The sequence below is a fragment of the Nyctibius grandis genome, chromosome 6, assembly GCF_013368605.1.
Source record: "Nyctibius grandis isolate bNycGra1 chromosome 6, bNycGra1.pri, whole genome shotgun sequence".
Classification (NCBI taxonomy): domain Eukaryota; kingdom Metazoa; phylum Chordata; class Aves; order Nyctibiiformes; family Nyctibiidae; genus Nyctibius; species Nyctibius grandis.
Genome location: NC_090663.1, coordinates 28462407 through 28712072, shown reverse-complemented (window position 1 = coordinate 28712072; position 249666 = coordinate 28462407). Strand labels below are relative to the sequence as shown.

Sequence of the window (249666 nt, the reverse complement as noted above, 5' to 3'; positions counted from 1 at the left end):
TTGATGCTGTATATTCTTTAAGATAAACCATTTTACTTCTATTGCAGGCAATGGGAAAGCTTGTATTGTCTGTAGTGCAAAGGATTTGATGCTACATAAGTGATTTAAAAAGTTAATGTAGCATTGAATAAATGCAGAATTAAGCAGTACCCTTTTTAAAAACACTCCAAATACTGTTAGCATCTTGTTCTCTGTTAGCGGGAAATTAACTCATCATTTAGTTTCATGGCAATTCCACTATTGATTGGGAAATATTTTTATGTCTGATTATGAGACATGAGAAACTGTATGCACAGTTTTCTCTGCAGAAAAAACAGTGAAGCACAGTGGAGAGTGCCCCTTGACAGAGGTGTTTACACACATAAGATTTCATCTTGATATTCCAGCTGTGGACCTCCTCTGAGTAAACGTGACTTTGGGGGTAAGTGCGAACTCCCAGCAGGAAACAGATAACAGACTCCGTACTGGTTGCATTCATGACATAAGACATTTGAGAGTTCAAAGACCTGAAATGCACATATTTGTACCATCTGCTGGGTGCATGTTCTCAGCAAATGCAGAAAGGATGGAACTTGACTAAGCTATCTCTGTCCCTCCTGTAGAATAAAATCTGTGGTAAATGCTGACGCTAACTCCACTTACTCACTTTGATGATGCACCCTGCCAGCTGCTATATTTGTGTTTATAATTTTCTAGCTTCTCTAGACAAAATTATTTTAATTTAAAGGGTTATTTCCTTTAATGAGCATTATCCATTAAAAACTGAAGTGTGGGGGGTTTGCAGTAATGAGATATTTCTTACCTGTAATTATGACTCTTCCTGAAATATTTGGCTATTGTTAGGGGTTTTTTTCTGCTTGGTTTGGTCCTAATGTTCTGACAATAATTAATTCGAGGTCGGGAGGTCCAGCAAGCATAAAATTGAAGCACACAGAGAAAAAAGTTGTCACTGTGGAGATTTCTCCTGAATAGAGAAGCATTCTGTAAAAAAAACACCTGGAAAGAAGATATTACATCCATTGCCTCTTCTTTGACTCTGTCTCATCTCACGAGGAACTGGACCAACCCATTACATTGATGTTGCTACTAAATAATGTGGTTTCCAGTTAATTCCTCACATTTTATCACATTCAAATTTATCACTAAGTTGAAAGGAACAAAGATGATCATGCTTCTGCTAGTTGTTGACTTCTGATGATGCTTCTTGACTCAGAGTCAAGATAACAGTACTGGATGAAGCCCAGGGGACAGATGCTGTACAATGCAGCCTGAAAGACAAACATCTGCTCTGAGATGACAGACATCTGATCATCTTCCACACTCCATGCAGGAAGGTGCCTGCAGAGGGAAATTCATCACTTCTTCCATGACAGAGAAAGTACAGAAAGTCTAACTAATAAGCTTAGTCCAAATACTTACCTTTTAAATGACTGAAATGAGGTCAGGTGTGCCAAACTCTTTAATACATTTAAGATGAAAGATTTGAACTAAGATGAAGGAGCAATCACATTATGCCAGTGAGACCCTTATAAGTCTATCAGGAAGGAAAAAAAGAGCAGAAGAGCATAGAACGAAACTCCAGTCTCATTTGTAACACTGACACAATTTCTTTAATATGAAGGTGACAACTAGCTGTCAGAGTTCATCACACATATATACCTATATATATTTCAATTTCAGCAGCTTCTACAAGTAAAGAATCTGTCCTAGGCACTCCGTTTCTGTAAGTTTAGAACACAACCAGCTTCATCTCAGGAATGGACCACAAATAAATAACATTGAGTTGTAGCAAAATGCTTGGAAGAGTATCTAGAAACGTGTATTAAGCAGCAGAGATTTTTTGCATTTTCCTGAAGAAATGTAGAGTGTACTGTTTGGAACTACTGTAAAAATGGACCTCATGACATTCCCATTGGTCAGAGAATAAAAGGCCAAGGTATAAAGAACTGTTAGAATTGGTAGCATTAAAATAGCAGTGAAATGAAACCCAAATCATGAAAATTAGACTTTTGGAAGAAACTGATGTCCAAAAAAGAAATAACCTAGGTTGAAATCAACAAATGACTTCTTCATTTCTGAACACGTGATAATTTTAATAGAGCAGTTTACCCTACGACAAAGCTTTATACTCTCTGTTTGATGTACAGCGTAAGTGGGGACATTTTGCCTTATGTATTTGCAGGTTACTAAGTATATAGAGCAAATCTGTAGGCTGACGATACCATTCACACTGGTGTCATTCATCATTAGACAAATGGCATGAATTCACAGTGACATGTCTTGTTATACTAATTTTTCTTCACTTTACAAAGTCTGTTTGCAATCGCCTCTAACTTTATTACACTGGTGGTAATCCGAAGCATATTCTGTAATCTCTAATTAATTGTGTTAATGTACAATTAGCGGAGCATTTATCAGGACCCAGATATTCAAGAGCCCTAGATTTGCTATCTGTTGTTGGGAAGCAGGTATTGTGGTTTGTAAAAACACATGTGGAAAGTTAAGTTTGTTTATTCTGTCAAAGTAAGTAAAGTTTGTGCACAACATGCTCTATGCTTTAGAGATTACAAAACCAGATGATTTGAACAGTGAATGCTAAACGTGCTTCTAGCTGACACAGATTTAGTGCAATTCCCACTTGCTCAGAGAAGGAATATTCCCATTTGTTAAGCTGGCAAAACATCTGTCTACTTTCCTGCAGGTCCAGAATAACATTTTAACTGTATTAAAGTTCAGGAGGACACACAGAGCACGTTCAGGTACCCATCACGGAACTCTTGCATCTGGCAGTTGTTTGTCAGGCATAGCAGCTGCTAAATAAACAGCAATACTACAGATGAGAACAGACCGAGCATATTGTTGCTATTATAATGTCTAATTATTCATATGACAAGTACTTTACACTGCCATTTCATTTCATTTGTAGATCTCATTTAACTTCTGTTAAACAATTGTTAGGCAGAATGGCAGGGTTTCTGTGTCTGTATTTCTGTTTATATTAATGAGTTGGGTATGTTGTTTCTTCAATTTATATAATGAATGAGTTGAATGAGGAAATCAACACATGCCATGCACACAAGTGCACAAGGAGGTAAGAGGACATACGGGATCTTTCTGCTACCCTTTTGCCAGGAGCAGCAGAAAGTCTCCATTACTAAACTCTTTAGGGAGAAATGCTCTGCATTGTATCTGGAAAGGTAGTCAACAACTATCTTTAACTTGAAATTCACAGCCATTTTCTTAAAAATGGGTAATATCAGCTAAATAAAATTTAAAACAAATTCTATCAAACGTCTGTCATCTTTTGACTCATAAATACATATATTCATATGTATACCAGACATAATATCCTTATAGCCCTTCTTACAAGGGAGGTATGTGAGGCCTACATGTTGCTTTCAATATTTTGGACAAATTCCAACTAGATCATTGAATGCTGCTTTGTTAAATTTTGGATGTGGTGGTCTTCCCCTCGTGTTTCATTCGTGAGTGACCTTATTTAAACACATCTTTTAAATGTTTCTTGGAGACAATAAAGATTTAATTACATAGTTTAACTGGAATTACTCTGAGAATCTTATAAAGAAATGAAAAGTATTTATAAATACCGTGAGGAGGCTTATGTTTTTGAAATTTCATTCTTAGATTATGAAAATGTTTTTCAGGTTGGTCACAACAACCCCACGCACCGCTACAAGCTTGGAGAAGATTGGCTGGAAAGCTGACCTGGCAGAAAAGGACCTGGGGGTGTTGGTCAATGGCCAGCTGAATATGAGCCAGCAGTGTGCCCAGGTGGCCAAGAAGGCCAACAGCATCCTGGCTTGTATCAGAAATAGTGTGACCAGCAGCACTAGGGAAGTGATCGTCCATCTGCACTTGGCACTGGTGAGGCCACACCTTGAATACTGTGTTCAGTTTTGGGCCCCTCGCTACAAGAAAGACATTGAGGTGCTGGAGTGTGTCCCAAGAAGGGCAATGAAGCTGGTGAAGGGTCTAGAAAACTAGTCCTATGAGGAGCGGCTGAGGGAACTGGGGTTCTTTAGTGTGGAGAAAAGGAGGCTGAGGGGAGACCTTATTGCTGCCTACAAGTACCTGAAAGGAGGTTGTAGCGAGGCAGGTGTCAGTCTCTTTCCCCAAGCAACAAATGATAGGACAAGAGAAAATGGCCTCAGGTTGCGTCAGGGGAGGTTTAGATCGGATATCAGGAAAAACTTCTTCACCAAAAGGGTTATCAAGCATTGGAATAGGCTGACCAGGGAAGTGGTTGAGTCACCACCCCTGGAGGTATTTAAAAGATGAGTAGATGTGGTGCTTAGGTACATGGTTTAGTGGTGGGCTTGGCAGTGCTAGGTTAATGGTTGGACTCGATGATCTTAAAGGTCCTTTCCAACCAAAATGATTCTATCATATGCAACCTGGGTTTTTTGGATGGGTAATACTTATTTTGGGAATTTAACTCTGAGGGAATCAATGCTAACAACATGGCAGTGGTCCTTTTTTGATCAGATTTATTCTTCTACGGGAGTATGTACAAGTTACTGCTTGCAGACTCTATGGAAATCCTACCGCTGAGCACCCAAATGTCTACCAAAACACTATATCTGACTTGAAGCACAGATCTTGCATGCCTCTCTCAAACTTACCACTATGTAGTAGTTTTGACATATGTTTTTGAGCCAAAAATATGACTACTAGTGATTTAGAATGTTTTTTTGCATCTCTGGCTTTCACAAGATAAAATCATATTCAGTGTTTTCTTCCTATCATTTTTTTTCTCCTTAGAAAACCACATCGCTATTGTGATTGTAGACAGTAGATACTATAGAGATAAAAACATATAATAATGCAGTTTAGCTCTCACTTCACACATAGGAATAAGAGTGATGAAAATAAGATAAAGGACTTTCATTTAGTTCCATTATTACTAGCTAATGTTACCACTAGTATTCTTTCTGTGAGTTTCTTTTATTCAAAACTTGATAAATACTTACATGTTATTTGTTCTCCATGTCTTCAGTTCATTGCTAAGAAAGACTTCAAAATCTTGTGAAGCTGGGTTTTTTCCAACTGCTGTTCATGTATGTAACAGCAGTCTGACTCCTGTATAAGGAAGATGATCTGCATACACTGTGATTTCCCATACAGCCACTAGGTGACAACAGAAGTCATCCAGTGCCTGGATTGGTGTGCTATTTTTAATCTAAGATAGAGTGGATACCAGTTTTGGTGAAGGAAACACGTATTTATATACAAATGTATTAAATCCTAGATGGGAAGGAAAGGATAGCATTTCATACAGCCTTCAGGTTAACAGAAACCTGACAATATCAGCTTTGCCTTGTGTGACCCTGAGGAGATTTTAATAGCCATGACTTCCCAAAGGTTATTCTTTATGAGACCTGGAGGCAGAAGAGCCATCCATAGACCCAAAAGAGATGCGACTGTTGTGATTTTCCCACATGACAGTAACCCATAACCAAGTCTAGAGGTGAACAGAGAAAGACCAGGTGGAGCGCAAGGGATTAGGGTATTGGTCTGCTTAATGGCCGAGCTAATCGCTAGAGTGATGAATCATTAAGTCATTTAGACTCCATGGAGCTCAGCCAACAAACTGGGAATCACCTCACCCAGTTTGATTCAGGCTAACCCTTAGTACAAGCAGGGAAATAATGTCAGCAAATGCTTATCTGGACTGACTGATGAAACCGCGCTCACACTGGATGAAATCGCTGGCCTTGTACTGACAGAAATTCAGAGCTTAGTGCAAATGGAGGAGCCTGGGCTGGTGGTTCACCTGTGGGCACAGAGATGTCAGGTACTGCCGGAGCTGGTCTCTGGGTAAGGCTGGCACACAGGAGCCCCAGGCACTTGCAGAGGGGGCCAGAGAGGCACCACCAACAGAGGAGAGAGGCCTTCCTTTTCTGTTTGCTAAAAGAAAAACAAATACTTTTTGATCTATAGAGGAAGGAAAAGCTTGGGAGGACAGATTATGCTTTCTTCTTTTAGCACTGATTGCTTCAAAATCGTTGGGAACAAATGACGCAGTGCTGTCCAGCTTTTTCCCCACACTTCAGTGCACTGTTGTTATCATAAATTCAGTTATTCATGACTCTAATTTGCAGTCACTTCCTTGGGCCGCTCATATGCTGTTTAAAAAAAAGAGATGCCAAACATTTTCCAAAAGGATATGCACATACCATAGCACTGGGGAAAAAAATAGGATGCCACCTTCTTTAGCTGCCCTTCATCTCTTTAGACCAGGAAACACTGACTTGCCAGCTGAGTACCCAGCACTCTGATATTTGAACACTGTTCAGTAGATTGGCTTGTACATTATAATGAATCATATGACTTCAGTCGTATATTCTTTTGTTATTATTATTATTTCAGTCTTATTGCATTCCTCAGGAAGCGAAAGGCACCAAAACAAGTATAGCCTCCATACACTATTCTAATCTTTTCTTTCCATTTCAGCTTGGATTTTGTGTACTTAGACTGAGCTAATTCAATTTACAGGCTCATTAGCCAGAATGCAAATGAAAGGGGAAGACAGCATGTCTCCACAGAAATCCTCAATGTCAGAACCGTCCCTGCGTTTTAAAACCTCAGGAGCTCCCAGTGCAGCATCAGTCTGCTTTCTCATATCTGCCATCCAAAATAGGATCCAACAGGTAAAGAAAGTGGCAAAGAAACTGAAAGGAAAATTGTAATGCTTTTTTCTCCAGTAAATAGTAAATTGCATGTGAATTTCTGTATAGGCTTCCTGGTCAAATCTTTACAAATAAAGTCGGACCTGCCAACAGGCTTTTATGCTAAAATCACATTTTTTTTCTGATTGATCTTGAAGCTGTTTCAAAACAAAAGAAATATTTATTTCTTTATATATATACCTGTCTCTTTCTAGCTCTACCTCTGTCTGTCACAGCTGAGGGACAGTGACAGTATTCAACATCTGAGAGATGTGTCCTGAGGCTGCCTCTCAGAGCTCCTCAGTGCACCCAGCCCCATAACGTTATTTCTGACCACAGGTTAGTTCTACCTTTTAGTTGCAAGATTCTTCCCATGAATGCAAGATTTCTTAATTTATAAAATGGTTTTCTGGTCAGAATACATCTTGGAGGGGCTTTTTGTTTTGTAGGGATTTGTTTTGGTTTGATTAGTTTTACTGTAACTGTTCACTTACTATTTCTTATTTCTTTGCTCTGCGGAGCTGAGGAGACTGCTAAATTACATCAGTTCCCAAAGGATGCAGCCTTCAGCTGAACATTCCTGTATAAATGACTATTTCCTCTGTGGTACGTATTCATCAGAGGCAAATTCAGATGCACACTCTCATTTTATTAGATTCTTACATTTGAAATATGTATTCACAAAGGCAAGATTTCAAACCAAGTCTTTGGCGAGGTTCAGTGGCAGTCCTAACTCTAAGCAAGCTCAGCAGGAACTCAGACCTCCCCATCACTCCCCCATCAATGATGTTTAGCCCAAGATATTGACTGAGCTGCAGCATATTTAATTTAAAGGTTTACCCTTAGTCTCCAGTTAATAACACACGCATGCACTCTCTTCTTTCAAACAAACCCCTTTCACAAGCAGTGGCCTTTATGCCCGGCAGCTAAATGCCTGGTGATTAAACGTCACCTCTTTGAATGCAAAAGCTATTTCATTGTCCAGAATTGTTCCTGGAACGCTGAGCAGCATAACGATTCCTGATAAAACAGGCACCTGGGATGTCTGATACTGCAGTGAATTTTCATAGACATGCACTGTCTCTAGAATCCCATTTTATTGTGGTCTCCAAAGACTTGCATATATCAGACTCAAAAATCTCCCTTCTGCTGACACTTCAGTTCCAGCATCTTACATTTTGTGGGGCAGATTCTCATTTTTCTGCAGCAGGCTTCATTTATTTTCAGCAACAAAAACCCAGATGAAAGCTAAATAAGATGAGCAGGTGAAGATTCCCTTTAAATAAGTGAAGCATTTTGGTGGTTTAGCTCTAGCACAGGCATCAGATTATTCAGGGATGTCCCAGCAAGTGACCCAAATGAATCTTAGTCACCAATGATATTTTCAAAACGTTCAAAAATCGTGAGATCCCCTAAAATCTTCAGACTGGGTTAATATTGTACGATTTTAAAATGTGTATATTTCTTTTCTCTTTGATCTTGATTCTGTTAATGCACCCCTTTGATATTTTCAAACCTTTCCCTGCAACAACATGGAAAACAATCTCATTTTTCATGGAAGTTGAGATTTGCACGCAATCTTTTTATTTCAGTAGTTGTGCATTTGCCCAGGACTGTGTCCAGTCAGGTTTTGAATATATCCACATTTTTCACTCTTTTGCTAAAGATCGCCAGTTATTTTGACACTCACAGCAAAACTGCAAGAATTGCTCAATCTAGTCTCTCAGAGTGAGGTGCAACAAGGTGCACACAGCACCTTGCATTTCTCTGGAAGATCTTCAGTACAGTCTATTGTGTGAGCTATAGGCTAGTAGAAGATTTAGTCATTAAGTCACACATCAAAAGTTATTCTCTTCAGTGAGAAGAGACCCCAAAACCTGACGTCTGCTAACCCATCAACCACCTGCTTACATGGATTTCTACTGGCAGTTCTGCCAGGTCCCTACTACCACAGTGTTTATTGCACCTAATCTTTTTGTAGAATTTCTTCACAATGAGATGCAAAAGTGTTCATCAGTCACCCGCATTGCTTAACCTGGGAACAGCTGGGAAGCAAGTCATCACCCTTTGCTGTGGGAGGACTTGTAATTTGGAGTGACCTCAGGGGTGAACTTCTCTACAGATGATGGATACAGCACCATCTGTAGTTCACATGGCCTTAAGTGTCCTACCTGGCATTTTAGCGATAGTATTTTGGTATTTCATTACAGACCAGGTCAATATAGACCTTTCTCAGAGGGATGCCCATGTCCACCTGCTATAAGAGCAGATGAGACTTGTGAAGGTTGGTGTAAAGACAATATGGATGCCAGCAGCCAATGGCAGAAGCACTCTGATTTTCAAATTAACCATATATGTTATGCTATTACCCAGATCCTCAATAACATTTAGGCACTTCACTCCTACTGGACAGACCTAAGTCTCATAATAGGAGCTGGAGTTTCTGAGCAACTCAAAGACAGACTACACAGCAAGAGTGGTAACATATGGCATTGACCTGAACTTGCCCACTGTTAGCACTCAAATGGCTGTTCCAGTCTTTCTTGATGAAAAAATTGAACTGTAGACCACCTGTCAAATTTTATTTTTGTTGTTTCAGCCCTTCTTTCCTTTAAAAATATCAGAAGCATCCAGTAAGCCACAAGGTTAAAACCACACTGAGACAAGAGAGGGTCAGGGTCAAGTGGTGGCTTTTTCTGCTGTCTCCCTCAGGCAGCTTGACAGTGGAGGGCAACACAGAGTGCAGCAGAGAACTGAGTTATCATTTGCATGAGTTCATGTCAGGAACACTGAGGACAGGGTTTTTTGGCTTTAGAAACTCAGCTACAGCTTTAACACTGTATTTGCTTAGAGATAACATTAAAATATTGCTTTTTAAAAAACATTAATTTGTCTAAGTTGGAGCAAAAATGAAGACATTCTTACAGAATGCCTTTCCATGGTTTTTTTACAAGCTCTGTATTACCATTATTTGTCCATGTAATACAGATTGGTTATTTTTCTGAGGCCCAAGGATGTCAACATTCATGTAAATGATGTCCACAATTATACAGAGAATACTTTACACAAACACTGTTGCTGAAAAAATTAGAAATTTGTACACTTTTGATTACATATATTTGTTACTTAAGACATTACTTATCATGTAATATGGTTCATAGGTCAGGAAAAATGTTCATTGTGGTATACAAGTAAGCAGATAGTGTGATGATGTAGCTTACAATCATGATATTCTTGTATTACTGAAAATACATATGTACTGCAAAATTACTGCTTTATACTGATAAATACTTCATTGGAACAAACATGAAGCTTAAGTCCAGGTTTTGGTTGTCCATGACTACAGCTGGAGTAGATGTACACACATGTACACTCACTGGAATGAAATGCCTAAACATGTCTTGTTATTTTCCTTTTTGGAAGAAAAGGAAAAGTGTTTCCTCCATGTTGGTGCATAGTTGTAATCCCTATTTCATAAGACTGCACTAGCCAGCATACATGAGATGACCAATTTCCAGAGCTGGTATGTTTCCCTGGTGCACAGTAATTGAACTTGGCATCATCAGCTGGAGTCAGAACAGTCTTACTTTACCTCAGAGTAAATTAAAAATGCTGGTCATTTTTTTTAAATAAGATGTATTGATGTGTTTCATGTGTGTATCAACGTCTTCAGCATATGTTGTTCAATTTGACAAACTATTTGTATTTATGTTAGCGCTCCCATTTCAGTGTCATATTTGCTGTCCTTGCACCTCCCTTTCTCTGTCCAAGCCTCTCCCAACTTGAAACATTTTCCTCTAAATTTCAGGCATTATTCACTAGAAAATAAAGCAGAGTGAGAAAGATATTAATTTGTTTAATAAAGAAAGATACTAATTTGTATAATAATTTCCTTTAGCTTCATATGTAATGATTTCATTAGGAGCAAATATTTTGTTATGACCAATTTTCTGGAAGCCTTTTAATCAAATTCAAAATTCATGGCAAATAGAGTAGTCAGAGCAGAAACGTTTGTACATCAAGCAAAGCTTCTGCAGTCATGGTTTTGATTTTCTCCATTGCTGTGATCCTCTGCTCGATCTGCTTCCCCCACCCCTCAGCCTCACTGCTTCACCTGCCTTCTATGTCTGACCTCCTTCTTGGATCCTTCCTTGGAGGAATTGAATCTCTACAGTACTTTTTAAACTAAAAAAAAATTATTTAGAATGTCTAGCTTGTAAACTTTCAGCAATATAAGTATTTGTGTTCAGTAAAGTCCTGGTTTGTTAGCTATATACAAGAAATACATAGTTCCTCTGGCTGGAACGAGATAGATTACAGACAAGTCATTTCCCAACAAATTATCAAACTACGCAATCTGCTGTTTCATGATCAATAGATGGTGCAATGCAAGAAGTGATTTCATACCGCTCTGGCTCCTGTAATGAAATAATTTTATTATCCCAGAATTATATGTATTATTCTCAAACTAACTGTACAGCTAAATGTGTTTTCTCAGGAAACACACATACTTGTAAAGTGAACTGGCTGATGCTCAACAGTGCTTCCTTTTCCAACTTGTTGACCTGAGAAAGCAATCTGTCTTCAGTGTTTGAGAAGCTGGTACTTTAAAGGGAAGAAGTGTAGTATTTCATTTGATCTGGGCATTTCAATTCTTATTTCCTCTGCTGGAATGAAGAAAGAACCAAAATTTATGCAGGAATAAGAAATTAAAAGATCTTTTCAAATGGAGCTTGAACTGAGGCAATGACTGCAATTCCCATTGCCTAAACTAATTTCTTGTTGTCTTCATTTAGCCCGCACCCAGGGCTAAACAATAGCAGTTTTTCTCTCACCAAACATCCCTTCCCCAAATGAGGAAGGGAATTGGGAAAAAGAGGGAGACTCATGGGATTAATTTAACCAGATTTAAATGAAATTAAGAAAATCAATATAAATGACAACACAAAACAGACAAAAAATATACTCATCCACAAATCACTGGCAAGTTGCTCCACAAATCACAGCAAGGGAGAAGATGCAAGGAGAGCAGGAAAAACCCCACCTCTTCCCAACAAGCCCTCTCTTTTATAGTGAGCTTGATGTCAATAATACAGAATACACCCGTGGGCCAGCCAGGGTCAGCTGCCCCAGATTTAGCTGCTGATGGCCCTGATCACCATGGCTGGCCACAAACTGAAACAAAATCCCAGTGAAACCAGGACACTTGTTTAAATATCTAAACAATCTGACAAGGCAGACAGCCATTATTGTACCTAAGGTCCAGTGCTGCAAAATAAGAGTTGATATTTACATCTTTGCTGGTTTATATATGTTCTCCTTTGGACTTTGTTGCTTCATGGGTTTAACTGACACTGTAACCTGCAGGCTTGAAATATTACTGATGTAAGAGACTACAATGATTAAGCATGTACTGATTAAGCAATACGCTATTTAGAAAGTAATTGCCTAATAATATAATTAAATAACAAGCATATCACTACTACTGATTTAGTTATATCATTTTGCATAATTATTGCATACAATTATAAAGCTATTATCACTCAAGCATTATGAAACACACAGTACTATTGAATTACAGCTCTATCACCCTTTCCTCCCACCACGACTTAGTACTTGGCTGCAAGTCCATCTGTCTTTACCATACCCCACACCAAGTCTTTCAGACACAGACCTGGTGGTAAGTTCAGTGCATTGTCTGAGAGTGCTCTCTCCAGCACTGCAGAAGATGGGCCAGCATCCCAGTCCACAGGTCAGCTTCATTAGTGTTTGTAGACATCTATACTCCTAGTGTCAGAAGATTCACCCTCTTCTGTGTTCCTTACCTGATTTTATACCTTATTTACAATTTACTCTATTTCCCGAGCCACCATTTTGCCATTCTCACACCTCCTTTCCTCTGATCAAATTCTTCCTTATGGACTAAAGGTGGACCAGACCCTTTGCTTGAAGGCACGTCTGGCTCCTCTTTACCTTTGAGTGTAGTGGACCTGTTTTGTACTTGTAAGCCCTTAGATGGGGCAGGATCCTTCCTCTTGGTGCTAGAAGTCACCAGCTTCCATCCTTCCCCTTCTCTAGAGGTTGTACTTACCTTAAGACTAGGTGTGGACACTGCCTGCTTCTCTACTGCAGTTAGAGTCGAGGGCTATTCGAGCGGCTGCATCTCAGAGAATATCCCATCTTCTCCTATGCTGCACAGCCTGCTCTCTTCCTTCTCTAAAGCCTCCACTTGATGGCACAACTCCTGCAGGACAGAAAGCCATCTCTCCTGGCATCACAGAGAAGACCCAGGCATTCCTGCAGCCTGGGAGTTGTAGGACTGCATCTGCCATCTGAAGCCCAGTCTGTGCCAAAGCCTCTGCCCCAGGAGGGACAGCTACCCAAACACCACCACAACTAAGCACCTAGCTCTTATATAGGCCTGTCCCGAGTACGAGCTAAAAGGGTGCTTGATCCTCCCTAACTGGTGGCAGCTGCAACAAAGTCTTCAGTCATTCTGGGTCAAGGGTAACTGATCACGCTTGTTCGAAACTGCTAGAGCTTCCTTGGGATTGCACCCTTTTATCTCCCCTTACCTCGTCCTTACCTGGCAGTAGCAGGCACCCTTAAGTTTCTCAGAGGTTTCCCAGGTATTCACCAGTGATCCTGGACTTTGTCCTCAGAAGGTCCAGAAGCTCCCAAAGCAGAATCCAGATACTGACACACAAACTGCTGCATCTGTGGATGCCTCTGTTAGCTGTGCTCATGAGAGTCCCCTGAAACCCCACAAAGAAGCTAAAAAAACCTGGAGCCCCACCACCTTGGACTAGCTCAGAGACAAGCAAGCCCCATGAAGTTGTGTAGAAGTGAGGTATCAGTTAGATAACCCCAAATACCTGGAAAAGCCTAAGCAAGCTCTCTATAGGCAGGGTCTGAATTTCAAGGGGAAACATTTGCTAATCTGTTTTTTTATGGCCCTTTTCCTAGACCAACAACACTGTAAATCTGAGTTCAAACTCTGAATGGGGGATATACTAAATTAAAAGGCTGTTTCTTAGGGCAGTGTTTTGGCAGTCCTATGGTACTAGTAGCAGAAGTAGGACACAAAAGCCCTTGCCCAAAGCCTGACCTCCTTGTTGTATTGACCTGATGCTGCAGGTTATCCGCTTGTGGACTGACGCTGAGGCCAGCCAGAATTTTTGGCCTACGTCATGTGTCTCTGTGACACAGTATTCCAAAGACTTTTCTTTGTGGCCTCATATTTTGTTGTATCCCCTGGCGGTAAAGTTACAGTTTGGTACTTACTACATGTTCAGACCTGGAGTTCATCTATTTATTTTCCTCTCAGGCTGTATAATGGAAGATTTTGCAGACACCCAACTAACCTATTGACCAGTAAAAGAGAAGAAAGAGAAAGCAGCCCTGTGATCAGGCACAGATCTACAGGAAAGCCTTGTCTCTAAGACTGAGTGGCCTCAAACTTCACTGTCTTAAAGCTTTGCAATTTTTTTAAATCCCAATGATTGCATATACACTGCTATGTGGAACATCCTATAGGTCAGGCTTAAAGTCCAAATAGATGTTCATCTACATTGCTGCACTGTAGGATGTCCCCATGATCCGAAAAGTGGTGAGTTTTTAGGCTAAAGGGAAATCTTGGGTGCAGACGGTGCTTCAAGAATCTCTCTTATTGTTACAACCTGGTCGCAACTAGTTCATAAATCCCTTGGAGTAAATTAAGGTGAAACAACACCAAATAACTGGTATGGAATTAAGAACAATTTATTAATACTGGGAAAGCAGCACAGTCATAAGTGTCTTGGGTTTCTAAAGGCACTGAGGAAAGAGATAAAAGGAAAAGGGAAAGAGAAAGAAGATAGAGAATATGAGAGGGGAAAAGAGATATCACCACCCTCGGATCCAGCGATGTAAGTTGTTTGTAGAGTTGATCCTCTGGTAAATTGCTTGCAGAGTTGCTCCTCCGGTAAATCGCTTGCAGGATTGGTCCTCAGGTGGCGGGCAGGGAGTGGGCCAGCATCCCAAGCGAGAAGTCCTAAATACTTTACGTCATTTGCATGAGAGATAGGAGAGGGTGGTAACATCCCCCTTGTCTCCCCCTTCTGCTCACTTCTCATGCTAATTGGGATGCCTGCGCATTTGTAGTCTTAGATTGTTCTCGAAATGAGTCGGTGGTCCCCCAAGGGGTGTCTGGTGGTCGTGATCCCCCCTAGTTGTGGTGTCTGCTGTATGATCCCACCTCTGTGCAAGCGTGGTTGATGCCTTCATGTAGCAAATATGTTGCACATGTAAGTTGGCCTCAAGGAAAAGATACCATTCTGCCTCTGCAGGACTTATCTCTTCCTTCAGCCAGAGTTGTAAATTACATCAATTAAGGCACAGCAAAGGTATTGTTCTGGCCCCAAGGCCCTCATCTCTTCCTCCAGCCAGAGTTGCAAGCCTCCGCAGCGCCCATCCCCTCCTCCAGCCAGAGTTGTGAAATAAGTTGTTTAAGGCATGCAAACTCTGTCTGTCACGCTTATAGCTTACTTGCCCTGTGGACAGGAGCAGGCATCCAACATATCCTCGTGACAGCCATGACAGACCATACTAAAATTGCCAGTAAGGTGCAAATGAAGCATTCGCAGTCAAGATGTCCAGCAGCAGATTTTTCTTACATGCTTGTTTGCAATTCATTCATTAGGATCTTTGCACAGATGGGAGAAAAATAAACAATAAGGTCTGAGGAATGAAAATATGCTCAGGGAAAACACAAACCTGTGGAGACCTATAAATGGAAATCACTACATTCTCAGCCTCCATTTTATCAATGTTTGTTTACTATACAAAAGTAGGAGAGGCAGAGGTGATGGGGCATTTGATCTGGAATTATTCAGCACCATCTGGTATCTTGAGGTAATTAGTCTGCACTGTACCTCTTTTGGAAACCATAGCAACTCTACAATAACTTAATTGTGTTCTCTGATGATGGCATAATAAATAATAAGTGCCACTGCTGTAATACACTAATTAATGCATTCTCAACTGCCCAGCTGCTGCATACAAATGCAGTGTCTATTATGGGTTTCTTCGTAAGAAGTGTTTGCAAAACAGAAAAAGAAAAGGACTCAAAAAGAGCATAATTTTGCATGACATCAGTCCTGGATAAAATCAAGGAGAAGCTGGTAATTGATTAAGAATTGCAGGAATCTAACTAATGTCAGTCAACAATTTTTTATGGGAAATAGATTAGTTTTGTCAAACAAAAGTGCAAAAGTTTTGTTGATTTAAAATAACTAAGTAGGTGTAATCCACACAGCTCTGTAAGGTATTATTTGATGTACTGCAACATGATAAAATATGACTACGAATCAGTATTACACAGTATCAATAAAGGGCACATTAAAAAGATTAAGAAATGGCTAACAAATCGGGGGGTGGGGTGGGAAAGCCAAACCTCAAAATCACAGTTCAACTCAGCAAAATGTAGGTTTTTACATCTAGAAACAATGAATATAAACTGTACAGCCAAAACAAATGAATCAGAAAAGCAGTGACTCTGGAAAATATCTCTGAGTAATACTAGATTCAGAAATTCATCTATATTGTTGGAAAATGAATATAAGCTAGTGGATCTGGTATTGTTAAACCCGGTGTTAGAGTATGATAATAAAGTTGGGGTGCATGCTTGCATGCAGTGCAGGCATGGAGAAAATACTCTAAAGCAGAAAAATGGGGACATGCTGCAGCTAGCCAGTGTTTGTCAAGCGAGCAGTGGAAAGTTGTACTGCTGCAGCAGCACAGTGCAAACAAGCCCAGCTGAAAGGCAAGGCTTATTTGCTCCCTGTGTCACCTCCTCCTCAATTGCTTCCAGAATTTGTGGTAGTACTGCAGCATAAGGATGCCCTACATCATGAACATGTGCCAGCTTGCTCAAAACTAGCCAGGGATCTCTAACCAGGCACAGCATCACGTTATTTAGACATGACAACACTCCACTGAGTTTGTGCCCAACTCCATTCAGATACCATGGAATATGAGAAACTGAGGCCAAATGAACATTAATGTCCTAAAATCAAGTTGGATACTTTCAGGAACACCCAAGGGACTGGGCTCAGTCCAGGAGTAGATGGAAGAAATATAATGGCCTGTGATATATAGGGGATGTTACAAGAAATGATCACATGGCCCCAATCACTGAAGATGGACCTATGATTTCATAAAAATATACAGCCACCCCATTCCCAGTCTGTGATTACCACCATTACACTGTCACACTGTGGGAAAACAGCAGTATGATCATCCAGTCCTGGAACAGTACAAAATTTGTAAATATTGTGTTTTCATTAAGTCTAAATGTAATTAATCAGACATATTTTAAAATTAGATATTTATCAGTAAAATAGATCCAGTAAAACACAGATTCCTTAATAATGGCAAACTGAATTTTGAAATTTGTATGGGAAAAAAAGTTAAATTTATTCAACAGAGCATTATTTAGTGAGAGTTAAATGAGTGCCATTGCCATGCATTAACAATGCCAAGACAAATCGCTCCTTAGTGACAACCATACTAATTTTATATAACATTGTCACAAAACATCATGTTTACACTTCTCTTGTCCTCTCCCCAGGCCTGTTGGTCATGTTAGTTTTGACCCACCTTTTATTCCTAATGCAGATATGACTGCGTTGTTTTCCCAGCTCCCTAAGAAGGAATGCACATTATGAAATGCAGTGCGAGTAAATACACTTGTGTTCAAAGTGGTGACTGAAATATTTCATAACCTTATTATTATAATGCCCAGTCCCATGCTAGCTTAGGCCTAAACTGTGCCTCGATCCCTCACAATAGACCTAGCATGCTTTTATGGCAGTATAAGTGGTGAGTTACGAACAGCTGTAGAACAAAGAGATTGAAGATACTACCATATACAGTAAAGAAACACATTTGTTGTTCAAAAATGTAATAACAAGTTAAAATACATTGATACACCACAAAATTTTTAGCCAAACATTTACACAGGGCTTTCAGAAAGAGCAAATAACCACAAGACAATCAGGAATTACACTTCTATCCACCATGATTCATGTTTGACTCATATGGTAAGTGAAATTAATTTGAGTCACAGGCATAAGCATGAGTACTTTTTTCTGTGGGAAGCTAAGAGTTGTTTTGACTCATTACTAGTACCGTCTCAGATGACCATTCCCAAATATCTGGGGAAAAACAAAGACCCACAGGGCCTAGTTCTGCTGGACTCATCCCCATTCAGGCTCATGGAAATAAACAGGAAAGTGTTCGAGTAGTTTCTTCCTTTTCTCTGGCAGCTGACCCTTCTTTTAGATATGTTTCATAACACCCACTTATGCTCAATTCTGCCACAGTGGTGGCAAAAGTCTTTCGAAGCTTTCCAAGCCTCCTCTTTCCCGTGTCGATGCACTACATGCAGTCAGCCACACGAGGGTAGGCATCCTAGTAATTAAACACACCGCAGTGGCGACTCCATCAGAGTCCCCATGGACACCTTCCCCCGCCCATAACGAACTGGATGGCCCCACGAGCTCGAGGTATTTTCTGAGGGCAGCAATACCTCACTCCTGCCAGCTCTGTGTCAGCAGGACACAGCAAGAACTCTCGGGTAAAAACAACTTTTCATCATTTACAAGACGATCATAACTATTTGACAGGCTCAAAAAAAAATCTATAGCTTTACACCTACTTCTGTGAAAAGCAGATGATAGTGCAATAATTTCATACAAGCAAGTCAATAGAAATTTGTTAAATTGATTTCTGTATTTTCAAATACTGAAAAAGCTATAGGGCTACTATTACCTTCAATTAAACCAGTTTCAGCCCAGACCTGAGGAACAGGCTTCCCCATACATGCTATAGACCTGTGTAACTGAAGCAGGATTCAATAATGTAAGTATTTTTTCCTGATTCCATTATATGAGCATACTTCATTGTTCATTTTCAGATATACTGGGAGTTAAGCATAAAAATAACAGTAACTCTGTCTATGTAATATGTGCAGTGGGAGGAAAAGGGAGACTTTGAAACAATTTCGAATTAATAATGGTGTGCTATTCTAAGCACTGCTATTTTCTACTAACTTCAAAGCAAGTTCAGAATTGCCTAAATGTTTTTTGTCAGATGGGCAATACTAACTGCACAAAGTATCTCATGTTCTTTGCAGAAGGAGGGAAAGGGATTGCTCTGTTTCCTTTCCTTTCCCCTTCTTTCCCAACCCTCTCCTTTCCTTCCTCCTTCCCACATTTCTGCAATTGGTGGTAGTTTCATATGAGAGGTAACACTTACCTTCACAGCCTCAATAGCACTAAGCTAATGGCCAGCGATCTAGCAATTACCAGAGCTGTCAGCTGGGGCTTTGTCCTTACTAGACATTTCTGGGTATGTGCTGAACACTAAAATTTTGTTCCAGATGAAACCCAGCCTGAACAATCCAATGGATCTCACCCCTACTCATAAGCCTAAGTGAGATACTTCAGCAGCTTGACAGCCATCATCAATCACAGCACAGAAAGCAGTTCAGATCATTTACTGCTTAGACAGCTTGAGATCCTCTTCCACATCTTTAGTTAATCCACAGCATCAGTTAGGTAAACTTAACCTAATTTCCAAGAATAGATAGATAGATGCTGGTTGCCCTGGCTCAGATATCTTTCCAGGAAGCTTAAAAATAGATCTAGAATATCTAAACTTTCAGATCCAATTTTGCTGGGAAACCTCCCACCAAAGACACTGCTGCCCAAAGACCATCAAGATAAAATAAGGAGTTAGACGTTATGTTTCATGGCAGAAATTCACTTTTGTAAGGTGCCACATTTCCAGCCTGCTTTCATTCTCTCTCTCTTTCTGGTCTAGATAAAACACCAACCAACAAACTAATCCTCTTTTTGCTTCTTTCTGCTCTGACACATCAGATATCATAGCCAGTGCCACTGGGAAATGCTATTTGAAAAATGCGAAAGAGGAATATTGAAAGCTTTTTTGTTGGTCATAAAGTAAATATAAGGAACTATAGCTTTCTCCATGAGCAAGAAAGCAATAACATATCAACAGTTTCATTTCTAGCTGTAAATATCTCTTTTTCTCTCCCGCTGGGGTTTAAGAACACTGCCAAAGTGAAAGCCACCAAGTCTCATTTACACAGCCTTTGCTAATTCAATGTCCTCCGAGTAATCAGAGAGTAAAGGCTTGAATATGTAATGTGAACAATATCTTTTTAATAAATTACCTAATTAAAACTAATGGCCCTGGAATTCCTATGATATATGCTGCCATGTAGCTGTTACAACTTAGTTTTCTCTGTGCCATGTATTTTGGTCGTTAACCACTGACCTCTCTTCAGGGGCTGCTGTTAAAGTTAACTGGAAACTCTAACAAACACCCCAATAAGAGAAAATGTTCAGGAATTATTAAGGCAGAGGTGTTTTAACAAAGACAAAATCTCATTTGGATCTCCAAGGAAAGTGTGCAGTACTCAGAATTTTCATGGCTTTCACCCTGAGGACTCTCATGCTCCATGAGACAGCCTTGGCTCTCCATCAGGGAGCGTGCTACCCTTGCTTTCCTCCTCCTGCCTCCCACAAGTTAATATCTGCCACCATTAGTTAACGCCAGGTAGCAATAGTTGACATTCTCTAGAGAAGCACTAGCTTCTTGAAAGGTTTCGGCCCAGCACTTCAGCAGTCTGCAGAGGTCTGCCTGCAGACAGAACTGCCACTCACCTGCTCCTATCCTCCCTAGATTTCAGTCCTGCATCATGCTTGCTGAGGTCTTGCCACTGCTTCCCTAGGAACATACCACATCTCTCACAGTCTACTTGGACAACAGCATGTCCTCTCCACGTGTTCCTGTGGAGGGATTGATCTGGGCCAGGCACTGGGCTGTGCAATCTGCTGGATTGCCTTGATGTAGAGAAATGATAAAAATCCATCAGACCACATTTCAGGGCTTCTTTCTAATCTTTGTTTTTGCTAGACTAAAGTCACAAGCAATTTCCATAACCCCATTAGGCAAGGTATTTCAGAAAACACTGACAACCTACATTATATGATTATTGTAATAATGAGGTCTTTCATCAGGGAAGTCTATGAATAATTAATTCTAATTAAGTAGCTGATAGACACAGTAAATCGTTCACCAGCGCTTGAGTCCTGCACATTACAGACTGTAATAATTTTTCTGTTAGTGTAAATGCTGAGCAAGAGAGCGTAATCAATGAAAACATTATTAAAAATTTGTGTCACTGCTAGGAAACAAATTGGAAAATTTCTTCTCTGCCTTTGTTTTCCTTATTCGCTCTTGCAATATTAGGCAGTAGTTGTCCTTGGCCAGTGACTCATTCTTACTGCAGCATTATTTGAAAGATAGGAGTGAAGCAGAAAGTACAACAGTAGGAAGAATAAAGAAAAGAAGAAAAGAGATGGGCTATAGACAGAATGTCGTTGGCTTTCTCTATTAAGTGATGAGGAAAATTTTTCTAGAAGGTGCTGAGCCAAAGATAATAGACACAGAAAGCTTATTTTGGAGACCATCACATTCTGCGGACTGTCATCACACCTACTGCATATAATTCAAACTTTTGGATTTATAAGGTGGCACATTATGCCTAATTCTGGGATCAGATACCTCTGAGTTGTTCAGGTTCTGTTGGTAAATTCTGTAAAAAAATATGCATATTTGAAAACTAATGGCCAAATCAGTGTAATAAATATGGTTGTAATTACATATAGAACCATAATACAAGCAACTATAAATATTAACATAGAATTCCTGTTAACTCAAAGCCTCAATGTATATATATCCCCACTATCTATGTCAAATGGACAAAGGTCTCCTTAGACCCAAGTGCTCACACCTTGCACAACAGAGGGAACCAGAGCACACCAAGAATTCTGTCAACGTTACAGGCAAGGAGATAACATGTAGACAAGCAGTGGCAGCGCCACTATCTCTTTGATAAATGCTGAGCCTTTAGACAGGTTGGCTTAAAATTTATGAGTTAAAATGTTGGTGAAGTTTTTGTCTTTGACTTGTGAATTCTGGTGTTTTCATAGTCCCAATTTTACTTATTTTTTTTCCCAGAAAGAGCATCATAATCTAACTTGAGAAGGAAAGCTTTACTGAGATCCTTCAAGTATTCTGAGACTCCGTATAAAGCCATGAGAGACAGCAACTTTTGCAGTAGCTTAGACGTTTAGAATTCAGTTAAGGATCCAGGTCTTAATGTGCTTGGGATATGAGATAATAAAAGCATGCTTTCACTGTTAAATCCAATGTGAATAAAACGGGGGAAGCATAAGTCAGACTATATAACCTACTTCTTAGAGAAAAATCATAATTGCAAAAGGCAATAGCAGCAAATGTAAGAAGTAATTTTAAAAAATGCATCAAGAACATTAAGGATGATTCAAAAGAATTTAAACTGCCAAGTCTGTGAAGAAAAAAATGTGTAAAATCAATGCCCACAAAGAAAAAAAACTGTAAGAAGGTAGCAATGCAACTATGGGAGAAGCATTTCCGCAACAATTTTCCTATTTTTTATGAGTTTTCAATTTTTGATGATAGCAATAATTAAAAATACAGAAATTTTAATAGATGCCTACCAAAAAAACAGAACTTAAAAAACAGGAACCCAAGTAAAATGAAAATATGCAAACCTGTAAACAAAATTCTCAGATTTTCTGGCCATGTTCCTCCAAAAAAAGATGTTTGCCTATTTCGTACTTTCACAGCACGGCAGTAGCCACAGCCACAGGAGACACTGAACATCCCATAGTTATGTTTTTTTCACTACTGTGAATGGTATGTATTATCAGAAACATATCTTATCTGTAGCAGAAAATAAAAACCTTAATAGCATGCAAGTGCCTAGTTGCTCAGACCTATAAGTACAAGTATATCTTGGTCATTATGGGGAGTCCCACTGACTGCAAGAAAGCATATGGCATTTGCATTTGTCTTTGTAGAATCAAGGCTGAAAGTTGCCATTGATGGGGAAGAAGAAAGATTTATACGGTAGCTGGAAGAAATGATGACTCGTACAGCACACTTCTCTGGCTTGAAATTGCAATAAACATTACACCTTTCTTTCCTTCCCTTGCAGTGAGTGTATACTTTGCCATCTCTAGTTATACACCGACACAAACTTGGAGATAGCTTTTTTTGATTTTCAAATGTGCTCACACAGGATTAAGGAGACTAACAGCTATCTGCAATACCTGGGCATAGCTCAAGGTGGAACTCTTATTTTCCTGCATCTTGACAAAAACCAAATAGCAACAGTGACATGTTTTTAGTAATATGAATAAAAATCTCAAAGTCCCTGTACGCCTCAATAACATCTTCTTAAACTGAAAAACAATCTAATTCCCAAGAGGCAGAAAGCAAATCCAGGCAAAACAGATAAAGTAGTGTTTTAATCCTTTTCTCTGATTTACTTGATAAAAACAGTTTTGCCTGTTTTGAGGCCAAGTGGAATGATCCAGCAAAAAGAGATGACAGGTCTCTGAGCCAAATCCATGGCAGTCAATTGAAAGCATCCCACTGATTGAATGAATCATAGAATCATAGAATGGTTTGGGTTGGAAGGGACCTTAAAGATCATCTAGTTCCAACCCCCCTGCCACAGGCAGGTACACCTGCCACTAGACCAGGTTGCTCAAAGCCTCATCCAACCTGGCCTTAAACGCTGCCAGGGAGGGGGCATCCACAACTTCTCTGGGCAACCTGTTCCTGTGTCTCACCACACTCACAGGAAAGAATTTCTTCCTGATATCTAATCTAAATCTACCCTCTTTCAGTTTAAAACTATTCTCCCTCGTCCTGTCACTACTTGTCCTTGTAAAAGCCCCTCTCCTGCTTTCCTGTAGGCCCCCTTCAGATACTGGAAGGCTGCTATAAGGTCTCCCCAGAGCCTTCTCTTCTCCAGGCTGAACAGCCCCAACTCTCTCAGCCTCTCTTCATAGGAGAGGTGCTCCAGCCCTCCGATCATCTTTGTGGCCCTCCTCTGGACTCGCTCCAACAGCTCCATATCCTTCTTATGTTGGGGGCCCCAGAGCTGAATACAGTACTCCAGGTGGGGTCTCACGAGAGCGGAGTAAAGGGGCAGAATCACTTCCCTCAACCTGCTGGCCACTCTTCTTTTGATGCAGCCCAGGATGCGGTTGGCCTTCTGAGCTGCAAGCGCACACTGCCGGCTCATGTTGAGCTTCTCATCAACCATCACCCCCAATTCCTTCTCCTCAGGGCTGCTCTCAATCCATTCTCCGCCCAGCCTGTATTTGTGCTTGGGATTGCCCCAACCCACATGCAGGACCTTGCACTTGGCCTTGTTGAACTTCATGCGGTTTACACAGGCCCAGCTCTCAAGCCTGTCAAGGTCCCTCTGGATGGCATCCCTTCCCTCCAGCGTGTCGACCACACCTCACAGCTTGGTGTCGTCAGCAAGCTTGCTGAGGGCACACTCAATCCCACTGTCCATGTTGCCGACAAAGATGTTAAACAGGACCTGTCCCAATACCGACCCCTGAGGAACGCCACTTGTCACTGACGTCCACTTGGACATTGAGCCGTTGACCATAACTCTTTGAGTGCGACCATCCAGCTAATTCTTTATCTACCGAGTGGTCCATCTGTCAAGTCCATGTCTCTCCAATTTAGAGACAAGGATGTCATGTGGGACAGTGTCAAATGCTTTGCGCAAGTCCAGGTAGATGACATCAGTTGCTCTTCCCCTATCCACCAGTGCTGTAACCCCATCATAGAAGGCCACCAGATTTGTCAGACATGATTTGCCCTTGGTGAAGCCATGTTGGCTGTCACCAATCACCTCCTTGATTTCCGTGTGCCTCAGTATAGTTTCCAAGAGGATCTGCTCCATGATCTTGCCAGGCACAGTGTATTGAATATTACAATGTATTGAATATTATATTCAATATTCAATGAATATTGAATTCTACCATCTCAATATGAGCCAGATTAATCCTAGTTTGGTTCTCTTGACATCAGTTTACTGGTTAAATGTATCATTTTTCCCTTGAGAGATTCTACTGTAGTTTTTTTTTTAAATACCTCCATTAAGAGAAGGCAGAATAATGTCAATATGACAGAGCTGAAGAGGCTGCACATGCCCTGTGGTGTTTCAGTCAGATCATACTCTTGTCACCTGGCCATGAAGAATCCCCTACTGATGAAAGACGATTGAGCTGCAGTGTACCTGGCAGTCTGTAAAGGGCCTTTCTCTCATCAGCAGGCATTTTATAAATGGTGTAAAAGGAACATAAAAATCCCATGCATATTCCAAAGTACACTACGGCTTCCTGAGGATATGTTGGGTAGACCCACACAAGAGTTCAACTCTTATCACTGAAGGAGGCACTGAGGAAGGTCTAGCAGACAAATGAATTAAAACTTCCTCATATCTGCAGTTAGAAAAATAAGGTGTTTAACAAATGAGCTAATGAAGATGGAATCTGCCATAATGCTGAGCAGCGAGCCTGCCACAGCACAAGGTCTCCCTCTTGTTTTAACAATAAGATGAACCCTGCTTCTTGCAAGTAAACCCCATTACCATGGGGTTTGTGAGCCATGTAATCATTTCTAATGCAAAACTTCCTGTTTGGGCATGTTAGTATGATAGTCGATGTTCCACTGGCAGGGCTGGCAGACTGAAGAATGGGAACTGGTGTACAGAGGCCACCTCTGGTTTTATGAGCAATACCTTTATAAACTATAGGGTTATAATGTTTACCAGAATTTTTTACTATGTGTCCTTCAATATTTGTTCAGCTCTGCGAGTCCACAGATGACTGAGCATCTCTTCTGGGTTTAATTCATATTCTAAATATTGAAACAGCCAATCTAAATGTCACTTTCAAGTTAAAAATCTAAGTTACAAACACTAAACCCTATCCTCAGGCAAACAACAATTTGTAATTCCTGTTTACCACTTTCACTTTTTAAGCCAGTCACATTTAATTAAAACTGCAGAAGTAGTCAATTTGTTGTAAATCCCAGTACGGCCAATACATCAACAACACTGTAAAAAATAAATAAATCAATGCTACTTTTATTTAACCAAGTTTTCAAGCACATGACGCATGATTGCTTTACTTTAATCTTTTAACTTCTTCAGAGATAAGAAGGATGTTTCAGGAGTGTTGCAATCAGGAGAAGGAAAGTCAGTAGTCACACACATGAGAAAATGGTTCATTTCTTTTGCAATCAAATTTACAAGGTAATAATACAGTAGCTCTTGAACACATGAGTTTGAAAATGAAGGTATTTCAGATGCACTGAGAATACAGGCTCCATTATCTTTATTGTATGAGAGCAAAAGACACTCTATAAAATGAATCCAGGTATTTTACAAGAGAAGTTTATGACTCACTCTTCTTTACACTGGAACACTATTATACCTCCCAAGTATTTCTATATTGAAAGAGTGGCTACTTCCTTGCAAAGTGAAATTGATTTAGTATTTTATAAAGGAGAAAAAATCCATTTTTGGAAACTGCTTTTTTAATAACTTATAACGGGCTGCATCATGTCACAGGATACCAAAAGTCCTTCTAACCTGATATTCAGGCTCAAGCAATAACCAGTAATGGAGGCATAGGAATGTTCTTCTTTACTTCTGCAATTCCCAGAGAATCTAAAAAGAAAGAGAAAAAAATTATTTAGGGATTAAGAATTTATTTCACTATATTTCCTTACACAGAGTCAAATGTACAATCTTAAACTATAGTTATACAAAAGTTTGTGCAAATTGTCCATTCCTCTACTGAGATTTTGTGCAAGTCAGTATAACTGCAAGTAAAAGTGTCTAACTAAACAGGCAGATAACCAATCACCTGTCCTGGTTTGGTCTAAACCAGGCCGATTTTCCTTTCAGTGATTTTTGCTTTCAGCTAAGTCTCTTCTAAGTAACTGCACTTTCTGAAACTAACTGCATGTTTGCAGACAGTGTCTGCCTCCAAGACTGATAACGCTCGAAGTTTGTAGTTATCGCTGAGGCACCGGTAGGGATGTTGTGCAGTAAGGCTCTTGCTGTACTTGTTCTTAGAGAAACCAAGGTCACTGCTGAATTCCTCACTGCTTACAAGTGAAGAGCCGAAGGGGGGTTGCAGCTGCAGTGGGGAGCAGACAGGGCAGGTGACCCAAAATTGACCAACGAGGGTATTCCATCCCACACACGTCATTCTCGGTATAAAGTGGGGGGATCACGAGGGTCTCGCCCCTTTCTGCTATAGCCGGTGTCCAGGGAGGACTCCGTCTGTTTTCCTGCTGCCCCCGATCCCGATCCGTGCATCCCTGAATACAGCTCTCGACCGTTGCTAGGCCCAGCCTGGGCCTTCCCGGAGCCTGCCCTGCAGTGCCAGTGGTGACGTGGCTGACTTCAGGGGAGCTCAGTCTTGGTTTTGTATATATATTTGTATATATTTGATTATTTCTATTATTATTATTATACTCTTTTTCATTATTATAGTTTATTAAAACTGTTTTAACTTTCCAACCCGGAAGTCTCTCTCCCTTTTCCCTTTCCCTTTCCCTTTGGGGGGAGGGGGGGGATAACAGAGGGCATCTGCCACAGGTTTAATAACTGGCCCAGCTTTAAACCGTGACACACCTGAGCATGAAATTACACCCAAGTATGAAATTGCATATGAAATATGAAACTCTGGTACAAATATGGTCAGATCTTTGCATATCTTTGATGCAGATTTCAGATCTTCTTTCTGAAGAGGTAAAACATTATAAAATACAGAAGTTTTAAATGAAGAAATTATGCTAAATACTGCCTACTAATCATGTTATCTAAAAACATAAAATGTTTTGGAACACAATTAGTGTAAAGCAATCTGAGTTATTCTCTTACTAAATTATGTTTTTTCTCATTTATGAAAAAAATCATAAAAGACCAAATATATGGGGTGTATATGGAATACTTCTGACAGTACAAGTGTACTCTGTGATATTTAATCTCCATAAAAACAGTTCACAGAAATTGCAGATGGCTAATTATGACACTTGACACAATGCAAATGCATGCTTCTCATATACATAACAGGATTTCTGTATATATCTAACTTAAATTTCTTGCACAATTCTGGCTAAAATTTCATTATAAAACTGATACTTGACAATAAGGTAACACCCTAAATTGCCTAATAGGACAGGAGATAATCTTAGTCTGTTCTCAGAAAAGTGACAAAAGCAAAAAAAAAATTTTTTTTTTAAATCAAAGTAGAGTTCTAAGTAAAATCCTCTGAGTTCTTCAAAACTGATAAATTTGGCTTCTACTGAGAACAAGACAAGGACATAAGAAACAATAGGAGCCTGGAGCACCTGGCAATGATTGCATTAAGACATTCTGTACATCTCAGTGTTTTTCTTAAGGTTGTTGAATAAGCCATTATAAAAATGAAAGCACAATAAACTGAAGTGTGGTACAAGGTCACTTGGTCATGGCCACATGGAACCAGTGATTGCTATACCATTTCTTAGTATATAATTCTAGGTCTGCAAAGTATGTAAAGAGAAATGTAGTTACAAAAAATACTTGCACTGCTACCTTGAACTCTGATTTTATTTCAAATTTGTGATCTCTGGAGTGTCTCATCTGCTTTCATTGTTGTAGGGAGACTTGGGAAACAGAAATCACTGCATATGTCTCCCCTACTTAGGGGAAAACAGCTTGATAAATAAGGTGAAGAGGTAAGTGATGTGTGCCTGTTCAACTACAAGAAATTTGAGAGCAGCTGTCCACAGAGAAAGTGAATATTCCACATAGAAGCTCAAAGTGAAAGACAGTCCTCCATCTGGACTACTTATATGATCAAGAACAAAATTATTTGATCTTGTTCTACTGTTACTGTTTGGAGGATGTTCTGGAGATTAATACTGAGTTCAAAAATAATTGTGACAATGATCTTTCTTTCAAGCACTTGATGTGAAGCTGGATATACAAAGCTTCTGCCTGCCACAAAATTAATGACAATCTTTTATGATAATAATCAAAGAAGGCAAGGATGATCCAAAGTCCCAAATTTAGATAAAAGATGACCACTCAACAATAACATCAGTTCTCTAACCACTGCTTCCCACAGTGAGCACTATGAAGAGGAGTCTACAAGATTTTCCTCCAAGAAAACAATCTCCTAGTCATCCGACTTACTGACTTTGCTGCTGTTCTTCCTCTAGGCATTAACCTACAAGAACTTGTTTTCTAAAGGTTAATATAAGTTCTTAAGTCTAGAGTGGGACATATTACAACACTGCAATGACAATATTCTCTTGCAACTAATATATAAATTTCTTCTTTTTTTTATAACATGTAGTCCGTGAAAGATTAATAGCATTTTTAGGCTGGCTTTGTTTTCTTTGCCAACAGCTTTATCACTTATTTTTCCCTTGAGCACTGTGTTCAGCCTCCTGTTAGAATCACACAGAATCACACAGAATCAACCAGGTTGGAAGAGACCTCTGGGATCATCGAGTCCAACCGTTGCCCTGACACCACCATGTCAACTAGACCATGGCACTAAGTGTCTTTTCTTAAACACATCCAGAGATGGTGACTCCACCACCTCCTTGGGCAGCCCATTCCAATGTCTAATGACCCTTTCTGAAAAGAAATTCTTCCTAATGTCCAACCTGAACCTCCCCTGGCGAAGCTTGAGGCTGTGTCCTCTTGTCCTATCGCTAGTTGCCCGGGACAAGAGGCCAACTCCCACTTCACTACAACCTCCCTTCAGGTAGTTGTAGACTGCAATAAGGTCACCTCTGAGCCTCCTCTTCTCCAGGCTAAACAACCCCAGCTCCCTCAGCCGTTCATTGTAGGTCAGACCCTCCAGACCCTTCGCCAGCTTGGTCGCCCTCCTCTGGACTCGCTCCAACACCTCAACAACTTTCTTGAAGTGCAGGGCCCAGAACTGGACACAGTACTCAAGATGAGGCCTCACCAGTGCCGAGTAGAGAGGGACGATCACTTCCCTAGACCGGCTGGCTACACTATTCCTAATAGAGGCCAGGATACCATTGGCCTTCTTGGCCACCTGGGCACACTGCTGGCTCATGTTTAGCCAGCTGTCGATCAGCATCCCCAGGTCTCTTTCCACTGGGCCGCTTTCTAACCACTCCTCCCCCAGCCTGTAGAGCTGCATGGGGTTGTTGTGGCCAAAGTGTAAGACCCGGCACTTGTTCTTGTTGAACCTCATGCCGTTGGTCTTGGCCCATCTATCTAACCTGTCCAAATCCCTCTGTAGGGACTTCCTACCCTCCAGCAGATCAACACTCCCACCCAACTTGGTGTCATCTGCAAATTTGCTGAGGGTGCACTCAATCCCTACATCTAGATCATCTATAAAGATATTGAACAGCACCGGCCCCAGAACTGAGCCCTGGGGAACACCGCTAGTGACTGGCCACCAGTTGGACTTTGCCCCATTCACCACCACTCTCTGGGCTCGGCCATCCAGCCAGTTTTTAACCCATCCAAGAGTCCACCCATCCAAGACCCGGGCAGCCAGTTTGTCTAGGAGGATGCTGTGGGAGACAGTGTTGAATGCCTTACTGAAGTCTAGATAGACTACATCCGCAGCCCTGCCCTCATCTACTAAGCAGGTCACTTTGTCATAGAAGGAGACCAGGTTGGTCGAGCAGGACCTGCCTTTCATGAATCCATGTTGGCTGGCCCCGATGCCCTGATTGTCCTGCATGTGCCGTGTAATGGCACTCAGGGTGATCTGTTCCATCACCTTGCCTGGCACCCAGGTCAGGCTGACAGGCCTATAGTTCTGGATCGTCCTTCCGACCCTTCTTGTAGATGGGCGTTACATTTGCTAATTTGCAGTCAGCTGGAACTTCTCCAGTTAACCAGGACTGCTGGTAGGTAATCGAGAGTGGTTTGGCAAGTTCATTTGCCAGTTCCTTCATTACTCTGGGGTGAATCCCATCTGGGCCCATAGCCTTGTGGGTGTCCAACTGGCACAGCAGGTCACTAACCGTCTCCTCCTGGATTACGGGAGGTTCACACAGCGCCCCGTCCCTAACTTCAGGCTCTGGGGGCCAAGTCTTCTGAGGACAACCGGTCTTGACATTAAAGACCGAGGCAAAGAAGGCATTGAGCACCTCTGCCTTTTCCTCATCCCCTGACACTACACTACCCTCCTCATTCAGCAAGTGCTGGACGCTCTCCTTGACCCTCCTTTTGCTGTTAATGTATTTGTAGAAGCTTTTTTTGTTATCTTTGACCGTAGCAGCCAAATCAAGCTCTAATTGAGCTTTGGCCCTTCTAATGTTCTCCCTACATGACCTGGCCACGTCCCTATAGACCTCCCAAGTTACCCGACCCTTCTTCCAGAGCAAGTAGGCTCTCTTTTTTTCCTTAAGTTCTAGCCTAAGTTCTCTGTTTAACCAGGCTGGTCTTTTTCCCCGACGGCTTGTCTTCCTACAGACTGGGACAGCCTGCTCCTGAATATTTAGCAATTCCCTTTTGAAGCACGTCCAGCCTTCCTGGACTCCTTTGCCCTTCAGGACCGACTCCCAAGGGACTCGGTCCACCAGCCTCTTAAACAGGCTAAAGTCAGCCCGCCGGAAATCTAAGGCAGAAGTTCTACTCTTGCCCCTCCTTACTTCCCCCACTATCGAAAACTCTAACATTTCGTGGTCGCTACTCCCAAGACGGCCACTGACCCTCACATCTCCCACTAGTCCTTCTCTGTTCACAAACAACAGGTCAAGCAGGGCCCCTCCTCTGGTGGGCTCATTTACCACTCGCATGAGGAAGTTGTCCTCCACACATTCGAGGAATCTCCTAGATTGCTTCCTCTCTGCCATGTTGTATTTCCAGCAGACATCCGGCAAGTTGAAGTCACCCAAGAGTATAAGGGCCGGCGACCAGGCGGCTTCTGACAGCCGCTTGTAAAACGCCTCGTCCGCCTGCTCATCCTGGTTGGGTGGTCTATAACAGACTCCCACCGTAATGTCCACCCTGCCGACCTTCCCCCTGATCTTCACCCATAAACATTCAACCTTGTCATCCTCACCATCTTCCTCAATTTCAACACAGTCTAAGCACTCCCTAACATATAGCGCTACCCCACCGCCTCTCCTGCTTCGCCTGTCCCTCTTAAAGAGCTTATAGCCATCAATAGTTGCACTCCAGTCATGAGAGTCATCCCACCACGTTTCTGTGATGGCAACCACATCATAACCTTCCTGCTGTACAGTGGCCTCTAGCTCTTCCTGTTTGTTGCCCATACTGTGTGCATTGGTGTAAATGCACTTCAGCTGGGCTAGCGGCCTTGCCCCCGACACAGGCCTGTCACCCCTAGGTTCATTTGTGGCTGCCCTGGTCTTATCCCCCTCCCCCATCAAACCTAGTTTAAAGACCTCTTGATCAGCCCTGCCAACTTCTGGGCCATAACCCTTTTCCCCTTCTGACTCAGCTGTTCCCCATCCGGCATAAGCAGGCCTGGTGTCATGAAAGCTGCCCCGTGGTCAACAAACCCAAAATCCCACCTCCGGCACCAGTCTCTTAGCCACATATTAATCTGTTGTACTTTCATAGTCTTTTCCCTATTTTTACCAAACACCGAAGGAATTGAAGAGAATATCACCTGCGCACCTACCCCCTTTACCAAACGCCCCAGGGCCCTGAAGTCCCTTTTGACAGCCCTGGGACTTCTCTCTTCAATCTCATCCCTACCCACCTGGAATACTAACAGTGGGTAGTAGTCAGAGGGCCTCACCAGTTGAGGAATCCTCCTGGCAACATCCCTTACCTGAGCCCCAGGGAGGGAGCAGACTTCCCTGTGAGTCAGGTCTGGCCTGCATATGGGGCCCTCTGTTCCCCTTAGCAGGGAGTCGCCTATAACAATTACTTTTCTTTTCTCCTTTTTGGAGCTGGTTGCAACCCTCTTACTTGGTTGCTTCTGTTTACATAGCCCCGTAGAGGGTCTTTCACTTATATTTGTATCTTCCTGACACTCAGGAAGACGCTCAGGCTCCAGCACCTCATACCTATTCTGCAGGGGGACGTGGGGAGGGGAGGAAGGTCGGGATGGGATTCGCCTGCCACCCTGAGCAGGGACCTGCCTCCATTCCCCCCCATCCCCTAGGTCTCCTCCTGCTCCTTGTGGAGGAGGAAGAGGATCCTCCACTACCCGGGGAGCATTAGGCCCGTCTGTTTTCCCCAGGACAGGCAGGGAACAGCACTGCCCGCCATCCTCTTCCTGGGATGCTCTTGTACTCCTTAACCTTTCCACCTCCTCCTTGAGTTGGGCCACCAAGGAGATCAGGTCATCGACCTGTTCGCACCTCACACAGGTGAGGTCTCCGTTACCCTCGAGTGCCAGGGCCAGGCTCTGGCACTCCCTGCAGCCTGCCACCGGCACCTCCGCATGCTTCCGCGGCAGGTCCGTTTGGGTTGCCATGTCTTTTCTGGCACCCGCAAGGGACTTAGGGCCCCGCCGAGTGGAAACCATACCTGCCTGCCCGCCTACTCTGCTCGCCCTGCCTGGGCAAACTGCTGCGCAAACTGCCACGCCCCTGTTTGCACGCTCCGGGTCGCTCGCGCTCCCCAGGGGGCCCTTCAAATCTCCCACAGTGCCTCCAGCTACGCCCCCTCCTCTCCTGGGACGGGACTCGGGGGCTGCTGCTCGGGTGGCCCTGAGTACAGAACCCTCCCGGTACAGCCCGATCTCACCCTCGCCCACACTCACCTCAGTCGCTATCGCTGCCGCCGCTGCTGCCGACTGACAGCAGAAGATTCACAGCTCCTTGGCGCCTTCCTCGCCTTGTGCACTGGAAGAGAGTCAGCGCCCTCCCCAACGAGCTGCAAACGGCTGTGGCCTCCCCCGCCCTGGGATACACCCAGTCACTGCTGACTCCCCCTCTCCCCTCTGGGCATGGACTAGTCCCTGTCCTCCCAGACACTTTTTATCACCTGATCGCAGGGGGTGGTGCTACGCTCCCTCCTCTCCTGATTCGTTGCCGGGAACTTCCGGGTCTCGGGGCTGCTGCTCGGGGGGGCCCAGAGCACAGAAATCGCCTGATCTCACCCTCGCCCCGCACTTACCTCAGTCGCTGCCGCCGCTGCCGCTGCTGTCGCTGCTGCCGCTGCTGCCGACTGACAGCAGCTCAAGGGATAGTGTCATATCAAAGATCAACTCATCCAGAGACAATGACCTATTAAGGTACCGGAGCTGGCCATCGGCTGTATATGGATTGCCCTTTGATAAGATCACACAACTTCCTGCCAGTTTCCCAGGCTCAGTGATGCTCTTCCACCCACCCCAGTTGCATCTTCACTGGAGAGGCCTCAGTTGTGTCCATACCACACTTTGGCAAGGAGGCACACCAGGTCTGCATACACTTCTTCACCTTGCTCCTCAGGCCTTTCTGGCACACACAATGCTCCATAGCTACCAGCCCCACACTCAGCTTGCTCACTGCATGACACTGAGGACCACAGCATGCTCTGCATCAGAGCCTGCCACTGCCTCACTTTTTAGTGCACACTATGACCTTGTTTTGCAGCCACTCTGCCTGCTGATCATGGCTAATCAGACATGGTATGTGACTACGTGGCACATGTGACCATGGGGCGTGTGCCCCAGCAATATGCTGTTTCTGCTTTACCAGGGAGATAGGAACAGCATGACTCACACCATTCTGACCATCCCACAGCAGAGGAATGAACTCGCTACCTCTGTCCATCACCGTCTATTTCCCATGTCCATCCTGATGTTCCTGTAGAGTGCTTCAACTCTGTCACTGCACATATCATTTTCTGTCACCAGCAGTGTTTGAACTAGCACAAACATTTCATTTGTACAATGCAGACATTACTGCAGACATCTTGCCATTGCCTCTACCATACTGCACACCTTCCACACAGCAAAAGGTTGACAGTCCAGCCAGGCCGTTGTGTCAGACAGCACCTATCCTGTACAGAGCCCAGTTGCAATGACTCCTCCAGAACTGCTCCTCCCTCTCCCAGGCATGATTATCCACATCAGCCCATTACCAGAGCGATGCCAGAGAGTTCAGTGGGTTCAGGCAGCCCAGCCCTGGCTCTCTGAGAGTGCAGCGGTGACAGGGTGAGCAACACAGAGGTGGATGGGGACACACCTTAGGACAAGGCAGGATTTGTAAGGTCACATCATCCAACACTTGCAATGATAGTAAAGGCATTTTAATACCTACCATATGGAACCTGAAAATGGCACCAATTTGGTGCCATTCTTCTGAACACAATGTAATGACTAAAGGTCCACCAGCCCTAACCAAGTAAGCTCATTCCTCCTTCAAGCTTAAAAGCCGCAGTAGCTCATTTCGTGTACCAGGGTAGGGGATCTGAAAATGACTGCTTCTTTCTTATTTTGGGCAGTGATTTGGACCTTTATGTTTTCTGAGGAATAAGAAAATAACTTACTAAACATACCACAGGACAGACACCTGTTAAATACTGCCTCAAACTCAGATCTGCTGTTGCCCTCAATAACCTTTCACCACTTCATCATTTCTTCTGTTCTCTGTTAAACAAACGTTAAGCTGATGTTTTAACTAAATGACCCACTACACTAGATCTCTTTCCAGTTCCAGTTTTCACCTTACATTCGTTCCACAGAGCATCTCCCAGCATTCGAGTCAGCTACTTTTCCTTCATTGAATTACCTATAGCACTGAAAGTTATTGCTCTCCTTCTCCTTTTATTAAAAAAAAAATAAAATGTCAACACCATAAAATATCAGCCTTGCTTCAGGCCAAATAACCATTACGCATGTCTCTAGCTGCACTTGCAGTATTTCCCCCTTTTTGGAGCACTCTGCTAACTACCTTGCTTCAGTGGCTTCCCGACTGTCTCCTTGCAGCTTAGCATGGGGTCATCTAATGTCACCTTCTATTGGATCTCAAGGCTAGTTTTGATATTATCACTTGCTCTTCTTCTTTGTCTACAAAAGTGGTGGGAGAAAGCTGTACAAATGTATATTTCATGGGAGATATGAGCCAAAAAAGAGCAGCAGGAAAGGAAATTACAATTTAAAAAAACAAAAAACAAACAGTTGGATATTCTACAGGAACGAGTTTTGTGTCTTGAAGTGAAAAACACAGCGGGTTTCTCTCATATGTTTTTAAGTTGCTCATCTTGATATCTTTACCTAGTAGGAGATTGTCTTAGTGATAATTATAGCCATTTTCCAGATGATTTCATCTCCTATTATAACATTGTTTTGCTTGTTTCAGAAGCAATGAGTCTTCTCTGTCTTGCCATATATTCAGATCCTTATCTCCTCTTTCCTCACCACTGTGGCTTTTTCCAACCAGCTTTAACTATGCCACTTTTTGATAACCATTCTTTATTTTCCTAGATTCCCAAGTTGGCAGATAGCATCTCAGGCCAATGAGAGAGGAACTGCCCAATGGAAAAGACTGGTCAAGGGTGAAATGGGTCCAGGAAAGAGAACAGGATCAGTATGTGAAGACTGAACTAAGACTACAAAAATTAGTAGTCTTTTTTCAGGCAAAATTAAGGCAAATTGAGGAGAAAAAGTCCCAGATGAAAGAAAGGAAAAAAAAAGTAAAGAGAAAAAAAACAACCAACCGAAAAAAAAACCAACACTGAAGTTAAAACAGATTATGCATCAACTTAAATCCCCCGAAGCTCACACACGTATGTTAACATGACCCTTCTGAGAAAAGCACAGAAGTTGTGTGAGAAAAATATCTTACAGTATAAAGATCTTAAGATGGCAGCAGGTCAGTGGCGAAACCATGATGATAATTTGCACCCAGGGTGAGTCCCTGAAAATCAAGTGAGATAATCCCTGTTTATTTAGAGAAACAAAGCTTGTGATTCACTACATGAAATGTAGAAGTGATGGGCCAGGGCTCGACATTAAATCTTATATCTAGAGGCACTATGCCAACAAATGCAAAAGCAGACCTGAGGAAAGAAGATAGAGAATGAATTATACATAAGCATTTCTTCAACGTTACAAGCATTTAAAAAAAAAAGGAAGTATAGGAATAAATACGCAAGTAACTTCCTTCGGTGTTGCAAGGTCTACTTAATAGCCTGGTGTAACTGAAACCCTACCTATTGCAGCTCAATCTTGCCAGGGCACATGCGGGGCCTGGAGACTGTCTAGCTCTTAGGAGAAGATATGCTGCACCATGTAAGAGAGGATGCAAGTATGAGACTGCTGGGAAGGATCCCTACAATGGTCCCCAATCTGTCTTCCCCGTAGACAGTATCCTAGCAGCATATTCCTGAAATCTTCACAAGGCAGGGTTCTGGAAGATAAAGAGAGAGAGATATACATTCACATGTATACTCCAGGAATATATATATATTTACATATATTGTAAACTATTGCCATTACTGAACAAGACTGTGGAGCACGTAGCTAGCCAGGTAGAATAGATCTTGATGAATTTGAAGTCAGTGGAAGGTCTGTACAAAGAGCTCCTCACAGTACAGAGATGGAAGATTTGTAGGAACTATGTGTGTCCAGACAAGTATGTCATTTCAGGCATGTAGGTTTAGAGTTAGAGTTTGCAACTTTTAACATTTTCCCAATTAGAAAAAAAAGCCTTTTTTGTTTGCATTCTTTGCTCAGTACACATAGCCTGGCCATTTCTGAAAGATGCATTAAAGTAAAAAATGTTAGGTACAAGTTAGGCAGGGGCACAGCAGGAAAGTGTTTCCCTTCTAGAAGTGAGAACAGAAAACATAGGAGCTGCACTCACAGATATTTTTTAAAGAATACATGCTCTGCACGTACATGGGCATTCAACAAGAAACACAGTATTTTTACTGGCATCTCTCCCCTTTCATGTGAACATAGCCTACTGACAGTACCAGCCACGTTGTATTACATATAGCTACAATATAAAGGACAGACAAGATCAATATCTCCTGTGAAAATGATGAATATTTTTGGTTAGACTTTAATCTGTGCCATTTAAATTCATGACTCACTTCTTAAGTGTTGCTGAGATTTAAGGAGCTACATTTAAATCAAAGACAGTGAAATTACAATATTTTGACAAAGTAAAATGGCTAGTGTTCAAAATTTTCTACTTTAATAGCACCACAGATTTTTAATATATTAAAATTAGCTACCAAGTATTATTAGAAATTATTCAGTGGTTTTAATGGCCTGGTCTTGTCCCCATTAAACAGAAAGAGTGAAATTTAAACAGAAATTTACATCAAATAGGCAACTCTTTAAAACCCTTCCTGTATGTTTAATTTCCATTAAACTTCTCCTCTAAAATTTCAGCCTGATGGTGGTGAATACTGGCCTGGATTGAGCCCTCCTCTGTAGATCTCCTGGCCATGCTTTCACCTCCATAGCACTATACCCCTCTCTTTCCCACCCTACCTCAGAACTGGCCAGCATTTGGTAATTCCACCCCAAATATGAACAATCTTAGGTGTTTACTCCTATGATTGTCTGCATAGAGGCAAATCTACCCTATCGTTTCTCTCTTCTAATGCTGTTTCCAAGCCAGAATTGTGGTCCCAGCACCCATATTACCCCAGATGACAGACACACATAGTCATGGCTTCTTCCCAGTATCTAAAAACCCACAGACAGTCCACTCCCAAACAGGATTGCAGGTAGCTAGTTTCCAAGATGGTTTACTCCCATGATAGACAGAAGTGGGGGTGATAGAGACAGGTCAGCAAAGCATGTCTTCTGTGAGCAGGCTGAGCCTTGCGGAAGACAAGATTTTGGAGACCTCAAGTTTTCCATGGCAGAAAAAGGAATGCAACCTCCTTGCTGCATGCTCCTGCATGGATGCCAAGAGGCCACAGTGTCTGTGAAAAAAGACTTCAGTGATAGCTGATATGATCAGTAAACACCACTCCAGCAAGTATATTCACTGTTTAAGAAAAAAAACCCCAGCCGTTAGCTTGCACCTGCATCAGTTCACAGTAGATGGGTGGGTTGTGTGGCAGTTTCTGTAGGAAGTCCAGGAAGAAGCGGTGTGCTGTTTTGGTTTTTTTTCTCATCCATACAGCTTTGCGAAAGACCTACCGATATGCAATATAAAGGTATTGTCTCTAGTTTTGACCCCAGTCTCTACTCTGCGCTCAAAGATGCTGGAAAATTGATAAACTGATAATGCAGGAGTTGTGAAGGCAGGAGGTACAGATGCTGGTCCAGCAGAGAAGGATGCTGACTCAGCAGGACTGGCAATAGTAGCAGAGAGATCAGCTAAATCTAGAGCCAGAAGTGGGAAATAGATTTTTCTCAGCAGCCAGCCTGCAACAGTAGTTCCTAGTTTATGCGCCCCAAGAGAGAGCTGGATCAACAGCAGCTGCAAGAGCTATTTGTCAGAACCATTCGGTCTCATTCTGAACCTTTCCTTACTCCTTGCCATTTACAGCAAAAGCTAAATGACAAAAGTCCTGAGAGAACCTAGCTGACTCAGGGGCAGGTGGGGCTGGAGTGACCCTTCCTTCTGGTCCCTCAGCAATCAGGCTCCCAGGAAGTCCTGAGCATGAGGTTGGAAACTCCTCCTGGGCAGGTGAGTGAGCAGGATTCAGCTGAGTATCCAGCCAGTAGTCAGGCGTGGGCACCCAAGAAAGGTTCTCAAGCCATATTCCCCCTCTTCTTGGAGAGGCTGGGGTTAATAGAGGTTGCTGCATGTGTCTCTTCTCCTGATTGCCGTACAGGAAAAAAGGAGGTCCCATCATTTGGTTTGTTTTTTTCCACCCTGAGATAAAATAAGCCATTTCTTAAATACGTTTTCATCAAGGCACCACCAGCTTGGATGGTGGGCTCAGCTGTGTCCTGTAGTGGGGCCGTCGGCTGGAACTGGCTGTGTCCAGCACGGGGCAGCCCCTAGTCTCTCCTCAGAGGCCACTCTGCAGACCACCCACTACCAACACGTTTCCACCAACACCCAATACACCTGGGCTTGACCAGCTTATGGGATGGCACTAGACACAGTCAGAGCTGCCTCACGTGGCAAGTATTTGTCAAAATTATGTTCTCTGTAGGACTTCAACAAACTCAATGCTTATAGCATAGAAAAGGCATGGATTAATTAATTTTCAGCTTTTCTGAAATATCTGACCGTTCAGGGAATATGTGACAGGACATAATGTCTACTTAATACTCTAAGAAAAAAAAGATGTTTTGCTTACACAGCTGGTCTAGGTATGGATATTGAGAAAAGGAGAGGCAGACAGTCTTAGGAAACAAATTAAGGGATCCTCCCAGCACCATGTAAAAGAAGTCTATATGGTAGATCACAGAAGTGAGATTAACAGCATGTAATGGGGTCTCCAGAGGGATGTCTGCATCTAAGGACCTACTTGTAGCACTGTCTTCACTGAATATAGTGAGATGTCTTTGAGATCTCTTTCTTGTACCTTCAGTGTCTGCCAGGAGATATCACTTGTAGCTGTCTTTATGGTGCCTTCAAATAACCCACCCAAGTTTCTCTCAGGCAGGCAGAGAAGCCCTTGTCATTGTGACCACAGAGGCTGGTATGTAAAATATCTCAAGTTAAAATTGTACTGTAAAGCATTACTTCATAGTCTAGACTTACCACTTCTGTAACAATTCAAGGAAGGTTACATAGCTCTTCATTATAAGAAGATAAGTCTTACCCGAGTTTCATAATAAAGCATAATAGCATGTACTGATGTGTGAAACAAAACCATTTTGTTTCCATAGCAATAGGAAAAATGTGAATAGTTTTCAAGGTCCTTGCTTTCTTTCTTTTATTGTTACTGCTGGTTGTAAAATATCTGCTAAGGTGCCTCTGCTCTAGAAAGAGATACAGGAATCCATCACTCAAATTACATCATCCATCAAGGGTTAGTTTCCAGGAGTCTGGGTTGGTGTGGCTTGAAAAATTACTTTAAGCAGTTCATAGGTGGGAAGGGACACATATAGCAAGAACAGCAATGAGATGAGTCTGTGGAGAAGGTGTTAGAAAACAAGTTCGGATATATTTCTTGTTGGTGGTGTTGTTACTGTTTTTAATTCCTTGTGGATTTTGTGATGGAACTGGCTGCCATCCCTCTCCACTGCTGTCAAACAAGGAAGGGTAAAAAGTCCTTACCCTTGCAGCAATGCACTACTTCATCATCTACTATTACTACTAGTAGCAGTACACTTAGTCTAACATGGCAAGGACTCAAATGGCTGGTGGGGGGCCAAGATGGCAGTTCTGCTTCAGTCTCAAGTCACAAAACAAGTATCATTTTCTTAACTGTGAGTACTTTGGGGAAGCTGTGATAAAGCTCCTCTCTAACAAGGGAGGCAGGCTGAGCTGGTAGGATGGAGTAGATTACAAATTGTATTTGTTTGACTGGAGGGGGAGGCTATTTGCCACTTGGTCTTTAAAGAAGGCCACTTAAGGCTTGGCCATGAGAAGGAGCTATTTATATGATTAACCTCTGAAAGACTTGTATGACATTCAGAAGAATTTTTATTTCAGTAAAAACATTAGAGTTTTCTTCTTGGTTTGAGCTAAAAGGATAATTATTTTTTCCTATCAGGTATTGATGCAGCTGTAATTTTAAGTGCATTATGCTACATCAGTATCTTCTAAGTATAAGCTAGTGCAGATCATGAGTATGAGCGTTTTCTTGTCTTCCTGAGAATTGACTGTCTTTCTCTACCTTCTCCCTTTTTCATTTAGGCATTTTACAGTGCTCCTTTGGCTGTCTTTAAAATGGCACATAATTACTTATGCTCTGAGACGCAGTGGAATACTTAATCACTTACTAACGTATGAGTGTTACACATTTATTAGAGGGTAATATAAAATCAAAAAATGTCACCTGGCTAATTGTTTAATAATACTCATGCATTCATTATGCTACACACTGCCATAGATGCTGATAAAATGGAATACATCTGAACAGCTGTAGGCAACTTAAGGAGAAAGACTCAAATCCCCTTTTTGAGTCTTCGTTTCCTCTGAGCATGCCCCAGGGAGCACAGTGTGCACAGGAAGGCTGGAGAGACAGGGCAGTGGACAGAGCTGGTAATATCACCTATTGTCAGTCTCCCGACAGTTTTCATTGAAAGATCCTATTTTGGTTATTTATATCTCTGCCTAACTATTTGGACTAAAATTTTCTATGCCAGGTTCTCTGCCTCAGGCTGAGTTTTATTGGAGGCATTGCAGGGAGAAAAATACTCTGCTGTGTCAGAGAGCAGAGCTGATGGGGGAGGGGAATGCACTGTTTTTTCCACATTACTGAAACAGTTCAATTAATGGGAATCTGCTTGCCACTGTTTTTCCGAGTTATTGCGACGTGCTGCAGCGATGAAATGGCTGGATCTGTGTGACAATGGAAAAAAACACCTGGATGCTGAAAGTTGCAGCAGATAGAGGTTCTTAATTAAAGCAAGGTTCAGATCTCCATTTTGGTTTCAGGGGGACTATTGCCAGGTAGAAAAAGAGGCTGGTTCTAACCATTTTGAGATAAATTAGTGTCTCAAAGCAGAGAAGGAGGAGAGAGTATTGGGATGAGACAGAAAGCATCTGCATTTGAGGGAGGGAGAGCGCAAAGGGGAAGAGCAGAGCACAGCCTTGGGCTTGCACCAGACAGCACTCTCTGTTTCAGGCCCTGATGGAGCCAGCGATCACCAGATTCCCCATCCTTCTGTTGCTAGCAGAAGCTCATCTTGTTCTCATCATATGGCTACTCTGCGAACAGAGTGACAAGCTGTTATCTCACCCAGTGACAGAGTCAAGAGATTTGTGTATTGGATCTAAAATGTCCAATACTGTTGATTGACCCTTCCATGTTATTATAGTCAATATGATTTTTCTATGGCAGCATTGGTTTCCTCAGTTCTTGGAGTGGTTAAATCTAGGAAATATGCAGGAAAAAACACAAAGGTAAGTTGCAAAGTCAGTGACATCAAAGTTACAGAAAACCAGATTAAAAAAGCAGACTCTGTATTTCCCACCACATCTCATGTCAGACTGCTCCATTTAATTTGCAACAGCATTTAATTGCCATATTCTGTTTATATGCTTGGAGCAGAGAGAAACACTGATCGACGGTCTAGAACAGGCAGAAGAGCTGAGGGGAAGAGCCTGGGCAATTCTCAGTCCCTCTGGCTCTTGCTCTCTCTGAAAAGAAAGCAGGGAATTGGTTTTGCATCTATGATTTAAAACCAAACAGTGGGTAACCTTACTGTTAAAGTATGTGTATGTATAATTTACCATTCCTCTTCATTTTAAACCTCCATTTTAAGCTCTTTCAACAGAGAACAGATTTCTTTGGACAGATTTTTTTTATTTCCTACATTCATACTTGATCAGTGCAGCAGGCAGCAGAGTGTCCTCTCTTCCTCCCCATCTCTCATGGAGGATGTATTTACAAACCATGTTTTACAGGATGCTTCCAGACTCTAAACACCCGTAAGCAATGTAATGAATCACAAGCACAGACATAATGCTGTGTACCTAGGAAGTAACTGAAATCACTGAAGAAAGTAGATGAAAAAAAAACAAGTTCTGTGGTGGGGTTGGAAGTGACGGAGAGGCAGGAAACGCCCATTTTTCAACCTGTTCGTTCTGAGGTATTTGAGGCATTGCGAGGAAAACAGCTAGCAATGCTACCTGCCACATGTGACGTCTTTCATCGAATGAAGGACACCAGGCAGAGACTAACCACTTCATCAGGCGTCAGCCTCAATGTGGTCTTCCCCAGCTCTCAAGGAAATGTGCTTTGCAGTCACATGCGCTAGGGGAAAAAAAAATAGGCTTATTTTTAGTGGTATCCATTTGAGTCATAGTCAAATTTCCGGCAATTCACAGGCCAGCGTCCAACCCTCAGGCCTTGAGCAGGTGGGGACTCGGTGTGTCTCCAAGGTGGCACAGTAGCTGGGCAAGTCTCCGAGGTGGCACAGTAGCTGGGCAAGAGGCCAGAGCCAGCTGGCCCCCCTGCAGTGCAGTGCTAGGAGAGCAGCCGCAGGAGAAGGATCTGCCACTGCTTCAGCTACCAAGGAGGAGGACTGGGCAAAGGGGAGAAGCACTCTCTGAGCATGGGCTAGCCAGCTAGCTCACGTCCAAATGCCTGCTGTTCCCTTTCATTAGATAAGATAATCAGACTCAAAGTCAAAAGCAGCTGTCTTGGGTATTTTTCTTCCCTAACCCACCCCAAATAGAAGATTTCATGATAGCCTGAACAGACAAATTCTAACAAATCAAACAGGAAAGTCCATTTAGGGAGCGTTAGTTTCAGCTATGTATGTACCTTTGCATCAGACCCACCTTTTTGGGACCTGCTCTGTGCACTCCTTCAGCTCCTCGCGTGCAGCCAGATTTACACTATTAAAGTGCACTGTCATTTTCTCAATGCAGTCCGTGGGGTGACTTGGATCTAGTGTGCTTATCAAAGATTGAATAACAATATGAATACGTTAATAGGACACAGATTTCAGGCATATCAACAATTACCTGGAGCACTGTACAAGTCTTGACAGAAATGATGTTCATACACATGAAAGAGACTGAGAGCTAAAAATCAGTTAATGGTAAAGTGGAAAAATACAAAAGAATGCCGCAAATAAAACCCATCTCTGCTGTGGGCGTATTTCTTTTTAGTGAAGAGAAGAGAAGATGATTTCCAGAAGCTGCAGGAAGAAACAATTGTGAGAGTCTGCCAGACAATCTGCAACACAAAAGCCTGGAGTGGAATGATAACCAGAGAAAAGCACTTTACTCTCTTTATGTGATGTATTTGTTTTCCCATCAGAAACCACAGAGCCATGATAAGCTGCTGTTAGGATTCTGCAGATCTTTCCTTACAATGGTTAGTTAATTAATGGAATATAGCTATTTTAAAAACTTCTGCCTTGCTTTATGATTTGAGGGTGAAGTTTATCTGTCCTTGTCCCTGACAAAGGATGGGCTCTTTTTAACTACACAGATAGCATCTCTTGGGTGCAAGATGACACACGGCATACACAGGTCTTGCCATAAACTAGTGTAGAAAGGTGGGCAACTCTGGTAACAAAGAAAGGGCTTCGCGGAGCTCATTGCTATTCTGGGACTGCAGAATAGCAATGTTTTGTACTTTTATAGGAAGATTCCTTCCTCCACTGCAATTTCCAGCAGATTCCCTGCAAACGGCTCATTTGCTTGAGACATGGGTGAGAGAGAGAGATTTCACTTTTAAATAGCAATATCTGACCTAAAAATACCTTGGAAAGGAATGGGGAAGTGAATTGGGGAAGGTAGCTTTTGTAGAAAGCAGTGTAATGTTTCTTTCCATGATGTGCATGAGGGTTTTCCAGATGCTAAAAACCCACGGGGAAAGACAGTCTTCTGAAGCGATACACAGCAGGAGCAAGGTGCTGCTCTGAAGTGTGTTACTGCATACTTAGCAGAAGCAGAAAAGTGGTTTATCGTGTAATGCGACACATAAAGCTCTCATTTGAATTAGCCATGTAAATGACAAATATGGTTAGCGGCCCAAATGAACCCACTGAAATCGATATGAGCAGAATGTAATTAATGACTTAAATCGACAACGAAACTACCTATGTTAATCTTTCAAAAACAGTCATTAAATTTTTCCTAAGCACAGTCAGTACACTGATCAACAGACAAAGTCAAAAGATTGTCTTCTTTGTGTGAAGTTCCTTACAACAGAGATTTCCAAGCTGCAGAGAGCTGGTTAGTGAGGTATTCATTCCTTTTTCTTTTAGCTGTGAAGCCTAAGGGGATATGGCAGAGGAAAAGAGAGAAGGAAATTAAAAATAAGTGTGTGTGTGTGGAAGTACATAGAGTATTTTTTTTTAGATGTTTTAAAAAAAACACATGTATTCTGTTTTAATGTTATTACACCTAATTATATCTTGTGGTTATCAAGGGGATGTTCTCAATTGCAAATAGGAGGAAAACCATTCACTTGAGACTGGAAATAGAAGAGGTTGTGCAGTTTCTTTGAATGCAGTCCACGCTCTGAAAATGTAGGCAAAGCCATGAGATAAGGCAAAACCACTACTCAAAGTTCAGGTGGATCCTGAATTTCTAGACTGAGGCTTTCATTTTTCACTTACCTTTATCTCTTAATTTTTTTTTTTTCTCATTTGGTATGGTGTGTAACTATATTTCAAGAAAGAAGAAACTGATGACAAGAAAAATATTTTTTCAGAGCAAAAAAACGTTCAAAAGTTCAAAAGTTTTTTCAGAGCAAAAAAAAATAAAATTACTCCAGGAAATGAGAAAAAAAAATGATACAACAGTATATAAACTTTAAATGTGTCCTACAAAAAGGAAGCAGAATCAATAGCCCAAGCAAAACAACTGACTCATTTGACCAGCTTTTCTCCTGTATTCTAGGACATTCAGATGTCAAGGGGTGAAAAAAAATGTTTTCTATATAAAAGCAGATAGGAATTCTCATGTTGGAACACGTGGCCTGGAGTGACAAAGGAAGAAACCAACATAACTTTTACTATTAAGTGAGAGGTAAATGTCTTTACTACCTTCTAATTTACAAAAGAAAGCTTATATGGATGAATTATTACCCCTGCTAGCAGAAATATTTGAGAAATATTCCATAAGGTGACTTAATTAACCTTAACCACCAAACAACAGCAGATAAAAAGACAAGCACAGATAAATAAAAATTTGGCAAGGTTAGAAAATGTGTGATTAACACCTTGTTAAAAATGTTTAATACAGGGGATCCATCCAATATCACTCAGGGATGGGAAGGAAACACAAAGAAAGGTAATTAAAGTGATGTGTTTCTGTAAAAAGCATGTATTCAGCACAATGCTAGTGCTTTTGGCGGGGAAAAGACAATCAACTCAAAAAAAACTCAGAATATTTCACTCCTGCTATGGAAAATAAGAGTTTGACACAAATTTCCTAAACTATAAGGTTAGTGAAGCCTAATCCTACGTAGTCTTGCACTCTGGCATTCTTAAAATAGTCTGGTTAATGTGTCGCATAACTGGTAACTCAGACTTTTTCCAGACAGGTTCAACACTGATCACCAGCATGTTTCACAGTGGAGAGTCGCTAGGCTAAACAAAATAAAACATCAGGCAAATATTAGGACTTCTATGGTTACTTTTTCTTTTCTTTTCTTTCTAGTCTCTGTCTCACTTTGTGAAAATAACAAACACAGACAAGAAAAGTTATTAGGATGAAAATAACTCCATTGCCAAACAAACTTAATGCTGTCACAAAATCAAAGTACACAAGGAAGATTCATGTCAGGTGGAATTATAATGATGTAAAACCCAGGAGGAGAATTCAACGCCTACTCGTAAACACGAGGGGAAAAACTATTGCTGTATTAAAGCATCCATCAATTCCTTCCTCTTCACCACAGAAATAAGAATTTCCAGAGAATAACATATAATTATAGCATCACAGCTGTATATACAGCTCAGAGAATGGTTACTTTGCAATTCTTACAAAGTCTATCTCTGATAAACAGTACTTTATTTGAAGCTGCATTTCTTTTTGTCTTTTGCCTCTAATGATTAACGTACCTGGGACCTGGGCACCCAAAATCACCTGAAATTATTTCCTTCTTTGTTTTCATAACGAAATACAGGCATATATCTAGTGTGTGTGTCCACATATGCATATGCACATATGCATACACACAAAAAGACATTTTATACCCTATTTTGAGGATTCAGACTTTGCCCTTTTTCTCATACCAAGACAGAAAAAGCTTTCAGGAAGATGTGAGTCTGGAAATAGGGATGGGGAGGCCTGGCAGAGCAGGGACAGGTCTGGTGTATGCGAAACCCGCAGTGGGGATGGCAGCTAAACTGCCAGTGCAGGTGCCCCAAGCACAAGGACTGTGGAGAAAATGTGTCAATCTTCTGTTAATTCAATAGTCATCTCTGATCACTAAAACCGATTCTTGCACATATCCTATTTTTTCACTTATTTTAATTTATTTTCAGGTGGATTGTCAGTTAGATACTGAATACTCTTATATGGTTAAATCTGTGGCAGAATTATCAAGCACTGTCCTGATATACATGCTCTTCCACATATTTTCAGAATAATCAAGTGCATTCACATTGTGATGCCATCAGATAAATATTTTTGACAGGGACTCTTTCATCCTTGCTGTCCCAGAGACAGGGTTTGTGTCAGGTCGAACAATCCTCAGATGTCTTCCAAGAGGACGATGACAGATTAAGCACACACTGAGAATGAGAGATGTTTCCAGTAGGGAGAAAAGGCCAGCTTTTTTCCTGGAAAGCAAGTGCTTAGGAAAACTGCTGGTCTTTTTGTCAGTGTGCTAGCTCTTGATCCTAGCATGCAGCTGACAAATGCGTTTCCTCAGCCCACTGCAATGGCACACGGGCAACGTGATTGCAAACGCTATGGTGAAATGGAGGAGCTCCCAACATGGTAAAGTTGCTCTTTGGCCATTCAACTGCTGCAAGGACAGAGTAAAGGACTGCAAAAGGAAAAATTGCATCAGGTAAAGGGCATGTCCCATTTCATTGTGTAACACAAGCTCTTCACTGCACCCCTTTTGCTCCCAGTGTAATCAAGGCACAATTCTAGCAAGAAAGGCACTCGCCAGAGCAGTGACATCTTCACTTTAACTATATAAATGGCTTTGAACCAATAGACTACATATTTCATGGTGAAATAAGAACCAAAATGCGTCGTCTATAAAATACATGGACTGTTTTAAAAAGAGGGCCAAACGCATTGAGCTTTGAGGACTGCAGCCCTGAGACAAAGCACAAGGTAGCAGTGACCTGTGCCATGAGGCACTGCATGGTACTCCAAGCAAGCACTTCAACATCAGCCAAGCTGTCTTCACCCGAATGGATAATGAGGATTTGTTCAGTATTTGCCAGGCTGTTCATCAAATGTATTGATTTTTATCAGTTCATAAACACATACCAGTTTGAACTTTACATCACTGTCAACACAAGACCTAGATTAAAAACAAAGTTTAAAACCTAATGAAACTGTTCCAAGGCATGAAAAGAGTCCAGATAAACTGTGTTTATTTGGTGGCTGACAGATACTGTTAATATCTGAGACAGCATGTGTACAATAGATTTTTAAAACATCAAACTTTTTTTAATTGATTCATTTCAGAAAACTTGTCAAGTAGAAACACAGACGGGGGTGGTTCTTGTAAACTCAATGATAAGAAGCAAAATATAGGAACTAAAACAATAATATTTGGCGTTCTGGAAAAGCAAATCTGAAGACTGTCAACCACCAAACTAAATTAATAAATACCATAGCATGTGCTCCTACAGCATGCAACATTTATCTCCCCAGAGAGGATTAATAGAATAAGTGCTTCAGAATAGGGAATGAATGAGTTTCCTATACTAATTCTTGTAAAAGTGATTACCAGCATCTCATGGTGTTCCCAGTACTCCCCTTTATACTATGAATGCATGTCCTACTTCAGTTTCATAAATGACCATTCACAATTGCTTTTTTCCTTCTGTGCCATCAGGATGTATGGAACATACATAATAAGATGACTGTTGACAGCTAAAATTTTTTTTTTCTTTTTCTCTTGCAGTTTATATCATTTTCAAAAATGGTGCAGCGTTACAATCGGCCATTTGTCTTCCACAGAAACAGTGGATTTTCATGCACAGGACTAAAATCAAACTCTCATTTTACAGAAAAAAAGCATGCTAAAGTTGTTGTTTGGGTCAGAGATTGTAAGGATAAGCTCACGACCACTTCTTTTACTCTCAGCTATGTGTGCAAAGGCAGGGACTTCAACTGATAATATGAATTTTATTACTTGTCAAATGCAGTTTATAACAGGTGCTTTTTCAATGACAGCATCCCCATCCCCAGAATGATTTAATCACAAAGCCGAGTAAAGATAACAATTCTGTGCAACCAGTGAGAATCCAATTAGTGTATGTGTCTTCTTGGTTTTATCTTGACTCTTCATGCATCAAAAAAATAGAGATCCAGCTTTCGCAGCCTCTGTCTCAGCCTTGTGCAAGCAAATATTTCGTGAAGCAGTGGAGCTTTGCACTGACCAACACAGCTGATACACTGGTACCATGCAGCGCATTTGCATGACCCTTCAGCTTCCCCTTTAGACTGCACTTGCATCTATCTTTGCTTTCCACAGGTGGCCTGCGATCATACAGCCAAAATATTTTTGACACCCTAACATTGCAATTGTAGCAGAGGCTACAGTTTTCTTCCAGGTGGCAACAGGCCACTCCTATTAGGAAGAGGAAGACAGTAAGAGCAAAAGTGTTGGAAGCGAAGCCACTGGCCACCCTCACAGAGAGAACTGAGAGCAGGGGAGGGAGCCCGCAGGAACCTGAGCAGGTTTCTGTTCCTCTCTGCTCCTTCTCTATGGGAGAAAGGAATCAGTTTCTTTTCATCGTCACATTTTCTTTGGGAAAGGAAAGTGAGACAAAGATCAATTGCTGAATGCTGAATCATTGCTTTGATTTACAAGACCATTGCAGTCCGTGTTTGATCATGGCACATTGAGTAATGATTCAACATTGCCAATAATTAGAGTAAACTCATCTCCACAACTAAAATGGTTCTCCTTAAATATACAGGAAATGCTTAGTATCACTGTAAAATTATACATAATTTTATAGATTGTTATTTTTAAAACTTGTTTTAGTTATTTTTCTATATTTTTCCCTTTACTAGAGAAGAATGAAAAGTGAGCAACACTATTCATTTGTTCTAAACTAAGAATTTTATAAATGTTACCAAAAGCTATTATCAGCTACATTTTACTGGTAAAGAGACAATTGTGGAAATGAATGCAGGAAATGAGAGGCATTATCTGGAGCTAAATTCATGTCTGCTTTCTAGCTTAGTGAAGAAAACAAGTAAATAAAAAGGGAACGCTGTCAGTGGGACACATACTGGTCTTCCATAACGGGGGGTGCAGCACTTTTTACTTTTCCCCCTCCCCTTTCCCAGAAAAGCATCCAGTTTAGCAAAAAATCATTTTAATTCCTGCTTTTCTCACGTTTATATTTGGCAAACTATACTTTCCCCTCAAATCAGCCCTTCATAGAGTTCCATTTGGTCCAAGACCACTCAGTTCTCTGGGTCCTAAGCACACTGCAGCTGTGCCTGGTATTGCTGAAATATAAATAGATTACCATCTCAGTGGGTTTTAAAGCCACAACTAAGCTTATTAAAATTGAGACATTGTACAAACTGCATTCTATTAATTCTGATTTTTACATTCAGTAACACTGAATTCAACTTATTCCAGAGCACTGCAGGGAAAAGTGTCAGCCAAAGTGATCTCTCGACTTAAGTTTACAGCACGTACTTCTCTGAGTAAGAATAGCCTCCTTTTCAGCAGGCTAATGTTTGAGAATTAAAGGAATGTATAAAGCAATATTTTTTGGCTTAGAGGAAGATAATCTTTATATCCTAGCATGCATCAAATCAGCTTGGTAAGAGATACAGAATGAAAGCTGGCGTTGCTGAAGCTGATGGAGCTTTTGCTGCTGACATTAGATGAACTAGTTAAACTTCACCCATGGTGAATATTGTTCTGTATTTCAAAATCTGGATAATCTGCTTTAATTTCCAAACATCTGATGTAATAGTGATTTCTCTTGGTAATCTATATTTTACGATCCTTTTCTCTCAGTTAAGCATTAGATTAGTCCCCTGGTGTCTAAATAGATGTTGGTACCTCTAGAGAACTAAAAGAGAAATGGAAATGGAACGTTTACTTAGAGAAAATGCTTTTTTCATTTCTCCTTCAATTTTCCTTTTCTGGCATAATAGTTAGAGCTTTTTGACTTCTCTGAAATCTTACCAAACTTCCACTATATTTGCATTCTGTTACAGATTTATCTATATTTAGCATTTTTCTTTGGCTGGTAGAATAGGCTATGATGGTGGATTAGTGCTTTATTCATAGTAGGATTTCAGATGAGTCACAGATATATCTCTGCAGCAGCTGTTGCAGACCTTGTAATGTCATTAGGCTCTAACTCAGAGATGTTGCACAGGCATACTGTGGCTATAGTCTTAGTGATCTCTGCAAGACAGAAGCAACCTAATGTAGATGATGGGAAAGTATCAATGAAATTTTGATGCAGAGCATATCCTGAAGGCATAATGCACACAATACACACTTCACAAGTTTGGTGACCTTTTCAGAAGTTACGTGGAAAAACACTGCAGAAGATGAGTAAATGGTACTTGCAGAAGTTTGCAACTGCTTCCTGGCAAAAAAAGATTCACTTCCTACCTCATGGTAAAAAAAACATTTCCTAGCTCATGCTAAAAAGAACAAACACTTCCTTGCTAATAGTAAAAAACAAAACAAAACAAAACAAAACAAAACAAAAACACAAAAAAAACCAAAAAGAAACACTTCCTTGATGATGATTAAAAAAAAAAAAACACTTCCTTGCTCATGGTAAAAAGTCTCTGCAGACCCACTTAGAACCATTACTGTCCGTGAAAACTTTTAGAGGTCCTGCTGAAAAACTACGCATTCATACTTCAGAAGAAAAAAGGTCCCGTGTGATACCAGAAATTTGGTCAGGAGTTTAGCTGGATGTCTGCAGAGGATCGGAAAGCATCTTACATATTCCCAACACTATTATAAAAGCTACAGTTTCTGAGTTCTGGGGAAGAGTTATGATAGACACAGATAATTCTTGGCATTTTCAGCTTTAATGCCAAGAACTCTGCTGAGCCTCCACTCTTGAGTGATGCCATCTGTACAGAAACATTAAGCCCATCTTTACCTCTAAGGTCTCATACGTTAAACTGTCACAGACAGCTAAATTCAGATTTAGAGCTGATAACCTGCTACACCTGGGAACAGGTACATAAAGTACAGCTGCTTGTCCTAAGTGCTCAGTAAGCAAGAGCTGCAATCGTCTTATTTCTGCCAATTCATCCAGTCAGATATCAGGCATTATTTTGGACTAATGGAAGATAAATACCTGCTTCCTTGAACACCTTTCTAACACTCCACTTGCCAGACAATGCTCATTTCATTTGATTTCATTCCACTGCCTTTATCTGAGTATATCTGGAATGAATCTGGCCTATTAAGATATGAACAAAGTAAGAGAGGACACGCATACAGAGATTTAACAGACTGATCGTGTAACAAGTTATGTTTCTGCAAAACAAAAATAGAACAGCACATAATTGTTATAGTGTGAAGATACACAAATAAAAAGGGAGCAGAGGAGAATGAGCTACATCATTTGTTACACAGTTGATTACCCAGACTGACAGAGATTTTTTGGCATGTCAAACATCTCAAAAATAAAACATGAATTCTCACCTCCCTAACACAGAAGAATGGGCATCTGTCATGTTACATTCACTCTATCTACATTAGAACCTCTCAAAGCTTTTCAGAGATTCCTACCATGCTGCATGTTTTCATTTTGTAATGAACCCAGCACAAGGACATTATTTTGTCTAAAGGTCATGCAAAGCATTAGCTGTGTACACTCTTTAAGAAAACTATTTCACAAATGCACGTGGTTAGAATATTTCATAAGGGCCCAGTGTTGCAAGGTTTTGAGTACATGAGCAATGATCACATTCCTCAGATTTGTCTGTATTTATTACCAATGTAAAAGAGAAAATGCGTTGTAAATGCTTACAATTACATCAACACAATGGATCAGTCTGTCAAAGAGAGAAAATAATGCTGTTCTATAATGGTAAATACTACCTCTGGGCAGCTAGGTATGTGCTAGATCCAGTGTGTGCAAAAAAACGGGTACTGTTAAAGTGAAAGTGGGATGTTTTAGTCCCTCACACTGGTTGTTCAAAAGCTCCTGGAACAAAATATGTCAAAATCTTCTTTTTTGAATGTGTTATGGCTGCCTTTCTATCTAGGTAGTCTTATAGCTCTGTTCACTGTGATACTGCAGAGCTAAATGAATGCCGAAGACAGAATTTACTGTATTAGAAAGTAAAATACCATGTCACACACATTCAACACAGGTTATATATAATTACACTCTTCATTTAGTAATAACATTCTTTTAAAGATTAAATGAGAATGCTCTTCTGCCCTTCATCTTTCTTTAATTGCCCCATACTACCTTACTATAGAGAGGACAAAAAGAAAATGGATAATGCAATAGGTCAGATTATTGCAGAACAATACTGATTTATAGCATAACATTATTTAGCACTGTGGTTTTTAGTCAGAAGAGGTTTGTGGTTTGCTGTTACTGACTAGATAGTAACATAAGGGCTTTAGAACTACTGAAAAAATTCTGGGCAGTATTCTTGCATTCCTAAGGTCAATACCAAAAAGGACTACCATGTTCAGCATATCTAGGATTTCTTTCTGAGCTTTTCTTTTTACTGAAGGATGTGGAAGATATCAAAAAAAATTTTCACAAAGGCAGTATGAAAAGGAAACTTGTTTGGGAACTCGGGAAAAGTGGTTTGCGATCAAAGTCTAAACTGGGTAGCGTTTCACACGTGCATTAAAGCCTGTAAGTGTAAGGTTCAACAGGCAGCCAGAATGCTGTGACTTCTAACTTGTGACGAACTGGCTCTGTAACCTTACAGTGAAACTTCCTATATTTTTTAAGTCAATCTAGAACCAAAGATTAAAAAATCCATCATGCAGGTTATTTTCACTTTTCATTAAAACTATTGGATTTAAATCTAAACCATCTGATGTCTATTGCAAAGTTATCCCTTCACAGATGGACTAACATCCTCCTGGAATCACTTGCTGAAGCGTGCAGTAAACTCCATGAGCATCCTGATAGTCATGAGTTTCTAACCTCACTTGTTGCCAGCGTTGTTAGACATTTGGTTATTACTCAAACAGTCCAAGAGCTGAGCCTCTTAACCAAGGACTAAAAGAAAAGCACCCACCCCAGTGTCAAACACCAGACATTTGTCCATGAGTCTGTAGAAAGCATGAGCTTCTTGATGTCCTAGAAGAGGTGTACTTGGATTGTGAACTGGCTGAAGGAAAGAAGCCAGAGAGTGGTGGTCAACGGGACAGAGTCCAGTTGGAGGCCTGTGTCTAGCGGAGTCCCTCAAGGGTCGGTACTGGGACCAGTACTATTCAATATATTCATTAATGACTTGGATGAGGGAATAGAGTGCACTGTCAGCAAGTTCGCTGATGACACCAAACTGGGAGGAGTGGCTGACACACCGGAAGGCTGCGCAGACATTCAGAGAGACCTGGACAGGCTGGAGAGTTGGGCGGGGAGAAATTTAATGAAATATAACAAGGGCAAGTGTAGAGTCCTGCACCTGGGCAAGAACAACCCCATGTATGAGCATAAGTTGGGGACAGACCTGTTGGAGACCAGCGTAGGGGAAAGGGACCTGGGGGTCCTAGTGGACAGCAGGATGACCATGAGCCAGAAATGTGCCCTTGTGGCCAAGAAGGCCAATGGCATCCTGGGCTGTATTAGAAGGGGTGTGGTTAGCAGGTCAAGAGAGGTTCTCCTCCCCCTCTACTCTGCCCTGGTGAGGCAGCATCTGGAATATTGTGTCCAGTTCTGGGCCCCTCAGTTCAAGAAGGACAGGGAACTGCTAGAGAGAGTCCAGCACAGAGCCACGAAGATGATTAAGGGAGTGGAACATCTCCCTTATGAGGAGAGGCTGAGGGAGCTGGATCTCTTTAGCTTAGAGAAGAGGAGACTGAGGGGTGACCTCATTAATGTTTATAAATATGTAAAGGGCAAGTGTCATGAGGATGGAGCCAGGCTCTTCTCAGTGACATCCCTTGACAGGACAAGGGGCAATGGGTGCAAGCTGGAACACAGGAGGTTCCACATAAATATGAGGAAAAACTTCTTTACAGTGAGGGTAACCGAACACTGGAACAGGCTGCCCAGAGACGTTGTGGAGTCTCCTTCTCTGGAGACATTCAAAACCAGCCTGGATGCGTTCCTGTGTGAGATGGTCTAGGTGGTCCTGCTCTGGCAGGGGGATTGGACTAGATGATCTTTCGAGGTCCCTTCCAATCCCTAACATTCTGTGATTCTGTGATTCTACTTTGGTAGCTAAAGATGCTTTATCCATTGTTTTAACCCCCAGGCCAGACCTCTCTCCCTTGGATTTGTACAATATTCCCTCACTCCTATCTTCCCACCCACACCTACCTCCTGACTCCAGTCCTCAATGCTGCAGTCACACACTTCACCCTCCTTGGCACACAGTTGTCTCCAGAAGTGACATTGAAAAGCACAGGAAGTTTATTTTTTTTCTTGGTTGAATGTTAACCTAGTAATGGCTCTCCTGATACTGGGGAAGATACTGGGAAAAGATTACAGAAGGGAATCCTCCTCTCTCCCTGTAGTCCTGGGACAGAATCTATGTAGCAAACTGTGTAACCTTCAGAGATTTGGCTGTCAAACACTGACTGTGCTGAGAATCTGCAAACTCAGATTTTCAGACTCATGACTCACCCAGTTTCAGTTGACTTTCTTTTCAATTTCTTCTGAGAAATGTCATAAAGCATTCCTCTGACAATCAGGTAGATCACCTCCATCTCTGCAAAGGCTCTGCAGTTTCTCAACTAAACAATGAGTTAATATTTAACATAGGATTCACCCACCACACACTATTTTCTCTCTCTTATAAGGCTTTCTGATATTTGGGTGCAGTGAAATCAGGGAATGACAAGAAGCCACGGAGGTCTGTTTCCAAGCTCCATTCTGCTACACTGCAGGAAAATAGATAGTGCACGTCGTATTGCCCTGCTACTATGGAGTGACACCTGCTTGCTCTCTTCAAAACATGGAGCTGACTCATGCACTATATTGCTTTGTTTAACAGAATCTATTCTGCTTCAGGCAGATTTCAGATTGATGATGCATTTTTGGTTTATGATTTCTTTATCTTTACTAACATTTGAGTATTCCTGCTACTGTAGCCCCTGGTGGTAGCTGTATCGATAGACATGTAAATCTCTTATAAATGCTTTTTGTTACTGATTGCCTGAAAAACTGAAAGCATTTATTTTGACAGAGGTTCTCTTTATTTTCCCTCCTTGTCCTCCCAGAAACATGTATCTAATTGGGTATAAATATTTTAACAGTGTTATTGGAAAAGTCTCTGCAGCTGTTTTAAACTTCAGGGGCGTCGTTCACCATCCAGTTATTCCACTTTTGCGGTGTCATAACATCTTGAAAATTGAAAGTGTTAAAGCCAGCATAAAATGGAGGAACACAGCAGCAAGCTATACTATTGCTATCAATGTAAAGCCATACAACTTAAACTTGCGCCAATTTCTTAAAGTGAAAGTGATCACTGAACAGCAGGATTAAACGGTCATGCGGTATAATTAAGACCTGTGTATGCCATTACCCTTTTAGCATTTTCTTACATAGTTTGCCCTCACAGAAGAAACCAATCTAATATAAATGTCTGCATTTTGTTTCTCTTCTGTGGTTTTCATCTGGTATTTGCATAAGCATGTGACTAGCCACAAAGAGGCCATCTGGTTGGCCACGCTCTTCCTGATCAATTTTCTCTATGTGCCAGCACTGCTTGCTCCTGTGCCATTTTCCTTATGTGACAAATCTGCTCGCCACAATACTATACTGAAACTAGAGCACGACTGTTTCAGTTTCTGTCTGCTGAGCAATGGGTGCTTGTGTGTCTGTCGCGGCTTCGCAAACATCAAGGGATGCCTGCAGAACGCTATGATAGCCTTGAATCCAATTTGAACGCCAAGTCATCTGGCAAGAGATCAAACCTTTTCCCTGTTTTCTGGAAGAGTTTTTATTTCAGGCATGATGTTCTTTCTCCTCATATTTTCTACAGCTGTGGGAGACTGCCAAGAGAGTCACACACAGACCTGGACTTTCACATTCTCCTTTAGCTGTCTGCTTTTGTACAACTTTGCTCTTCCTGTTTATCCTGTTGCAGCATACAAGGTCCTATGGGTACAGCGGCCAGGTCCTGGCAATCCTGTAAGAAACTGTCTCTACTGTGGACCTATATCCACTACTTAAGACCATGGAAGCCCAAGATGACGGTCACTTCAGCCCAGTCTTGCATGGTATTGAACACCTCCTGTAAAAAGCTAAGCACTGTTGTTAGCAATATTACTAAGGCCAGGACCCACTGGGGCTGCACTACTCAAATAAATATCCAGAGAGAAACTTTCCTGCAAACAGCTCAAATCACAACTAAATGCATCTCTTACTATGTCATAAAGTTACCCTAAAATCCATTCAAAAGAAAGTTTCCAAAGTTGAGAATTTGGAAGTCACGTGTCAGTCTAGTCACTCCTGTTGACGTATATGGCACAATCAAGACAGCAGAGGTCCCCAGGGATCTCTTCTCACATAGCCTCTCTCTCTGTCTATATCCTATCCATCCCATCATTCTCATGTGCAAATTGAATTATGGGAAAGCCTATTTTGAGAAAAGATAAAAAATAACTTCCCTTCCCTCCACATGTGAAAAAAAAAAAGACATGATGCCCATGATGCCCACCCTCTTCTCAGAAAAGGATAATGAGGTGGATTTGAAGAAATACTGATACATTCACTTTTGTTGAACAGAAGGAATATTCCTGATGGCACATTTAATAGTATCTGTACTGTTTTTCGAAGGCCAAGCTACAAAACAGACCAAGAACTGACCATAACTGCATTGCACCATTGTGGACATCTGTAGGTTGGCTGCTTCCAACTACCACAGTTCCTTTTAGCATGTGAGATCATGTCTTTTCAGGATCTAGCATGCCTGATGTAGGCCATTTGATGCTGCCACAAGGTGTTACAGGATGCACACCAGAGAACTTGTCCTTGCAGATTTTCATTGTAAGCAACTGTGAGTTTGGCATATGCTATGGAATTGTATATCCCTAAGTCTTTTTCCTCCGGTGCCCTGAAAGTGAATCTAACAGTGAATAAAGGAAATTTGAGTAAAGGACATTTAGGCTCAGGTGTAGAGCTAGGTCTACAAAGAAGAAGATATATAGATGTAGCCTCTATTTGTTACACACTGGATCTGCGTTGTTTCTGTTTGTCTGGGGTTTTTTGCTTTCCTATGCTTTGTTTATGCACTCAGGCACTGCTACAGCAGCTGAGTGAGAAACTAACAGGAATGCTTCACAGTTTTCTATAAATCAGCCTAGAGGCTGAATTATCTGATGTGTTTTGTGGTATGTCCTATATGTCTAAATATCTACTTCAGGTGTTTGAGGTTTCTTTTATTAAAATGTCTTGCCTCAGGGACACAGAAGTTTTGTCTTTCATAATCATAAAGGATACACACAATATAAATTTACACCTGCTTGTACAGATCAAACACATTCTATAATGAAAACTTCACAGCCTGTTTCCACAGTTGTTCTATTTTTAAGCCAGAGGGATGAGGTACAGAACAGCTAAGGGCAAAGCATAACTACATAAGCAAGAGCAAGTAGAAGAAAATTCTTCATATTTCGCAGTGAGATACTGATACGTACATGTGAATATATTTCAAAATACACACTGAAATCAGAGGAAGCTCAATCTAGAGTGTCATCTAATCTTTAAAGCCTAATATAGGCCTCCTGTTTAATTTACACCTTTGCTGGAAAGCTGACTGGCTTGTTTCCATTTTGCAGCCCTGTTGTGCACATTCCAAACAAGTGATGATCCAGAAATAAATACTTAAGTATAGAGCATACTCTCAAGTGTGTAAACTGAGAATACTCTCACCTTAAAAAGCTGCAGAAGCCTTTTCTGACCTGTTTCTATCAAAACAAGAACGGTGGTGTGTGAAGACGGAAACTACTTGAGTGACACATGCTATATTTACCATAGAAGAGGTAAAGGGATGAAGCTCATATACTTGTTTTCCAAAGAAATACAAGGGCCAGCTTGTTGTGCCAACAGATCTTGTGGGGGGAAGGCAAAAAGGATAGAGGCTACTGGGCTTCTCCTGGGATAATATTGCAAGGGGATGGAGGCTGTTACAAAATACAGCGGTTCGGTTTCCTACATTTGGACGACATCTGGATGAACTGTGTTGTGTAATTAAATGGTTAAACGTGTTTAGCTTAGCATTGAGGCTTCACTGAATAAAAACTGGAAAACTGGGGAATGTCTTAACTGATGGTAATATGTAATAGGGCGTTATTCCTTATTTTTTCCAAATTATACTCATACTATAAATTCAAAAAAGGCTTTTTCTTCAAAAAATTGGGATATTAAGTATTCACAATAACTCAGAGTACGCAAAAGTATACCAAGAATAAAGCTACTAATTTTCTTGCTCTGCTATTTCATGATGTGGATAGTGGCCTTGTTGTAAAATAACTATTCACAAATGTGAATGAGCACTTGGCAGCATTGTTTTAGTATCTTCTGTACTCAAGCGGGTACATTTCCAGTTGCCCAAAGGTATCAGTAATAAGCGCCACTTGCCAGGGTTCTTACAGCCAAAACAAAGTTTAGACATAAAATGGGATTTAAAAGTGGATAGAAGTGACAATCCTATTTGTTACCAGCATTGCAGCTTTGAGGGGATAATGCATGTTGACTGGCATGTATATAAATTTACAGTGAGTTTCACAGTCTGGTTGCAGCCTTTTAACAATAGTGTAGCTGCTATGAATTGCAGAAAAAAAAAGCCCTACACAAGATCCTTTTTCACGAAAGAGCCCTGTTTATGCCGGGAGGGTTATATATATGTTGAGTCTCCTAAATGGCTGCTTCAGTCAGGCTTCAATGGAATCTCAACAGAAAACTAAAAGCATTATTTTATGGAAAGTAACTTGTATCAGCCAAGCCTCTGCCCATGGCTGACTATGACCCACACTGAGTTTTTCTTAAAACTGGATGAGCAGTGCATGTTCTCTCCAGGCATGTTGTTTTTCCAGTAAAAAAAAAGTATGAATAGAGATCTTTCTACGACCCTTGTTTCTGGTTTGGAAAAAAAAACAAAAACAAAACCAAAACCACAAACAACCCACACAGATTGCTGCATAGGATGATGCAGAAGAGCATTCTCTTCTGAAGGGGAGTCTCCAGCAGGTTTTCCGGCCCATGGCTTGACAAAAAAAAAAGCTGCATTAATTTCCCAATGCAGTCTTCTGTGAAGCAAAGTGTTCCTCTTTCCTGGTATCTGAGCTCGGCATTTAAGAAAAACGAATTCTTGGTTTACTTTTCTCCATGAATGAAGTGCTGCGTTATCAATTTACAGAGATTAAATTTATGTAATTTCATCAAACAAAAGACTGACTCTGTTGCTGTTAAGAAAGACTACATGTATCTTATTTTCTCATAGCATGTATGTATGCTCGGTAAAGAAATCAGCAGCAATCCCACGTCTGTAATCTGACTGTATTCTGTACTTTCTGGAGGGCACAATGTTGGCCTTTAGTGGACATGTCAGCCTCAAATCCTCTCAAGATTCATGGGACAATAGTAGCTTTATTCTACTTCATAACCTCCATTGTCCTCTAAGCAGTCAGTATGCTTTATGCCTGACTGAAATGGATGCAAAACATAGCTATGCCAAGACCTACAGCTCCAAATCCTACCACCTTTCCTATTTTCTTCTCCACCCTGTTTTTACTGCGGCTGTTTTTACTGATACGTAGGGACGACATGCCAGAGACACACTTCTCAGCCTGTTGCAGTCGCCCAAGTGTCACGTTAACTGTCTAGAAGTAAAACTGCTGTTGCTGCTTCAGCCGGAGGCTTCTGCAGCTGGGACCTACTTTCCACCAGCCCACACAGGAGGAGAGCTTGGATCCACACTGACTCAGGGCTGTCAAACTGCGGTACTCTGATTTGAGAGACTAAAATTAAAAAGCCGGGGGAGAGTTTGAAAGCTGCCTCTCAAGCAGAGAGCGGCGCCGAGGCTCCCTCCGCCTGAACGGGGGCTTTGGAGCAACGTCTCAAACTCCCTCTCCGGATGAACGCCTCCCGCCCCCCACCGCGCCCTTCGCTTCATTTACACCTCGGGAAGCTGCCTAGGAGACCGCGGGACGGAAGGAGCGCCCCCCGGTACAGACAAACAAGGCTGAGCAGCTCTGCAGGCTCCCCCGCCCGGCCTCCTCTGCCCAGGCCGCGGGGCTCCGACAAGCCTGCGCCGCCCGAGGGTCGCCGCCCTCAACAGCCCACCTCGCCCCACCCGGCCCCCCCACCGCTTCCCGCCCCGCCGAGGCTGAGCTCCACCGTCCTGGACACGGGCCCCCGCCCGCCCCGGCTGCCAGGAAGGGGGCACCGGCCGGTCCTTCCCCGGGGCTCCCCCCGCCCGCCCCTACTGCTGGGCAGCGGCCCAGGGCTCGGCGCGTTCCATTCCCCTCGCGTCATGGGGGGGGGGCCGCGTGGTGTGTGTACATCAGAAACCCTTCGCTCGCTCCAGAAGCGGGACCGAAACCTCCCGTAGTGCCGGTGCCCGATTAGACGCAGCGGCCCGGCAAGAATGAGCCCGCTGATGCGGGAGACGGTGACGGGACGCCGCGGGAAGAGGAGGCGGGGGGGGAGGCGGAGTTGGTAGGTTCCGGAGGGGGCCGGCGGGCGCGGAGCGCTGGCGCCCCGGCTGTCAGTTCGGCGCGGCGGCGCGAGCGGAGGGAGGCGTAGCTGGGGCGCGAGCCTGTGCCTCGCGCTGCCGGCAGAGTCGCCGCCGCCGGGACCCGCCGCCGCCTTCGCCCGGGCGTCGCTGCGGCGCGGGGCGCGCTCCGGCGTGCGGCAGGTGCAGGGCGCGCGGGCGGAGGCGGCCGCGCCACCGCCCCCAGCCCAGCGGCGATGCCGGCGGTGCAGAAAACGGTGTCCGAGATCCGCTCCCGCGCAGAGGGTAAGTGCCGCCCGGCGCCCGCCTCTCCCCGGCCGCAGGGAGGGACGGGGAACCCAGCCGGCGCTCCGCGACCCTCCGGCGCAGAGCCGCGGCGGGGTCTGCGCCGCCGGGCCGGGAGGGGGCGGCGGGAAGACGAGGCGGCGGGAGTCAGTGTCGCGCCGGCTGCTGCAACGCCGCCCGCCGCGCCGCCCCTCACCGCGGCCTCGGGCCGCGCCACGCCCGCCGCCCGGCCCCGGAGGGGTAGGGGGGAGGTCTCTGCGTCGCCCCTTCTCCCCCCGCCGCGCACCTGAGCGCGGGTCGGGGCCGCCCCCCATAGCCCAGGCTGCTGCGGCGGCGGGCGCTGGCCGCGGCCGGGCATCGGCCGCAGCGCAGGGGCGTTAGCGGTGGGGGGGGCTGTTCTCCGGGCGGTCCCGTACTGATGGCTCTCCGTTGTCTGCCGGGCGCGGTGAGCCCCCGGGCAGCGGTTCGCGCCTCAGCGCTGGCAGCGTTTCGGGGCGAGCGGTTGTTTTCCTTTCCCCGGTGTGTGTGGCTGCACGGCCCGCCGGCCCCGAGCGGCGGCGGGGAGAGGCAGCGGTGGCTCATGGCGCAGGATATTGGGCCTGGGGTATTCGTCCTGGGAGGGAGTCGGCGTACCTGTGGTCTGTAGTGTGTGAGTGTACACCGATCGTCGGGGATAAACGTTTCTGATACAGGGAACGCGCCTGAAAGCTTCAGACAGTGCTGATGCTTCATGCCTAACTAAGGGTTAGGATTGCTTGCCTTCAGGTAACAACGTGTCAAGAACTGCCTTGTACAAAGAATCACTGCGGTGAAATTATCTTAATATAATATTTATTGCATGCAAAATTAAGATTTGAAATCACTAATACCAAAGCAGCAGTGTATTGGGACAGCTCATGATTTTCAGTTGCTGTAGGTAATGGTGGCAACATCACTTTAATGATGCAGGTATGCAGGTTTTAGCCCTTTGTCCGAACGTTTCTGCACTTAAACAATTACATCAAGTTGATTATTTTTTGGTTTTGTTTGGCTATATAAGGAGGTAGAAGCTTTCTCCCTATATCTTTCTTCCTTCTTCCAAACAAAGGGTTGTTGTTTTTTGTTTGTTTTTTGTGTTTTGGGGTTTTTTTTTGGTGCTGGGAAGAGCATGAAGAAAGACAGATTGGAAGTAGGCTGTTATCTTGGTGTTCTTTTCTGTTTTTCCCATGTTACATGCTGCCTTCTCCCAAAAGTAGGTTTGCAGGAGGTCTGGCTCTGCCTCTACCTAGGAAATATTAGCTAGCCAAGAAATAGAAGAATGCATCTTTCTAAGAAAGGAAAAAGGTACATCCTTCCGCTTGAAATGTATTTACAAACAGAGCAGCCCCACAGTGATTAGTAGATGCATATAGTGGTGCTAGTTAAATGTCCAAATTTTCAGTGCTTAATTTCAGTTCTTGTCTAGACATTCTTTTCCAGACAGGTGGTTTTTCACTGCAAGCTTAGCACAAATAAATTGGGAAAATTGATGCTGACTTTAAAATGATGTAATTACAGGAATCTTAACAGTTATTAAATGAACAAATGGGGTGTTCCCTAAAGGAAAATGTCTATCTAAGATGTGCAGATGCAGTAAGAGGGGAAAAAAAAAGTCCAACTTATTTGAATAGTGTTCAAGATTGGATGACTGTAAAACAGTTGAATACAGGGTTTAAGAGGCCTGAAGAGGACTCAAATATGAAACTTCTTCTAAGAAACTTAATTTTTGGAAAATTATGTGATAGTTTTCCATCATAGCAGTGGAGTTATTGACTCATACTATACTATATGTAGAATTACTCAAGAATAATTTAAAAACTGTTACTGTTTCCTTACTTAGATTAATGTGACACTTAGTAGTTCATTTATTTACATTCAGATCAATTTATTTATAGTCAGTTCATTCACAGTGAAACCAAATGGTTTCTAAAGAGTAAGTAAATGTTACTATTTTCTAAAAAAGAGAATTCCAAAGTTCTGCAGTGTGGATCTCATCGCTGGCATTTGACAGGGGCATAAAAGAACTGTAAAGCTCTAGCTCTGGCCATCACAGGGGGCTCTGAGGTAAGCACTGTGCAAAGTTATAAGGCTGCCTTCAGAGACCTCTACCAAAGTCTTACCTACAGTGCAGAGTAGGAAATTCTTGTTATTGGCAGGTGTGTTCTTTGGAAGTCTCTGGTAATACTGTAATCACAAACAGCAGCTTCCGTAAGTTCAGTTATGGAATGGAGCATTCCTTAGAGTAGCCTAAGACTTGCGGGGATCTGATACACAAGCTTAATATTACTTCCCTCATACTAGAAATCTTGTACTGTATCTATGGGGTTAAAACCTCATTTTTCTCTCCTGTCACTGCAGCAACTAATTTCTGCTTCAGAGACCTTCAGAGATCATGAGCTACCTTATCAGGCTGGACTGTCTTGACATAGTCTTGGAACTAAACCTGCTCTGACATGAAGAGATAGGAATACTTTCATTAGAGAAAAACAACTGTGTGCTCAGATGAAATAAACTAAGTCAGAACTATCAGAACAATGCACACATGTCTCATTCCCAAGAACTGGTCAACAGTTGCACAGAAGAATTGATGCTACAGTCTATAAATTATTATAAAATAAAAATTGTGAGTGTTTTAATGTCTGTATGACGATGTTACCTGCATAGAGAAAAGAATTTGGTTATAAAGGAACTACTATTTTTGTAGCACACTCTTCCAAACCTCTGCAGGTTCTTATGCTCTTCATGGCTGATGGAAGATAACCAGGCACACTTATAACCTTTTTTTTTTAAATAGATTTTTATGCCTGTCATCCCTGTTGCAAAGAAGAACACCTGCAGTTCAGCGTAAGCCTAGGAAACGCTGCAGTTCTAAAGTGGTGTGTGTATCAATAAAGTCTCACTCAAGGCATGGATGATCTGGCCTTCCTAAATGAACTTAGGAAATTGCTGCATGTGCCTTCACCACCAGTAACCTTAATTGGGAATTGTACCTGGGCTTCAGACATTTGGTGCTGTGGAAATAGCATCAGTGTCATGTATTCTGCAGTTGCAAAACACGTGGGGAATCTTTGAGTAGTGTAGGCTACATCTAGCTTTATTACATACAGTAATTAACTATGGTTATTTTAGCTATATGTAGCCGCACAGTTAATATATGCATCTATTAAATAATATGAAATGGAATCATTCAGAGCATTTTATTTCTTTTGAGAGACTCTGGGAGAGTGGAATTATGGTTGGCAGTTTTTACTAGGGTTCTCTGAAGATTGAAGCATTAATGCTTTTCCTCTGTGTAGTGGTGGAGTTCAGTGAACTGTATTAGGTTGTCAAGAAGGGTAGAAATTTGAGGTGCCATGGTGCTGCCTACCAACAACAGCAGGTAATAACTAGTTCTTCATATTAGTGGAAGTAAATGCCTGTATGAAAACTAGCTGAAGCTGAACTTGTGCAAGATGAGATGACTTTCATATGAAGAGGGAAAGTGGTTTGAAATTCCGTAGGAGTCATCAGATTGTCTTCAGCAGACAGTCTGTTTTTGTAACACCTTAGATGTTTCTACTCATAGACTATAGGACTATATAGCATTTTACCAAATGTAGTGCTCATTATAGTCACTTGTGTCTGGGTTTTTTTTCTGCCAAGTCTGTTTTGCAGACTCTGTTGAGATCCCAGTGCTTCACAATGGGAAGAAACTTGGCCTAGCTCTAGTGCAGGCTTAGCCATCTCAGCAGTACCAGCAGGTTCGAGCAGGTCACTGCAATTCCCTTCTGTGCTCTGACTCCTCAAAAGGACAGACGGATGGGTCAGGCTCCTAGTGCCTGTTCTGTCACCAAAAGTCTATCATAACATTATGACAAATAACTGAAGGCACATTCTTTTTCATAATGATACCCTTTTCGAACTGTGCTGCGTTCTTCGGGAATATGAGCTAGCAGAGTTACTCCTGTAAGAGGTTCTTGGCTACAGCTCCAGCTTTCAAAGCTTTTGAATGCTGTACTTTGAGAGTAAAAAAGAAATTTTTAATGATAAATGGAAGTGAATTAAAATCCTTCTGGTGATTTGAGTGAGGGTTTTCTTTCCCTCTCTTTCTTTTCATGTTACAATCTGTATTTACCTTTGTCCATTTCTTGTAATGAAAATGAGATTGGTTTAAGGAATGAAAGCTGAAACTGTTAAACTACTCTACCTAAAGAAAAATGTGGATATATGGAAAATATTTCGACAATGTTTACTCTTTAGAATTTGTTGTCGTTTTACTAATTTAGAAACTTTGTTACCAAAACTGGTTTAGGAAGAGTTCCTGCAAATATTGTGTGTTGAAACTGAGTTGCTTCTTCCAAATTTATTCTTGGAAGCAAAATATGGTCTTCAATGGGTTCTCTTGTTGGAGAAAGCTCAAGTTGGTTGTTTGCGGGCTTTTTTTGTTTGTTACATTGGTTAGTTATTTATTTGGGCTTTGTTGTTGTTGAAGATGTTACTTTTGCTGGCAAAACTGAAAATGTATATTCTATGCACAATACACATTTTGCTGTGAATTTTTTTTTTCAGGTACAGCTTGTACCCTGGGAAGTAACTACCCAGTCTCTAGATTTTCAGAATTCATAGCAATTCTATTTCCAATTTCTTCTTGCCTTTTCCCACTCTTGCATATAATTTACTTCCGTTCATTAATTTTGAACAGATGGAAGGAAATCCTGAACCAAAACCTCAGTTATTTATTGAGTGACTTTGAATGAAATTTGAGCTGTAGAGCAACAGATTATGCACATTCTAGTTCATGCAACAGCTTTGCAAATGAACTTTTTGATCAGGGTAATAGTGGCATTCCTCAGACGCTGAGGGACATTTTTTATTGCTTTTGGCCCTGTAGTGACGTAAGATAATCAAAAAATCAAAATATATTATCAGAAAGAGTGATTCTGAATATTAAGAGGAACTTAGTTTTGAAACTTGCTATTTCTGCATAGTAAATTGTCAGAGTAGTATGACGTGTTGGCATTTCCTATTATTCTTTTTAAAGTGCTGAATTACAACTTTTTTCAAGTCAGATGCTTTTCTGTCAGTAGGGGCATATAAAAGTGTATGTCATAGAATCTTTTTGATAATTCAGCTGTGGTTAAATATCACCTCAACTCTGGTTACATACCAGCAGTTGTGCAAGCCATAGCAGAAGAAGAAAAGTCTTGAAATACATTCGTTCTTTCTGAATGGCAGGTCTTACTAGTACAGCATCACAGTTTCTGTCTGAAATGTGATAATTGCTGGTTTTTACTCTTGCTAATTATAAGACTTCAAAATTATTATTAAGAGGTACTTCAGAATTTGCTGTGACCTTAAATTATTGTGGCCTTTAGGCCAAAAAGAGTGATGCTACTTTTAACTTTAAGCGCTGGAACAGTGTTTTTCTGATAGCTTAGTGCAATGAACAAACAAAAAGTGAGTTAGGTGAATATCAGTTTAATACCTGTAACATAGCAACAACTACACTTTTTTAAAAAAAAAGATATTAGAACAATTGCTTCGTCTTAAGTTCTTACTTTTATTCTTCACACTGATTTTTCGTAATCAGCATTTTTTAACGGCTGATGCCTTGCTATTGTCTAATATGTTGGGGTTTTTTTAATTCTTCTGTCTGGATTCTGTACTTCAGGATTTTGTATTTTTTTTCTATGCCAATGTTCTGAATGTTTGGGTCAATGTTCTCCTGTTGGCTTGGAACCTTTCAGTGGGTTACAGAAGGGCAACCAACTCTTTCTTATTCTTGCTGTGTGTTAAACACATCCTTTTCAAACAAACCTTTATCAAAAGTGTAGCTACTTTCACCAAGAGATGGTCTAGTGAAATTTCCCTTCTATTCTTAAGTACGGATGTGCTTTGTTTGTTCTTGCAGTTACTTGTAGACAATATTTTTATGACACGCCGGCCTCTGCTTATTCGATGAATAGGCTGAGTTCGTACAAATTGGTTTGATGCCAATGGATCCTCGCTTCTGGAGGAAGAAATATAGCACTTAGGTTTTTGCAAAGTTGTGAGCTTTTACATAGACCTGCTGCACTGAAGTGTGAGGTGAGTCAGAAGTTAAGCTCTAGCTTATAGTTTGAGTTTTTAAAATTTCACAGAAAGGCAGCTCTTAAAAATTGGGGGGTGATGTAATGCAGTTAGGCTCAGGTTTGTGAGTGTAGTTTGATAGATGTCCTGCTTCATATTTGAAAGTGAATAGTTGAAATTATATGTGTCTTAGACGTGATTTCCTGTAAGATGCCAGATTGCATCAGGGATTGTCATAAGGGGACAAATCTTCAGCCTTTATTTCTGTGCTCTTGACTGTAGATTGGTAGGCATTTCAAATGAACATATGAACTACCATAACTTTAACATCCTTCCTTGTTGAAAAGCATATCTCTCTTTAATTTTAGTTCCTGACATTATTTGGGCCATTTGAGTACCAAACAGTTGTTGTCAAATTCTTTACTCACCTTTCATAAATAAAATGTAGTGAACATTTCCTTGCAGGTGGTATTTGAAAAAATGACTATAATTAAATAAAGCTTTTGATGATTTAGTCTGTTTATGCTAGATGAGTGTGGGCGAGATGTGGCAGAAATTGGAAATGCTTTATGATCGCTTTCTGAAGATGCAGCACACAAACCAACCCTGGGAATGCGGTAGATGATTTTTAGTTGTGATTCTAGTGAATGCATCATGTGGGAAAACCCCCAATCACGATCCAGGTGGTAGCTATGAACACACAGTCCTGTATCTGACATCAGTGGAAAATTTCACTTACAAAATGTAATATATTGACTTTAAAAACAAAATAAAACTGTGGTAGGGTAGGCCTGTCCCACACTCAGACCGGGGTGGTGTAGTGTCCCTGAAGACATCTGGCATGCTGAGAGCCCAGAAACGGTGCCTGAGCTCTGACTTGCCTTGGAGCTGTGCAGCAGAGAGTTCTCTGACCTCGGGCAGTACTGAAAATCATCAGCTGCCTGGCAAGAAGTGTGCCCCGTTTCTCACCAGGCATTAGGCATCTATAACCAGGATAGATGCATAGCTGCAGAGGAGCTGAAACTGAGGTGTGCTGACTCTTGACTGAAGTTCTTGGGTGGGAAATGCAAGCAAGATGTAATGGTGTGTTGCAAAGGGTGGTATATGGACATTTAAAGAAATGACATCGTGGGACGGTAGGATGTAGAAGCTCTGTATCAGATGCTGAATTAGAATTTCATGTCTTTCTTTTTTACACTCTTTCTGATAATCTTATGTGAAAGGAGAGCATTTCAAAGAGCATTTTGTGTGTCTTGTTGCTTGGAGAACATTTTAGTCATTTAAATTAAGCATATTTACCACTTCAGATGATATAACTTCTTCAGTAATGCATAAGCTTTCAGATATGTTTGTGTAGGTGTATATGCATATAGAAAAACACACAAATAGGGAAGAAAAATTGTATCTTCTTGATACTGAGCTTTGTGTATCAGTCTAGTGTGTGTATTCTAGTGAATGTATTCTGAAGTTTAGGCAGGGAGGTGATGGGACACGTGTAACCTTTAAAGCTTTCGGGGTAGTATAATGCACCTAGGGCAGGAGAGCTGGTTTTACTGAAAATGCGGAGTATAGAGGGCTATGTGAAGGGGTCAGAACTCCTAGGATTGCTGTTTAAGTGAAAACTGAAAAAAAGTGAATTCAAGGTAGTAGGAAGTGGGGCGGTGAATGTTTATGAAGCTACTCAGCACCTTTTTGCTGTCATTTTGATTAAAGGAGAACAAATAAATGCTATAATACTGATATATGAAAATAAATGTCTTTAGTTTGGCAGTCTTTTTGACAAACAGGTAATACATAGTGTTTAGTGCCTGCTGACATTTGCTATATCACTGTCAGTATTCAAGGCTTACACTGGCATAAACGAATGCTTTAAAATTAAAGTAGTACGTTCCAAAAATAAGCAAATTCTTTCCTTGTTTCCTGAACTTAGTCAGGCTGGGTTGGTACTTTTGGCACAATGGTTTCCAACTTTTCCAACCAAGTGCTCTCACAGGAGCTGTATTTCGTGTTTGCTTCTTCGTCGAGCAACTGGACAGTAAATGTCCTATACCTGGAATGAAGGTGCGCTTGCCATGTGGTGGATTTGGTCTCAGTCTGGTATAAGCATGTGATTGGATGTGCACCTGCGGCTTGACTGAAAACCTAGTCGTCTTAAAGATGTACCTGTATCCAGTTGTGTTACAGGGCTATATGTTTATGGAGTTGTGTGCTGGAGGTTGTGCATAGCCAGTTGCATGATAGTTGTCTCTCCAAGGAGAGGTAGTGACAAGAATAGGAAATGGCATGCGTAGTCTGCCACGTGCGCCCATGTGGTTCCTTGAGCTGAGGAGTATAGCATGGATGCTTGTTCAGGTGGGCCCAGTCTATTAGGCTGGCCACCCTTCCTCTGAAGGGTCTTCTTGAGATACGTACTGAAGTTTGAATAGAAGTGTGTTAAATGTGTGCCTTTCATTGGGGGAGCTGGAAGGAAAGAGAGAGAGAAATTGCAGTGGATGAATGTAGTAGTGGGGATTTCCTGCATAGTAATGGAATCTGTGAATTCTGAATGGGAAATGGCATGAAACTACAAGTTTCTGCTGAGTCTTTGCACAATGTGTGGAGACTTGACCTTGGAAGGTAGTGTCTGAAATACATGTTCTGGATATAATAAGTAAGAGGCTATGTAATAGGCCAGTAGACTGGAGGATGACTTGGATTTTGCATAACCTGTTTGTAAGGATTTATAGAACACACTAGAAATAAGCTTTCCGTTTTCATGTACAGCCTTAATTATCCTTGATGTGCACATACATTCTGATGTTTTCAGTTGCATTCTAACATTTTTTTCTATGTATCTTTCTTATTTGACATACAGAATGAACAGTGCTTATTTAACAAGCAGCTATACACACACAGATTATTATTATTATTTTAAAACTTTTTGGTGATTGATTTATGCCATACCTATGTTTACTTTACAAGCTCCAGCCTGAATAGACTGCTTAGGCCTGTTGGTCATCAGTGTAACGGCTGAGTGGTTGACAAAACATTAGTGAAAAGTCTTGAGAGAGAAGAATTCATTGGTATCCTCTTTTACAGATGAAAGTCATGATGCAGGTTGGTACAAGATTCCTTGTAGTTTATAGAAGAATATACACAACGCTCAGCTTTCACTGACTAGTAGGTGCAGGTACAGGGAATGTCAGTAAGTCTAATAATACCATTTCAAGTTATGCATGCACAAAATGAAGAATATACTGATGTCACTTCTCTGGGAATAATCTGGCTAGTGTCATGCAGAAAGTTTGTAGCAGGTGAAGGAATGGTGTCCCATTAACCAACAAACACTTAGTAGCCTTGGCTTCCAAGGATCGTGTCCTTTCAGCTCAAGATTGGTCCATCACAATGAGCAAGAAATCAAGTGAGGGTGGCAGTAGGACTGCATGAATTAGCAAGGAGCCCGTGACAAAACTCAAGGGTAAAAAGGAAACATATATAAGGTGAAAGCAACGACAGGTGGCTGGAGAGGCATATAGAGGGATGGGGTTAGCTAGCAAAGCTAAAGCCCACCTGGGGTTTAATCTGGTGAGGGGATGTAGAAGTCCTTCTTGTTCTCCTTCAGATGTAACAGCAGGAAAAAGATGACTATGGGAAATGTGGGCCTGTCTGCCGAATGGGACGGGGAACCTGGAGACAAAGGACACAGAAGAGGGTGCAGTACATAGTGCCTCCTCCACTTTGGTCTTTACTGATAAGATCAGAACCACAGGTTCCTGATACCAGTTGGAAAGTCTGAAGCAAGAAAGACTTACCTCAGTGGAGGAAGGCCAGGTTAGGGAACACTTAAACAAACTGGGAATATGCGAGTCCATGGGATCTGATCAGATGCATTCATGAGCGCAGAGGGAGCTGGCAGGTCTCGCTGTTGGGCCACTCTCAGTTATCTGTGCAAGGTCATGATGGTCTGGGGGGTCGAGGGGGTGTTCCTGAAGACGGAAAGAATATAATCCATCTCACTGTAGGGTAGCTTACATAAATTTTCTATGTTTGCTTAGTTCTATTGTGACAATTTTCTATGAGTGTTTCTCAGAACAGGTGATTTGTGCAAATAAATAGAATTAGTAATTTTGATTTAAGAGAGCTATACTAGACACATGCTTTTTGTATTTAATTTAATTGTTCGGACATCCTCTTGGTGAACTATTTTTCTACTGTTGAGACTAATGGTTAAATTTTCACAAAGTTTTTATAAGAAATTTACATGTTTATGTTTTCTTTTGCAAATTCTAAATTGTTACACTACTACAGGGGGGTGTGTGTGTGTGTAACACTAGTTTAAAAGAAACACAAAGGGGAAAGTGTGTGTTGTGTATATTGGGCAGATGTGGGGTAGGAAAATAGATTTAGTAGTATGGAATGAATTGTGTAAAGGTTATAGTAAATGTCCCTTTAAATATTTGACTTTTCTTTAAATTCGGCAATGACCAGTGTTAAATTTTATATGCAAAACTCAAAACTGTTGAATGATCTGTAAACAATATAGAGATATTTGAGTTTTTAATGCTCATTTATCAGATAACTATTTTTCATTACATGTTGCCTAGAATTACTGGTATTGATGATATATTCTTGAACTTCTTGCCTTTTTCTTATGTTAGTGTTAATATATTTCTCTTAGTGTCTTCCTTTTTAAATATGTATTTACCTCACTGCTGGTAGTAATTTCTGCAGTTTTGCAGATTTTTAACTCAAGATCACTCAGCTGGGAGAGATGGAGATTGACCTTTTTCGCATTTGGGGTTTTTTTTCTTTTTTTGTATGCCCACTTCTGGATTCAAATACACCAACAGACAATTGTTCATTTCATACCGCCATGAAGCAGCACAAGTTATTTAATTGTACTCATGAATTCAGTAGATTTCGCAGTTATTCATTATCATAGCTTTACAAAGCATCTTGACTACGTACTTTTCTGTTTTCTAAATGATCATTACTTGTGAGAAATGCAAATGCGTTGAGTTCACATTCACAGTAGATGTCTTTTTTTGTCATAAAGTGCCTTGAATCTTGTGTATGTGTGTTTATAAATCTATTTATATGGAAAACCATGCTGTGTTTTTTACAGGCTATGAGAAGACAGATGATGTTTCAGAGAAAACTTCTCTAGCTGATCAAGAGGAACTGAGAACTATATTCATCAATCAGCCCCAGCTAACCAAATTCTGCAATAATCATGTCAGGTATTAACTAGTGGGGTTTTTTTAATACATATTTAATTTCCGAACATTGCATGTTGCATAGCAAAAATGAAGAAATTATTCTGTTTATTCCACTTCTGCCATTTCCTCTGACCACTAGTTACAGTCTCAGACTCTGGAGGGGGGAATGAAGTGAATTGAGGAAAGCAGCAGATTACAAACGTGACCTTCTGAATTTTTAAGAACAGGGTGGGGAAGGTACAGATGCTTTACAGCTGCACCATCAGCATATCCCTAGAGTCTGGATTGGTTCTTCAGCTTTCAGTTCAGTTAAGTTCAGTTAATCTTTGAACATATTTCTGGTAGCTGGATGCCAATGCAGATGTACTTCACTTGAGCATGGCATTGTTTGTGCTTTGGAAACTCGTGTCTTTTTCACTCAGCCAGCTACAAAGATGCTGTGGTTGATTATGAAACTGATTTTGAATTTCAAGTTCAGACTTTAGGACTCTGCTGATGGTTTATGTTGTGGTTTTTTTGTTTGTTTTTGTTGAATTCTAAGTAATATGCTGAATACTCATAAGTAATGTATGTTTAGATTTGATAACAGCCTCAGTTCTGTTGTTAAAGTTCCAAGTAAATGAGTGGCAAAGATATCCCTGTCCCAAGTAGGTGTGTTTTCTGAAGGTACCTTCGATAATATGCAGAAATTTTATAGACATTGAGAATAGTGTGGTGAGGTTTTTCCATGGACTTGAGAAACTTTATAATGCTTTTTGCATGTGTGTGCAACTTGTCTTTTTTGTCTTTTGCTTTCTTGCTTGACAGTGTTGAGCTTTTTTGCAGGATACATTCATTCCCCCTTTAAATTGACTTTTATGCAAAGTCAAAGTAAATATTACTAACTTAAAAACGGGTTGAAATATTTCTACAAGTCTTTTGCTTGTAAGTTTGTGGCATGATTATTTTCACTGTTACTGTTTTAGGACCTTAGATGGTAGCAGTCTGTTCTTAAACAAATGTAAGGCTGACAAAGAGCTGAGAGCTCAAACACTTTGTGATGATGGCTTAGCAGAGGTTATCACGCTGGGATAAGATGTATTCTGTTCTTGCAGCCTAGCTAAACTACACTTAATATCCAGTATTTATCAGTTTAAAATAAAAAAGTCAACTCTTCAGTCAGGGAAGTGTATAGGGTTTTATCTTTTAATAGATTTTTATGATTCTAATTATTTCTTAAATGCACCATTTGAATTCAGTTGATCCTGTTGTTAGGTTTTTTGCGTTGAATTGTGCAAACTCATACTCAATGCAGAAGCTCCACAGCTCCTCAGTCCTGATTTAGCACCCTCCTTGTTATGATCATTATACCCCTTTCCCCAAGTGCGGAGTTACCTGCCCAGTGTATGCCATGGCTTGTGGGGTAGGGCACTCCTCTGGGACCAAGAGCTGCGGGCCTGGGGCTTGCCTTACCTGCTCCCTCAACAGTGGTGCAACTGCCTGACTGCTACCTTCTTTTTATGTTTTTCCTCTCCTCATTGCCCATTACTGGGTGGCAGGAGGGCTTAACCGCTTCCCACAGAGCGGGCAGAGGTGACAAGGGAACTTTTTGCCTCAACGTGGAAGGTCACAACAGCTGCTGTGGGTGGCAGGCGCTTCCCTGGGTTAGCCAGTTCATGGATGCCTGCAGGACCGTCTCTGTGAAAGTCTTTCAGTTTCTCTTTTAGCCAAAACAAATCTGTTTCCTACCGCAGAAGTCACAAAAGGTTCTGTTTTATTTGAAAGCTTGTGTAACTGAGAGGGAAGGGAGGCATTTGAAGAAGTTTTTGTGCTGTAATAATAGTGCATGTTTTTGTCTCTTTCTCTCAGCACTGCAAAGTACAACATAATCACATTCCTGCCAAGGTTCCTTTATTCCCAGTTCAGAAGAGCTGCTAATGCATTCTTTCTTTTTATTGCATTACTTCAGGTAAGATTAACAATAACGTACTAATGTTTGAAACATTGAGAGAGAGGGTTTTTTTCCGAGATACTGAGGTTGGTGTACCGTTCTTTCTGAGCTCATTAACCTCACAGAATAGCTGTATTGTGTAGACCTTTAATAAATATTTGCCTTTAATAAATGTTTGGTTTTGTGTTTTTTTTACTCCTTAGAGATAACACAATACACACAAAGGTTTTTCTGTAAAACAAGTTAAGTACAGGTGAAATACTGTCAATAAAAAAGACACTTGTGAAAGGAAAATCCTGTTTAAAAATATCTGGCGTACACAGAAAAATGTTACCTGCAGTTGGCAATTCCCGTAATGAAGGGTTCTGCGTAAAAAACTGACCTTCACGAACTTTAATCCTGTAGTCTGTTTTGAGGGGCAGGAATTGCAGCTGAAGGTAAGTGATTATTTATTCTGAGAGTGAAGCTGATAAGGATTGAAGTTGACCCTACATGAAGAAAAACAGCAGTGGAGTCCAGTCCTATAGTAGCTGTTTCCCATATCCCAGCAGGTTAACTGTGTTGGTTAGGAAGAAAGCACACAGCCTTTTCTATATCACCACTGTAGCTTCATTCAGTGTGTTTGTAAAGGGCTATCTCTGACCCAGCTTACTGAGACTTTTTTGAAGTACATAGTGTTTTGCAGATAAATCAGAATATTTTAATTTTGTAGCAGTTCGAGTTGATAAAGCAGACTGTGGTGTTTTGTGTACTATTCTATGAATGCAGTAGCTGATGATGAATGAAAATTGAACTGTGGGCAGGTGCAGTGATAATTACCATTGGCTGGTTCTGTATTCTAATCATATTTGATAAAAACACATTTTCTCCATAGTTTCTAGTGCATTTTTTAGAATGTATTGATTTGTCTATTGTGGAGGTCATTGTGTTAAGAACTGGCATACCAAATAAAAATTACTAAAATAATGGCACATATACTGCCATGTGTACTTTTTCCTCCCTCACTTCAGATGTTTTAGCAAGTAAAAGTTGATTCCTCTGTACTTACTCAGGTTTCTTTGTTTCTACTATAAGTGCTTGGAGCAGTTTCTTGGGATACATCTGTGCAGGTAGCTTACACTGTTTTCTAGGGGAAAGAAAAAATCTGAAGTTCAGGGTTTCATTAGGTTGTCTGCCTGCAAACCTGTGGCTTCTAAAAAAACATCCTTTTGACCCCATCTAGCATCTCATACATGCAGAGAGGAATGAAAAGGTAGGAATCACTGGAGAAATGATAGACCCCTGTCCCTTGTAGCCAACACATAGGCACTTGTCCAGCCGTAACTTTCTGCCTGGTTTCCGTTTAATTGCTTGAAAAATGTGGTCTAGAGTAACCTGGAAAATAGATCTATATTGGTCTTACTCCAAGAAACATAGCATACGTACATATAACATCCTGTTTTCTTTCAGAAATACAATGTGGTGGTAGCAAAAAGAAACGTATATATTCATAAATAACATTGGCTGTTTTTCTAAATGTTTTATTATAAACTGAGGATGTCTTTTAACAGCATTGAGGCACCACTTATTAGTGTACTCTTTCCTTGCAAAGATCTCGTTGTAGTGATATGGGCTGCATTGCCTATTATAAGTCTGTTAAGGCAGCAATTCTCTCACCTATTGATGTTGCCATTAAGAACTCTAGTCAGTGTAAAGATAATTATGTATAACCATCCATGTATATCACATAAGTAGCTGCATTTTCTCAGCATTTACTTTACATACACATTCACTTGCATCATCTGTGCTCATACCTGCTTAGCAAAAATGGTTTCTTACAATAGTCTGGCAGAAAGCAGCTATTTGAAATTTGTCAATTAATAACTAGTATGATTCAAAATATCTCTTAGAGATTAAAGCTGTAAGGAAGTAAGAATACCTTGGACTTCTGTCCACTCTAACAAAAATCTAAACTGAAAAAATTAATTGTATTTTATAAATATGTATTTTAATTTTATTTGAAACACAGAAAAGGAAGGTGAATATTCTGCAGACACTAAAACCTCTGAAAGTAACTCCACTGAATACTATGCTATTTAAAATGCAAATGTTTTATTGTATCAGCTGCTTTTGAATTGAAGACAGTAACCCTCTCTAAAAAGGGAATCCAGTTGCCTTGTCTGTATCTGAACAGAAAGTACTACTGCTTTTATTAAAAATATATTTTCAACCAGCAATGCAAACAAATTGATCTCTTTTTTTTTTTTTTAATAGCAAATACCGGATGTATCACCAACAGGCCGTTATACAACATTGGTCCCTCTCTTATTTATTTTAGCTGTAGCTGCAGTGAAGGAGATAATAGAGGATATTGTAAGTATTTAATAGCAATATTTTGTAAATACCTTTCAATTTTTTCATAGATTATATTACAAAAGTTTTGTTGAATAATTCCGTGTTGAACCATTCTTCTGAATGTTTTTGAAAGCTAAAGCTACTTATTTCAGAAGATGAGATCTTTAGAATATGGTGTTACAATTTGAAAGGGTGTTTACTATATATACAAGTGACAATACTATGGCAAAACAGTGACTGTTGTGTTTATTATATAGATTTTTTTTTTCTAGTCAAACAGTTCTCAGTAATGAAGTACAAGCATATTTTTAAAGTGTGAACTGGAACCAAAGACTCCACAGAACCCAGTCAAGTCCGGAATATTGCCAATTTTGTCAAACAAGGGCTCTGCTGAAAGAAGATTGATAGCTACTGAGTTCATCTCAGGTGGAATCGATTTTAAAACCAAATAACCTTTAAATATTTATTTGGTTAGAATTTTTGTTTCTTCCTGCATGAGCAGAGTCCTTTACTCCCATTAATCATACTTGTGAGCTGGATTTAAGCTCAATCTGTGAATGAGATACTAGACAAACATTTTATAGAAAAATAGTGAGAACTTCTGCCTTTAGTCACAATGAAGAAGGCAGGATTAAAAAAAAAATCTTCCCAGGATCCTTTTTATTTTTACATCTTTATTTGAGGTGCCTTTAAAAAATAGATAAGCCCTCAGTAACTCAGCTGAGGGTCTAGGAGGCTGCAGAGTCTCAAGCATCTTCACTTGTCCTCCATACCTGAAACCGGATGGATTTTTGTTTCATGACCAAGTAATTCCTGGACCTTTCTAAAAAGTGTCTTTTAACTTGCTACTGGAATTATAATGTGGCACTTATGTTTAGAATAGTAATCTATTTGGTTTAATACATTTTAGATGAATGAGTACGGGTCACTAATGTGCCATTTTTAAAGTTTAAAAAATGGGTTTTCCCCGGTTGTCAAATCCAGGTCCATGCATCTGATGTATCTCTTTATTTCTCAAGTCACATGCATAAAATCCTTGGTTTCAGTGTTGTGACTTTGCACGGTTTTGTAGAGAGCAAGGGGAATAGGCCTTTTTCAGTTCTCCCTCTTGCTCCAGCCAAGTGCAATTTACTGTTAGTCTTTCATGTCTTGGTGCTAAGTGTGATCTGCTGATGCCTGATGGCCAGGAACAGACATGGAATGCTTGTCCTTGTTAGGCGAGTGCCTCCACCTATGCCAAGCTTTCCTTGGCTCTCTCCAGTCAGTGTTTGTGGTAGTGGTGGTTTTGCTTTCTTCTTGCATTGAATGAAAAATGGTTAGAAAGTGGCCTGGCGGAAAGAGACCTGGGGGTGCTGATCAACAGCCGGCTAAACATGAGCCAGCAGTGTGCCCAGGTGGCCAAGAAGGCCAATGGCATCCTGGCCTCTATTAGGAATAGTGTAGCCAGCCGGTCTAGGGAAGTGATCGTCCCTCTGTACTCGGCACTGGTGAGGCCGCACCTTGAGTACTGTGTCCAGTTCTGGGCCCTGCACTTCAAGAAAGATGTTGAGGTATTGGAGCGAGTCCAGAGGAGGGTGACCAAGCTGGTGAAGGGTCTGGAGGGTCTGACCTATGAGGAACGGCTGAGGGAGCTGGGGTTGTTTAGCCTGGAGAAGAGGAGGCTCAAAGGTGACCTTATTGCAGTCTACAGCTACCTGAAGGGAGGTTGTAGTGAAGTGGGAGTCGGCCTCTTCGTCGGGCGACTAGCGATAGGACAAGAGGACACAGCCTCAAGCTTTGCCACGGGAGGTTCAGGTTGGACATGAGGAAGAATTTGTTCTCAGAAAGGGTCATTAGACGTTGGAATGGGCTGCCCAGGGAGGTGGTGGAGTCACCATCTCTGGATGTGTTTAAGAAAAGACTGGACATGGCACTTAGTGCCATGGTCTAGTTGACAGGGTGGTGTCAGGGCAACGGTTGGACTCTGATCCCAGAGGTCTCTTCCAACCTGGTTGATTCTGTGATTCTGTGAAAACGTTAAAAGAGACGGAATATTGTCATGACTTGGAAGTGTCCATTCTGACTTCTTTTATTTTGTGGGTAGGGAAAGGAATTTCAGGCTCTGTTTCACTTCATACAAAAGATGTTGGGGTTCTCTGAGTACCTTCCTGCCTGCTCTTCACTGAAAGTGTATGGTAGAACCTGTCTCTCTAATTTGCATAACATAGTTGAGTCTTTTAGTTTATGTCTTTTGTATCTAAGGAATTAGTCTTGATGATTTACTATATTAATCTAGATGCTAAGAATTTCTTCACCTGCTCTTGTTCTGGTTCTGCAGATGTGCTATGTGAAGGACAAGAAGTTAGATACATCGTAATATGGCAGAGTGCCTTGTCCACTAGAGTAGCGTTCCCATTTTTTTGTATTGTGGGTTGTTCTCTTGATTTTTGGAGAGAGTTGAAGGTAGTATAGCCTTTCCCTGCACACAAATAGTAGGCTTCCTGGGAGCATCAGATTTCTTGTGTTTGAGCAGAATTACAATGCATGTGCAAAAACATGATCAAGAGGAAGTGGGGTGAGCTGCAAAGAAGCCCTGAAATGGAGGGTGGCTGGTCACATGCTGCCTTTCCTGCTGGTACAGTCAGCTCAATCTTATCCTCTGTTACCTCTGTGAATAGATGACAGGCAAGATATATTGTCCCCCTGGGTTGTATGAAGCTCCTGGGTCACAGAGTTGTGTGGTCCTGCAAGAGACGATGATGTTTCCATTAAATGTTTTTGTTCTATTTTGCATTTCTAGTATTTGCTGCCCAATAGTCAGCTTCTCCTTAAATGTCTTTGTCTTTACATAAAGAAAATCCCTTTTAAAAAAGCCATAAAATTAATTCATGTTCTTTCAGGTATTTTTAACCGTTCTGCTGTTAATGCTTACAGACTTACACCATCTGTCAGTGTCTAGTCAAATATAAAACTGAGCCTGCTGCTACTGTACAAAGTGTCCTTTTTAAAATTTTCTCATCCACTGGCTTTTTTATGTCATTTGTTTCTACCATTTGCTCTTTGCAACTTGAAGTGTACAGTTTGGCTTGCGGGGGGAAGACAGGGAACAGGTTTAGTGTTTTTTTGCGTGTATCAGCTAAAACAATAAGGTTCTCATTACCAAATACTACAGAGATACCTAAAGGCAATTCAAATATGCTTTTTCTTTCTGTTAAGTTTACATTGTCTCAGCATGTAGTTAATTCCTGCTATCCTTAGTTGAAATTGAATGAGATGAAGGAGCTGATTGTGACAATTTAGGTGCCAATTTAAAGGCTGTATGTGTGTGTGTGTATATAGAGAGAGCTAATGGTAACTTCATGAATTTCTCACTTGCACAACTGACTTTCACAGACTATAGTCCAAATAAAACAATTTGCTTTGGTTTTGTGGTCAAACAGGTATGAAATTTAATGTTGCCTGCTCATTATAGCATGAAGGAATACTTGGCTGACACTGACAACTGTACTTTTTTTTCTGGGAAAGCTGACCACTTGCTGCATAGTAAAATATTCAGTGTGTTTTCCCTTAACCTTTAACTTTCATTATGTCGTAGTTTCTTTACACAGTGAGATATCTAAGATCTCCAGGAATGGTTATCTTCATCGAATAATTAAGCAAGATTAACTGGCTTTTGGATGGGAACCTTATATATTGATATCAATAAATATACTTACCAAAATAATACTTTTAGCTCAAGAACCAAATGCTTCCTTTTCTGGAGTGAAATCCCAAGCAGCAGATGTTAGCAGAAGACATTATTCATGAACAGCATGTGTTTTCCATATATGCTTCAGAAGTGCTAGCAAAATTTGCGACACGCAGTGCTAGATCATCAGCTGTTTCCAATGATCTTCACACATCATAGCTCAGAAAGCAACTGACATTAAACTGCTACTTTTGAAGTTGGAGGAGAGTCTCCCTGTGGTTAAATAAACACCTGCTTTGGTCGAGTTACTATGCCTTCCCATTGATCAATGGTTATTTGTCTGTAAAATCAGCCATCTTTTTGAAAGGAGAATCTGCTGATAATCTGTGAAAATCTAGTAAAAAATAATACCTTAACATAGTCTTTGCAAAGTGATAAGGTGGCCTTTTAAGAGCTGCTAGCATTTTTGTTAGAAATAAATCTCTTAAATAGCTTGACTTATTTTTCTTTCAATTTACAAGATTGCTTCTGGTTTTCTTTGTATTTCAAAGGCTTGAATTCTGTAGCTCTATTAAAAAAGCTTACCTAAAACAGTTAATTCTATTTAAATTGATTTTCCAAAGCTTTTTGTAGCTAAGATGAGTTTGATTATACCTTGAAAATGCTCGTGGTTAGTAGCTGCATTGAAAGATTTCTGTCAAAAGGTTTCTCATGACTGTATTAAAACTGAGGGACCTCATGGCCTGTTTAGGGTGGAGGGTAGGAAGTTTTGTTGATTTTTGTTTGTTTGTTACTGCTGCTGAAGTCTGCAGGCACGTATGTGGAAGTGAAGTCAAGTGTTTACACAGTCATTGCTTGACTCCAGATCTGTATGAGACACTTGTATGGAGAATGGTTCCATGATCTTTGCTCTGGTAGAATCATCTCCCAGGTCCAGGAAAGGGCAAAGTTACGGTGCACAAATACACTGCTTCCTTATATAAGGAACTTGTTTAGATAGTGATTGCCCACATGAGAGGACATTTTAGTACAACGTGGTTAGCCTGGAACTGGGTGTGACTTTCTTGATGATCATAACTGTGCAAGTAATCCATAGTCCTGTTTAAAATGTTTCTAAAATTGGTTTATTGGATTGATGAGTGGGAGGGGGTAATACATGTGGTTTTCACCTTAAGTGTGAAAACTTTATCATGTCAACAGAAGTCTTTAACCACTGTGTATTTTTAATTTAGAAAAGGCATAAAGCTGATAATGCTGTGAACAAGAAACAAACTCAAGGTAGGAAATTTTTTAAAGCCTTTTAATTGTGTGTTGGGAGACACTGTTTTTTGAATTTTTTGCAAATGGTAGTAATGTAATCTGAACTGCTGACAGGTGATTGAGTGGGAAATTGCTTATACAGATTACTTCAAAATTTGGAATCTAAATAGCTGAAATAACAATTTGCAGTCACATTAGCCCCACAAAATGGAATATGTTCTAGATTAAGTTTATGAGGTTCCTAAGGAACTTTAACGTTTACTCATTTAACACAGATGATGCGGTAGCTGTTAAAAGATCATAATCACCACTATATTTAGTGGGTCTAGATTATGATGAAAAGTCTGTGCGTTTCTAAGTACACAAATCATCATTTTTTTCAAACAGCAAATCTTGAATAACTATTTTGGAAAACTGTGCAATTGAAGGAAAATTCCTAAAATGGAACTATCTTTCTATGCTGCTTCAAAACTGTGGATAAAGATGAATGGAGTTTTTTGGGTTTGTTTTTTTAATATGAAATCAATGTAATGGTTTAGTTAGAGATAACGAGATAGGTAGCCAGTGTACCTAAACCAAAACTTAGGAATGTGATTTTTTGGGGTTTTTTTGGGTTTTTTTTAACACTTTTTAATAAAAGAAGTACTATTAAATCAGAGGTTTATTTTAGCTCAGAAAGTGAGGGAGATGTTAGCTATTATGTCCTAAACATGCTTGTCAGGTAGAAAGTCCAAGTTTTAAGTTCGTGCTTTGCTGCTTTCTAACTTTTCATGTTACCTGCTCAGAGGTAGGCCTCTTGATAGAGCTGGTTTTGATTTTATAAACAGGAGGAGGAATGAGTGTCATGTGAATTTGATTGTAGAAAGTATGAAAAATACCACGAAGAGGAGAATCTTGCATGGAATCTTTTTAAGATAAATAACAAACATAACCTTAAGTTTTAGGGAGGGATGTAGTCATTGACTAACTGCTGGAAATGTCTCTAATTTAAAAACATAAATTTTAAAGCCTACCTAAATTGTACATAATTTTTACAGTAAACTTTAAGATTTATGGGGGATGGAGGGGGAAGGTAACTTATGAAACTACTGAGCATGTAGCTCAATAGGAGGTAAGGAGAGATTAGGACAAGGAGACAAATGTATTGACTGAAAGCACCAGGAATAGACATCTCCAGGGAACAGGCCTGGAGAAACAGATAACCTCTTATCTATACATAAAAAACAAAGGAAAGTTTAATGTAGACATGCAAAATTATTTCATCAAGCGTTCATAGCTTTTGCGATTGCAACCAACAGTTTTAGGTGGCAGTGAATCTTCAAGTGCCTTTTCAAATTTTCTTTTGTCCAGAGTGTACAAAGTTTTAAATTAATAAAAGACTTGTTTTCTTGTCTTTCCTGCCTGTTCTCTTTGGTTACCTCTCGTTAGGCTCTTTGGTGACTGTTCCTAAAATTCCTGAATGTTCCATGCATGCAAAAGAGCATCTTGGAAATTGAAAGTGTAATGAGGATGCATAAAATATTGCTAGCACTGTGAAACAAGTTTATTAAACTAATGCAGGATTCACATAAATACAAGATCAATCCTAGTGTAAAGTCAAAGCAATATTTAAATGTATTGTCAAATACAGTCTATTGTCAAAGCAATAATTAAAAAGTTAATCAGTATGATACTCTCTTACTTTGTTCTCAGGTATTCAGCAGTTCTGTAACTCTGAAAAGTAGCGACGTGCATAGTACATTATATATCCAGCGCCACCTTTGATTGTCTTTTAAACATACAAAAGTGTTCATGAAAAGACATGTGCATTTATAGATTCTGTATATGAGTTTCCCTTCATCTGTCTGTTCCTTAAAGACATCTGTATCTCAGTTAACCTTAAGTAATTAACTTTCTAAATTCCCATTACTATAAAAAAACCTTTTGCACAGGATTTTGGTTTATTAGGCTGCATTAGGGATGATTTTTGTTACCTCAGGCTGCATTACATATACAACAGGACACCATCAGACACTCTGACATGAGGAAATGTGCATTTCTGCAGTGTGGTGATGTAGTCTTCTGTAGGGCAGATGGAGCATGCTTTTGAAAGTTAGTTGTTAGATACAGATGAAAAATGGGAGATACAAACGTGAAAGCCAGGCTGCAGAAGTTCTCTAACCATTATATAAAAGGAGTATAGCAACACCACTTATTTTTTTGTTCCCATAAGAAAATTGATTTAATTGAATGTCGGTGTATGTTAATTGTGCTTAAAAGCTTATTTGATCAGGGTAGGGTTAGAGTACTCTTGAGATTTTCAGGTGTCTCAGCATGTTTTCATGAGTCTGACTCATCCATTTGTGAGCTGATTTTAACCAGCTCAACCAGCAGGAAACAAATCCAGAAAGAAAAGCTGACAGTTTCCTTCCATTTAGTGGGTTAAGCTGGCTCATCAAAGGGTCCAACAAACACCAGAGGCAGCACGCATTAAGCAGTGAGGGCACGCACCTTTGCGTGGGGTGAGGGCAGAACAGGACCTTCCCTTTGCAGTGGCAAAGCTTTGTTAGGTCAGCTTGGCTGCGTGTGAAACAGCCTTAGGATGTATTTCAGCAGGGCGAGTGCTTCTGCAGACAGCACTTCTTAAGAAGCCACTGGCCACCTCTGGCAGCTTATTTACGTTTCAGACCTGCAGAACTCCACTGGCAGTTATTGTACTATATTTGTGAAACTTGGCCATCTGGGTTGCTGCAAGGTATATTTTTAATCCTCATCAATTCTTTCATCTGGTTGATGCCATGGCCCCACAAACAGTATCGCTGATGCAAGGGGATGGAAGTAGGTAGTTGCTGGCACAATTATCTGTTGTCTTGAGTTCCTTAGGACAGTATTACAGCCAGTCCTCACTCTGGATCTGTAGTTTTCCCAGTGAAGGGAAATGGTTTGTCAAAATAGATTTTGTGTAATGATCAACTGATTGGTGAGACAGTCATTAAAATATCTTACTGTCTGAAAGGGAGACTGCTCCATTTATTGTTGCCCTGAGCATATCAGCACTAATAAATTTGGGGGGAAGGAAGGGTAAGAGAATTTGTCTCTTCCTAAAGAATTATTAAGCAGGTTAGATAACAACTTGAGGAAATCATTGAGATATACAAGAAGAGGGGTCAGTCTGGACAGAACCTCAAGGAAGTCTTTAGATGTAAAGCTCATATGTATTCCCAGATTTTGATCCACTTTTTTTGAAATTAACACACGCTTGCTTAAGAATTGGATCCTGATCAGGTACTTAGGTAAACATCCTGACAGTTTGAAAGCTGGGAGACACAGTGGAAGAGAACAATCTCTTGGAGCTATCCGAGTATTGATACATGGCAACACGTTTTCATTTAATTTTCTTTTTGCACATCAATCTTCAATTCCTTTGTAACTGGTGCTAATTTTAAAAAAAAAAAAGTCACCTTTATTATTCTCTGAAAACACAATCTTGGCAATCAACTGGCAAACAAGGCATGTTTTTTTGTATCGTAGTAGCAATATTAAAAGTAGAGTAGTGGAGCATGCTTGCAATATTCATTGCTACTGCCAGGGAAAATCTATACTAAATCTTAGGCTAAATGACATGGGTTGATTTGGGGGATTTCCAGTATGTTTATGGAGGAGATGACTGCAGTGATCCTAAAGTTCTCTGACATGCCAATAACAGTAAGAACAGCTGAATCCTAGGAAGCCTGCTGGTGTCTTTTTATGAATCTTTTTTGTATGAACCTCAACTGAAAAAAAATTCTTGAATTGATCCTCCCCCGCCATAAATTCATGACTTTTGACTTGCAACTTTTAATTCCAATTGCTAATTTATTTTAGGAAACGCCACATTATCATAGAATCTGTATCAGATTTAATTGATTCTCAAACCCTGTAAAATGTTCTGACCGACTTTGTCGTAAGATTCTATGGTACAAAAACTGTTATACAGAATATGTGCTGTATAATTGAAATGCTTGACCTGAATTTATAGAAACAAGGCATGCTATAAAATACTGTGTAAATGAGCTGTGTCTGTATGGCTTTCATAAGGAATCTAACACATACCTGTATAGTGCAGTTGGATTGTACAACTGGAAAATTATCTTTCTTTATTTCTTTTTTTCAGTACTACGAAATGGTGCATGGGAGATTGTCCACTGGGAAAAGGTGTGTGTTTATGTTGGTGACTTTTCGAGCATAGTGCAGATTTAATATTTGCTTTATTTCTCCTAATAATTGTCGTTGATAAGAATTAACTGGTATGATGGGAAATGTATAATATTTTGTATTTTATTTTTTGATTGTTAATACTTGTCTCTTAAAATGTGCTTTTAAGTCAAGTCAGTTTTGGTCACATGAGTCAGGCAAAACTGCAGTTAAATGGTAGGCTTTAAGTTCAGTAAAAAAATAACTTGCACAATATGATTGACATGGAAGTATTCGCATATGGCAAAATTATACAGTTCCTTAGTATTATTTGGTGTGCCAAAGCAGAAACTTTTTTCTGGAAACTAGTTACTTTGTGTATTTGCTGAACTTTTTTGGCTTAAACCATGAAAACTTTAAAGACTGTTACACAGTAGTTAGGAAGAGACTGTTAAAGGTAACTTTCAAGGACTAAATGTTATACTGTCTATCTAGTCCCTTAGTTTTATTGGTTTCCATACCTGAAAGCTTGAACCCGCAATGTTCAGCTTGAACTGAAAATTTGACCCACAGTAATTTGGAGGCAAGGTTCAGATGAAATTGGTTTATGCCTTTGGAGGAGCAAGGATAAGGTATACGGCGTGATGCAACAGAACTGTGGTCTTAGAGGAGATTAATTTCTCCTTTAACTTCAGTCTTCCAATAAAATATTTTACAATAACTAGCAAAAGTAAATAATTGCATAGAGAAGGTTAGGATTAGGCCTGTTAAAGAATAGATTTCCAAAGAATTTCAGTGACCTTTGAGTACTTAATACCTACAGGCTTCTCCAAGTGTGTGAGTTTCTAACAGTCTTTCTAGCAAATTCAGCAGGTAAATATTTACTGTGCTTAAAACAAAGGGATAACATATTTTGTTTGAGACCATTAACCAATTCCCAGTTTTCTTTCAGGTAGATGTTGGAGATATAGTTATAATAAAACGCAAAGAGTATATACCTGCTGACACTGTACTGCTCTCATCAAGGTAGAGATGCCCACTGATGCTTATAGTGTAGAGGCTGGTTTCTCTACCCTGCATTTATTTATTTATTTGTGATTGATCCAAGGAAATAAGGAATAAACAAAAATGCAGCTGTTCTGAAGTGTAGTCTTTTGTTCATTCAGGCAGTTATTTCAGGCAGTGTTTCTTTAAACTGTGACAATTACAGTTTTAAAATTACACTGGCATTCAAATTACCCCTAAGAAAAACTTAGTATGTCATTTTGTTGTTGGGTATAATACAGAAAAGAATGATTCTCTGTCTAGAAATTGGACCTCAAGTGCCATATTTAACTAGGTTGGCTTTTTTATATGTACCTAACAAATTGCATCCTATAAATAAATTAAAATGGATATATTACAGGGAACAGAAATGTTTTTTAATGGATATAGTCACCAGTTTGATAGTTGAATCAGGAAAAAAAATGAACATGAGATGTGAACCATCAAATTAGCACTGTCTTTATGAGCTGAACATTCACTTTATTCTCTAATATATATATTATGAATAATTCCAACACTGAAAGCAAGACTTAATTTATAGCATGTAATGCTGTGACTCTGTACATGGACAATCAGAGGTTGTTTATCATCATTTCCTTGGACAGTTTTATTTAAGAAATCCACATCTTATGTGGAAGATGCACATTTTTCAACATCTGTTTGATCAGGTCAATAAACAACATATTCAAGAATTTTGTTAAATGAAGATCATTTAAAAATGATCAATTATATTTTGATTTATTACTGTATGTTTACAATGCAATGTCCGTATTTTTTTTTCTGGCACAAACAGAAGCGTTATTGTAATGCGTGTGATTATGTATTAGTTATGAACCCTCTATGACCCCACTGAAGTTCATTAATCCACTCATGCATACAATTCATATGGCTAGGATCTTACACGTTTCTGTGACAGACTGTGATGTAGACTATTACATTGTTTATTCCATCTTCCATTATATCTCAAAATCAAGTGTAGCTGTTTCTAAAGCACTTCTATTAAATTATTATCAAGTGTAAAGTAGTTACCAGATAATACTGTAAATTTCCCCCACAGTCTGTCTCCAGTACTAATGTTTGTCATAACTTCAGATGTTTTTGTATTGAGTATCCTCTTTAAATTTTTACTTCTGCCCTTCAAGAAGCATTATAAATTTTATTGGTGATTCTCCACCAAGATCTTCATAGGCAATACACCATACATCAAAAACAGTTGTTCTGTTGGCCTGATAATAGCTTCTGTCATGCCAACCCTAGCGTTTTGCAAATGAAACAGATTACATCCTCTCAGAGCAGCTTCTTTATAGTCTTCCTGAGTAAGCTCCTAAATTTGAGTCGTTGCCTTCACTGTTTTGCCCTTGCGTCACAGTGTTCTCCAGTTGTAGTTTACACACAGAAAAATACCAGCTGCCTGCAAAGCCTTCTTTCTGAACCTTGTCCCCCCTGAAGGAATCCTACATCATGTGTTGTTAAATTGAAATAATATTCAGCTGCTACTGGACTTGTCAGGACTGTTACCTCTTTGTTTAAACTCACTTTACTGCCCTTGTCAGAACACACTGTCCTAACTATGACCATTACTCACCTTGAATTTTCCTGTCAGGCTTCCTTCTAGGATCCAGTTTGCAAAGGGGACTCCTTGAATCATGATAGCTTTTCTGGGCCCAGTTCAGGCATTTCTTCCAGCTAAAACTTCCTTCTCAGTTATATTACTAGGGTCCTGTTGCAGCCCTCCTTCCAGGAGAGAACCCTCTGCTACTATATTACCTCTAAGTCTGCCTGCATGCCAGCATGTGCTCTCCTTCTCCACCTCTTATCTCCATGTGGCCATGCATTCTCGAGGAAGACAGTCTCATCAGTTTCGCTTACCAGGTGTTTATTGATGCCCAGTTACATTTTAGGTGTCAATAGCAATCTGAGCCTGGCTTTAATTCAACCTAATAATATTTGATTCTTTCTACCGGCAATAGCAGTTTCTGGAGAATAAGAGGATCTTAATTCTTTTGGGAAACTATAATCTCTTACAGTGGAAGGACACAAACCTCTGAGATTTAATTCTGTTTGGTTCTTGCTGGATCAGTGTAAACTGAAATTTACAAAGCTGAAACAAAACCAAAATCGTTTTCAGCATGTCACATAGAAAGGTTCTTGTCACTTGACTTTTCAGAAAACTTGGTGGAAAATCTTTTGTTGTGGCCTTTATTTTTTTTAATTAATGTGTGGAGCAGCTAGCAACTTATCAGTTGAGAAATAAACATAAAAGCTTTTTATTTTTACTGTACAATATCAGTGTGTTCTGCAGCTTAAAATTGGTGCCTTACAGTAAAACAATCCACTCAAGTAAAAATGAAAATGTTCTAGCTCTTTCCTTCCTGACCTGATTAAAATAGATTTTGAAAAAATTGTCATCAGACATTTTAATTAACATGTATTGTTTGTATAATAATTTCAAACTCTGTCTTTTTGTCTTTGTCCATTTGTTTGGTTTGTTTTGTTTTTTTTTTTTTTTCCCCTGTACTTATTTTTCTGTTCTAATCATTTTCAAACTGGGATGTGTAGGTGGCAGTAGGGGAAGTAGTGAAAGTGACCAATGGGGAACATCTCCCAGCTGATCTCATCAGTCTGTCATCAAGGTTAGAATAAACTAGTTGCACAGGATTACGTGTACGTGGGTCCTCATATACCAAATAGGAAGAACACTGCTGTGTTGATAATCTTTGCTGTTCACCTTTCTTTGACAAAACTCACACATTTATAAAATTAGAAGGGGTTCAGTTGATAAAATTACAGATCATTAAAGTGTAAATACACAGTAACACTCCAAGAAATTAAAATTTTTTCCAATCCTCTTTGTTTTTACATTATCCCCATGAAATTGTGTCACACAAGTTGTCACTGAATAAACACACAGTAAAACACCAAGATAAATCTATGTTTAATTCCTTAGAGCAAATTAAGAAGAATATACATGTTTATACCAGCCTACTGTTTTCAACAAAGAATATAGTTTAATGTTGGTAGGGCTGGTAGAGGACCCTCTGCACAAACTTGGATGTTGCACAATTTCTGCTGCATGCGATGGCAAAAGCAGTGCTGTTCTTGTGTATTGTGACAAAATGCATGTTTCTTAGACACCTCAGCTTTATGCTATTGTCTGCACTGTTACCGCACTTTGTTTTTCCCTAACAAATCAATGGGCCTGCCTTGATCTAACTGTAACTTACTGTGAAGGTCACTGCTATCTGCTGCAGTAATTACAATGAAGCATGTGTCTCACTTGAAATGTCTTTGCTGCCTTATTCTGTTTTAAAAGTGCTTCACAAAAATATTGTTTGGTTTTTATTGTTAATTAATAAAAATGCTAGAATTGTAATAATGCTTTATACAGGTGATTCCATCCAAACAATCTAAGTAGAAGTTATTTACATTTTTAGAAGAGCTTGCCAAGAAGAAAATGCTAGCCTGAAAGCAATTTATGGTAATGATTTATCACATTTTAATGCTTTTGCTCTACAAAAATGTGTTAGAATAACCTACTTAACTTTATCCTGCAAACATTCTAAAACTAAGTCGCTTATTAGTAGCCACAGTTGCATTAAGAAAGAAAATTTTAAAAAAAACACTTGATGCTTGAATTTCATGCTAGAAAGAAGGAAAATATTAGAAGCTTTAAAGTGCTGTAGAGAGTAAACCTTTATTCTTTTAAATTGTAAGGGGGTTTTATGACTCATTTGGTCCTTTACAGGACCAAAACTTATTTCTGTCGTAGATGTAAGTAGTAGGTGCTCTGTCCTCATGTCCAGAAAATGGGAGCTGACTGGAGTAATTCAGAAATCCTGACCTGCTAGACCTGTTCTTGTTTACTGTCTACTTGCAGAAAAGTCATTATGTTATCCATAATTTAGACTTTTTATAAGAGAATCCTTTACAAGAAAACTTTCATGTCTAACCTACTTCTGCCTACAGTAGTAGGCACTACGAATGCATTACACTTGTGCCTGTATCTTAATCTCATGTAAAAGCATAGAAAACTTTTGCAGTGTTTAATCTAAGAAGATAAGTTTTGGCAAACTTTTCTGAAAATGTAAAGTACTGTTACAGATTTGGCTGTAAATTATTCTAGTTCTGAAGATTTTGTAAGAAAAAGAAAAACCTGATTGCATAAACTGGTATTGAAAGATGACAAAAAGTTTATGGATGTTGACATTATAATTTAAAATTAAGGATTTTTTTTTCTTAATAGTGAACCGCAGGCTATGTGCTACATCGAAACATCTAACTTAGATGGTGAAACAAACTTAAAAATTCGACAGGTAGGAATTTCATTTTTGAGAATATTGCTGGTATTATTTTCATCTATTATGGCTTATAAAAACATTTTATCACATTAATGTCCATTTTAGAAGAGTGTGAAATTTTAGTGGTTTGAATAAAAAGCTGTGGGTTATTTGCATCATAACAGTTTTTGTTCAATTAATCCAGCGGAAGGGATGAATGGTTACTCTTGAGCCATGCCTTGTGCTTTGTTTTAGGGTTTTTCTTTGGGAAAATAGGTAGGAATGTTAGTAGTTTGGGTATTGGGGTTTTTTTTTTTTTTAGAGGATAGATGTGGGAGAAGCCCTGCGGAAAGAAGCTGATTGTGCCAGTATTGTCCTTGAGGGGCAGGTAGGGAATAGTATTTTTTGACTGAGTGTGCTGTCTGTATGCAGGGACGTTCTGCTGAGCTATATGATTGGTTACCACCCTGCCTGCATCATGATGCTTTAAGATACCAAGGTGACTTTTTCCCTGTCTGTAGCATTCAGCAGTGTGACAGCAAAGTGTAGCAGTCCCATTTTGCTCCCATAGGGATACTGGTTTTCTGGTCCTGCACTATCAGATTTATAATACATAGATTTATGTATTGGAAAGTAATTTTTTTAATGTCATGACAAACAAATGTTGTTTACAGGGTTTGCCACTAACATCAGACATAAAGGACATAGAAAGCTTGATGAGACTTTCAGGCAGAATTGAATGCGAGAGCCCAAACCGACATCTCTATGATTTTGTTGGAAACATCAGACTGGAAGGGCATGGGTATGTAAATCCAAGGAAGAAGATATCAGAGGTTCAATCTATCAGTAGATAGTTATATGTTGTTAAACTACTCAAGTTAAAATATTAATAGTAAAGTCTTTATTCTGTTAAGACTAGAGAGGTAAACGTCTTTTCTGATGTATTCTTTATTAGACCTTACTTCTAATGTCTACAACTTGAGGTTTTTATACTAGTTGAACTTTAGAAAGCAATAGCTATAAATTATTAATTATAATACTACACGTTATAATAATATATAATGATAATTATTAATTTATTATTATTAATAGAAGAGAGTCCTACTCAAATTCTAATAGTTCTGGAGTATGTACGTAGTAACTCACTTCTTAAGCATCTCATTCCTTCTTGGTTAAGTTACTATTATAGAAGCTTAATAGAAGTAGTTTCTTGTCTGGTTTTTTTCATTGTTGTTTTCTTCTGTTTGTCTAAGTCGGGAGTGGAACTGAGTCCGTTGCTATATACCTCAATTTCTTCTAATTTGATAGCTGAAAGACATTTAATACCGTAGCTTACCAAAAGTATGTTTCTTTAAAAACAGATCGCCTCAGTGCAGTTATAACATACATGCTTGTAAAACTGCTTCAAAAATTCTTAAAATACTTAAGTGCTTACCAAATATTGATATTGAGAGTCTTCTATGGGTTCGAACCGAATGTGATGTGTTAAGAGTATAAAATTCAATACTAGATCCATAATTATTGAGTCCTTCATTCCCAAAGATTTCCAGGATTTCTTTTTTATTTGGTAGGCATTTATTTCTCCATATACAATATTATTCATGTTTGTGGTTTTAGACTGATATATATAGTACTAACTAATTATTAAATACTTTTTTTTTTTATATTCCATTTTTTATTTACTGATTTCTTACAGATTCATTCCTGGAGTTTTCAGTCGCAAGAGTGTGGATCTATTATAATTCCACTGTACTTGTCGTTAAGAAGAGAAAAACATTTACCTGTAATTCTTCTCTGAAGGTAATAGTTATAATAGATCCACACATTCATCCTTCCTCCCTGGCTAGAGGGAAAAACATATTTTTCTTTTTAATCCAATTATTTAATTTTAAAATTTGATTTAAAAAAGAAACATTGAATGTGCTGATGGCTATTATGCCTCAAGAATGTGTAGGAGCTCGCCATCTGCTGGTGGAGAAACTCAGTTTTGGAATATTTTGAATACAGTTCCTGTGCGGTAGGATAGTTCCAAAAGTGTGGCTCTAATATAATATTTACCTTCAGTGAAAAAGAATTGCAGGTAAGTAACTCTTTTTGGATCCTGACCTTATTTCCAGCCTAAAAAATCAGGGATGAGTTCTCTTTCTGCCCATATTAGAGGTAGCACAGCTTCATCTAACCGGTATTTATTTATCCAAATCTTTAAGACCTTCCTATCAGATTATGTAGATTCAGCAGTTGTGATTTTCAGTTTATCCACTACCATCTTAGCGTTTTTGCAAAAGCAATAGAGGATATTGAAAATGTATCTCCCTCTTCTTTCTTCTTTCCCTTTAGATAACTCATTGGAGTGCCATAAATACTTTTCAGGTCGACCTTTTCAGTCTTTTCTTTTTTCCCTTCATAGGAGAGCAACTCAACAAAAACAAAGGTTCTCTTTTTTCTTTTGAATACTCAGTGTTCAAGGAGGTAGAACTCCAATACAGTTATTTTGCCTTTTGGCTAAATCTGTGAACTAAAAGAGGCCAAAAAAGTTTTCTTGGTATCCTCAGCTGTTGAGTGAGTTAACTCTTATCTCCAAAGTGTGTAGCTCTTTGTTATGCTCGTGAATATACAGGAGCATATCACTCGGTTTTAGTCAATGAAGACAATTAGCTAGATAAAGGAGAAAAGTTCTTTAGCCTGCATAAATTTGAAATTATGATTAGACAATGGCTCACAGAAAAAGGGTGAGCAAGTTAAAAACAAGGGCAGATATTGGTTATCCAGATCTAAAGTAAATGTTTTCCTGAAGGCATTCTTAAGAAAATTTTGGATAAGAGTGAAGTATGCTTGTTAAGAAAAACATTCTGGTATGTAAGCTTTCAAATGTGTCTTAGAAATCACTGGCTCTTAATATACCCTTGATAGCCCTGGCAGGAAAGTATGCTGAAAAAGGGTATTACCCCATTGAGAACATCCCTTACTGAATACAACCCAAATGTGTTGCTGAGGAGTCATTAGTTATGTAGCATACAAGAAGAATCAGATGAGTTGGAGCAGTTTTGAGAAGGCTGAGTCTGGGAAATAGAGACTTGAGAGCTCTGTCAAGTCATCGCACCATCATCTCATTAGAGAGCAGAGTAAGATGACAATGTTGAGGATCAGTAGCATGACACCTGGCAGATCTGGGCTTTCTATGCCCCTGGTTGTTTTGCTGTCTTTTTTCATTTCCTTGATCTTTGCATCAGTTTTGCTGGAGACAACTCCCACTGGCTGCAATCCCAATTCTCTTCTGATTGTCTTCCCAGTAACAGACCCTTGAGGATAAATTCCTGTCCCAGGTTGGAGAAGGGTATCCATTTGAGAGCCAGTGTCCTGATGATAAAAAAGAATCAATGCATGCTGCAATAGAAAGGACTTTACTGCATGTTCTTCACAGTTTTTAAGAAGGGAAAACAAAGAGGAAGATCAGGAAGAGGCAGGAAGAGTCTTAGAACTCACCTGACTCTTCAAGGAGTGCAAGAATGAAGAGTGGAAGGTTTTGACTTCTTCCTTCCTAGACTTTCTTGTATTAGTAGAAGGGACAGAAAGTCTTTTGGCATTCTAGAGAAGGTCCATAGTTGAAAAGATTTCCAATTTATCTGTGGGGGACTTGCATACAACCAGAGAAAGTTATTTTTCTTTCATCTTCTGTGACATTCATTTTAGCGTTAATAGACTAAAAATATCTAATTATTCTTGGAATGACATGTAATCCATTCCTTAACTGAAATGTCTTCATATTGTGCTGATGGATGGTCCAAGAGTCTTAGAATTATTCTGATCAAGGAATGCAAATAAATAAATAACAGGTGCAGAAGCAATCTTTGATGGCAACAGGGGTCTCTCTTAATGGGTCTTGTGTAATGCAAACCCCAGCAGTTCCTTTCATACTTGAAAGGACATTTATTCTCTTAATTTTGCCATGATATGAACCCATCTCAAATACAAGAGCAGCACAGTTCAGATTTAAAAAGCAAGTAAATCTCAGTATATCTTATATTTCAGTTTTCTTTTCCGATTCCTTGTTTTGTTGAAGAACCTGCACTATTTTCCATGGCAATATCATTCAGCATTTCAGTTGCTGAAACCTACTTAGTTGGTGGGGAGAATGATTCCTTAAACAGTCAGTATGCTCTGTGCTAGAAAGTAAGTGGACTAAGTTGTGGTGGGGTGGTGTTTGTTAGTTGTTTGGGTTTTATGGAAAAGCACTCAGATATTTTTCTAGATCTTTTTTTTTCTAGTTTCTGGAAGAACTGATTCCAGAAACCTGTATTGCCACTGTTAATTTTAGGGGAGGAAGAATGTGTTGTTTCCTCTTCACTTGCAGTCTTTGAATCTTAAAAGCTTGTGTAAGAGAGGAGGGAAGGGGGGACATGACTATCCAGAAGAAATTATTACCTGAAACTTACTCACCGAGACTGACTTTATGTTCTTTGTGCTACGAAAAATGTTACCAAATATCATGGCTTCCTCACACTCTTTATTGCTTATATATCAGAGATACAGTTGCTATCATTAAGCAATTTATTTGTGATCTTAATATGTTGGTTTCATACAACTATAGAGATAATAGTTTTAGGTAACAATGCCAAACACTAGAGCACTATTGGCAAGTCTGAACTGCTAGCTGGTATTTATAGAAAGAAAAGTGCCAAAATAGGGTATTGTTTGTCCCAGGAAAAGAGTAATAATTGTCTACAATTTTTATATTTTAAGAAAAACCTGAGCTACAGTACATGTATAAAGTCAGCTGTATAAATTTAAGACAGTTAAGTGTTTCCAACGTCTTTTGAGGTTTTGTTGCTCATTTACTCAGTGCAGTTCTAAAAGAATAACACAAGTAAACTTATCTGGTTTTGCTATTTAAAGAAGGTTTTGCTATTTAAAGAAGGTGCAGGAAATATTGTTGTGAATTTTAAGTAGTTAATCGCATTCATAAAGGGTATTTATTTGACTGGAAGAGTGGAGTAAGCTGAGAGTTTAGAAAATTATTTCATTTGAAAATTGCTTTGGAAAATCAATTTTTGTTGAGTTTCCACATACACTTAGGAAAAAGCCTCGTGATCATAAATCACAAGAAAATTAGCCTTTGTTAGTTTCAGTATGCTTGCTTAGTAGTACCGTATCAAAATTAGTAATCCATGGTCAAAATTCAGTGGTAAGTAGTATTTTTGCAAACTTAAATTTTTGGACTTTCTTTTAACCATAAAGTTTTCTCTCTGTCTAATTTCAACCTATAAAAATTAGGTTCCTAGCATATTTACAATAATAGTCTAAATTTTGAGAAATCAGTTTTAACAACTGCTGGTTACGTTTATTCATTGACATTGATTGCTTTAATGCTAAAGTATAAAACTCCTTCCTTCTAGTACTGTTCCATTGGGATCTGATCAGATTCTTCTACGAGGAGCTCAGCTTAGAAATACTCAGTGGGTTCATGGGATAGTTGTCTATACAGGCCATGACACAAAACTTATGCAGGTTTGTCACTTGGATTTTCTCTAAATTATCTGTTTTGTTACCTTATTATGTTGTTACACAGCACAGAGAATCCTTTCAGAAAACAGGGCTAGATTCAATATAGTAGTTAAATGTCAGAGTGGAGCATCTTATGAAGTAAAACCAATAAAAATAAAGCAATTTCTTGTTATTATTAGTCACTTAGTCACAGAGTAGTTTTTCCACTACTAAGTGTGTTCATTGATTCTATTTTGTAACTCGTGTTTTGAAAACTATTTTATTAGCAAGCTGGATCATTCTAGTTTGCCTGTTCATCTTTTTTTATTTTTGACTGCTCCTAAAACTGTCCTCTTGTGGAGCTTTCTTTCAAGTGCAAAGGTAAGCATTCTTGTCAGAAAACCAAGTGAAACCTGATTTGCAAAATGAGAAGAGAACCATTCTCAGACTGTGAAATTACTTCTGCTAGTGGTGTTTGAAATATCAAAATTGAGATGCATTTGTTGAGAAAAAAGAATGCTTTCAGATTGGTCATGCATGTCTCTTATTTATTGCTTTCCTGATTTGTAAAACAGTTATTTGAAAAAGTTTGATTGTTTGTATTAGCAATTGTCTTCTATAGCACTGATAAGGTGTATGCACATTCATTTTTAATATTTACTGTTCGCTGTCACTGTTACAAGTGTTCTGTGTGATTGTTTAAACTACTTGTGACACAAATCTGAAGCTCTAATTCATGGATTTATAAGCTGCTTTTTTTTTTTCTTTTGAGTGAAACAGTTATACCATTTATGATGATGATGTATTTGGGAGAATATTTAGAAAAGGATGCAGTAACATGTAATTTGAAAAGTGAGAACTGTGTGTACCTTTTCTGATATTTAATAGCCACTGTTGTTTTTTGTCTTTTGCAGAATTCGACAAGTCCGCCTCTTAAAATGTCTAATGTGGAACGAATTACGAATATTCAGATTTTGATTCTGTTCTGCATCCTTATTGCCATGTCTTTGATCTGCTCTATTGGTTCAGCTATATGGAATCGAAGGCATACTGGAAGAGACTGGTATCTTGACCTAAATTGTAAGATGTAAAATAATATACTAATATTTTAGTGTTCAGTTGTGTTTCATATTTGGAAAGGAGGATGATTACCATCCTTTACACAGTGTGTTTTCTATCAGTCTTTCTTTATTCGTTGTTGACTAAAGTCATTAGGCTAGGTGTATCACAGCAAGTATAAAATTTACCTTACTGTGCCGTCTGAGCTCTTGCTAAATTCAGGAAGGGGAGCTTTGTTGTTTGCCTCTATCTTTCAGCCTCTACATCTCTGCAGCTCAGCAAGGTCTGTATCAGCATTCCACTGGCATAAACAGTCAGCTTCCTAGACATCAGACTAAAGCCATTTTCAGCTGTTACCGATGGATTACATTTAAAGCTGCAGTGAGTTTTCTGAATTTTTAAACTCCCTCATCCCAGGAAATGATGCTGTAGCTTTATAATTTTTACTATACAGGGATCTAACTAATTAGCAGCTGCCAACATCAGATCTTAGCAGAGTGCTCCTAAATAAGATAAAACAGGCACAAAAGATCTTATCTAACATATTATACCAGGCAACTGTACTCACAGTGGATGAAAGGCAATGTGATGTTGTGGACCTTCACAGCAGCATGCAACATATTGACATAGTTTGACCCTCAGTAAGGAAACTGAATTTAAGGGAAGTTTTCATAAATAGACTTTGTGGTCAATTATTTATGTTTTCAGAACTTCTTATGGTGGGCCTAGAGCCATCTTTACTTAGGCAGTAGACCCAGAACTAGGCTTTCTGCTCCTGAAACAACAGAGTCTTGAATACAAAGCTGCTGAATGTAGTCATCAAAGTAGGGATTATGGGGTGGTTTGTTTGGGTTTTTTTTGTAAAAAAGAAAAATCTTAGAATTCTGATTTGAAAGCACTCTCCTAAAGTTTCTGTTGAATAAAACAGTTGTCTGCATTTATGATGAACTTCTGTTTATTGAGAACCTTGCTTCGCTTCTTTTTGATGCTGAGGAAGAAACTTTTTTTTTGGAAAAAAAAAAAAAAAAAAGAAAGAAACTTACCTTTCATATTTCTGTCATGAGGTGGAAAAAAGTGAAATTGTTGATGGAACATTGACAATTCCAGTAATATAAAAGGATGGCATTAGATGTGCTTCACCATTTGCTATTATTCTTCTTTTCAGTGCATTTTTTTTCTCTGGTAAATGTAAAAGTTTTCACATTATGGTTGTTAGCACCATAGTGAAGCAGTTCAGAAGCTTTTGGTTTTATTCCTGAAAAAAGAAAACATGAAATAGTGCCCATTGATATTTTGTGTGTTCTTCAAGTGATTATCCTTGTCGGTTTACTTTCTGATATATGCCCCATGATTAAATGAAATTATGTTGGTTTTGTAAGGTACGCCCCTTAAGGCTACATTCGACCCATAGTTGTTCTTGTGGCAGGTACTTTTAGTATGTGAGAAGCAATTTATTCCCCTTTCTTTTTAGTTCTTTAATTTTTATGTGGTAGTGAATCAGGTTCCCAGCAGTGCCCCATCTTTCTGAACGCTGTTAGTATTTAGTTAGAACAATCTGTTGCCAGTGGATGATAAAAAAGCAGTAATGTTAACAATAAATATCTGGATATTATTTTATTTACAGGTAGCAAGAGGTATCAAACTTCATTTAATCTCGGTAGTCATTACTGAGAATATCAGTGTTGTGGTGAATGTTAGGCCTCTGGTCTTTTAGTCTTGTACTTCATTTGATGCTGCAATTGATACTAATAAAAGTATCCAAAACCTGCTCTCTTGGATCTTAGAGTAACAAGCAGAACCACGTTCCTTAGGCAGTGGAAATCTGTCTGAGGCTGTTTTTCTTTGAGATCTTTAAATACAGACAGGCAGGCTACATCTTTTACCCTTTTGCTGTACTGGAGAGCAGACTATTTCCCATTTGCATCCTGTCTGAGGTGCTACTACTAGAGTTATCTAAAACTTTAAAAGGAGAAAGTAGTACAAAACTGCTTATTACATATGTTAATATTCACATTTCCAGTTCTTTCACAACTTTCATTAAAAACTCACTTAATTTCATCTCTTTTCATGGGGTGTGAATTTACCTGTTTTATAGTATTTTGCTGGATTGAGGGGGAGAATAGGAAGATGTGAGGGTGGATAGAGAAAAAAAAATACATTCCACTACACATTTCCCCCTTTAAAAAGATAAAACTCTAAAATTTAGAGTTTAAAATTTGGTTGCTATATATAGATATTCCCAGACTATGATCTTAAAATGTAGCAAAAGAGGGAATGGCTGGTAAGTTTGCTTTTCAGAAATTGGAGAAAATGGCAAAGATCTCTAAATTTGAACTCCACTTTATAACAGAGAATTTATAATAATTCTTATGAAGGTCTTATTTATAGGCAAGTGATATTGTCATTAATTCTCAAGTTTCTTCTTAGACACAGAACAATTAGCCATTAATGCAATACTCTGAATACACTGTATATACATACTTTTAAGTATGATCTTAAATGTTTTTTGATTTGTTTGTTTTTTTGGCAGATGGTGGAGCAAGCAACTTTGGATTGAATTTCTTGACTTTTATCATTCTCTTCAATAATCTTATTCCAATCAGTTTGTTGGTTACGCTTGAGGTTGTTAAATTTATCCAGGCATATTTCATCAATTGGGTAAATATTATTTTTACAGTATACATTGACTTCTAAAATCAAGTGGTTTGCAAATAAGTTAAGTGATCGAATGCTTGACTATGTATACATTTTTTCAGACTTTTTCTTAATGTAAATAAGTATGCTGTTTATTTATTATTACTGGAATCTGAGAAGTTAATAATAAATGGTTTTATTTAGTGCTTTTATATCTGCACCAAATTGCTTTTTGGAACATGTTTTTATGTGCTTTGTACTTTCTCATTATTAATATTCAGGTATCAGTTTCATCCAGAATGATCAGAAGAAAGTGTTTTGCAGTCCAGTGGAGTTTTGTCCCGTTTCATTTCTTCTTTCTAAGCATAGCCCATCTTTTTTTTTTTTTTTTTTCATTATTTTGCTGATTTTTCCAACCACCTCCATAGTTTAATGTTTTTTGGGCTTTTTTTGTACAAAGCCGATGTCTGGTAGTAGTATCTCTTACAAAATATATAAAGATCATTTTGTCATCCTTTATTTTTTTTTTTCTTAATGTATTAATGGAGAAAAAAAAGGGTTTACTCTGTTTGGGGTGGGGGTGAGGTATTCTCCTTAAAGCCATATAAGTGCTTTTAATAGCATGCTTTCAGTCTTTCCATTTTTTCCAAATGTAAATTAATCATACCATTCTGAACTCTTTAATCTGATTCCTTGATCAGATGTGTGAAATAGATTTGTGTGTGTGAGATACAATGTCATGCAGGTATAGATGAAGTGTATGTGGAGTAGCAGGTGAAGTGTATGCTTTATTTTAAAAGTTAAATCTTTTTGTGGGTTTGATTTCTTAATTTCTTTTGTGCTAGAGAAGAAATTGTTGACAAATAAGAGAATGCAATTAAATTTTTCCGTTATGTTCTGTATTCTAAAATAAATATTCAACAAAGGCTCATCGTTTTGAATGTGTAGATTTGGCAGCTCTTTATACAACAAATCTGAAATACAGTTTTAACTTCTGTTCCCCCCTATCCCATTTCACGTCATGAGGGATTAGTTGTCTTTAATTTATCTTAATCTGGGACTCTGGACATTTGTTTTAAGCATTATCTTTGTGTGTGTGCATATCACATTGGTTTTTTATCTCAAGGTATATTTATCTTGCTATTTAGAAATGACTGATTGTGTGTACAATATAAATAGATAAGACTGACTTCTCTTTAAGTGTTAGTGTAGTATTTCTGCTTGTTGCTAAATCTATTTAAATGCATGAGTACAACAGTTTTTCAATAATACAGATCACTGTAAATAATCAGAGTAAAATCTCAAAGAATCACAGAGATTTTTGTTTTGAAGAGGAAATCTAATTTCTTCTGGGGACTCTTGGAAGCGATCTGATTGTGTCTGTGGCTTCCCATGTTGAAATAATCATAAGTAAATAACTTGTATTCATGTTTGGTCTGCTCTTCAACACTTACCTTTTCTATTTATGTACTAGATTTTTTGTAATAAGTTATGGAAGACTAATTTTTAAATATATATACTTTTTTTTTAATCTGTAGGACATAGACATGCACTATGAACCTACGGACACTGCTGCGATGGCTCGTACTTCCAATCTCAATGAAGAACTTGGACAGGTACAAAAGAATTACTGGTTCTAACTCTGTATATTGAAATTATTCATGTGGTTTTACAATCTAAATTATTAAAATAATGTAAGGATTTATTTCAAAAAACTTACATTCTTGCCTTAGTCTTTGCTTATTTCTGTTCTCTTCATTTTCTCAGATATTTTTAAAAATACTTTGCAATATGTGGGACTTAAATTTTTTAAAACAGTATTAAATGAACAAGCTGCTTTATGTATCACTGTGCATGTGGTAGTCACAGAAGGTTGAAGTGTATCATTAAAGTTACAAAATCAGAGGAATTCGGAACTTTAAGGCTGTCTGTGGCACAAAAATTTAGTCTCTGTATATACACTATGATAGTCTGTATCTTCAGTATGTCATTTTTTTTTCACATGCTCTGCCTTGCTCAGAAGAGATAGTGGGTATGCTCTAGGATTGAGTCATGGTTATATACATTCCCTCTTTTTTTCCCATTGAAGAATGGAAGCAGTGAATGGAATGGGGGCTCACGACTAAATTAAGCCTTGGAAATTTTGGCTTAATTCTGCATTTTGCGTTAGAGTTCTCTTTTAATACTGTAAAATCAGTTAGCATTTTCACAAGACGTCACTCATTTTATGTTGTTTGTTTTATGGAGGTATGACTTTGTAGAAGTGTGTCTGGGGCACAGGGCATGCTTCCAGAAGCACTACACATCATATTTGCTGTTTCAGCCAACTGTATTTGCATTCTTGCTTTAAAAACATGCTGAACTTTATGCTTTCTGTTACACTGATTGGTGATGGTAAACTGATTCTGTGGAAGAAAATTATGTGTTCATTTAATTGAACCATATTATATGCACAAGTATACATATTCTTGCACTTCCTAACCTAGAAGTTTTCATAACTAATTCTTTAGTTTATTGCATGGGAATGTCAAAGTTGTTTTTAGCTTTCCAAGAACAATAAATAATAATGTAATTTTAGCCATGTAGCAAACAAGTCTTAGGGACTAATACTTAAGGGATCTGCCTTTTGGGAAAACAGTAGTTGCAGGTTAACATGTTCTAACATTGGTCTACATAGAGGAGGACAGGGCTTTTGCTTACTGAGTTTAAGAAGTATGTGCAGATAACAGAAAATTCCATTCTCTTCCTGGCCTTAAAGAGGAGTACAAGCTCCTCTTGTGGGTAAGAGATTCTCTTGAATCTTAGCTTTCCTTCTGTCTCATTTTGCACAATCTGTCTGTTTTTTCTCTCTCTGCAGTTAGCTTGTTATTCACATTCCCAGACACATTCCCTCTTTTTGACTTCAACAGTTCTTGTCTTCATTTCTCAAGTTTCTCATCAAAGTCTCCTTCACCACCAAGATCTAGTCAGACTTCTTGGTATCCCCACTTTAACTTTTTTGACAGATTGGTAATTTGAACAGATTTTTGTAGGGAGACCGAAGGACTCCCTGCTAACAAAAGAGCAAATCTATTCTTTGAATTACATGAGGGCTGCACATAATGAAGAGGTTTCCCCCAAGAGATCTTCAGGTTTTAAGAAAGGCAAAACTTTGGCGTTGGAAAAAAAAAGATTGAGTGTTCTTAGCTGCAATTCCTTCTTTCCTGTTCTTCCACCACAAAGAAAATACCGTTTGAGGCATAAACCTGACATGGAAGATTTCTTCTAACTGCTGATTTTGCTAAGTCATAATCAGAAACAATCTCTCAGAAACAGAATCTTTAAATAGGAGATGTGAGTAAATTTACTAATACATAGCCTTATTAGCTCCACGTATAATGCAGTTAATTCCTAATTAAGAATACTGTGATTTTTTTTTTAAATGAGAAATAAATTTTAATAAATTTTAATGAATTGAAGTTTACCTTTGACTAATATAACCTTTGTTTCATCACAGACCACTTCATTTCTTCATATATTAGCCTTTTCTTAAGATTAGGTTTGAACTAAATTTAAATATATCACAGATACATGAAAGGAGGTTGTAGTGAGGCAGGTGTTGGTCTCTCCTCCCAGGTGACAAGTGATAGAACGAGAGGAAACAGCCTCAAGTTGTGCCAGGGGAGGTTTAGATTTGATAGCAGGAAAAATTTCTTCACTGAAAGGGTTATCAAGCTTTGAAACAGGCTGCCCAGGGAAGTGGTGGAGTCACCATCCCGGGAGGTATTTAAAAGACGAGTAGATGTGGTGCTTAGGGACATGGTTTAGTGGTGGACTTGGCAGTGCTAGGTTAATGGTTGGACTCGATCTTAAAGGTCCTTTCTAACCAAAACGATTCTATGATTCTATTATTTCAGCTTCAATTTTTAAAATACTTTAACGAGTACATTCCAGAGAGGAAAGATTTATGATGTTAGGGAAATAGGAGACCTGGAGTAGGTAGAAAGGAATGTATTTCTTCTGTTCCTGTAACTTGGCGTTTCTGAATTGTTAGTTTTTTACTAATGTTTTGGCTTTAAGAAGGTATTTCTATGTCAAAAAGAGGCGTTTAGAAATGCATATAGATACTTTTCTTTTACTGTATTGCTTTCTGTCAGAAATTGAATATTTTACTATCAAAGCCATTGGTCTTCAGTAGTTTCTTGCATTTCAACAATGCATAGAGTAAGGGATAGTTAAGTATACCACTGTGCGCAGAAGCAAGCTTAAGCTTCTTGACATCTCAGTTGTTTGAAATGTTTGGAAATGGTATCAAGACTGTGCATCTGCCACATTTATGTGCTCTGTTTTTTTTATAAATAGTGTGTTGATAGTAATGAAATGTACTAGATATGTAAATAACTGCTGAATGTTAATGTATAATGAATTTTATCATTCATTTAGGTCAAATATATATTTTCTGACAAAACGGGTACCCTGACATGCAATGTCATGCAATTTAAGAAGTGTACTGTAGCAGGAGTTGCTTATGGGTAGGTATTTTTATATACTTTTCTTTATTTGTGTGCCTTTCTTTTCCTCTGCCTGTGCATATGTGCCCATGCATTAATACTACAGTTAAAATAAACTTACACCTGGCAGTATCTACAACTACAAGTCAGTCTGTTTGTGACTATGAAATCTTACTTATAAGAGGTATCATCACTGCAGTCGTCATGGCATCTCCTTTTGCAAAGAGGAACAAAAATAAAGTTTAGATACTAAAAGCTTACTACTGTAACACAACTTCAGTGTGCATGCTTTTGCTATCGTTCAATCTGTTTAATGTTGTTACTAAAAAAAAGTCTTTCCTCATACTTGCAAAAACTTGTATCGTTGCCCATGCTTCGTATTTTATGTAGGCACATGCTCTTGCACTAAATAATATGCGGGATGAACAAAAACCTTTTATTACAGTACTGTAGCATGAATTACAGTACTGTAGCCACCATCCAAGTGGCTTTTATGAATACTGTTATAGTGGTGTAACTTCAAATATCAATTTCAGTTAAGAAATCTCTCCAAATAAATGCAAACAAAGCATTTTACTATTTCATTGTCAGCAGTTGCAGCCAACTCCTTCAACAGAGTTCATAAAAGCCTCAAACTTCTAAGACTGTTTACTTGAAAAAGAAATAATTAGAGCAATAAATAGAGCAGAAGCACCTACATTGTAAATGCCAGTGTGGTTTACCCGTATGTTTGATGCTGGACCTGGGCCTGTCTCAGAGCATTCAGTAACAGATAATTAGACACCTCTAGAACTGGGAGAGAGCAAGCAGAGGTTGTGAAATTAAGTGTTGGGCTTGTGCTACAGGTGATGATTTAACTTCTGTGGCTTTATCACTTGGATCCCTTTGAAAATTGAAAATGGTAATTTTCAGGAGTCTGATGTAGGCTTTCTGTTTTGAAAAAAACTTGGATCCTTAATGCATTAACCATACTGATGATTTTTTTTAATTAACAGTTGTAATAAAATACAGTTCTAACCCTGATATTTCAAATGTGTATATAAATGTGTGTGTATATATGTATTGGGCTCAATTTCAACCACCTGAGCTAATTTTATGACTTCAGAGAAACTGCTCTGAGCTAACTGTTTTCAAGTTCTTTGAATGGCAGTTTTTTAAGATTTAAAAAAATGCGTTAATGGTAGTGGCACTTAAAATCAGTATTTGATATTCAGTTCATTATGTATCTTCATCTGAAGTTGGTACAGCACAAATTCGAAATTTTCTCCTTTATGAAACCCAGGTGTGAATGTATTTTTTAGAAAAAATTATCTGATATTTTTTTGCTATACTTTCCAGCTCACATCCACCCCATTTTGAGAAGACATAGACTGGTTTTCTGATTAGCATCATTGTTTAGAAAGCAGAGTTTCTCTTTGCAGTGAATAGCTGTTACAGCATCTCTCATAACTACTTGGAGAACAGAGTCACTCTCTCTTACTGTATTGATGCAAATAAGAATTTAGGAACACAGAAAAGGGTAAAAGCAACTGTTCCATCTCCCGTGCCTCTCCTTTCCAAGTGTGTTATAAATTGTGATATATTTAAACCTGTGTCATTATAGGGCAAAGTCCTTTGTGTGCTATGGCTAGCTTTGTTCGTCAGCATTTTGTGAACTCAGCCAGACAAGCTGCATTAGTATGGCTTCATATAATTTAAAAACTACCTTTTGTTTAATGAGAAACTGTAACAATATGTGTATACTGAAATATAGAGCAAGATTTATGAAGAGGACAAATGCCTTTATGCCTGCTGGTATAAGTTAGTAAGTAGAGAAGCTTTCAACTGAAAAAAAAATAATCATTTATAGTTTATGAAGCCTCAAGAAAAACATATTTTTGCAGTATTTTATTATCTAGGCACTAGCAAAATACTCTGTTGAAATACCTTTAAAACTTTTTTTAGTAATTTAATTTCATTAACTAACTTCTTTTTTATACATGATCAAATTTTTTAGCCTTTGTGATTCTTTTTCCTCTCCTGTTTCTATTCTTCCCTTCTTGTGCAGCCATTGCCCTGAGCCAGAGGATTATAGTGTTCCTTCAGATGATTGGTAAGCTCTAAAAATCATTTAGTATGTGGTGTTTGAAGATTCAAGATTAAAACCAGTGAGTGAGACTTTTAGGAACAGACCTAAATGTGAGATATTTTACTCAAAAGTTATTTTAGCTTCAAATTGATGTGGACCGACAGTCTTACTTACACAAATTTATGCCATCACAATTCTATGGCATTAGGTTGTGTACTCTGGAATAGAATTGCTAACAGGATCACTGAGGTATACTACAGTTCTTCTACTGACAGTCCTGTACAATTCAGAATTGCTTATCGGAGAGAAAGTTTTGTCATTTGTTACGGTAATTGGTATTATGGTAACTTTGGTCACACTTTTCTTCTGTTACTTAGTAAGAGGTTAGTAATAATCTCTAACATGTTTGGAAAAAAAAATCCATATTTGAGAGCAAAAAATATGTGATAAGTTATTGTTAATATTTTACTTCCTACAGATAGTTTTAGAATATTAGCACTACCTAGTGCTTCACTGAAACTGAGATTAAAGCACTCAAATACACTTGGGACCAACATTGATCTCTTAAGGAGGACCTCAGGAAAGACTAAGTCCTGGCTTCCTTTCTGCTGCCATCTGCATGATGCCTTGTCCTTCTTCATCATACTTACTTAAACTAAATATTTGCAATACTGTTCAAAATAAGCTCAGATCTGGGAAAAAAATGTCATTTACAACAGTGATAATTTAAAGATTGTATTTGTTGAAAGTCACAGCAAGATTTGTCACACTGTAATGTGACTGTAATGTATTGACATCTTATGTTTAAAAAGTTTGAAGGAAAAAACTTGCTTTGCTAAATTAGTATTAATAGGTCTTTCATTAGATTAAAAAAAAAAAAACTGAAAAATTGCCCCACATACACATAAAAAGCAGCACACATGCACACCTCAAAATATTACCTGACCTGAATAGCCTCGTTTGATGTAGCGGCAAGATGTTTCTTACAAAGATGTACAAGTGTGCTTAACTACGCAGAAGTGAGTTGTTTCATTAAAATAATGCAATGCTTACATGAAATTAAGCATTCTTGCTTATATTTATGAAATTAGACTGGTTTTGACTAATACACCTCAAAATCTTTGTAAGCCCATGTGAAATGGATAAACTGTTGCCTGAACAGCAGTTAAAAAAAGTACTTCCTTTTTATAAGCGATGAATGTCTTGAAAATCTGTTGTAATTAATAGAATCTGTTTATGACAGTAACACTTCTAGTCCTAAAATTACTAATATACTGAATTCCAAATCTTCTAAGTCTTTTTTTTTTATTAGAAAGAATTGTTTTCCAGTTTGACACAACATATACTGCAAATATTTTTCCTTTTTTTAGCACTGAGAACCTGGAAAATATCTTGGAAGCCTTTCTGTCAGAAAGCTTCAAGCAAAGCTTAAACCGTTGACTCTAAACAACTTTAATGTATCTGAAGTTGTTAACATTTGGCACTTAAACATTTATTTGCTTTGTGTTTAAAAAAAAAAAGTCTTGGTGAATGAGGATGCTTCATATTTCTCACTTTAATAATAGGTTTTTAGAAAATGTAGTCCTTGAGTGGCTATATGGAGGAGGTACTGCCATTTTATATTCCTCCATGGTAGTGTAGGACTAAAATAGCTCACTTCTCGTATTCATAGAGAATCTTTAGACTACCTTTGACATATGTGGCTTATCCTTCAACTTAAATCACTGAATGTGTTCACTCTCTTGTGAGATTGTGATCCAGGGCAAGATCCAAAGTAAATGAAAAAAGAATACTTTCCTCCAACTGGGTTCACTTTTCAGCACTGTTTTCTTTCACTGGGATTCAAATGCAACTAGATTGTCTTAATACTCAACAGTCAGCTGCAGTAACAAGTCTTCCTAGAAGTATCTATATTTTTGAGCTCTCAGCTTCAGCCAGAAGATTTGTGCAATTTGAGAGATGTTAGTGTATGACTTCATTTCTCCAGAACCATCTCCACCTTGCATCTCTTCAGTCCCTACTTCGCCATTGTTGCTGTGTATTCTTTACTAGGTTCCTTTTTGGTCGTGAATAATAGAAAGCAAACCCTCTCCATGCAGACTTTCCTGATGTCTGAACTCAGTTTGCTTACTTGTTTCAGATACCAGCCTTCCTTTTCTACAAACATTTGCGAACCTATTCCAAAACTGCTAATTTCTCAATTAAATGTGATCTCTTCGATCGTATCTTTTTCTGAGTCCCTTCTATAATCTCATTCTAGAGGACAGAAGACAAGAAGCCACAGTCTTATATTGTAGACTTATTTTTAATGCATCCTGAGTTACCTAAAGTCAGCAGAGAAACTTCATTGGATTTAAGTGTATTTATATAAATCAAGGTTGCTTAAAATTAGATAAACTTTGGAGATGTGAAACAAGTACCTTTTCACTTCTTTCTCACAGTATGTGATTGCAGCCGTTATTGTAACAGCTACAAACCAAAATTTGTGTTTGACCTTAGCACAGTAGTGTGGATGATTTGTGTATGAATTGTTAAGACTATGCTAATGATGATACCTTTTCTACTTAATTTTTTCTAGGCAGGGCTCACAAAATGGAGAAGAAAAAACATTTAGTGACTCATCATTACTGGAGAATCTTCAAAGCAATCATGTAAGTTATATAGAAACAATTATAGTTGTATTGTGAAATCAAACTGTTGCTTTCAGTAAGTCAAAAGATGATGTCCTTTGGAAACATAAATAGACTGGAAAATAAACAGACTGTGTATTTGCACAAAATCAGCATGCCTTCATGAATACTTCTATAATCGTTGGTTGTTGATACATATAATTAGATCCAGGCCTTTTTTTTTTTCCTTTTTTTTTTTAATGATATGATTCAGATGTTATGAGTCTGAAATATGTGTCCTACATTCTTCATTCCATGGGTGTTTTAACGTTGTCATGGTGTTCATATGATGTCATGACATCCATCAAAGCTTTCAGGATAAGTCAAGCTAACTTACTATCCTGACATGACTTAGTATTTCTGTGCCCAGGCATAGACAAGAGTTAGGAGTTAACCATATACATTGGTTTTGTGTACATGCTTCCATGAGGTTAGATCATCAGTTCAGATAATGAAATGAAGCAGGCATTATAGAGGTTGGCATTTGCTTTAAAGAGACGAGTGCTAGTAGCATAGACTGCTTGGAAGAGGCGTCATCCTGTTACTGCTGTTGTCTAGACAATCCTTGGTGTGCAGGTGGTTGAATCTTGAAATTTTCTGGTAGATATCACAGATATGTAGTACTAAGTATATGTAATATGAGCATACAAGCTATAAAAATGCATTTGTATACATCTTAAAAATTTAGGCACACATTCAAAGAGAGGTTTCACCACTGTATGCTAAGTGTATTCTGAAGTGCTTTGGAAAAGAACCTGTAATTCAGCCTTCTGAATACATCTTAGAGGATCTGAGGGCCCTCAGTGGAAGAGGACAGGAACCTGCTCCCATTAGTGTTTTTGCACTGTGGAATTAAGTTAGGTTTTCAGGGATTATTGTATTTTATAGAGTAATTGTAATGTTGTCTTCATTGTTGACATTCTTAGTCTTCTAGTAATCTGAAATACTATAAATATGCTACAAAAAAACTCAGTGGATGTGGCAGCTGCTTTGAGCTTATTTAGGGGGAATGCTGGGGTTTCTTTTGAACAACCATTCAGGACGCAGTTCATGTATTTTGCAAATTTCAGCTGTTTTAGTAAGATTTTTCGCTGTATTCGTCAAAACCAATCAACTATTTTGCTTATGTACACTCTTTTCCCCTCTTTTGGCTAAATCATTTAAAATTGTTTCAGCTTTGTGTACTCTGAAGTGCCTGACACATTCATCTAAATGTCTCCTTTAAAAGCTGTCTGACAGACCTTGCAGCATTTTCCGTGTGATTTTCGGGTTTGGTTGCTATGTCTTTCTAAAGGTTCTTAAAAAGTGTTGTCAAATACAGTATTAGACAAAAGTTATGTAGAAGGGAATATTTTTAGTAAAAAAGACAACATCCAAAGAAACTTCAGTGAATAAAGTAAAATTCTTTCAATACAGCATTCAGACTTGCATTCCCTGTAAAATGCTTATTTGAATTATTCTGTGTTTCTGGTTATCTGCTTTTGATTGTTATGGTAGCCGGTATCGAAGTACAGCAGCAAGAAGTTATTCTCCATGCTGAAATTAGTGTACAGATAATATCTGTTTTGTTGAGTTGTTGATAGTTTTTAAAGAAGAGAGGAAAAATCTTTCATTAAATGTTTCTTGACTATTATTTGTCCATATCTGTTATTACATTTCAGTTAGTTATTGCTTAAATGGTTAATCACACTGACATCTTTTTTCTTTTTTTAGCCAACTGCGCCTATAATATGTGAGTTTTTGACAATGATGGCAGTGTGTCATACAGCAGTTCCAGAAAGAGAAGGTGATAAAATTATATATCAAGCAGCATCTCCAGGTGAGACTCAAATAACTGAGTGAACACACAGTAATGTATTCTATCAACTCAACAAGCAAATTTTATTCAAAGTTTATTGTTTCTTGAAGTACTCTCCAAAATTAAAAAGAAAACATATCCCTCAAAAAAAGAATTGGTGTCAGCTAAAATCAGTTTTGTCAAAAAAGGATTTAGACTTTTCTAATTTGCTTTAGAAAATATATATGGATGTCCTGTGGATTATGTAAGGGTGAAGAGTGATTAGCCATACAGCACTCCTAAGGTGTTGTCAGATTGCTGTGGAAGTCTGAAGGAACTGCTCAAATGCAAATAGAAATCAAACCAAGAGACAAATTTATGTCCTTGCTTATGAACCTGTTCTGTACTTGGTAACCATGGCATTGATTTAGAACAGAGACTGTGTTTGTAATCTAAAATGAAAAAGACATATTTTATAGGATAAAAGTTGTGATAAGTTCTACTAGACAGTGAGAGAAGATTAGAGTGCAGAAGGTCTAGTTCAAGCCTGTGGTGGTTCATAGACAATTTTTGAATTCAGGAAATGATGAAGCAAGGCAAAATGATTAAAATATGCTCAGCTTTGCTGAGCTAATGTATTATAACAACTTATGATGGGAGAAATTACATGAAGCACAGAGAGTCTCCAGCCTTCCTCTTCCCTGTCTGCCCCAGCTCCTAGGTTGCTATCTCTCTGTCGTTCAACAATTGGGAGACAAGGGCAGAGGTAGGGCCATAAATAAAGCCAGTTGGGCCATGGCAATGTTTTATTGGGCATTGCAAGCAAATTCTGTTCTGACATCCTGAGCCATTTGGAGAGAACTGATGCCTATGGGAGATTGGGTTGCTGCTTGAAACATTTCCTGAATGAAGGCAGTTATCTATTATTTACAAGAATGACTTATCACTCTTCCCTTCTAAAACAGAACTTAGATGAAAAGAAAGGTACTTTGTCCAGTGCCCTACTGAGGAAGGTGCTTGCCTAGGTGCGTTGAAGAAGATGTTCTAGTTACTGAGCTGAGAGGCGTGTTCCTTTGAGGGCTTATTTTCTCTGAACTGTAAACTCATTTCATCAGTTTTAACAGGAGAAACAAAGAGTTCTTTCCAGCACCGCATCTAATCTTAAAATCTATAAAGGAAAAAGGAAGTCAAAAGTAGAAAAGCTTGGGCTGTGTCCATTAAATCATCGGATAAACTAACAGTTTTCTAGTACATCTGTAAAATAACTACTTGACTTGTTGCAGATGAAGGAGCATTGGTCAGAGCAGCCAGGCATCTTCATTTTGTATTCACCGGAAGGACACCTGACTCAGTAATCATAGAGTCTGTAAGTACTTGGGAGTAACATTGTAATTTGCTGTATTTACTCCTGCTATATTCAGAAATTAAATAATTTCTGAATAATTGCATCATGCTACATATCTATTGAGATGTTGTTTAGTTGGTTTCCATTCTTTTGCTTGAGGTTTTTTACATTAGTTCTCACCTTTTTTTTTTTTTTTTTAATTCTTCAGTTGGGACAGGAAGAGAGATATGAACTGCTAAACGTCCTGGAATTTACAAGGTAAAGAGCATGTTGTGCACTTAGTGTCTTTTTGTGAAAATACTTCATAAATTTCTCTTATGGATAAGAATGTTTGCATTTTTTATATTTGTACAAGCAAAGTATGCAGATTGTATAGCTTTTGTCTCTGTAATATGTGATCATACTATAGCAAAGCAGTGTACGTGATTGAGATCACACTTCTAGTTTTATTGTAAAGCATTTTCAGAGGCATATATTTTTTCCTGTTGTCTCCTTTTTGGCTAATATTTTTCAGTTTTGCTTTTGTGCAAAGATGGAAAAAAACCTTGATCTCAAAACTTTAAAAAAATTATGTGAAAAGACAGTATGGGAAAGTACTTGAACTTTTAAATGTATTTCTGAAAGCCCTGGCACCATGTGATTTATTAAAAATTTGATATTTAGGGCAGGGGGAAGATTCAAATAAGTGTTATACATAACTTGTGTTTGCCTTGACTGATAGAATTAAATTTTGCATTTGACCTTAAATATACTTGCATAATTATGACTTGTTTAAATACTCTAGACTGAAACGCATTCTCTTTTGAGCAGCATCACTAGAGCGTTGGCTACTTAGTTTTCTTGGAAACTGAGTTTATCACATACTTTGCTTTCAGTAAAAATTTTCTGTCAAAGCTGTTGGAACTATAAAGGTACCCATAAGAAATCTGGATGCAGTTTCACTTGTTATGTAAATCTATTTAAATGGTGTCCATGTATGCCGTCTGTGTTCTAAGTGCTCATGAAAGCCTATTGCTTACTTTGGCACAGGATGGGGAAGGGATTTGTATGTGGAGGAAGCTCTTTTTTTTCTTAGAATGATTACTTTTAATTGTGCCTGTGGAAAGTGATCATTGTTTTCCTTCCTGTCCTATTATGTTTCCCTTGAGCTTGGCTAAAGGAGCAAAAAGATCAAAAAATAAAAAAACCAAGGCAATAGTGGAGAGACAGGATGAAGATGTATTGGTTGGGGGAAATGAGAGTAGTAGTTGCCTATAGTTATAATAATAGAAATAATAATGTGAAACATAAAGGACACCACAGTGAAAAAAAATAATGCGACAAAGTAATTTTTATAGTTTTGAATGTCTTTTAATGACTACTTGCAGTTAATGTTGGTTTTGTATATTGTAGAGGACATACTTGAAATTTTTCAGATTTATGCCATGATTTCATTTCTCTGTGGGCACTACTTTCACTTTCTGTTCTGGAAAGTTAGCAAGTACGCAGCACAAAGTGCGTTGTTGTTAGTTTGACATCTGTGAACTAATGGAGTAGCGTTCATGGAGTAGCAGTGAACGATTTCTATTTTGTTTCTGGTTTTGATCTTTGTCTTGATTTCATAGATCTTTTTAAACTTCTGTGTCAGTCTAAGGTTTTAATTTAAACAGTGATACTTTTGGAGAAAAGAGAACTGCTTTTAAATCTTAACCTTTGGAGGATTAAGTTTTTCAGTGGATACCAATCACCCAGCCTCATTAAGCATTCAGTTTTTATAGCTGTTTTTGTTCTTGTTCTGTAATATTTAGGTTTGCTTGGAACTGTCTTGTTGGAAGCACTAGAGGTCACCCTTGTTCCACAGCAAGAGGCATTTTGACTCCAAAACATAACACCATCTGTATGGGTAGGAGCATGTACCTTCAGAAAAGTAATCTGTAGCGATTAAACTACTGAGTTAAGAGCTTCCAGGTGTTCTAAGCTTTTCACAGAAAAAATGCAGACTAATTCCTTGCCACCTTCTAGTACAAGCCAGATAAGACTCTTCTGCAAGTAGAGTGCAACAGTGTCAACATTTGATAGGATAGTCTTTCAGAGAAGTATGTTACAGAAGTAAAACTTGTAGGAATGCTTGGTAGAGTTGTCTTTTATGGTATTCTCTTTTTACAATGATCATAGCTGTGCCTGTGAAAACAGAAGTAGTAGACTTACACAATATGCTAATTCTACTTTGTTCATAGCAAGGAATTAGCTGTCGTAACTGGCAGGTGAGCATACTGAAAGCAACTGATAATCCTTAACCAGCTGACAGTCATTCCTAAAACGTAGTGCTGATCTCTGTGAAGCAAATAGTGTCTTGATAACTTGTGCTGAGTTTAAGTTGCCTCCAGTAGATACTCTGCTCAGATGCCACAACTGCTGTGGTACCTTAAGCTCAAGGAAGTGAAGAGTTGTCCAGACCCTCTGCTGTTCAGGGCTCCCCATGCTATGAGGGAAGGAACTGTGTAGTGGTGTGCCCATTCTTGTGGTCTGTCACCTGGAACCGTAACAAATAGAAAAACTGCAGCTGTCTCTTGGGTGCCAAAACCAACTCCTATGTTATGTATCTACGGGGCAGGAGGAACGAAGGCACTATGTCAGTTAAGGATCCAGAAGCAAAGAATGTCTTATGCTTACTGTAATCCCTGTGCTGACTACATGCACTGTCTTTTCACCTGGGCCAGCTGCAAAGATGAGCATGATTTTGAGCATGTGATTCCGTGTTTCAGTAAGCATAAGCAATGTCCCCTATCAGTGCATAAATTGCACATCAGTCCTTGCATCAATGTGTCATTACTAGCAGTGCTACTGAATGAGATTTTGACTTGTATCTGCTTGTTTTGTTAGAGAAATGAATTGAATTTTTAGCACCAGAATTAATTTCACTGGCAAGTATTGAGTATAGATGTAGTAGTAATATCTCAGTATCTGGAGTACGTACCATCTATTGATTTAATGACTGATTTTCATCTGCATCCCTGGGGCGTATCTTCACAGTCTAGCAGAAACCGTCTGTGATAGTTACACAGTAAAGCTTCTTATCTAAAAATCAAATATTTTTTCTTTAGAATGCCAATGTATTTACCTGAAATACAGCAACAGCTTGACTAGTCCCCTGTCTGATTAGTTTCATGAATAATCCATGGTGTCTTGGTGTTGTGCTGGGCAAACAAAGGCCTCCTTCTAGAGCGTTTGAGACCTTACCTCCTCGCCATCATTCAAGGAGGTCCAGAATATACCGATCCTGTTTTGTGACTGAAGACTGATACTTCTAAATGTAGAAAAAGAATGAGTGGCTGACAGAGGAGGTACCAAAACCTTTGTAGCAATGTTTGTTTTCTGTGGTTGTGTGCTTACACTCTAAAGAAACTTTGATCTTGAACCTGAGACAGATTTTAAAGTAACAGCGGGCCCATCAAGAGCTACTTCTGCATTCTCAGATTCTGGAAGTGGCAAATCTTGTGACTGAGGCAAGTATTTATGTCCCCTTAAGATGCTTCTGTCCATCTGTAATCCCATGGCAACTCCATAGGAATTACCAGCTATTCTGCCTCCTTGTCACAACCCAAAGGATTACCCTGCCTGTGGGTGTGTAGAGATCACCATAGTGGGTTTGCAGGATTCCATAGCACACAAAGACACTGAGGCTTTATTTTATAAATTTATTACAGATTACTACAAATTAGTAAAGCAAGTATACTCATGAGTAATAAAGTAAGTACCTTTATATTTTAATGGTAGCAGCAATCAATAGTAGCAGCAAGTATATATTTCTGTATATTACAACTTGCTACTAAATTATCACTAGTGAAGAAATACACGTACAGTCAGTTACCTATATGTGCATGCCCACACACATATATATAATTCAAAATAGTACAGGTACAGTGGTCACCAAACTGTTCCCAGGAGTGAGGCCTCAAAGTCAATGATAGACAAAGTCTCACTTTGAAGAGTGAGAGTCGAGTCACCCAGGTGTTCCTGGTGATAGTCCAATAAATTGTCTAGGAGATATCAGAGAAAAATTAAAGCGGGGGGAGTTGTTGGAGACAGAGGCTCCATTTGGGTTAAAAGCGAGTCACTTTTATATGGCAGAGACATGAGGGGGCGTACAACACTATCACCTGGAGCAGTCAATAGTTGCTGCTAATTTCTGTTTTTCAGCTGGGACAGCCAATAGATGATGGTGTTTTCTCTCAGACCAATTTTTATTTTTCCAGACTGTTTTACTGTTCTTTCAGCTATGTCACAGTTTAAAGCTGGGCCGGCTATTAACCCGGTGGCAGACGCTCTCTGTTAACCCTCTCCCCCCCTCACCCTAAGGGAAAGGGAAAAAGGAGAGAGACTTATGGGTTGGAAAGTTAAAACAGTTTTAATAAACTATAGTAATGAAAAAGAGTATAATAAGAATAATAGAAATAATCAAATATATACAAATATATACAAAACCAAGATCGAGAGCTTGGAAATCCTCCTCAGGCAGAGTTGCTCCCCCCAGCACAGGCAGAGGGGAAAATGCAGTAGCTCCCCCTGCCATCACACCTGCAGGCTTTTAACTGGAGAATTGGCAAAGCTGGTACCAATCAGTGGGAGACAGGAGGGCCCCTCCCTCCTGGGCCCCACCTCCAGGAGGCAGTGGGTTAGTGATAAATAGGAAAGTGAGAATGATGTGTATGGGATGGAATACCTCGTTGGTCAATTCTGGGCCACCTGCCCTGCCTGCTCCTCCCTCCAGGTGCGACCCCCCTTTGGCTCTTCACTTGTAAGCAGTGAGGAATTTAGCAGTGACCCTGGTTTCTCTAAGACTAATTGGCCTGGTTTGGGCCAAACCAGGACAAGCTAGAACAATCAATAGCAGTTGCCAGTTCTTACTTTCTCAGGATGTTTGCTCTGTTTTCTAGACTTTTTCACCCTTCCAGACAGTAAGTTGCAGTTACAGTTCTACAGTACCTAGCTGTACTTCAGAGACGCCAGCTGCGCTTCGCAAGGGTGTTTCTGGTTCCCAGGCTGGCAGGCGTTTTCTCTGTCAGTATTTCAGCAGACATCTTCTGTTCAGTATTTTTCCCCTAATAACCAGGTCACCTTTATGGCTGCTTGCATCACTCCTATGGTGAAGGAAACAAAACAAAAAAATGGTCTCACACTGACAGTTATTTGTAGTAGTGCAATTTTGTGGTTTTCTGTATTTCACCAAGAAAAGGAAATAAAACTGTCACTGCAATGAAGAGGCTCATAAAAAGTTAGAAGTCCTTGACAGTAAGGCCTGTTCATTAGCTGTATTGCAGTTTTACCAAGAAAATGTATGTCAGTCAAGATTCAATATCTGTCTTCATAGCTAAGGTTTCAGAATGCTACAGGAAAACATTGATTGTTCTCCAATTCATCTTCAGTCGCTTGATAGGCAGCTGTATGCAGAACTTCAGGATTGCAGTCTTCTGGTATTGCAGCGCAAGTACAAAACTGTTGAGTTTTTACCTGTCAAGGGCGTATATATCAGATTGTTTGTACAAACCCTAAATTCCTGTAATTCCTTCACAGTTCCTTAACTGAACATTCAAGCAAGTGTAATGAATTTAAGTAGTAGTAGGCTAGACAATCTTGCCAGGAATCAAAGTGGATCTGAGACTTGCTTTTATTATAAGCAACTTAACTGCAGTTTAGATGATCTGAATTTCTCCACAGTTATATAAGCAGATCCCCAACTGGACACTGTCTAAGGGGTTTTGGAATTCTGCTTCTTTGAGGTTTTTTGGATTAGAGATGACATAGAGAAAGAGTTGCAGCAGTTAATGCATTTTTATTCTCTCTTGTGCAATATTCATGGTAGAAATGTAATTTAATATTGCTGTTCAGATACCTGTACTTGAAGCAAAGTGCACGCACAGGTGGAATAGGAAAATGTTTTCTTGAAGATACTATTCAGTCTGTTACTTCACCAGTAATTATAAAATTCTTTCCTCCACCTATCCCCGTATGTTCCACTTGTAGGATGTTTTCCATGGCAGCCTGAACTTCGGGAACCATTCATACAATAATGCTATTTGATGATCTGATTTGATGATATAATGGGATCCAGTTCCAACAGGAACCAAAATTGTAAAAGGACTATTTACTTCCATCTTTTTTGTGTATTCTCCTGTGAACTGTTGTATGATAAACATGTTTTGTTCCCTGAATAGTTTCTGTGGATTTATTTAAAATGTTGAAGTTTGAAAGAATTATGGTATAAATACACATTTTGACTGGACATGATCTTGAATCTAAAGTATGCTTGTTAGAGGATGTCAAAGGGAAGACAGAAAGCAGAGTGTGACAGTCTTCTCCATGCTTTCCTGCAATTCCTACCTCAGTCATGACGACAAAAAGAAAAAATACTTAGATCTCATTAACAACTGAGAGCCAGAGAGCAGTTAAAATGAGGCAAGCCCCCTTCCAAGTCTTAGCATACTTAAACCTTGCACGATGATGAAACTCAGGGATGACAGTAATAGGATTGCAGTGCGATACAGTGTACAAGAGACTCTGGCTGGGAAGGAAGAAGTCGATGAAATGGTCCGTGATGCACTACCTGTTTATGAAATTGGTCACAAGTGCTTTGTGCTTCAAGATGCTTTTTTGTGATCAGTAGACAGTATTCAGATGAAGATTCACAAATTTGTTTTTACAGAGAAAAGGCCTACAGAAGTATGCACCAAAAAAGAGTTCACTGTAATTATTAGACAGTAAAACTGTTTCTCCATCCCAGTGACCTGAGAACATAATTCATAATAGATAGCCCTTCTTTTCCTTTGTCCTATATAAGATATATATTGATATTCTTAGGTAAAATGTTGGTAAATATTTATATTTATGAACCACCTTATATAGGCCATTTATTTCTCTTTCAGCACTAGGAAGAGAATGTCAGTGATAGTTCGGACACCATCAGGAAAGTTAAGACTCTACTGCAAAGGAGCTGTAAGTTTTATTCTGTTTTCGCTGTGTCGAAGAACATGCGTAACCAATACAAATACAAAAGCAAAAGGTTGTTATAACTGCAGTCAAAACGCTGAAGATGTGGGAGAAGGAATGTTGATGCCTTTCTCAATTTACATCGTTTTACTATGTAGCTGTTTAATGTGATGAACTAGTTAATACCTTTTTTTTTTACTGTCTGCCTGTGAAGATATGACAGACCTGTTCATCCTGTTCTTTGTACTGGACTAATACCTTTTTACTTCCTATTAAGTGCTTTCTTCTGTAATCCAAGAAAACTGATGAATGTATGGTTTAATCTATTAGTTACTTGCTGGAGTAGCTCAGCGTGAATCACTATGTAGAAATAGTAATCTAGCTTAAGTGACTAGATGGGAATTTTAACCTACCATTGATATTATGCCAGAAGTAAATTCTCCTGAAAACAGGATCTATGGGAAGATATCTTAATTGTAACTTATCTGGAAACAGCAGAGTTCCTCATTAGTTCTTGTTCTAGTGCCATGGTCTAGTTGACAGGGTGGTGTCAGGGCAACGGTTGGACTCGGTGATCCCTGAGGTCTCTTCCAACCTGGTTGATTCTGTGATTCTGTGTCTAAAGCCAAATTTGGGAACAGGGATGCAAATCTAGTTCCTGAATGGTTTAAAAAAATGAAGTAGATTGAATATATCCATTCTTTATCTTCTCAAGTGGAGAGAAGAAGCTGTTGTTAATATTCTGTATATCAAGCTGGCTATAAAAACCTGAGAATGGCAGTTATGAAACACTAATTTTACCTCGTGGGTTTAATATTAAAGAGAAACACAGCATTTTAGGACATCAAAAGAATTCATGTGGCAAGCCAAAGGAGGATGCAGTGCTTTTCAGAATGAAGGGAAATAAGAGCAAAAAATTTAGGAGAGAAAAACTGCATCATAGCATAATTTGTACATTTAGAGAATAAGAGGATTTGAAATGTCCCTTTTTCCTTCCTCTGAAATAAAATTACTTCTATTCATTTTTGATGCTGAAATAAATTAATACAGTGCTCATATTTTCTTGCCATTTTCCTACATGATTTGTATTGTCTACACAAGAAGCCTCATTTTTCTATTAAACTGTTCTCAGTTAATTTTGTTGGTTTTGTAGGACACTGTAATTTATGACCGTCTTGCTGAAAGTTCAAAATACAAAGAAATCACCTTAAAACATCTAGAGCAGTTTGCTACAGAAGGTGGGTGATATTATTCAATATAAAACTATATAGGAAATTCGGTTACTGTTCAACTTCTCAGTTTTGCGATTTTATGTTGCAGTAATGTTTTATTCATGTTAAGTTTGAAAACTGTGTTTTAATAATGTCTCCCACAAAAGATCTTCCTCTTCCTGAGAAGTTTCAGTAATAAGTTCACACTTAATAAAAAAAACACCCACACAGTACACAGTGGAATCTTTTAAACAAAATATATTTTTCCAGAGAGCAAATACAATGCACATTGTTTGTTTTTCTGTGAAGATCTCATTTCCCATGATCACTTTCATATCCCACACACAATGAATGCTGCAGGGATGGCACACAGGAAGAAGTAGCCACAGTGAAGGTGCTTGGAAATGACTAATATAGTGCTTTTAAGGTAGCTTTCTGCTATGTTATTTCTGTCACTAGTCACAATAAGGGGAATTGTCAGCGCTAGCTTTCCATATGGTGTGTTTTGGTATCTCTGCTGGTCTAACACTCACTCTTACAAAGCAGTAGCTGAAGGTAGGGAACCCCTCCATGAGGGTTCATGAAGTAGGAATAGTAAGTAAAATTTAAAAGACTGTGAAATTAAGATGATTGATACAAACAGACAGTCATTTAATAACAGTATAGACATGACCAGGAAAGCAGACTGTAGAAAGGTTTCTGCTTTCACGTAAGGTCTTCTAGCACACTTCATAGGTCTTCCATGCCATGTCCCCCTTCTGGTATCTTAGTAAAGGATTGTAGAGTTGTACCATGAAGTATCATAGTGTTTTAATTTATCAGTGAGTTGGGAGAGAGTAGTTGGAAGCAGAATTATAATCGTTATGGGAATCTGAACTGCAATTTTTTTACCTCTTCATTTTTTTAATACACTGTTACTAGAACATTAAAATTACCTTTAACATGGCTTAAGAAATAAGCTTACACTGGAAAGCAAACTTGATTAAAATATTTTCCTTCTAAAATACAATCCTTGCCTTTTGATAACTGATGTCTGGCCAAATCCTCTTGTATCAGGAAAGATCCTTTTTCTGTCTGTTAGACATATGACTTCTCTAATCTTTCTCATTTGGTTTATAATAGAATTTAGCGTTTTGATTGGTGTCATAGTCAGCACCTTCAGTCTCTTGATTCTGTCAGTGACAGCAAAAGCAAGCCACAGATCTGTTTCTTTGTTAGTTTTCCATATCAAGATCTCTGCAGGAAACATTTGGTTAGCCTTAAATAATCTTAGAGTATCAAAGTTATAATAAATTATACAGTAAAGTTGAAAGCAGAACTAAAACCAAACTAATTTGACTGATGGTACAGTACGAAGCCTCAAATTCACCCTTTGAGGTCATGAATCTAGTTGTATGAGCTGACTGGCCAGTTTCAGGGTTTTATAAAGGCCGAATCAGGATCAGTCAAGGAAAAGTTACTTAGATGTGAAGTTAGTTTGGGTCATAAGACTAGATATATATTTGGTTATAGAAAAGGTAAAAATAGGTCAATATCTGCTATCCTGTGTAACCTGATATGAACATTTCAATCCAATTCTTAATTACTGTTCTTATTAAATCAGTAGTACAGCTGATATTATTTTTTCCTTAGCAGTCAGGTTGGACCGAGTGAATCAAAATAAAAAGTAAAAAATTCCACCTGTCTTTAAAACCACTGTACATATGTATTAGTGTTAAGAAGTTTGTTCAAGTACTTTTTGTACCCTTCTTTTCAACAGATGAAAAGATTTACTGTTTAGAAGAGTGAATTGCTAACCTTTCAAAAGCATAAAATTCAATCTTTAAAAAAAAAAACTTAAGTACATCTTTCTCTGGAATCGATTAAAGAAATTGGTATTTATTTTTGCATCAGATTTAAATCGCAGCTGATGATGTTGCAAAGTTTCTCATGTGTATCCTTTCATGTGGCAGTACAGTATGTCCTTGGCATTTGTTTCATGCTCTCGGTGTGTTGTTCAAAAATGAAGTGGTTAGCATGGCTGGCACTTACATTTAAGCATTTATTAAGCTTGAGTATTAATGCCTGCTTGGATAAACAGAAAAAATGTATAATTTTCCTGTGTTGTTATTCCAGTCTGTTAAGAATCAGACTTAATGATACTTTGTTTTCCACTTTTCATTTGGAAGATTCTTTTAAATCAGAATAAAAAGAATGTTTTTAAAATTAAAAATAGAAAAAATAATTAATCTGATTTAAAAAGAAAAAGCAAATGCCTTGGAAAATTTGTTTGCTGATATTCCACACACAATGATTTCTTTTCTTCATTTTATCATCTGCATAAAATATTTCGAAAGAATGTTGGAAATAGTATCGCTATTAGTCAGTCATAAATTCCTTTCCTCCTCTTCACCTCATTTTCATTGCTTTGGACCTTGCTAGCATATCCTTATTATGCAGAGGAAAAAAAAACACAGTTGATTTTTTCAGTCTTAAATTTATTCTTTAGGTCTGGATGGTGAGACAGTGTTCCTAATACTGTTCAGTTGTCAAGATATTAGAATTACAAATGGCTTTCATCCTGAAGCTATTGAATTACTGTTTTACATCTAAAACACATATGTATTATTTCATGCCCAGCCTCTGATCGTTTCAAAATTGCTGCTGGTGCTCAGCTGTAGACAATAGAAACTTGTGAACGGATAAAGATTGCATTTAACCATCCCTGGTTATGGTGCTGTTCGTCTCCTAGAGCAGAGTGAGCAAATGATAAAAGGCACTAACTACATTACTCCTGTCTATCCTCCTTCTAAATCTATCTGCTGGCAAATTGTGGCTTTGTAAGACATCATTTGGCTAGAGCAATGCTCTTCTCAGTATATAAAGAGTTAAGCCAATTTCATGCTCTAGAAATCTAAGAATCTCATAATGTGTGAAAATGGACTGTTAGGATATTCACACCTGGCTACTTAAATTGAATGTAAATGTGTGTTGTCAAAAAATAGATGTTTCTTGTAATCTTGCAGTCTCACATTCTCACTGTAGTGCTCAATTCAGGTTTCTGCTGAAGGAAAAAGTCTGTTAAGTATAACCAGCTCAAAGATTGTTAAGTAAAATCTCCAAATGTTGCCTGTACACAAAGATTTTATTTTAACAATTTGGAAAGCTGAAAGAATCTGTGAGATGGGAAAACTAAATCCGAGCTGATTCAAAGTTGGCTTCTAGATGGTAAATTTCAAACTTCAGCTGAGAATTTCCTAAGGATATTGAGGAGGGGTGAAGAAGAGGGTAGTTGTAACATTATGCTGATATATTTTAACTTCCTTGCTTTCCAGCATAACAACATTTAAGTTTATAAATTTTTTGTTCAGAAATATGTCAATCATGTAGTTTTAATGTTCCTAAAAATCTAACGTTCAGTGAGCGTAATTCGGGATTGCTTCTTGTTTACAGTTTAAGATAAGTTGAATCTTGTGTAAAATTTCATTATTTTTTTCCCCTAAAGTACATCACCTGTATTATGTTCTGTTAAATAAATTTCTATTTATATAATGTTTTTTACTTGAAGAATTTTTGAAAATATATATAAAGACATGCAGCAGTAAGTTGAAAATCAGGCTTCAGCATACATAAAATACAGAATAAATTCAGCTGTTACTCGTTACTCATTGCAGGTGTATCAAGGAAGGGAGTAACAAATACTGAATCATACTTACTATCTCTTTTCTCTTTAGGCTTAAGAACTCTATGTTTTGCTGTGGCTGAGATTTCAGAAAGTGATTATCAGGAGTGGTTAGGTGTCTATCACCGTGCTTCTACAGCTATACAGAACAGAGCACTCAAACTTGAGGAGAGCTATGAACTAATTGAAAAAGTACGTGTAGCTTTGGGGTTTTTTTTGGCGGCGTGGGGAGGGGGAGGCGAGGAGGGTGGTTTTTTTTTATTAATATCCTTGCTTTCTGTACCATGAAATCTGAATCATTATTGAGGAATAATGCTTAGACAGAAAAAATCTAGCAATATACTGACAGCTGTGTCATACAGTCCTTGCAGTTTAGACGATCAAAATAGGAAAGATTAATTTGACAAAGTTTTTGCAGCAAGTAGCTACCTTGCCAGAAAGCACTGATTTTGAGTTGAGCTACTGGAAAGCTTTTTTTTCAGGGTTGCTCTATTGTGTAATAAATGGTAAAAATGGGCAAACAACATCTGCTTCGTTGTGTAATGATCTTAGAACCATAGAGTAGTTAAGGTTGGAATGGACTTCTGGAGGTCATCTAGACACAAACCCCTACTCAAAGCAGGGCTAATTTTGCTTGCCCAGCACTTTGATGAAGTTTTGAGTATCTGCAAGGAGGGAGTTTTCCCAGCTGCAATAGGCAATTTTTTTTTTTTCAGTGCTCAACTTTTCTTTTTCCCCTTTTCCTGAATTAAAATTTCTGTTGCTGCAGAATGTGACTATTGCCTCTTACCCTTTCAGTGTTCACCTCTTAGAGGAAGATGGCTTCTCTGCAAGCCCTCTTCAGTTAGCAGAAGGCAGCTGTGGAATCCCTCCCTTAGCCTTATTTTTTTTCCCATGTTAAACTCGTCCTGCTTCCTCAGGCACTCTTAATACAGTGTGCTCCAAGCCCCAAGCTATTTTTGTGTCCTTCCACTGGACTTGCTCCACTTTGTCAACCTCTCTTGTACTGAAGACCCACAAAGGGAAGTAATACTCAGATGCAGCCTCACAAAGAGCAGAGCTGTCATCACTTCTCTGGAGTTTATGGCAATGCTGCTGCTGGAGTAGCCAAGCATGTGGTTAGACTTCACTGGCTCAACAAAAAAAGCTTCTGTGGCTCTTAAATGTATAAGCAGGAGTTCATGAGACCAATATTGCTTGAAGCTTTGATTCTTGACTTTTGGGGGATTTTTGGTTTTGCTTTTTTGGCTTGGAAAGGATAAGAGAGATTACGTTGATGAAACAGCTTAAAATTCAGAGCCTCAAAGACCTGCAGTGTTTAATTCATGAAAAAGAAGAGTGAGGGTATACAGCTTCAGTCACTTGTGGGACTTCAGTTTACGTAGGTGAGCAGTTTATCCAGACATGCACAAGACAGTCTTAAAACTATGTAACTTTGTTAACTCCATGGTAACCCTGCCACCATTGCAAGTTTTTGTATTAGCTGCACAAGTACTTTCTCAGAATGTAGTATGCAGGCCATGCTGCAACCGGGATTGCAAGCTATTAGGTTTATAATGGTGTCATTAACAGGGTTTTAGCTAGTTTTAAAGGTACTAAAATATGAGGCATAAAAATGGCTGTATTCACAAAAAACGTGTAAGTTTGCTGCATGGGAAGTTAAAACTGAACATAAGGTTCTCCAGGAGAACCTTCTCCTCCTGGAGAAGAGGAGGCTTCCTGGAAAAGAGGAGGCTCAAAGGTGACCTTATTGCAGTCTACAACTACCTGAAGGGAGGTTGTAGTGAAGTGGGTGTTGGCCTGTTCTCCTGGGCAACTAGTGATAGGACAAGAGGACATAGCCTCAAGCTTTGCCAGGGGAGGTTCAGGTTGGACATTAGGAAGAATTTCTTTTCAGAAAGGGTTATTAGACATTGGAATGGGCTGCCCAGGGAGGTGGTGGAGTCACTATCTCTGGGTGTGTTTAAGAAAAGACTGGACATGGCACTTAGTGCCATGGTCTAGTTGACATGGTGGTGTCAGGGCAACTGTTGGACTCGATGATCCCAGAGGTCTCTTCCAACCTGGTTGATTCTGTGACTCTGTGATAATCAAGATTATAATTTTAAGACTAAGATGAATTGACAGGTGTTTTTTTTTTACAAGGGGAAGAGAAATCATTACAAGTGAGAGAAGACATAATAATGGCACTCCTTAAGTCTTCAAATCAGAGAGGTGCCCCTCAGGAAAAGGTAGCTGTTGCTGAACAAGCTCCTGAGCTTGTGAATAATTGGGTGAAGTTCTAATGGTCACGCTGTGCAGTTTGTCACACCACATAGATACTTAACTTAAAGCTTATAGGAATAAACTGGAAGATCTTTATTTGTTGATAGCAAATCTTATTAATTAATTTAGAGAACATTAATCTTGTCATAAACATGGAAAGTTAAACAAAAGAAACAGAACAATTAAAAGTGAATTTAAACTGAAAAAACTGCGTATACTGAATATTTTACGTTCACAGAATCTTCAGCTGCTTGGAGCCACAGCAATTGAAGATAAACTACAAGACAAAGTGCCTGAAACCATAGAGACACTCATGAAAGCAGACATAAAAATTTGGATACTTACTGGGGATAAACAAGAGACTGCCATTAACATCGGTATTCTATTTGCATTTTTGATGGCTTTGTTCCAGATTTAGAAATGATAGAAGTTGCTAGAGTAAAATTGCTTTCAGAATGGAAAGGTATCTTGTAAAAAATAATAATTTTATATGGCATTCCAGAATTTAAATGTTAACTTATTTTCAGTCACTGGAGGGTGGGGAATGGTGGATTCTTCCTCCATTAAAACAGTAACAGCAAGAAAAATTCATGTTATAACAGGAGGGGGAAAAAAAATAGGCATTTGTGCTTTTTTGTAGCATCTAAAATGAATTAAAAAGAATACATTGTTTGAGTTTTGACAGTGAGAGGGAATAATATTAAGAAAATGTAAGCATTCTTAGTTTCCCTTCTGTATTTTTCCTTCTTTCCAATAAAGCTGGTAGGGACCATAATCTTAACTAAAGCAAAACAATATAGATTGTGCATTAAAGTACTATGAACTTTACCATCAATCAGAGGTTTCATTTTATTCTTCCCTTTTATTATAAAGGAGGAAAAAAAATCATGTATTAACTAATTTCAACAGTGATAAGTCTCCATTTTTAAATAGAAATACATGAAAGCTGCATTTAAGATTTAATACTCTTTGCATGTGAGCCTGTCAGCACTTCTGCAGTAGCCTAGATACGTGCCCGAAACAGTGCTTTATTTTGGTCATATGGATCCTTTTTATTACTATTATTATTTTTAATCTTAAAGAACTTTTTGTATGCACATGATACAGTAGATCTAAGGTTATTTTCATTAGTACCTTCAGGTTTGAGGCAATACACATAAGACCAGTTTTTTCACTTTATTAAGAATGGTGATATATATTTGTGTAGGCAGCCTGCATCATTAGCACACAGAACACCTTCTATTGAAAGTATCAAAGAATAAAAGAAAAGAATGGGAGCATGTATATATGCAAATTTTGTATGAAATGCAAGTTGCATTCAAAAAATTTGCAAGGCTAAGGGTCATCTGTTCGCTGTTTTCTGTAACTCCTTGAAAAGATGTTTCTTGTCCTTCTGCTGAGCACCTCTGTGAATAAGGCACAACAGTCACACGTTGCAGCAAGGAAAATTCTGACTGTTCTGACTTAGTACCTGTATGACTGATTTTTATAGAATGCAATATAATTTTTTTACCATTGGTTTCAGCTAGGGGAGTTTTAATTTTAATTCTGTCTGTAGTACTCTTACAGAAAAAAAAATGCTTTGTTTATTATATTATAATGGATTTTGTGGAACAAATTTTTGAAAACAAAAATGTTTTTAACAGGTCACTCCTGTAAACTTTTGAGGAAGAACATGGGACTAATTGTTATAAATGAAGGCTCTCTTGATGTAAGTAAAACTTGCAAAGTTTTCAGTTAATGAAATGTTACTTTGCTGCTTAAAATATCTAGACATCATCACAGAATCACAGAATGTTAGGGATTGGAAGGGACCTCGAAAGATCATCTAGTCCAATCCCCCTGCCGGAGCAGGATTGCCTAGACCATATCACACAGGAACGCGTCCAGGCGGGTTTTGAATGTCTCCAGAGAAGGAGACTCCACAACCTCTCTGGGCAGCCTGTTCCAGTGTTCGGTCACCCTCACCGTAAAGAAGTTTTTCCTCATATTTATGTGGAACCTCCTGTGTTCCAGCTTGCACCCATTGCCCCTTGTCCTGTCAAGGGATGCCACTGAGAAGAGCCTGGCTCCATCCTCATGACACTTGCCCTTTACATATTTATAAACATTAATGAGGTCACCCCTCAGTCTCCTCTTCTCTAAGCTAAAGAGACCCAGCTCCCTCAGCGTCTCCTCATAAGGGAGATGTTCCACCCCCTTAATCATCTTCGTGGCTCTGCGCTGGACTCTCTCTAGCAGTTCCCTGTCCTTCTTGAACTGAGGGGCCCAGAACTGGACACAATATTCCAGATGCGGCCTCACCAGGGCAGAGTAGAGGGGGAGGAGAACCTCTCTCGACCTGCTGACCACACCCCTTCTAATACAGCCCAGGATGCCATTGGCCTTCTTGGCCACAAGGGCACACATGGTGGAGGTGGCCTGAAAAAGAACTTGGAGCACCTATTTATCTGGACAAACACAGAAAATTCTGCTAAAACCACTGTTTGGTGGGGCTTTTGTTTCTGTTTGTTTGTTTGGAGGGGTTGTTTTTCTGGTTTTTTAATAATTTCTCAGTTAATTTTAATATTACATACTTGGAAGAACGTATGGTCTTTGTGACAAAATGTAACTGAATAACTAGAAACTTAGTCTATGGCTTCCAAAACCACAGTGTAGCTACTACACAAATTACTTTAGAATGATGAGCAAACAAAGGCCATGTAGTGAAATGACACCATCCGTGTAGGCACAAAGCCATGAGCTTCACATGCTTCTAGTAGCACCTAGCAATGCCCAAACAAACTAATCCTAAATTCCTTTCTAATGCTGTTTCTTACAGAATACTTAGTATCTGCAAAAATTAATTGTTATTGTGTGGTTAAACAGCTGAAATTTTAATCAGATGTTGAAGTACAAGTAAGGGTTAAAACTACCAACTTGCAAGTATACGGTGCTTTGTAGAGAAGAGATTTTTTAGATAAGGTAGGAATGCAATATCAAGTGAAAAATCCCATGAGGGGAAAAAATATAAATGCTGTTACCACACTCTAAGGGAACCTTAAATGAAGTGGAAGAATTTCCTCAGTGGGAAAACTCACTGTCCAGAAGGCTTCAGGAGAAAACCCTGAAATAAAGTTTACCTTACTCTATATTGTGGTCAGGTTGCTCAAGATAGGACTAAGGGAGAGAAAAGTGAAAAGGGAAGTATGAGAATCAGCAAGAGGGGGGAGCGCCTTAACTGAAGGATTCAATGGTGGCATGTAAGGGTAGGCTATAACATGAATTAAAATACTACTTTTTTTTAAATAAGTACTTTTTAATATGTTTTGACCCATTTAGAAAAACACATTTTCCACATTGGTATGAATTTAGTCATGATGACTATATTTCAAATATAAATTGTTTTAAGCAACATATTTTTGCTGATAAAATTTCAAATAAAATCCCAAACACAGAACAGGCAGAAGCTGTTGATTAATGTCTGGAACCAGACTCTGTTGATATAGTAAGCAACTTTTGAGACAAGTAGCCTGTGATATTAATGAAGAGAGGCAATTTTCTTTTCTTAGTTTACTTCATTGGATCGCTTTAGAAAGATTGCAATCGTTGTTTGTTGGATAAACAGGGAAAGTTTTTGGTTCAAGCCCTTAACTTTGGTTTTGAGTTTTTCACTCCTCAACCAATCTCTGAGTAAAAATTAACGAATGCAAGTGAGAACTTCTGTCCTATATTTAGGTTATTCACACAGACTGCTGGATTTCAGAACTACTGCAATACTTAATAGATTTGAAGAGCAAAATATTGACTAGTTTGTATATTTCTTCATATATAATGAAATAAAAGGGTAGTCTTATTCAACTACTAAAAGGAGTCCAATAAAAACTCATTAAACAAGCATTGCACATTAACTGCTTCTAGTGTGATGATTAAAAAGTTGAATAAATATATATTAAGCAATTTATTTTAAAAATAAAAGTATGTAAATATAGTTTAAGAATAAAAGATAGTATCTGATATGATAGCTGTACAGCAGTCCCTATTTCAAAGTGAATTGTCTAGATTGTGTAGAGATTGAGATACCCTTTCCTTACATGCACAAAGTATGTTCAGAGTACATGGGGACGCAGATGTCGTATGATAGCTGAAATTGCATATACGAACTGGTCACTTGCAAATCTGTCTGTGATGATAACATAAATCATGTGGTTTTGGGAGCAGATAAATGTGGTAATTGGATAGTTTGAGGGCAAGAGGCAGTTCAAAAAATAATAATGAAGTAGCTCTGTGCCAATATTTTAACAAGAGACTCCATTAAAAGTTTTCTGCCTTGTTTGAAGATGCACATTTTACTGTTTGATTAATGTACACCTTGTGTCCTACCTTTTGCTTGCTGGTGTGGTTGGAATCAGATGCCAGTCTCCATTTCTAGTGCGACTGGTTGGGTCAAAAGTGGCCTTGAAAATTGTGATGGAGGAGTGGAGCAGGTCTCAGGAGATGGAGAGAGGGGTGGACTGCTGTGGTGGCAGAACCTTGAGTCAGTGCAGCTGCAAGGGTGGATGCAATTCCTCTTTCCTTTCTGCATACCAACAACAGCCAGCAAGAGGCCGTAACGCTTAGGTGGAATATTGTCTGTTAAGGAATATGGCTGAAACTTTGGCAGCATAGTCCACCTCTCATACTGGACTCTGCCCCTTACCTTGCAGGGGAACTGTGCTCCTGTGAGGGCAGCTGGACAGCCCAGTTCCCTCAGCACAGGAGGAACTGAGCCACCATGAAAACTTGAAGTAAAAAATCCCAATGTAGTGGGACCTGCATATTTAGGATCTTTGAGAAGAGTTGCTCTGTGGCAGTCCTGTCATCCTTGGCTCTGCAAGGTGCGGGTATAGTCTCTTAGCTATGTAAAGATGTTGGTAGGTTCATAGGAGTTAGGAAGGTTGGCTTCTCTTGGTCTGCGTACTCTTCGCGGTACAGAAAAAAGAGTGTCGATTAGTGGATGTTTCTTGCCCTTGCTGTTAAAGTAATAGTACAATATCTGTGGCATACCAGCGGCTCCTTCTATAAAGGAGCTAGCTCAACTATAATCCTTTCAGGGACAGGCAGAGTCCCCTGTCCCTAAGACATGTAAAACAGATTTGACAAAACAAATACCTCCTCAATTTGGTCATAAAACTATTCTCAGATTTTATGATTTTGTGATTATTATGACCTTATCATGCAAGACAGAGGAATTTAGAGTAAAAAAAGCTCTGTGACCTGAGTTTACAAAGAATATGCTGAAATAAGAGATCCTCTTTTGTATGAACCAGTACCCTTATTTATGGAATTAAAAGAAAAATACCCCAAACCCCATTCCCCAATTAGTGTTGCCTGGCACAGAACTGGAAAGACTTCCAGGAAGCAGTTAAATATCTCTGTTTTTTGCAGCATTATTTGTTTTAAGGCTCCACTCCCATGAACATTTGCTTAGCTTCACAAACAAAATGTGTTTTTGTTAGTAAGTTCTTACAGTTGTATAAAAGAACACTGGATTTTGTTTTGCTTTCATATTAACTTAATGGACTGCTAAATTTCAGTATAGTACTGGTAATCATAGACAGAAATCATAACATAGCTTTATTCTTTTAATTGTGAATAATAATTGTTTGATAATACTTAAACTGAAACTAGAAAATAATTTGATTACCATTCAATTTCACTGAGAAATATTTAATGGAAGTGGTGTAGAAGTGAATAAGGGACATTTTGATAACGCTTTTAATTTGAGGCATTGGATTTCAGCATAGAACTACATGTAAGCCCACAAAGGAATTTTAAATATGACAGTTTTACAGTTGGGGTAAGTGTTTTGTATCGTCTTGAGGTTTTTTTGTTTGTTTTAATATGTAGCATGCCTGGAGCTACCTGATGGCATGTCTGTTTGTGATAGAAAATTACGGTCAATTTAAACAGAAGAGTTGATACTGCATGTATGAGAAAAAACAATAGATGAGAGGAATACGAAGTTTTGGGCTTTTGTATTGCTTAAATTTAGTCAGAAGCTAAATAGTCCATGGAGATGAGAAAAATTGATACTTTCTTTACGTTGCAATATTTCTTAATCAGAGAAGACGCTTTGGAAAATCGTTGCAGAAGGTACTGTCATTTTAAAGACTTTCTAACATGTAATTTTAAACAGTGGCACCTCATTTCCTTTGCAGTTTCTATGGGGGGAGAGCCAGGAAACCTGAAGTGCAGGATTCCCCAACAGCCTGATCTCCTTTTAGATAAACCAGTGAATCCTTAGAAGGCCAGTGGAAGCAAAGTAGGCAAAAACTATGGACAACAGTGTGTGGAACTTGGAGGAGTATGTTAGGTGGGGAAGGCAAAGCAACATCTTTAATTTCATTTCAGAGGGTTTGAGATTTATACCTACTTCTTGGTGTTTTATTTTTAGGTGGTTACACCACATTTTATTTATGTATGCTCGACATCACTGAAGTAGCATAATTATTTGGTTGTTAAACTTGTAGAAGAATATAGGAACATTGTTGTCATAAGATGCTACTGGTTTCCAAATTCAATATTTTATAAGCAGAAGTTTTGTTTTCATCTTCCTTTCTCCTCTAAAACCCTTCTTCTGGGCTGTGAAGCAGGAAGCAGTATCAGAGGAGAATGTTGTAGCTTTACGAAGGCCATTCAAAAAGAAAGAAATGCAACAAGGAGTTTTTCTTCTTCGTGACACTCCATGGTAGAGCTGTACTGTAACTAAACAGATATTAGTGACCTCGCCAAAGCAGGCTATGAGGTCCTGCTGCATAAATACAGATGAATGTATTGTCTTCTGACTATAATCTGAAGTTCTCTGTACTGGATCACAGAATAGTGACTTGTGTAGGTGTGATTCAAACAGTCCTTAGCAACTGAAAAATACAAAATATTATCCTTTATATAACACGGAGTTGATGCAGGTTTATCTTAAAATAAAAATTCAATATGATGGTTAGAATCATCAGTTATAATGCATGTACTTGTATTATGAATTATCTTTGACGTTTCTTTTACTTTTTTCCTAAACATTTGAACCATTTTATATGATAGTGAACAGAAATTGTTTCTTCTGGTATCTATATATATGTGAATTTTCTTTTGCATAGGTATATAGAAAAGTTATTTAATACCTTTTAGCAAACATTTATGCAACTATTGTTGCCATTCAAAGTTCTACCGCAACTTACACACTTATTCTTTTTGGTAGAGTGTGAAAGCAATCCTACACACTGGTTTCTAATAGTACAGCTGTTGGAAATACTTTTTTCATTTCGTACTGTCTATTTGATAGCATAATCAAAACGTAATTTCCTCAAAAAAGGGAATTCCAGTGTTTCTGATAACACTGAAAAAATTTGGACTTAATAGTAGGAATTAAAAATAATGGGCACAATTTTTTTGTACAACAGGGAACAAGAGAGACGCTTAGCCATCATTGCAGTACTCTTGGTGATGCTTTAAGGAAGGAAAATGATTTTGCTCTCATCATTGATGGTAAATCTCTGAAGTATGCTTTGACATTTGGAGTGAGACAGTATTTCCTGGATTTGGCTTTGTCATGTAAAGCTGTTATTTGTTGCAGGTAAGGTTTACATTATTCTTGCTCTACAGTATTTTTATTGACATATAAAAATTAAGGAACTTTTCTTTCAGAGAAAATATGCACATCCATGTCCTCCAACTATGAAATATTTAAAAAAAACAAACTTTAGTGGCCGAACTTAGGAAATACAGTCATTCAAGCAAAATATTTCTGTAGAGCAATCTGCTACAGAGTGTACCTGTCAAAGTCATTCAGGTTGCATATACCTAGAAAAATAATTTGTTATCCATCAAGGATAGTCTCAGCAAGACTGAGACACTGATCTTAACCTTAAATTGACATTACAGTTAACTGCAGGTTTTAGCACATCTGTGTTCTTTTGTAGAGCTTCTTCCACAGGAAAGATTTTACATCTCTGCTTTTTCTGTAAGCCATGGATTACATTGCATAAGAAGTGCACAAAAATGTTAAAGGTACTACTCTGGGTGCTTTTTATTTCCTGAAGCTGATGAAAATACCTTTTTTTTTATTACTATTACTCCTGATTGTTTTGGGGTTCTTTTATACAATCAGATATTTAATCCTTCTAATTAAGGATTAATTATCAGCTATTAGAGCAGTCATCTTACCATAACAAGAGAACTTTTTCCAGATGGAAGAAAATTAAATATCTGCATTCTTTAAATATACACAATATGAAAGCAGTTTGGCTTGCCTTTTAATATTTCCAGATTTATATTAAGGAAGGATTATATAGGACTGTATAAGTGATAGCTTATGTGTTTTGGGGCCTTCTTGCATTTTTATGGATTTGAACACAAAAACTGCAAGCATCTCCCGAGCAGTACATCACCTTTTCTACATTTGAATGATCAAACAAAAAGGGAAGTTGGGTGCTTGGTAGCTGGATAAACAAGAACTGCTGCTGTTGATGTTTGAAGAACTTGGCTTAGGCCAAGTGATTAATCTGTCAAAAAGCAGAAGCAAGGACTTTTCTTTACGAGATCAGTGGCAACACAAGTAGGATATCTGTATTAGAAATGCAATCAAACATTCCAGAACTGTGGAAATCGCTGTTATTTTCATCAGTGTCCGAGCTAACTGGCTATCTTTGTAATAGTTAATGTTCTCAGAGTATTTGTCACTATTTTGACCTTTGTAGTAGCATAGAAAAAGCTGTTTCCTATGTTAAATGAGGAAAAGTTAACTCAAACAAGGTATTCAAGCTCTTCTAGAGTCCCTCTAGCTTGCTGTTTCTCAATATACGACAGTGTCACAAATTCAAATTCTCACAATTAACGTAGCACTGAAATTTTTAGGGTTGTCTGTGTATTCAAGTCACATCTAATTCCTTATTTAAATAGGGTGCTCGGTCTGATTATAATTGCTTTAGAAAAAAATCTATGAAAAAGGAGGTCATCCTGGACTTTGTTCAAGAACGAAATAATTATTGGAATTAAGCGTCACTTCTTACCAAATTGAGATCTTCTTTCAATAAATTATATAAGCTTACTTCCTACTACCTCATTATTGCCTATTATTGCCTATTCTATTATCTACCTGAAGGTAAAGACATGGTATGTACAAACGTGAAAACTATTGTAAATACACCTTAACAGACTGTCTGCTTTTGAGTAATAAGATAAATACATGTAAGGTTCTCATGTTAAGGTAGAGAGTTTAATAATGTTCCATTAAGATTAAGACAAATCTGCTTTAAGTCACTGTTCAAAGGGAACTATCTTTCTGCCTTGCAAAAGGACAGGGAAAAGCAAATGAGGTTATGGTGTCCAAATAAACACCTGGTTTGTAGCCTTCCCAGCGTTTCCCAGCGTTTCTATCAAACAGCATGTTATTCCACCAAGTCATTTTGTTTGGTTGGTTGATTTGGGATATTTTTTTGTTTTGTTTTAATGGTTTAGGTTTGTAGCCATGCTCCAGCATGAAATGCTGAATTTCAAACTAAGGTCTTAATGTCTTTTAAACCAAGATCTTACACTGATACACAGTTTATACTGTGTATAAAAATTTTTCTAATGGCAGTAGTCTTTCTGGTAGACAAGTTGGAGATTTATACTTGTTCTACCAGTTCCAGTTTTCCTCAGTATAGTAAGGAAGAAGCAGGAGATACACGTAGAACAGGTCTTTCAAAACTGTTTCTTTTTCTTCTCTTTCCTTGATTTGAAACTACACTTTATGCTATTTGAAGAGACAGTATTGCCAATTCTGTTGGAACTATGGAACCATTGAAGGATATTCTGTACATATAGCTGTTTTTCAGTGGTAGCTGTCTTCGTTTAGCCCGCATCTGGGGCTAAACAATAACAGCTTTTTCTCTTGCCCAATATCCCTTTCCCAACTGAGGAAGGAAATTGGGAAAAAGAGGGAGACTCATGGGTTAAAATGAAACAGATTTAATAAAATAAAGAAACCAATATAAACGCTAACACAAAACACACAAAAGTATACTTAGCTACAGGTTGCATCAGGTTGTTCAGGAATAGCAATTGTCAGCAATGAGGAAAAAAGATAGGCCAGAAGAGAGGAGAGCAAAAACAGCCTCCCCTCTCTGTAGCAAGCCCTCCCTTTTATAGTGAACTTGATTGTTAATGATATAGAATACACCTGTGGGCCAGCCTGGGTCAGCTGCCCTGCATTTAACTGCTGATGGCCCTGATCACCATGGCTGGCCACACGCTGAAACAAAATCCCAGTGAAACCATGACAGTAGCATTTTTGTGACAAAACAACAAAAAGTGCAAAATGAAAGTTTCTGTTCTGGTAGTGTATTCTCTGCCATTTCTACATTTCCATAATATACTTAGGTCATCTGGTTTCAATACATGTCTAGGTACATGCTCTGATATATTTTGTGGTTGTTTAAAAATTGGCTACAGGTTTAAAATTAAAACATTTGCTTATAGAACTCACTGGTTTAGTATCACATGCTTCTCAAAAGTCAGAATTCAAAAAAAATTTTCTATTACTGTTCCATCATTAGTAACAAAAATTTCATATTCTTGTGTGAGCTTGAAAATAAAAAAATTAAAAATGGTAATCTTTAACTAATGTAAATCACTTAAATATACCATCCTGACCAAATGAAAATGTAGACCTCTTTTCCATCCATATAAAGGCAGTAAACATTTTAAGCACTCCTTGGTTTTAAAAGTACAAATTACATCACCTTCTTTGAAGTTTTCAGACTGTATTCACTTGTTAAGAAGCATTTATTACCAATGGATTCTTCCTAAGACTAGCCACAACACAGATGAAGCTGACTAATATCCAGTAGACATTTTACTTCAAAAATCTGTGTATGTTATTTAATTCCAAGCAGATGTTTGGCTTAAAGACTTCGACAAACTGAATTCCAGCTCTGTATTGGCTTCAGAGTAACGCGTGCAAGAGGAATGTTGAAATAGATTATTTTGTAATAAAAATCTACAACAAAGAGTGAACAAATTGAACAAAACTGGGTTTTTTTGTTGGTTTCGCCATGAATTTGATGCACCAGGCAATGAGAGTAAGTGCCATCTTCCAACTGCCCCTATAACATTGTCTGAAAGGGAAATGAGACAGTGTTCCTGGAAAGTTAAAAAGATAGAAAAAGTTCTTAGGTCAGGAATCTTCTATAGAAGCTGGCTGTAGCGAGTCTTGATACAATACTCATCAGCAAAGTTCAAATAAAACGTGTAACAAAAGATCATAGAAATCCTTTTAATATACTTGTGCTTTTCCAGATTTTTTTTTCCAGTTTTTTAAGAATACAAAACTTGTATTCTTAATTTCTTCTATAATCTACTGGTTTTATTTTATTTTTTGACCTGAAAGAATTAAGTCAGGGTATGAACATCCCCATAATCTTTAACCCTGAAAATTTGGCAACGCCAGGGGAATCTTTCACAGCCCCAACTGGAAAGTTCAGAAGCTTATGGTACAGACGGATTATTGGCATGAATGTGCGTATAGGAGACATTTTTCCCCAATTTTTGGTGTCAGTGTGTATCCAGTGGCAAGTTCTGCTTCTTATCTGTGTTTAATTTTTGCATGGAGGCATCTAGAATGAGTTTGTCTGGAAAGCTGGAAAGATAGATGAGGAAAGGATGGTTCCACCTTTTCTTCGCCAGCTGCACATCCCCAGCTCCACAGTGACTGCAGCTGGAAGCAGCAGGAGTCATGCTTTGGTACCAGAATGGCTTTCGCTGTAGGAAGCAGTGAACAGCAGAGAGGGAGAGACACTCACTTTTTTTTCTTTTTTTTTCTATTTCTCCTTGTTTCTCTTTATGCCATGAAAGGGGTGGGCAAAGGTCTGATCCTTGACTCCAGTACCAGGAAGCACAAGAGTGGATTGTGCTGCTTAGGGTTTGCTCCTTCCCTTCCCCACCCTGTGAAACGCAGGACCTAGCACATAATTTCTATGTATTATTTTCAGTTATCATACCTCAAATACTACAAGGGCTGAATTTCATCATAGAGTAGAACTTCAACAACATGAAATGGAAGGTACACGTGACACACATGGGGGTAGATAGAGCTAAAACTGATAGAGTTTCATCAATAGACCTTTTGAGTAAGCCCTGGAATAATTTGTCCCTTCAACTGTGGGCAGGCATTTTCTTAATGACAGATAATTGGAACAGCCCTGAAAAGAACAAGGGAGAAGTTACCAGCAGTTAAACAAAGTGAAGGATCAAGAGTCAATGTTCAAAGTTGCTTCCTCTGATTTAGCAGTGTAGGGTATGTTAAGCTAGTGGTGGTCCACTTTGTTCCTTTGTTAGCTTTGACATCTGTGTCTTAAATATCTTGTAGTTTGTTTATAAAATACATATTTAAACAGAGAGGAAAATAGAAAGCATAAACAACAAAATATGCCAAAATCTGCAATTGTTGTAAGTTAATACTGGCAGTGGCAGTGTTTGAGGTTTCCTCCATTACTCTGTTTTAGGGACCCATTGCTGTTTGATCTATGTGTCTCCAGTCCTATTAACATCTTGCTTCAACAAATCCAAGGTTTCTATGAATTTTGCTGGGAACGTGCTTTTAACATATACCTGAAGGGCAATAACAAGACCATGTCGCTGACCAGGATGTTAATTGGCCTGTTTTTATTACCTTCTCACAGAATATAAAGTATGTTTTGAAAGTACATTCATTAATACATTACCGTATTAAACCTTCTTCTTTCTGTTACCCCTTAGGGTATCACCACTTCAAAAATCTGAAGTTGTAGAAATGGTTAAGAAACAAGTTCAGGTAGTAACTCTAGCGATTGGTGATGGAGCAAATGATGTTAGTATGATACAGACAGCACATGTTGGTGTTGGTATTAGTGGGAATGAAGGTCTACAGGCTGCTAATTCTTCAGACTACTCAATTGCTCAGGTAAGTCCTTACACTGTAAAATATTACAATAAAGTAGTTTAATATCAGATTAATATTGGTGTATGCATGTTCTGATTGTATGTTCATTTTTCATTTTTTGCAGTTCAAGTATTTGAAGAACTTGTTGTTGGTTCATGGAGCCTGGAATTATAACAGAGTAGCGAAATGCATCTTGTATTGTTTCTACAAGAATATAGTCCTTTATATTATCGAGGTAATTCTACAGTACAGTAAATATTACCTCTTGAAAGTAAAAACTTTATTATTTTGAGCTTTTGATTATTATCTATGATTTTAAAGAAGCATTTAAACTGTCAATGAACACTTACTAGTACTGAATCTTGCTTTTTAATAAACTGATTAATATTAGAGTGATTTTTTTTTTTTTTTACTTTAAAACACAATTGTCTTAAAAATACGTACTAAATATTAGTACTGAATGTGTTGCATAATACTGCTGGCTTGTTAAAATTCTGTATCGATAACATCATTACAGTATTTAAGGAATACAGTTACAAGTAGCCTCAAATTTACCAAGAGATGTATGTGTTTAAGCTCTTTGAGCTGGTGTCAGTTAACTGTCCGATTTGCAATCTGAAGCCACTTTTCAGGTCACTGTTGAACTGCAGGGCTCTTGCTGTTCAGAAGAGTACTTAAGGTTTTTACATATCTGTTTAGTTACACTATTGGGGTAAGCATGTCTCGTTAGGCTTTAGTTCATGAACAGAGATACTTGCCTGAAAGTAGCTGACTTAGTTTTCTCGTCTGGGATTTTAAGGAGACTGGAGTCCTGTGAAAAATGCAGTAGTATGAGAGGACCGTGTTGTAATAAATGTACATTTATTAGTAGGTATGGTTAAGACAGCATGTATAGCTATAGTTTTCATGACCTTCATGACCACATGGCAAAATTTTGAACATATTTTTAAATGTTTTTCTCCCCCGGTTCATTCACTGTTCCTCTTTTTCTTTCAAGAGCTGCTTACTTCCTTATAACCAAATATGTATCTAGTAATTAAGTTTATAATTGAGTCAAACTTTATATTCAGAATGATACTTTGGGTTAAAAATGTGGAAAAATATATTTAATTTGTTGCAAAGCTTGATCACAAAATGTTTTAAGAGTTCAGTCTTCTGTATTTTTACATTAATGTCGTTAACAGTTATTCTTACAATTTTCTTAGTTTTTTAGTAGATTTTTCAAATTAATATCTTAAACTTGCACAGTATGTATGTGGGTTTTACTGAAAGAAAATGCCTTAATTCTGTTAGACCTGAGGTAAACATTAGGTTAATATTTCCAATTTTTATATTTATGTATGTGATCTTACACTGTTGAAATATTTGAAAATACTTTAAACATCTTTTTATATACAAGTGTTGTAGCCAAAAAGTGTGCATTTTTCTTAGCATATTTTTACATTTTCTAAATTTTCCTTTTTTTCCTCTTTATTGTTATTAACGTAAATAGATTTCAAGCTAAATAGTAGCAAGTTTGTAGCCTGTTTAGAAAAACATAAAGTAGGAAGCTATACAAAGAGCAAATCCATTAAAGATCCTGTTTTGCTTTAGAAGTGATGGCAGACTTTAGATCCTGCATTTCAAAAGCTGAATATCTGATTGAATGATCAGACTTCCAGAGTACTGATAAGCAGTAGCTCTTGAAGTACTTGAAAAAAACAGTATTAATGTATACTTTGTGTTTATAGAAAACATACGAAATTGGGCTTTAGAACATACTACCTTATTTTTCTTAATTTTGTCATTGTCACCTGCAAACACATTGTAAATTTATAACTTAAATCAGATATACATATCTCACTGTTTGTATTCTTTGTGAAAGTAAGTTAAATGCAAGGTACAGAGATCATAGTCTAAAAATACAAAAGACTAGAAGAGGTAGTCTCTGCCTCCTGAGCAGATGGAAGGGCAAAGAGATCATTTTTGTATGGGTTATGACCCTTTCTATGTAATGCATACAAGCATTTTACCATATACACCTTCTCTGGAAGACAAGATGACTTCTGCTTGAATTCCTGTATACCCAGCATTTGTTAGCTCAGAAAACTTTCACAGATGTTAATAGCTCATGTCAATACCATGAGTGAATGGGCAGAAATTCATCATTGAATGTCTCTAGAAAGGACAACTGCCAGTCCTGAATCTCTTTTCAGTTTTTTGTACGGATCAGGCGTGGGAGCAGAGAGCTCAATGAGTATTTGTAAGCTGCTGCTTAATATGCAGAAATGCTGCATCAGGAAAACGTCTGTGAAGCTTTTGTGGCCACGCCTCCTCTGTCTTAGAGTTCAGAAAATAATGCTATGAAAGGCATGTCTGGAAGTTGCTTTAAACAAGTTTCCTTTTATTAGCTGACAATAACTAAAAATACCTGCCTTTACTTAATAGATGCATATTATATTTTTAAATGTCTGCTCAGTACTAATCAAACAAGTAACGTAATAGATTCCATTTAACCTAAAATACAGCCTTTCTCCTAGGCATTCATGGGGTGATATAAAGTAAGTGCCATTGGTTTCTTGGTTCAGAAAATGGTAAAGGTCTATAGTAATACTCCTGCAGAGTGAAGAGTGTTTATCAACATTTAAAGTCCTATTCATAAGAAACTAGAAGTGGTCTGTAATAACTTTTTCTATTCTGTGTCTCGACACAATAGATATTTAGACATGGGCCTCATCTTTTGTATGGAACTAGTCCCAGTAACTTTAGAGGTTATATTCTGAAGTATCACTCTAAATTGCAAGTGAAAACTTTGAATTTCTAATAGACTGCTAATGTGCATTATTAAGCCTGAACAGAGCCTCACACTCACATAGGATATGCCTATGCAGAGTCTCATGCTTATTTTGAGGGCACTGTCATTACCTTATAATGATGGTTGGGATTGAGATCGATCTAGTGATTGAGAACTCCTTTGTGGATTTGGTTTGTTTTTATAAGTACCATTACTGCATATATACTCTTTTTGTTAAACTACTCATTTTGTGAAGTTGTGCAAGTCTCCCTTCAATATCGGAGGTACAAAATTTTCCTATTCCTTCTTTTTGTTCTGCTCACTAGTAATAACTACTGATAACATAAAATTACTGGTTTATGTTAAATAAAAAGATTTACAGTTTAAAACAAACTAATAATTTTTGAGGATCTGCATAGTTCATTCACGTTTCATGTAGGGGAAAATACAAACAAAAAGAGTAAAAGACCAGGACACAAACAGAAGAAACAGTTGCCTGGAGTTCGCATTTAAAGTTCAGTCACAAATCCTTAAATGTGGCCATTCATACAATTTAAGTGATACTATGTAAAAAATTCAATTATACTAAGTAATTAGAGCTGTAACAGCCTCTTTTTCATTCCGTAAACTTTGGATGATGGTTATCTTTTTTTTCTATTTCCGCCCCCCCCCCCCCCCAAGCCCCTTTCATCCCACTGCTGAGTTACACACTTTCTGCTGCTCATGTCCATAACTGAAGTTTACTATTTTGTTCCCGATTTCCTTTGCCTGACACATCAGATGAATGCCTGTGGTCATACTGAGACCCATATCATGCATCACCCCAAACATGAGCAGGCTTTCTGTGTACACTCACACTGCTGCTGAGCTGTAGAGTTTAGGTGCTGTTGTTCAGTGTGCCATAACATACTTAATGTAGGCAAACTGCACCGAGTTCAGTTTAAAAGATTGACAGCAGAAAGTACTTGTGCTCATGCTCACTTTTTTGCATTGTATGGTTTGAAAACTTAGAAATACAGGGAGCTGCATTGAGGCTCATCTCATTTGAGAAGTGCTGTGAACCTAAACCTTTCATTTTCAATGGAAATTACGTAGCAACTGAACTATAAAATGGCCTGAATTTTCACTTCTCCCTCATTTACATAGTTTAAATTACTTTTCAAGGACACCTATCTCCTGTCCTTCTGTATAGGGATGCTGGATTAGTAATTTTAGCTGTTAGAGTAGGACCTACCCCTTAGGAGAGAAGTGGCTGAATCTGCCTCTAAATTAGTATCATGTACGATATGTCCTAAAAACTTATTTTGCAGGTACAGCTGCCATCGTTGTCCACCATAATCAGAATGAAACATACTTGTCCATGAATAAATTTCCCACTGTGAAGCGAGAAACTGTGTGTTTCTTGTCACTGTCACTATTAATACTGTAGTAAGCTCCATAGAGGTTTTTTCAAGTATGGTTAAGAGTGTAATTTTCTAGGGTCCAGGGTTCAGAAGTTAGGGTGCGTGTGTGACTTTCTTCCCCTCTTACAGTTTGAGCTGAGGGCTGTATTTATCCTTGCTGCTTCCCCATACCACCACCTCCCTGCCCTAGATTGGCTAATTATAGGTGTTTTTAATGTGAACATTCAAATACTGTCTTGTAAACAATAGAAAATCCATGTTTCTGCTTAGATATTAAAGATACTTTGTCTCTTAAAGTAGTGTATCTGGTATTCCACTAAGTAGTAGTGTTTGTACTACAGAGGACATTGTTTTAGCCACATTAAAAGGTTTCTCTTCCCAGCCTTTTTTTTTTTTTTAATAGATTCAACAAGAACTTTAGAACACGGGGATGCTACCAAATTTCAGTTCTTCTTGGCTTGCATCTAGAGTTCTGGCCGAGATTTGCTCCAGTTCCTTATTACACTAAAACTTAACTGAAATGCCTGTAACTTGCATGCTTTCTTTGGAAGAAAGTAAATACTAAGATTTCAAGAAGTTACTGTTATAACTTAAAGGATTTCTTCACAGTTCTACAGTAAAACTGTAGTTTTCAGAGTTTAAATAGCATGATAATTTTAACTTAAATTCTGTACAAAATAAAACTGAAAGCGTCAGGGTTTTTAAGGAATAAAATGATGCATAGGATTTCTGAGAGGATTGGTAGTGACTTCATATATGACATTCATTGTAAATTGAAATTTTATCATAAATTCTTGCATTTCTTTAAAACAGTCAGTCCAAAACATTTTCAGGTGTTCCTTAGCATCACTTACCTTTAATAGAAGTGAGTATGTGTAATAGCTTCAGTACATGTATTTAGACCTTTCTTTTTAAATTAAAGTTTTATAACATGTTGACTGTTAGATCACAACAGAAAGTTAATGTTCTTTGCGTGTACTTCTTGGTTATGAGGGGTCAAGTGTATGTCTACTTGCGGTCTGTTTTATTTTCTTCCTACAGAGTCATATTTTTGTTAAATCTGTCTGAAATTAGCAGCAGTGAGATGTACACATGTATAAATATGTGTGCATATTTATATGTATACATACGTGTACGTGTAAATGTGCCCAGCTACTGAGTCATGTATTTTCTATTAAGACTTTCCTTTTCCACCACCTTAAACCCTTTCAGATTAAGAATTCTCACGCTTACTCCAGTATTTGATACAAAAAAATTAAAAAAATATTAAGGGTCAATGATATAATAATATCTGTCCTTCACTCCTGTCTCAAGAACTGTCTTCCTAGCTGTCTTTCTGGATTGGGAGTAAAAGAATGTGGGAACTATGTATAGTGAGAAGGTTGAAAAGAAAGAAGGCTGTTGAGGAGCACAGCTTGTGTCCAACGGAGGTTCTGGATTAGGTTCACACATTTAGCTTAGTTGTAAAGCATCCAAAAATTGTGCTGATGTTGAGTGCATAATTAATTGTTCAGTAATGAACAACTGATTATACACTCATCTTGCTCCCTCATAATCAACTACTGAGAAACTGCTGCTAATAAATGTCTTCTAAATTCATCACAGTTTAATCATAATTCCTATTTCAAAAGTCAAAAATCAAAATATGCAAGAGCTTATAAAAATCTCAGTTAACTGGCATAAAGTAATTCCATTGTCTTTTCTGTGGATGGACTGAAAGGTTAGAAAATAGTGTGTTTGTTACCATTAAGTCAATCAAAATAAAGAAATTTAGCATTATAAGTTTTCAGAAAATTCAGTGTATTTTATATCTCGACGTTGCAGCCTCTGACATTTATGATTTTGTATGCAATCTTGTTCCAATAATTGACCACCAAAAAAATCTGCTTACTTTTCATTTATTGGTTGAACAAACAGCAATTTTAGCTGGATTTTAACTCCCATTTCTAGTGCTAATAGTTGCTAATTTCAGGGGTGTTTTCCATCTCAAAGTATTCACAAACATGTTGAAACATTCCACAACATGGTAAGAGCCTATGAGCTTGTTCATAGAATCTGGTCATCTAGAGACCAGCCTGGGTGCATATTGATAAACACACATATTGATTGTAGCAATTCATGCTTCCATAATAAAGTCAAATGAAATGTGAACTGTAGTAAAGTCTCTGCAAAGCAGCATCTAAACATTCGCTTAAAACATGAGTCTTAAGTTGAGTAGAATATTGTTTAGATGATTCTAGCTTCTGTCACCTTACAGCTTATGTTTGTCGTAGGCAATACAGTTTCGGTGTAGCTTGTTAATAAAGATTCATCAGACGTGCTTCTTCTCCACCTTGTCATTGTGGAAGTGAAGTAAGAAATAGAAGAAGGCAGTCATGCTGCATGCTGTACTGAAAAACATAAGAAAATGTGTTATGATGCCTTTCAAATTAAATTTGATTTTAACTTTTTTGCTAAAAGTGATAAAACTTATGCAATGAAAGAGGTTTCCAGCTGTGCCTCTCAAATACTCTGTAGTTGAGTTAGTGCTTGTTAACTAAGTAATTGTAGTTGATTTAGTGCTCTGGGAAAGCCTCATCCTCTCATGAGTTTCATGTGTGAGGAAGGAATATTGGTACAGTTTTCAGTTCCAAACTACAGCTTACTGAATGAATTCTGTTAGGAGGTTTGCTAATGATTAGAAGATGACTGCTTCTAGTCTGTAGGTGTTCCCTGTGATACTTTTTTTTTCCCTGATATTTCTCAGAATTTTTATTTCATTAAGAATTAAGTACAATACAAATGCAGTGAGCTAAACCACTCTTAAATACTTAACAAAAATGAAATTCTTGCTGAAAATAGCTACTTTCTTGAAATGTTTTCATATTTAGGTGGATTGCTCACATATTTGACTAGATTGCCCATTATCTGTTCTGAACACAGGTTTTTTGTTATTATTATATTTTTTTATATATGTTTAAGCCATAACATCCTCAGCTGTTTTGTAAATGTGTTCTAGGGATACCCCTTTTTGTGAAGCTGAGAAAAAAAAATTTATTAATCACACCTCACAGGACATTTGAGTAATACACGGTTCTCTTCTTTTTCAGATCTGGTTTGCTTTTGTCAATGGCTTTTCTGGACAAATTCTTTTTGAAAGATGGTGTATAGGTCTCTACAATGTGGTAAGATGATTTGTGTGTTTTCAGTTATTTTCAATCATAATCATGAAAGTTTCTTGAGTAAGCAATCTTTAAGCAAGTCCTCACCTGTGAAGTTTTGCAATATGTTTTTTCAATTTTTTTTTTTAATTCCATTTACTAGATGTTTACAGCAATGCCTCCACTAACTCTTGGAATATTTGAGAGATCCTGTCGAAAAGAAAACATGCTGAAATATCCAGAGTTATACAAGACTTCCCAAAAGGCACTGGACTTCAATACTAAGGTAGATTAAACAAAAATCAAATATAATTAAAGCGGGAATTCAGTATAGTTATCCTTTTTGCTGTGTGCTGCTTATAATTAAAAATGGAAGGGGTCTTTATTACTACTATTTCCAGTTGTCCACTTGTCTGGTGCAAATCATATTTATCCATTTTTAGCAAGTACAGAAGTCAACAGCAAGCATTTTATTTTTTTCAGCCCTAATCTTTTTTTTCTCCCCTGGTAATAAAGCTGTTTTCTTTAGGCAGAAGTGATTAGACCGCTCTGACGCTAGGCTGTATGTATTTGAACTGTTATATGGAAATGGATTACTGAAGCCTGTGGAGAAGTGTTGCAGAGGACAATAAGAACTGTCATTAGATTTGTAAACGGAGGAACTTGGTACTATTCTCTGTCAATTTGGAGTTGTGATTTTATGGTTTAATTTTGAATTTAGGGAAAAAATACTTGGAGACACTTAAGAACGTGTCAGGATGGATCAAAAGGAATCTGAGGCTACTTTTGGTGGGAAATGAGTGACATTCATCTTGGAGAGACTAGCACAAGAAATAGTAAAAGAATGCAGGACTCTCTAACATAGAAAATATACACAATTTCTACAGATTTGTCCATAAATAATCTCTTTCAAAACCTAGATGAAGCTTTGGCCTGAATCTGCAATTTCATGAATGCATGATGTTTCTAAGAGTTCCTTCTGATTTTATTTGATTCTTCTAAATATCATTGGGACATTTCAAGAAACGTCATTAGGTGTTGAACTTGGGGACATTTTCAATTTGTCATTGAATTAACAATGCCTGCATGGGCTGGTCTGTAGTAGATGTGTGGAGCTGATGCAGCGTTACTTGGCTCTCAAGTCTGTGCTACTTGTACTGTAAAACTGGAGTACCTCTATCTATATAGAATTGTTTGTCTAAACTATCTTTGTTCACTGAAGCGTATGAGATTTTTCTCCTTTTTCCTCACTTCATCCCTTCACCCACAAAAAAACAAACCTGAAAGTTGTAAGGAAACTAGGGAAAATAGCTTCTTGTGTCACTGTGAATGCTTTACAAATATCAGACTTTTCATAGTCCATTAATACAGACACTTTTGTTGTAGTTTTAATAAATAAGTCATGAGTTACAATTGTTGGATTTTTCTGTTTTTAAACAAGCCTATAATATTTTTATTATTGCACAGATGTATTGTTGACTTCATTGGAAATTCTGTGACTATTCCCGTACAACACTTGCTATGAATAAACATCCACAAACTTCCCAGCTACAAAATTCCGACCTATATAAGTTGAATAGTTGGTGTTAAAGATTTGGAAACATTGCTGCCTTGAATGTTGATGCAGATGTTTGTTATGGTAAAAGGGATCAAAGGTTATGAGGTCATGACAGAGGTTAAAGGATTAGCGTGTGACAATAAGAATTGGTCAGGAAAATGGAAAAGTAGAACTAATTTTTCTTGCACCCACCTGTGCTTTCTGTCAAATAAAAACTTCTGGTAATGCCATAGCAAGAAGGAGAGACAAAGGTTAATGAGTAGCACAAGTTCAAATGTGCAAAGTATTGGAGTGTAAATTGGATCATACAACCTAGTGTAGTTGTATAATCTAACAAAAGACTTTGAGACATTGTGGAAAATGTTGTGAGGCAGGCAACTTAATTTCAATTGTTTGAACACGTTAACACTCATAATACACATCAGTTAGTTACAATAAAGGCTATGATAGTTAAAAGCGTTGTTAATGAAAAAAACATGATTGCTATACTGAAGGAAATGGGTTACATATTTTTGATTAAGTCTTTTTATGTCATTATACAATACATTATGGAAAACATCAATAGGTTGTTTATCCTTAATACAGTTCTTTGCAGAAGCATATTTTACAAATGAAAATAAGTTTGAAAGTAAAATTTCAATTATTTACCAAATAACACTAAAGGAGGTTTAATATGATGAAGCTATGCTCAAGAATGGAGCATGTAAGGAGACATCTAAGGAAGATACTTCTATTTGTCCTTTTTTAATTTCTTTGTATGTGGAAATATGTATGTAGGCATATGTAAAAGTCAGGTTTTGATTGTTCTACCATCCAAATTTCTTACTACACAAAATGTAAATTATAAAACCTAGAGTCCTTTTTGATTCCCTACTTAGAATGTAGCAATTGTTCCACTTGTCTGGTTTAGTTTAATTTTTCTGTTGATATTCCCAAATGTATACATTTTAATTTCCCTACTGATTTGAAATTAAGAGGAGGAGATAATACACACTTTTTTCAAAACATAAAAATAAACAAATGACCCATGAAGAGCTAAGAGGCAGAAAGTGCCTGTCAGTTATATTACTTCACAGTGGTGGCCTGACAGAAACACATTTTGTGAATCTAACACACAGATAAAAAGAAAGGTCAGGGTTCACAGAGCTAGTTCATTGCAAATGGTTCTCATGGATTTTCTGTTTTCCCTTAGGTTTTCTGGGTTCATTGTTTAAATGGCCTCTTCCACTCAATCATTCTGTTTTGGTTTCCACTAAAAGCCCTCCAGCATGGTAAGTAGTATGAAAAATAAAAATATAAATGTTCAAAGGTACAAAATATCTAAATACCTTCTTTTTTCTTAGGAAAGCTTTATAAATACTAACAGTTTTGTGTGATTAAATTTCAAGATACCATTTCTAGAACTAGAGCAGATGCAATATATTTAAGATATTTTATTTAAAATCTGTTTAAAAGTAGGAGTAATGTTATGTACGTATACATAAAACTATATAAATAGGTTTTAAGTAAACTGAAACGATGGAGAAAAAGAGTTTGCTATTTAATTATGCTATTTTTTTTATATAGTACGCTACCATGGTAAATACCTACAAGATCCTAAATCAGTACTGTCCCTTGCATTGTCTCTTACGTTTTGTAGGCTTTTGTTGCTGATGTGTGTACCTTCTCTCCTGTTACTTAAAGGGCATACCAACCTGTTAGTTTACATCTAGCTTGAGTAGGCTTGTGCCAGAGGAAACTGGGACATCTTGGACAGCTCAATCCTGTCACTCTTCTAGTTCAACTGCTCCGTATGCACCCGAGTTGCAGAAGGACGCAGCACGGTTGGGAGGAAAGCTATATTAATTAGAGGAACCTTGAAAGCACTGCTTCCAGTTTGTGGGAGTGTTTGTGTGTGTCCAGGAGCTCTTACAGAGGTGGAGTTTTGTTTGGCTTCCACTTTGTGGGGAGAGGAAAAAAAAAAAAAAGTGTGTACCCTGCAGGTTTTCTGTAAAGTGAGTAGTCTGCTTGGTTTCCCTGAGATAGCCAGGCAGTTTGCCCTGGCATAGGGGACAGAAATATCCTTATGGACATTTTGGAACCGTTGGGACTAGATAGTGAGACGGTCACAAGTGCTTGTGCCCAAAAACTTCTTGCAGAGTATATTTTACCCTCAGTGACTTCTGATGGGTAAAGGGCAGTCAGTAGCAGACTGTTTTCTCTGAAAGGACACCCACATCACACTGGATGTGAGTTCAGTGGCAGCAGTTTGCATTGGAGAGGTGTAGACAGCCCGGGAGGAAAGAGGTCCCAAAATGTCAATGCATACTTTAAAACCACAACCTCAAACCCAAACCAAAATCCCCATTCAAAGCTGTAGCCAATCCGTGTGAGAGATTTATGTGTTACATGATGGAGAAGTGTTTAAGGAGTGTATGTGGTGACGCAGAATAGAGTTCACGTGTGAATGGCAAAGCTGAGACTTGCACGAGCACTTGTGAGAACACTGTAGCGAAGCTCTCTTGAGCTCACAGTGCCTGGGCTAGAACTGACCTGCTGGCAAGTGGGTGGCTTCTACAAGTCTGAACAAATTGCCTTCTGTCGTCCTCTTTCATTCCTAGAGAAAGGCCAGGTGAGTAAGGGGAGCAGAATTGGGACCTGGGGCTTGTGTACGTGGTGGGCAATATAATCAGTACCTGACGTGGGTCCAGCTGGTGCACGGAGTTCTGCATGAAGGGAAAATGAGCGCAGGATGGGAGCTGCTGTTAATTAAATCTCTTATGGCTGTGTGTGTAAAGAGGAAAGGGAGATAATGCTATTAGTTTCCTAGGGAGGAGCTGATAAGTGTCAGAGAGAGCCACCAGAGAGGAAATTCTGAGCACAAGTCTCAGCCTCCACCTTCCCTTAGCAAAGAAGAGATGCAGGAGGGTCCTGAAACGTGAAAGGAGGAATGGGAAGAATGGGGGATAGCTCAGCTTTGTGCCTAAGAGTGTGTAAGACTGCTGAGTCCCAGCACTCTGACTGATGGGAACAGACTTAGCTGCCTGCCTGTTCCTCTGTTTTATCCTCATTATGCTCTTTACTGCTAGGTATGTATTGTAAAGCAGCGGAGTGCATGTTTGAGCAGATATTTATTAGAACATTGAAAACCAAATCTTGAAGATCATGAAAATCTCTCAGAACTCACAGTCTAACATTTTCTTAGAGCATTTCCTCCTGTTTACTCTTTAGTCTCACTTGTCCGCCTCTTTCTTGTCTGTAAGTGTGAAATGTCAAACTGCTTGCAGCATAGTAGAGTCTACCAAGAAATAAGTGATCGGAGAATAGGTATGGATTTGTAAGAATTTTTTGTAAGAATTTTGTTTGTCCATGGAACCTAACCATTGGACAGTACACAAAACTAGTGTCTTTGCACTCCATGTACTGTCCTGTGGATATGAAAAGTGACAAGGACATAAATCTTCACAGAAGCTTCTTCTGATGCAACTCTGTCAACGTAACAGTAAATGGCAGAAGCCAAACTTACATGTACAAGTGAATGAGCCATGGTCTCAGCTTTGTTTTCAGGCTTCCAGAGCTCTTGTTGTCCTTTGTGGTGTGCTAGTCTGTCCAGGGAGATAGTTAAATGGGGAAAGTGCCAGGAATGCAACCAGTATCACTTGAGCTAAGGAGGCAGCCGTTGTGAGCTCCTCATCTTGGAATGGGAAAGGGATAGGTTAAGGAGGACTGTTTGCAAGCATTTTTATTCTGATTTTTTGTGTGAACTTTCACCTGCTGTCTCTTCCAGAATATGAATAAATAGATCTTTTTTTTTCTGTGATAAACTGGCCTCACAGATCCTGAAAAGCTTTTAGAAAGGAGCACTCTTCATCCGTGACTAAAAAGAATTTCATTTCAAGCGTGTGTAAAGGTGATATGAAGGCTGGAAAAAAACACTCAACACAAATATGAAAACATATTTAATGAGCAACGTCTAATATACCGTATGCTAGCTGAGGATAGTGGTAAAATAAGTGTTCTCAACTACAGACCATTTTTATTAGCTTGTCACCTTCTTCTGGCCAGCCCAATCAGAGGAGTTTTAAACCCATCCCCACCCTCCCCCCCCCCAAAAAAAAAACAAAAAAAAACCAAAAAACAAACACCTTTATTCTTCTCTTTCCCCCAACACAGCTTTTTAAAAACATCCTTCCTTATGTTCTCTCAGCATTCGTGAATTTTTTTGTCTTGTACTTTTATCCTTCCTTACTACAAACATCCATCATTATGCTTTCTGAGCATTAGTGAGTTTTATTCTTTCTTTTTTTGTCTTACACTTTTATCCTTCTTTACTACATGCACAATATTTTGATATCGCTTTGTATGGTGGCAGTAAAAAGCAGCACCCCAGTGATTAGAACCTCTACAGCAGAGTTAAGTGTTCTGGTTTAGTTGCAGTATATGAACAATCTCAAGTGCTAAAAGCATTTCTAAACTGAACACGTAAGAATTTAGCAGGCTCAATAATTCTAATTGAGAATGAGGAATTCCCTCTAGAGTGCTCAGTTGTGTGTTGTCCCATGTCTGCCAAGAACTTTCACAGAACCGGGATCAGAAAAGTCTGCGCTCTGGCAATAATCATAAATAAGTTCTGTTAAATAAGCATAAATTCACTGCTTCATAATTCTGAACGTAAGAACCACAGTAGATGTGATTTTTATGCAAACACATCTCTTCAGGGCACTGACTCGTTGTGTAAATGCCGTGTGTGTATCCATATGTGCAAAATGGATATGTATTTATATAAATCCACAGATTTGAGTTGGGTAAATTTGAAAATGTTATGAATAACAAGCATCTCAAGAATTAAAATTGAGTATATTTTGTCTTTTTACTAAAACTGAATCTCAGAAGTATGGGTAAGAGCAAAGATAAGTAAGTTTCTATGCCAAAAATATCCAGAATCAGTGAAAATCTGACTCTAAGCTTTCTGTTTACTTATATGTTACAGTCAATGTACACTATAGCTATTCTATTCCATAGTTTTCTGAGGGTACGATACTGTATCTCTGAACTTAAAAGTCACTCTAATTGAATTATTACTGAATACAATATTACTCATATTGATATGTGATGTTACAAAAAGCTCCTGTTTCTAGCCTAATTCCTGAAGTCACTGAAAGTTTTAAAGGACTAAAAAGTATAAAAGTTGCAGATCTCTACTGTTCAGTTCAGTTCAAGGTGAAATCTGCTGTAAGTACCCTGTAGGAAGTGCTGCCATCTCTTTTGTACCAAAAATAAGATTTTATATATGTGTGTATATATATATATATATATATCACTATTGTGGATATTTAAATGTTTAAATGTTTTTATTTTTATCACTGTTTTCTTCTCCAGGTACTGTATTCAACAATGGCAAAACTTCAGATTACCTGCTCCTGGGGAACACTGTATACACAGTAAGTCTTCCTACAGCTATCTGGTGCTCTGTCAGCTATCTATATTGGCTCTATCTTTAACTCTTTAAGAGATGTGATTTTGTTACTATTTATTGTTCTCTACGTAGAAGACTTGATTCATTGTAGTGCCTTAAGATAAGAAATGGCACCTGAATCACTCTTTGAGAAGCTTTGAATTGCATTTTGCATTCTAATTCCAGTTTTTAAAACAAAGCAGTTTATTAAAGATGCAGAAGATACATCTGTCCTTTACTGGAAAATGTATTTTTTATGTAATGGGAATTGTCATTCCCTAATTAGCATGCTCCTTAATTTAAGGTAAGTTTCTGCATTGGGTAAATCCCAGGTTACTGGATATGAAACTGGTTTGTGGACTTGTGAAGATACAATTCTGTTCTCCCTCTCATAATTTATTATGGAGCCTTGAAAGAGGGGTGGAGCCCCATGGAACCAAGATTTGTGGGATGCCTCTTTGGGGGCAACCAAACTGCCAGAATTACACCTGACCCACCCTTCTGTTACTGTCATAGATATTATTAATTATTGGGTTTTTTTCTTTTAATCTTTTGTCTCCTAGAATAAATCAATGAACCTAAATACCTGTTTTTCATTTGCTAGGTATCAATGTTACCCAATAGATGTGGGTTTTCCAAGATCTCTTAGAAGCAAAATTAGACTTGTGCTTACTTTCCTCTGTTTTTCAATGTTAAGAGTTTAATTAATTTTTCAACTTCCTGTTGTTGGCAGATACAAAAACGAAATTAATTCTTCCATCAGCATAAGGAGACTGTAATAGAAATACAAATTCACATCAAATTCAATTTCCTTAGGGAACAGGGAAACATCATAACTGATATAATACAGAAGTATTCTAGAACACCTTGTAGTCCTTTGAGAATGTAGCTACTGTCAACCTCTGCTATGCATGAGAGAACATTTTGAATAGTGTTTTCTGGTCAGCTAACCAGAATGGTTAAAGAGCATGAAGGGCCAAGTAATCACAGCCCATTCTGTGTATGTCCTACTGCTGTGGCAGTCAAAATAAAACGTTTCTTCTGCCAGTACATATGTGGACTTTAAACTGGTTCTTTCAGGCACATTGAAAAACTGTTTGTTCACACATTCTCTTAAAAGTTTTTTCTCTGCACTTCCCTCTCCCTGTTCCAAAAGCCAAGCACAGCATGTTTTGTCAGCAGTAGTCGCATATGATCATGCAATCTATCATATGGTGAACTGATCTCTGTTAGGGATGGATGGAATAACCTGGGTAAGTGTTTTCTGTGCAAGTCTTAATAAAAATAAGATGTAAGTTCACAGTAATTGTCATAGCTCAGTCCTGACAGAAGTAGTTCAACTGACACAGGTCTATTTGTATTATGATCTCATAACACCAAGCAGTGTTTAGAAGTCAGTCATTTATCTGAATGTCACTGCTTTCCCCCCCTATTGATAAATACTTCCTAAGAGTATCTGCCAGAACAGGTTCTTCTTGGGGAGAGGTTCTCTGCACCAGGTTTTCACCGCATCTACAAATGTTTAATTGTTTGCTATACTTACAAATTGCAGCCTTGCTCAGTTCAGCAGTTTATTTTATGAATTGTATGTGTATGTACCTGAGTTGCATAACTTCAATATCTTAGCACCTAAGCCAAGTTTTCTGATAGCATCTCCTTTTACTTGATTGTTCTAAAAGTATCCTTCATATTGGCCACCATTTTGTAGAGTGTATTAGCACTGTACACTTGTTAAGCCCAATTATTCAACATACTGCTGCAATCACAGCTGAAGTTCTTTCCTGAAGCAATCTCAGAACTTCATCCTACCCAGTTGTTCTGCTCTGCGCTTCCTTCCAAAAGCCAAGCTTGGCACCAGGAGAAAACAAGGTACATATGCTGTAGTAGGAGTTTCTGGATTACACTAGGTCCTGTGGAAGTGAGTGTGCAAAAAGTACTGTTGTTTAGATGGTCACTCATCAGTTGATGGATAAGTCCTGAAATCTTGCAGGACTGATTATTGGCTGATGTAGTTGCCAAGCCGCTCTTGATGATACTTGAAAAATCATGGCAGTCAGGTGAAGTCCCTGGTGACTGGAAAAAGGGAAACATTGCACCCATTTTTTGGGAAGGGTCGGAAGGAGGACCCTGGGAACTACCAGCTTGTCAGCCTCACCTCTGTGCCTGGGAAGATCATGGAACAGGTCATCCTAGAAGCTATGCTAAGGCACATGGAGGACAGAGAGGTGATTCAAGACAGCCAGCGTGGCTTCACCAAGGGCAAGTCCTGCCTGACCGACCTAGTGGCCTTCTATGATGGAGTGAATGCATCAGTAGACAAGGGAAGAGCCACAGATGTCATCTATCTGGGCCTTTGACACAGTTCCCCACAACATCCTTCTCTCTAAATTGCAGAGATATGGATTTGATGGGTGGACTGTTTGGTGGATGAGTAATTGGTTGGATGATCACATCCAGAGGGTAGTGGTCAATGGCTCAGTGTCCAGGTGGAGATCGGCGACAAGTGCTGTCCCTCAGGGGTCCGTACTGGGACCAGTACTGTTTAATATCTTCATCAATGACATAGACAGTGGGATCGAGTGCGCCCTCATCGAGTTTGCAGATGACACGAAGGTGAGTGGTGCAGTTGACACACCCGAGGGATGGGATGCCATCTGGATGGACCTGGACAAGCCTGAGAAGTGAGCCCATATGAACCTCATGAGGTTGAACAAGGCCAAGTGCAAGGTCCTGCATGTGGGTCGGGGCAATCCCCAGTTATTAATACAGGCTGGAGGACGAAGGGATTGAGAGCAGCCCTGAGGAGAAGGACCTGGTGGCACTGGTGGATGAAAAGCTGGACATGAGCTGGCAATGTCTGCTCGCAGCCCAGAAAGCCAACTGTATCCTGGGCTGCACCAAAAGAAGTGTGGCCAGCAGGTCAAAGAAGGTGATTCTGCCCCTCTGCTCTGCTCTCGTGAGACCCCAACTGGAGTACTCTGTTCAGCGCTGGAGCCCTCAGCACAGGAAAGGCATGGACCTGTTGGTGTGGGTCCAGAGGAGGGCCATGAAGATGATCAGAGTGCTGGAGCATCTCTCCTATGAAGACAGGCTGAGCGAGTTGGAGCTGTTCAGCCTGGAGAAGAGAAGGCTCTGGGGAGACCTTATAGCAGCCTTTCAGTGCTTAAAGGGGGACTATAAGAAAGATGGGGACAAACTTTTTAGTAGGGACTGTAGCAATAGGACAAGGGGTAATGGTTTTAAACTAAAAAGGTAGATTTAGACTAGATATAAGGAAGAAATTTTTTACAATGAGGGTGGTGAAACACTGCAACAGGTTGTCCAGAGAGGTGGTAGATGCCCCATCCCTGAAAATATTCAAGGTCAGGTTGGACGGGGCTCTGAGCAACCTGATCTAGTTGAAGATGTCCCTGCTTATTTCAAGGGGGTTGAACTAGATGATGTTTAAAGGTCCCTTCCAACCCAAACTATTCTATGATTCGGTACTGCAGAACATCTGAGTATCATCTGTGATGTCAGCTGACTCACAAACATTGGAGCCTGCATTTTCAGATTTGCAGCAACATTTTCCACCACCTTCAGAAATCAGTTAATTTCTGATACTTCCAATATAGTAACCTGGAGCTACTCATTACTGTATGTCAAGCTGTATCCATAAATGCTAAAACTGAGGTCACAGTGCAATTGTTGTCACCTTCTGCAACCAGTTTTCAACTAGGAGAGCTGAAACCTCACCATCTTGAGAGGCTAATTGCTTGCTACTGACCTGCAGAGTGGCCAGGAATTTCCCAAGAAAACATTATTTCACCATTGTAAGTCTAGCCAACCTGCTTTTTCATTTGTTTTCCAGATTCTCCACTTTCCTTCCCTTCAGATTGAAAATCTGGGGAGGGATGGGGGCTGCAATTGATGTATTCCTGCTCTTGCACAGGAATCCAAGGAGGTCTGGAGCACACACAAAGATTTGAGAGACTTTCAGAATTGGGGGGAGAGTGCAGATTTTTTTGAAGATTTTTTTTAAGATCTGTGCATGTGAAGTTGTATGTGCAGTGACAGTTGTCAGTCATTGACTTGAAATATCAAATCATAAGGCTAAGGTACTCTCATTCTTCCCTCTGCTTTTAATCTGTTTTTAGGAATTCTGCAGTCATCACTTGTGCAAAAATCAGTAGCAAAGGGATTCAGAAGTTAATATCATTTCTTTGGATCCACAAATAAAGTCAAGAACATGCACTAATTCATATCATGTCCTGGAATTGTTTCTTCAAACATAAATTTCAAATAGTAGAGCACCATGAAAATATTTGTACGACCATTCTTGAGAGGTCTCTTTAAAAAACGCTCAGTGCTGTATACAGAATACCAGTTTGATTTCTTGTTTCCTGGGTAGGTTTCAGTGAGATATTATTAGTTTGGTTCAAGGAGAGAAGGAAGCAATAAAACCCAAATTCTTGAGAAAGCTGCAGTGCGTAGCTGGTAACTTTGTTAGGGGAATCAGTTAAGATGCAAGGAGGGTATATATTCACACAGAGTATATCTCCTTTTATAGACACCTGCAGTGGTTGTTTTGTGTATGCATTGTGTCTATGCAATGAGAATTCTTGATCTGATTCTAAAGAAGGTTGAAGTCATTCTTTTCTTGTGACTGACTCAAAAGTAGCAAGTGTACCAGATAAGTATTTTTTCTGCCATAATTCATTATTTTTTCACTTATCCAAATACAGCACCAGAAACGGATAGACTAAGTAAATTATAGCACTCATAATGGTCCTTAATCTTCTTCTAATTAGATTTCGCACATGTTTTAGATAATGGAATTGTGGTGCTGTGATTTCTTTGTCCTCAACAATGCAGTAGTTGAAATAGGAGATTCTAGAATTAAAAGCATAAACTTATAGCTAGGGTGAAAGCTTTCTGGCAGGATTTGTATCCTTCTGTGCACCAGACATAGTGGAAGGCTTGTCAAATATATTTAACCAGTTATTTTCAGCTTCTGATTGAAGTAAATTTCCTCAAAGTTTCTCAGGCTCCTTGAAGTTCAACCACAGACAAAGTCACGTAAATCATTGCTGCCAACCTGCCCAACAAACTAGAGTTTAAACTATAGCTGTTATAGTTGGGGCTTGGTCTTTGTGACTCAGTTTTTCAGCCTCGTGTTCTTCAGATTGCACATAAAGCAAAACTTGTGATACCTGTTCATGTGTGTGTTACAAAAGCTACTGCTGACAAAACAGAAAACTTGTTTGTGTGAATTTCAAACAAAGGAGATAAACAGTTGTTGGGAAACAACTAGTCCTTGCTGCGGGATTATAAACTTTCTACTACTGCTCATGTCTAAACAAAAATGGATCATGTCCTACAGGACAATAACATGAGGTTTTCAGAGACTGCTCCATAAAAAGAGTAAAGGTAAGAAAAGAGTGAAGATGAGAGGGAAGAATTAAAGTAACATAACAGACTCATTCAACATGCTATTTTGTATGCACAGCATAGGTCTTAGGCTGCCAGCATGTAACTCCAGTTTTTCAGGGTTTGGCAAAGGTGACTGATTTACTAACAAAGTACCAATTAAGTGAATGAAACTTTTTGGGTTTTTTTAAATTTAGATTAATGTAAGTTTGAACATTTGCAAGTTTTCAGCCCAGCATCTAGATCTAAGTCTGTCTTTTGTGTAGAAAGTAGTAGTCATCCTCTCCATAACTAGGGGGTTTGCCATCTCTGCTGAAGTGGACTACACTTGAACCTTTCTGTGTAACCAAAATACCATCGATAAAGGAGCTAACGACTCAGTAAGAGCCACGCTTGCAGGGTTCTAGGAGGCAAGGGGAATGTTTGAGATTTCTAATACAAAAGAAGAGTTTTCCAAATCAAATGAGTGGAGATTATTAATGGAAGCTAGTAATTCCTCGTGTTCTGTTACTACCTCATTTAAATCTTTAAATCTTTTAGTGGCTTTTTGCTGTGGTCATTTCACATGAGTACTTAAACTTCAGATCTAAGTGCACACACTTACAAAAGAGGAAAAACACAGCTAGCTGTGGTCTAAAAGGATTTCACTTTGGGGCTGCTGAGAGTCCTACATTTTTTTGGGAGCAGATTCTGTTAAAGCGGAAGGGCTATTCCATAGCTTCTGCAGGTCCATAGAAATGATTGCCTTTTGCTTTACGAACTTTGGTTTGGATCCTATTACACAGTTAGGTGCATTGACACACACAGTACTTTGTTGAATATTATTAAGGAAATCACATTTAAATGGAAGAGATTGATTATCCTTTCCCTTATTTCATTTGTGCGAGTAAACATGAAGTATGAAAATCATTAAACTTTCTTCTGTTCTCCTGAAAGTTTAACCAAGCTAATCAATTCTGTATGTTAAGTAAGATTCCCATATTAAATATGAATCCTCTCTCTCTCTCTCTCTCTCTCTCTCTCTCTCTCTCTCTCTCTCTCTCCTCTCTCTTTTTAGTTTGTGGTTCTAACTGTGTGTTTGAAGGCTGGATTAGAGACCTCATATTGGACTTCGGTAAGCAAATGTCTTTATCATATTCTCACATGCTCTGTAAAATATGATGGATGAATAATTGTATTGTTTTATTTTCTTCTTATTATATTACACCCTTACAGTTTGTCAGCCCTCCCCACAGTACCAAACTAAGCTGTGGCTACTGCGTGGAAAGACAGAATATCCACATACAAAAAATAATGCTTAATATTGAAAAAGAGGACATTAGGATAAGGCTTAAAGTAATCCTTAAACTAGAAAAATCAAATTACTCTGAACTGATTGTAACTGAACTTAAATTGGCTTAAAATGCAGTAATATTGCTGCTGAAAGTATCATCTTGTTTTAAGAAATAGCTAACTGAAGTAAATTAATTTAACTAAAGTTAAATTGATATAAGGCACAGAAATTTCATCCAATATATCAGAATTGCATTGTAAATAGTAAGTAGCAAAGATCTTTTTTTTCATGTCATAATACATAATACATGTGATGATGGGTCTGTTTTCTTTTTTTGTTTGTTTTAACAGTTCAGCCATATAGCTATCTGGGGCAGCATAGCACTTTGGGTAGTGTTTTTTGGAATCTACTCTTCTTTGTGGCCAGTCATTCCTATGGCACCTGATATGTCAGGAGAGGTAAAGTATATTTTAACTAATACCCAGATGTGTGCAAAGAATATTGTTTCAGTCTTTAGTACAGGCCTAATCTTTATTGGATCCTTCTGCTAAGCAGAGGTGCATATTTATACCTTCAGTGTGGTAGCCATGTTTATTTAAAATAAAGTTCATTTTTACTCTTGTGAAAATGGAGCTCAGTTAACAGGCTGTGATTATATGGTCTAGTGAGGAAGAATAGACAGGTAAGCTGCTTTGCAGTTCTTTAGTAAGTTTTAATTTTCGCTGAAGTCAACCAAATTCAGAACTCAGAATTACAGTGCTTATTTGGCAGGAGATTTTTTTATAATGAGGTAGCCCAAGTAGTGCATTGGTTAAGGCTGTTTTTTCATCTTCAATTTTACAAATTTTCTAAGTATTTGAAACTGTAAAATGCCTCAAAAAAATTGAGGTGCTGTAACATTGCATGAGCAGCTGCCTGTCATGCACACATTTCGTCTTCTATTAATGTGCTGCTTGGAATGCATTATTGTACTCTATCTTTAACCTTTTGACAGTAATTTCTGGTTTCTCTTTCATTTATTATCCCATTTGTGTAAACTTGCTCTGAATATTGCAAATAGGACTGAATCCATAAAAGATGCTTAATTGCTGCCTATGCTGATCTAATTGGGGCTTCAGTCCCAAATTCTCAAAACCATTCAGTTCCAGAAACATCTGAAGTTTAGTGTTAATTTCCCAGATGCTAATGTCTGCTTCTGGGCATGGCCAGTACCTCCTGAGCCTCAGTGGGAATCAGAAACAGAATACCTGCTTGTTTCAGAAAGATACTGTTCTAATGGTTCCAAAATCATATCAACTAAATCAAGCCTTACACTAGTAAAAGAGTGAGTGCCTTTAACTCCACTTCAGTGATATAATTCAGCAATTTAAAAATTCATGTAGGATGTGAGAAATTTAGGTGCATACTTTTCCCTTACCTTTGGAGGTAATTCAGACCCACAAATCTCACCTCCTACATAATCAGTTATGGGGAAAATAGTATATAGGCTTTTATGTAACTGCTACATTTTAATGGAAAGCACCAGGAATTAACCTAAGTCCTTGGACACCTAAGAAAAAAAAAGAATTTGAAATTATACAATTTCTTGCTGGTTTTCCTCCTCTTACCCATGTATGTAGGTAGATTTTATACATTACTATGTTGCCTCCACTACTCAAAATTGATTACATACATTATTCTAAATTGAAGTAATTGAAGCTATCATACTTTAGCATTTTCCTTCATATAGACTGTATTTTACAGAAGAAATAGAATATTTTGGGAATTTGTTGTTTTTAGAGATTTTGTAAAAACTTTATACATTGTTGTTTAAGACAGAAGAACTTTTATAGTAATAAGCACAGTGGGAGCCAGCAGGGTGTGTTATACTTGGTATGACGTAAAGGTAGCTATTTCACTGTTGAAATAACTGAATATTTTACGTAATACGGTCTCTGAAGTTATTGTGAGCAAAAGATGTTTTTGAAGGGAATATCATTCCTACAAACTTGGACAAACAGTTGTTCGTAGAGATGTAGCTGTCAACAAAAGTAAATACTCCTGGGGTTTGAATTCAACATGACACCAAAGTAGTCTGACTTACGAACCCAGATTCATTTATTTGTTGTGGTAAAACTGTAGCTGTACTTGAAATGGGTAGTCTTATTTTGTTAGCATGTTTGCTTATGCATGTATGTGTATATAGTAGCTTTAGATGTGTGTACGTGACATGCAGTTGTTTGGGGGGGTGTTGCTGGGTGAAGTTGGTTTTGTTTTTCTTTTCTTTCTAAGAACATAGTTAGAAGTCTATAACATCAGAATAAAGTCTCCTAAACATCTTATAGACCATAAGAACTTATTTTAAAAGCATGGACATCTTAAAAGTACGGACATCTCTGCTCACCTGTGCAAATACTGCTTGTCTAATTTCTTCAAATGTGCGAGTCAGACTTGAAGACTTCATCCAAGTACATTTGGCAGAAATTAAATTAACAAGACAAAAGCTGACCTCTACTTCTGTAGCTTTTTGTCTGTTTTGCCTTGGCCTGATCTGATAAATTATGCTGAAGGGGATTTGGGAGTTTTTGGTTTTTTTGGGGTTTTGGTGGGATTTTTTCCAAATATGTTCATTAAAAATGCCCGTTTTAATAAATTGTAGATTTATAAGGAGATTTTGCCAACTATAATCCTTATGAATTTTAAACGTATTCTCTTTCAGCTCCTTAAAACTGATAACAAGAATTCTACCTTAGTCAGTTCATAGTCTTACTAGTCAGTATTATTCTTGATACAGTGTTCATCTAACAATTCAGTCCCAATTAGATGATGATACCTGTCTTCTACAAACATATTTTTTGTGGCTTCTTTTAGACAGAAAAGAACCTACTGAAACACTCTAATAAGGATTCAATCTAACTTCATATTAATGTCATAAAAATAATAAGATTCTTGCTGCATATTGCTGTTTCTATTCCAAGAAAATAAAATACTAATGCTCTTGAAGGGGAGACAAAAAGCATATGGAGCTGTTGGAAAACTCATTCATTGGATGCAGAGGAAAGGTTTCATCTAAATATTTTGAAACTCGGATTTTTCATCTATACCTATAAAATACCTATACAGCTCTGATACATGTGTTTAAATAGAGACCACTAGAGTTGTAATAGAAGAAAAGAGTCTGTTTATGCTTTAACAAACACTCTTATGTTGGAGCACTGAAGCTAGCAGCCGAAAGTTAAATCATAAGAATTGTTGTTTTGTGTTCATCTTTTAGTATCAAAGCATCACCCAATAACTTACTGAACAAAGAAACAAATATGTCACATCTTTTTGGAAGTTTTCCCTACTTCTTACACTAATTTTGTTTCCATCATTTTATGTATCATTCCAATTGTAGAGAAGTTAATTAAAGTTGGCTTTTACATGTGTTTCTATATGTTAGTAATACAGAGGGAAAGACTGTAGAATGCTGTGCTCTGAAAGAAAATACATAGTGAAATGAAAAATGGTGACTTTCTGACAAAGTGCCAGCAGTTTTGTTCATTGTCTAGGCCCACTACTCCCCCCTCTCTGACATGTCCCTAATACTATAATGAAGTGTATTTCTCTTTTCTCTCTTTTGTTCTGAGTTCTTCTAGAAAAGCCAAACAAAGATCCCATTTATCCAAAATGCCCTGTTGATCCAGAATGCTGAGGCAGTTCTGGCATTAAGACTTTTCTTTTCTGGTCTTTTGAGATTGCTACTCCCACATCAGACTAACTCATCCCAACTGGACACTACTGTTCCTCACAGTGTGGGTACTAGATGGCTCTCTATGTTATAATATTCCTAAATCCTATAAATAGTGGTAACTGGGTTGCCAAATAGATTGTGTTTCATCTACGTCACCCAGAGCTCAGAGTAGTTAGAATTGATAAAAGAAGAAAAAGAGCATGATGGTCTCTGGTTTTTAGGTGTCAGGAGAAGATCATTAAGACATGTTGTTCTTCCCAGGGATCCAGTACCTTACGGGGACTTAAACCTCGTGATGTGAAAGCCAGCCTGAAGATCAAAGCTTATATACAAGATGAGATCTTTTCTGGAAGTGTGACTGACTCACTCACTCAAATAAGAAAAGACACTTTTGTCTGAGAAATATCAGAGAGAAATACAGTAAGAAACAAATGCTCTGCTTCCCTAGAGAGATACAAACTTTTGTTTAAACTAAGTGAGTGTCCCCATTCTCTTTTCCCAGTCATAGTAGTTCTATGTGCTCAATGCATATCTCGGATGCATTTTCAGTTATTCATCTGAGCTTCATCATTGTTTCATTACAGCATGTCTGTGCTCTGCTTCCCATATGAAAGTGTTGTGTTTCCCCAGGTCTCCAGGTGTTTGCTGCTTCCCTCTGTTGCAACACAAAAAGGGATATGGTGAGAGTCAAACCATCCCAAGACAGCAAACTCTTTTCCCTTAGACTTCCCAATGGAGGTGGGAAGAAGACCTGTGTAAAAGGACATGTCCCATACAGATCTGGAACATTAGCTCAGACAGTCCTTAAAGAGAAAAGGGCGAGCCTGTGTCTACTACCACATGTCCTGTTTTCTTGCAAATGAGCATGCAATTTGAATAGTACAGATCAAAAATCGGATTCGCCAATTTCAGGACAAGCAAAGTGAATAAATGGATCTCTCTGAAATAATTAAGCATATCACACAGAATCACAGAATCACAGAATGTTAGGGATTGGAAGGGACCTCGAAAGATCATCTAGTCCAATCCCCCTGCCGGAGCAGGATTCCCTAGATCATATCACACAGGAACGCGTCCAGGCGGGTTTTGAATGTCTCCAGGGAAGGAGACTCCACAACCTCTCTGGGCAGCCTGTTCCAGTGTTCAGTCACCCTCACCGTAAAGAAGTTTTTCCTCATATTTATGTGGAACCTTCTGTGTTCCAGCTTGCACCCATTGCCCCTTGTCCTGTCAAGGGATGCCACTGAGAAGAGCCTGGCTCCATCCTCATGACACTTGCCCTTTACATATTTATAAACATTAATGAGGTCACCCCTCAGTCTCCTCTTCTCTAAGCTAAAGAGACCCAGCTCCCTCAGCCTCTCCTCATAAGGGAGATGTTCCACTCCCTTAATCATCTTCGTGGCTCTGCGCTGGACTCTCTCTAGCAGTTCCCTGTCCTTCTTGAACTGAGGGGCCCAGAACTGGACACAATATTCCAGATGCGGCCTCACCAGGGCAGAGTAGAGGGGGAGGAGAACCTCTCTTGACCTGCTAACCACACCCCTTCTAATACACCCCAGGATGCCATTGGCCTTCTTGGCCACAAGGGCACACTGCTGGCTCATGGTCATCCTGCTGTCCACTAGGACCCCCAGGTCCCTTTCCCCTACGCTGCTCTCCAACAGGTCTGCCCCCAACTTGTACTGGTACATGGGGTTGTTCTTGCCCAGATGCAGGACTCTACACTTGCCCTTGTTATATTTCATTAAATTTCTCCGCGCCCAACTCTCCAGCCTGTCCAGGTCTCTCTGAAGGGCTGCGCAGCCTTCCGGTGCATCAGCCACTCCTCCCAGTTTTGTGTCATCAGCGAACTTGCTGACAGCGCACTCTAATCCCTCATCCAAGTCATTAATGAATATATTGAATAGTACTGGTCCCAGTACCGACCCTTGAGGGACTCCGCTAGACACAGGCCTCCAACTGGACTCTGTCCCATTGACCACCACTCTCTGGCTTCTTTCCTTCAGCCAGTTCACAATCCACCTCACTACCCGATCATCCAGACCACACTTCCTCAGTTTAGCTGCAAGGATGCTGTGGGAGACCGTGTCAAACGCTTTACTGAAATCGAGATAGACCACATCCACAGCTTTACCACCATCTATCCACCGGGTTACGTCCTCATAAAAGGCTATCAAGTTGGTTGAGCATGACTTCCCGTTGGTGAAGCCATGCTGAGTGCCCCTAATGATCCCCCTATCCTTGATGTGCCTAGAGACAGCACCAAGGACAAGTTGTTCCATCACCTTTCCGGGGATGGAGGTGAGGCTGACCGGTCTATAGTTACCCGGGTCCTCCTTCTTGCCCTTTTTGAAGACTGGAGTGACATTCGCTTTCCTCCAGTCCTCAGGCACCTCTCCCGTTGCCCACGACTTAGCAAAGATGATGGAGAGTGGCCTAGCAATGACTTCCGCCAGCTCCCTCAGCACCCGCGGGTGCATCCCATCAGGGCCCATGGATTTATGGACGTCCAGGTTGCTTAATTGGTCCCTGACCCAGCCCTCATCTACCAAGACAGATTCCTCCTCTGTCCTGACTTCTTCTGGGGCCTCAGGGGTCCGGGGCTCCTCAGGACAGCCTCCAGCAGTATAGACAGAGGCAAAGAAGGCATTCAGTAACTCCGCCTTCTTTTTATGCTCTGTCTCCAGGGCCCCCACCTCATTCATCAGTGGGCCTATATTGCCTCTAGTGTTGGCTTTACCTGCAATGTATTTGAAGAAGCCCTTTCTGTTGTCCTTGACCTCTCTTGCAAGGTTTAATTCCAAGGAGGCCTTAGCTTTCCTAGTTGCCTCCCTACATCCTCTGACAACAGACTTCTATTCCTCCCAAGTGGCCAGCCTCTCCTTCCATGATCTGTACACCCTCTTCTTCCACTTGAGCTTGCCCAGCAGTTCCCTGTTTAACCATGCAGGTCTCCTGGTACCCTTGCTTGACTTCCTACCTGTTGGGATGCTCTGATCTTGAGCTCGGAAGAAGCAGTCCTTGAATGCTAACCAACTATCTTGGGCCCCCTTTTATATTTTAATGATTTATCTATATTTTAATGATTTATCTGAAGCCATTTGGGAATTCTGTGTAACAGCGTGGTAGCTGATAAAATGAGCTATGTGATTGTCCATCTACTTCTGTGCATATAATTAGGCAATTCTTAATTAATTAGCTTAATTCTACATTTTCCCAAACTGTGTATATAAGTCACTTTAAGGTAGCGCACCAGAAGAGTCGGAAGGTGGCTTCTGGCTCACATGAGCAGAGGTGTCCTGGCACAAGTGTTCTGATAGGAATTACTGGTAGTTACATAGCTGACATCTGTTAGAGATTGATCACAGACATTTCGGTGACAGTAGATGAAAGATGTTTCTTCAGTAAAATGCTGGCAAAACCTTAGACTCAACGTTCAAACAAGAAACCAGTTAATTTTGTCAATGTTAAAACAGTTTCTATTCCAGTTTAAAAAAAAAAAAAAAGTCCCTAGTAAAGAAAACTTCATTCATTTTCCCTGACTGATGATGTTCAGATGGAAACTGTCAGTTCACCATTGTCTTTCTACAGACACGGCCTAGAGGGAAAAGTGGATCAAAAATGTGAGAGAAGCAATGGGGTTTATGAAGGAGAAGAAAATCAAAAAATAGGCTGTAAAACTAGAGAAGAAGATATGTGATTAAAAGGTGGGGATAACTTAAGTAGTTAATTATGTAGCATCCATGGCTAGTTCAGGTACTGTAGCAGATCAACTTTAAGTTATCACTCTTTTAATAGTCTGAAATGAGACTTCTGTATTTTATCACTAATTAAGCTGAAATTATTAATTTACCTTCATATTATTTTTGTTGGTGCTTTAGACTCATTAATTTTAAAACTTCTCTTCTTGAGCTTAGTCTAAGAATAAGGGACTATATTTTTCTAGTCTTAGACACACATCCTGAAATACTAGGAATTAAAGTTTTAGCTGCTTATAGCGAAGTGTTGAACTACCTTTTGCCGCCAGGAAGATTTTGGTAGTAATAGAAAAACGTGTTGGAGGAAACTTGATGCACAGTGTATGACAGAAAAATATGGGAAACATTTCCAAAGTTTTCAGTGATTCAAAAGCCTACTTTTCTTTTTAATACCACTTTTTTAAAAAAAAGCAGATTGATTTTAAAATTATAAAATTGATAAATTCCTAAGCTGGTATGGTTCTCTCTTTCTTGAACAAATATAGTTGTGATTTGAGTTGAAAACCTTTAGTTGGGGAGAGGGAAAAAATAAACCAGTGTTGTACTAGTGTGAAATACATAATTCCTGACTCTTTTGGGTTTATTACAGTTGTGTGCTTTGAGTTGTTAGGCCTTTTTTTATACACCTATCTGATTAATAAGTTAGCTTAAAATTATAACACTTACTGGAATAAGTAGTATGACATTGAGATTAAAAGCTAAAGTTCAGTATCTGCAGAACTTTTTAATTTATTGTGGTCCTGTAGGTAATGCACTGTAAAGTTCTCCAGAGCACCATCTGTTTCTGATCTGTCTGACCCAGGGGATCTATAAAACTACTGACGGAAATTGAAGTTAAGGAACAAGCACGTATTTTACAGCATTTTAGATCATTTGATTGGGGTTTGCAGAATCTTTGTGAAAAAAAATAATATTCCTTGTTGGATGATTTAGCTGCACCATGTAGGAAAGATGTATTAGAATATACTATATTAACAGTATTCATTTCTTAAATATTGCTTCTCTTTGTATTGTTCCACATAACCTGCTTATATGGAATTGTGCTTGTTAAAATACTAGATATACATCCTTTAATCCCCTTACTGATTATTTTTTTTATGTACACATGCACACAAAAAAAACCCCGTAACTTTTCAACAATGTAACTGTCCAGGTACTTCGACCTCTAATGAACAGTTCTTCGCTGGGGAGATGTTTGTCTGAAGTCTGATCTGAAAGGGGGAATTTATTTTAGTCTAATGGAGAGTAAAGCCAATATTCAGGCTAGTATACAATCACAGAATGGTTGAGGTTGGAACAGACCTCTGGAAGTCATCTGGTCCGACTCCCCTGACACCTACAGCAAGTTGCCCAGGACCATGTCCAGATGGCTTTTGAATATCACTAAGGATGGAGACACCACAACCTCTCTGGACAACCTATGTTGGTGTTCAGTCACCCTCACAGTAAAGAAGTATTTCCTGTTGTTCCAATGGAGCCTCCTGTCTTTCAGTTTGTGCTCACTGCCGTTTGTCCTGTCACTGGGTACCACTGGAAATAGCCTGGCTCAGTCTTCTTTACACCCTCCCTTCAGGCATCCATCTCCATTGATGAGATCCCCCTGAGCCTTCTCTTCTCTAGGCTAGATAGTCCCAACTCTCTCAGCCTTTCCTCTCGTATGAGATATGCTCCAGGCCCTTCATCATCTTCATGGCCTTCGTTGGACTCTCCAGTATGTCCATGTCTGGGAGCCCAGAACTGGACACTTCTCCAGGTGTGACCTCATCAGTGCTGAGTAGAGGGGACCTGTCTCGGCCTCTGCTGGCAATACTTTGCCTAATGAAGCCAAAGATACCATTCACCTTCTTTGCCACAAGGTCACATTGCTGACTCATGTTCAACTTGCTGTCCAGCAGGACCACCAAGTCCTTTTCTGCAAAGCTGCTTTCCAGCTGGATGTCCCCCAGCATATACTGATGCATGGGGTTGTTCTTCCCCAGGTGAAGGACTTTGTACTTCTCCTTGTTCAACTGCATGAGATTCCTGTCTGCCCATTTCTCCAGCCTGTTGAGGTTTCTCTGGATGGCAGCACAACCCTCTGGTGCATCTGCCACTCCTCCAAGTTTTGTGTCATTAGCAAACTTCCTGCAGGTACACTCTGCCCCATCATCCAGATCTTTAATGAAGATGTTAAACAGGACTGGACCGCAGTATTGACCTAGGGGTACGCTGTTAGTTACTGTCCTTCAGCTAGACTTTGTGCCACTCATCACCACTCTCTGGACCCAGCCATTCAGCCAGTTTTCAGTCTACCTCACTGTGTTCATCCAGCCCGTACATCAATGAGGGTCTTATGGCTTATGTCCTGCTGTGTTGTCCCTCTAGCTATTAATGGATACTTGTCTCTTGCATTTTTAAAAACAGATGAGTGTTATTATAATAACTTTTGCAGAATACAGCATAATAAATAAATTTAAATGGTTTTATATTTAAGAAAATTGCTATGGTACTTTTCCTCAATATTAGCAGAGGGAGTTGTTTAGTCTGGAGAAAAGGAGGCTGAGGGGAGACCTTATCGCTCTCTACAACTACCTGAAAGGAGGTTGTAGTGAGGCAGGTGTTAGTCTCTTCTCCCAAGTAACAAATGATAGGACGAGAGAAGATGGCCTCAAGTTGCACCAGGGGAGGTTTAGATTGGATATCAGAAAAAAATTCTTCACCAAAAGGGTTATCAGACGTTGCAATAGGCTGCCCAGGGAGGTGGTGGAGTCACCATCCCTGGAGGTATTTAAAAGACATATGGATGTGGTGCTTAGGGATATGTTTTAGAGGTGGACTTGGCAGTGCCAGCTTAACGGTTGGATGTGGTGATCTTAAAGGGCCTTTCCAACCAAAACAATTTTATGATTCTAACTTCCTCTCTGATGTGCAGTAGTAAGGAACGACTTTAGTTCCTTACAAATTCTAGTGGAACTCAATGCTTCCTGTACTCCTTCCTGTTATACCTATTACAGTTCAGATGGCCCCTATCCTGGTAACAAACTCTGTAGAACCACCAGAACTCATCTGCTCATTGTGGCTTTACGTCTCATTTGCCAGATACGATTTCTTAGGTCATCTTTGAATAAACTCAAGATAGGTTCCCGTGGGAATCTTTTACTCCAAGGCAAAAGAGGACAGTGTAGCCTTTTCTTGCAGAATAACTAATGTTCTCTGATTACAAGCATGATTAAAAGTAGTAGGATAAATCTCACCTTGGCAACGTTTTCTAGCTTGTCTAATTTCGCATCCAGGTGGCTAATGCTCTTCAGTTTTCTAAAGGTTATTTTTCAGATAGTTAGTTCAAGCTGTAGTGCGGCCTTGTTAGCCAAACTTTTGCTAACAGCACCTGCTTCACTTCCTAATTCTTGGGGAAGCTTTTTTTGTGTGTCATTCTCCTCTCCAGCTTTTTGAGGAAATTTCCAGGTATTAATATTTATTGTGAAGCCTTTTTTCTTTATTCTTTTTTTGGTTTTTATCTTTGAAAACACTTCCATCACTGTTTCTGTCTAAAGTCAACAGAGATAGCAACTGATAATTTCTGTTTATATGTTCCTGGCACCATGATTTATTGCTGGTTTGTTTGGGGTTGTCCCAGTTTAAAGCTGGGCCGGCTATTAAACCTGTGGCAGATGCTCTCTGTTAACCCTCCCCGCCACACCCGAAGGGAAAGGGAAAAGGGAGAGAGACTTACAGGTTGGAAAGTTAAAACGGTTTCAATAAATTATAATAATGAAAAAGAGTATAATAATAATAATACAAATAATCAAATATATGCAAATATATACAAATATATATACAAAACCAAAATCGAGCTCCCCTGATGTCGGCCACGTCACCACCGGCACTGCAGGGCAGGCTGCAGGGCAGGCTCCAGGAAGGCCCAGGCTGGGCCCAGCGACGGTCGAGAGCTGGATTCAGGGATGCATGGATCGGGATCGGGGGCAGCAGGAAAACAGACGGAGTCCTCTTCGGACACCAGCCATAGCAGAAAGAGAGCAAGACCCTCACGATCCCCCCGCTTTATACTGAGAATGACGTGTATCGGATGGAATACCTTCGCTGGTCAATTTTGGGTCACCTGCCTTGTCCGCTCCTCCCTGCAGGTGCGACCCCCCTTCGGCTCTTCACTCGTAAGCAGTGAGGAATTTAGCAGTGACCTTGGTTTCTCTAAGACTAAGTACAGCAAGAGCCTTACTGCATAACATCCCTACCGGTGCCTCAGTGATAACTACAAACTTCGAGCGTTATCAGTCCTGGAAGCAGACACTGTCTGCAAAACATGCAGTTAGTCTCAGAAAGTGCAGTTACTTAGAAGAGACTTAGCTGAAAGTAAAAATCACTGAAAGGAAAATTAGCCTGGTTTAGGCCAAACCAGGACAGGGTTTTTTTTCCAAATGTGAAATATCTATTGAAGTAACCTAGGCTTTCATAAAATGCAAGGAAGGAATTAAATGCCTATGAACTTAATTCACAAAGTGAAAATGAGCAACCACTCTAAGCTAGTCACAAGAACGTGTAATAATGTGCAGTCTTGCATTTCATCCCTTTTTGGGCTCAAATGCCTTACTGTGGTTAGAGATAAGTGCTAAGCTGATGATTCACAAACCTGAACTACCCCCCACAGTTAGACCCTATCACCTATATTTTTTAAAATACTCATTTATCCAACAGTTAAATACTGGAACATTCACCCCAAATGAATGTTACCCAAAAGCTAGATTTAAGTTTCTCTGTACTTTGCAACTTTCAGGGTAATGCTTTCTGCTGAAAGGGTGATTAAAGAGAACTGTGTCTTCTGCTGTTCTATTTTGTATGGAATAATCAAATATTTACTGGATCAGAAGAGACAATGTGCTGGCTTTGTTTTTTCTAGGAAAAGGCAAGATGTGTGGTCCAATATATACTTAGTATATTAAAATAATCATCGAAACAAGGGGCTGAACTAAGAACACATCTGTAGGAAGAGACCTAAGTCTCAGTTAATTCTCCGTATTGTTCTATCTGGCTTCATTAATGTTTATATACTCTCTCTCACCACAAAGATACTTCGTGAAGCTTTAGGATTTATATGTACATGTCCGTGTTTGTGAGCTTTCGTATATATGTTTTTATTATTTATAATATTTATTATTTGCCTTTATATAATTAAGACCAGAATCTTAATCATGCCTCTGTAGGATACATTCCACCCTTCATACCCACCTGCAGCGAGAAAACCAGTGATCTTGCAATGGACTAGTAGTATCCATAGCAAGAAAATGAGAGGAGCTAGGGAAAAGTGAGGGCATATTCCTTAGTCTATCTTTGCTCATTTTTCTTGTCTCATAGGAGATTTGTTCAAGTAGAACTTATGGATTCTGCCTGCACGTATCCACAGTTATCTGCTTCCTGCCTGCCTGGTACTCCCTCTGTTTCAGTACCTCTTACTGTGTGTTGTGTATCAGTAAGGCTTTATGTTCTTTTGAATGTATTTGCAGAAAATGGAGGGACTCCCTTTTTAATATACCTAATATGCTGAGTTCCAACTTAGTTCTTACTAAACGGGACCTATGAGATGTTTTTTAAACTCTAAATAGCAAAGAAAGACTAGAGGCATTACAAGAACTCATGTGTTGGAACTTCAGTGCACTGGGAGTTAAATGCAAATATGTTTTAATATTACGACAGTAAGTACTTTGGCATGTATGAAGGCAAACACATGCAGATAACTAAAACCAATGAAGTTGTCTCTGTAGGTTGTTGAGAGGAGAAACTGTAGCTGGTTTGATGGTGTTGAGGAGGTATTATTTTAGTAGTTCTGTAGTTTATAAGGAGAGGACACATACCTAGATGATAACTGAAATAGATAAACTGAAAATGGTTTTCATAAATTTTTCTGCAGCAAGAATTTTACTGTTCTTTTCATCTTTCTCTCTTTGCTTTCAGAGGCTTTTTAAAATCTGAGCTAGGTCTTTCGATAGAACATTTCATAGTGAAGAAAAAGGAAATATTCTCTGTTCGTTTTGACGTGTAATTTACTAACAGTACATCTTCATCCATGCATTAAAAATGTTTTGCAGCCAGGATTTCTAATCTGCCACTAAGCCATGAAAGGGAGTAATTCTTAGCATTTTTTTCTTTTTTTAAAAAATAAGAACTTGAATAAAAATTTGTACAATGCACTTAATAAGCAATGTTAATTCACTTTAGAAAGTCCTAATATTGAGCATGAGCTCTACAGACGACAAATTATTTATCCTCCCTGCAGGATTTGTAAGTCCTACAATAAACTAGGCTTCCCAGCTCTCATTTTGGATTACTTCTGAATTCCCCTGGGAGCCACTTTTGTGGCAGATTCCATTTGGTTTCACAAGGCCTAAAGGGGGAAAACTTGGCATAGACCACAAATCTCTCACATTAGGAACAATTTGTAAACCACGAACAGAGGCAGCCAGAGTCGGTCCCCAGAACAGGCTGCTCCTGTTAGTGCCATTGTCTGAAAGGGATTGGTTTGCCGTTTCCCAGATGACCTGCCTATGTGTAGAGAGATGTGAAAAGTTAGAGACAAAAATGTTTTCTACGGAGTGAGGGGGGAGCTTTCTTGTACAGAAAGGAAGGAAATACCTCTGTGGGATTTTATTTTTTCCCCTCTTCGTCCAAAAAATACAAAGAGGCCCTCTGTCTTTAATGCGAATGTCGGCTTTAAATCTTTTAGGTTTGGATTAACTCTGTAAAAGAAAAAATCTGACAGGCTTTCAAATATGACGCAGAAAAACTTTTTTTTTCCTCCTCAATTCATGTTGTTCATTTGTAAAGCCAAAGGCTGGATGAACTGAATAGTAGGCGCCAGTTGTTCCTTCATTCATAGTTAGCATTACAATGGTCAGAATTAACATCCTAAGACCTACATTATCACTTTTGCTGTTTCACCAGCAAACATTTAATACAGGGTGGCTAAGGCAAGGACAGCTCTTTGCTGTTTTCCTATAAATTAAAAAATGTTGTTAATTGTAGGAAGTAAGAGTCGTAATTACTTCAAGTTGTATTTTTTGTGCTTTTTTTTGTTTTTTAGGAAACTTCGTCTCTCTAATTGCTACTTAGTTATAAAAAGTCTTGCAAAATGTAGTTGTGATAGACATTTCCTATTAGCTGCTGGTTTAGGAAATGAGTATTTCATCAAGTATGTCAAAAGTTATGTTTTGCTTATAAAGTGACTGTTCTGATACATTTTCTCCACTTCCTGATACAAAATTTTCTTTTTTTTTTTTCCTTCATTGAAAATGTGAATTGTTTTATTTTGAACCTGTCACTGCTCAGTGTTTACACCTTTGCTGACAGCTGTTGGCAGAAATAATTACTAGAATCTTAGGGCAATATCTATGTCCTTTTAACATAGCTCTGGAAAGTTTACCAAATTTTCAGTTCAAATACAGTCTAATGCTTTGCAAAGAATCAGTGTCAGTAGGAATTTGGATACAAAAACAAGGTAAATAGAACTTTTTACCTATATATGAGGGGTTTTTTTTCTGAAAATAATTCACTTCTGTTTTTACACATGAACATATCAGGTTTAATTCTAAAATGTTCATGTGTACACATTCAGAAATTAGACTTTAGCTACTGCAAGCTACCTGCATTTGTCTGCTAATTAATATTAGTAAAATTTCAGCTTGTTTATTTTAGTTACGTACTGAGGTTTAACCTCTGGAAGGAATTAGTCTCCAAGTAATGAAGCAAGGATTTGAAAGGGTATCGTTGTGTAGCAATGTTACTTTCAATCTCTGTGCAATCTAATTACATTACAAAGGTATTTTTAATACTAACTGCAAAACAATCTTTCAGTAATACGCTTCATTAAGTATTTATCGTACTACTTGCATCCATAATATTATTGATGTAGATACTTGAGCATGAATTACAGGGGTAGATTAAAGGTTTTTTTCCTTTAATGTTGATACATTCTGATGTTTGTTTTGGCATTTTAGTGTGTTTTAGTTTTTAGCATGTTTACAGACCAAGTTAAGTTATGAACAGAAGAAATTCCTATGTATTAATATAAAGCAGTGTATGAAAAAGCAAACACATAGCTAAAAGCTATGATCTGGTTTGCAAATGTTTCACCATGCGTTAATGTGTTAGATCTCCATCTAACAATATGTTGCATACTTCCATAATTATGTAATTGGTTGTTTTCTTAGTTCTCATTTTTAAGCCGTTTGTTGAACAGTGGTCTGTGACAGTGTGGGAACTGTGGTACAGTGAGTTCTGTTACAGATAACTTTGACCCAGGTTATATTGCAAAATAATTGTAACAGTGTCCAATATCCGTATCAAGGGTCAGGAACTATTATATCCTGTTAGGGTTGATTGCAAATAAGAAATTGTGCTCATAATGTACTCACAAAGGTTGTGCAGGGGGTATGGATTCTCAATAAATCTGATTTTAATGGAGATGTCTACAATCAGCACAGTGGTGTAGAGCAGGGTTGTGGAGGGGTAGATTCTACACAGCTAAGCAGTGTGATCTTTCTATCAACATCCTAACATGAATTAGTGCTTACTATCTACTGGATTTCAATAGCAGCTCAGGGGATTTTAGAAAGGAGTTAAAAGTTTTATTTCATATTAGTCTAGAATGGTTCATTTAAATTTGCTTTAGATACCCTCAACCAAGTAATTGATATTTCTAAGTTTTTTTTCCTAGTTCTTGTCGTGACATCATCACATTTTGTGCTTTTTTCCCTCCAGGCAGCTATGATGTTCAGCTCTGGAGTGTTTTGGATGGGACTTCTATGTATTCCTATGACAGCTTTACTTTTTGATGTGGTATACAAAGTGTGAGTACAGAAATGCCAAGGTTTACAGGAGAAAGTACTGACTTTTAAATGTGTGTTCTAATTACTAATATAAGAAAAGCAAATGAAGATCAGCTCTGGTGATTATATAAAATTATTTTTCACCTTGTTTGTGTTTGACAAATTTCATTACAAGTGTTACTAGTATTTTATATGTTTCAATAATTGTAATATCTTTTTTACAAATATTTGTTGTTTATAATTTGCAAGAGCAGCCAATAAAATATATTATTTAGACTTGCTTTATAATATTTCTTCTTGTAAAGCTTAATTTTAAGTCATCTGGAAAAACGGATTTGTAAATTAAATGTTTATATAATTGAATGTTTATATATACACTGCTTTTAAAACAACCTGTTCTTTTACTTTCAAGAAGAGTAAATGTGGCAGTATTTTGTATTACTTACAGAGTAAAGAGAGCTACTTCTAAGACACTGGTAGATGAAGTTCAGGAGTTGGAAGCAAAGTCTGAGGATCCTGGGGCAGTTGTGCATGGCAAGAGGTACTGTAAAAATCTGTAGATCATTGTCTTTAAAAAAAAAAAAAAAAGCTAAATATTTTCAGCCTTATACATGTATCAAGGACAAAAGGTTATTTTTCAAAATCCATACAAACAAAAGGCATCTGTAAAGGGGTTTCAGGTCTACTGAGCCTATGTGGGTTTTTTTATGCTTAGATGTAGGTTACCAAAGGCTTTAATTGATGTGTTTCTCTGTACCTGACTGTTATGTCTCTAGTTATTACGTATAGAACAAACTTGAGGTACGATTTTGATTCTGTCACTTTTGACTGTGTTAATTAATACAAAGTGAGTTTAAACCTGCATCATTCACTAGTGTAGTTATGAATTGGGCCTAAGCACAATAAAAAAAATTAAAATAAATTTTTAAAACCTGCTTGGTAGCATAGGGTAAAACAGCAAAATCTGTCTAGGATTTGCTGAAATTGAATAGAACAAGCTGGCTTTGTATCTAATGCCAGCCCAGAGCAAACAAATTTGACTAACCTATATGAGGTAAAAAATAATTTTCACTTAAGACTCCACAAGAGTTCCCTTGTTACATCCTTCTTCATGGGTCAGGCAGGTAATTTGAAAAGGCAGAAGGTAAAACTGAACAATTGGACAATTTTTATGTGTAACCTCAGCATAAAGGTGTGCACTCACTAAAATACTTCAGACTTTGTAACCCTAGCTGAACTCGTGGCAAGCGCTTGCTGAACGAGGGTATGAGATGACAAAGCCCCCCTCTCTCCTCCTTCCAATTCAGTAGTGCCATTTGGCTGAGCTAGAGCTTTCTTTCCTTGTCTTCATTTTCATGAGTTCTGTGAAGTCTAAAAAAAAATCCGAAACTGTTGATACTTGATCTGTTCTTTCTTTCCTTTGGGCTGCTGTTTTTTTAGTATCTTCATGGCAAAGGGCTTAGAGAAGAAGGCTTTTTTCCTACCAAGGTATGCATGGAAAGAGACTAGAAAAAAACACAAACAGCCACTTCTTTTATTGTAGGTTCAATTTTCAAGAAGCACCTTTTGTTCATAAAGATACTTAAGTTCCCTTTCTCCTTCAATCTTACTGTATCCCTCCTCCAGTTCTGTGGGAATCAGCTTACTAATTTACCAGTTGAGACCAAACTACATTGCATACCAAGGTGATGACCACCATTTCTAATGGGTGGAATATCCAGCTTATGTGAGTGTTTGCTCCCACTTTTCCTTCCTTTTCCTAGAAGTTATTTTCTCAAGAATGTTTTGTCTTTAGCAGAGTTCACCTGATACCATAGACAAATACCAGGGGAGGTACCGTGAGGCCTGGAAGCTCATCCCACCACCTGTGGAACACCTAGTCTAGTGTGGTGGGCTACATAGGAGCACATACCTACATAGTGTCTCCATCAGGCTCTGTATGCTGTCTTTGTGGCAGCAGCTTCATACTGGAAGTACTGCAAAATCCCCTAGTTGATGACAGTTCCTGCATTGAGCATACTTTTCCTTCATCACTGCAAGATCCAATTAGCGCTTGCAGGAGTACATTCTCTTACCTGTAAAAGGGATCAAAATTGATTGTTATGGATGCCTCTGTCCAGTGGCAGCGCTCATTCAGGCAGCTTCAGGGCAAGATCTTCCTCCAAATTAACCAATGTGCTGAGCTTTGAGCCAGAAGCAATCTATGCTGTGTGCTCTTTTGCAAAGAGCAAAAGTTGTAAAAGAATGAATTATAGAAAAGCAAGCAGATATTAGTACTAGACAGTGCTAAAAGAGGAAAATCTTTTGGATGTAGAAGGAAGTAAGGTAATGTACCTTTTTAGTATTACATACTTGCATTCCCAAGACTTCTCTTCTATTCCCAAATCCAGCTACTTTTGCCTCAGTTGTCTAGGCAGTATGCTCTTCCTTCATCCTACAGAATGTCTTCGACATCCCTTCTCATTTAGGTAAAAGGAACTTGATGTTTTCACCACTAGTTTTATAATTATCTTTTTATCCCACAATTAAGTAGTTAGGAGGGCTTCATGAAGGTGGTTTAGTTACCCGCCAGAATGTCTGTCTTAGATCCATTCCTTCTCCACAAAGTTATTTTTGGACGTGTATTCTTTGAAGTATACAAGCATCCACCTAACATGCAGATCAGTGGATGTTAGACATCTTAATATCTCTTAAGGATTTATTCCCTCTGTGTTTTTTTAAAATATCTTAATTCAGGTAATAGAGCCAAAACTTCACCCTTTATGGAGAAAGTATTCTTTGTTAAAAGAAATGACCTCATGAACTGACTTACTTGCATCTTCAGAAATTTGATTGAACTATGAGTCTCTTAAGTTGAGTCTCTTAAGTTGCAGAAGCCATGATTAACTAGTTACTAGTGCAGACGAAGTAGTAAATCGGTAAGGAATGTCCTCTACATCAGTTTTAAATACGTACATGAGACTTCTTTATTCTTGAGTTGTAGTGCTTTTCATGCAAGAAAATATAGTTATTTTTGACAAACTTACTGTGTATTCTTCAGCACCAAATAATATTTTTCTAGCGTGCATACCTCTGGAAGTACCTTTTTATGTTGTATCAGAAGAAAGGATTTGTTCTCATGAAATGCCAAAATAACCTAAGAAGATATAAATTGCTGTTTGATTAAGAAGTAACTGGGAAATACCGAGAAAGATAACTCAGGAGCTTTTCCACTCTGTCTCTTCCCATCTTAAAAATACTACAACACAAAATAACAGGCCCAACTTCCATAGATAACAGGTTAGGATTCTACTATTGGCTAAATGCTGTAATCAGACAGTATCTGAATGTTTACTTAAAAGTGTATTAGTGTTCATTTTTATTGCTGTTTTTTCAGCTAGAATATATTTGTTGCAGAATTTTAGAACTGTGTTGACCTGACACTGTATGCATTTAAATATAAATAAGATTGTAAGGCTTTAACTTTTGATGTTTTCCTATCAAAAAATCTTAGGATGGGAATTTTCTATTTAAATTCTGAATTTGCGCTGTTTTCTTAAAATTAGGAAAAAATTGGCATTTACATGGAAATAATTTAAAATATTGTTCTTCAAAGATCTTTATTGTATTTTAGCATATGCTTTAAAAGTAGGACATGCTAATATAGTCTTAAAATCTGTCATCCCTTGTATTTTTCCAGTGCTGATTTGAAAAAGTTTTTAAATTGTTACCATTGGAGGCTCAGGAAGAGCATTCCTATTGTATCTTGTTGTTTCAGTGTGTGTAAGGATGTGTAATCAGAATTTTTCCAAAAATACTTCATTCTGTTCTTCTGCAGGTGACACGTTGAAATTGATTTTGTCAAATACTTGATTTTGTCACATGTATTTGTCAGTTAAGTAAGAATGTATCTTGAGCAAGAAGGTGCAAATTTTGCACGGTCACTTTTCCAACAGAAAGTAAACTTTCATGTTGGGATACTATTGACTTGAGGGTGCCTTGATACCATAAATAATAGAGCAGCTTCAGTGTACTAACAAATTTGTGCTACCAAAGGTATGATTTCTATCATTAGAGCTGTTGTAATTCAAATGCTACAAAGCTATTTGTACTTAAAATTTAAATGACTAAGGTAAAAGGATACTTTTTGTTTATAAACCATTGTTCAAAAACAGTTTTTCTGGTACCTCGTATATGATCCTTAAGCAGAAACAACAGTATTAATACTTACTACAAAAATATTTTTACTGGGTTGATTGCTATGTAGACTAACAATAACATGAATAACACCCCAGACCTGTAGAAACATCTTTACAGACTGCAAATGCTGTTTCGTATAATCACTGTTTTTCATTCAGTCCACTTGGAAAGTATTTAGACCAGCTAAGTGTTTGGTCGGGAATGTATAAGGTAGTAATTTTTTTTCTATAGATTAGATTAATTGCCTGTGAATGTATACATTTTGTGTTCAAAAATAGTTAATATTCTGCTTGTCCATGTAGGTACACATAATGAGCACAGGCATTTAGTTACTGAGATTTATCATTGGTTAATTATGAAACCACGCTTTCTTGACTTCACATGTAGATTTTTAAATATACTTTTGAACGGCAACAGGGTGATTCATAATAAAGAGCCTGCAGTATTTCTTCAAATATAGAAATAGAGCAGAATTTAATACCTGAATAGCTGGAAGCACTTTTTTCCCAATACATTTTCCCAAATGTATTTGCATTTTCTGTACCAGCAATCAGATCTGTGCAGTGAAAACTTCATTATCCATAAACTAAGAAATGTGCATACTTCATGTTGTTGTAAAACTTAAGGCAGTATTTTCAGTGCTGAACATTTAAGCAATCTGAACATTTCATTCCAGAACACAAGCAAAGAATACTGATGGCACCAAAAATGCTAGAATAGACCTGCTAAGTTTTAATAAAATAGTTTTTATTAGCAAACAATACCTGTCAAAACCAAAAATTTCATAGAAATTTGCTGATTTCAACTCACATTAAGAGCTTCTCCAATGTATTGCAAAGGAGATACAGCTGATAACTGTATCTAAGTATTTGCGTGATCTTCCACCTCTTTTACCTTGCATTTTACATGAAGATATTTCTTTATTCACTCTGTGTATCCTTGTGGTTTAAACCTCAGTCCCTAATTTTTTATTAATCTTGTCACTTTAACAGTTAATTGCTCTGAAGTAAAAAACAAGGCTCTTACACAGCCTAGAGGAGCAATTAGGATTAAAAAAATATTAAAAAAAAAACCCCAACATAATTAAAAAAAAAAAAACAAAACAAAACAAAAAAAAAATACCCAAAGAGCTAGCTTATGAAAACACTGAGAGTAAGGTGTGTCTCAGTACTCCAACCTCTCCATTCTTGTTCAGTCAGCAGATGCCAGCTGCTTTCCTGGAATTGATACCTAATTCCTTTTTTACAAGGAAGTCTCATTCCATCTTTTCATTCAAAACATGGCCACAGAAAGAGTTTCCCCTGCCTATCCCCTTTCCCTGTAGATTTTACAGTTAGCATTCCTCTGTGGGTGTGGGAATAATAAGTTTATTTCTCTCTTCCAACTTAGAAGAGCCAAGCTCTCATCTCTTGATATATGCTTTAACCTGCAGACTGGAGGGGAACAGAAAGGGGAGTCTCTCCAGTTTAAGACAATGATTCAGCTTCATATATAAGAAGTATATACTCACTTTAGAAAGAATGAGCATTTCTAATTTAGTGGTTTGAATGCTAATCTAGTAAAGGAAGCAATCTAGTTACATTCCTTGCACCACTTAGTCTGGTAGGTAGCCTGGGAAGGTAAGTCAGTCTGTTGAGCTAATTGACAGTAATATCAAAAAGTAATTTGACTGATCAAAATTCAGTAACGTAGGTATGTGAAATCTTTTATACTTACTGCATCCTTACACAAGAGACACCTTTGATAATCTAGCACTATACCAAAATCAAATAACTATATACTCAGAATAAACATGATACTTTTTTTTTTTTTTTAGTGAACTAATTTTTAGACCAGTTCACATGGGGAGGGGCTGGATTTTTCAGCATTGGAAGTGTTTAAATGACAAGTTGGTATTTCTCTGAAACACAAGCTCTAATTCACAGTGAATATCAAATTTAGAGGAAGAAATTTAAGGTTTTGTGTCAGTTTTTTTAATATAGTCCCTTTCATATCTTTAATATGTTAGCAAAATTGTCAGATTTTGAAAGCTTTCTGAGCTATGGCACATCCGTCTGTTACTTATTTAGAAATATAGGATCCTATCTGATAGAACTTTAAATGTAAGAAAGATGCACAATAAGGAAACCTGATACCTTCACTACTCCATTCACTACAGTTCGCAGCATTCAGGTGATGCTTGAGTCTCAATTTAAAAACTGTTTAATACCCCTTCTGTTTTCTAATTGGGTTGAAATGGAGAGTCGCTTGGAACACATTAAAGCACAATAAACACATAACACAACAGACTCAGTGCTGCTGAGAAGGAAGGAGATGGGATGAAGTGACCAACCTCTAGTAGTAACAGTAGTCTATTATTTGCGTATGGTCTCCAGAAAAACACCTCCTAGAGTTTCACGGGGAATACACCTTGATAGAACACTTTTCTCGGAAGCAGTATGTTTCTGTACGCACAGCTGATGGCCACGAGCACTTTCTTATGTAAAAAAAGACAGACTGTGATTCGGCCTGGCACTAATCAGGCCGTGCTATGTCAAGGAAGCCAGTGCCTTCCCTTTACACCGCAGGTTTCTAAAAGAGTCACACTCAAATGTTCACGTTATTATTCATTTATTTGTATTGTCAGTGCACAACAGTGCTTTCAAACAGATGTTTTGCCTGTACTGTGACAAGTGAAAACATTACCAGGGATCTGGACTTCATAATCTGCCCTCATAAACGCTTTTAATCATCTTCTTAATGATTAGTTCAGGCACAATTAAAAAATAAAAAGGAGAATGGAGACTTTTCATGTAACAATTAATTCTCATTTAACAGACTGAAAGATAAAGGGATACTGTAATCAGTAAGTAAATATTTTTCACACGTGTCCACTTTCTTTATAGCTTAACTGAAAGAGCCCAACTACTGAAGAATGTTTTTAAGAAGAACCATGTGAACTTGTATCGCTCTGACTCTCTGCAGCAAAACTTGCTTCGTAAGTGTTCACTGACAAATAAAAATTAATATCCATTAATAATATAGAAGCAAAATTCTACCTTTCACTGCAATTGTTCATAGTAAAGATGCAGTATCCTAAGCCAAGTAAACCATGTTCTTTGCCTGTTGGTAGGTTTCTCTTCATTCCTAAGATACTGCACAGAGTTCTTACTGCTATTTTGTAATTGCAAAATTATGTAAGAAACAGCACAGGTTTTCTACCTACTAATCACTGAAAAGAGGTGTATTCCCCTCTATTGACCTTTCTTAAGTTGTTTTCATTAAAGCTTTAACAAAAAAATCTGATCAAAACTTAATTGGTTTCTGTTTTGTTTTATATCTGCAGATGGCTATGCCTTCTCTCAAGATGAAAATGGAATAGTTTCGCAGTCTGAAGTAATAAGAGCTTACGATACCACAAAACAAAGGCCTGAGGAATGGTGAAGGAACACAGCTCAATATTTAGGCCTTAGGAGTTACATTTGTGAGACAGACTACTAGATCTTTGCTGGGAGCTGTGACCATGGCCCAGTTATCAGAGATTTAAAGATCTATGATGGCTTTGTTCCATAAAGTTTGGATTTGTGTATTCAGTAGACATAAGCACTGTGCAACTATACTGTAACACACCATCTCTAAATTTTTTAACAAGTATTTGCTTAGCCTTTGTAAACAGATTGGAATTTACCTTGTATCTTGCCAGCTTGCTTATTTTACAAAGAAGTTAAATGAATACTGGGTCATATACTCGGAAGGCAATGGTCAGATCGCTAAAACATACTTTACATTGACAGACCATCAGCATCTGTGAAGGTTTTTAAGTGTTAATATATTTAAATACAGTTGATAACAAGCCTTTGATTTCAACAAGTGCTGAAAAAATTAGTATCCTAATGGTGTTAATTCACCTTCTTTGAGAAAGATTTTGAGTCAAGATGTTTATAGATGTTTGTGTCAAACTAACCTAAAAACGTTTGCCAAAGAGTTCCATAAATGTTTTCTGTTGTTAGAAATAATTTGAAAGGAAATTAACTCCAGTCCTGATCTCAGAACCGCATGCTTGAGTCTCCACACTTGAGGAGAAAGATTTACAGTACAGTGAGTCTAATTTGAGTGGCCTTCATGGCATTTGCTTTCAAAACTGCAAGTGTTTGCACCTTTGGCCTTATACAAGCTTTTCCCGTATTTGAATTTGTATTGCGTATGTTGAAAATGGCTGCCACCTTGTAAAACTGAGTACACATGTCATTTTGATCAGTTTTCAAGAATTCCTCTGCCTTACTTCCCTTTAGCAAACTTTAATTTGTGATGCTTCCTTGTATCTGCTTATACTGTAGGTTGAAAAGAAAGTTTGTTTTAATTTATTTTTAAAAATTAATTACATTTTCAACATTTTTATACTAAAATTATTTGAAACGCGTACATTGAAATAGAGAGCAAAGCATGCCCTTCGCTAGTCTGTGGTATGTACTGTTTTGTTTGCACTAAAGCCACTTCCTATAAAGGTGTGAAATATATTGCAGCAGCCTCTTTACAACTTACTGGTCATGCAGAATACCTATATACTCTCACCTTTAAGTAAAAATGGAGAGGAAATGGCTGCAGAAAAAGATACACACCTGGTTTAAGGAAAAAAAAAAAGGGAGGTGTTAAATGAGAACATTGTGATAACTTTTTTAAGTAGTTATACTTGGTATTTCTCAGATTACCACCCAACAACCATCAGGTTTCAAATTCAGAAAAGCTGCTTTAACTTCAGAATTTAGTTAAATCTTCTAGCTTTTTAGTCCATGTTTAATTGTGAGTTTAAAAGCCACCATAATTACATTTAAAATACATTTTTCTATAGTAGCAGTTGGTTTTATTTTTAATTAAAGTTCTGTGCATTACGTAGAAATGATCTTTTTTCTTTGAATGGAGATGCAACCAGATGGAAAAGCAGAACAATTACATCCCCAATGATCAGTTAAATTAAGAATTTCCTCTTTGCTCTCCAAATCATCCACTTTCAACTTAAAAGTAACAAGTCATCCACTCCCATCTTTTCTCTGCCCTCCTTCATTAGTCATATACTTACTAAAGGTTGACTTTACCTCCTTGCCTTTCATCTAACTAAACACTTAACATATAACTTTATTGCACTATCCGAGTTTCTTATGCTCCATTTGAAGAGAAACTTACAAATACACATGGAAAGCCCAACAAAAGGCACTATAGGAAAGTACATATTTAGGAAGGCTTATCAATGGGAAGGCAGTCTGCATTTCATATACATGTTATGCAATGTCTTCCTCTCGCTTTCCCGGAGTGATCTTTAAACAGAAGACACAGGGACAAAGGCAACATATCCCACTAGAAACAGTTCTGCCAGTCAGTCATGCAGACAAGAACTGCCTTCAGAAACGCCATTTCAGGCATAGATAAATAGATGGATCAATATGAGAGGGCCAAATCACTTGACCTAAGGCAAGAAAAAATTTGGGGGCATGCCCCTTTCCTACATCGGGGATCCCTATTTTCTGTCATCCAAGGGACAATGACCAACTTCAAAACATTTCTGAAATTAACCATGACACTGTTGCTCCTTTATAATCTTTCAGTGTACTTAATTCATATAAAATGACTCTATCCATACTTTATGGGTAAATTTTTTTTTATTATTGGGTTTTTTTCTGTTCTAAATGGTTTAATAGCTGATTTTGCAGAAAAGGACATGAGGACTAGAATACTTTGCAAAGTATTTACAATGCAAAAGTACATGATCTCTTATTCTTCCTATGAAATAAAATTACGTCTCACCATTGTAATACAGTTTGTGGAAAATAACACTCAGTATGTCCCCAGTGTAACTATCTTAAAAAGGAAGAAAGCAACTGAAACAGCTTTAAGATCCTAAATTTATACTGTAATCTAAGGTTTTTAAGTTAGTCTTATCACAGCATTTCATCCTTACATCTTTACAGAATTTGAAGTAGTATTTCATGAAGTGCATTTTTCATTTTTATTACTTCTGATGGGTTTTTCTCCTGGCTCTATGCTTTATTGGCACACTATATGTTATTTATTGTCTGGTAATTAGTGGTTGGAAGATACTGCTTCTTGGAAATAGTAAAAAAGACAATGTGGCAATTCTAACTGTGTTCTTTGATTGCTCATACAACTCCATTTTAAAATACAAGATCATCTTAGCTATGTGTGCCCATTTTTAAATCAGGTCAAGTATACAATATGCACTTTATTTTCATGTTGAGTACACAGTAATATAACCTATTACCATCCTGTTAGTACATCATATCTTTGTTAAAATAAGGGGATTATGCAGATGTTTATTGAAAGAAAAAACAGTTTAGGCAAAAATGCTCATAACAATGCCTCTGTTCTTATTGTTTGAAAATTCAAATTTCTATTAAATATAAAATTCACATGGACTTTTCCATCTGTTTCATGTGCACTGTATAACAATTACAAGTTCGTATTAAAAATTTCCATCAAAAAGTCAAACCAGTGCCACTTAGAAATCAGATATCTTATATAAATACTGTTGTTTGATTATTTTTAAATATAGACATATATATATAAATTATTCAAAAGAGTAAGTAACAGGAAACAAATTTTAACAAACCTATTGATGATTTGTATTTGGAATTTTTTCTTGCCATTTCCTAATTTTACACTTATTTTTGCAAAGCAGTTTCAGCAGATTTATACTTAGTCATCATTCTATTTGTATAAAATGATAAATAAAATATTTTGAAACACTAGGAGATAGCTGAAGATTTCTATATGTCCACATGCATCCATAAAATTCAGTGTTACGAAGATGTGCGTTATGTGTCTTAAGACTTCTTTTGTTACATTTAAACCCATCTTGAATGTTGAGTAATTTGGAATACGTATTAAATTTAAGGAGAGAAGTTATTTCCCTTTTTTCTTACGTATCATGTAAAAGCACTTGTAGTTCTGATGAACTGATCGTTCTGTCTGCATGAGGTGATATTTTTCAGTGTTCTGAGGCAATGCATGGTGGTTGCTGTTCCCTGTTTTTTAATGCCTTCGTTAAAAGTTTGCTCATAATATATCGAGAAGCTCACGCTATGTAAGCAAATGAGTTTGTCAGTTCAACTTTCTTGGTACTGGATGTTTTCACTGGTAACAAAACCCAACAAATGAGTTTCTCCGTCCCCTCCTCTGTCCTCGCTCTCCCAGTTTCCTTGCTGTTAACCAATAGATCTTTATTAAACAAAGGAATATTTTAGCATTCCAAACCTGGTTCCTGCTTATGCAAACAGTTACTCACATAGGCTTCGACTGGACTGTTTGTGAGTATAATGACTGCTCATCTGAGTAATGATGTGCAAAGTTGCGCACTTTGGAGGGTTGGTACTTCAACTTCAATGAAAGCGTTTCCATGTAGAGAGTGATTTGTAATTGCAAAGCTGTGACCAGAACAAGTTTTTTTTTTTAAATCATGTTTTATGATGTTTCTTTCCTGTAGAATAGAAGCCATAAATGCATTAATATTGTTTTTCTACTTCAACGTAATTTTTCATTAAGATTTTCAGTGTTTGATATGTATGAACCACTGCAGAATGCAGTCAGCCTGTAATACCAAAATTTGCATTCAAGGTGAAGTGAGGTACAGCTCCACTAAGCCATTACTGCTGAAACTGTCGTGAAAATTATGAAGCTGCATGAATGAAGACTTTTTGACTCTGTTTATGGTAGTTTCTCAGGTTTAGTTTTAACTGGATGTTAAATGCACTGTGTTTTATAAATAGTTCTTCTCTTTTAGTAACGCATTCAGTTCTATGCAGTGTTACATGTCATTTGGCATTTGGTGAATGTGCATGTTTTGAACTGCAAATTTTAAATGTTTTTGTCTTTTAATTGTTAAAAATGAATAAACTTTGCCATTAAATGAAGCAGCTTTGTTGAATTGATTTTATTGGTTGCAAATGCTAGGGATTACTTTCAAAGGAAAACATATATCCCATCACTCTTGTTTTTGAATTCTTTAAAATGGGACATATCAGAAATAGCATTTCACAAATACCAAAGAATTCTTATGTTATTGAGGTAAACTGAAAAAAGTAGAAAATGGTTTTAAGGGTTTTTTTAAACACGTATTTTGAGATGTCTTTTTCAGTTCTCATGTGAAGGCTAGAAAAAGTTTTTTAAAAAAAAAAAAACACAAACGAAAAAAGAGGAGCACAGGAGTCTGCAATTCAGTGATTTGCAGCAGAGCCCTAACATACTCTGGTGGTAATACCATATTTTGAAGGAGAAGTACGCAGTACAAGAATGACAGTGGGAATAAGGAAACGTCAACTCCTTTTTCAGACGAGAGTGATAAATACTGTATCCTTTGGCTATGACAGTAGCGGGTATTTCTTTCCCCTAACAGTGCCCACCCACTGAATAAAAATCAATATATCCAAACCTAAACGGCATTTTGGTTGCAGATAGGTGACTGATTCTTTATGTACACGCTAGACAATGCATTTATTTTGTAGATTTCGTAGTTTGTCAAGGCAGATTTGATAATAGATGCATTTTTCATGCTGTTGGTTTCGTGATACCCAGTCTTTAATAGTAGAGCTGGTTTAAGGAGATTCCACCTCATGGTATGTTACTGTCTCTATTACGCTGGCAGTCATGAGGCCATTTGAATTATTCAGATTATAATCCAGTTTATAACGATCCAGGCTCCCTTTCAAATCCTTTCCCTCCTTTTTTATGGCAAATGTTTTTAAACTAATCATTTCATTAACCTGATTTACACCACAGCCCCCTGAATTTGCACAAGTCGTAGATGGAGAGAATAAAAAGAACAGAAAGGCATTTCCTCTTCTGCCTTTGCTAATGAAGACAGCATAGCATGGAATTACAGCCTCAGTGTAATTGCGAATGAAAAACTGTTTACATGAGTATCGTGGCACAGCAGCCCCCTCAAAAGCAGCAGCTCTGTTCAGGGTATCAACTCCACAGAGCACATCGCAATACGCAGAAGAGCAGCGCAGAAGATCGACTCCATATCCTTAATGTTACTGTCAAGCTGTAACTGAACAGTAGTGACAAACTAATTTGAAATTGTCACTTCTTTTTTTAATTCCAGTGGGATTAGTATTGCAAATAATCCATGAGTGTACACAGCCATATACCGTAGAGCTTACCTAGTTTCAAATAAAATCCTTCAGGCATTCTTGCAAGTACATGTAATGTTTTTCTTCGCCCTCAAGAGTTGTGGTGCATTTTGGAGGTACATGCTTAAACCCAAAGTGCAGAAAAAACAAAACAAATGGCTGATCTACTTCACATCACTACTATTCTTTGCCCACAGAAGGCTTGGGTTTTATACATGCCATTACCAGTGAATGGCAATCAAAGCGTTTTGTGCATAATGTGTGTGAATGACAATAATCAATTTACTGTGATTTTTGTTTCATTTTTATTTATTTTAGATTGGTGTCACTGCAGTAAAATGAGTATGAACTAACTCCAGTATTACCAAAAAAATAGTTAAACCTGCTATGTTAAAAAATAAGCATGGCAGTAAAGCAAGTACTGTGTAAATGTTACTTCTGCTAGCAAGCAATTTCTTTTAGTTCAAGCATACACCTAGCCCTTCAAACTGTTTCATTTGTCATTAAAACTGTATCAGAATGCCATTTGTGTTCTGTCTGCAAGTTTTAGGAAAATTCCTATTTCCTTTAAAATCACAGGAGCATCTCGTGCCAATAGGTCCTTTTCATTAGAAGGAAATTCAGCATTCTCACCTGTGCCCTGAATCCATCTGGGCTGGGAACTGCTGGCACAGGCAACAAGCATTTCAGTCCCTGGGCTTGTATTCTGTCCACCTCCCTTCCTCTCCCTTCAGCTATATAGGTCACTACCACTGTGACTACATGAACAATAATTTATAGCTTCTTCTTCACTTATAGATTCTTCTTTGGCTCTATTTGCAGATAATCCCCACCTCACCTGCTTTACAGGTAACCTGGTACAGTTATTTTAACTACACCTGATTTTTCTCAGCCTTAGACCCCCATCTGCAGGATTTATTGTACTCTGGCCACTGATCTGTGAAGTGCTTAGCACTCTATAAACTTATAGACTTGTGTAAGTCTGATTCAATGAAATTATTCCTGTGTGTCAAGTTCTTCAAGCATTTTATGAGGTCAAACCCATTATGCAGCATCAGAGGAGGAAAGGAAGTAGCTCAGAGCGGTCTTCCCTGCTAGGCTGAGTTTCACACTACACGGCAAACTGCACAGCCTCTGCTTAGGCAGAATAATCATTAAAATCTGTAAGCCTGTATGCAAGTGTAGCAAAAATCTATTCCTGCATTAAAACATTAATAAATCTGACTGTAAAGCCCACTGAGACCATTACACCATTGCCCTGCTCAGTGTACACTGCCGAATGTTAATGGGCAGTAACTGAGTCCAGCTCGTGACTTTTCGGTGCACAGCCTGTCTTGGAGGAAAACACTGAATTTCAGCTGCCCACCACCTGTGTCAGTGGCTCTGATGACCAACCACTCTTTAAAGGAACATAAAATTGCATCTTCTTAACTAGAACTGATCGAGTTTCTGCTTCCGGAAAGATCTGTATTGCCTTGGTTTACTAAATAAAAGATTTCTACTAAATGAAGACTTACTATATATTTGTAAAAAATACGGTTTAATTGTTTTACTATCTGTTTCTGCTGTATACAGGAATTATCAGCAGATCTCGCAGGATGCTTCCAAACACCAGAGCTGATATCTGTTGCGATATTAAATGACTCTTCTAAAAAGATACTTGATGAACAGTCCTGTATTTCTTATCCATTCAAAATGTGCAGTGAAAGAATCCTATAACATATCAACAAAGGTGGGCAAAAATTTACCCACCCACTTCCTTGACGATTGTTTCTTAAAGATTGCAAGCCAAAACACTTACCTTTCAAGTAATTTCTCAAGCACTCGAAATCTACTTTTTAGATTTTTATAAAACATATACACTAGTGTGTCACTATTTTAGTTTGTAATTAACAATGACAACATTCAAGCTAAAGCCTATTACTTAAAACATCACTGTATACAACTTAAGTGGTCTTTCTGCTTAGAAACCTCATGTCCAGCAGTAATGTCTATTAGATTGTAATGTTAATTATGCAATAAAAAACATATTAAAAGAGTTATTTTAAAATTTTTTTCCACAAATGCTAAGATACTGATTGTTAGATATTTGCTAAGAAAAAAAAAAGTATTCAATTCTTGCGGAAGAGCCAATGAAGCTTTTCTAAAATACAGAGAAGTACACTGTAATTCCAAATAGAAGTACTGTCATTTTAATAGGCACCAATATGCTAATACTTGTAAAACAGGTCAGCTAAAATGTGCTTCTACAGGTCCTATACACAGGGACTTTGGAGTGAGAAAATAGGAAAGTTCAGCCTCTGATATTGTAGATTCTGACACACAGAATGACTTTGTTCACAAGTATACAGAGAAGCCCTTTAATGATGGCATTTTTTTTCGTGTATTTTCCATTTGCTTGCTGCATGTGTTTGGTTTAGACGCATTTTTTTCTTCTGCCATTTGGTTTGGTGGTTTACTTGGGTGAAGAAATGTAGAAGGGCAAAAAAAATTTATTCCTAGGGCAGGATGTTTTAAATTAAAATACCCAACTAATAGCGTAGTTTTTACCGCATTTTTACCACAGTTACATATAAAAGACATTAATTAATCTATTAGTTCACTATATAGTCAGAATTTTATATTATATTAAATCTGCACAACAGGTGCACAGTTAAACATGTAAATCATTTACAAAAGCAAAATTAACTATTTTTAACAGGAAAAAATACAGTATAGTTACACCAACAAAATGAAAACTTGCTCACCAAACACTATCTGTACAGAGACATACAGATGACACATTTCAACCACACAGTTTATTGATAATTTTTTTGTGTGTGACTACTAAATAATTAGTGTCGTCAATGCTGTAAATACATTTTAAATTACAAGCTTGTCTTTACATTTTATACATGGCTAATTTTACAAATAGAACTTTATGATGAGTTTGTCCAACTTACACGTTACTGAGCAAAAAGCCAACAATAAATACTTCTTTCTGAAAAATGCTTTAATATAATGCCATTTTTAGAATTTTAAGAGGAGGAGTTATTAGTGACATTACTGAATACATTCTGCTTTTCTCATAGATAATTATTTGGCTGCTTGGGATTGGCACGTTTTCAACTAGCTTAATTAGTACTAGTTTTATCTATCAGTTAAAGGTTTACTAATACAAGTATGCAGTGTAAGTTCAGGTATATTATGTGTATTTTTAAAAACCCACTCATTTTGATATCTATAGTAAATTCTTCCTCTTTATTTTCATTGCTCTTGGAAGTGGGAAGCAGTCAGCTGGTTTCAGGATCTGCAAACTCTTTTCTTTAGTTAATATTACCCCTCTCTCATTTCTCAGGCTTCTTGCTGCTTTATAGAACTAGTCTGATTATTATCAGTGGAACACTGCCACTGTTTGTTAACTAAGTTAGTAGCATTTAGGGTTAAAATGTCATTTATAACACCGTGAAATGAGTACCTTTATCCCAAAATGGTTTTTCTAGTCTTTGAACACGTTCCGCACAACTTAGACTGAACAATCAGAGTGGTCAGTTTTTAGAGCAACTAAGTTTGGAATATTTCACAATTCATTTGTAAGTGTGATCCAGGTTTGGGAAACGAGATCCCAAATGAGACCTTGCACTTTTCAAGGGCAACTCACCCACAGGAACGGTTCTGACTTTGCAAGCCCAGCGCATGTCAGTGTGACACCCAGCAGCACCAGTCCCTGCGCTTCCGAAGGCTGCGTTATTTCTTGACAACTCCTTTCAGCTCTGACTAAAATCGGAGCAGCTCTTCCCAACCAGGGCAGGCTCTGGCTGGACAGGATACCCAAAGTACGGCGGCGACACCAGAAATCCCGACGGCTGGGTCAGGTGGACTGCATGGGCTGTCTGGAAGCAGCCTGATGTGTACGGTGGAGGTGGCGATGCCACAAGGCACCCTGGCTCTGCCCGGGGAAAGGAGAACCTGCGAACTGAACTGCCAGTCGAACTGGAACTTGTCGCGGTACTGGACTGCCTTGATGGTGTCCTGAAGCTTGCCGAGGCCAGGATCATGGGAAGAGTCTCGGTCTGGTAGCTCCGCAGAGAAAATCGTATTGGCTGCGACGGTTGTTTTGGTCTTAAACATGTGCAACAATAAACCGCTACCAGAGAGCCCACGATAATGAAGGCAATAAATATTGATCCAACAATGAGGAATGGAACGTAGATCGGTTCTGGGAGAAGAAAGAACAAGAGAAGCCGCGCACATTAGCCCACTGAAGTGACAGGTCTGCTGCATAGAAATAAACTCCATAGAGTTTATGAAGCCCCACATCATTCCAGCCCCACTAACACACTGAGCTACTCAGAAGACAGAGCTTCCAAATGTTATCATTAGAAAAAAATTGAAGTTTAAACCCTGTACGTACCAGTCAAAATTTCTTTCTGTTGACCGTTTTAATAGTTACCAATGGTGAAAGCTGTCTACATCATGTCCCGTTTGCTGGTGCTAGTTAGGTTTCCCTCAAGAATCACACTCCTCTCCCCCTCCCTCACCCCCCGAAACTGCTGGGGCTGTCCAGAGTAACAGCTTGGATCTGCAGGCGAAGCTCAAATGCTGCAGATGCTGTTAAGTCGCTTTCACTCATAAGGTGGAAAATAAGCGCAGAATGTGACTCAGGAAACTAGTCTCCGTGTGCGCTGCCGGATTTCTTTTGTTTGAAAACCTGACGGCCCTTTGCACGGTGGGGTTGTGTCTGCAACGCACCGGAGACCTGTCTCACCTCCGGGAAAAACAAAGGAAGTTAAACACACACAGTTAAGTTCGCCGACGCAAACTCAAAATACAAATTCGCCTTCCAGCGAGGATGGATCCAGCTGCTGGAGCCCCTTTTAACCCTGATGCTACGACACAGAGCGCACCCCCGGGCGCCCGCTCTGCCCCCCGGGGCGGGGGCCGCTCCCGCAGCCGTAACCCGCGGCCCCGCACACCCGGCGCCTCCTCCCTGTGCGCACCTGGAACCGCGCCCGCCTCCTGCCCCGCGCCGAGCCCAGCCGGGCTGGGCCGGGCCGGGCCGGGCCGGGTAAGGGAGCCCCGCAGCCGCCGCGGGGGGCGGCCGCCGGGCTGCGGGCGGGGGATGCTCCGCGGGGACCGACTCCCGCCCGCCCCGGGACCCGTGGGCCGGGCACTCACGGGCGGTGACTCCCGGGTCCGGGGGCTCCCGGTCGTTGGTGCAGCCGCCTTGCTCCAGGCGGGCCTCGGCGGCGGCGCAGCAGTACCGCAGCGCGCAAGAGCCGCAGCAGATGGTGGCGGCCGCCGTGTCAAAGCCCTCGGGGCACTGGAAGCCCTCGTGGTAGCCGCCCTGCCCGTCCACCCAGCCGTGGCAGTACTCGCCGCCGCCGGGCTGGCCCCCGCCGCCGTCGCCCAGCAGCCCCAGCAGGAGGCAGCGCAGCAGCAGCGCCCGCCGCCGCCCCGCCATCGCCCCGCCGCCGCCGCCACCGCCCCCGCCCCGCTGCCCGCCCGCCCCGCCGGGGCAGGCAGGGGGCGGCCCCGGGTGCGGTGCGGAGCCTCCTGCGCCGCGTCCAGGGAGTGGGGGGCAGCTCCCACCCTCCCCCCGGCCCCCGCGGGGCCGCCCCCGCCGCGCCCCGCTCACCTGCCGTCCCTGGCCCTGCCGCTGCCCGCGGGCCTTCGTCCCCCTCCGTCCCGCACGTCGCTGCCGCCCCTCTCCCCGTTCCGTGTGGCTGGGCCGGTCCCGCTCCGTCCAGGCTCGGCCCTGTGCGACTAACAGGGACGGAGCGGGGTCTGCGGCCAGATCAGCGTTTGCTTGTCGGGGGCTCCTTCCCCTGGGCAGCCGCGGGGCTCAGTCCCTGGGCCAAACCGGCAGAGCTGGATGCGGGCGTCTTCATTCCGGCTCGCCCAAGTACGGCCCTTTCCTCCCTGCTAGCCTGGCACCCCAAAGCAGAAGGGGCTCTTGCCTTGGCAGTTTATTATAGCAGCCCTGTGCTTCTAAGAGTTAAAAAGCACAAGCACAGCGTATGATTTATTACAAGGACTCTTTGCTTTTTAAGCCTGTTTCCTTTCCTCAATACTTGTTATGTGCAAAGACATAGCAGTATATCCCCAGAAGATTTACAGCCTCTTTTAGTCAAACACCAGGCCCGTCACCTTTATTTTCCAAAGGGAGAGGGCGAGTGGGGGGCTGAGGAGGAGGGACACATCTGTTCGTATGAGCGTCTGATCCTTTTTCTGCTGGAAGAATAACAGCAAGTGACCAAGCATCAGGAAAACCACAAAAGGAACTGCCTATTCATTTATTCTAGAGGAAAAAAAAAATATTTTAAGTGAACTGAGCAGATTTGGACTTCTGGTTTAAGCAAAGAAACATTTCTTCCTTTAAATGATGTGTCCCCTGTGTGCTGTCTGAGAGGCGCTCCTGCTTTAACAGTAAAAGAGCTTACGAAACTAGTGTTGTATTAAAGCTGGGCTAAACCAAAGAATTCATTTTTACTGCATCTGAAACTTCCTGCCATCATTTACCGCTGGGGTATGAATATGTATATCAGAGCCTGACCACTTGTCAAACATTTTGAATGCCTGTGTCACTAATTTCCAAAGTTGGCAGGTTTAGTGAAACAAAAGGAACAAAGTGTGCTATGTACCAGCAATAAAACTGTGCGCTGAGAACCATCTATCAAGACCATAGACTTCTGGCCAACCCCAAATACAGTCCCCAAGCACAATATTTGTGTTTGTTTTGCTTTTAACTAATTATTCTCTCTTTTTTTTTCTCCTTTGACCCTTTTTTTTCTGTTTGATTCCTTTAAATATAACCAGTACTACTGGATATGAAAAGCAAATAAAAAAATTGTATAAATGCAAAATATTTTTCATGGCTATTCAACAGGTGTAGGGATAGAAATAACAAAACTGGATCTTGAAGAAAAGAAAATAGATTTTGAACGTGAAGATGTGATACTCTGTCCTCTTCTGCATTTTCAGTTTGAAACGATGATGTCAATTAAACTTGTCCCAGCTGTCCTGACTCTGAGTTCCTAGTTTTTACAGGCCAATGTTAAATAGTAATATAGTTTTGCCTTTACTTCAGTGTGGTTTTAGAGCAAACATAGCCTACGTGGAATGTTTTAAGATGTATGGCTTTTAAAGGCCTAAGCCAGCTTCCAGGAAGGTCAAAAGGAATCTCTTTGTTGACCAGGATGAGGCTTGGAGCAGGAGCTCGGTAAGGTCGGCATGGTACGGTTAGCTGTCCTCAGGTGCAGAGGACAGAGAGACAGCAGATTGGTCCTGTTGGATTTGCAGGAAAGCCACAGTTGGTAGGAACTGCTGAGTAAATGTGTCACAGCTTCTATGTTGATTTTGCTAATTAATTCACCAGCTTCCAAAAAAAAAAAAAAAAGAGGTCTGAAAAAAATCTTTCTGAGATATATATATATATATTTTAGATATCAAACTACTGCAGGAACTGCAGATGTATTCTTTGGGGAGGGAAACTGGGGTCCTCCCAATCCACAGGCATCAGCAAGATTTTGACCTGGGTTGTTTTTCTCCTGTGTTGCACCTCTAGTGCTTGGATTGATAATAAAAAGTTTGTCTTTGTGTCCCCCTCTAGGCAGAGGCTACTCTCTGCTCCCCTCTTATGTGAGCTGGTGGCACCTGTACAGGGCCTCCACCAAACAGGCACAATTACGCTTCTCTTTATTGGAATCCCACATTGCCCCATCCTGCAAGAAAAATCCTGTGAGGGCTGAAGTATTTGTTTGAAAGTACATGTGTGGCTGGTTTATTTTTTTTTTGGATAAATGGCATTTCAATCACTTGAGTGGATTTATTTCACTTGTGCCAAATGAAAATGAGAGGCAGATTTCAGTACTGCTCTTACAAACAGAGCCAACCTTGGAAGTTTGAAGATACATGAGCAATTTTCCTATGAACTGCTGATGTCTTAACTGACTTCTCTGGGCTTATTTTTTGCTTTCTCTGAAATACTGATGCAGTTACAGAATGTGGTGTGACTGTAATGGAGATGAACGGGGTTGTTCTGACTCAGAGAGACAGAAACCTTTGCTCTTTTCCCCTTTTGTAAATGTTGCATCTGTGTAACCACATCCTTAAAAAATCTGATACTAGCAGATTCATTTGCATCTATTCATGTTAGTTTAAACTAAACCCTCAAATAATTAATACAGGAAAAAATGTCATGCAGGCTGTTGGCAAGCATCCTTCATCTGCAGTTTGAGGACATCAGATGGCTGGGACTACCTCACGCTTAGACTGTATTTTCTTGGGTAACATTCCTGCAAAGTACCCATGCTGACTTTGCTTATTATTTATCTTAGCTGAAGCCTTCCAGCTTCCAAGTGATATGCCATCATGAATTTTGAATGAAAAACACTGTTTTTAAAAGCCTGTGTAGCTATTGCTCTGATTACTGTTGTTTATAAACTTAGTATTAAAACTAACGAAGCGAGATTAGTCATATAACAGGAAGAGAAGATCATTTCATTGGTAGTTTAAGGTATTATTATATACCAGACCTCTTACTGTCCCCACAGCAAACCCATGGGGAGAGCACATTACCGCACTCATCTGCTTCACCACAAGATCAAACAATTCTTCTTAAATGACCTCTGAAATCATTCCATCCATGTCCGCAGTAATTACCTCACTTCTGCCAAATTGATTGATTGTAAAAACAGATATTAAAATCTCCTTAAACAGATTCATAGTTCCTACTAATAATTTTCCTACACTTGGTTTTCTGGGTTTGTGCTTTTTTTTTTCTGTTTTCACTATGATACTTTGGGGGTTCCTTTAGAGTATAAAACATTCAGTAACCCATGAAGCTCCAGTGTGAGAGCTAATCGTATTCCTATTTCAGGTGGGCACTGCCGATACTAGTAAAGCCCTGGGACTTTGGCTCGGCTACTGGAGTCCGAGCAGAGACTGGCTGTCCCAAACACTCCTAAATAATTGCACACTTCTATCTTGACTAGGGTAATGATAGACTCAGCTCACATCTTGCTTGATGTAACCATCAGGACTGGTCATTTCACTCTGGCTCTTTATTAAATACTGTCTTGAATTTCAAAGAATAGAAAGGCTAAATTGAGTTACCAGCTTCTAAAACCAACCTGATGCAAGCAGATTTCCCTTTAAAAATAAAAATAAAACCATTTATCATCTAAATTGCAAACCCTTTAGCTACACGAGTTGCTTCATTAAGCACATAAGGACTTGTGCCTATTCTTGGCTGGTTGTTGAGAAAGCCCTTCCTGCAACCGCCTTGCTGGGAGAGCCACACACATCCCTGTCACCTGCCAGGCCCCACACATCCCTGTCACCTGCCAGGCCACACACGTTTCAGAGCCCAGGACAGCTGGTGGTAGCCCTGGGATGTGCCTCATCCTGAGCCCTGCACCCCAGGGAGGCTCCTGCTGCATCTCAGCTCCTCCTCAGGCTGCAGACCCTCGTCCTGCTGCCAGCATCAGCAAGTTAAGACAGACCAGTGAAAACCACAAAGTTTTTTTTGGTTGATTGAACCAAGGGGAAATGTGGTGCTTTTCTCCTTTCTTTTGCCTTGCTTCTTTTTCAGCATTATTTCATACCTGGGAGGGAGGGATCGTTCTGGACTGTTTTAGATTGGGAGCTGCAGCTCTGACAGTCAACATTTTATGATTTATTTCTGAATGAATATTTCTGATATGATTCATTATTTCTAATATGATTTATGATTTATTTCTGAATAAATATTTCTGGGATTTGACCAGCACTGCGTTGTTTTTCACCCCAATCAGGAATATCACCATGTTTTCTGAAGTGTCTCAGGAATACTTGAGGAGTAAGGTTACATGGGCCAGCTATTAAAAGCAGCACCTCTTGTGTTTGCCCACAACTCAGCGTTGAGAAAGCCGGTTACAGCTTTTGGAGAAAAATGTAGAAGTCAGGCTATCTCAGCCTAAGGACTGTCAAAGTAAGTGAGATTAGTCACACTGTAAATGCCTCAGGGCTTGCTCAAGAAGTAGGATGTTGGGTTACTGGCATCTTGGTACGTATATAAGCATATCACAGTAACGTTTCCTTATCTGAAATCCGTAGCACTGCTAGGTGGAGGACTTAGGTTCAGCCTTCAGAAATCATTATTCTTCTAAGACATCAAGAGCAGAAGTTATTTTCAAGCCAGCAATGCAGCCATCCCTGTTCAAGGGACATATAATCCCAGCCACACCCCATCTATCCTTTAGGAGATCACTCTTGTTTTACACTTGAGCTCTATAGAGACCATGTAATGAAAGGTGAAGATATTTGCTTACATACAGTAACTTATGTACACTGAATGTATCTCTTCTACACAAACACAGCGGTGCTCTCTGCTCTCTGTCTCAGCATCCAGGCACGCATAGAGCTGTTAGGAGTAGAAGAGCAAGGACAGACGTGTAGAAGAGATAGGAAATGGTGATCTTATGAGATGTGCAATTACCCTTCCTTCACTCCAGCTGCGGCTAAAAATAGCTTGTCTTATGGCTATCAAGCAAGATTTTCTGAAGAGGTGTTTAATTTGCTTTTAAACCAGAAGTTCCCATGCTGTTGAATTCAGAAAGAAATTCTCCAAGCAACATTTCTCAATTCTGAAAAAGCCCAGTAAGTAATTACACCACCAACTCTCTCCAACAGCAACAGCCAATAAAATCCTAAATAAAAAGTCAAAAAGAAAGTGTAAAAATGGCTGTTTTGTTGTATTTTTAACAGCTATTTTCAAAGCACTGACCATGGGGAAATGTTTTGACAACCAAAAAAAAAAAGAATTAAAAATGATCACATTTTTCCGCTGTTTCACCTGAAAGTTAATCAGCTATAATTTGGCACATAGCTCCTTCTTTGTAGCTTGAAGAGAAAGAATAAGCTATTTCTAGTAAATAACTACATTTTCTGACAATCTTTTGCCATGCAATTCCCTAATCCCCCAAACAGCAGAAGACTTAGTGGTGTACTCATATTAATGAATAGTGCTACAGAAAGGTCAGGGGAGAGAGATAGCATCAGTCAGACCTGCTTTGCTCTGCAGCAGAGTGTGCATTTCTTTTTCCTTGCAATAGAATTAATGAAACAAAAAGTGAAAGGATGTGAGAAAACCATGACATTTGAGCATAGAAAAAAAATGTACTTACCAGGGAATGAAGACAACTGTTTTTTTTTCACTTGAACTGAGATAAAGAACATTTGAACATTCAAAAATAAAGTGAATACTGCTTCAGGGGAGATGAAAAGCCCTACAACATCATGCTCAACTTCCCCGTGCAGTGAGCAAGCTGTGTTAGGCTCATGCTGTATGGCTGAACAGGGTGCACGCAGAGGAAGTATTTGGGGTTTCTGGACTGAAGTGCACAGTCCTGAAATTTGCCCAAACAAGATTTATGTGCAGAAAAGAGGTGTTATCTAGTGAGCCCAATATATAACAGTTTTAAACTTTGGATCAGTAATAACTGGGGACTGGCTTTAACCCAAGTCCTAGAGCAGGCACACACACTCTTTCCAAAATATTTTGCTGGTAATTTTTTTGACAGCAACTGAACATTGAGCAGATGTCTTCATTGAGCTGTCCTTTTTCTGAAATAATAGCGAACTGAAAATCCTGTAAAGTGTCTAAACTGAAGTCTGAATGTGCCTCTCTGAACTGTATTACCCTGTATTTGCAGGCACTGCATTTCATTTGCCTTTGTGTTGCCCACTTACCTGGTTTGTTAAGGTCTCATCACAGTTCTTCCAAATGTGGCTGCCCTGTTTGACTGTCTCATGAGATCTGTCATCCTCAAACAACTTGGTAAGTTACAACTGGCTCTCACCACCACCACAAACCCAATTCAATAGGGTTAAATTAAAAATCCTTGATTTCCATGTGCCTTAGTATAGTTTCCAGGAGGATCTGCTCTATGATCTTGCCAGGCACAGAGGTGAGACTGACTGGCCTATAGTCTCATTTGAAATATGAGCCAAATATCAGTTTGTGAAGCTGAAGTCCAGGACCAGGGAAGACCAGTCCTGGGCTAGGAAGCCAGGAAAAAAACGTGGTCCAGGGCCTAGGTGGAACATGTAATCTGGGGGATGCTCACAGTGCCGCAGTGTCTGGGGTGAAGGGCGAGATGAGTGGGGAGGATGGTCCTGGTGGCTGGAGTGGAGACCAGTGTTATGGAGTGGGGACCAGTCGTGGAGCACCATGAGGCAGAAACAGGAACGACAGAGCAAAGTGCAGAGACCTGGCTGCAGCCAAGCGGTGTGTGAGCAGCCAGGCGGCAGAGGGGGAGGTCTCACCGGGGTGGTGACACAACTCAAGGGTGATGCTTACAGGGGATTAAATGCTGTCTATGAAGCTTTTGTTAACTGTAGAAACATACGTCCTTGTATTGCACGCTTGGTGGCAGTGAGTGCTAATTTCATATGTTTTGTTTCAATGTATTTTATTCTCTAGGTCAAAAGGACAAATTTGAGCTTTTGAGCTTGCGAGGACATTTTAACCTTCAAATGTTTTCTGTCTTTTTATATTTCTTTTGCCTGATGATGTGAAAGCCAGCTTGGTCATATGTGTGGTGCTCTGTTTCATCTGAAGACCAAATTCATAACAGTTTCTACAGCTGACTTAGGGCCTGCTAACAATGAGATGCTGTAGGGCTGCTTCATGTTCTTTCTGACATCCTAAGTCCTCCTACAATTTCTCTTTGAGGGTTCTGAGAAAGTAAGAGGAACAGGAATATCTGGCCTGGGGCTTCCCAGAGAAGATGATTGCCATCTGTACTGAGGAGAGTTGCCAGTGCTGTGTCCAGATACAGTCCTAGAGTTCTTTCCCCTGACATGTCACTTCAGAGAGGGGTCCCACCCATGCTGGTGGTGGAGAATGAATGCAGAAGTGATGTGATGTATTCTTCTGGTTTTGTTAGGAATGAGATGGAGGTCTCTAAGAGCATTTCAAAAAGATACTGAATAGTTGCAATATCTTTCATTCAGTAAAGCCCTTGGTTACACCAGCAATGTAACCTGAAAGCCTTACTTCCCACTAGTAACTCTGCTACCCACATACTGTAGATTCAGACTTGTTATATTTTTATTGTCCGTATTAGATGTTACCTTAAGGTTGTAGGAAAGGCAGTTAAAAGCAGATACATTATGAATGAAAATGCAAATGGGGAACTGCTTATTTCTAAACTTCTTTCATTTCTCAAATTGTATGAACAAGACATTAGCATTAAAAACCTTACACAGAAAAGTCACAGATTATGATATTGATTTAATAGAGAGGTAACAGAGGTCGAGGGATTAATGGTTTCAGAAGTCTCTCTACACAAGCAGTTGCAGATGTCCTTTTTAAACACATTTCTATTATTTATATGGAAACTCGATTCCCAGGGAGCGCACAAAATGCATTCACATCTAGTGAGGGATTCTCCTTGCTTCCCAGGGAAGGTGAAGGACCTCTGCTTCCTCTAGCAGTAGCTTATCCCTTGTTTCCTTTAGCACGTGTTCATCCCTTCGATCTCTGCTCTGATACCCTATGCCCTTCGAAATCCTCGGTGGCACATGCAGCGGCAGAGCAGAAGCCACCCTCTTTCACAGGGTACTAGCCATAGCCTAAAATGACTTTGCACAACTCCCTCCCTGTAAATATCAATTCATAGTTTGTGTCTCAATAAATAGATCTAATTGAAATTTAGATACCACCTACTATAAAATATTTAACAAAAAAAGTTTTTAGCTTTTGTGTACCCTGTGAAGGGACACAAATTTTGTGCATCTCAAAATAAATTTTAAGTCTCAGTACAAGGAAAAATACTAAATTGCATTACACACTCTTTTTTAGGGAAAAAAAAACACAAACCCCGATGTATTTGAGTTCCAGTGACGTTTCACATTAGCAAGAAGCAATAGGTAATATAAAGATATTTTAATTACGTAAATGTATGTCATCTTGTATATAGTTCAATTTTTCCTGTATTTAATTGTATTCATGTCTGTCTGTCCCACCTATGCTGGACCCTGCTGGCAGGCAAACAGTCCTTTTAATAGGTTGTCACAGTTTAAGGCTGGGCCGGCCATTAAACCTGTGGGAGACGCTCTCTATTAACCCTCCTTCCCCCTAGAAGGGGAAGGGAAATGGAAAAGGGAGAGAGACATATGGGTTGGAAAGTTAAAACAGTTTTAATGAACTATAATAATGAAAGAGAGTATAATAATAATAATGGAAATAATCAAATATATACAAATATATACAAAACCAAGATCGAGCTCCCCTGAAGTCAGCCACGTCACCACCGGCACTGCAGGGCAGGCTCCGGGAAGGCCCAGCCTGGGCCTAGCGATGGTCGAGAGCTGGATTCAGGAATGCACGGATCGGGATTGGGGGCAGCAGGAAAACAGACAGAGTCCTCTTCGGACACTGGCCATAGCAGAAAGGGGGGAGAAGGGCAGAAGAAGGGCGAGACCCTCGTGATCCCCCCACTTTATACTGAGAATGACGTGTATGGGATGGAATATACCTCGATGGTCAATTTTGGGCCACCTGCCCTGTCCGCTTCTCCCTGCAGATGCGACCCCCCTGCACCTCTTCACTCGTAATCAGTGAGGAATTTAGCAGTGACCTTGGTTTCTCTAGGAATAAGTACAGCAAGAGCCTTTCTGCATAACATCCCTACCGGTGCCTCAGTGATAACTATAAACCTTGAGCGTTATCAGTCCTGGAAGCAGACACTGTCTGCAAAACATGCAGTTAGCTTCAGAAAGTGCAGTTACTTAAAGCAGCTTAGCTGAAAGTAAAAATCACGAAAGGGAAAATTGGTGTGTTTTAGGCCAAACCAGGACACAAGTGGAAATAAAACTATCGATTTGATGCATCAGAAGTGCTCGCTCTTTCAACCACACTGTGTTAATGGATTTGGGGGGCGGGGGGTGCGATTGGAAATCCCCAAACCTTTTAGTTCTTTTGGCTTGTGTGTGTTGTGTGGGGAAAAGGGGAAAGGTGCTGCTGGGGCCAGAAGTGATTAGGGGACAGTGGGGTGCAGTCCTGCTCGAGGCTGGGGGAACAGGGGATGCAGAGGTGGGCTCATGATGGGGGGAGCCTGGGAGGCAGTGACAGAGAGGGCTCCCGTTAAGGGACAACAGGCTGTTGGGGCATCTCCCTGCTGCTAAGTTGTTGACGAAGCTCACGTTGCCTGTTGCATGGAGATGTCATGTGTGAAACACTGTGCTGGAGAGAGGGCGAGGAGGAATGCTGAGGGGAGGAGCAGGCACGTAGCAGTTTGAAAGTCACTAGAACGCTTATTTTATTTCTTCTCCAACCAAACTAACTAAATGGATGCTGTAGGTTTCCTGTCTTGCAGTATTTAAAAATGAGTGTGCAAAGAGAACTCGCATTACCTGGACACAGAATGTGATGGCAATGGTTGCCTAGGCAAGTCCTGCGCTGAGGATGCAGGAGACTGAAAGTCAGTTCCTGGCTTTCTCTGATCGGGAGCAAACTCTGAGCCTTGGTCTGCTATGTCCCAGGTGAGAACAGAAGGCAACTTGCTCACATCTGCTAGAAAAACTCCTGAGATACTGTACGTGTAAGTGGAGGTGATTTTGTTACAAGCTTTTCCTGTCATGTGTAGCAGGAATCTTAAAATGATCAAAGCCGATCAGGTTCATATTTGGGAGGGGATTATGCATAACAGTTCTGAAAATTTCATCTGCTGTGACCAGAATCTGCCTGTGGGCTCACTGATAGCTGAGTCTGGCACAGAACAAGTAGCCTAAGTTAATTTAAAAAAAAGAAAAAAAAAGCATGTTGACTTGCATTTGGACCATCTAGTCCAACTGCCCGAATGCTTCAGGGCTGACCAAATTAATTAATGATCACTTGTTATCAGCTTAGTTCAAATGTTTGGTTTCTAACTTTTGGTTGTGTAGTCTAAACGTTTCCAAAGTCCAGATAGATGGCTTTAACTTAAAATGTTATGATTTTGATATTGACTTGATGCCTTCCTGTCTGAGTGTGAAGCTTTTATTCTTCCATCACTTTGATTAATAAATCTGCTACAAATCCTACTCTTTAGAGTACCAAGGAGTGAAACAGATAAACACCATGTAGATGAACCTAGTTAAGAGTTAATCTTATGTTCCTGTGAGAAGTTTTTTATTTGCTCAGAAGCTGCTTCACTCTTTAGTACAATTTTCAAATTATGAATTATTGTACTTCTCTACAGTCACCTATTTGTCTTTTTCTTAGCCTAAACTTTTGTCCTGCAGCTCATGTTGTATGGTTAATCATTATCACTCTGTTACACAAGCATTTAAGAGTTCAGTTTAAGTATGAGGAAAGTATTCTGCAAAACTCTGCTAGCAAAATGCAAGGTCTTTACCCCATAGAGTTCAGACAGGATCACATCTTTTCCTGAAAACTGGTAGTTCTCCCATCACTACCCAGTGGTCAGGCATTCTCAGCTGCAGATGCTAGACCATTCACAGATTTCATAACAGCTTGTTCCCACAGCCTCTGTCAGATATCCTTTAGGTATTACAAACGTGCTTTGGGAAATCACAGTCTTTAGCAAAGTAAAAATAGAAATGCTCAGCTTCATTTTTACTAATACAGTTCATTTTGTCGTATCAGCTTATAATCAAAGATGTATTTGTGTTTTACACACTCACTCTAATACCCTCTTACTAACTAACCAAGCAGATTTTATCAATTGTTTCCTAAAACAGGATTTGGGTAACTTCTGGTTAACAGAAGCCATGTTTGAAGTTGAAGACACTTTTCATATTCTCAAGTTCATTGTACCAGAGAGGGCTTTTTATTTATTTGGAGAAGTTGCATTGAGACTGAGACAATAAAACAATCATCAGTCTTGCAAATCATAAAAAAACACTTCATATTTTTTGTTTCAGTCATAGAGATTCTTTAAACACTCATGAAATTTATCAGTGTATGTTCAGAGATGGATAAATGTGTATGCTCTATCTTGCATTTACCAGCAGTCAAAATGGAATTAACATACTTAGTGCATGCTTCAGGTTTGTGTAAAGAATGCTGTAGAGTATTCCCATCATTTGGGGATGAAAGATTAGATACGTTCAGGTTTTTTGTGAAGATTTCTTCATATCTCTCTCTAAAGAAATAGCATAACAGGTAACACAGTTATCAGCTGGTCCAAAAAATCACTGCACTTAAAACCACTGGAAGTGCGAGGAGCGAACATGTCTGCTCAGCTCCTTGCGCAGCCGTGTGTAGATTCAGCACAGACACAAAAAGGGTTTGTAGACATCCTGAGACTTATTTGCACCCTAATTCAGATAAATAAAATAGCAGCTTCCATGGGATCTAACTTGCACATCCCACTGGTGAATTAATGGCACATGAGCACCAGAGAACTGGTGACACAGGAATCTCTATGGAAAATGTGTAGGTGCCCAGAGTAGCAGCTTCTTCACCATGCTGGAGCCAAGACTTCTTTATTCTGATGGCCTCTTGTGACCACTCTCATTCATGAAGCAACTTAATTGTACAGATAATGTATTTGTTTTGTTCCACTCTCATCTCTAATAAGTTTGTACAAACCTTTGACTTCTGCCCACTGTACATGTCAGAGACATCATATACTGTCTCTTTATGTGTGCAAAAGTCATGACTATTATCTGCTTATTAAGGGGGAAGCCTGCCTTACCATCAGTTGTCCTGATTAATTCCATGATGAGAAGTGGGATGAACTGTTAAATCCTGCCTTTAATGGAGTGCTTAGACCTCTGTGCACAGACAAATCATAAATGGAGGATTATTTTGTGCCTTGGCTGCAAGCATGATTGCTCTGGCAATCACAGTTGTTGTATGAGCAAATGTGCTCAAAAGTGGATGTGTGAATGAAGTTCTGGGCATAAAGTTATAAATTCTGTCACCCATCAAAAAGTGCAAACTTACACCGAGGAAAATTTAGAGATTGCTTTCCTTCTGTATTTATTTATATGTTTATCAGTTAGTTGAAGAGGTAAATTGTCCACTGATAGACTTATAATAAAATATCTCAGAAGTTATGATACTTAACCTGCGTTCTTTTTTACTCATTCAGATGTTGGTTTCAATATCATAAGAGCTCAGGAGGTCTCCTCTGAGATAACTTCAGAGTCATACTCATCTTGGTCAGATAATCTGTCCTGAAATGGCAGATAAATTTTAATGGGTATCAGATTATTTTTCTCCTGGCTAGCTGTGCACAATACTGTAATATTACCATTGGAGGTAGTTAGCAAATAGACTTTGGGATCAATGTCTGAATATTTTCTAAATCTCATTGACTAGCTCAGCAGTATAATGAAATGTTATATCATGTCTGTGCAGTTTTTCCTACAAAAGGCTTTTTCTGTCCTACTGGGATGTCTGTAGAATATAACAAGTTCTCTAAGTGATTTACAAACTTCCCTTTTTTTGCTGCAGTTCTTCATGAGAATTCAATGTCCATTTCTTAAACGGCATCATTCTCTGTCTGATAAAATCTGACGTTTACTACTGTGAATTCAGTTTAACACCAATAACATAATGAAAATAATCATCATTTGCAAAAGACAGGCAGCTCCAACTACATGTGCGCCTCCAGCCCTGTGCTGCTGACACTCCTGCCTCTCCTCCTGAGCCCTGGGGAGCCTGGCCAAATGTCCACAGTGCGTTCAGGACATTGCTACAAGACAACTCATGCTTGCTAAGGTGCAACCCAATCGTGACCAGTCATGGGGGATGTGAACCTCCTTTGCCCAGTCATACACTTTATGTAAAGGTCATTCATGCTCTAGGAATGACAGAGCTGCTCTCTTAAGGTACCTCTATGTATTCAGCCACCCCATCTGTCCCTCACTCCACAATACAGCTTCCTCAGAATGGACCTTTTCTTTTCAAAGTAGCTGAAGTCTTCTTCACGTGGAAGAACACAGAGGCAATTCAGTGGAGACAGGCTGGATGATCAAGCTTTGCTGCTTTCAGGATGAGATTCTTGATGGTGCACGTTCTTCTAAGGTGGTACTGAGTTTGGGGAAGAATCCTACACTACAGACTCCACCATTAACATTGTTCTTGGGACTAACTATCTCATATCTATCTGGAAGACTCTGAGAAACTGAGGGAGACTTCTGAGTAATTTGCCTCAGATTCAATGCAGACAGAACTGATGTGACTACAGGGGAAGTATCCTACCACTCTCAAGAGTGTATGTTCCCCGTGAACTTTAGTTAAATTTATAGCTTCTGTTAGACAAATAGCTGTGAACAAGATAGCTGCTTTCTGGCTAGATACAGACGGAAAAAAAATTGTGCTCAAAAAAATAATTGGTACTATCCATCATCTGTTTGTCATCTCAAGAGTGGACTGCTGCAACTGTTCTCCTTGGAGTAGCCATGGGAAATACCATTTGAATCTTCCAGGACCTGATAGCAGAAAAAAGTATCATGACACAACTTAGTGCTGGATACCAAAATTTTTGGCCAAGGGATCTACTTGAGTTTCTGGGTAGAAGAGGGAAGCATATTTTTTTTCCTGCATCTCTCTCTCCTCTCATTGAGCCCCAGCTCCTGAGACACTTTCATCGAGCCCCAGCTCCTGAGACACTCTCATCCCATTCTTCATCTGGGAGCTCTCCCAGAGGAAATGAGTGGAGTCTCCAAGACAAGGGGCACTCCTTTCCCTGTCCCCCACTCTCAACAAGCTCCCAAGGACCTACAGATCATTCCTACTTAAGCCCATGTTCATGGCAACTCTGCTCCATTTCAACACTTTGCTGGGGGGAAGAAGAAAGATCCTGGCCAGGGGAAGGGGAGGCAGTGTGGAAATACAACATGGCTCTAGGCATTACCCCTCCACTCCTGGAGCATCATCCGTGCACGAGCAGGGCAGAAATGCAGCATAGCTGAGCATAGTGGTGCAAGGCAAGTTACTGGTCTAGGATGGTGAGTGCCACCACCCCATGGGATTTTGGTATCAAGTGGTTTCATGTGCACTTGAAATCACAGTGCTCCCAGAGCATCTGTGCCCTGATCATCATTAACTGCTTTGTAAAGGTGCTCAGAGGTGCAGTTAGTGATGACATGTGGGTTGGTCAGGTAGGAGGGACATGGCTGTGGTGCAGTCTGGCTGCCTCTCCCCAGCCCCTATCCAGGGGTCTCCCACAGCACCACGGCTTGGTGGAATCAACGGGAAGCTTCCCGCAAACTTGAGTAGGCTTCGCATCAAGCACCCTGAATAGAGGTGGCTTGGGAAGGTGCTGTCCTTTGACTGACCACAGAATGACTGTCCTCTGCACAGGCCTCTGGGGACAGCCAGGAAGATTTGAGGAGTGGGGAAGACTAATTTATTTTGTTATATTGTTGGCATTTGTATGTGTTTATGTGGGCAGCGTAACAACTGATATCTTTTGCTATTCTCTTGCCTGCTTTTACTAACTAGGATTACTTTTTTTTATGCAATGGTAAGTACATTAACCTTAGTTTAAAATCTAGCTTGCTTTTGAAATGAAAATCTTATATAAATTACCAAATTAAATCCAAAATATTCCTCAGGCAGTTCAATATTTACTTATTCTATTTTTTTCTAATTACATTAGCTAGAGGCATACTTTTAGATTTGTAGGTGTTTGGATAACTTAATTTAAAATAGCAAAACAGACTAGACTAGATAAGAGAAACTTGGGTCAAATTATTCTGGTTGTGACATATGTGATACATAATGCTGTGTAATTAGATATTAAAGTGGTTGCTGTGCAGCAGGATGTTTTATGAAAATGGGACAAACGTTTCTTAAATGTACCACTGGAAACCAGACAGATGGCAACCTGTATCCCCAAGGAGGATAGCTGAATTCCACCAAGTTTTTGATATGAATTTGAACTGTAGTGAACAGGAAAGGAGGGAATTTGTGATTATAGCTTAGCTCGCCATTAGTCAGTGTTTGGCTGAATGTGCAAAGGATGCTTATATGGTGCTTAGTCTGGACAGTAATGTTTTCTGGGGATTTGTTCTTTCTTGAGCAACAGCAGAGCAGATGGTGACAAAGCAGATCTAGCAATAAATCATGGAGACAGGATACTTGAAGCAAGCAAGGTGATCTAGAGGAACAAAATAGAAATGGGGGGATAATTGTTACACAAATGCAGAGTGTATTCCCACTGATCTTATTAATGCTGGGGACAGTACTTAAAGGCTGGGCATTTTCACGTAGCTTGACTGTTAAAACCCCTGTTAAAATTTTTAATCAACGTCCTTTGGGAGCAAAGCTTTTCAGGGCACATACAGAAAAAAATCACAGTTATGTACTGAAATTTCTGCTGACTGCACAATTAAAAAATGCCTGACAATCTTAAACAGCAACATGCCTTTCAAGACTTACCAGTTGTGCAGCTCCCTCTGTAGGACTCAGCTCTGAATCCATGACAAACTTCAGCACTACCTGGTGCACATAAAAGTAATGGGAAAGACACCTACAAATATTCTATGGAGCATAAATGAAAAGCAAGCAATCCCAGGAAACAATATCTCGCTGGACCTGTATTTGCACGCTAGCAGCTGGATGGTGGTGTTGCCTCTGCTCCCTACCTAGGAGGTAGCGCAAATCCCCATCCCTGCCAGAGGCTGCTGCTTCTTTGCCAGCCAGGTTGCAGCCTGACCCTGGGAATGGCGCTTCCTCCCCATTCCCTGCTGTTTGCTCTCCTCCAGGCACACTAGCGCCTGCTTCGGCATGGGAAACCCTCTCACATCTGTAGTCCCACTTAAGATTTCAGCTGGAGTGTTTATAGTTACATACCCCACGTTGGAGGCTGCTGATACAGAGGAAGGCAATGGTGAGTGGTCCATGGCCTTGGGTGGCATAGGGACCCTTAGTCCCCCGTTCTCACACTAAAGCTAGGCAGAACCTGGCTTCCAAGAAACACCATATGATGAGGAGATGGCAATTCCCAGCTCCCGAGGCTGAAGCAAAGAATTAACATTGCATTTTGTACACAACACTACAGCATGAATAAGCCAAGAATCAGAAACTACCCATCAATTCAACAAATATTTTTTCACAGATGTCCATATCGGATCATTCTTGGCATCTTTCAAGATGCGCCACGGCACAAGCACCATCACACAGCCTTGACATGCAATCAAACCACAATGATCTTATCATGTGGCAATTATCAAGTGGTTGGTAATCGTACATCCCCTTGGATCATTTGTTGTTCACTTAAAGTTAGCATTTCCTCTAATCTGCCTCATCTCACTGACACCGTGAGACAGCAAATGATTGCTACACCGAGGTGTATTTGTGTGCTGCACAAAGGAGCATTACACAAAGGAGACTCTTTTCAGCAGATGAAGGACTAGGCAAACTAAAGGCAGGATTATTGAGCAGTAAGTATTGGCATTTTTGGTGCAAAATGTATCATGAAAACATATTTCAACAGCCCTCAGAGAGAGTAATTTTCAATCAATAATTATAAAAATAGAGCTATTAAGTTCAGATGAGCAATTCCTCGATGTCATAATGCCTCCATTTTCTTTTTCTGATCATATATTGGAATGAGTTGTTGTAATGTGAAAACAGGTAGAAAAGTGAGACAAGCCATTAATGGGAACAGCTAAAAGCATAATATTTTGTTCAGTTTTTCAGTAGCTTGTACCCAATTTTGAATGAAGAGAGCAACAAAGCCTTATGTCTCCTGTCTGCACTTATTGTTGTGTAGTGGCTGGAATTAAACTTTACATTGTAGACTTTCAAGAAGAAACAGCCTGATTTCCCATGTACCCATATGTATTAAGCTCTGCATAATCAGGTCTTGCACGCTGAGATCTATTTGGGATGCTATTGCTGATTTCTCCATTTCTGATTATCGTCAGGACATTTGGGTATTAGTTAGATAGTGCAGAAGTAGCATCCTTTGAATACTAGAATATGTATAAGGAGACAGAATTTCTATTAAATGATACAAGCAAATTAGTTTGATTGTAAACTATTAGTACAGAGATGTAAATAGCTAGAAAACGTTACATGCCAGAAGTGGTGATGAGAGGCTCAGAAAGACAACAGGACAACTGGTAAAGATGTGATACAGGCATATAACCTTGCAACTATGATGGAGTCAGAGTAGCTGCCAGGAGCACTGACTACACCTGCTTTTCCCCAGGTTGCACATTGGAGCCGGTACTAGTTGTGCTTTGTCCCTACTGTCTCTCCTTCCCAGTGTTACTTATTTGTCCAGCAAGAGAAAAATAAGATATCCCAGTGGTAGCACACAAAATGGCTTCTTAATGCTCGGGGTTTTTTTTTTCCTCTCCCTTCTCTCCTCTCTTTTCTCCTCCTTCTTATTGAAGAAGAGATGCAAAGAAAATGTTAAACAGAGGAATCTACTTACTTCTTTTGATTTGTAGAACACATTTATAAGGAATGGCATTAGAACAAAAAGTTTAATGAGTCACGTCTCAAATGCTTTACTTAATGTTTCCTTCCTTATAACATTAAGAGATCATCAGAGTAAGGAGGCTGAAGTTCCCACATTTGAAACCTTGTACGTCATTTTACTATTTAATGCTGTACAAAGTCAGGGTCATGTTAACACCTTTGATTCTCTAGGGTCATTAGTTCCATCAAAAACAATGCAGCCAGACCTATTAAAACTTGACAATAACAGAAAAATTACCAAATCAGGAGGTAAAGGTATTGTAACATGGTGGCACAACCTTTTCTTTTGTGAAGATAACTAAAGTTTGGGGACAGAGATGTCTTTACTCTTCCTAAATTTTAATTCTTCAGCAAAGTCAGTGTAAGGAGGGATCCACATCCAGTATTACCTGTTAGAGATAGCTCTTTTGACAAGGATACTTCCACATTAAAGCAAAGGAGGAAACTTCTGGGACTCCAGGACTGGGAGTCCACCAGCAGTAGTCATCAGTGGGGTTTTGGTAATGCCTGCTCTAGGAACATCTTCACATCATTCATGAATGAGGCCACTGTCTTGTTCCTTATAATTATTTTACAGTGCTGTGAAGTGCAGCATTAAAATTTTAAAGAGAGAGGCCATATAATTAATAAAATAAGCAATGAATCTTTTAATTTTAAAAAACTGTTCTGTTAGTGTGACACATAATGATGACAGAAGCTACCAAGAAGTCACTTGTCCATAAAAAAATTTACTGAATAATTAAACTTATTTCATCTTACTGTTAGAAGCTGGAAGCGCAATTGCTTCTTTTGCTTGGATTTAATATTAAGGTTTTATTTGAAAAGTGTTACTTCAGTGAATGTGTAGTACAATTACAAAATAAACTCAAATATCCCAGGAGATCCTTAAGGTCTGATTTAACAAGATATTAGTTGCTGGTAGAAAATTTCCAAGCTTATATCTTGTGCATAGGTGCTATTTTTAAGAATAAAAAAACCTTCTGGTGCTAAAGCTATGGGAATGAGGCCCTTTTCATGTCAAGGGTGACATATGAACTGATAGCTCATGAAAGGTGAAGCTTTGACTAACTTATCAGATGTCTACCTTTAGAGTTACGGCTGGGTGAAGCCATTTGAGCAACTACCTTTACTGACATCCTGAGCAGTCTGTGAGCTTGTTTTTGTTACTAGTGACAATATGGTCCAATCTGATGCCCTCAGACCAACATAACTAAACAAATTAGCTTTCCATTCTAGAGAAAATGTAACCCAAAACAAGCTATGATTTATGTGAAACAAATGCTGGCTACAGCCCATGGGGTCTGCAGCTCTTACCTCTGGCCAGATTACTTTTAAAACCACACAGGAAAACTCTGAAGTTCAATGAATGAGTAGTACTTACTAGCAAAAAATAAATCACTAGGGCCTATGTGGATACTGGCAAACATACCAAACCTTCCAGAAGCGCAGCTTTTTATGAAATGTTCAAATGGCTGGAGAGGTTCGTGTGTTGGGCAACCAGCTCTGCTCAGTAAGAGCAGCCGAGGGAGCAGCAGCACAAAATTTGCTGCTCCAGGCTGATATTTCAGTGACACCATATATCGTGCAACTAAAAACTCAAAACACAGGTACCTAACTGAAAATGTGTCTATTTTGTTGGCACCTGATACAGAAGCAGAAATCACTTTGCACTTTGTATTTCAGTCCAAATCTCTTCACTTTTGCTCTTTTCCCATTTAAGGGAAGTTCAGGGTTCGCTCTGCAGGACCTTTCTGGCACTGGAGAAGCAGACCGCAAAGTGAGAGTGCTATGAATGATGTTAGATTCAGAGCCAAAAGTCCCAGCTGAGAGAAGAATGTGCAGTGTAAGAACTAAGCACTCAGCAGTGGTCCACACACCACCTCACTGTCCACGCTCAGTTCTGGCTCTCTTCATCCTTAGACTTGTGACTTCCAGCCCTTGGAATCATATCATTTTGAGAGTAATCTTTTTTCTTTTATTTTCAAGGTAGTTGTCTAGCCTTGGAGTTGTGGAACTAGGCTACTCTTACAATAGTTCGTTTAGGAGAGAAGAGGAAAGTCAGACTAATGATTTTAGAAGAGGCAAGATTGGTAAGATATCACAGTGCCTCTTTTCCCCACTTTTCTTCGACTCCTGAGCACCTCCCTAGAATTAATACATTTCCTCACTAGTAGTGACTGGCACTTTTTTTAAGCTATGTGTTGAAGAAGAGAGGGATGTGCACACATCTCTCGTTAGGATCTTTAGTTTTGGATGAATGTAAAAATGTTTATTTTACTAAGTATCACTTCGCTACTTCTTGTTCTTAGAAAGAAACTCATGATGCAAGTTGTTTATCCCATTTATCCCCATTATCCTGGGCTTGACAGCATGCTGTCAAAGTTATCTAGGTCTATTTGACAGTTGTAGAACTCATAACAATATCTGAGTAGAATTAGATGTCAGGCTGGACTTTCTTACAATGAAAATATCCAGTTGTATATTCTAGGTCTTTTGTGGCTGTCATCCTTACTTTGGGCCAACTAGTCAGTCACATGGACTCACTCAAACACAGGATGCAGAGTGGAGTATGCAGCAGGGACAATTCATAAACTATTCCACTGAAAAGAGTTTGAACTGGGACCTCGGATGTCCTCCAGAAATTTTGCTTTTATGGGGGCACCATGATCTTCAGCTGCGTGCGGCAGCCATACTGAATAAAGAACAGGTTTCTCACATATGCCTGTGTTCTTCAGGAATGTGGTGTGGCATTCACCAAACACACACCCCTATGCACAAAGTGTAAGTTTATAGTTCCCATTTCTAAGTGTAAACATGCTTGGGATTTTCCTTTTGACAGGTATCAATGGATTTGCACTTCTAGAAATTGGAACTGGATTCCTGCAGGGCGCAGGGCTGCCTTTATTGCATATAGGAATACAAGTATATTTCCAAAAATCACATAGGCAAAGCTGTAACTCTGAGAGACTTGCAGGGCTGTATTTCCACTCTTTGAGTTGAAATTATATTTTTGAAAAATCTCTTGTTGATTTCTCTTATCAAAAATAACTCTTCTAAATACTGAGACCTGGTTCAGTTCAGACTCCAAATGGGATTTGCGATCCCAGCTTATTTCTTTCTGTTCACACATTCGTGGGGCTTTTCTTCCAACAGTTGCAGGGGGGAGTTGCTGGTACTTTGACTTTATCCATGTTTAGAGGGAGTGAGAGTTGCCCAGTCAGTTCTCAGGGATCAGGAGGGCAGCTTACGTACCTGGCTAAAATTGCCTTGCAATTTCCAGCTGTGACAGGAAAACTGATTTGCCCTTACATTCCATGTTCTAAAGAGTGAGGGAACCAATTTTTATATATATAAAAATTTGGGCGTTTTATCTACACACAACTTTCTGGGGTTTACATATTTCCTTCTCCATTATAAATGATTACGTTTTTCATTTTGTTGAAACTCCTAGCTCTCAGTGAATATTTCTAGTTTAAAATAGTTAGTGATCCATCTATGAGAGGTTTTTTTCTTCTCCACTGACCTTTTTTGATTCTTTTAAGTGTTCTCATCTCTCCTATTGCAAGAGTTGTGTTCTCTCATACAGCTGAGTGTCTTGTCTCTGCTACACGAATCTGTGTTCTGTTTACTTCTATAAGCAGTTACTGAGAGAGTGTAAGACAGCCCACTTATACATGAGGTACAAAGAACTAAGCCATGTACATTAGTAGTATCAGTCCCAAACAAGAGATTTATCATCATTATAGTTATATTAGATTCTTAAAAAATACTTTAGTGCTTTGCTACTTACTTAAGGAGGGAGAAAAATGTAGTATTTACAGAAGTAAACATTTTCATAGAACATGTATAATTTGAACTGGAAAAACTGATACAAAAAAAAATCTGGTTTTAAGTCAAATCTGAGTCCCAATACTACTGTTTGTTAAGCCAGTTGAAATGTTTGCAGCCAAGTACACCACCTGCCTGCCTTTGAGCCAGATTCTACATAAGGATGGTGGCTTATTTCCATGATTCTATGATCCCAGCCGTAAAGGTCTTGTAGGTTAAATCAGGCCTCTAAAATGACTCCTCTGTAATTCTGTGTCTTACAATTCAGCCTTTCCCAGTCATCCTTGTAACTCAACTGCCCTCCAAGGATTCACAGAGGAGTGACTGACTGGCATTGAGACTAGATAAATTATTCTGTTGATGGTGCCTAGGAGGTAATAAAATCCAGTCTAGTCTCTCAGATCGGGAAAGCCAACGAAGTCAGAAGAAGGAAATAGCAGTAAAAGCTGCATTTTGTCAAAAAGTCAGTGAGTATGTGACTGTGAATACCTACAAGGGGCAGTCTCTTGAAGAAGAGGATGCCATTTCTGCAGTCACCTTTAAACACAGACAAAAACTAGAAATAATGGATGATATCTCCGTGACATAGGACTGTACCTCATTAATTTTCTTTGTGACCAGAAGAATATCTATGTAGCAGCTTCCATCCAGGGAGCTCAAAAAGCTTTAAAAACTCCAATTAGTCGCACCTCCAAGTTTGGGCAATGCTATCTCTATTGTACAGATGGAACAACGGTGACATGGGGAAGTTGTTTATCAAATGAGCACAAGCAGCCTGTAGAGACAGTAAAGCATAAGCCCTCAAATGCCTGCCCCCTCTTCCTGCACTTTGACCATCCTTCTGTCAAAGAGTCTTAATGAGCTTTATATATGTATAGAAATATCAATGCATAATAATCTGCCTTAGCATTCTGAGGGAGGGCTAATAAATGTAAGAATAAGACATAAATCATTGATTAAAAAGTCAGAAGTGATGAGAATAAAAGATTGCTCCTGCCTTTGCTGAATTACCTATGCAAATTTGCATACACTACAGAATGAACATATTTAAATGAATGAATTAGAATCTCATGTAGAAATGACTGAGCCATATTTGCACACAACATTTATCGGGAGGAGATGCACTTATTTTTGGAATAAACAGGGAGAACAAATCCTTGGAATCTGCTGAAGCAGCCTGTGCCTGCAGCTGTCAGAGCACACTGTCTCCCCTGCCAGTCTCTGCAAACAAATACGAATTGTGCCCTGAAACACAGTAACTGGCAGATTCATGAAAACATTGATGCATCCCAAACATTTACAGGAGTTTACTGCATTGTTTGTAGGCTGAATAAATTAAAGCCACTGACTTTTCCTTTATATTCTTTTATTTTCAGACAGCCAGACGAGTACTTTGGCAGACTTTGAATTCACCATTACGACAGGAGCATCCATATTTATTTGAGGCAAACTCTGTATGCACTATTAGCTGAAAGACAGGACAACTTTTCAGTGAGATCCATCCCAAAGGTATTGATGCAATTAAAAAGTACTGGAATTGGGAAATATAGCATGCCCTACCTGTATCTCCATTGCCCAAAATTATCCAGTATACAGAACTATGAAAAAAAAATCCTGTCTGAAATCTAAGTTATCTCATTTGACATATTAATTCAGCAAACTATACTTTTCATAAGATTTCGTGAAGTACCGGGCCTTCTTTGAGGCTTTATTTCACTCACAGCTCCTTTGATTTGAAGCGAAGGTGGGAGCACTCAGGATCTGCATTTTCAGCAATGCTCAAAACCGTTCAAAGCACGGGGAAGTCTTTTTAACTAGTTGTAGTTAAAGCACAGGGGAGAGAGAGGAGAGTAGGAGGAAGCAGGTCAAATCCATCCTGAGTCCCACCGCAGGTGTCCCACGTGAGACCCTGACCACCTTTTCTTCTTCCTTTGGTGCTGATTACGTCTTGAAATTAAGATCTTACAGGCAGACACGTCAGTGACATTTCCCTGTGTGTGCTCATTGCAGTAGTGATCCTCCAACTGTTTCAAGAGCTTTGTATATTAATCAAAACGATGGTCCTTAATGAAAAAAAAAATCCTTTTCTATACCCGTTACTGCTTTTTTCTGGGAAGTCTGCTGCTCGTGTGAGTAGCTTTCGTTAGCAGCACGGCCGGCGTTCATGCGAGGCAGGTTGACATGAGCGCCCTAAAGCGGGCGCCCCGGTGCTCCGGGTGCCGGCGGGGGGCGCTGCGGCGCTGCCCGGGCCCGGCGCGCGGCGGGGCGGGCGGCTTCAAAAGGCGGCTGAGGGCGCCCTCTAGGGGCGCTGCCGAGGCGTCACCCGTTCCCGTGCCGGCGGCCTTCCCCGGCGCGGGCAGCTGCGGCGCGGAGGCGGCGTGGGGGGAACCTCGTGTTCTCGACCTAATGTATCACGGTCGCCAGCATGAGCCGGCAGTGTGCGCTCGCAGCCCAGAAGGCCAACCGCGCCCTGGGCTGCATCAAAAGCAGCGTGGCCAGCGGGTCGAGGGAGGTGATTCTGCCCCTCTGCTCTGCTCTTGTGAGACCCCACCTGCAGTGCTGCATCCAGCTCTGGGGCCCCCAACATAAGGAGGACATGGAGCTGTTGGAGCGGGTCCAGAGGAGGGCCACAAAGATGATGAGAGGGCTGGAGCACCTCTCCTATGAAGACAGGCTGAGAGAGTTGGGGCTGTTCAGCCTGGAGAAGAGAAGGCTCCGGGGAGACCTTACAGCAGCCTTCCAGTACCTGAAGGGGCCTACAGGAAAGCGGGAGAGGGGCTTTTTACAAGGGCAGGTAGCGATAGGACGAGGGGGGGAACGGTTTTAAACTGAAAGAGGGTGGATTTATATTGGATATCAGGAAGAAATTCTTTCCTGTGAGGGTGGTGGGACACAGGAACAAGTTGCCCAGAGAAGCTGTGGATGCCTCCTCCCTGGCAGTGTTCAAGGCCAGGCTGGATGGGGCTTGAACCACTTGAACCAGGGCTTTGAGCAACCTGGTCTAGTGCAAGGTGTCCCTGGCTGTAGCAGGGCGGTTGGAACTAGATGATCTTTAAGGTCCCTTCCAACCCAAACTATTCTATGATTCTATGATCACACTTTGGGTGTGTTTCACCACATCCCCTGGATGAGCATTCCCTGGCAGATCTTCTAGACTGCCAGAGCAGTCTGTTCAGTACTTTAGGCTAACACACCCTGTAATGGGATTGCTCATCATGCTGGTAAGACCTGACAACACCCACCGGCTGGGCACAGAGGGGTGGAGAATGACCTAGAGCTGCTCCAAGGGTCATAAAGCCACCCAAGGAAGGCCCTAAAGCCTTTAGGAATAGTGTGAACTATTTTCAGGTAGCAATGCATGACCTCCAGGTAATGTTGTGAGGAGAAGAAAGTTAATGTTTGTAACTCTTCTTGCTGTAATAAATGTCCACATTTGAATCATGACCACAAGAAAGGCAGTGACAGTAATCTGCCTAGTATGGATCTGATAAGCAAAGATTTAGTGTTAAAGCATCATCCCCAAAGATGAGCACTAATATAATCCAGACACAACCCAGCACAATTTTATTTAGAAGTAAGATTTAAAAGAAAACTGTATTTTCTTGCCAAAGACACTTTCCTGTGACATTCTCAGTTCTCAGAGACATAATGCATATTGTGTTGGTACAAATGAATTTTGGACAGCTGGTTACATTATCAGTAGTGCTACCTACCACCTACCTCTTTAGAAAAACTGTGCATGAAAAGGAAAACTATGGTACTGTGGCCATTCGTGACCTTCCCATTTCTTTGTCACTCTGAAGTGTAGGACACATGACAGCATCCTGCATAAATCAGGGTCACAAAACACCACCACACCTCAGCAGAGCAACCATCTGGCTTCACATCCCAGCTTCAGTTCACTCAGAGTTTGCTTTTGCAAGACTTGAAGATATATCTTCTCACATGTAGCAACCTTTCCTATCTTAACAATTCTTACATTTGGCAAGCTTCAGTATGTCAGTCCCTTCAATTCCATAGCTGTTATTTGGAGAAACTAGTTTTTAAAAAGGAGAGCAAAGCACAGGTTTGAGTAAGGGACAGGGCAATGATTTTCATTGCTGTATCACTTCAGTGGCTTGGTCATAACCTGAACCCGTCCTGTACAAACCACTGGGCAAGCACAGAGCAACAGAGTGGCTCCTGCTCGGTCTCATTGGCCTTCCAGGGAGTTAATTTCATAAGTATTAAAGTTCAGAAACTTTGGGAAGTTAACTTATAAGCAAGTATATTTGATTCTAAGTGACAGGATTTGTTCTAGGTTTGATCTTAGCAGCGTCACCAATAGATCTACTGGCATTTCTAAAGTTTCACAAGGCAAGGTGCAGCCTAACGAGAACTTCCTGACCTTTTATAATGACACCAGCTTTCACATTTTACTTTAGGTTAATTAAACACCTACAGACTCCATCCTTCTCATTATAAATAAGATAGGCTAATTCCTAGAACAGACCCAAACAAAACTAAAAAATTCCCCTACCAGGAGGAACTTCCCCTCAACCTATAAATCCATAAATAAATCAGAAAAATAAAAAACATATCCAAGAAGTTTATCTTTTAAAGGCAATCATGTTCCTGAAAATACAGTGCATACCACTGTGCATACATTTTGGGGGGCAAACAGCATGTGCTAAAAGTAATTTCTCCATCTTTAAATACAGTCTTGTAACATTGGAGACATGTCAATCAGCCTGCATTCCCTGCTCATCATAATGGACTGAACATGTCCCTGGAGTTCTTCCTCTGAAGTTATACCCTGGATGGATTTTTCGCATTGTGTCCACTCATCGGGACTCACCAGACAGCTGCTAACAGGAGGTGGGAAGGAATTATTGGCAAATGTGTCAAAAAGTGGTCATATCTGTCTGACCATTCTGAGTCTGAATATAATAAGTATTGACTTTTTTTTCTCTTTCTTTTGTATTTGGTACTATTAGTTTAGCATTTTGTTGCCGTATAATTATTAGCAAAAAAAAACAGAATCAATATAAATACAGCCCTTCAGTTCTTAATTGTCTGTGTTATCTACACTCATTTGTGCACTGGCTTTGGATATATGCAAGTCCAATCCTATGATCCCAGAATTTTCTGGTAAATTCAGTAAGGGAGGCACTAGGCGTTAACTGTGAAGATCAGACTTTTTCTTCAGCAGCTTCATTCTCAGCCTGGAAATCACAAACTGCTGCTTACTCTGTGGATTTGTACAAGATCCAGACTGATGGGATTCTGACCCAGCAGCCATCCAGGAGATATTGAAAAGTAAGTATTTTATATCAGAAGGAAGTTTCTTTAGAGTTCTATGTAGAAATAAGTGAAAATTTTATGCAGTTTCTGTTGTTGTAGTTGTCTGTGCCTCCATCACAAAACCTTTAAAACAACTCCCAGTAGCAGGTACTGTGTTTTCACTGTCACGTAGAAGCACATCAGGTGCTAGATCAGGTAGGATCTAGGTAGTGTTCAGGACACAGAGAAGATTGACCGGTCTCTCTCAGAGAGAGATTATGGAAGCTATTAAAAACTCAAAAGCCACAAACCCTGCACATTTCTTTATGCAATTTTACACTTGCCTTAAATGCTGATGATGCAAAGGAGAACACTTTGAGGTCTTGGTTTTCCCAAGCCACTCCAAATTTGCTATTATGACCAAATATGGTCTTAAATACCAAAAGTCTGCTAAAATCCAAAGAAACCCCGCTCAGTATCCATGTACCCTAGAGAAATGCAGCTCTTGGGAAGCTCTGATGACCCCTCCAGTTCAGCACATATTGACCTCCTCTGTAAGAACAAGCAACAACCAGAAACTAGTTGCTTTTCTCCCTACATCCCAAAGATCTCCTGTCCACTAGGATCTGCGAATACCTAAACCATCAGAATCAGGGCCTCAGAGGAATCAATAGTGGTTTTTTTATACCACGGTCAGGGACAGAGGATTCTGTACCCCACAGGCTCACAGTTAGGTCAATCTTGCTGGACTTGAGCTGTGGATTTAAACTCAATGAGGCTCTTGTCCCAGATCTCCTACTTCTCATGTTCTCACTCCAACCACAGACCATTGCTGAAGAACAAGCAGATCCTCTGACAGATCTTCATGCTCTAGGGGCCGTGAAACATCCAAAGAGAAACAATGATCTCTGCTCCACTTTTTACAAAAACGGGTGCATGTTCTTAGCAGCAGGAAAGACTTTGAGACGGAAGTACCAGCCAATACTCCTGAATGGACAAGCTGGTGGTCTGGAAGGAGATGGCACCATTTTTTGAGTGACCATTAAACGGCTTTTGGCATAATCCTGTTGGATAATACATTCCACCCCACCCCCCCAATCTTCAGTTGTTTTTGCAAAAAATGTTCACTACATTTAGTTGCTGAACAGTTAGAGTCTGAATTTTGAACACCTACAACAATACTACCAAACCTAGCAAGTAATCACAGGAGTTTCCCAAAGCCCCGAAAACCTTGCCCCTCTGTCAGCAACAGCTGTTCCATTAGTTTAACAGTCTGCACAGTGCCCTCAAGATCCTCAGATTACTGCTTTATATTTCTGCCTTGGCAAAGTTGATGTATTTTGACTGTTACTTTGTCACCAAACCACTCTCCGCTTTCCAAGGAGAGATGTACGAAAACAGGAAACTCTCTTCTAAAGTTAAAAGCAAATGGTACAAATGGTCCATGAGACGTGAAACTTCCCCAGGAAGTTTCTCCCTCCTGTGATCTTCTGGAGAGATTTTTTTTTTGCAATATTGGCAGCATAAATTAATGAAAGCACTGTAACATCTGAGCATTGTATAAAACAAGGTTGGTAGCTTACAAAAGCAATTACTCTTCAGTGTGAAATAGTTGGAGTCTACAGGCCATTTTTTAAATACTTTCTGGGTTTGCACTGTCCATTATTCCTAAACATTCTCAGTCCCAGAAAGAGTTTCTTTTGCCTTTATTATTCTCTTTTTTATTTGCTTTGAAATTAGAAAAATGCATTAAAAATGCTAAAAAAGCAAATGCAAAACAAATTTAGAGTGTGCTTAAAATCTTCTGTCAGAAAATGTTTCAGTTAGAAAAATTCCATAACTTGATACCAAAATGTCTCACAGGAAGATTTTCAATAACATTTCATTTCAGTTAATAAAACATTTTCAAAAAGTTATAACATCTGTTGCAACATATTTGGTCTAGAATAATTTGATTCTATCCTCAAGTTATTTAGCAGAAATTTTAAATTAAAAATAAAATTGTAGATGTCAGTCATGCCAAACAAAACATTTGGCGGTCTTGCTCCACAAGAAATTTTGAGGTTCTGTGTCTTCCAGAGAAACAAAATTCCACTGGAATTTCCCACAGAAACAGGAAGCTGTGCATAGCTCTCACTAAAGACAACAGCCCTATAGTTAGCACTGTGGGAATTTGCTGTCCCTAGCTCCCTGGCATCACCTCTCTTCTCCCTTCAGTAGCAGTGTTAATGAAGAAATGGTGTCTTGAAGGTCAATAGATTTGGAGTTAAGGCAACATTTTGTCAAAAGGTGGTTTGGCCATGGAATAACAGGTTTCAGAGCTTCAGGATGGAGTTGGCCCCAAGGTAGGTTGACTCCTGCACTCCACACAGAGATACCTTAAGGAAGATGTCTTTGGACGCCACCTCAGCTGAGGTCATCAGCCCAACCAGGTACAAGACGTGAGCAGATGCAGCAGGGCTCCAAAGACTCTTCTCCAGCTGAGGCAATGTGGATGGAGACAAGGAACCATTTAGACCAGCCCTTAGGAAGCCCATTTTGGTGCCATACCAGGCGGGTGCCCTGCCTCTCCTTTGGGCTGAGAGCCACGAGCTCTTTCCCAAAACAGAATACCAAAAATGAGGCTCTTCCAGGAAATCAAATGAGCTGTGGGCCCATTTGCCTCTCTCCAGTTTGTCTCCACAGGAGTGCTGTGAAGAAAAATCTGCCTTTCTGAAGTGCTCAAAGTACAGAGGTGGGCTCCATGGTGTGATGAGAGGCAGAGCGAGGGTAGCCAGCCCTGGGGTCCTCCCCATCACCAAGTGGAAACCCTCATTCTGTGAGACTGATGTCACCCCTGCATGCCACAAAGCCAGGAGGAAGGTGGTCAAGGAAATTAGCAGTCTTTGGACAATAAAAGGTTGCTTAGCCAACAAAACGATGTTAAAGACCAAGCAAGCTGCAAGAGAAGTGCTGGGTCTGAGCAGGAGTCCCCATGGCACTTGCTGAGGGGAGGTCAGCAGAGTCACTGCCCTCCTGCAAGGATGGGCCACCACACTTTGCTCACCAGGTTGCTATAAGGATCACCAGGTTTCCCCACAACCTTCAGGGGTGAGCTGCCTTGACATATCTGAAGCCTTACAGCTCGCCTATGCATAGAAACTGCACAGTTTTAAGCCATTGTTGTTAAATCTGCATATTTCTCTATTAATGCATGAATTCAAAGCTGGCCTAAGTTTAGATTGTCACTCTTCAAAGATAAGGTCCTGTATTTCTCTCGAGAACATAGTATATGGAAAGAAATAATAACAAAGGGCTGAGAACAGAGGAACATATTCTGCCACCATATAATGGTACAAATCCATGGTATACACAAATTTTGAAGACTGTGCAGTTCAAGTCTTGGTAAGGAGTTGAATGGAAAGGTGTCACGGTTTAAAGCTGGGCCAGCTATTAAACCTGTGGCAGATGCTCTCTGTTAACCCTCCCCCCGCCACCCGAAGGGAAAGGGAAAGGGAAAAGGGAGAGAGACTTACAGGTTGGAAAATTAGAACAGTTTTAATAAACAATAATAATGAAAAATAGTATAATAATAATAATAGAAATAATCAAATATATACAAATATATATACAAAACCAAAATCGAGCTCCCCCGATGTTGGCCACGTCACCACCGGCACTGCAGGGCAGGCTCCGGGAAGGCCCAGCCTGGGCCTAGCGACGGTTGAGAGCTGGATTCAGGGATGCACGAGTCAGGATCGGGGGCAGCAGGAAAACAGACAGAGTCCTCTTTGGACACCGGCCACAGCAGAAAAGGGGCAAGACCCTCGTGATCCCCCCGCTTTACACTGAGAATGACATGTATGGGATGGAATACCTTCGCTGGTCAATTTTGGGTCACCTGCCCTGTCCGCTCCTCCCTGGAGGTGCGACCCCCCTTCGGCTCTTCACTCGTAAGCAGTGAGGAATTTAGCAGTGACCTTGGTTTCTCTAAGAATAAGTACAGCAAGAGCCTTTCTGCATAACATCCCTACTGGCGCCTCAGCGATAACTGCAAACTTCGAGTGTTATCAGTTCTGGAAGCAGACGCTGTCTTCAAAGCATGCAGTTAGTTTCAGAAAGTGCAGTTACTTAGAAGAGACTTAGCTGAAAGTAAAAATCACTGAAAGGAAAACTGGCCTGGTTTAGGCCAAACCAGGACATTCCACCCCTTATTCCATACCATTCCTGTCATACTGAGATCATCGCTACCTTTTCATTTTCAAATATATACAGATATCACCAGTTTATGATTCATCTCTATACAAAAAGTTCATCAAGTTCATTTAGTTCAGGATTGTGGGTTTCCATCTGGCTAGCAGTCTCTCAGGGCAGGAGAGATGGTATGAGCTTTGTCACGGTTCATGCCCACGGGTTGCAGGTTAAAGATGTCAGTCTCAAGGAGGTTACTGAATGCCACTTGCAGATAGTTCCAGTCTCATCACCACTGCCTCAACCTGAAAGACACTTATGAACACTGTTAGTATTATGCAGCAATTAACATCATGCAGTTCAGAATTAAGTATTCCCACCCAGGATTAGATCACCTTCAGGGACACATCGGACTTCACCATCCTGCAGCATCACCCACCAAGTACATCCAGGTCCCTGAGCAAAAGCAATCCCATGAATGGGTTTACCTCCGCCCGTTGCAGGAAGAACCCAGACAGTTTTTCCCAACAGATTCCTTTCGTGCACCACAGGGACTTTATCCCCTTCTACTGTATGTAAAAGGTCTGACTGAGCAGGGCCAGCTCGATGGATAGATCCCCTGGTGTTAACTAACCAGGTAGCTTGTGCCAAATGCTTATCCCAGTTTTTAAAGGTTCCACCCCCCATTGCTTTTAGTGTAGTTTTTAACAGCCCATTATACCATTCAGTTTTCCCAGATGCTGGTGCATGATAGGGGATGTGATATACCCATTCGATGCCATGCTCTTTGGCCCAGTTGTCTATGAGAATGTTTTTGAAGTGAGCCCGGTTGTCCGACTCAATTCTCTCTGGTGAGCTGTGTCGCCACAAGATTTGCTTTTCAAGGCCCAGAATAGTGTTCCGGGCAGTGGCATGGGGCACAGAGTATGTTTCCAGCCATCCGGTGGTCGCCTCCACCATGGTAAGCACATAACATTTACCCTGGCGGGTTTGAGGGAGTGTGATATAGTCAATTTGCCAGGCCTCCCCATATTTATATTTCAACCACCGCCCCCCATACCACAGAGGTTTTAACCGTTTGGCTTGATTAATTGCGGCGCACGTTTCACAGTCATGGATAACCTGTGCAATAGAGTCCATAGTTAAGTCCACCCCTCGGTCACGAGCCTATCTGTATGTTGCATCTCTCCCTTGATGACCTGAAGTGTCATGAGCCCACCGAGCTAAAAATAGTTCACCTTTATGTTCCCAGTCCAAATCTATTTGGAACACTTTAGCAGCCTGATCTGCTTGTTGGTTGTTTCGATGTTCCTCAGTTGCCCAACTTTTAGGTACATGAGCATCTACATGACGTACCTTCACAACTAGTTTCTCCAGCGAGTAGCAATATCTTGCCACAATTCAGCAGCCCAAATAGATTTACCTTTGCGCTGCCAGTTGCTTCGCTTCCACTGCTTTAACCACCCCCACAAGGCATTTGCCACCATCCATGAGTCAGTATAGAGATACAGCCTTGGCCACTTTTCTCGTTCAGCAATGTCTAAAGCCAGCTGGATGGCTTTTACCTCTGCGAATTGACTCGATTCACCTTGTCCTTCTGTGGCTTCTGTGACTCATCGTATAGGACTCCATACAGCAGCTTTCCACTTCCGATGCTTTCCTACAAGATGGCAGGATCCATTGGTGAACAGGGCATACTGCTTCTTATCCTCTGGTAGTTCATTATATGGTGGGGCTTCTTCAGCACATGTCACCTCCTCTTCTGGTGGCATTCCGAAGTCTTTGCCTTCTGGCCAGTCCGTGATCACTTCTAAGATTCCTGGGTGATTAGGGTTTCCTATTCGAGCCCTCTGTGTAATTAATGCAATCCATTTACTCCATGTAGCATCAGTTGCATGATGAGTAGTAGGAACCTTACCCTTGAACATCCAGCCTAGTACTGGTAATCAAGGTGTCAGGAGAAGCTGTGCTTCAGTACCGATTACCTCTGAGGCAGCTCTAACTCCTTCATATGCTGCCAGTATCTCTTTTTCAGTTGGGGTGTAATTGGCCTCGGAGCCCTTGTATCCTCGACTCCAAAATCCTAGGGGTCGACCTCGAGTCTCCTCTGGTACTTTCTGCCAGAGGCTCCAGGTAGGACCATTGTCCCCAGCTGCGGTGTAGAGCACATTTTTAACATCTTGTCCCATACGAACTGGTCCAAGGGCTACTGCATGCACAATCTCTTGTTTAATCTGTTCAAAAGCCTGTCGTTGTTCAGGACCCCACTGAAAATCATTCTTCTTTCTGGTCACTTGATAAAGAGGGCGTACAATCTGGCTGTAATCTGGAATATGCATTCTCCAGAAACCCACAATGCCTAAGAAGGCTTGTGTTTCCTTTTTGTTAGTTGGTGCGGACATAGCTGTTATTTTGTTGATCACCTCTATCGGGATCTGGCAACGCCCATCTTGCCATTTAATCCCTAAAAACTGGATCTCCCAGGCAGGTCCCTTGACCTTGCCTCTTTTTATGGCAAAACCAGCTTGCAGAAGAATTTGGATTATTTTCTCCCCTTTGTCAAAAACTTCTGCTGCTGTATCACCCCACACAATGATGTCATCAATGTATTGCAAATGTTCTGGAGCTCCACCCTTTTCTAGAGCAGTCTGTATCAGTCCATGGCAAATAGTAGGACTGTGTTTCCACTCCTGGGGCAGTCGATTCCAGGTGTACTGGATACCTCTCCAGGTAAAAGCAAACTGTGGCCTGCACTTTGGTGCCAAGGGAATAGAGAAAAATGCGTTAGCAGTGTCTATAGTGGCGTACCACTTGGCTGCCTTTGACTCCAGTTCGTATTGAAGTTCTAGCATGTCTGGCATGGCAGCACTCAGCGGTGGCATAACTTCATTTAGGCCACGATAGTCCACAGTTAATCTCCATTCTCCATCAGACTTTCGCACTGGCCATATAGGACTGTTAAAGGGTGAGCGAGTCTTGCTAATCACTCCTTGATTTTCTAATTGTCTAATCAGTTTATGAATGGGGATCAGGGAGTCTCGATTGGTGCGATATTTTCTTTGGTGCACCGTGGTAGTAGCAATTGGCACCTGTTGTTCTTCAACTTTCAGCAACCCCACAACAGAAGGATCCTCTGAGAGGCCAGGCAAGGTAGACAGCTGTTTAATGTCCTCAGTCTCTACAGCTGCTATACCAAAGGCCCATCTACACCCTTTTGGGTCCTTAAAATATGCTCTCTTGAGGTAGTCTATGCCAAGGATGCACGGAGCATCTGGACCAGTCACAATGGGGTGCTTTTTCCATTCATTTTTAGTTAGGGTCACTTCGGCCTCCAATACAGATAACTCTTGAGATCCCCCTGTTATTCCCGAAATACTGATAGATTCTGTCCCTTTATGATTAGATGGCATTAGGGTGCACTGTGCACCAGTGTCTACCAAGGCTCGATACTTTTGTGGTTCTAATGTGCCAGGCCATCGAATCCACACAGTCCAATAAACTCGGTTGTCCTTCTCCTCCACCTGGCTGGAGACAGAGCCCCCCTAATTAAAGAATGGATTCGTGCTGCTCATGGGGATTGGACCTTCATTTCCCCTATTCACATTTGGGAAATAGGGATCTGAGGCCCATCTACTGCGACTGGAGTCCTGCTCACTGGTAACTGGAGCAGCCATCCTCCTAGGAAAATTCTCTCTGGTATTTCTTTTAGCTTGCAACTCACGTACTCATGCCTGTAGGGTACTGGTAGGTTGTCCATACCATCTGCTCATGTCCTCCCCATAATCACACAGGGTAAACCACAGGATACCTCGTGACGTGTTCCATTTCCTTTGAGCCGGACCTGTAGGAGAGCGTTTTCACCTAAAGGCTGCAACACGGGCCTGTGTAGGTAGAGAGTCAAGTTTATTCTCGATCCTGGACAGTTTGTCTGACAGTTGTTTAAATGAGTCCTTGTTCTCCTTAGTCAGTTTTTCTACAGCCGAGATGTGGGTGTGCAGTGGGGAAGAAATGCTATCTTCATACTGTCGCATACAGTTAGCCATTTCGCCCACACTAGGTCGTGCCATATCATCTTCTCCCCAGACTAATATTGACAATGTATGGGTGTATGTCGGTGGTGCACTCTTCACAACCTTCCAGAACATGGATCATTTGCATTCCACTTCATCACAGAATCACAGAATCACAGAATGTTAGGGATTGGAAGGGACCTCGAAAGATCATCTAGTCCAATCCCCCTGCCGGAGCAGGACCACCTAGACCATCTCACACAGGAAAGCGTCCAGGCGGGTTTTGAATGTCTCCAGAGAAGGAGACTCCACAACCTCTCTGGGCAGCCTGTTCCAGTGTTCGGTCACCCTCACCGTAAAGAAGTTTTTCCTCAAATTTAAGTGGAACCTCCTGTGTTCCAGCTTGCACCCATTGCCCCTTGTCCTGTCAAGGGATGTCACTGAGAAGAGCCTGGCTCCATCGTCATGACACTTGCCCTTTACATATTTATAAACATTAATGAGGTCACCCCTCAGTCTCCTCTTCTCTAAGCTAAAGAGACCCAGCTCCCTCAGCCTCTCCTCATAAGGGAGATGTTCCACTCCCTTAATCATCTTCGTGGCTCTACGCTGGACTCTCTCTAGCAGTTCCCTGTCCTTCTTGAACTGAGGGGCCCAGAACTGGACACAATACTCCAGATGCGGCCTCACCAGGGCAGAGGAGAGGGGGAGGAGAACCTCTCTTGACCTGCTGACCACACCCCTTTCAATACTCCCCAGGATGCCATTGGCCTTCTTGGCCACAAGGGCACACTGCTGGCTCATGGTCATCCTGTTGTCCACTAGGACCCCCAGGTCCCTTTCCCCTATGCTGGTCTCCAACAGGTCTGCCCCCAACTTGTACTGGTACATGGGGTTGTTCTTGCCCAGATGCAGGACTCTACACTTGCCCTTGTTATATTTCATTAAATTTCTCCGCGCCCAACTCTCCAGCCTGTCCAGGTCTCTCTGAAGGGCTGCGCAGCCTTCCGGTGCATCAGCCACTCCTCCCAGTTTTGTGTCATCAGCGAACTTGCTGACAGCGCACTCTAATCCCTCATCCAAGTCATTAATGAATATATTGAATAGTACTGGTCCCAGTACCGACCCTTGAGGGACTCCGCTAGACACAGGCCTCCAACTGGACTCTGTCCCATTGACCACCACTCTCTGGCTTCTTTCCTTCAGCCAGTTCACAATCCACCTCACTACCCGATCATCCAGACCACACTTCCTCAGTTTAGCTGCGAGGATGCTGTGGGAGACCGTGTCAAACGCTTTACTGAAATCGAGATAGACCACATCCACAGCTTTACCATCATCTATCCACCGGGTTACGTCCTCATAAAAGGCTATCAAGTTGGTTAAGCATGACTTCCCGTTGGTGAAGCCATGCTGAGTGCCCCTAATGATCCCCCTATCCTTGATGTGCCTAGAGACAGCACCAAGGACAAGTTGTTCCATCACCTTTCCGGGGATGGAGGTGAGGCTGACCGGTCTATAGTTACCCGGGTCCTCCTTCTTGCCCTTTTTGAAGACTGGAGTGACATTCGCTTTCCTCCAGTCCTCAGGCACCTCTCCCATTGCCCATGACTTAGCAAAGATGATGGAGAGTGGCCTAGCAATGACTTCCGCCAGCTCCCTCAGCACCCTCGGGTGTGTCCTGGTTTGGCCTAAACCAGGCCGATTTTCCTTTCAGTGATTTTTACTTTCAGCTAAGTCTCCTCTAAGTAACTGCACTTTCTGAAACTAACTGCATGTTTTCGCAGACAGTGTCTGCTTCCAGGACTGATAACGCTCGAAGTTTGTAGTTATCACTGAGGCACCGGTAGGGATGTTGTGCAGAAAGGCTCTTGCTGTACTTGTTCTTGAGAGAAACCAAGGTCACTGCTGAATTCCTCACTGCTTATGAGTGAAGAGCCGAAGGGGGGTCGCAGCTGCAGGGGGGAGCGGACAGGGCAGGTGACCCAAAATTGACCAACGAAGGTATTCCATCCCATACACGTCATTCTCAGTATAAAGCGGGGGGATCGTGAGGGTCTCGCTCTCTTTCTGCTATGGCCGGTGTCCAGGGAGGACTCCGTCTGTTTTCCTGCTGCCCCCGATCCCGATCCGTGCGTTCCTGAATCCAGCTCTCGACCATCGCTAGGCCCAGGCTGGGCCTTCCCGGAGCCTGCCCTGCAGTGCCGGTGGTGACGTGGCTGACTTCAGGGGAGCTCAATCTTGGTTATGTATATATATTTGTATATATTTGATTATTTCTATTATTATTATTATACTTTTTTTTTTCATTATTATAGTTTATTAAAACTGTTTTAACTTTCCAACCCAGAAGTCTCTCTCCCTTTTCCCTTTCCCTTTCCCTCTGGGGGGAGGGAGGGGATAACAGAGGGCATCTGCCGCAGGTTTAATAGCCAGCCCAGCTTTAAACCGTGACAGGTGCATCCCATCAGGGCCCATGGATTTATGGACGTCCAGATTGCTTAATTGGTCCCTGACCCAGCCCTCATCTACCAAGACAGATTCCTCCTCTATCCTGACTTCTTCTGGGGCCTCAGGGGTCCGGGGCTCCTCAGGACAGCCTCCAGCAGTATAGACAGAGGCAAAGAAGGCATTCAGTAACTCCGCCTTCTTTTTATGCTCTGTCTCCAGGGCCCCCACCTCATTCATCAGTGAGCCTACATTGCCTCTAGTGTTGGCTTTACCTGCAATGTATTTGAAGAAGCCCTTTCTGTTGTCCTTGACCTCTCTTGCAAGGTTTAATTCCAAGGAGGCCTTAGCTTTCCTAGTTGCCTCCCTACATCCTCTGACAACAGACTTCTATTCCTCCCAAGTGGCCAGCCCCTCCTTCCATGATCTGTACACCCTCTTCTTCCACTTGAGTTTGCCCAGCAGTTCCCTGTTTAACCATGCAGGTCTCCTGGTACTCTTCCTTGCCTTTCTACTTGTTGGGATGCTCTGATCTTGAGCTCGGAAGAAGCAGTCCTTGAATGCTAACCAACTATCTTGGACCCCCTTACCTTCTAGTACCCTGTCCCATGGGATTTCCCCTAGCAATTGCTTGAAAAGGCCAAAGTTGACCCTCCTGAAATCCAGGGTTGCGATTCTGCTAGCTATTCTGTTCCTGCCACATGAGATCCTGAACTCTACCATCTCATGGTCGCTACAACCAAGGCTGCCCTCAACCTTCACCTCTTCAACCAGACCCTCCTTGTTAGTGAGGATAAGATCCAGCAGCGCTCCTCTCCTAGTTGGCTCATCCACCATTTGCATCAGAAAGTTATGCAAATGGTGGATGAGCCAACTAGGAGAGGAGCGCTGCTGGATCTTATCCTCACTAACAAGGAGGATTTACAGGATCTACACTAATCACTAATCAGGATTTACAGGATCTACAATTTCCCGTGGGTGTCTATAAATGATCTCTTGCACAGCTATTTCTCTAAGGTAGTTAATACCTTTTTCTATAGTGGTCCATTTGCTTAGGTGGCTCATAACATCATCTTTATAGGGATACCTGCTCTTTACAGCTGACAAGAGTCACCTCCAGAGACTGATACTGTTTGACCTTCTTGCAAGCATCTTATCAATACCACCGTCTCTGGACAGGGATCCCAACTGTCTGGCTTCTCTACCATCCAATTCTATGCTATCCGCCCCATTATCCCAGCATCGGAGCAATCAGGTAATAATTGGCTCACTGTCATAACGACTAAAATCTTTTCTTATATTTCGCAGTTCTTTCAGGGATAAGGAGTGGTAGGTTATCTCTACGTCCAAGTCCTCCTCCTGTGATAGTTCTGCTTTAGAAGGACCTTTCTTGTGTGATGGGTCTGCTTTAAAAAGACAATCAAGGAAACCCCCCTCTGTGTCAGGCCCTGACTCTGACTGAGAAGGGCCCTCACCTGGGTCAGGTGATGGCTCTGCCTTAGAAGGCCCTGAGTCATCATCCTTCTCTTCACGAGCTGATTTCTTTTGGTGTTTTCTCCTGGTTACAGGGGCAGCATAATACCTACATCTGTCCCTGCACTGACATTTAATCGTATACCACACCAGAAACACATTCAGGACACCTGAAAATAAAAGCATGCCCTGTTCAAATTTCGCAGAATCTAGTGGAATCAGCTTGGCAAAAAAGGAGCAGATACTATCAAAATCAGCTAAAAGACACCCGGAGTGTGCAGTTATCGATTCGCGATTAAAGATGCCCATCATTGTATCATAGAGATAAGAGATCAGAATAATAACTGCCCAGTTTATCACGACATAAATCAGTATCAAAACCCATACCAAAACGATACATTTCTGCTCGTATCTGCTAAACCACATGTAAACACTAACAAACAGTGCATACAGCAAGTAAGGTATTATTACACTTAAATCTGAAAAAAGCTTTATAAAGAGAAGAGGTAACACAATGTTCAAAAATGACATTACCATCTTAGCTATCAGTTTTAATTTCCAACCCCTCGTAAATCTCAAAGGAAGAAATCTGATACTCTCTCGACTGAGCTCTCCGGGTCTCCTCCCACCGGAGCTGGGATCCAACTTATCAGAGCAACCTGCCAGAGCTTCTCTTGAACCCCACGTTGGGCGCCAATAAATCTGTCACGGTTTAAAGCTGGGCCAGCTATTAAACCTGTGGCAGACACTCTCTGTTAACCCTTCCCCCCTCACCCCCGAAGGGAAAGGGAAAAGGGTTGGAAAATTAAAACAGTTTTAATAAACTATAATAATGAAAAATAGTATAATAATAATAATATAAATAATCAAATATATGCAAATATATACAAATATATATACAAAACCAAAATGAAGCTCCCCCAATGTCAGCCACGTCACCACCGGCACTGCAGGGCAGGCTCCGGGAAGGCCCAGGCTGGGCCTAGCGATGGTCGAGAGCTGGATTCAGGGATGCACGGGTTGGGATCAGGGGCAGCAGGAAAACAGAGTCCTCTTTGGACACCGGCCACAGCAGAAAAGGGGCAAGATCCTCGTGATCCCCCCGCTTCATACCGAGAATGACATGTATGGGATGGAATATACCTCGATGGTCAATTTTGGGTCACCTGCCCTGCCCGCTCCTCCCTGGAGGTGCGACCCCCCCTTCGGCTCTTCACTCGTAAGCAGTGAGGAATTTAGCAGTGACCTTGGTTTCTCTAAGAATAAGTACAGCAAGAGCCTTTCTGCACAACATCCCTACTGGCGCCTCCGCGATAACTGCAAACTTCGAGCGTTATCAGTCTGGAAGCAGACACTGTCTGCAAAGCATGCAGTTAGTTTCAGAAAGTGCAGTTACTTAGAAGAGACTTAGCTGAAAGTAAAAATCACTGAAAGGAAAACTGGCCTGGTTTAGGCCAAACCAGGACAAAAGGAAATACGCTAAAACAGTCTTCATTTACAGGCATTCGTCATACACTGTTACTTGCATGATGACCCACAACTTCGTTGATAACGTATATCATGCAATTAATCATTGTTCTGACGTTCTCATGCTTTCACATAATTATTCTCTCCATTTCTTGGAAGCCTGCAAATCTAACAAGGTCTGGTACAGTACTGCTATTCCATTTTGTCAGTCCCAGCTTTTAGTTGCTCAGGCCTTTGGCATTGCCTGCTCTTACATTTCAGTGTTCAGCCTCACATGCCAGAACTATGTGATCAGCTTCATGACTTCCCTTCTCCATTTTAAAAGCCTTATTAATTGCCATGTATGCTCATTTAGAATTAAGAGGCCCAGATCTACACAGGAATCAAAGGAAGTACTTTTTCTCACAAAGTATAATTAAATTGTGGTGTTTAATACCAGAGGATGTTACAAAGGCCAAAAGCCTAAATGAGCTCAGAAGAGATTAGACAAATTCAAGGAGGATGGTGCCATTGGCACCTATTAAACACGGGTTCAGGGGCAACCTCTAGCTTAGAAACTCCTTCAGTATCTGAAGAGAAGTGTCATGCTATGTGTGCACTGCTATTTATGTGCTTTCTTAGGCATCCACTCTGGGCACCTTCATAAAGCAAATACTGGGCCAAATGAAGGTGCCTTCTCCCAGGCATGGTGTCTCTAATGTCACTAATTTCTGTGCAGCAGGATGGACACGCTGCTCATCTCCTTGTTCACAAGCAACCAGACAAGAAAGGTGCAGTTTCCTCTCCTTGAGCTGAATAGACGCTTGGTTCAAATTTGGGATAGAGCTGCCTTAAACAGCTCTTGGGGGGTCTGCAGTGCCCGCTCTCAAATCCTTGCGAGGCTGCACAGGAGCTAGTGCTCAACACATTTCTCTACTTTATTTCTCTGCTCAGAGCAGATGGAGTGTGCAATAGGAGGAAGGATTACAAAACACAGATGAACAGAAGAAAATCCCACCAAGCTGCCCATACAGACATCCATGGTCTTCAATTTAATGCTACTAATCACTGTATCACCGGTTCACACTAGGTTTCTACCTTACATACCCCTGTATGCATGTAGAATATAACTGGTTTCAAAGAAACCAAATGATCTCAGGTCCAGAAGCATGTGCAGGATCAGGGCCTGGGGTGGTACCTGCCTATGGACCTGGTTGACATCCTCATCTCAGCCCAGTGTCCTGCATGCCAGTGACACTTTGCCCCACTTCACCCTGCTTGGAAAAAAACATGCAACACAAGCCAGTCCCCCAGCACAGAGGAGAGTCAGCTCAGCCTTTCCTTTTCTAGCCACCCATTTGCATTTTGACAGCATTAATCATTGCTCTGCAACAACATCCTTTCTTCTCATGAACACATCACTGTGTCATCCTTTCACCTTCAGTTTTCTCCACATTGGCAAAAGCTATGTATTTTAGGCTTAAAATCTTGGCATTTCATCTTGGCAGCTCTGCCTTCCTATACAGAAAATATGCCGCCCTTTTTTGATCTCAAGTTTTGTATCTCTAGCTGGAGCCCTAAATCCTACTTATAGCAATAAATAATAGTAATCAATATATACCATATGCGTTCTTTCATATTCTCATGTGCAAATTGTCCATGTCCCTTAAGAACTGGTGAGGGAAAATATATTCTGTAGCATTCTTCATAACAAAATAGTTACAGCCTATTCTACATACTAGGAATTCAGTAAGACACAGAAAGAAATCAATAAAAAAACAAATTGCTCCATCAATACGTACATTCATTTATACTCTTCAAGGTTATCTTTGCTATGCCAGCACAGAGTCACATTTTCTCCATATAAAGCCATGCATATTAAACTAGGCAAAAGAGAAAGGAATGGAAACAAAAGCTATCAGTACAAATCTAATCTGGCTAGCATGCACGTTCAAAGACTTTAGAGTTGGTTTTCCCCTCTGTTCAGAAAGCAGTCAGAAATCTGGGCACACCAGCTGACACTGACTCTCCATTCCCTGTAATATCATCTCCTCCCAAGGCGGGTATGTGTAGTCACGTAAAACATCTCCAAATTCATCTTAAGTATGTATCATTCTACTCACTGGTATAATATCTATGAACAGGACTTCTTTTGCATCAGTGACAGATGAATGGGTTATGACCAATGAATTGATGGATTGAATTCTGGTCAGTGGTCATCCATGTCAAAGAAGAACAAAGAACACCCACGTAAGTGTCTTTTGGACACTTCATGTACATGGACTTGTGCTGAAACCCACCGATCCAAGAAGACCCCACAAAGCTCACATCTTTACTGATGGTCCCATTCATAGATTATGAAGGTGATAATTTCAAAGCAGACCTGGGCCTGTTATGCACAAAACCAGAGTCTGCAAATATCGAGCTTTAGGGCCAGAAGAGTTCATATTCCTAGTCAAAAGTGGAAAAATACCAGAGAAGATGTGAGACAGGACCTGCCTGAGGTAACAGACTTTAAAACAAGCAAGGCAGTGACAGGGAAAGGTTTCTTTGCACGAGGTCTCTGACACAGGTGAGTTGTAGTAGGAGATACCTCTTCTTGCCTGTAGTAGTTGTTTCAGAGAATCACAGAATCACAGAATCAATCAGGTTGGAAAAGACCTCTGGGATCATCGAGTCCAACAGTTGCCCTGACACCACCATGTCAACTAGACCATGGCACTAAGTGCCATGTCCAGTCTTTTCTTAAACACATCCAGAGATGGTGACTCCACCACCTCCCTGGGCAGCCCATTCCAATGTCTAATGACCCTTTCTGAAAAGAAATTCTTCCTAATGTCCAACCTGAACCTCCCCTGGCGAAGCCTGAGGCTATGTCCTCTTGTCCTATCGCTAGTTGCCCGGGACAAGAGGCCAACTCCCACTTCACTACAACCTCCCTTCAGGTAGTTGTAGACTGCAATAAGGTCACCTCTGAGCCTCCTCTTCTCCAGGCTAAACAACCCCAGCTCCCTCAGCCGTTCCTCATAGGTCAGACCCTCCAGACCCTTCACCAGCTTGGTCGCCCTCCTCTGGACTCGCTCCAACACCTCAACATCTTTCTTGAAGTGCAGGGCCCAGAACTGGACACAGTACTCAAGGTGCGGCCTCACCAGTGCCGAGTAGAGAGGGACGATCACTTCCCTAGACCAGCTGGCTACACTATTCCTAATAGAGGCCAGGATGCCATTGGCCTTCTTGGCCACCTGGGCACACTGCTGGCTCATGTTTAGCCAGCTGTCGATCAGCACCCCCAGGTCTCTTTCCACCGGGCCGCTTTCTAACCACTCTTCCCCCAGCCTGTAGCACTGCATGGGGTTGTTGTGGCCGAAGTGTAAGAAACAACATTTTGAGAGATTGCACTGGTGAACACATGCACTGCTGGTTTGGCATGTTATTCATACTGTGCACAATAATATGCTACTTAGTTGCAGAACTCTTGTTGCACCGTTTATTATTTGTACAATTCAATCCAAGTTTGAATTGCCAGGCCAGCGTCATTGGTATTTTTCCATTCTATTCAGTCCTGAGACACTCTTGCCTCTTATTTCTATTGTGTTTGCTATTGTATGCACATTTTCTGCAAGGTCAAGCTGAATGTGCACCTTCCAATAGGAGCTGAACATTACATTGTTTATGGTGGATGTTCATTATTTTTGTAGGTTGTTCTTCATGGTGTGCCCAAGAAGAGAAAATGAGCCTTGCAAAAGCACAGAAAGAGCTGCTTCCTTGGTGCCACTTTCCTGATGCTGTGTGTATGGCTAACAGATACTCTCTTTGCTCTCATTCACCACTAGTGAGAACATCAAGGCATAGAAGTGAATTTATTTGATATGTCCTGAGCATCTCCAATCTTAATGTAGGATCAACCATGTGTTACTGGAGAGTGTGTCTCATGGAGTAGTTCTTCTGTTTCTGATCAGATCTCCATGCTGGATTCACCTAGAACTTAATTGCCTTGATCCAACTGGTTTTCTTAGAACCTGCATAATTTTTTGTCAATATGGATTTTTTTTCCCATCAAATAGAGTCTTCTACTTCTCAGATGAAAGCTTCATAAAAAGCCTTACCAACACTATGTGAGAAAGTAAGATGGAAGTCTGTGTTCATCTCGCTGCTCTGGAGACACCTGAATACATCTCTTTGCTCATGAAACAAACAACACTATGTGAGAAAGTAAGATGGAAGTCTGTGTTCATCTCGCTGCTCTGGAGACACCTGAATACATCTCTTTGCTCATGAAACATTGAGTTCAAATCTGTTTGTTAATCTGACTCCCCATTCCTCTGCATGTGAGGTTCATTTTTATTACTCCTGCCTTTAAACACATTTACACAGAATCACAGAATCAGCCAGGTTGGAAGAGACCTCTGGGATCATTGAGTCCAACAGTTGCCCTGACACCACCATGTCAACTAGACCATGGCACTAAGTGCCATGTCCAGTCGTTTCTTAAACACAGCCAGAGATGGTGACTCCACCACCTCCTTGGGCAGCCCATTCCAATGTCTAATGACCCTTTCTGAAAAGATATTCTTCCTAATGTCCAACCTGAACCTCCCCTGGCGAAGCTTGAGGCTATGTCCTCTTGTCCTATCGCTAGTTGCCCGAGAGAAGAGGCCAACTCCCACTTCACTACAACCTCCCTTCAGGTAGTTGTAGACTGCAATAAGGTCACCTCTGAGCCTCCTCTTCTCCAGGCTAAACAACCCCAGCTCCCTCAGCCATTCCTCGTAGGTCAGACCCTCCAGACCCTTCACCAGCTTGGTCACCCTCTGGACTCGCTCCAACACCTCAGCATCTTTCTTGAAGTGCGGGGCTTCAGCCTCTCTCTGAGCTTTCCCTGGTGAAACCTCAGCGAATCTTGCAGGCAGTAGCAGAAGTCTGTACCAAAGAACCCAGACATACATATGCCATACGAGATGCACAGCAGCACAGCCTTAAAACAGCAGAAACTTTGTGTGCTGGAAAAGCTAAACAGAACAGTGAGCGAACTTGTTTGTTTCCCTCTCCAGAGGCTGAAAGCAAACTTCACAAGTGTTTTCCCCTACATGGGGCGTCTCAGCAATACATGTGTTGTTATGGTTTTTGCCCAGTCCATGTTCAATATGGAAATGACAGTCTTGCAATTTTTGTAATCATCTCACAATCTATCTCTGGATTTCAGCATTTAAGCAGACAGGGGCACCGTAATGCCCCATGATTAGCTCTGATTGTGAAACTCCTTCCATAACAAAATGATAAAAGTGATCAATCACCTTAACAATAGTTAATAGCTCTTATCCAAAGCCATAATAATCCCACTCTGCAGTTTGACTATAGCAAGCTATTACCCTATCAGCCCAGCCTTGTGTCTGAAGCAGCACTGTTCTCTCTTGTCTAGCAGCCTGAAAGGGCACCTTATCTCATGGTCCCACAGGCCTCTTTCCACCTTCCTCCACCCCTGCACAGTAATTCCTGCTCCTCTCTGACTCCCAGCCACCATCCTAGAAACAGAGTTAGCTCCCCTGGGAGGGCTCTCATAGGAAGCCTCCAGTCCTTGAGGCCACCTCTTGCTGCCTGGCGATCGTTTTTTTCCTCACCATATGTCACATCACTGCTGGACCCTTTCCTTTCACACCCATCCTTTTTCCTAGCACAATGGAAAAATTACATAAGTCTTTAAACACATTCTCTCTCAGCATTTGCATGCCAAAAAAGAGCAGGAAAATTAGCTTGTATCATAACAAGTGTGATCCCAATGGTCTTCATGCCAGACCTGAAGGCCTGTTGTGGGGCAAACACAACCTGTAGCATCTCATTGAAGCGTGCAGGGATGCAGCAACTCTACTTTTTCCAGCCCAGCTACTGCCTCTCTCAAGGAACAAGCAATTACTGACAATGCCCCAGCTTTGGGAAGAGGAAAGGTCATTCCACTAAACTCTGGTATGCCTCAAACCTATTTTTGTTCATTTCTAGTTAAACTCAGCTGAGTACACTGAATGTTAAAGGACTTATCATTTTTTATGGTATGAGACAAAACTTTCTGACAAAGCGAAGACAAAGTTTATGGGGTTGGTGGAATACGAAGACATGACACATTTCCATGCAGGAGCAAAACCAGTTAGGCAGGATGGTCATCACCATTTGTGTACCAGAAAAGACTCATCTTCCTTCTACTGTACTCAGAGAAGCAGGATCTTCAGCATCCTGTAACTCTGTGTTCAGTATTGTGATCTGCACATGTGCTAAGACTTGCTCCTGTTTTCATACAGGTCTGTCATTTCATTAGTTAAGGCAGGCAGGGCACTTGTGATGCTGATTGGACACAGAGTGAGTTCTCAGTTAATATTCCTCAATCATTTTTCTGCAGATTTATCACTGTGAGCCAGTCCAGCCGACCAGCCATCTACAGGGGTGAACTTATAAAAGAAAAAAAGGAATTACCTGCTGAGATAAGACGACTTCTCTATAACATTTGGAGAGGCACACAGACCTCTGTCCTGAGACAAAGAAGCAAAGGGCACCATGGAGTTGGGGGAGGTCTGTAACCCAGACCGCAGAATGAACCAGGAGCACTCACAGTTTCCCAAGGCTTGAACAGTAGCAGAGCTTCAAAGTATGCTCTCATTAAACATCTTTTCATTAAATAATTCATTAAATAATGGCCAGAAAGGGAAAAAAATCACCCCATCAGTACTGTAACAAAGGTAGGATCATAAACAAGGTAGATATAGGACAAAATGACTGTGAAAGTGGAGACAAATTTCTCAACCAAGAGAAGGGAAAAACTGGGTGCAGGACGGTGGGAGTGTCGCTGAACTCTCCCCAGGAACATAACTTGGTCCTATGGGCACATGTAATGATCTAGTGCAGTCAGCAGCTCCTCAGCTGCTCCTTAAGAAGACATCATGTGGCGTGAGCAAACACTTTTTCACTAAGGGCGTTTCCTGGCTGGCACCAGCACATCACACAAGGAGTATCTTCGGCAACATCCGTGTTACCAAAGATGTCACTCTCTGAGAAGCAGACTTTAGCTTTCACATCCTTACTTAATATATCAATAAGTCACCACAGGTTCTCTTTTCCCCTGCAATGCCCAGGAATTGTACCCACTCTGGAGAGATGCTTCCCTTACTCTGTGATTCAATAGCAGTGACTTCACTAGCTGCACTTTTGCCTTCCAGTTTAGGATGAGAGAAAACCCTGTCTTGGAGGCATTAGATGGGGGATAAATGGGTTTATTCAGATTTAGTCTGGGGTTTTTTGCCTCCTTGCCTACCCACTGGAAGATCCTCTCCAATTCTTATCAAATAAATTTAGTCTTTTCTCACTTTAATAACTGTACTTTTTTATTACATGTTTTTAAGTCAAAAATAGATCCCGCCACCTCTGGCACATCTGCAGATCCTTTTTTCTTAGTTTATTGTTTTCTTATACATTTAGTTCACACACTCCCTTGGTAGAGATAAGCTTCCCAATGTAAGCCCCAACATTTCCAACTCATTTCCTACTGCCTGTGGCTGTTATCTCCATGATAATACCTGTTTTTCTGGCCCCACACCAACTTGTGTACCTGTGTCCAACTTAAAATTCATAAATGTTCCATTTGATTTCAAGTTAATATTCCACTCTTCTTCTGCAGCAGTGTCCATTGTTTAAAGAAGGAATTGCTCTGAGCTAGTGATGTTGTTGTCATCTTCTTTGTCCATGCTGTGCACACTCTGCTGGAGTATGCACTCTTGCAAAGTAACAAAATTCATTTCAATTTTGCATATCTTCCCAAATATCAAGCATTATCTTTGCTTACATTGGTTTTCAGTGCATCTCTATATGCTATTTTTGTTGGCCATGACTTTCTGCCACTCTCTTTTCATCTAATATTCTGGATTGCCCTTACCAGCCACAGTGTCACCTCTTGTAGCCTCCATAAGAAAAAAAGCAACTTCAGTTATGGCCCTTCAGAAATGTTATTTTCTTTGCCACAGATTAAGTCTGACTTCTCAAACAGTCTCTCCTGTGAGTATTTTGCCCCAGATTCTTGTCATCATCTTGTCTCTTACTAAAGACTTTGGACCCCAGGATTGGCTCGTTGGCCTTAAATGAGTCACAAACTATGTTTCTCTTCTTTGAGTCATGGATTTCTAGGCATAGATACAGAGATAGATATAGATATATATACACATATGCTTGCATGTGTATACATATGTATATATACTATGTATTTTTTATATATACTATATGGATGCAATATTAGCAACATGTTTTTCTTCTGTGATGTTTTTCATCACTTCCCAGTGATGTCTCGAGAAGAGAGTTAAATGAAAACTGTTAAGCACGTGAGCTGCCTCAGATCAAAGTGTTGCTAGAACCAAAATTGCCTTCTGATTATCTTCTTGTTTGTCAGCATCCATATCTTGTGGACAGTGAAGTGAGATTTAAACCATCTCCAATTGTCTGGCACATTTTCAGAGAGTTCCAGCTTGTAACGTTCAATATTCAGCCTTTTTCTCATGATACTTTCTTAGCTGGTTCTCCCTCTGCTGCCTTGTGTCATTCAACAGTCACGCAGAGCCAAAAATCACATGATGCCCTCTTCATTCAGTACCCAAGATTACTTGATCAGCAGCAGACACCACTGCTGCATAACAGCTGGTCTGAGCTGGCTCATGCTGAAAGGTACAGTTCCCTGAAGCTTGAATCCCACGGAGCTTCTTGCTTAAGCACCATGCTGACATGAGACCTCAGGAGACAGAATTGACTCAAGGAACTACTGGAGAGAGTCCAGCAGAAGGCTACAAAGATGGCAAGAGGACTGAAGTATCTCTCTTACGAGGAAAGGCTGAGAGAGCTGGGTCTGTTTAGCCGGGAGAGAAGACTGAGAGGGGGATCTTATCAATGCTTACAAATACCTTAGGAGCGCGTGTCACAAGGATGGGGCCAGACTCTTCTCAGTGGCACCCAGTGACAGGACAAGGGCCAACGGGCACAAGCTAAAACATGGGAAGATCCCTCTCAATATGAGAAAAAAGTTCTTTACTTTGAGGGTGACAGCACTGGAACAGGCTGCCCAGGGATGTGGTGGAGTCTCCTTCTCTGGAGATGTTCAAAACCCGACTGGACACGACCCTGTGCAACGTGCTCTAGGGGAACCTGCTTTGGCAGGGAGTTGGACTAGGTGATCTCCAGATGTGCCTTCCAAACCCAACCATTCTGTGATTCTCTGATTCTGTGACTTTCTAAACTCTGGAGCCCAGCAGAGCCAGTCGCAGAGAGGCATTACTAGCCACCCTCCTCTGAGATCAGAGTGTGCTCTCCTGAGCCAGCAAATGCCTCATGATCAATAAGCTCAGACCAGCCCCTTCAGCACTCAGGGTTTTGGGAGATCATAGTATCATGCACCATTTAACTTTTTTGGTTCCCTCAGATCAGGTGAACTTACAGCCATATCTGCCAGGGACATGAAAAGACACAGCAAATTTGGGCTGGGCTAGAAAAAGCAGGAACTTGTAGTTATACTCCACTCTGGCCAGACCCAGTCCAAGCCCAGGGACTGCCTGGGGAATGCCACCGTTGCAAACTGCTGATTCATGAAGAGGTTTGCACAAGGTTTCAGGCTGCCTCAGACTGGGTGATCTGGCAGATGCTAACAGCAGACCTGCTGCAGGGCGCTGTGAAGGCCCATACCCTCCCTGAGGGATGCACATTGGCTGACAGCGAGCCATAGAGCAGCGACACCAGGCACCAGTTTTGGTTCACAGCATCTCCCTCCCTCACTTTGGTGTCATCTTGTTTCTCTCTGGGCTAACTCCATCTCTTGGCTGACTGGCAAGACTGAAAGGTTGAATCCTGCCATGGGTGGTGGAGCCCTATTTATGTTTGTCTGCAAACGCTGATCAAATGAAAAATCCAGCTTAGCCAAATGTTTTTAGAACCAAGTGAGTCAGGGAAATACTACTTATTCAATTATAGACACACCTAAGAACATCGGAGAAGTCAAGAGCTCACTGTCTACAGCTGATATAGAGAAGACGATAGAAACATCTGGCCCCTGCAAAAAGACTGCAGCCAAAAGAACCCCTCTAGTGAAGGTTTATGAGATGTAACAGCATTTTAGGCATAAAGACAATGGCCAAGACAGGGCTGGTGCAGGGAGTCATATACATTCCCGGAACTGAGTGGTTTGTGAAAGACTCGGATTTACTTGAATACTAGTCCTCAGACCACAAAATCACAGAGACCTCGTCTTGAACAACCCCAACTGTAAACCCACTCTGGGCAAGAACTGCTCTGATACGTTATGTCTCTCCAGAACTTCCCAAAAGATGTGCCACAAGAACAACTATAAGAATTCACTGTCTCCAGAGGACTTACCCTTATTGAAGTGATCCTCCCACTTTGCTTTAAAACCACCCTCTTATCCCTTGATAAGAAAGGCCACATGAGACATAGGGCCTTGGATGATTGTGCTGGGACTAATTATTTTTTTTTATTATTATTTTAAAAAAAAATCTGAGGCAATATGTTTTTTAGCCTGAGCAGATATTATTTAATCAAATTTCTCAACAATGTCATTCATAATAATGACAGTCCAGCGGGAACTTGCAGCACCCTGAATTAAATCAAGTAGTATATAAATATAACCAAGGTATTCTCAAAGCAAATACAACTAACCAGTTTTAAAATGGCAACTGGTTTTTGCTTTTTAATTGGGTGACATTTTGCAAGGCCATTCCTTGGTGAGTTTAGTATTCTTCCATCCTGTTCTCTTTTTCTTATTTGTATAGTGCTGCCAAGGCATATATGAAATACATTTCAAAGTACAGATATCAGCTCATTTACAGCTAATTATAACAGGCAAGTGATGCAGTAAATGGAACACCCGATTTTCTCCCCTCTTTTTTTTCCTTTTAGTTGAAGCTTTTGTGATGTTCTCCAGGTGACTCCCATGCATAATGTAACACTAGCAATGCTGTTTGCATAATAAGCTATTTTCTACCACAGAAGCAGAAACATTTTATCACTATAGAGAAGGCTTGGATTATGAATACATTTTCATATAAGTTGATTTATGTGAAAATTACCAATAAATGCATTCTAGCCATAAGTAAAATGTTTGTTCCTACTTTAAGGAGCAGTATTATTTGAAACTTAGGGGGAGGGGAAATGCATATCCTACTAAGGGAACTTATTTTATTAATACCATTCAAATGTCAGAGGTTGCAGCCACCTTCCAAAGTGCTGAGCTCCCTCAGTTTCCTCCAGTGAATTCATGAGTGGAAAATGCTCAGCACTAGACAGAAGTACTTTCCATCTCACCACATTGAACCACCAGTTCTGTGGCATTTAATGCAGTACAAACACCAAACTAAACCCTGTTCTAACCCAATGGCACCTTCTGCAGTCTCCAAAATAGCTGTTTGTTGCCCTCTTGTTTAAAATGCAGCTACATTTTCATATTATGAGTTACATGCTTCCTTATTAGTCTTTTTTAAACATATTTATTTGAATTAGAGCAACATTCCCAACAAGACCGGCTCTGGAGTCTCACCTACCTGCTAGTAGGAACAGGATGACAAAGCCTGGTTCCAGTCCAGCAAATGCAGACAGGCATCAGGACCTCCACGCACTCAAGTAGCCCCAATCCACTCTCATACCCACTCTGCAGCAAGCGGAGCAGTGGGGTTAAAAAAGGCTCCACGTGGCCCTACACCCGTTTTGAGATCAGCACAGGATCACAGCTCGCGTGTTTGGTCACAGATGAAACGTGACCTAGATGCACATAAAGCACCAACACATCTCAAAACTGACACCCTTGAGGCTAAGCTGGTGCCCTTTGAAGCCAGCAAAATAAAGGGCTTTGGATCTGGCCATTTGCATTGGAGGGTATCCCAGAACCAATTAATTGCCATTGCAAGTGCGTTTTTGATGGGCTAGGGTAAAGAGGCATTCCTCAAGAAGTGCTGGAATTGCTCCCTGTTCAATGAGGATCTGATCCTGCAAAGTACATGCTGTAAGCGAGCCCTGGTCCTCCTCAGCCCGCAGGGACCTCAGCAGAGCTGCCTGACACAGCAAGCCTATGTCCC

The 249666-nt window shown here is 39.7% G+C and overlaps 2 protein-coding genes across 10 annotated transcripts; one reads left to right on the top strand and one right to left on the bottom strand.

The window, feature by feature from the left end:
• The first annotated feature begins 62380 nt into the window (after positions 1 to 62380).
• ATP8A1 (ATPase phospholipid transporting 8A1) lies at positions 62381 to 190285 on the top strand. 9 transcript variants are annotated; one of them, XM_068402604.1, is made up of 37 exons: positions 62381 to 62456; positions 73627 to 73741; positions 75569 to 75668; positions 77904 to 78002; positions 82884 to 82929; positions 87044 to 87084; positions 90667 to 90740; positions 92351 to 92420; positions 93059 to 93186; positions 97778 to 97889; positions 98780 to 98945; positions 101455 to 101582; positions 103097 to 103174; positions 105981 to 106069; positions 108096 to 108140; positions 110695 to 110767; positions 112499 to 112604; positions 113846 to 113928; positions 114116 to 114165; positions 120810 to 120879; positions 122027 to 122111; positions 125798 to 125937; positions 128249 to 128387; positions 129657 to 129721; positions 135429 to 135601; positions 140764 to 140947; positions 141051 to 141161; positions 148192 to 148266; positions 148406 to 148528; positions 150993 to 151071; positions 155159 to 155220; positions 161701 to 161757; positions 162267 to 162374; positions 178138 to 178226; positions 178654 to 178746; positions 185270 to 185361; positions 185710 to 190285. In XM_068402604.1, the coding sequence occupies exons 1-37, from the start codon at positions 62408 to 62410 to the stop codon at positions 185805 to 185807; spliced, it is 3495 nt and encodes a 1164-aa protein (XP_068258705.1). In that variant the 5' UTR covers positions 62381 to 62407; the 3' UTR covers positions 185808 to 190285. The 9 variants fall into 9 exon arrangements, with proteins under 9 accessions (XP_068258705.1, XP_068258706.1, XP_068258708.1 ...); XM_068402605.1 differs by lacking the exon at positions 90667 to 90740 and adding an exon at positions 88016 to 88089; XM_068402607.1 differs by lacking the exon at positions 108096 to 108140.
• A 4967-nt stretch (positions 190286 to 195252) lies between these two features.
• On the bottom strand, positions 195253 to 196949 carry SHISA3 (shisa family member 3). The gene is made up of 2 exons (XM_068404203.1): positions 196664 to 196949; positions 195253 to 195704 (listed from the first exon to the last, which is right to left on the bottom strand). Exons 1-2 carry the CDS (start codon positions 196947 to 196949, stop codon positions 195253 to 195255), a joined length of 738 nt encoding a protein of 245 aa, XP_068260304.1.
• Between the last annotated feature and the right edge of the window lie 52717 nt (positions 196950 to 249666).

Coding starts and splice junctions, on each gene's coding strand:
- ATP8A1 (XM_068402604.1), top strand. CDS start 62,408: ATGCCGGCGGTGCAGAAAACGGTGTCCGAGATCCGCTCCCGCGCAGAG. Junction 62,457..73,626: donor GATCCGCTCCCGCGCAGAGG/GTAAGTGCCGCC, acceptor TGTTTTTTACAG/GCTATGAGAAGACAGATGAT. Junction 112,605..113,845: donor ATATCAAGCAGCATCTCCAG/GTGAGACTCAAA, acceptor GACTTGTTGCAG/ATGAAGGAGCATTGGTCAGA.
- SHISA3 (XM_068404203.1), bottom strand. CDS start 196,949: ATGGCGGGGCGGCGGCGGGCGCTGCTGCTGCGCTGCCTCCTGCTGGGG. Junction 195,705..196,663: donor GGACCCGGGAGTCACCGCCC/GTGAGTGCCCGG, acceptor TTCTTCTCCCAG/AACCGATCTACGTTCCATTC.